Genomic DNA, 218875 nt, shown 5'->3' on the forward strand with positions numbered 1-218875 from the left:
CTATGACCAGAAAGGGCAACTGAGAGCTCCAGCTTTCTTCTGGGCTGGCAGCTCCCACAAGTGCAGTGATTCTGCTTTTAGTGTAAATGGGTATGACAATTTTTTCTCTCTTTTGGCAACTAATTAACCAACTGCTTTTTTTTCTTGAAGTCACTGAAATGTCCCTTAATTAAGTAAATTTAAAACTTGCCTAATTGACCTGAGGTATTAACACCACTGCACCTGTAGAAACTGCATAATTAATTATTAGATGCTCAGAGCTGTGATGGACTCTCTTCTCACATTAAAAGATACAAAGTGTGATGGTGCTTGTTTACCTGCCTTTTGTGAAGTCTGCTCAAATAGAAGGTTTTGGATAAATACAGACTGATATAAGTCTGGTGTTCAGAGTGTGGGATTTCCAGGAAGACAGCACCATCATTCCCAAACTAAACTGGCAGCTTGTTGCCTGATTCCTTTAGAGTCATTCAGGTTTGTTTGTTTGGTGGCTGAGCCCTGAATCTCCCCAGACAGCAGAGGAAGGGAAAACTATTTTCAGAGGAAATAGCACTGAATGGTAAAGTCAACAAGGATTTCCAAAACTAAACCCCACCTTAAAAACTCACCTTTTCCCAAGAACCATGCTGTCCTTTCAGCTGTAATGTCAGCCATCCAAGAAGGGTCGAGGATTTCACTTTAATTGCTTTACCAGAATCTTTTAATAGCAACTAAAATTTTACCTTAATACACCTTTAGATTACAAGTCTGTTCTTTTTCCACCGCTCACCATCATGACTTTTGCTGTCTATCCCCAAATCCTCATGCTACACCACCACCAAGATGGGTTACAAATAAATCAGTTCAAAGTGAACCTCCTAACAAGTCATTGCTTCCTCAGCTTCACTGGCAGGAGCTATCACTGTGCTATAAGGTTTTATCTTTGCAAAATAATGATTATTCTTCGGTCTGAGCATGGAAAAAAAGAAAAAAAAATGCACTTTTAACAAGGAGGAAGCCAGTATTTATTTCTAACTGAAGAGCCCTAAGTATATCCTATGTTCAGATGCCTAGATCCTTATCAGATTGCAATTATTTGGAGTTTGTGAAAATCCATCTGAACTAATGCAAGTCCAGCCACCACTGCTCCCTTTCACTTCTTTCTCCACAGTTCTGTTTTTCTGGATTTCACCCAGAGGTACTGAAAAGTAAAATAAAAACCAGAATATATTAAAAGGGTCCTGTTCCTTCCTACACCAGAGTGCATTTGAAGACCACTGATATTCTCTCAAACATATGACTTTCAGTAGTAGGAGAAAGATAAATGTGGTCCAGGCCTTCAATATAAAAACAGAAAAAGATGGATTTAGTCTCAGTCTGTAAGACAATCAGAGCAATATCAGCACCTAAATAGGCAGAGACTTTGGTATTTTATTTAATGTACATCCAGTAGGAGGAGGTGACTTCCACATGACAACCTTCAAGCGCCCTTGCAGCCTGTGAGGTGCATCACTGATTGTATCTGCAGATCTGGGACACAGTACCTGCTTCCCTGGGTTTTGGAACGCTGGAAAAAACGACATGGAGATGGTGGAGGGGGAAGAAAGGTGTGGCAGATTGACCTGGTGCAGCATTTCCCCCTGTAGAGTTTCCCCCTTAGAAGTCAGAGACAGGAGGCAAAGCATCAAAGAACACACCCAGCTCTAACACCAGTGCCAGTCTGATATCCTACAGGCCTACAAAGCTAAAGATAAAGGACAGCAAACTCCTGCAGACTTTGGAAACTTTACAGATAACAGAGCCTGGAAGGTTGGGGGTGTGCACATTTCTAACTGGCCTCCAGCACAGTGCAAGTCCATATCACAAACACGGCAACTGCCTTTATAGATGATTAGTCCCAAGATAAAGATTCTCTTGATAAAAAGTAAAATGGCTTGATTTAACTTACAGGGCAGCATATAGTCCTGAACTCTTTCATATTAGAAAATATTACTCAAGGTCCTATGCATCAATCTTTTATATGAAAGATGCTGTAATTTAATGCAGAGTGCTCGGAATATTGAAATATCTTCTCTCTGCCATTTGGTCTAAAGAGAAGTACATCAAGGCTCCTTTGCACTGTAAAATGTAAAGTCTATTTTTGGACAGATCCTTTAGAAAAGTCACAGTCATTTTCCTTAAACTTCCCATCACTTGAAAACCAAAATCACCTTCACATTATCTGCAAAGCTTAAATATGTGTTTACCTGAAAGCAACATGTACTCTCATGCCTTTTTTATATACAGTAATTTTATTAAGGGGATTTATTTTCAAAGGCAATTGAACAAGGCAATTGAAAGGCTCCCAGAGGAATAATGAGCAGTAGTGAATCTTGGTGGATGAAGAAATTATTTCCTATTTATTTTCCTGTTACATGTTCACATCAGAAATATGCCCAGAAATGATCAAGTAGGAAACAACCACAATCTCCAGGATAAAATGATAACAATAACTGGCACAGAGAACCAGAGAATTACTAACAGGTGTTTTGGTAAGACAATCAAAGTGAAGTTGAATCTGCATGGTGAAAGAAAATCTCTGTTTAAGAAATGGGAAAAAAGCACCAGTATATTTGAAAAAAAAAATTATGGCTGTGCAAATAATGTTCAAAGTGGGATATATAAGCAAATATTTTTTTGGAAGAAAAAACAAAAAGAGTTCACATCAAAAGAAGCCACAGAGAACATATTTGAGGTGAAAAGCAAAAGCTGAAAAAATTTATTTGTTCCTAAGAAGTGGTGTCTGCAACTGCAAATTAAGGAGAAGTGACCTACATCTGGAATGCTATCCATGCTTCCCCTAGAGAACTCGAGAAATGCAAGGAATAGGGGGCAAAAAAACCACGTTAATGGAACAAAGTACTGGTTTGCGAATGTAATGAAGTAATACATCAGAGGAGAATTGTGGAGATCGTGAAAAACATCACTGAAAATATTCAAAAATGAATTGAACATTCCCTTTGTATTATTAAGGTGAGGAAAATAAAACCAAACAATGCCATTTTGAGGAGAAATCAAACCTAAGCTGAAAGAAAAATCTGCATTTGGCAAACAAGGGAAAGAACCAAACAAGACTGTATGGTCTAGATTTTCAAGGAAAAAGTAAGGGATAGAAAAAGAGAAATGTTATTGGCAGACAAAGGGACTAAAGAGACAAAAAGCTTTTGTTTTGGTTTTTCTTTTGCTAAATGTCAGAGAAAAAACAGAATTGTAAAATTAACAAATTGTTGTTAAGGACTAGACCTTACAGGTATTGCACACGGATCAGGAAAGACAGCACTGAAAAGATTAACACCCTCAGGAAAATAAAGACAAATGTGCAAGTGAGGAGGTCACTGTTTTAAGAAATCTGTTTTAGATATAAGTGGGCAGGAAAATGATTTAATGCATTAGGCACTGGAAAAGTTATTACCTAAACCAACAATGATAACAGCAGCAAAACCTCCAAAACTGCAGTATTTTTTGCAGCTGTTGCTAAGGGAATACATAGAAATGTTGAACTGGACTTAAATTTGGTGGGTTGTTTTTTTAATGACATCTAAGTCAAGAACAATTCACCACCTATTTTATCTAAAAGTTAGGACAAGGTTCAAGAGGCTTCAGGAATAAAGAACAGCAAATGGATTACTAAAACCAGCAGGGAGTGATCTCCTCATCTCTGAATCTCCTTTGATCTTCCTTAGATAGCTGGGCCAAATATCTAGAGGACTCAAACATCTAGAGGGCCACAGCACTTTGTTCATGTTTCTGCTACAAGCCCTTCCAGGTATATTCCACTTGTCTTTTCTCACAGAATTCAAAAAAAATAAATAGAATGAAAAATTATCTTTAATGCGGTCAGTTAACTTTCAAAGACTTCAAAAGGGGTCCCAGATCAACTTTAATTCTGAAGCAAATAACTAGATGCTTCCACAAATCCAGTTTAGTCCGTTTCAGTCTGGTGATTTCAGTGGACAGCACAAACAAGAAATCAGTGGAAAACGGTCAGTAAATCATTAAATCAGTAAATAAACTAATCAGTAAATTAATCAGTAAAATAAATAATTAAATATAAAGTGTTTCAAGCGACAGTGAAAAGATAAAATGCAAATAAAGTTATGAAAAAGAATTCATGGATAATTTACCTTTGGACCCTGATCCGAATCTCATCTAAACCAACAGGAGTATTCTGCTGGTCACGGTGGACTTCACATGCACCTCAAATGTGATTTCCTAAGCTGTAGGCAAAGGAAAAAAATAGTAAGACATAAGTATTCTATGGGAGGGAAGAACATGGAAGAATTATGCTGATATGTTTAACAGTAAGAACAGGCAGAGTTAATCCATCTGACACAAACTGTAATCAGTAACCAATTTTAATAGATGCAGATGCAGTTTGAGTTTTAGAGACAAAAACCAAACTTGTGACAATTGTGTTTCTGGTTCAAGTCCCTCAATTTCTCTAAATTGTAATTTATTATTTAAAGAAACAAGAACTTCTTTCATCTTCAGCTGAAAGTAATATTCAGTTCTTAAATGGACAGTGAAAGAAATATTTAGACAAGAGGATAGAGTTTGAAACCTATGCTCATCAGAAACCCAGTGAAAGTTGCACATAAAGCCTCCTTCAGATTTCACCATGTTTTCGATGACTTCTTAATCAGACTGTAGGAAATTTGCTCCTGAGTAGACCAGGGCACCATTCCAAGTTGCAGCAGCCACGAGGACTCCACTGATGCTCTGCAGTGGTCCATCAGGGTGGAAGGAACTGTGAAGGCTGTGTGTGACTTCAGGTTCTGCTTAAGGAAGGGGAAAGCAACATGTCAAGCACATCTTTGAATTCTTTTGTTTCCTGGACCAACAGAATATTATGTCTTCATTTTTATATTCAATTACTCCAAAAAGTTTTGCTGAGCTATTGGAAACACTACAGCTTCCAGGGTTTAATTGTTTGACGTAGAGAGAGAGTTAATGGAGAAGCAACTGTGCTGCTGGAGGTTGAAATAAAAGACAGTTTTGAGAAACCATGCTGCTATGACCACATATCTATGATCACATATCCCAGTGCACACCATGGCAATTATCTTGTAAAAAGCCAGGGAAGGGAAAATAAATAATTTTATGGGTTTTTAAGTCTCTTAATGTTCAAAATTTGCAGTTTGAGCCTGTTTTAGAGTTCCAACACCAAGTTGTGTGTTATTTGTAGTAAGTTAATGAGTGAGTAGAGCTCCCAATAACCACGTGCTTAGTTGCAGTATTATTTCTGTAGAAGAAATAAAGACTCATCAGAAAAGAGATGCCTAAAGAAGAAGCTTAATATTTTGTTCCTTTTCATTTTTATTTCTTCGGTGCTACAGTGATCAGAGAATGTAGTTAATAGTGGAATATGTTCAGGTAATAGCAATCAGTTTCAGAGCACTTAAGGAAGTTGCTGCCCTCGACAGCTCGTTCTGTGCAGACCTGTCATCCACTGCAGAGCAAATGAAATGATTTTACATGTGTTTCTTGCAGAGACAGACTGCTGGATCTCTGTAGCCACAAGCTAAAAATTCAATATATTTCCACTTTTTTCCAGTCTTTAAGCACAATGCATAAGCACATCATTAAAATATTGCTAATATTAAACAACCCTATAATAATTATTTGTTCCCACAGAGGTTGTGGCAGGCACAAAGGCCAAATCACTTAACCTCAGTCGTGTAGAACAAGCGCTGTGTTTCTGCCAAGAACGTCGGCACCTCTGACCCTCTGCCCTCTCTGCTGGTTAAAAATGACAGATGTGGAAGACTCAAAGACTTGCCTGCTAAGCAGGACTTTCCATTAGCATGACTGAAAGTTTCCTTAGCTTTTTTTCTCTTCCACAGAGGCATCTACTTCAGCTTAATAACACAGTTAGGACAGTCACAGAAAGCACGATCAGAATTCCCTGGTATCCAGTATTTGGTGGGTCCCACTGAGCCAGCCATGCTACTGTTGCAGAATCCTGCTTGATTACAGACTGCATTTGGATTTGAGAAACTTAACACTGGTGGCAAATTAAACATTCTATCTGGGAAATTAAACATCAAATGCTGAACTGGCTCTTTTAAAAATGCTTTAAGGGAGTGGCCCAATGGAGAGGGGAGGAGTACGGTACTAAAAGACACATCAATATTGAAAGGAGAGAGAAGAACTGCATGAATTGAAGTGCATTTGTTCAGGAAATAATTAGTTGTCTTTTTTCCTCCTCTCATGGTGCCAGAGAAAAATTTCTCTTCAAAAAAAAAAAAAAGACATAGTGCTGACATGTCTCTGGAACTGGGGACGCCCAGGTTGGAAGGGCAGGGCAGGATCTGCTGCAGGAATTCCAGACATCCATCCAAGCCTGGCTCAGATCTGCTGCTGGATAACAGCAAACCTCTGCTTCTCTTTCCGACATTCATTTCTAAGTAGAACTCCAAGAATTATTAATGGTGATATCTTAATATAAAGATGACACTTCTCCAACGTGCATCTGACAACCCTAAAGTCATCCAGTCTCTCCCTGCTGAGAAAAGCAGCTCTGAACACCCATCTCAAAGATCTTCATGATGATCATTGTCCTGTGCAGGCAGGAACTCAGCTTTAAATCTGTGTTAATATTTGAGCTGAATTGATATTAAATTAAGATAATTCTGAGGGTACTAAGTATGTATGAATAAAACAACAAGGAAATCAAGTTCAAGAAATGCATGCAATTTTCAGGGTCTGACTCTCACGCCACTTAACATTATACAGTTTTGCAATCAAATTGTTTATTTTCTCCAGAGAATCCTGTGCCCATTACACTGTATATCGCCTACTCCAAGTCTGATGAACAGACATATATTTGGTGAGGGGTTTTACTTTAACTCTTATTTTGTTTTCCTTCTCCAAATGCTATTCAAAGGTTCTATCCACGTTATTAGACAATAAAAATACTGAAGTCTCCGCTTGGTGAGGCAAGAGATATTTTTTCCTTGTTTGAATCCTCCAGTCTTTCTCATAAAGCTTTCATAAGATGAGAAACTGTTATTTGTTCACATACAGTAAATAGTAAATTAGCATTCCAGTAAGACTTTCAAATTTAAACAGATCCTCTTTGATTTCTGCAGTTAAAGCATTCATTAACTGCCATTTACCAATGGAAATTAGAAGCAATTATATATATATGCAAATAGTCACGGAAGTAGGGACATTTCTCCATTTAAAGCAGTTATTTACTGTTGGCATGAAACAATGCAACCTGTTCCTGTGCTCTGGTAATGTCCCTGGCACCATTAGCAATTATGGCAGCTACTGCAATTCTTTCAGCACACTATCTCCTATAAATCAAGTGTAGCACACTATAGGACTTCTTAGACTAAGTAACGCTACATAAAGCTAAGGCTCAGCTTTGAGAAGCACCTAATCCCTCGTCTCACTTTATTTTTATCAGCAGAGCCACTGATGTAAAGGGATGGACTTCTGTGGTTTGCTGGACAGCATTAAAGTGCTCTGTCAAAGGGTCACACGATGCCAGGACGACCTCGAAGAAAGGTACACTCTGCCAGCAATGCGCGGTTTTGTGCACCATCTCTAGTCGTGAAGAAGGGGATAATTCGTAGCTATAAATGCAGTGACTGAATTAAAACATTCTGCACACGATGCGCCATTACCCCCACTCGCTTTCTGAGGGAATACCCCATTCCATGAGTTTTGCATATCCAGCGTCACCGAGGCAGTGAGGCACCTTCACCCGAGCCCCTGGTCTCCCACACTTGCTAGCACAGCTGGACTTCCCTCCAGGCTGACAGCTCTGCACATCTGACGCTTGCCTGTTCTCACAGCACAGTGATAATCGAGTTTCCTCCTTATTCCCACTTCCTCTATCTCTCTTTCTTGTCACTGCTCCCACACAGCCTGTCTTCTCCCGCACTCCGCCGTGCCAGGTCCCGCGTCACCATTCCAACGGCGAGGCGGGAATTGTGCGAGGCGGAGCTGCCAGGCAGCTCCCCCGGCTGGCTCGGGTGAGCCACGTTTCTGTGCGACGGAGCAGAGACAATCAGAGGTCAAGGGAGCATCACTGCGGTTGCTCTGCCGGAGGAGCTCCGAACGACCACTGGGGGGCTGTACCAGCCCCACCGCCTTCAGCAGCAGCTGCAAAAAGCCCCGCTCTGTTAACATATACAATCTGGATCAGCGATTTGAATCCTCAGACTCCAGAGTTTCACACATTCCCAGGGAATGATGCTCATGGTTACCACATACAGACTCAAAAGCTGAGCCAGCACTGCCTCGCATGGAGCAGGTTCTTACACATCTCCTGGATCCAGTTTAGAATTGATTTAAACAATCATCACAATTATTTTATGTGAATACTCCACAATCTACAGACCCCAGGGTCCAAGGCTGTGAAGTCAAATGCTAATTGCTCCAGATTTCTCTGAAACAGAGAGCACCAGTGTTGCCATCAGTTTGTTGCTCGCTTTAACTAGTCTGCACTGACACTTAAACAAGTCCCATATTTACAATTAATAATTAATAAAATACAATTCTAAGTGCGTTACTGCAAAGATAGTAATTTCATTACAGTGAAATACTAAGATTCCAGCCTGCTATATTAATCAATATGGTTGCCTTGGTTGCACAAAGATAATTAAAATTTAATTGAAATTCACTAAGAGTAAGATTAGGTATATTTCAATAAAGAGGATAAAAGATTAATATTTTATTCATCACGGATAACACTTTTAAAGCATCTTACAAAAACCCAAAACAAACAGTCACAAAAAAAAAAAAGAGTGGAATGCAAGTTTTTTCTGGATCTTGGTTCTTAAGGAGTAATGCAAGAGGTATGAAGATAAAATTCTGTACCTAGATACTCAGTTTTTACTTCATGCTCAGCAGAAGAGTTTTTTGCTTATCACTACAGATGACCTTCAGTATTTCAGACTGAGAACAGAAGTAGATGACCTCTTTCCTTCTGAAGAGGTGTTTTAGGCAGACACATGGGTCCCATAAGGGTACTCATAAGAATGAGAGGGAAACAGAACTTAGAATCATAAAACAATTTCTCTCTCTTTCTCCTTCACTTAATGAAGAATAGATTTATTCCATCTTTATTAACATAAGACAGTGGACTTGGTCTACACTAGCTGCCCTGGAAGATCACAGAAGTAGCTGGAGAGCTCCCAATTCCCCAGCAAATTCCAGTGCTATCAGAGACACACAGAAACACAACAAGACTCCAAAAGTTACTCTGGACACTGGGTGTGCACCAGGTCTTCATATCTCCAGCTACACAATTCCTCACTTGGATTGCCCTGAAACATCAGCTCATAGCCAGGGGAAAGGTATTTCTCAAAGTCTATGTTTCTGAACTCAGTGTAGATGTTGCTACCTGATGCTCTTGCTGTCCCTGTGAGTACCTGGCAGCAATGTTCTGGGGAGCAGGAAGAGACAAAACAACGCAAGGAAGAAGACATGTCTGTGTTCCTAATGATTAGGATCTATTCCACACGTGCTTAACCTGCCTGACTTCAACAGGCACGTGTAGAATGAAAGCTTCATTATTATTTTCTGAGGTAATCACCTTGGGTTTGAGTCCATAGGTAAAGAAAAGACAGTATCAAATCAAGTGATGTTCTCATTAACACGATTTTTGATAGGAAACAGTAGGAAAGCACTCTCAAAGCATTGAGTGCCAAGTTCTGCCACAGCACTACCTGTAATTGGAATATATATACCCTTCAACTTCACACTGACTTGGAAAATTTACCCTCAATTGTTCACAGCGAGCAGAAAACTACTGATAATACCTGCTACTTCAGCTCATCCAAAAGTTTACAGTGGAAGGGGGATTTATCAACCACTTGCACTAAGGGTCCTTGGTGAAAGAAGGCATGCCAGCTGTCAGGCACACGGATTCTATAACAAACTGTGCCAACGGGTTCCTCAGAAATGCTCGTGGAAAAAACATTGTGTTTGCAAACAGATCAAAATAGCTCTAAATATTGATTGATTTTGAAAGCATAAAAAAAACCCCAACAAAACTAGAACCGTACCCAGAGTTCAGATGTTAAAACTAATACAGAAAACTACCATGGTACACATCTGGGATACACTATCCATCGTAGGAAACAGGAACAGATGTCTGAAGTTGCAAACAGCAACTGTATTCCAGTGCCAGCGCTGGCGCAATCATGCCTGCCTGATAATTGTACTTCAGTGTGCTTTCTGTGCTGGCACACAGCTGAAAAAAGGATACAGAAGGAGCAAAACAACAACAGACAGGAGGAAGGAAATGGAGAACAGAACTTCTGTTGTCTCTTTTCCTGCTGGGGTTTAATTTCACGACCTTCTGCCTTTAAAACGTGCATCTCATCAAGCACGTCCCTGTTTCTCTTGCGGGACATGGGAAGAAGAACTTTACTTCCTCATGGTGCAAAGGTTTCTCAATAACAACTAATAAAACCAGATCAATAATAAATGTTCAAGAGACTAATAAAAGTCTCTAAATAATACCTGAAAGGATCTATTACACGTTTGAATAATTAATAGTTTAAATAATTTCGATTGAGAGGTTATGTAAAATGTCTTATTTCAGATACAAACATTCAGACACCATGAGCAGTGTCTGTTCAGAATTAAAGGAATGAAGGAGGGGTTAAAGAAATTACAATTATCAACTGGCAAGCTTTAGCAAGCAGATTTCAGCACATATATATAATTCAGGGAAAACTACAATACACGGACGGCAAGATCGTCTTTGTTTTTTAAAAATCAGATTGTAAATATTTCACTGGGGTTTATTTTCTCTGTTGGTTGCGTGATGTTGCAGCATCCATTGCATATATTTTTTGAGGCACTAGTGCGACACCAGCAACAAAAAAACCACTCCTACCTACAGCACTTTACCTTATTCATGTGGAAGGCTAGATGGTTTATTCAAGAAAATTGTCACAAAATGTGCACAATGAAAACCATGGAAAAACACAAGAAAAACATATACTTCAGTGAGCAGAAAATCCAACTAAAACAAGAAGCTCAATCTAAATAAACAACTCAAGGTATTTGGTCAGTTTTCAGCAATTTTAGCAGATAAAGAATTTAAGAGCCATGCATGCATCCAAGCACCCCTTCCAACTCAAACTATGTAGTTTTATTTTACTGAGACCACAAAAAATGCCTTTTCCTTCAGATTTTCATGTATCCTAATTTAATGTTACAGTACCTTATTAATTTCACTATTAAACCGGTACTGCTAATTTATTTGAGATTTATGTTGGCTGATTTTATAGCAAGAAGAAAAAAAACAGTATTAAAAGGAAAAAAGAGATATAGATTTAAAAGCTGCACAAAAACCACGAGTCTGAATTCTGCAAGAAAACCCATATTAAGTTTCTTCTGAGCTGCTGATCAGTTAAATTATTTACTGATTTCAAATATATAACATAGAACAGAAAAACATATTTAACACTAACTCTGAATGTGTACATAGAGAATGGCCATGGCACATCTGCCTTTCAGCAGGGGTATAAAGAAATGGTAAGGGTTCTTTCATTACTATTATTTCTCTGTCTTACAGAGTCAGCAAGGTCCCCAATTTCCTTAAGTGCTATTAAATTTTTTAAGTTGACAGAATGCCCTGATTCTCAAATCAACTCATTATTCAGAACCAGTAAGTTTAATAAGAATGAAATGCCCCAGAGTATTTGACAATCCCCTTACCAAAAGAAACTCAAAAAATTAAAATATCACTTAAAAATTTCTCCCATAATTAAACTGAAAATCATTTTCCATTTCTTCCCCCACGCCCATAAACTTATTATATCACAAAGAAACTTTACAAGAGTGATATTCATTCATTTCTTTTGGTCTTGTTGCATCTCATAGCTGTACATAAGGATAAGGATATTGTGTTCTCTTGAATATGCATTTCCACTAATACTGTTTGCCTGACTTGTTATATCTGAAGAGCTGAATATTTTAATTTGTGACTATATTATATCTAGGGTATTAGTACCAAGTTCTTCAGTTCTAGGATAATTCTAAATTGTGCTAAGTCTTGCCCATTGAGTAATTCCTGTAGAGAGCATTATCTCTTCATTCTAGGCCTATGCAGTCAGGATGTAACATTCAATCTCTGGTAGCTCAGTAGGTAGCTTTATCCCGCTTCAATCCATTCCTCATTTCTAAAGTCACATTTAGAAGTACCCCCTAATATTCGGAATATGACAATTAAATCAGATATACAGCAGAGTTATGGGAAAAGAGAAAGCATGACATTTAATTTAATATTTTCCATATTTATGGAGGAATTGCAGAAATATATAAAACCCCAGAATAAACAGATTCTAGGTAAAGCTCCTACACAATGTCAAACACTACAAGCAGGGAAGGAGGAGTACTTGCAACTGCAATTTATCAATAGTATGAGATTTAAAGGAATTGAAACTTTGTATTTGAAAATACAGAAGTTTGGCCTGAAATTAATGGGGTCTTCGACGGAAAAAAAACAAAGAAGCAACCTTAGAAGCAGACAATCTTTTGACTAATAAGTGAAGAAATACTTTTAACCCAAGAGATTTCTCAGCAGGACTAAACAGATGCAAGGAACTCTGGCAAGAGATATGAACCAAGTGTTTGTGATTTGTTGGGGGGTTTTTTGTTGTTTTGTGGGGATTATAAGGAATTTAAAGCAAATTTACTTAGCTTGACCCACACCTCACACTCCCCAAATTCCAGGGAAACCTAAACAAGAGTTTTTCCTCTGATTTCCAGATAATTGGCTGCTGCTCCAGTAAACAGAAAAACATCTCTCTGCATTCTCTTTAGGGCTTCCATTCACAATGGTCTGTATCAACTTCTCAGGGTTGACACTTACTGATGACTTCATTCACAGGGAGCATTTGGCTTTTCTAGTTCATCAGTCTTTGAGTAATTACTGCATTCTCTAAGCAGGTTACTCCACATAATTGCCTCAGGTTTCTATTTCCACATTCTTAAGAAAATCAGAAAATTCAAAGAGTTTATAAAAATAGGATCCAGTCAAAACATTTAGAGCTTCATCACATCTTGAGTACAACTGATAGGAACAGAATTTAGGTTTAATCTAGATTAATTAGCCAGCTAGGATTGTCAACAAAAAGTGACTACATATATCAGATGGAAATACAACGTGATTTTCATTGTCTGAAGCAAATAGAAGCAGCCCAGGAGTACCATGGCCTCAGGCATGAGGACAGAGTTCCTAACACACACCATGCTCTTCACAAACTGTGCTAATGCTCCCTAATGTGTCACTGAAATTTTGAAGCTCCTGAATTTTAGAGTATTACTCAAGCTTTCTGTTACAATCTCATTGCATGTGAAGTCTTAAAGCCCTTGATTGTGGTAATTCACCTGAAGCTCAGCCTTTCTTTCAAAATTAGCTGACTTATTAGGCAGCAAGGCAACCTTTGATAAGAAAACTTAGGAAGTTCAACACAGAAGCGCAAAATATATTCCAAACGAATTATTGCTGTCTCCAGTGAGTTAATATCGTATATGATTTATTCTAAAGCTGGAAAAGGCAGAATTTCATCTGCCTTTTTAAACCAATTTTCTACTGAATAACAATATCTGGAGCTGGCAGCTGAATGAACTGTCACTGTGAGCTCCCCCCACCCGGCACAGCCGATGACAATCTTGCTCTTGCAGGTGAGCCACTTGTCAGCTCTACTGTCAAGACACTCTGAGATGCTTACACAGGGAAACAATTATTAATGAATCATTTGAACATTGTTTCTCGTTCCTCCCCCTCTGCTGAGCTCAGCGAGTTCTGTTCCTTGCCTTTACAGCTGCACAGTGACACAGAACCAGAGAGCGTGATGGGCCATTACAGGGAGAATCAGGAGCACCTTCAGCAACTGGGGATGTATTAGGCATTGACATGACATAGGGTGGAATACAGCAGTTTAAACCAAAAATATCTTTTATATCAGGTGTGAATAACCTGAAATCAACCTTAAGGAGACCCCAACACATCTGCTGAAGGCAAAGCTGGAGGGATGACAGCAGCCACTGAAACTGTGAGCAAGGATTCACTGCTAACCGTTGTAAATTAGCTATTAATGAGGTCCATTAGAAGCCATTTGTGGTTCTCTGTCTGCAAGCTGCACCGAACCTTAGCATAAGATTAATATGTCTTCCAGGTTCCTTAACTGAAAGCACATTGAGTTTAAATTCTAATTGCTGTACTCCATGTAAAACTTACGCAGTTGTTTTACATGTGTCACATGCCAAGAGAATAACAGTGTGCAGAAGAAAGGCAAAACCAGTCTGGTATATGTTTCCTGCATCTCACTGAAGTACCATTTTCCTGGGCACTGCCTGAGGCAACAATCACCGACAAAGCTCTGTGCAAACATTGAAAATAAGAAAAATTAACGGTCACAGCCACTTTCTCAACATCAGACAGACTGACTAAGCAAACCTGACTTACATTACTTCTCCTTTTGCTCTGACTCAGTGATTTAGGATTCACATCAAAGAACATCGATCAAAATAAAGAACTTGCTGTTTTGCCACTAACATGTATTTGATCCACGAATTCACAATTCTTTTTAGAAGGTAGTGATGGGAATTTCAAATGTTCTATAGGAAATACCTTCTTCACGTCCTCAAGTTTTTAAAACAGCACAGCTGTAACCAGTTTTGGTACACAAACCCTTATTTCATCACCAAGACAATCAAGTAACTATTACTTGCTGTCAAGTCCTAAACAAGTGCACACAATGAAGGGTATTATAAAGTCAGTTAACTGGCTGATTACAGATCAGTGTGGGTTTATTTCAGGTTTTAAGTAATTCTTTACTTAATGTTTCCACCTTACAGGGATTTTTAGAGTGACTGCATATAATTTTTTTGCTAGGCTACAGAAGTTGCTATGGAAGTTGTCTTTTCATTAGTCCAGCACACAGATGGTAGACAGGTAGGTAGCCTGGAAAGCACAAAATGCTCTGACATTTGGTCAGTTTTTCAGAAATATCTGGGGGATTTGGTTGTTGGCTTTTGTGCTTGTTTGGATTTTTTCCTTTATCTAGTTTACATCTACAAAAAGTAGCATGTCTAAAATCTTTCACTGGAAATAACAAAACCATTATGAGAAGCACAAAACCACACGGTACTGAGAATATTTTACACAAATTGCAAGGATTAGTGAAGGAAAACTGAACTCAACTTTTAACCAAACCAATAATAGGTTCCATTTTAAAAAATGCTATCCATTTTAATGTGTTCAGCATTAATTTGCTTGTAATTTTACAGTGCTGGTATGAGACACCATGAGCTATTTGAGTTTCTGCAGATGTTTACTGTCTGAATTCCTAAACATGCAATCCTCATCATGCTGCCAGTGACATTCCTACCACTCTAGAGATACCAACACTAAGACACACCTGCATACGCCTGTTGAAAATCCAGGGCTGAAAAAAGAGAACAACAGCATTTATCCACAGGAAAGAAAGCCTGTAAGCTTTGGTTACTAGGTGAAGTTAGCAGGCCAGCCTGGGGAACTCATGGTGAGCAAGAGCTTTCTGGTGTGGCACACTTTGTCTGGGAGCAATCTTCGTCAGTCAGAGTGCCAATTCCAGCGCACTGCTCCTGCAAGTGAACAACTGCCTTTCCACCAAGGAAAGAAAGCCCTTAGCCTCTGTCTCTCCTGTGCAGTGTGTGGGCCACTCTTGGCACTCTATGGACACAGAAAGCTTTCTGTGCTGGCATCTTCTGTCTGGGAGGAATCTTCATCCATATGCAATTTTGGAAATCAGCCCTGCCCCTGCCCCTTCCCCTGGCTGGTAGCACCCCTTGCCCTCCTTGTCCCCAGCCAGGCCAGCCTGGCCCCCTTGGCGCTGTCCCCACCCTCCTGCCCAGGCCTCCAGCCCTTCTGCCGCAGGCCCGGCCGACGCCCCGGGCAAGCGCCGCAGCAGCCGGCCAACACCTGGGCAGGACACAGATGGCACTTCCTGCCTGGGACAGGGCTTCTGGCCATCTCCAAGGACCTTTGGCTCAGGGATCCCCACAGCTCCAGCCTTTGCCCAGCTGCTCTGCTGCAAGCTTGGAGGCTTCAGCACAGCACCACCAAAGGCCAAGGGCACTTCGGGCTCTTTCTCTTCTCACTGCACACCTGGGCAAGTGTTGCTGAGTACAAGTGTAGCGCTAAACCTGCATTATATGGGAAATCTGTTGTTTAAATATGTCTTAAAATGGCTTTTGGTGGTCTCTGCAAACACGTGCTTCTTCTTCCCAGCACCCCCCACGACAAGTGTTATCCATGCAGGAATGTCCTGGGAAGGTGTCCTGAGGTGTTTCCCATTGGCCTTTGTTAACCCCTTCCTGTGATTGGGTGTTCCTGTAAGCCCCTTGAGACTTCTAATTGGTTACTCTGTGAATCCTCCTGAACCCTATAAAATGTAACATCCCCAACAATAAACCCTCTCTTGCCTCCTCTCCACGCCCGGTGTGCTGTCTCTGTGCCTGCCATGGGACCACGTGCGTGGGGGGAGGGGAGGGCACCTCTCCCCTCCAGCCTCAGGGACAGAAGAAACCCCTGAGAAAACCCCTGGAGTTCCCTTTCCCCATCCTTCAAGACGTCGGAATGGTTCTTCAGATGGAAACGGAACTAGAACTGGGCCGCCCCACGCAGAGGGTGGGGAAAGGGATCCAGACACAAGGACCCTTTTGCCCCTCTTCCCCAATGCCCTGTGCAAACTGGGCCCCAAAAAACACTCTGTGTGTGGCAAGAGGAATTTTATATTCCTATGCTGGACTAGAGGGAAGTGCTTCCACAGCAGGGGTCTTCCTCGCAGGCTCACGTGGCCGCAGCAGACACCGCTTCCCACATCAAGCCTCCCCAGAGCTCTGGCAGCACAGCCAGAAACTGCCCCGCAGAGCAGGACAGCTCCGGCAGGCCCCGCACAGCCAGTCTGGCAGCTGCTGCAGCTGGGGGGATGCAGCTCTCTGAGCAGCTTCGATCTCTTTGCAGCTCTGAAGCGCCAGGCTTGAGATGGCGGGGCTGGTGTCATTCCTCAGACCCTGAAGAGCTGCAACAGGGAGGAACAGAGCCAAGGTCAGAGCCTGGATCTGTGGCGACCCAAGAAGCTCCTCCTGCCAGGACCATCCCACCCAGCTCTTGCCATGGCCAGGAGGGAGCAGGGTCCAACGGGATCAGCTGGAAGGTCCTGGCCACCAATACCCCCCCGTGCCCCTGAAATCTCTCTCTGCTCTGCCCAAGCCGTCCCTCATCCGTGCAGGGAGCAGAGCCCTCCAGAGCCAGGGCAGGATTGCAGCTCCCTGCCCGGGCTCTGTGCTCCTCCCGCCAGCCCCCGCTGCCCTCACTCACTCTTGATGATGTCCTGCAGCTCTTCAGGCTGTCCCCGCAGATACCTCCCGGCCATCCCTGGGAACACAGATGCTGTCAGGGCCCCAGCGGCACAGCTCCCCCACTGCGGTGCTGCCGGCCCGGCCACGCACCCTCCTGCCCTGGCAGGGCTGAGCCCGGGGCCTTCCCGCCTCGGGACTCCCCAGGGCTGGGCTGGCACAGGGCGGCAGCAGCCACCAGGGCACTCGGGGCTCCCCAGCACATCCCTGGGCCGCATCCTGCTGCCGCTGCAGCAGCCGGGGCTGGGGCCGAGCTGCAGCGGGGCGGGGAGGGACCTTGTGGCTCACCCATGAACCTGACGGCCGCCTCTCGCAGGGGCTCCTGTGGGCTCTCCAGGTACGACAGGGCCTGGCGCAGGTACTCGGCCACTCGACCCCGCTCCTTTTCCAGCTGCAGAGAGAGGCAGGGCACGGAGGGAAGGGTTGGCTGGGGCTCTGCCCCTTGGCCAGGCGCTGCCTGCGCCCAGCACTGGCCTCCCCTGCCCGCACGCCTCAGGCAAGGCAGCAACGTGTGGGGCGCAGGCCGCTGTCCCGCAGGCGGCTGCAGCAGTGGGCAGGGGCACAGTGCCAGCCCCACACTCTGAGCGTCGGGGACTGGGGGCTGCTCCAGCCTGGGTCTGGGGCTTCATGGCCGTCCTTACCAGGCACTCGCTGAACCTCCACAGCTCCTTCCTCTTCACTATCTTCTTCAGGTCCCTCCTCTTCAGGAAGCCGACCACACAAAGCAGCGCTTCCCCAGAGGCCTGCAGAGCAACAAGCACTGGGAGATGGCACCACGGCCCAGGGCAAGGGACCCGTGTCCCTGGAGCAAGGCCAGCAGGAGGCTGGAGCCCATCAGGTGCCAGGGCAGGACACCTGCTGCCACGGGGACACCAGAGCCCACAAGTGCTCACCTCTGCCACTCTCTGGTTCTCATCGTGGCAGTGGAAGAAGAGTGGAAGCAGGCTCTGGCGCACGTGTGGCTTCAGGGCCTTTTTTCCCTCTTTCTCCCCTGTCATCATCACCCCACGGAAGAGGAGGACGGAGGACAGCTGCACACTGCTGTCAGCCTGGTGGAAATGAAAAGACCTCAGCACTGGCTTCTCCAGGCCCACCTGGGCACAGGCCTGAAAATCCACAAGGCACAAAGTTTCCTGCCAGCACCCGTTGCCTGTGGCTGCGGGGCACAGAGCCTTACGCTGTCGAAGAGCGGCTGCAGCGCCTCAGCCAGCTGCAGGGCGGTGGGGCTGGAGAGCTGGATGCCTTTGTCGGAGAACAGAAAGCCAAGGACGCTGACAGTCCTCCCGACCAGCTCTCCATCTGCGTCCCACAGGAGCTGCACGAGGCTTTCAGTCAGGCTGCACATTCTTTTGGCCTGTGAGGAACACAAGGCTGTGCTGTGAAGCCATGAAGGGGCTGTGAAGCAGCGCCAACCCCGCTCCGGCGGGGCAGCCCCATGTGCTGCCGCGGGGCCCAGAGGTCAAAGGCCTGTCCCGAGGGACTCGGGCAGCTGAGCAGGGAGGCAGCAGAGCTGGCAGCAGCTGTGCTCCCCAGCCCCAGCATTGCAGCACGGCTTCGGCCAACTGCTCCTTCCTCACCATCACGGCATCCTGGCTGAGCACCACCAGGCCTCTCAGCACTTGGCGGCGCAGCTCTGGGCACTCGCTCCACAGGTGCCTTGAGAGGATCTGCAGGACGCTTTCACCGCACTCCCTCACGTCCAGGTAGACCAGGGCCTGAAAGGTACGGAGCGCTGACAGGCTGCCCGGCCGGCAGCAGCCCACACCCGCACAGGGCTGGGCCCAGGTAGCAGCACAGGGCACGGTACCGTCCCGGGCAGCCCTGCCCAAAAGCAGCAGTGGCTCTGCAGAGCCCCTGGGCTCCCTGCCCTGCGCAGGCCACTCGCCCGCTCCTCTGTGCCACCCAGCCCTGGCATTCCTTGGCCTTGAGGAGCCATGAGGGAAGTGCGAGTGCTGGTAGCAGAAGGACCCAAAACACAGCTGGGGACAAGTGTCGCCCCAGCAGCAAGGGGCCAAGGGCACACAGTGGAGCCCCCCCTCTGCCCCAGCTCCCTTCACTGGGCTTCCCCCGCAGATGTGGCTGCACAAGGCCAGAGAGGTGGAGGCAGCTCGGCCAGGCAGCGCTCGCCATCAGGCTCACCTCCACAAGGAACGCCATGGCAGGGAGCTCCCAGGGACACATCTCCTCACTGAGCAGCTCCAGGAGGCAGCACACAATGCCGCAACACCAGGGGGTGCAGACAGAGCCCATCTCCCTGGCAGGAGGGAAACAAGAACTGTCGTGCCTGAGCTGGCTGGGCAAACCTCTGCCGGGACTCACTCCCAGAGGCCTGGTCTTTCCCCAGCACCCCGGCAGGGGACCAGGGCACTCTGGCAGGCGGCTTCTCCTGTGCACCCGCCTCTCCCAGCCTTTGCCACTCTGCTCGGCCATCCCTGGGTGACAAGGCCCTCTGGCCCACGACCACGGGCACTGCGTGGGGTGCCCCGTGCAGAGGGCAGAAATGACAGGGGCAGTGAGGACAAGGGGGTCTCACCTGGCCAGCAGACCCACTGCGTAGTGGTGGGTGTCGGCGTTGAGGAGCGTGTCCCAGCCACACTTGCGCTCCAGTGCCACCAGCACGCTCTCGCAGCGCAGACGGCGCAGCAGGGCTTTGAGGGTCAGCACTGCAAACCTGCGTGCAGAGCAAAGCCCAGGTCATGCTGGGAGCCCTGGCCAGCCCCGAAGGCGTGCCAGGGACAGGAGGAGTGGGATGGAGCACCTGTTGGGCTTGGTGGGAAGGCTGCGTTGCTTCCGGCACTCCCTCCACAGGGTATCAACCTCCTCCGGCATCTGCACTGTGCTGAAGAACACTTGGAAGAGCAGATGCACAAAGAGGTTGGGGAAACACTCCCTCACTGCCCGTGTGCAGCAGAGCAGATGGAGGATCTTCCAGAGTGCCAGTGTTGCCTGCAAAAAGGAAACCAGCCGGAGACAGTGCTCAGTGCCTGGACATCCATGGGGCAGGGCCTGAGCGTGGCAGGGAGAGGCCAGGGGAGACACAGCAGGAGCAGCCGGCCTGGTGCCCCTGAACCTGCCCCTAAGCCAGCTTGCCAGCCCAGTGCCTGAGGCAGGGAGAGGTGACGCTGAGCAAAGGCCAGTTCCAGAAACTCACAGCCAGGGCAAAGACTTCCGTTTCGTCCCCATCAGAGGTGCGCACGCTGCAGGCTGGCCAGCTTCCCAGGACGAGGGCAAGGATCGTCAGCACCGACTCTGCAGTAGTTCTCAAGGAGATGATTGCTCTCCACATGCTCACAGCAGCCCTGGGGGGTCAAAGCTCTGTGTCAGAGGCTCTCAGCCACAGTGCCACGGCCTGGGCACTTCCCGCTCCCAGCTGACAGAGCCACAGCACCCTGAGGAGCAAGGAGGGCACATGGGAGCAGGATCCGTGGCTGGCATGCTAGAGGCTCCTTGGAACTCTGGGCCTGACAGACACCTGGGACGGGCTCTACAGGCTGATGCGCTGGTGAGCCCTGGAGGCAGAGGGGCCCCATACCTGTCACAGCATGGGGCAGAGCGCAGCAGAGTCACCACCACATCCACGGGGTGTGCCTCGACCAGAGCCAGAAGAGTCTTGTCTAGTCTGCGCTCAGCACACACATTGGCCGTGAGCCACCGGTGGATGTACCTGACGAAGGCTGGCACCTGCAGGGGGCACGGGGCAGACTTGGAGAGCTGCCAGAGCCAGCAACTTGCCCGGCTTCCCCCGACAAGCGCTTCCCTTCCCACCACTCTGGGCTGGCCTCAAAGGCTGAGGGGGCCCAGTGGAGCTGGCGTGAGGGCCCGCACAATCCCTGCAGGGCTACAGCCCTGGCCACAGGCTGCTTACTTTCTCGGCATTGGAGACACCATTCTCCACAAGCAAATCCAGCAGGGCAGCGCTGGTCTCGGCATTGCAGAGGTCAGAGTTTGCCATGCCCCCAGCGCCCATGGCGATGGTCTCTTCCCTCCAAACGCAGCTGGTGAATTGGCAAACCATCTGCAGGAGAAAGGCAGGAAGACAGGGATGTGCCCTGGAGAGCTCCGACAGCGGTGCCAGGCTGAGCAGTGGCAGCAGGCCCAGCCCAGGAGGCCGTGGCTGCAGGTACCTGTGCTGCCCTGCGGAAGCGGCCACGGGCGCGGTCCTGCTCCTGTGTCCGGTCCCGGCCTGGATCTGGCAAAGAGCGAGCGCGGTCAGAGCTGAGGGGCTGCGGGACAGGCCGCAGAACACGGCCCAGCCCTGCGCTCCACAGGCAGGGCCAGCCCCGGCATGCCCAGTGCATGGAGCTGCCGGGGGATCAGCCCCGGGCCCTCCTTCCCCCTCCCTTTCCTTGGCCCTGTCCACAAGGGATGGGATGGCAAGAGGCCCATCTGGCTGTAGCCACCAGCCCTGGGGCCCAGCTCTGCCACTCACCCTCCTGCAGGGACTGGGACTGCTGCGCCTCCTCAGGCTGCTGGGATGGGGCAGCTCCAGGGCCTTCCTCCTCCCCCTCCTTCAGCCAGGCCAGCTTGGGCACCCTGGGGGGTCTCTGCTCCATGGCTCTCTCTGGCTTCATGGCTTCCTGCAGGAGAGATGGCACGGAAAAGCTCTGGCTCACCAAGTCCTGCACAAGTGCCTTGAAGGCACCTGCAACACAGCAGGTTTGGGAACGCTCCGGCTCATCAAGTCCCAAAGTCTGGGCTGGAGGGGCCTTGGGGGAGTTGGAGAGCTGCCAGAGGGAGCAATTTTCCCAGTTGCCCCCGAGAAGTGCTTCCCTTCCCACCACACTCTGCTGGCCTCAAAGGCTGAGGGGGCCCAGCAGACCTGGCTTGAGGGGCCACACAATCCCTACCCACAGGCTGCTTACTTCCACAGAGACAACTCTCTCCCCAGGAATGTCCAGACCAGGAGCACTGGGCGGGCACTGAACGACTGCGATGTCAGTGTCTGCCTCGTCCTCGGACGTTGCGCTGTCAGCCTTGGCCGTGAGCTCACTGGGCGTGGGGTCAGGCTGTGCCACGACCTGGATTGGTGTGATCTTGGTCTTTGGACGCCGAATGCCCACGGATTTCAGAACGGCCTACAGGAAAGCAAAGGGCAGGGAAGAGCGGGATGTGCCATGGAGAGCTCCGGCAGCGGTGCCAGGCTGAGCAGTGGCAGCAGGCCCAGCCCAGGAGGCCGTGGCTGCAGGTACCTGTGCTGCCCTGTGGAAGTGGCCACGGGCACGGTCTTGTTCTTGTGTCCGGTCCCGGCCTGGATCTGGCAAAGAGCGAGCGCGGTCAGAGCTGAGGGGCTGCGGGACAGGCCGCAGAACATGGTCCAGCCCTGTGCTCTACAGGCAGGGCCAGCCCCGGGATGGCCAGTGCATGGAGCTGCCAGGGATCAGCCCCGAGCTCTCCTTCCCCCTCCCTTTTCCTGGCCATGTCCACAGGGGATGGGATGGGATGGGATGGGATGGGATGGGATGGGATGGGATGGGATGGGATGGGAAGAGGCCCAGCCGGCTGCAGCCACCAGCTCTGGGGCCCAGCTCTGCCACTCACCCTCCTGCAGGGGCTGGGGCTGCTCCACCTCCTCAGGCTGCTGTGCAGGGGCAGTCCCAGGGCCTTCCTTCTTCTTCTTCCTCCTGAGAAACCTGCACAGGCTGAAGCGTCTCTCCGCCATCCTACAGTTGGGCCTCAAGGGCACCTGCTGCAGGGGTTGGAGACGCCAGGGAAAAGCTCCGGGGCACGAAGCCCCAGAGAATGGCCTCGAGGGCACCTGCCGCAGGGCCTGGAGACTCCTCGCCGAAGCTCCGGGTCACCAAGCCCCGCGGTCTGGCCTCGAGGGCACCTGAAAGACAGAAAAGCCTACGAAACGCAAGTCCTGCAGTGCGGCCTCAAGGGCAGCTGCCGCAGGGATCGGAGACACCTCGCAAAAGCTCCGTGTCACCAAGTCCCGCGGTCTGGCCTCAAGGGCACTTGCAGCACAAAAACGCCTCCAAAACGCGCCGGATCAGAAAAGAACGAGTTGGCTGCACGGGGGCTCCGCACAGCACCGCTCTGTCCCGTCTGTCCCGTCGCACGCTCCGAGGAGCACTGAGGCGTGGCCACCTCACCACCGCTACTAAGTCATCACGTGTCACAAAGGGCCCTGTGACACGCTGCCCCGTGCCATCCCATCGTGTCACAAAGGGCCCTGTGACACACTGCCACGTGCCCTGGAGCCTCCCCTAGCCCGGCCAACCTGCCCCAGGCGGGAAGGAGTCCGTTCTCCAAAGCACCCAAGACACGAACTTTAGGCACAGCTGAAAAACTAAGCAAACCCTCCCCTGCTGTGCCTGCCCACGGCAGCAGAAGGAGCCCCCTCGGCTGCCGACGCAGCCGCAGCGGGAAGGCCACGGGGCCGCCACACAAGCTGGCACGGGCTCCTTGGGAGAAGTGCCGGCTGGTGGCCCTCCCGAACACGGGGCTGTGACACACAGAAGGACTGTGAGGGCAAGGTGTCTTAGTTTAACACGATTACAACGTAGAAATCAAGAAACTTCCGGTGGAAGTGTGGAAAAGGAAAAGAAACAGCTTTTTATTAACCAAATCTGAATAAACAACAAATGGTGCAATCAAAACCTTTTGGAAGAAACAAAACAAAGTCCCAGCTCCCCAGGTGGAGGGAGAAACCCACAGCAACCTGGGGAGTGGGGTGGCAAGGTAGGACTGTCCCAGCACTTCAACAGCTGCTCGCAGCCACCTGTGCTTGCAGCCAGCACTGGAAAAAAAAAAAAAGTCCTTTTTCCCACAGGCCGCCTGAAGGCAGAATACCTTGCTCTGAGATGGCTTGGTCTCTTTCTTGTAGTCGTTCTCCACGAGGTGTCCCGTGGGGAAAAAAAACTTCCTCTCAGGCAAAGAAAAAGCAGGCAGCCAAAACCGGACTCCCCGCTCTGTCCGGTGCACACCAAAACCAAAGAAACCCCCCAAACGACAGACTCCCGGTCGTGCCTGTGGCAACCGTGCTTCGGGAGACCTCCCCCTCTCCCTGCTCCCGCGCTGCCCAGCGCCTGCGGCTCCGCTCTGCCCCCACCCCATCCCCGACTCCCCCTATCCCAGAAGAAACAGACTGGGGGGGTGAGGGCGAGGTACCCTAGGGAAAAAATTCCCACATCTCCTTTCAAACCTATGACACAACGGCACCAATGCTGCTCCCACCCCATTGGCCAGGGCTGCAGCAAAATCAGCCGCTCTGGCAAGTCCTTACTCAAGGAGACCTGTCACCACCCCGAGTCCTGGCAGGGCTGGTGCTCCTCTCCTGCCCAAAGAGCTGTGCCCCCGGGGGACGACTCCTGAGGAGGCCCAGGCGTTGTGGCTGCTGCTGCTCCTGTGCACAGCCTGCTGCTCTTGTCTGTGGCTTGGGCGGCAGCGACCGCGCAGCCCTGCCCGAGGAGCCCCGCGCCCTCCCCGTGCTGGCAGCAGCTCCGCGGGCCCAGAGCTCTGGCTCAGCGGGCTCTGGGACACAGCCCCGTGGGCTGGGCAGCCGCGGGGGCCCGGGCTGGCCCACGGCCCTGCCCCTGCCCCTGGCCGGCAGCTGCCGCAGTCTGGGGTAGGAGAGGGACTGCGACAGCAAGTGGGTTCCAGCGAAGTAAAGGATGGAAACACACACTGTCACGCAGTGGAGCTATCACCGTGCTATCACAACTTTATTGAAGCAGGGCTTGCACTTCTATAGGGGAGGGTCAGGAAGGCACTGGAAAAAAGGGCGGAGCATGGGACTGACATGGGAAACAGCCAACCAGGGAAGGAAGGAGGGAACATGGAATCAGCAGGAGCCAACGGGGAGAGTATCTGCAATGCAGCAGATGGGAATCAATAGGAAAAATGGGGATATCCGTGAGAGGAAAATACACTGAAATTGGAAAAACTTGGAATAAAACTGTCTGAACAAGTTCTTTGGTAAACCCCGGTAACAATAAACCAGTCTTTTTCTGTATTAGTCTTCTCTCGGTAACAGTGTCACATAGTATCGATCCCAGGCAGGTACTTAACCATTTGTGCTTCTTCCTGCACCTGCCTCAGCTCCTGTTGCCGTATTTGGAACAGTTCTTTTTCTCGGCAGGTGCCTTCCTCAGGAGGCAGCACCCAGCGGTCGTGCCCCGCCAGGGACCCCTTGCCCTCCTTGTCCCCAGCCAGGCCAGCCTGGCCCCCTTGGCGCTGTCCCCACCCTCCTGCCCAGGCCTCCAGCCCTTCTGCCGCAGGCCCGGCCGACGCCCCGGGCAAGCGCCGCAGCAGCCGGCCAACACCTGGGCAGGACACAGATGGCACTTCCTGCCTGGGACAGGGCTTCTGGCCATCTCCAAGGACCTTTGGCTCAGGGATCCCCACAGCTCCAGCCTTTGCCCAGCTGCTCTGCTGCAAGCTTGGAGGCTTCAGCACAGCACCACCAAAGGCCAAGGGCACTTCGGGCTCTTTCTCTTCTCACTGCACACCTGGGCAAGTGTTGCTGAGCACAAGGACCCTTTTGCCCCTCTTCCCCAATGCCCTGTGCAAACTGGGCCCCAAAAAACACTCCTGAGCCTCTGTGTGTGGCAAGAGGAATTTTATATTCCTATGCTGGACTAGAGGGAAGTGCTTCCACAGCAGGGGTCTTCCTCGCAGGCTCACGTGGTCGCAGCAGACACCGCTTCCCACATCAAGCCTCCCCAGAGCTCTGGCAGCACAGCCAGAAACTGCCCCACAGAGCAGGACAGCTCCAGCAGGCCCCGCACAGCCAGTCTGGCAGCTGCTGCAGCTGGGGGGATGCAGCTCTCTGAGCAGTTTCGATCTCTTTGCATCTCTGAAGCGCCAGGTATGAGATGGCGGGGTTGGTGTTGTTCCTCAGACCCTGAAGAGCTGCAACAGGGAGGAACAGAGCCAAGGTCAGAGCCTGGATCTGTGGCGACCCAAGAAGCTCCTCCTGCCAGGACCATCCCACCCAGCTCTTGCCATGGCCAGGAGGGAGCAGGGCCCAATGGGATCAGCCAGAAGGCGCTGGCCACCAATACCCCCCGTGCCCCTGAAATCTCTCTCTGCTCTGCCCAAGCCATCCCTCATCCGTGCAGGGAGCAGAGCCCTCCAGAGCCAGGGCAGGATTGCAGCTCCCTGCCCAGGCTCCGTGCTCCTCCCGCCAGCCCCTGCTGACACCACGCTGCCCTCACTCACTCTCGATGATGTCCTGCAGCTCTTCAGGCTGTCCCCGCAGGTACCTCCCGGCCATCCCTGGGAACACAGATGCTGTCAGGGCCCCAGCGGCACAGCTCATCCCCGGCGGCGCTGCCGGCCCGGCCACGCACCCTCCTGCCCTGGCAGGGCTGAGCCCGGGGCCTTCCCGCCTCGGGACTCCCCAGGGCTGGGCTGGCACAGGGCGGCAGCAGCCACCAGGGCACTCGGGGCTCCCCAGCACATCCCTGGGCCGCATCCTGCTGCCGCTGCAGCAGCCGGGGCTGGGGCTGAGCTGCAGTGGGGCGGGGAGGGACCTTGTGGCTCACCCATGAACCTGACGGCCGCCTCTCGCAGGGGCTCCTGTGGGCTCTCCAGGTACGACAGGGCCTGGCGCAGGTACTGGGCCACTCGACCCCGCTCCTTTTCCAGCTGCAGAGAGAGGCAGGGCACAGAGGGAAGGGTTGGCTGGGGCTCTGCCCCTTGGCCAGGCGCTGCCTGCGCCCAGCACTGGCCTCCCCTGCCCGCACGCCTCAGGCAAGGCAGCAACGTGTGGGGCGCAGGCCGCTGTCCCGCAGGCGGCTGCAGCAGTGGGCAGGGGCACAGTGCCAGCCCCGCACTCTGAGCGTCGGGGACTGGGGGCTGCTCCAGCCTGGGTCTGGGGCTTCATGGCCGTCCTTACCAGGCACTCGCTGAACCTCCACAGCTCCTTCCTCTTCACTATCTTCTTCAGGTCCCTCCTCTTCAGGAAGCCGACCACACAAAGCAGCGCTTCCCCAGAGGCCTGCAGAGCAACAAGCACTGGGAGATGGCACCACGGCCCAGGGCAAGGGACCCGTGTCCCTGGAGCAAGGCCAGCAGGAGGCTGGAGTCCATCAGGTGCCAGGGCAGGACACCTGCTGCCACGGGGACACCAGAGCCCACAAGTGCTCACCTCTGCCACTCTCTGGTTCTCATCGTGGCAGTGGAAGAAGAGTGGAAGCAGGCTCTGGCGCACATGTGGCTTCAGGACCTTTTTTCCCTCTTTCTCCCCTGTCATCATCACCCCACGGAAGAGGAGGACGGAGGACAGCTGCACACTGCTGTCAGCCTGGTGGAAATGAAAAGACCTCAGCACTGGCTTCTCCAGGCCCACCTGGGCACAGGCCTGAAAATCCACAAGGCACAAAGTTTCCTGCCAGCACCCGTTGCCTGTGGCTGCGGGGCACAGAGCCTTACGCTGTCGAAGAGCGGCTGCAGCGCCTCAGCCAGCTGCAGGGCGGTGGGGCTGGAGAGCTGGATGCCTTTGTCGGAGAACAGAAAGCCGAGGACGCTGACAGTCCTCCTGACCAGCTCTCCATCTGCGTCCCACAGGAGCTGCACGAGGCTTTCAGTCAGACTGCACATTCTTTTGGCCTGTGAGGAACACAAGGCTGTGCTGTGAAGCCATGAAGGGCTGCAGCGCCAACCCCGCTCCGGCGGGGCAGCCCCATGTGCTGCCGCGGGGCCCAGAGGTCAAAGGCCTGTCCCGAGGGACTCGGGCAGCTGAGCGGGGAGGCAGCAGAGCTGGCAGAAGCTGTACTCCCCAGCCCCAGCATTGCAGCACGGCTTCGGCCAGCTGCCCCTTCCTCACCATCACGGCATCCTGGCTGAGCACCACCAGGCCTCTCAGCACTTGGCGGCGCATCTCTGGGCACTCGCTCCACAGGTGCCTTGAAAGGATCTGCAGGACGCTTTCGCCGCACTCCCTCACGTCCAGGTAGACCAGGGCCTGAAAGGCACGGAGCGCTGACGGGCTGCCCGGCCGGCAGCAGCCCGCACAGGGCGCGGCACCGTCCCGGGCAGCCCTGCCCAAAAGCAGCAGTGGCTCTGCAGAGCCCCTGGGCTCCCTGCCCTGCGCAGGCCACTCGCCCGCTCCTCTGTGCCACCCAGCCCTGGCATTCCTTGGCCTTGAGGAGACATGAGGGAAGTGCGAGTGCTGGCAGCAGAAGGACCCAAAACACAGCTGGGGACAAGTGTCACCCCAGCAGCAAGGGGCCAAGGGCACACAGTGGAGCCCCCCCTCTGCCCCAGCTCCCTTCACTGGGCTTCCCCCGCAGATGTGGCTGCACAAGGCCAGAGAGGTGGAGGCAGCTCGGCCAGGCAGCGCTCGCCATCAGGCTCACCTCCACAAGGAATGCCATGGCAGGGAGCTCCCAGGGACACATCTCCTTGCTGAGCAGCTCCAGGAGGCAGCACACAATGCCGCAACACCAGGGGGTGCAGACAGAGCCCATCTCCCTGGCAGGAGGGAAACAAGAACTGTCGTGCCTGAGCTGGCTGGGCAAACCTCTGCCGGGACTCACTCCCAGAGGCCTGGTCTTTCCCCAGCACCCCGGTAGGGGACCAGGGCACTCTGGCAGGCGGCTCCTCCTGTGCACCCGCCTCTCCCAGCCTTTGCCACTCTGCTCGGCCATCCCTGGGTGACAAGGCCCTCTGGCCCACGACCATGGGCACTGCGTGGGGTGCCCCGTGCAGAGGGCAGAAATGACAGGGGCAGTGAGGACAAGGGGGTCTCACCTGGCCAGCAGACCCACTGCGTAGTGGTGGGTGTCGGCGTTGAGGAGCGTGTCCCAGCCACACTTGCGCTCCAGTGCCACCAGCACGCTCTCGCAGCGCAGACGGCGCAGCAGGGCTTTGAGGGTCAGCACTGCAAACCTGCGTGCAGAGCAAAGCCCAGGTCATGCTGGGAGCCCTGGCCAGCCCCGAAGGCGTGCCAGGGACAGGAGGAGTGGGATGGAGCACCTGTTGGGCTTGGTGGGAAGGCTGCGTTGCTTCCGGCACTCCCTCCACAGGGTGTCAACCTCCTCCGGCATCTGCACTGTGCTGAAGAACACTTGGAAGAACAGATGCACAAAGAGGTTGGGGAAACACTCCCTCACTGCCCGTGTGCAGCAGAGCAGATGGAGGATCTTCCAGAGTGCCAGTGTTGCCTGCAAAAAGGAAACCAGCCGGAGACAGCGCTCAGTGCCCGGACATCCATGGAGCAGGGCCCGAGCATGGCAGGAAGAGGCCAGGGGAGACACAACAGGAGAAGCTGGCCTGGTACCCCTGCACCTACGTTCCCCTGCTGTGCCTGCCCACGGCAGCAGAAGGAGCCCCCTCGGCTGCCGACGCAGCCGCAGCGGGAAGGCCACGGGGCCTCCACACAAGCTGGCACGGGCTCCTTGGGAGAAGTGCCGGCTTGTGGCCCTCCCGAACACGGGGCTGTGACACACAGAAGGAACGTGGGGGGCAAGGGCACCAGTGCTGCTCCCACCCCATTCCCCGGGGCTGCACCAAAATCAGCAGCTCTGGCAAGTCCTCGCCCAAGGAGATCTGTCACTGCCCCCAGTCCTGGCAGGGCTGGTGCCCGTCTCCTGCCCCACACAGCTGTGTCCCCGGGGCACTTTTCTGCCACAGGGCAGCCAAAGCCAACGGGCACTGATGTCTGCGCTCTTGCAGGGGGCTGTTGGGAGCGGCAGTTGGAGCAATTGGTGGCCGTGCTCGACAGCTGTCAGAAGGCAGAAGCACTTTCTCCTTGTGGGAATGATTTTTTTCGGGCAAGTGATGAGCTGCAGCACAAAACTCCCCTCAGTTGCTGAGTTTTGCAGGAAGATTAGATTGGTCAGACATCCTGTCAAGTTTCCTTGTGTTATTTGGCCTTTTTTTCTTGCATTCTGCAAAATAAAAGCTATCCGGTCTGATGTTCAAAGCTCCAGGTTCTGCATGTCCAGCTGCGACTCCCAGCTGATAGCCAGGGCTTTGGGGAAAGTGGAGGGGACGGGGAGAACTCAGGGATGCAAACCTGTTCCGTGTCTCTGATTAAGGTGCCAGCCTCCTGAAGGAGCAGCCAAGACAAGTGCTGGCAGCAGACGTCTTTTGCCGGTTGCTGTTCTCGCATGGACACAGGGCACACGTGTTGCCGTGAATGCAGAACACTTGATGCAAGAGCAATGGGGGGCCATGCATTGGTAGGGAATGGGCTCCAGCAAGCCCAAAGTAGGATCCTCTAGCAGCAAAAGCTGAGCTTGTGAACTGGGCCATCTTTGCAGCAGACACCACAGTGCTGACTTCCCTCCATCCTGCAACCTGAGCCAGAGGAGGCCTTGCTTCAGCTTCTGCTGCTTCTTCCTTCCACTGCAGAAAGGCCCGCGTTTCGAGTTCAGGAGCCCATGCCTGTGTTTTTAAGGTGCCTGCCTGGACGAGAGGTTGAGCAGCTGCACCCCAAGGCTCCTGTGCCATGGCAGTCTCTAAGGATGGCCCCAGCGCCACTGCCTTGGGACACCTGAGCGTGGAAGGGGAGTCTGCCCTCAGGGACGGCCATGGAAGTCGGTCAGGATGACAGGCTGCCCCTGAAGCAGCCAAGTGTTGCTGTGAGGCTGGGCAGTCAATAGAAAGGCCTCGTGGCCTCTTTTCCTGAAGCCTTTGGCCAAAGCCGGTGCAATTGTGCCCACAGCATGCCCGCTTTTGGCATGTGTGGTCGGTGTGGGTGCCTGGCTGAGGAGGCCCAGGCGTTGTGGCTGCTGCTGCTCCTGTGCACAGCCTGCTGCTCTTGTCTGTGGCTTGGGCGGCAGCGACCGCGCGGCCCTACCCGAGGAGCCCCGCGCCCTCCCCGTGCTGGCAGCAGCTCCGCGGGCCCAGAGCTCTGGCTCAGCGGGTTCTGGGACACAGCCCCGTGGGCTGGGCAGCCGCGGGGGCCCGGGCTGGCCCACGGCCCTGCCCCTGCCCCTGGCCGGCAGCACCCAGGGGACGTGCACCGGCAGGGCCCCCTTGCCATCCTTGTCCCCAGCCAGGTCAGCCTGGCCCCCTTGAGGGTGTGCCCACCCTCCTGCCCAGGCCTCCAGGCCTTCTGCTGCAGGCATGGGAGATGCCCCGGGCAAGTGCCAGAGCAGTCGGCTGGCAGGGAACCGGGAGGCTGCCCGGGGGGGCTGTTTATGGCCTCTGCCCCCCAGTTGCTCAGCCCTACCCACAGCCTGTCCCCTCAGGGCCTCCTCTGCCCAGCCTGTCCCCTTGCAGCCTCCTGCCGCCCACTCCCTCACGCATTCCCCTCGCTGCTTCCCGCTCCCTTGTCCCAGCAGGGCCTCCGCAGCACCTCAGCCCTTCAGGGCCTCCCAGCGCCCCGTCCCCTCAGGCTCTCCCCCAGCCCCAACAACCGGCCCGGCAGCGGCGCAGCCCTGAAGGAGCTCCACGGGAGCTGGCTCAGCTCAGGAGGTACCTCCCAGCCCTCAGCAAGCCAGACAGCAACACACGGGCAGGCCACAGATGCTGCTTCGCGCCTGGCACAGGGCTTGTGGCCACCTCCCAGGACCAGCTTCTCAGGGATCCCCACAACTCCAGGCTCTGCCCATCCGCTCTGCTGCAAGTGTCGAGGTTCCAGCAGAACCCCCCAAAGCCAAGGGCCTTTTGGGCACTTTCCCTTCCCCACTGCACCTTTGGGCAAGTGTTGTGGAGCACAAGGGCCCTTTTTCCCCTCTTCCCAGATGCCCTGTGGACACCGGGCACCAAAAAAAACTCCTGAGCCTCTGTGTATGCTAAGCGGAATTTCATAGTCTCAAGCTCGGGGAACAGGAACTGGTTGCAGAGAGGTGTGTGTCGCGCAGGCTCAGGTGGTCCCATCAGACAGGGTTCCCAGGATCAGTTCTCCGCTGACCTCCGGCAGCTGCCCCACAGAGGAGCCTCCCTATTCTGCACATCAAACTGCTGGCACCTGAAGAAGACTGAGGTCTCTGGACAGCTCTAAGGATTTCCTGGGTTTGAAGTGCCAGGCTTTTGACAGTAGCGCTGTCGGGAGTCATGCCTTCAATAACTGGAAGAGAAAAGAACGGAGCCAAGGTCAGAGAGCAGATCTCTGGCGAGCCAAGAAGCCCGTCCGGCCAGGACCATCCCACCAGCTCTTGCCATGACCAGAAGGGAGCAGAGCCCAACGGGATCAGCCAGGAGATGCTGGCCACCAATCCCCCCCGTGCCCCTGAAATCTCTCTCTGCTCTACCCAAGCCGTTCCTCATCCGTGCAGGGAGCAGAGCCCTCCACAGCCGGGGCAGGATTGCAGCTCCCTGCCCCGGGCTCTGTGCCCCCCTCACCAGCCCCACTGCCCTCACTCACCGTCAATGACGATCTGCAGCTCTTCAGGCTGTCCCTTCAGGTACCTCCCGGTCATCCCTGGGAACACAGATGCTGTCAGGGCCCCAGCGGCACAGCTCCCCCACTGCGGCGCTGCCGGCCCGGCCACGCACCCTCCTGCCCTGGCAGGGCTGAGCCCGGGGCCTTCCCGCCTCGGGACTCCCCAGGGCTGGGCTGGCACAGGGCGGCAGCAGCCACCAGGGCACTCAGGGCTCCCCAGCACATCCCTGGGCCGCATCCTGCTGCCGCTGCAGCAGCTGGGGCTGGGGCCGAGCTGCAGCGGGGCGGGGAGGGACCTTTTGACTCACCAATGAACTTGAGGGCCGCCTCTCGCAGGGGCTCCTGTGGGCTCTCCAGGTACGACAGGGCCTGGCGCAGGTACTCGGCCACTCGACCCCGCTCCTTTTCCAGCTGCAGAGAGAGGCAGGGCAGGAGGGAAGGGTTGGCTGGGGCTCTGCCCCTTGGCCGGGCGCTGCCTGCGCCCAGCACTGGCCTCCCCTGCCCGCACGCCCCGGGCAAGGCAGCAGCGTGTGGGGCGCAGGCTGCTGTCCCGTGGGCGGCTGCAGCAGTGGGCAGGGGCACAGTGCCAGCCCCGCACTCTGGGCATCGGGGACTGCGGCTTTGGGGTCGTCCTTACCAGGCACTCACTGAACCTCCAAGGCTGCTCTGTCTTCAGCAGCTTCACGAGATCCTTCCTCTTCAGCAACCCCGCTGCACGAAGCAGCGCTCCCCGAGAGGCCTGCAGAGCAACAGAGACCAGAACATGGCATTGCAGCCCAGGGCACGGGACCCATGTCCCTGGACCAAGGTCAGGAGGAGACTGGAGCCTTGGAGGTGCCAGGGCAGGAGACAGCCCAGCCCCCCACTGCGGGGACACCAGACCCTGCAAGTTCTCACTTCTGCCACGTCCTGGTTCTCATTATGCCAGTGGAAAAAAAGTGGGAGCAGGCTGTAGGTGACACGTGTCTTCAGGGGTTGTTTACTCTCCTCCACTCCCAACTCCATCACCTTTCGGAAGAGGTAAATGGAGAGCACCTGCACATGGATGTTGTCCTGATGGAAAGAAAGAGGAGAAGACCTCAGCACCGGCTGCTCCAGACCCACCGGGGCACAAGCATGCACATCCACAGGCCACAGTTTCCTGGCAGCACCCAGCACCTGGGGTGGGGGGCACAGAGCCTTACGTGGCCAAAGAGTGGTTGGAGCATCTCAGCCAGCTGCAGGGCAGTGGGGGTGGAGATTCGGATGTCTCTGTCCTGGACTTCATTGATGAATACAGTGAGGGTCGCCCAGACCAAGTCTCCGTCTGTATCCCACAGTACGTCCATGAGGCTCTGTGTCAGGCTCCACATGCCGTCAGCCTGTGTGGAACACAATGCTGTGCTGTGAAGCCATGAATCATGGAATCCTAGAATATCCCGAGTTGGAAGTGACCCACGAGGATCATTGAGTCCAGCTCCTGGCCCTGCACAGGACCATGCCCAACAATCCCATCGTGTCCCTGAGAGTGTTGTCCTTGAGCTCTGGCAGACTTGGGGCCGTGACCTCTTCCCAGTGGGGCCTGTTCCAGTGCCAGAGCACCCTGTGAGTGAAGAACCTTTCCCTACTCCCCAAGCTAAACCTCCCCTTGGCCCAGCCAAGCCCAAGCGATTGCGCTCCCCAGCCCCAGGCTGCCGGCACAGCTTCAGCCAATTGCCCCCTCCTCACCATCACAGGATCCTTGCTCAGCACCACGAGGCTTCTCAGCACCAGGCGACGCATCTCTGGGCGCTCGCTCCACAGGTGCCTTGAAAGGACCTCCAGGATGCTGTCGCTCCATTCAGTCATGTCCAGGTAGTCCAGGACCTGAAAGGCAGGGAGCAGTGACGGGCTGCCCGGCCGCAGGAGCCCAGACCCGCACCGGGCTGGGCCCAGGCAGCAGCGCAGCGCACGGCACCGTCCCGGGCAGCTGCGGCTGCGAGAGGGCAGAGAGGTGGAGGCAGGTCAGCACGGCAGCGCTCGCCATCAGGCTCACCTCCACAAGGAATGCCATGGCAGGGAGCTCCCAGGAGGTCTTTTCCCTGGTGAGCAGCCTCAGCAGGCAGCGGGCAATCCGGTAATACAAGGGGCTCGAGGCACGGAGCATCTCCCTGCCCGGGGGAAACAGGCACCATCAACCCTGAGCCGGGTGGGCCAACCTCTCATGGGACTCACTGACAGAGTCCTGGTCTTTCCCCACCAGGTTGGGAGGGGACGAGGGCGCTCTGGGAGGCGGCTCCTCCTGTGCACCCGCCTCTCCCAGCCTTTGCCACTCTGCTCGGCCATCCCTGGGTGACAAGGCCCTCTGGCCCACGACCACGGGCACTGCGTGGGGTGCCCGTGCAGAGGGCAGAAATGACAGGGGCAGTGAGGACAAGGGGGTCTCACCTGGCCAGCAGACCCACTGCGTAGTGGTGGGTGTCGGCGCTGAGGAGCGTGTCCCAGCCACGCTTCCGTTCCATTGAAAGCACGACACCTTCACACTCCAGATGAAGCAGGGCTTTGAGGGTCAGCACTGCAAACCTGGGTGCAGAGCAAAGCCCAGGTCATGCTGGGAGCCCTGAGCAGCCCGAGGGCATGAGAGGGTCAGGAGGACTGGGACTGAGCACCTCTTGGAGTCTGTTGGAAGGTCGTATTGCTTCTGGCATTCCCTCCACAAGGTGTCAACTTCCTCTGGCATCTGCTCTGGGCTGATGGAAATCTGGAAGAGCAGATCCACGAGGAGACGGGGGGAATACTTTCTCAATGGCTCTGGGCCCTGGAGCATCTGGAGAATCTCCCAAATCACCCTGGTTGCCTGCAAAAGATAAAGCACCCAGACACAGCTCTCAGTGCCCAGATGTCCATGTGAAAGAGCCCAGGTGTGGGAGGGACAGGGCAGGGAAGACGCAGGGGCAGCCCCCAGCCTGGTGCCCCTGAACCCGCCCCTAAGCCAGGTTTCCAGCCCAGCGCCTGAGATGCAGTGCTCGGGGAGGATGGAGAGCTGCTGGAGAAGCAATCTGTGGGCAAATAAAGTCCAGTTCTAGAAACTCACAGCCAGGGCAAAGACATGTGTTTTGTCCCCGTCAGAGGTGGACGTGCTGTGCAGTGGCCAGTCCTCCATCACGGGGAGCAGCTCTGGCAGCACCTTTGCCACTGTCCTTCCTGATGAGGCGATGATCTTCCACAGGGTTGCAGCAGCTCTGCGGAGTCAGAGTTCTGTGTCAGGGGGGTGCTGGCCAAAGTGCCTCGAGGAGCAGGGAGGGACCATGGCAGCAGGATGGAGGCTGACATGGCAGGGCTGGGAAACAGAGGCTCCAGATGGTCCTGGAACTCTCCATCCCTCTGGCAGACCACGTGGGACAGGATGGACAGGGTGATGCGCTCAGAAGGTTGGTAAGCCCCGAGCCGTGAAGGCAGGGAGGCCCTGTACCTGTCACACGATGGGGCACAGCGTAGGAGGGTGAGCACAACATCAGCAGGGTGTGCCTCAGTCACCCTCAGAAACTCCGCCAGCAGCTTCTCTTCTGGAGTCACGTTGGCTGTCAGTCTCTGGTGCACATTCCTGATGAAGGCTGGCACCTGCAGGAGGCGTGGGGGAAGAGCTGCCAACTTGCCCAGCTTCCCTGACAAGTGCTTCCCTTCCCACCACACTGTGCTGGCCTCAAAGGCTGAGAGGGCCCAGGGGAGCTGGCTTGAGGGGCCACAAGCCCCTGAAGTGGCTTGAGCCTTGGGCGCAGGCTGCTTACTTGCTCTGGACTGGAGACACCATTCCCCTCAAAAATATCTGGAGTGGGAGCAGAATTCACACTCTCCCTGGGCACGAGGTCAGTGTCTGCAGTGCCCTCGGTCATTGCAGCATCGGCCTCCGCAGTGAGATCGGGCGGTGCAGGGCCAGAGTTTGTTGGTTCATCGCTCAACGGGATGTCAGGGGTTGCAGTGCGATCCATCGATGGGCTGTCAGGGTCTGTTGTAGCATCACTCAAAGCAGGGTCAGACTTTGTTGCGTGAACAATCGTTGGGGTATCACAGCATCCTGTGCCATCAGTCAGCGCGGTGGTGACATCAGGGTCTGCCTTGAGCTCAGTCGGGCTGGGGTCAGGCTGTGCCATGACCTCAGTTGGTTTGGTTGTGGTCCTATTACGCCGAACGCCCAAGAATTTCAGAAAGGCCTGCAGAAGAACGGAGAGCAGGGAAGAGAGGGATGTGCCATGGAGATCTCCGACAGCGGTGCCAGGTTGAGCAGGGACAGCAGGCCCAGCCCAGGAGGTCGTGGCTGCAGGTACCTGTGCTGCCCTGCGGAAGCAGCCATGGGCGCGGTCCTGCTCTCGTGTCTGGTCCCGTCCTGGATCTGGCAAAGTGCGAGCGCGGTCAGAGCTGAGGGGCTGCGGGACAGGCCGCAGAACACGGCCCAGCCCTGCGCTCCACAGGCAAGGGCCAGCCCCGGCATGCCCAGTGCATGGAGCTGCCGAGGGAAGAGTCCCGGGCCCTCTTCCCCCCTCCCTTTCCTTGGCCATGTCCACAGGGGACGGGGTGGGATGAGGCAGAGCCAGCTGCAGCCACCAGCCCTGGGGCCCAGCTCTGCCACTCACCTTCCTGCAGGGGATGCAACTGCTCCATCTTCTCCAGGTGCTGGGATGGGGCAGCTCCAGGGTCTTCCTTCTTCCAAAGGGCCTGAGCAGGCTCAGGCGTCTTCCCGCCATCCCACAGCCTGGCCTTGAAGGCCCCTGCAAGAGAGAGACACCTCGGAAGATCTCCGGGTCACCAAGTCCGGCAGGCTGCCCTCGAGGCCACCTACCGCAGGGATTGGAGACTCCGGAAAATTTCCAGGTCCCCAATCCTGCGGTCTGGCCTCGAAGGCACCTGAAAGAGAGAAAAGCCTAACAAACGGTATGGGTTATCAAGTCCTGCAGCCTGAGCTAAAGGACACCTGAAAGACAGAAAAGCCTAGCAAACGCTAGGGATTAGCAAGTCCTGCAGTGCGGCCTCAAGAGCAGCTGCCGCAGGGATCGGAGACACCTCGCAAAAGCTCCGTGTCACCAAGTCCCACGGTCTGGCCTCGAGAGCACTTGCAGCACAAAAACGCCTCCAAACGCTCCGGATCAGAAAAGAACGAGTTGGCTGCACGGGGACTCCGCACAGCACCGCTCTGTCCCGTCTGTACCGTCGCACGCTCCGAGGAGCACTGAGGCGTGGCCACCTCACCACCACTACTAAGTCATCACGTGTCACAAAGGGCCCTGTGACACCCTGCCCCGTGCCATCCCATCATGTCACAAAGGGCCCTGTGACACCTTGCCCCCTGTCCTGGGGACTTCCCCCGCCCAGCCAACCTGCCCCAGGTCGGAAAGAGTCCGTTCTCCAAAGCACCCAAGACACGAACTTTAGGCACAGCTGAACAACTAAGCAAACCCTCCCCTGCTGTGCCTGCCCACGGCAGCAGAAGGAGCCCCCTCGGCTGCCGACGCAGCCGCAGCGGGAAGGCCACGGGGCCGCCACACAAGCTGGCACGGGCTCCTTGGGAGAAGTGCCGGCTGGTGGCCCTCCCAAACACGGGGCTGTGACACACAGAAGGACTGTGAGGGCAAGGGCACCAATGCTGCTCCCACCCCATTCCCCGGGGCTGCACCAAAATCAGCAGCTCTGGCAAGTGCTCGCCCAAGGAGATCTGTCACTGCCCCCAGTCCTGGCAGGGCTGGTGCCCGTCTCCTGCCCCACACAGCTGTGTCCCCGGGGCACTTTTCTGCCACAGGGCAGCCAAAGCCAACGGGCACTGATGTCTGTGCTCTTGCAGGGGGTTGTTGGGAGCGGTAGTTGGAGCAATTGGTGGCCGTGCTCGGCAGCTGTCAGAAGGCAGAAGCACTTTCTCCTTGTGGGAATGATTTTTTTCGGGCAAGTGATGAGCTGCAGCACAAAACTCCCCTCAGTTGCTGAGTTTTGCAGGAAGAATAGATTGGTCAGACATCCTGTCAAGTTTCCTTGTGTTATTTGGCCTTTTTTTCTTGCATTCTGCAAAATAAAAGCTGCCCGGTCTGATGTTCAAAGCTCCAGGTTCTGCATGTCCAGCTGCGACTCCCAGCTGATAGCCAGGGCTTTGGGGAAAGTGGAGGGGACGGGGAGAACTCAGGGATGCAAACCTGTTCCGTGTCTCTGATTAAGGTGCCAGCCTCCTGAAGGAGCAGCCAAGACAAGTGCTGGCAGCAGACGTCTTTTGCCGGTTGCTGTTCTCGCATGGACACAGGGCACACGTGTTGCCGTGAATGCAGAACACTTGATGCAAGAGCAATGGGGGGCCATGCATTGGTAGGGAATGGGCTCCAGCAAGCCCAAAGTAGGATCCTCTAGCAGCAAAAGCTGAGCTTGTGAACTGGGCCATCTTTGCAGCAGACACCACAGTGCTGACTTCCCTCCATCCTGCAACCTGAGCCAGAGGAGGCCTGCTTCAGCTTCTGCTGCTTCTTCCTTCCACTGCAGAAAGGCCCGCGTTTCGAGTTCAGGAGCCCATGCCTGTGTTTTTAAGGTGCCTGCCTGGACGAGAGGTTGAGCAGCTGCACCCCAAGGCTCCTGTGCCATGGTAGTCTCTAAGGATGGCCCCAGCGCCACTGCCTTGGGATACCTGAGCGTGGAAGGGGAGTCTGCCCTCAGGGACGGCCATGGAAGTCGGTCAGGATGACAGGCTGCCCCTGAAGCAGCCAAGTGTTGCTGTGAGGCTGGGCAGTCAATAGAAAGGCCTCGTGGCCTCTTTTCCTGAAGCCTTTGGCCAAAGCCGGTGCAATTGTGCCCACAGCATGCCCGCTTTTGGCATGTGTGGTCGGTGTGGGTGCCTGGCTGAGGAGGCCCAGGCGTTGTGGCTGCTGCTGCTCCTGTGCACAGCCTGCTGCTCTTGTCTGTGGCTTGGGCGGCAGCGACCGCGCGGCCCTACCCGAGGAGCCCCGCGCCCTCCCCGTGCTGGCAGCAGCTCCGCGGGCCCAGAGCTCTGGCTCAGCGGGTTCTGGGACACAGCCCCGTGGGCTGGGCAGCCGCGGGGGCCCGGGCTGGCCCACGGCCCTGCCCCTGCCCCTGGCCGGCAGCACCCAGGGGACGTGCACCGGCAGGGCCCCCTTGCCATCCTTGTCCCCAGCCAGGTCAGCCTGGCCCCCTTGAGGGTGTGCCCACCCTCCTGCCCAGGCCTCCAGGCCTTCTGCTGCAGGCATGGGAGATGCCCCGGGCAAGTGCCAGAGCAGTCGGCTGGCAGGGAACCGGGAGGCTGCCCGGGGGGGCTGTTTATGGCCTCTGCCCCCCAGTTGCTCAGCCCTACCCACAGCCTGTCCCCTCAGGGCCTCCTCTGCCCAGCCTGTCCCCTTGCAGCCTCCTGCCGCCCACTCCCTCACGCATTCCCCTCGCTGCTTCCCGCTCCCTTGTCCCAGCAGGGCCTCCGCAGCACCTCAGCCCTTCAGGGCCTCCCAGCGCCCCGTCCCCTCAGGCTCTCCCCCAGCCCCAACAACCGGCCCGGCAGCGGCGCAGCCCTGAAGGAGCTCCACGGGAGCTGGCTCAGCTCAGGAGGTACCTCCCAGCCCTCAGCAAGCCAGACAGCAACACACGGGCAGGCCACAGATGCTGCTTCGCGCCTGGCACAGGGCTTGTGGCCACCTCCCAGGACCAGCTTCTCAGGGATCCCCACAACTCCAGGCTCTGCCCATCCGCTCTGCTGCAAGTGTCGAGGTTCCAGCAGAACCCCCCAAAGCCAAGGGCCTTTTGGGCACTTTCCCTTCCCCACTGCACCTTTGGGCAAGTGTTGTGGAGCACAAGGGCCCTTTTTCCCCTCTTCCCAGATGCCCTGTGGACACCGGGCACCAAAAAAAACTCCTGAGCCTCTGTGTATGCTAAGCGGAATTTCATAGTCTCAAGCTCGGGGAACAGGAACTGGTTGCAGAGAGGTGTGTGTCGCGCAGGCTCAGGTGGTCCCATCAGACAGGGTTCCCAGGATCAGTTCTCCGCTGACCTCCGGCAGCTGCCCCACAGAGGAGCCTCCCTATTCTGCACATCAAACTGCTGGCACCTGAAGAAGACTGAGGTCTCTGGACAGCTCTAAGGATTTCCTGGGTTTGAAGTGCCAGGCTTTTGACAGTAGCGCTGTCGGGAGTCATGCCTTCAATAACTGGAAGAGAAAAGAACGGAGCCAAGGTCAGAGAGCAGATCTCTGGCGAGCCAAGAAGCCCGTCCGGCCAGGACCATCCCACCAGCTCTTGCCATGACCAGAAGGGAGCAGAGCCCAACGGGATCAGCCAGGAGATGCTGGCCACCAATCCCCCCCGTGCCCCTGAAATCTCTCTCTGCTCTACCCAAGCCGTTCCTCATCCGTGCAGGGAGCAGAGCCCTCCACAGCCGGGGCAGGATTGCAGCTCCCTGCCCCGGGCTCTGTGCCCCCCTCACCAGCCCCACTGCCCTCACTCACCGTCAATGACGATCTGCAGCTCTTCAGGCTGTCCCTTCAGGTACCTCCCGGTCATCCCTGGGAACACAGATGCTGTCAGGGCCCCAGCGGCACAGCTCCCCCACTGCGGCGCTGCCGGCCCGGCCACGCACCCTCCTGCCCTGGCAGGGCTGAGCCCGGGGCCTTCCCGCCTCGGGACTCCCCAGGGCTGGGCTGGCACAGGGCGGCAGCAGCCACCAGGGCACTCAGGGCTCCCCAGCACATCCCTGGGCCGCATCCTGCTGCCGCTGCAGCAGCTGGGGCTGGGGCCGAGCTGCAGCGGGGCGGGGAGGGACCTTTTGACTCACCAATGAACTTGAGGGCCGCCTCTCGCAGGGGCTCCTGTGGGCTCTCCAGGTACGGCAGGGCCTGGCGCAGGTACTCGGCCACTCGACCCCGCTCCTTTTCCAGCTGCAGAGAGAGGCAGGGCAGGAGGGAAGGGTTGGCTGGGGCTCTGCCCCTTGGCCAGGCGCTGCCTGCGCCCAGCACTGGCCTCCCCTGCCCGCACGCCCCGGGCAAGGCAGCAGCGTGTGGGGTGCAGGCTGCTGTCCCGTGGGCGGCTGCAGCAGTGGGCAGGGGCACAGTGCCAGCCCCGCACTCTGGGCATCGGGGACTGCGGCTTTGGGGTCGTCCTTACCAGGCACTCACTGAACCTCCAAGGCTGCTCTGTCTTCAGCAGCTTCACGAGATCCTTCCTCTTCAGCAACCCCGCTGCACGAAGCAGCGCTCCCCGAGAGGCCTGCAGAGCAACAGAGACCAGAACATGGCATTGCAGCCCAGGGCACGGGACCCGTGTCCCTGGACCAAGGTCAGGAGGAGACTGGAGCCTTGGAGGTGCCAGGGCAGGAGACAGCCCAGCCCCCCCACTGCGGGGACACCAGACCCTGCAAGTTCTCACTTCTGCCACGTCCTGGTTCTCATTATGCCAGTGGAAAAAAAGTGGGAGCAGGCTGTAGGTGACACGTGTCTTCAGGGGTTGTTTACTCTCCTCCACTCCCAACTCCATCACCTTTCGGAAGAGGTAAATGGAGAGCACCTGCACATGGATGTTGTCCTGATGGAAAGAAAGAGGAGAAGACCTCAGCACCGGCTGCTCCAGACCCACCGGGGCACAAGCATGCACATCCACAGGCCACAGTTTCCTGGCAGCACCCAGCACCTGGGGTGGGGGGCACAGAGCCTTACGTGGCCAAAGAGTGGTTGGAGCATCTCAGCCAGCTGCAGGGCAGTGGGGGTGGAGATTCGGATGTCTCTGTCCTGGACTTCATTGATGAATACAGTGAGGGTCGCCCAGACCAAGTCTCCGTCTGTATCCCACAGTACGTCCATGAGGCTCTGTGTCAGGCTCCACATGCCGTCAGCCTGTGTGGAACACAATGCTGTGCTGTGAAGCCATGAATCATGGAATCCTAGAATATCCCGAGTTGGAAGTGACCCACGAGGATCATTGAGTCCAGCTCCTGGCCCTGCACAGGACCATGCCCAACAATCCCATCGTGTCCCTGAGAGTGTTGTCCTTGAGCTCTGGCAGACTTGGGGCTGTGACCTCTTCCCAGTGGGGCCTGTTCCAGTGCCAGAGCACCCTGTGAGTGAAGAACCTTTCCCTACTCCCCAAGCTAAACCTCCCCTTGGCCCAGCCAAGCCCAAGCGATTGCGCTCCCCAGCCCCAGGCTGCCGGCACAGCTTCAGCCAATTGCCCCCTCCTCACCATCACAGGATCCTTGCTCAGCACCACGAGGCTTCTCAGCACAGGCGACGCATCTCTGGGCGCTCGCTCCACAGGTGCCTTGAAAGGACCTCCAGGATGCTGTCGCTCCATTCAGTCATGTCCAGGTAGTCCAGGACCTGAAAGGCAGGGAGCAGTGACGGGCTGCCCGGCCGGCAGGAGCCCAGACCCGCACCGGGCTGGGCCCAGGCAGCAGCGCAGCGCACGGCACCGTCCCGGGCAGCTGCGGCTGCGAGAGGGCAGAGAGGTGGAGGCAGGTCAGCACGGCAGCGCTCGCCATCAGGCTCACCTCCACAAGGAATGCCATGGCAGGGAGCTCCCAGGAGGTCTTTTCCCTGGTGAGCAGCCTCAGCAGGCAGCGGGCAATCCGGTAATACAAGGGGCTCGAGGCACGGAGCATCTCCCTGCCCGGGGGAAACAGGCACCATCAACCCTGAGCCGGGTGGGCCAACCTCTCATGGGACTCACTGACAGAGTCCTGGTCTTTCCCCACCAGGCTGGGAGGGGACGAGGGCGCTCTGGGAGGCGGCTCCTCCTGTGCACCCGCCTCTCCCAGCCTTTGCCACTCTGCTCGGCCATCCCTGGGTGACAAGGCCCTCTGGCCCACGACCACGGGCACTGCGTGGGGTGCCCGTGCAGAGGGCAGAAATGACAGGGGCAGTGAGGACAAGGGGGTCTCACCTGGCCAGCAGACCCACTGCGTAGTGGTGGGTGTCGGCGCTGAGGAGCGTGTCCCAGCCACGCTTCCGTTCCATTGAAAGCACGACACCTTCACACTCCAGATGAAGCAGGGCTTTGAGGGTCAGCACTGCAAACCTGGGTGCAGAGCAAAGCCCAGGTCATGCTGGGAGCCCTGAGCAGCCCGAGGGCATGAGAGGGTCAGGAGGACTGGGACTGAGCACCTCTTGGAGTCTGTTGGAAGGTCGTATTGCTTCTGGCATTCCCTCCACAAGGTGTCAACTTCCTCTGGCATCTGCTCTGGGCTGATGGAAATCTGGAAGAGCAGATCCACGAGGAGACGGGGGGAATACTTTCTCAATGGCTCTGGGCCCTGGAGCATCTGGAGAATCTCCCAAATCACCCTGGTTGCCTGCAAAAGATAAAGCACCCAGACACAGCTCTCAGTGCCCAGATGTCCATGTGAAAGAGCCCAGGTGTGGGAGGGACAGGGCAGGGAAGACGCAGGGGCAGCCCCCAGCCTGGTGCCCCTGAACCCGCCCCTAAGCCAGGTTTCCAGCCCAGCGCCTGAGATGCAGTGCTCGGGGAGGATGGAGAGCTGCTGGAGAAGCAATCTGTGGGCAAATAAAGTCCAGTTCTAGAAACTCACAGCCAGGGCAAAGACATGTGTTTTGTCCCCGTCAGAGGTGGACGTGCTGTGCAGTGGCCAGTCCTCCATCACGGGGAGCAGCTCTGGCAGCACCTTTGCCACTGTCCTTCCTGATGAGGCGATGATCTTCCACAGGGTTGCAGCAGCTCTGCGGAGTCAGAGTTCTGTGTCAGGGGGGTGCTGGCCAAAGTGCCTCGAGGAGCAGGGAGGGACCATGGCAGCAGGATGGAGGCTGACATGGCAGGGCTGGGAAACAGAGGCTCCAGATGGTCCTGGAACTCTCCATCCCTCTGGCAGACCACGTGGGACAGGATGGACAGGGTGATGCGCTCAGAAGGTTGGTAAGCCCCGAGCCGTGAAGGCAGGGAGGCCCTGTACCTGTCACACGATGGGGCACAGCGTAGGAGGGTGAGCACAACATCAGCAGGGTGTGCCTCAGTCACCCTCAGAAACTCCGCCAGCAGCTTCTCTTCTGGAGTCACGTTGGCTGTCAGTCTCTGGTGCACATTCCTGATGAAGGCTGGCACCTGCAGGAGGCGTGGGGGAAGAGCTGCCAACTTGCCCAGCTTCCCTGACAAGTGCTTCCCTTCCCACCACACTGTGCTGGCCTCAAAGGCTGAGAGGGCCCAGGGGAGCTGGCTTGAGGGGCCACAAGCCCCTGAAGTGGCTTGAGCCTTGGGCGCAGGCTGCTTACTTGCTCTGGACTGGAGACACCATTCCCCTCAAAAATATCTGGAGTGGGAGCAGAATTCACACTCTCCCTGGGCACGAGGTCAGTGTCTGCAGTGCCCTCGGTCATTGCAGCATCGGCCTCCGCAGTGAGATCGGGCGGTGCAGGGCCAGAGTTTGTTGGTTCATCGCTCAACGGGATGTCAGGGGTTGCAGTGCGATCCATCGATGGGCTGTCAGGGTCTGTTGTAGCATCACTCAAAGCAGGGTCAGACTTTGTTGCGTGAACAATCGTTGGGGTATCACAGCATCCTGTGCCATCAGTCAGCGCGGTGGTGACATCAGGGTCTGCCTTGAGCTCAGTCGGGCTGGGGTCAGGCTGTGCCATGACCTCAGTTGGTTTGGTTGTGGTCCTGTTACGCCGAACGCCCAAGAATTTCAGAAAGGCCTGCAGAAGAACGGAGAGCAGGAAAGAGAGGGATGTGCCATGGAGATCTCCGACAGCGGTGCCAGGCTGAGCAGGGACAGCAGGCCCAGCCCAGGAGGTCGTGGCTGCAGGTACCTGTGCTGCCCTGCGGAAGCAGCCACGGGCGCGGTCCTGCTCTCGTGTCTGGTCCCGTCCTGGATCTGGCAAAGTGCGAGCGCGGTCAGAGCTGAGGGGCTGCGGGACAGGCCGCAGAACACGGCCCAGCCCTGCGCTCCACAGGCAGGGCCAGCCCCGGCATGCCCAGTGCATGGAGCTGCCGAGGGAAGAGTCCCGGGCCCTCTTCCCCCCTCCCTTTCCTTGGCCATGTCCACAGGGGACGGGGTGGGATGAGGCAGAGCCAGCTGCAGCCACCAGCCCTGGGGCCCAGCTCTGCCACTCACCTTCCTGCAGGGGATGCAACTGCTCCATCTTCTCCAGGTGCTGGGATGGGGCAGCTCCAGGGTCTTCCTTCTTCCAAAAGGGCCTGAGCAGGCTCAGGCGTCTTCCCGCCATCCCACAGCCTGGCCTTGAAGGCCCCTGCAAGAGAGAGACACCTCGGAAGATCTCCGGGTCACCAAGTCCGGCAGGCTGCCCTCGAGGCCACCTACCGCAGGGATTGGAGACTCCGGAAAATTTCCGGGTCCCCAATCCTGCGGTCTGGCCTCGAAGGCACCTGAAAGAGAGAAAAGCCTAACAAACGGTATGGGTTATCAAGTCCTGCAGCCTGAGCTAAAGGACACCTGAAAGACAGAAAAGCCTAGCAAACGCTAGGGGTTAGCAAGTCCTGCAGTGCGGCCTCAAGAGCAGCTGCCGCAGGGATCGGAGACACCTCGCAAAAGCTCCGTGTCACCAAGTCCCACGGTCTGGCCTCGAGAGCACTTGCAGCACAAAAACGCCTCCAAAACGCTCCGGATCAGAAAAGAACGAGTTGGCTGCACGGGGACTCCGCACAGCACCGCTCTGTCCCGTCTGTCCCGTCGCACGCTCCGAGGAGCACTGAGGCGTGGCCACCTCACCACCACTACTAAGTCATCACGTGTCACAAAGGGCCCTGTGACACCCTGCCCCGTGCCATCCCATCATGTCACAAAGGGCCCTGTGACACCTTGCCCCCTGTCCTGGGGACTTCCCCCGCCCAGCCAACCTGCCCCAGGTCGGAAAGAGTCCGTTCTCCAAAGCACCCAAGACACGAACTTTAGGCACAGCTGAACAACTAAGCAAACCCTCCCCTGCTGTGCCTGCCCACGGCAGCAGAAGGAGCCCCCTCGGCTGCCGACGCAGCCGCAGCGGGAAGGCCACGGGGCCGCCACACAAGCTGGCACGGGCTCCTTGGGAGAAGTGCCGGCTGGTGGCCCTCCCAAACACGGGGCTGTGACACACAGAAGGACTGTGAGGGCAAGGGCACCAATGCTGCTCCCACCCCATTCCCCGGGGCTGCACCAAAATCAGCAGCTCTGGCAAGTGCTCGCCCAAGGAGATCTGTCACTGCCCCCAGTCCTGGCAGGGCTGGTGCCCGTCTCCTGCCCCACACAGCTGTGTCCCCGGGGCACTTTTCTGCCACAGGGCAGCCAAAGCCAACGGGCACTGATGTCTGTGCTCTTGCAGGGGGTTGTTGGGAGCGGTAGTTGGAGCAATTGGTGGCCGTGCTCGGCAGCTGTCAGAAGGCAGAAGCACTTTCTCCTTGTGGGAATGATTTTTTTCGGGCAAGTGATGAGCTGCAGCACAAAACTCCCCTCAGTTGCTGAGTTTTGCAGGAAGAATAGATTGGTCAGACATCCTGTCAAGTTTCCTTGTGTTATTTGGCCTTTTTTTTCTTGCATTCTGCAAAATAAAAGCTGCCCGGTCTGATGTTCAAAGCTCCAGGTTCTGCATGTCCAGCTGCGACTCCCAGCTGATAGCCAGGGCTTTGGGGAAAGTGGAGGGGACGGGGAGAACTCAGGGATGCAAACCTGTTCCGTGTCTCTGATTAAGGTGCCAGCCTCCTGAAGGAGCAGCCAAGACAAGTGCTGGCAGCAGACGTCTTTTGCCGGTTGCTGCTCTCGCATGGACACAGGGCACACGTGTTGCCGTGAATGCAGAACACTTGATGCAAGAGCAATGGGGGGCCATGCATTGGTAGGGAATGGGCTCCAGTAAGCCCAAAGTAGGATCCTCTAGCAGCAAAAGCTGAGCTTGTGAACTGGGCCATCTTTGCAGCAGACACCACAGTGCTGACTTCCCTCCATCCTGCAACCTGAGCCAGAGGAGGCCTTGCTTCAGCTTCTGCTGCTTCTTCCTTCCACTGCAGAAAGGCCCGCGTTTCGAGTTCAGGAGCCCATGCCTGTGTTTTTAAGGTGCCTGCCTGGACGAGAGGTTGAGCAGCTGCACCCCAAGGCTCCTGTGCCATGGCAGTCTCTAAGGATGGCCCCAGTGCCACTGCCTTGGGACGCCTGAGCGTGGAAGGGGAGTCTGCCCTCAGGGACGGCCATGGAAGTCGGTCAGGATGACAGGCTGCCCCTGAAGCAGCCAAGTGTTGCTGTGAGGCTGGGCAGTCAATAGAAAGGCCTCGTGGCCTCTTTTCCTGAAGCCTTTGGCCAAAGCCGGTGCAATTGTGCCCACAGCATGCCCGCTTTTGGCATGCTGGTCGGTGTGGGTGCCTGGCTGAGGAGGCCCAGGCGTTGTGGCTGCTGCTGCTCCTGTACACAGCCTGCTGCTCTTGTCTGTGGTTTGGGCGGCAGCAACCGCGGGGCCCTACCCGAGGAGCCCCGCGCCCTCCCCGTGCTGGCAGCAGCTCCTCGGGCCCAGAGCTCTGGCTCAGCTGGCTCTGGGACACAGCCCCGTGGGCTGGGCAGCCGCGGGGGCCCGAGTTGGCCCACGGCCCTGCCCCTGGCCGGCAGCACCCAGGGGACGTGCACCGGCAGGGCCCCCTTGCCATCCTTGTCCCCAGCCAGGTCAGCCTGGCCCCCTTGAGGGTGTGCCCACCCTCCTGCCCAGGCCTCCAGGCCTTCTGTTGCAGGCATGGGAGATGCCCCGGGCAAGCGCCAGAGTAGCCGGCTGGCAGGGAACCGGGAGGCTGCCCGGGGGGGCTGTTTATGGCCTCTGCCCCCCAGTTGCTCAGCCCTACCCACAGCCTGTCCCCTCAGGGCCTCCTCTGCCCAGCCTGTCCCCTTGCAGCCTCCTGCCGCCCACTCCCTCACGCATTCCCCTCGCTGCTTCCCGTTCCCTTGTCCCAGCAGGGCCTCCACAGCACCTCAGCCCTTCAGGGCCTCCCAGCGCCCCGTCCCCTCAGGCTCTCCCCCAGCCCCAACAACCGGCCCGGCAGCGGCGCAGCCCTGAAGGAGCTCCACGGGAGCTGGCTCAGCTCAGGAGGTACCTCCCAGCCCTCAGCGAGCCAGACAGCAACACACGGGCAGGCCACAGATGCTGCTTCACGCCTGGCACAGGGCTTGTGGCCGCCTCCCAGGACCAGCTTCTCAGGGATCCCCACAGCTCCAGGCTCTGCCCATCCACTCTGCTGCAAGTGTCGAGGTTCCAGCAGAACCCCCCAAGGCCAAGGGCCTTTTGGGCACTTTCCCTTCCCCACTGCACCTTTGGGCAAGTGTTGCTGAACACAAGGGCCCTTTTTCCCCTCTTCCCAGATGCCCTGTGGACACCGGGCACCAAAAAAAACTCCTGAGCCTCTGTGTATGCTAAGAGGAATTTCATAGTCTCAAGCTCGGGGAACAGGAACTTGTTGCAGAGAGGGGTGTGTCGCGCAGGCTCAGGTGGTCCCATCAGACAGGGTTCCCAAGATCAGTTCTCCGTTGACCTCCAGGAGTTGCCCCACAGAGGAGCCTCCCTATTCTGCACATTCTGGAGCTGATGTTCAAACTACTGGCACCTGGAGAAGACTGAGGCCTCTGGACAGCTCTAAGGATTTCCTAGGTTTGAAGTGTCAGGCTTTTGACAGCAGCGCTGTCAGAAGTCATGCCTTCAATAACTGGAAGAGGAAATAACATAGCCAAGGTCAGAGAGCAGATCTCTGGCGAGCCAAGAAGCTCCTCCTGCCAGGACCATCCCACCCAGCTCTTGCCGTGGCCAGGAGGGAGCAGGACCCAAGAGGTGCTGGCCACCAATACTCGCCATGCCCCTGAAACCTCTCTCTGTTCTGCCCAAGCCGTTCCTCATCCGTGCACGGAGCAGAGCCCTCCACAGCCGGGGCAGGATTGCAGCTCCCTGCCCCGGGCTCTGTGCTCCCCTCACCAGCCCCACTGCCCTCACTCACCGTCAATGATGATCTGCAGCTCTTCAGGCTGTCCCTTCAGGTACCTCCCGGCCATCCCTGGGAACACAGATGCTGTCAGGGCCCCAGCGGCACAGCTCCCCCACTGCGGCGCTGCCGGCCCGGCCACGCACCCTCCTGCCCTGGTAGGGCTGAGCCCGGGGCCTTCCCGCCTCGGGACTCCCCAGGGCTGGGCTGGCACAGGGCGGCAGCAGCCACCAGGGCACTCGGGGCTCCCCAGCACATCCCTGGGCCGCATCCTGCTGCCGCTGCAGCAGCCGGGGCTGGGGCCGAGCTGCAGCGGGGCGGGGAGGGACCTTGTGGCTCACCCATGAACCTGACGGCCGCCTCTCGCAGGGGCTCCTGTGGGCTCTCCAGGTACGGCAGGGCCTGGCGCAGGTACTGGGCCACTCTTCTCTTGTCCTTTTCCAGCTGCAGAGATCGGCAGGGCACAGAGGGAAGGGTTGGCTGGGGCTCTACCCCTTTACCAGGCACTGTCTCTCCTGTTCAGTGTGTGGGCAACTCTTGGCACTCCATGGACACAGAAAGTTTTCTGTGCTGGCACCTTTTATCTGGAAGGAATCTTCGTCCGTATGCAATTTTTGGAATCAGACTGTCAATTCGAGTGCATTGTTCCTGTGTTCCTGCAAGAGAACAACTGCATTTCCACCAAAGGAAACAAAGCTCTTACCCTCCATCTCCCTCCAAGAGTGTGGGCCACTCTTGGCACTCCATGGGCACAGAGACATTCTTCTGCTGGCATCTTTTGTCTGGGAGGAATCTTCGTCCGTATGCAATTTTGGCAGTCATACTGCCAATTCCAGTGCACTGTTCCTGCATGCGAACGACTGCGTTTCCACCCAGGAAACAAAGGCCTTACCCTCCGTCTCTCCTGTGCAGTGTGTGGGCCACTCTTGGCACTCTATGGACACAGACAGCTTTTTGTGCTGGTACCTTTGTCTGGGAGGAATCTTTGTCCGTATGCAATTTTTGGAATCAGACGGTCAATTCTAGTGCATTGTTCCTGCAAGCGAATCGCTGCCTTTCCTCCCAGGAAAGAAAACCCTTACCCTCCATCTCTCCTGTGCAGTGTGTGGGCCACTCTTGGCATTTAATGGGCACAGATAGACTCTTGTGCTGTCACTTTTTATCTGGGAGGAATCTTCGTCTGTATGCAATTTTAGTAGTCAGACTGCCAATTCCAGCTCAGGGCTCCTGCAAGAGAACAGCTGCCTTTTCAGCAAGGAAAGAAAGCCCTTAGCCTCTGTCTCTCCTGTGCAGTGTGTGGGCCACTCTTGGCACTGCATGGACACAGAGAGCTTTCCGTACTGGCACCTTTTGTCTGGAAGGAATCTTCATCCGTATGCAATTTTGGGAATCAGACTGCCAATTCCAGCTCAGGGCTCCTGCAAGAGAACAACTGCCTTTCCACAAGGGAAACAAAGCCCTTACCCTCCATCTCTCCCATGCATTGTGTGGGCCACTCTTGGCACTTAATGGACACAGAGAGTTTCTTGTGCTGTCAAGTTTTATCTGGGCAGAATCTTCATCCTTGTACAATTTTGGCAGTCAGACTGCCAATTCCAGTTCAGGGTTCCTGCAAGAGAACAACTGCCTTTCAACGGAGGAAAGAAAACCCTTACCCTCCATCTCTCCTGTACAGTGTGTGGGCCACTCTTGGCACTTAATGGACACAGAGAGATTCTTGTGGTGGCACCTTTTCTCTGGGAGGAATCTTCGTCCATATGTAATTTTGGTAGTCAGACTGCCAATTCCAGCTCAGGGCTCCTGCAAGGGAACAACTGCGTTTCCACCAAAGGAAAGAAAGGCCTTACTCTCTGTCTCTCCTGTGCAGTGTGTGGGCCACTCTTGGCACTCCATGGACACAGAGAGCTTTCTGTGCTGACACCTTTTCTCTGGGAGGAATCTTTGTCCATATGCAATTTTTGGAATCATACTGCCAATTCCAGCTCAGGGCTCCTGCATGCGAACGATTGCTTTTCCATCCAGGAAAGAAAACCCTAACCCTCTGTCTCTCCTGTGCACTGCGTGAGCCACCCTTGGCAGTCTGACTGCCAAAATTGCATAGGGACGAAGATTCCTCTCAGAGAAAAGGTGACAGCACAAGAATTCCTCCATGTCCATGGAGTGCCAACTCCTATGCACTGCTTCTTGAAGCAAAGAACTGCCTTTCCACTTAGGAAACAAAGCCCTTACCCTCTGTCTCTCCTGTGCAGTGTGTGGGCCACTCTTGGCACTCCATCTGCCCTTGTCTTCTACTGTAGAGTCACCCTAGTGCACTATGTCCTCAGCCAGGCCTCTAAATTTTGTACCATTAATGAAGAGTCTTCATAGTCCTCTTCCCATGTATGTTCAGCCCAACTTCCATCCAAAGTTTTAATGAAAAGTGCAATCACAGGCATCATCTTTTCATAAATTTTCGTTGTCTTTTCTCGTGCATGAGCCTTAACTTTGAACACGATTACGATTTTTACTTCGAAATGGAAATTAGTCTCACTTTCCCTACAGCAATCCATCTGAAATGGATTCCCTGTTTCTTTGCTTGTTTTGAAATTTCAATAAAATATCTCAAAGAAGGCATAAGACTAGCAAAATAAAGAGCTCAGTTATCTCAAGGAAGGTTGTGAACCAAACAACAAATTTTGGCAGGAATCCATCTTTATGTGAACAGCAGATTTCTCCGAATTCATCTCTTCTTTTTTAAATGAGGAGCAAAGCAAAATGAAAAGAGTTATATGACATAATGCCAGTAAATTAAGGACATTTTTATCGAATAACATCTTTTCAAGTTAAATGCACAGAAACATCCTTTTTGTGGGTCATTTATGTGCTTTACATAAATGGGTGACTAGCAGAATGCTATAACTATTGTAAGGTAGAGCTTTCTGTAATTACCAATTCTATGCCATTTGGATTTGTGGTTTTTTCATAAAAGATATAAAGATATTACCATAAATTTCATGAACCATATATTTATAGCCTTAAAATAATAGAAAAAGGACAGTCTCCCTTCTGGTAAGTGTCATGGTTTGAGATAGCCCCAAAATCCAATTCCCTAGCTCCATTCCCCCTCCCACATCTCAACCCAATGTGAGATGGGTTTTTCCAGACAAAACACAACCAGACTCAGAATGGGGGAAAGGGAATATATTACAATGACTGTACAAATAAATATTATAACACATTATACACACGATCACAACTATCTCTACCATGACATAAGTATTTACAATGGATCAGATCTCTTCTCCCCTCCAAATAAAAGTCCAGGAGGGAAAGAAGGACAGATCCCTTCCAGTCTCTCAGGGCAGCAGCTTCTTCAGAGTAGCAGTCTATCTCTCTCTCTCATGCATGCAGCTGTTGCTGGATCTCTGCCAGCACTCACGAGGGAAGTATCCAAGCTCCCTCGGCCCTGTCACCACCAACCGAGGGGTCTCCCATGGGCTTCGTCACCCCAGACAAGGTCGTTTCACCACGTCGTATCACGAGACACAAGGGGTCTTCGTGACGGTCTGGTATCTCCAGGAGACTCAAGCTCCTTGCAGGGCCTCTGTGCCCTGTCTCAGGCTGCGAGCTTCTTTGTAGCTTGCAGCAAGGGAGGGCCCCCAAGGCCAACCTCCCACACCGTCCTGGCTCAGCTCTCAGGACGACTGAGCTTCTCGGCTCCTCTCTCTCTCTCTGGTGCTGCATGTCCAAAACTGCTCTCCAAAATAGGAGTCCATGTCCCTCCTTTCCAAGAGGGGTCTCAAAGGAGTTTGGGGGGTCTGGAATCAGTTCTTACCCCCAAGAACTCTGTAACTCTGCTGCTGACTCTCTTTTCCTCGGTTCTCCTTCCAGGAGTTCTTTCTCTGGTGCTGCATGTCTCTGTTGCTCCGTCTTATCTCTTCTGGCTCTCTGCCACCGTTTCTCTGGTCAGTGCCGGCTGCTGCTTTTTCTCCGGTCGCTGCCCACGATGGAGAAAACATCTCCCGACATAACTACAGGCACCTAGCCCAGCTTTATGCTGTTCCAGGTCCCTGCAGCTCCCCCAGCCCGGGGCTGGGGGCCAAAGCCCCCCTGTGGAGCTCAGAGCCCCTTCCTCGTGGCTCTACAACATGGCTACTCCTTCTAACAACCCAAACTACAACTTGTCTCTTCCGGTCTGGTTGTGGTATGTTTACATTTCTTGCAGGAGTGCCTGTTGGACAGAACTTCAAAACTTCCAGGGGTTTCCACCCCTTGGGGTCTACCACTTTTCTTAGCCTCTGGGGGAAAACAAAATCCAAACCACTACAACACTCCTTCTTTCCCTCCTGGACTTTTATTTGGAGGGGAGAAGAGATCTGATCCATTGTAAATACTATATGTCATGGTAGAGATAGTTGTGATCGTGTGTATAATGTGTTATAATATTTATTTGTACAGTCATTGTAATATATTCCCTTTCCCCCATTCTGAGTCTGGTTGTGTTTTGTCTGGAAAAACCCATCTCACATTGGGTTGAGATGTGGGAGGGGGAATGGAGCTAGGGAATTGGATTTTGGGGCTATCTCAAACCATGACAGTAAGAAATAAACACCAAAAAAAAGATTAATGAAGAACAGTGAAACAGTTCTAGTTGCCAAAAAATTCTTAGACTCAGGAAGAATTGTAATTTTTCTTACCTTGAGTTTGCAGAGACCACCTCAGGGAGGAGTGCTGAAGGAAGTCTTGTGATGCCTGCAGAACTTGATGGAAAACTGGGGATTGCCAAAGGAGAAAGCCACACTGTGACACTTTCCTATCGAATTCTCTTTTAAACAATCCTTTTCTAGGTCCAAGTGCATTATGTCAGGGACCCAAAGCTAGGCCTGGGAAAGGTGTCAGCTATGTTTTATAGGACTATTGCATCTATTTCAGAACCTGCAAATGTGATAAACCAGAAGTTTTGTGGGGAAATTACTGAATTCTATGTTCTCATTTCAGTCTCTAATTCATGATGTTCACCAACAGCACATTTTGTTTGTTTAGGGCTAAACTCAGTGGTGCTTGAGCTGAGTTTGACCATCAGTGAAGTGGCTGGGAGGGAGAAGGAGGAGGGTTTTGAAGGTATATTTTTACCTGTGCACTTAAAGAGATGATGTTTTATTGGAACAGAATTAGTGTGTACGGTATGTCCTTGCTGCCCAGTTGATCACTACCCACTCTCCATGCTGAATGCATATGTGTTTTCACACAAAGAGCATTTTGAGTTCCTGATCCCAACACTGAGTAACTGTTGCAACTGTCTGGCCAAGAGTGCATCATTTAGCAGTTCAATTGATAAAGACATGATCAGGTTCAAAGTAAGACAGGACTGCACATGTTGAAACACACTTTGTGTGAACAGAAAACTGCAGGACTATTGTAAACAAGCCAGAAGCTTTGCCACCAGAGATCAGTCTTTCTGTCTGTCACCAGGGAAGGAGCAAAGGAAAATTTAGCCAAAAGAATACAAGAAAATCTTCCAGATTTCCATAAAAAACATCTCACATGGATAATATATTATTTTTTACTTTGTTTTCCTGACATAACCAGGGCCTCAGGATGAGACATGTAGAAACACTCATCCAGCATTCATCAGTCTTTATTACATGTTATTCAACCCTTAGTTTAAATATTTTGACACCTTAATGTGCTTTATAAAGAACAATAAGGATTAAACAAAACAATAACTGCTAGGTGCTTAATTGACCAGCATTCACTCCGACAAATAACTGGCTGGAGTTCTTTGGGAAAAGCAGCTGTGATTATGTAATGAAAGATAATTACAACTCAAGCACAGGGGAATGGATTTGTTTGCAGAGATACCAAACGCCAGAACGAAGATCAATCCCTGGGGGACACCACCAGCTGGATGCAGCACCATTCACCACCACCCTCTGGGCCCGGCCCTCCAGCCAGTTCCTAACCCAGCACAGAGTGCCCCGTCCAAGCCATGGGCTGCCAGCTTTTTCAGGAATATGCTGTGGGAGACGGTGTCAAAGGCTTTGCTGAAGTCCTGTAGAGGCGTGGCTAAAGGCACAGAGGATGTGCCCAGGTACAGAGCCGAGAGAGCATGCCCCAGAGTTAGTAAACTGATTGGTTAAGAAAGTCACGTGGTATGTAGGGACATAAGGACCGGGAATTTTGAAATAAACGCTTTTTGTCCACACCACCGCACGAGGAGCGTACTTATTCCTTGTTATACAAGGACCCTGCCGCTACATATGGAGCCCGAACGGGACATTTTAGCTTATATTAAGCAATTATATCTGTCTTGTATCAAGAAATTAGCTGGTGGTTCCGGTATCGTCTTGATTTTGCAGAGACGGGAGCCTTTACCACAAAAAACTTTGACGTCAATAATCTGTGGTCTCAGTGGTGTCTGAGAAACGGGAAGATACTTTAGCGAGCTCGAAAAATATTAGAATTAGTGCACAGGAGAAGAAGAGAAGAAAGAAGTTGAAGAAGAAGAAGCCAAAAGGTCAGAGCAGGCAACCGGAGAGAGCGGAGAGGGTCCAACGCAACACCAAAGCGGTGAGTCCAGCTGAAAGGCATTCCGCACGCCTAAGACTGCTCCCTGAGCGCCAGGTGCCTGCAGCTCGGAGACCCGAACTGCGGAGCACCTTAGGATCGTCAGGGAAAAGCCTGTTGGTCCCCCGTGCATCGGTCACAGGGTAAAAGCGGTTTGCCGCTGCCGAGAGCCACGGCCAGACCACGTGCGCAAAAGCGGCTCTGCCGCTACTGCCTGTACCATCCCAAACCCACCGCATGACCCCCGCATTGCCTTTCTGCTTAGCGGAAAGCGCAAAGCTCCGTGCCGCTCCACCGCTGGCCTGGCACCTAGTGCCTGTAGACTTTAGCAACAAAAAAAGCCGTAGTTTGAAAGTACCGGGGAAACGGCCGAGCCAAGCACGTGTGCTGGCCACCCCACCGCGCCGCGGCAGGGACCCGCGCCGAGAGTGCCGCTGCCCCTGCCAAACCTGCGCTGCGCTTAAAAGCCACGTGGAAAAAGCAGAACTGCGCCGCGACCCTATCGGAGCCCCTGCTGAGTCCTGCGCATCGGAGGAGGCTGGCCGCTACCTCCTGCCGACCCCTGCCTGTCTGTGACGACAGTGTAGACCCTCCAAGCAGAGGAAAAACTTTTCAGAAACCGCGGAAACCCCAAAGAACTTTTTGCCGCTTTTCGCCGCCTGTTGCCGCCGGACCGGCGCTAGGACCGCCCGCCGGCCCCGCGCCACGCAGCGCCCACCGAGCCACACGCGCCGAGGACGTCCCGCGCAGAGCCGCCGCCGCCGCCGCTGCAGCCCACCCCAAGGATCCAACCACCCCCCGCCTGCCAACGTTCATCGCAGAAGCCAGCGCCCACGCCGCGGACGCCTGCGCCCGCCGATCCTGCCCCACGCCGAGTCGCTACCGCCGCCGACCCCCACGCCGTTGGAGCAGCGCCGCGCCACCCCCGCGCCACAGCCGAATCAAGCCCGGACCCCCGCAGAGACGCCGAGAAAAAAAAAAATGCAGAGAAAAGACTGCAGGGTACCCAAACTGCTACACAAAAAGACTCAGAACACGTGTGCTCCCAGCCGCTCGTAGATAAGGTAAACACAGACACTTGTTTCCATAGAAACCTCATGATACATTGAAACGAAACACAGACACAAACTTTTGCCAGTTTTTGCAACATAAAAGCAGTTTACTCGGTGATACACTCTGCCTGCGCAAGGCACACAGGGAAGAACAAAAAACCCACACCCCCAACCCCCTGCACACACTGCTGATAGCAGCACAACACAACATAGTAACAGAAACTCAGGAAACATACCGGGGAGGGACGGGGACAGGAGCCGGGAGAACACAGTCGCTGGGAAGGGACAGAATTGCCATGGAAGTTCCTGGCCCATGGAACCGCAGCAAGCAATCCTGTTACAGCGATGGGGGGGGTAATTCAGCGTGCCTACCCCATTTCGCTGTGGATGACCAGCGACCACGTGGCCCCGTGTGGCCGCAGCCATGTTCCCCACCACACGGCCCAAGCCCCGAACTTTCTCTTCCGGCCCAGGCGCAGCCCCGTCTCACCCACAGACACGAGGAGGGAGGCAACCCCGCCCCCTACTCGCCCCCTGTACCACCCACCATCCCCCCACAGGGAACCGGTTACCCCGGGACTACAAGGAGGGAGAACTGGGACGGATGGGGGGAGGGGGAGAAAGAGGGAGAGAAAGAACAAAACATGGTTCCAACGGGAGGGAACAAAGGGGCAGATAAAGAGCAATCAGCTAACATGTGGGAACAATGTATAGACAAGGCAATTCGAATGGAAAGCCTGAATGTTAATCAGGCATGCCCAGACGATATTAGCCAAAGCCAGCCCCCTCAGTCAAGCCCTGCGTAGGGCCACAGAGAACCTGAGGCAATTGATAAGAGGTTCTGGTCTGTCTTTAACCAAATTTTTCGAATATTTGGAGGCATTGAATTACACCTATCCTTTCACCACATATGACTGGGAAGAATTGGTAAAATTAGTTCTCAGTGACACCCAATATACAGTCTGGTTAACTGATTTTCAGAAATTTTGCTCTGTTCATATTAAACACCCCCAGGCGAGCATTATGGCACACCAACTAAACGGGGAAACAAATGACAATTTAAAATTACAATCAAAGTACCATAGAGAGATAGCCAGGCGAGCCCTAAAAGCTATGGAAAGCATTTTCACTGCAGATCAAGATAATTATCTGTCCCCCATTAAAGGGTTGCAAAGTTATACTGAGTTAAATTTAAGATGCTTGGACCAGTTACAGTCTGCTTTAAACAAGCAAATTGAATACAATGAAGCCAGAGAGATGCTGTACGAGCATTTGGCTTTTGAAAGAGAAAATGCAAGCAGTGAAAGAGCTTTGCAGAGCCCTCCTGCAAGGGAGAACTGTGACTTTATTGAGCTGGTACAGCCCTACCAAAGAGCTAGCTCTGAGAAGCAGCTACCTGCCTCTTTAGTTGCAGCTTTAGATGCACAGATAAGAGTACAGAAGGAAGTCAGACACACAGCCAGTTGTTTTAGTTGTGAAGAAATAGGTCACTTTCAGGAAAGTTGTCCTTGGAAGCCCCTAACAGCAACATTCCATAAACACCCTAACAGCAGAGAAATGACTGAGTTGTACCAAGGGTGCCATAAGCAAGGCAAAAGATATGCTGCAAGCATTATACTGCTTGTAGGAGCCCTGCTTGCTGTAATCCTTTGTGGTACTACTTTTCATGTGCAAGAAAGGAAACAAATTAAGGCAAGCCACAATATACCAATAACCAGCCCCCAAAGTACCCGTGCACCCTGTACCCCAAAGAAAGGTGACAAGTGGAAAACATTGCCAAGGTTAACAGCAGAACACGCAGTCAAAAAACATGCAGAAGCCTTGCAGATCGGACTGCCCCTACCTAAAGGCTTCTAGCAAATTGGTCACGAGTGGTAACTGATTCAAAAAAACATTCCTTTACCATACTCCTTCACCCTGAGGATGCCCAGAAACCCTTCTTTTCCATCACGATTTTAAACAGTGCACAATCTATGCAAAGTCACTGCTGGGCTGCCCTTCCTCAGGGGATGCAAAATACCTTGATAAAGTATCAAACAGCCATAACACATCATTATGCAGAGGACACATTAATAACCACGGTCACTAGAAATGAACTGCTATTTGTTCCTGCTACTGTAACCAAAACTGCCCAAGGTACAGATCTTCAGGTTGTTTCAGGAAGAATCCAACAACTGCAACTCTGGACTTGCCCGAGACAGGAGAACACAGCAAAAAGACTCTACACAGGTGACACAGCTCGAGGTAAAAAACATTTATATTTACACGAGTTGCAGAAGCCTCAGAGAACTACCAATTGCTCAAAACCTGTTTTAACCATAACCATAGGGGACCTATACCCTCTCTTTGTGTTGCTAAGGGAGAACTCCAACTTAAAGTCTGACAAATCGCTAGCTGCAGAGGCAAACCAAGCATTAGAGAATTATACCAAGGTGATAAAAAGCAAACAGAACAACAGAGATTCTGAAAGGCAAATCTGCCTAGTTTTTGTTTCCAGCAGGTATGAAGCATTGCAGTTTGTTTCAGTGGGATCAAACTGAGAGAAGCCCACTGTTGGTTCTAGAACAACTTTTTCTGTCATACCACCAACTAAATCTGTGTAAGTTGCTAATGAGAGATTTGCAAGCTTGTCATTTAGGGCAGAGCACGACTGAGAAAACTAGACGGAGGAGATCCTGCCTTTACCAACATTCCAGCTTTGAAAGACAATTTGGATAGGATGACAGCTGAGGACTCTGGATCTTAAGATGCCCTGGCAAGTTTTAGTGGTAATATTTTGATTCATCTCCTTAAGCACAGATTGTGGCAGAAATCAGCAATTTACCTTTAGAGGTAAAACTGAACCAGATGCAAAACTGAACCAGTGAAAGGCCTCAGGGCCTTCACACATGCATCTAGAAAAACACAAAATGCTGCAGGGACTTGAATAAATCCTACCACTGATCAGTAAGAAAACTACAGCCATGAACCAAGCTTCTGTATAGTTCTGGAACTGATTGTCATTCGTATTACCTTGGAAAATTGTGAACAATACTCTGATGTTATGATTGTGTTTATTATGCTATAAGGTTGATATCCTGTCTTGAAAGTTAATTTCCTTGAGATATTGTTAACCCTTACCGGTTGTTTGAAATGCGTTCTGTTTGGTTCCTGTGAGTTACAAAAGGTATGATTCTATACAAGTGCACACAAAATCACATCCTGACACGCCACAGACAATAACTGACAGAAACTAAGAAGTTGCTAAAGTAGCAATGTTTAACACTATACCCAGAGTTTTAAGGCAAGCAGTTGTCTCATTCACTACATCAGAATACAGGTTCTCTAAGAGACCATTCAAAGTAACAATTAATAAAAACTGCATCATCAAAGTATACCCCCACTGTCGGGAAATCATACTAATGCCGTGTCAGAAAGCTAACCCTAGCTGGTTAATAGCAGGTGAGATCTAGCAAACAGATATATACATATCTGAATTGGACATATTGAAAATGTACATGCAAATAGACATACATCCACAAAATATAACTGCCACTACATCCACTAGACAAAACACAAAGGTGTAAAACACAAGTTAGTTGCTTAGCAGCATTGATACACTAAAATGGATTAACATTAATAATAAGCAGCTACTTCCTATCAGATAGGAAAATTCTCATGTCACGAACATTTCACACCAAACCATAACACAGCAAAAGTAAAATCACATTTTGAAACACATGCTAAGTTTAAACAAAAAGGGGGAGAACTGGTGTAACCTGTAAAATCATAGTAAGATTTGATTTCAGGACAACGGACGAGATTCCTAGATTTTATGCCATGGAGAGAAAGCTATGCCTATGCAGATATAGAAAAAAGAACTCAAGCAGATTTCTTCTGAGTGTGTAAAACCCTATTCACATATGTGACCACAGCAGCCGGAACCAGAGTAACGCAGAAGTTTGAAAAGAGTTATGTTTCAAGTTTACATTAGGAAATGACCAATGTGGTGCAAAGCAGTCTCTGAAATGTGTGTGTGTGTGTTCGTGTGTGTTCAAGTGTGCGGTGGCCACCGATGAATGAGATGTGTGAATGAATGAAAATAGTTGTTTGACTGGTCAAATAATAAAAAACAAACACCTCACAAATGACATTACCTCAGCCACAGGTCGTTTTTAAGAAATTGTAGTTTGCTAAGATTACCCTGTTTCTTAAATAAAGTTGAATTCCCCAGTTATAAAAACCCTCAGATTAAGAAAAGTTATAGTTTATACACAGTTAAGATAAGACCCCTAAGTTAATAAAGTTTTCCATCCAAGTTGCACTAACCTATAGGAATATAAGAAGGTTTTAAAAAAGGTTTACATTAGAGTCAAGAAACTGAGCAAAGCAATGTGCGGGATCACTGCGAAGCTCGGTAGTTTATAATGTCCTGACTGTTAAAATTGTTGTTTGCATTATTGTTTGCATCCTTGTTCATACTGTTTTGGTGACTTCTTAATATAATTAAAAGAGGGGATGTGTAGAGGCGCGGCTAAAGGCACAGAGGATGTGCCCAGGTACAGAGCCGAGAGAGCATGCCCCAGAGTTAGTAAACTGATTGGTTAAGAAAGTCACGTGGTATGTAGGGATATAAGGACCGGGAATTTTGAAATAAACGCTTTTTGTCCACACCACCGCACGAGGAGCGTACTTATTCCTTGTTATACAAGGACCCCGCCGCTACAAAGTCCAACCTGGCCTTGAACACTTTCAGGGATGGGACAACCTGGGGTCACAGCCTGTGCTAGTGTCTCATCACTAGTCAAGAACTTCTAAACTTTATCAGTTTAAAACCATTATTAAATATACATATACATTATTAAATATATAGAAGATATATTTCATAGTTACTACGTAACACTTCTCCCAGCATTTGCAGAAAGACACCCACAGAGCAGAGGAGTTCCCAGTAGATCCCACTTGAGCCATCTGCTCCCCTGACATCAATCAGAGTAAGAAGTGACCATCCCCTCCCAGAGTTGGAAAGGTGCACAATGTTCTAAAGATTTTCTAAAACATAACCCTGTCATCAAAAAACCTCTCAATTTTTCCACAGACAGAACAAGGCTCTTAAGTTTCTGCAAGCTTGATCACTTCAAGGGATCTCAGTTCAGGAAACCATCTGATGACAACCATGTATAAAGTACATTAATTATGAAAACCAGCCACAAAAATTGAATGGAGGCTATATATATGTATATATATCTATAATTCAAGTGCCTTAATTTCACTTTAAAAGTCAAAATTGCTTTTAAAGAAACTTAGTTTAATAAACTACATTTAAAAAACAACTACTGGACAATACTCCTTCCCTTCCTTAAATATCATTCTTTGACCCTTGGAGAAAGGCTTTAAAGCAGCAAAGAGCTTGTTAAGCAGCAACTTAATCAAGAGTTCAAATCAATAGCACAGGCAGAGACTGATTTCAAAAACTATTTTAAAACTAAATTAAAAAGCAGTTGCATTGCCAATTGACAAGTTTAGTATTGCCAATTGACAAGTTTAGAAAGGTTTCCTTAGCAATTGTTGAGATTAAAAAGTAATGAACTGTGGAGAGAGCAGACAGAGCACAGGGTTCAGGGGAGGAAACCTGCGTGAAACCTGCACTTGAAATTTGTTGGGTTTTAACAAATAGGGTCACATCTCAAGGACCTGCAGAAACCATTCGAGCCTTAGAAAAGGAAAAGCTTCCTGGATATTTTTCATTACAGCAAGTGCCTAAGAAGCCCTCAGCAGTGTAAAAGTCCAAAACAACAGCAGCAGAGGGAGATTAAAAGAACTGCAAGAATGATTTCTTGAGCACAGGGTGGGCTCCCCAAAGCCAGACCTCCATCCACAGCACTCAGAAGGTAGAAAAACAAGGATATGACAAAGCCTTAACTGGGGAACTGGTTACCAAGGGTTTATAGGGAAGAACAGGGTCTGGAAAACAGGACCTGGAAGGTGAGAGAAGGAAATAGAGCGGCAGCGGAGGCGTCTTGAAATTCCTCTCATGAAGAAACAGCTTTCCATGTCAGCTGGGGGGAGATTTAGAAGTAATGGGGGGAAATTGCAGCAAGAGGAGACTTCTTTACAGCACTAAAGTGCTGGGACAAATTCACTACAGAAACTGAGAAATCTCTACCAACAACTCCTTGCAAAGAGGTCAGGCATCCACCCATCACAGCAAAGCCAACCCCAGGGAACTGGGCCAGGCAACTTCTCCAAGTCGATCCCAGCCATATTTTCCAACACTTGCCCAAAATGTCATTGTGCTTTAACACAGCAAAGGCTTTCCCTCAGTCTATCAGGCCTTGGGACACCTCAGATTGAGATGTAAACCCAGCTTGTAGCACTTTGCTGTGCTCAGACTCTCCCCCCGACCATCGACCCCCCCCGAGATGTAGCTATGCTGAGCAACCAACAACTTGTCCAAGCCATAGGGTTATTTCACAGCCTGTTTTAAGCAGCAGGAAGGAGAAAAAAAAAAGGAAGACAAAAAGGAGGCTGGCTTTGCTGCTCTCCTGGAAAATGCAGCCTGGCAATCTCCACACAAAAAAACATAAAGGGCACAGACAGCATCTTGCAGATGGGGGGCTCATGAGCCTCTCCAAAGGGCTGGTGGGGAGTAGCTCTTTTTACATACCTCATCCCTGCTGTGCACTGTTTTCCTCCACATAGATAGCACAATCTCTGTGTTCTCAAATTCCTAAGAAATTACCCAAAAAACAGGCTTGGAAGAGAGCATTTCTGGCTGCCAAACTCAGCTTAGGTGAGATATATTTAAAAGGGTTGGTCCAAGATCAGACCTGTGTATAAAAAAAATAAGACTCGCAAATAAAATAGATCCAAACCTTTCAAAGGCCAATATTCATGGAGCATATTCAGCCTTTTTCTTAATACTTTTTGTTTTTTAAACAGGTAACAGCAGCACCATATACTTCCCTGGTGATAGGCTGCTTTGCAAGAATATGTGTTATCTCCTAAGTTGTTTGCTTGAGAGAAAAAAAATAGAATATTTGCACAGTATTACACCTGTTACCTCATGACATTCATATGATGAGCTCTAGGGGCAGAGTCAAAGGTCAGGTGCTCAAGGTACCTCCCCAACAAAAACTATTGCACAGCAAAGTATCACAGAATACATCCCACCTACCTCAGAGGCACATACCATGGGGAAGCAGGGGGAAGAGGTAGACATTTTGGGAATGATAAGAGCTCCTTGGATGATCCATGGTCCCACACAGTGCAGGGGGACAAGTCAGGGTGAGCCAGTACAGGCAGTGCCCTCACCACCATGGTCTCTCCAGAAGCATTTGAGGCTTTCCTGCTCCATCAGCACCTTCCAACTCAGCAGTGGCACAAAGGAGTTTCGAGTCCATCCAGAAACAGCAGCTATGGAGCAAACAGAAGAGCCACCACAGCTACAGCACAGGCTGAAAAACCCAGCCAACCTGGAGGTTGAGCTTAAATACACTCCTGAGCCCAGAGGTGTGGGTGGAGACCACAGGTGAGGGCCTTAGGGCCCTCAGGTCTACATTGGCCACACCTGGGTCCTCTTGACTAGCATGTCCCATACAACCCCAGGGCACCCAGACCATACTGTTCCTACCCATCTAACAGAGACTGGAGGGAAGGCTCCCTCTGCACAAAAGCATGGATTTTAGCAGGAAGAGAGCCTGCACACATTTGAAAGCACACAAATTAGAATAGCACTGAGGAAGGGCCCATCAAGCACACCTGAACAAAGAAAAAGACTTTTTCGTGGTTGTATTCACCTGTAATTTCTCTAATAAAGCTTGAAATAAGATTTGGAGGACAGCAAAGGCAGAAGGTTAAAAAACAAGGGGGAATCTCTCCATTCAGGGGTTTTGGAGACTTTTAAGTGCCACCAGTACAATTTTGTGGGAACTGCTCACGTCCCTTCAGTTTTTCTCTTGGAAGGAAGGATTGATGCAGCTTGTTGGCAGAGTCAGTTCTTTCCCTACCACTGCAATGGCAAAAAGGGAGGTGGCAAAGATGCTGGGGGGGGCATGATAGGCAGGCTTTGCAGCTGAAGGTCACTTAGAGGGGAAGAAAGTAATAGAGGAGAAAAGACCTTAATTAAATTCAGTCAGATGATGCATCCCTTTATCATGTACAGACTCGTACACTCCGGAGCCTGCAAACCCCTTCTCTGTGGCCCTGGAAACCTTCCTTCACCACTCAAAGCCAAGCCTGCCAGCAGCAAAACCCAAGGGGCTGGGGCCAAACCAAGAACTTGTTTGATGCAGCAGATCCATTCTTGGATCACAAGTCCAGTCTTGCCTCAGCACACAGCTGAGCTGACACGGTCCTGACTCCGACACCCTGGAGACTGGACCAGGATCCATCAGTGGCTGCAGATGAAAGGCAAAGAAGACCATGGGAGAAAACCACAGAGGATCACAAGGCACGGGAAAGCTGATCTAGGGCAGGAATTAAGAGACTTGAGTAGAAGCTGGAAGGAGAGATGTCTGAAAATGAGGAGCAAAGCATGGCACAACACTCAGCAGAGAACAAGCCATCCTCCCCTTCCAGCACCAAGAGTTCATGGTGAGGAAAAGAAATTGGAATGAGTGGAAAAGAGCTGGAGCTGAGGTGGCTGTGACAGATAGACAGGTAGACCTGCTTTCACAAGCTTCTGGTTCACAGTAGAAAAGACGAGTGGCACTGAACAGAATGTAAAGCCACTATAGGTTATTATAACATATCATCTGCTGTGTTTAGCAGAGCTGAAGAATTTCAACTGCTTTTTTGTGTTGTTGAATGTCTTCCAGCAAAGCCATCCTCCTGGCTTTGAGGGAAGCGAGGGATGGAGTATCCCCTAATTCCCCTGACAGTTTGCTCTATGGTGAATCATCCTCACTGCTAAGAGGACCTGCTACCAATTGTCCTGTTAGGAATGTCCCTTGGGAAAATGACTGTTTCCTTTCTTTTCCTTTGCTACTTTGCCATTGCCTTTTTTAACTGAGTCATCCCATAAAGGCACCATAACAGAACCTGCTATGTTCTCAGTTATCTCCTGCTTCCCCCTATGGCTGCATATTTAAATAGTAAGGGGTTTTTTCTATTTGCTTCAAAGTCTTTCCTAAAAACTCCTGAATAATAAAAGGCTGGAGTGGGTGTCTAACTAAATACTACCAAGAAAAAAGAATGAGAAAGCAATGGAACTCGAAGGGGACCTTTGAATCCAGAACTGGTCAGACTGCCAATTCCAGAGCAGAGATGCTACAAGCAAACGACTGCGTATCCACCCAGGAAAGAAAGCCCTTAGCCTCTGTCTCTCCTGTGAAGTGTGTGGGCCACACTTGGCACTCCATGGACAGAGACAGCTTTCTGTGCTGGCATCTTTGGTCTGGGAGGAATCTTCGTCCATATGGAATTTCGGGAGTTGGGCTGGCACTTGCAGCGCAGGGCTGAACAAAGGGTACAGCAGCCCTTCGCCCCAGCCAAGAAAGCCTGCAACCACTGGCTCTCTGGTGCACTTGGTGGACCAGCCTGGGCACTCCGTGGGCAACCAGAGTTCTCTGTGGTGGCACCTTTTTCCTGGCAGGAATCTTCATTTGTATCGGTTTTGGGGAGGGGGGACCGGCAATTGCAGCGCGGGGCTGACCAAAGGGGACAGCAGCCCTGTGCCCCAGGACAGAAAGCCTGTGAGCTTTGGCTTTCAGGTGCAGTTGGTGGGCCAGCCTGGGCACTCCATGGGCAGCCAGGGCTTTCTGTGCTGGCACCTTTTGTCTGGGAGGAATCTTTGTTCTTATCGTGTTTTTGGAGTCGGACCTGCTGCTTATGAGAATTTATAATGGCTGAGACTTGCTTGTCTGGTCACCAGTGGAAATGCTTATTTCCTCTGCACAGCTGCTTAAGGTTATAAAAGTTGTCGGATGCAGTATTATAGAAATATATTTTTTTTTCCTCCCTAGTTTGATTTTGGTTACAGTGGTCACTTAATTTAAAATTCTTAATTAATATGTGGGGATTTGATTATGTAATCTTCAGCTCTTTTAAAAGAAATCAACCAAAAAACGCATTACTTTTCCCCCCTCCTCCATAGACCACATTCTACCAGTCACTTGTAACTGCAGAAATTTGTACTCTGAATCTTTAAATCAGATGTACTAATTTCACTGTCGGACAAGACTTTTCATCAGTGAAATTAAAGTTTCTCCCAAGGGAAGGAAAGGTTTCAGAACTCAAAACTGAAATATCCATTACTCTTATAAGTGAAAAAATCAACAGCCTTTTCATTTTTTGTATCCTATCCCTGACGTAGAAAAGAGGCGTTATCTAAGCTTAATGGGAAGAACTCAGAGGCAACAGTATTTTCTTTAGACATCCCAAAATGATCACCCTTAACATAAGATCCACCTGAGAATTCGATTTTCCTCCACTCTTTGGAAATGCTAGTAGAATTCTAATATATATAAAATGCAATATGTAAATTAATTAAGAGAAGATTCTTACTATATTTTGTGATTAACTAAGTCAGAGTTGTAGGCTCCCCTAGGTACAGAGTTAGGAACAGATGGTCATCTATTCACCTCAAAAGAAAACTGTTGTTTGATAATGAAATCTTGATCACCTACCATCTGCCTGCTAATGATTAGGAGCAACAGGATCTGTCTGAAGAGAGGTGCATCTTGGACAACTTTGAGGGCTCTGATGATCTCAGTTCACAAAGTCAATTAGACAGCAAATATTAGAAAGGTTATTGGTGAACTCAAGGTCTTAATTTCTTTTGAATCTTTGCTGAGATCCTAACTGAAAAATATACATATATTAAAATATTCCATTTGCTGTGACTCCGTAGCCACAATTTCATAAGGTTTTGGCTTCCCAAAGACAATGTGAAACTTGAGCAACTCTGCAACAATAAGCAAACTAATCAAACCTGTTCATTTCAAAGCTAATATTTGAAATTTCAAGGCCTGTAGCTGGCCCTTAATCAGCCATGCATTTCATGTGGAAGGGCTTGTCCCCCACCCAGCTGTTTCTTTGAGGTAATCCCTGCTTGCAGTTGCTACAGGAACACGAAAATACCCAACTGCGGCGGTGTAACCTTACACAGGGAAAACTCCTCTCTCTCAGCAGAACACAGAAGATGGTTTTAAAACAAAGCTCTTGTACACACTACGTCTATAAAGGGCAAGACTTCTGCTCTGATTTTCCCGTGGAGTTCAGCAACTTTTACACGGTTTGAGCTTAACAAAGGCCAAAGAGTCATTTCTGTGGATGTACAGGACATAGTGTCTTCACTTCTGAGGCTGGCTGGTATTGCTGCCAGCGACAGCCCCCGATCCTCTCTGGAGTCTCCTTGACTTCCTTCCCGCCATGCCCGGCTCTCTCCAGGTTACCATCCTGCCCCTGTCCCTGCCCAAGACTCGGTGGAGCCCAGAAGTGGCACAGCCAGAGCGTGGCAGACGAGCAGTTGTCCCCTTGGCCCTCCTTCTGGGCCGTGGCTTTTAACGTGGCACACACAGGGCTGAAAGCAAACACGCCGTCGAGTTCTACCATCTGCCATCCATCGCTCTCCCTCCAGGGATCTGGGAGGAATTCTCTCCAGATGTGATGCAGAGCTGTGTTTGTGCCCTAAAGGGATGTTCCTGGACAGTCAGATGCATCAGTACTTTTGCTTGTCGTGTTACTCCTCGCATGCCAGATGCTTGACAAGAACAAATTTAACCTCATACATTTTGAATTCTCTTTCTATACGGTACTTTCCCATTTTAGAAGTTTATCTATAATAGCAGGCTTCCCATACAAGCAAGACAGCAGTCTCTCAAGAGATTGCACAGTTACCAAGCACTTCTTCTCCTTTACCAGATAGAGAAAGGGATGCTTTTTTTGTTAAAAAAGTGCTACAGTATATAATATTTCTATTTCTCTAAATGCACCAGAGCAGATTCTGATGTATCAGCAGGTACAGCAGAAGGATTTTTTTTGTTTTGGTTTTGGGTGTAAAGTTATGTGTCCGTTTCATCTGAGCACTGAATTTTCCATACTGCAGTTCTAGGGATGGCTACAGTTTCAACATTTGATACATCTTGTTTACAGCCTTATTTTTGCTTGTGTCTTAGAAGGCAAACCAGTATAAATAACTGTATCTTTTTTTCTACTATTATCAGCAACACAGGAACTGAAATCTGCCCATTACCTTTTTTTTAATCACACTGTGCTATATTCCAGAGAGAAACATGGTGCCTCTCCTCAAGTTTTCAGAAAATAGTTCATTTGGTTACTCTCTTCTGAATCAGTTAATCAATATTCTCCAATAACACTGATCATCTCCAATAAAGCCATTCTCCCACCTGAAGGAAAATTGACCCCTGTTTCTGCCCTCTTTAGGTATTTATATTTTCTAAGAGAGTGCATACTGTTCCCCTCTTAGTGCACTTTGTCTCTCAGACTCTTGGCACTCTTCCCAGCATCCTTGTTTTCCCATTTCAAGTGGCACACTTGAGTGTTTTCCTTCCATTCCTCCTGCCTTAAATTGAGGATACCATGAGCCTTTTCTTACTGCAGAACAAAGGCTTGTCTCCCAGCTCCCCAAACACCATTTCAAATACTCCTGGGGTGACTCTGTTTTAGCAGCTTTAGGCTGAAAACCTTCCTCTGTGAAAGACTTTTTCTTTCTTTTTTTCCCTCTTCATGCTTTCTGTTCCTCTTGGCTCACCATACATAATCCCACCACATTTCTCTAGAGTGGACTGTCAGCTCTCATCCCAACCAGTTACCCCCCAAATATATGAGGTAAACTCAGGTCAATTAAGTGAAGTGTCTGGAGAAAAAATAACACAGCAGTGACTGACCTTCGCTGATTTTTTTTTTTTTTTAAGTTTCAACAGTTTTTCCAGGAACTATCTTAGGAACTATCTTATTCAGTGCATAAAACACTAGAGATATCCTTCAATAACAATGGTGGTAGATGATAATAAGACTGATAACTCATCACATTTCTTCTTACTGGGTAGATTTCATGTGTCTAATTATGTAAATTCACAGTGGAGAAAATCCTGGTAGGCAGGGTAGTTGTAGAGTGGCAAATGTCCTCCAACATAACAATTATTAATGCCTATGGAATTGCAGGTTATATTCTTACTTATATAAATGTCAGCCTTCAGAGAGAAGACATATAAAGCTATTTATGGCTTCTTCTGAAAGCTGTTCAAGGTTTTAATACCTAAAGACAAATAGTGACATATCAATACCTAATAAAATAAGCAAAAAATATATTGAAATATTATACTGTAAATTAAAAAATTCAGTGATTTAAAAGAACTCTACCACAAACAAGCTATAGAATAAATTTCCAAGGAATAAGAGGTAGTTGAATTCTTTTTATACACAGTCTTTCTTCTGTGTATTAATTCACATTTACATAGACCATTTGCCTTTCACATACCTTTGGAATGTCTTTTAAAGAGTATTTGAATCATCTCCCCATCTTTGAATAATTAAAAAATAGTATATTAAGTGACAAGCGTGGAATCTAGCTCTGTTATTTTACATTTGTCCCTCAAGGCACAGCCACCAGCTTTATGTGATGGAAAAAACATGACCTTTCCCTTCTACTGCTCCCCCATTTTCAGCTATGTAATCTCGTGGCAAACTGTAACTAAATGCAAGAAATTAGAGACATTAATTATATTTCAAAATATTTTTCCACATATCTTCAAACGTTTTAGGTTGCAAGGCATTCCTTAATTCTGCTTTATGGAAGTGCAAAATATTTTATGTAAAACTGCCTGGAATGGAGAAGTATTAAAGTTGCTTAACTTGGGAGGATTTAGGATGCAAGGTTTAAAAGCAGCATTAAAACTCATTACACTCAGCAGAGTGGCTAAAGCCAGCAGATTGTTGGGTACAGAACCACTATTTCAAGTCCAAAATGCAAACAGCAACTTCTCATGCTGATTACAATTATTAATTCATTTTTTTGCTGTAAACTTGCCCTCTGTCACCAGCATGAATTTGCTGGGGTTCAGTCTCAGGCAGTTTCTCTCCTGTCCCCCACAACTGTTCCAGGTTTTACTCTTTCCCAACACCCACCAAACATGATCCAGACAAGCAAAGATTATTACTCACATGAGAGGAAAAAATAAGATTTTCATACTGTGTTTGATCCAGTGCTGACCCATTTCTGTGGCTTTTGGATCAAACACCTTTACCACCTTTTATTTCTCTGTGACTTTAATGGAGTTTGGAACCTGAGACTTCCTGTTACCAAAACATAACGAAGATGACAAACAGCAATAAGTGATTCTTAATTAGTTTTTCATTTTTTCCCCCAAATATTCAGCTACAAGTCCATATATCCAATATAGTAGAACAAACTCTCCCTTAAATAGATTTAAAAAAAACCCACCACCAACAAAAAACCAAACCAACCAAACAAAAAACCCCAAAACCAAAACCCAAACCAAATCAAAAACACAAAACCCCAAAACCCTAAACAAAGCAAAACAGAAAAAGCCCTAAAGAATAATTACAGTTACCATGATATTTGAAAGCTGTGATGTGAACACACATCCTGTCACACAGTAATAAAAAGGTTCAGACTCTTTGAGAAGAGAAGGTTCTCTTCTCAATGGTCAGGACAACATCATGGGCCATTATGTCGTAGATTTTAAGAAATACCACAGAAATAAATCACAAAGGTAAATAATCAGTACACTCCATATACTTTTACTCCTCTAGGTCTTTAATCCATAGATGATTAAGTGTCAATTTAACAGCATCTTGGTAAAGAAACAAGAACATACCAACTGCAGCTTCAGGAAATGTAGAGTTATCTTGCACTGTAAACTTTTGAACAAGGGCACGGCTTTTATATATTCCTCAAGTTATTGGTTCTATTGCTTTAAAAACAAACTAGAGCCAGAAAAGTCAGTCCTATATCTCCCACACCAGTGTTCTACTTACAGTGATAAATAATTCCTCAAACTCAAAAGCAGTCACCAAATGCTGCCCCACAATACCCATCTGTGTCTGTACAGCAAGACAGACTCTGAAAAGTATCTCCTGGCAACAGCATGTAGAAAGACCTCTCTCTCTCAGGACTCCCCCAGCCATCCTTGCTGAGATTAATTAGTTACCCAAGACTGTTTATGATTAAATACTGCAAAATTAGGCTTATGTAGTGCATTTTCCAAAATATATAGGATAACAAGTCTAACCCCAACGAATAGAATTCCTTATTTCTGCAGGGGTCTGACTTGAGTCTTACTTGAGTTACTTTATTAAATTTTGGGTTGTTCATGGCAAATGTTTTATTCTCCTTAACAGGGTTACCTTAACCCAATGTGCCCTGTTAAAACAGTGACTGCACAGCTCGGATGCTGCCCTGCCCCAGCAGCCACACCAGCCTGGTGGCACCAACTCTGCCAGTGAGCAGGTGGCAGACACGATAAACACAGCCCAGGGCACATGTAGCTTTCTAAAATTATTATTGAAGGAAACATCCACACAAATGCTCTGTTGCTTACACACTCAGAAACCTAATGGCCTTTCAGGGACTCAGTTTTATTTTGCCTTTTTTTAATGCACAGAGTGAAATTTGGGAGGGGAAAATGGAACATCGGAAAAGGGACATATGATTTTGCTTATCCACATATACAGCCATGCATATAGAGTTGCATCCTCCTCCTATTAACCCCTGGGGAGCCACTAGCACTTAAAAAGGTACCTAGAGTAAGTTTGGGAATGACAGCTGATGGTATAGGATCTTCTGGAGCACAAATACTCTTTGGCAACAACACCTGACAGGCAGACCCTCACCATTTCTTTCAAGCCACTGAAAGCTCTGAACAAGGTGACAGAAAAACTAGTAACTGAACAAATATCAATACCTACTGTTTACAGCAAATGATTTTCATATATTCTTAAAGAAGGTGAATCGTCTGAGCTTTTCCAGTATATTGAACACACTGAAATAATTTTAAATCATCCTATTAGAAAAGCAACCAAGTCTTCATCTATATTTTGTAATGAACACCACCACCAGTATCTTCAAAGATTGCTTTATGCCTATGGCCATACTGCCATTTTTAGCCTAATTTTCTACATGTTTAAATTTTTTGCTTTTTTCTTTTGCTGTTCATTTTCATTCTGTTCTGTGGTGCCATTACTGTTTTTGACTTCTTACCAGATTTTTCAAGGTATCTCAGTCCTTATCAACCCAAAACACTCCTGCTCATTTCACTTATCTCTGGCAGTAGTTTCAAGTCCAGCAGTGCTAAAATTTGAGAACATCCAGAAATGAGTTATAGTGTTGTTTCCTGAAGTGGTCAAGTATGTTAAAGAACGTGCCTGCCCATCACTACCAAGAAAATTAGTTGGACTCTATCACCTTAATTCTAATACACATTTATTCACAAAAAACCACACAGTGCATATTATTGGCATAGGAATTATGACTGGCTGGCTGTGTCAGCAGGGAGAGCACAGGGCTGGAAGAGAAAGGCTGTTTGTAGTCAGAGGTGAGGGTCACTGAAATGGCAGACAGGCAGAAAAAGGCTGTATCGTGCAAGCTGCTGCTCCTGCCTTTATACAAGTGGGAAGGTTGTGAAAAAGGCCCAAAGCAATTTGGCCTCTGAGACTTGTTCTCACATCCAGCTAAAGAAGTTACAGCTTTTAACTTCTCATATGTTCCCTTTGCAGGAAGTCATATTTTACAAGCACTATACTAAAAAAAAACAAAAAACAAACAAAAAAAACCCAAACAACAAACATACGAAAAGAAAACCCAAACAAAACAGACAGAAACACTTGAATGAGTAATGAACAATAAGCACCTGGAGAGATGGCAAAATCTAAATATATTGATGTAAAATTCTGTATCACTCATTCAATTTTTCTGTCTCCTTCCTCTTTTTAAGTGAGAAATATCACAGTCACTTTTGTTCACCAGAATTAATCCTCTTCTGCTTTTCCTCAGGATTTTTCCCTTCCTCTCCCTTCCACAGAGTGAGTTTGCTAGTCTGAATGGAGCAGCATGAAAAGAAAGCTGGGTATCAACTCCAGTGGGTATCAGTGAACTCGATACCAGCTTCGATGGACTTCAGGGTATGCCCACGTACCCCATGTGTGCCAACACAAAGAACAGAAAGCAGCAGCATAAAAACAAGAGCAACATGCCCGAGAGCTGGAAAACCAAGGGAGGCAAAGGAGGCAATTGCAGCTACACAAGTGGTAGCAGCAGTGTGGAACACCAGCCTCCCACTGCATGTAAATCCACACAGTCACCCCCTCACCAGTTGGAGACTTTGGGAATCCCATTTCACAGAGTGACTGTTAGAACAGGACAAACAGAAGTTGTTTGGTGTGCCAAAACAGACTTCAGAAGAGCCTGGAATACTAATATCTATTAATTTTCCATCTATGTGCTTCTCAGCTTTAAAATCCTAACACATTAAAAGGTTTATTACTGAAAATAGTGAAATCCACTCATTGAAATGATCGAGTACATGAAACTCCTGCTGTGCTTGAACGCTATGGCATCAAAATTAATTTTACAACTGTTTTTGAATCTGCTTGTTATAATTATATAAAAGTACATGCTGTGACCTATTTTCATCCTAATTTCTTAGAGTAAGAAATTCCTCTGTGATTTGACATGAGGTTATGGAAGATATAGGGGGTGGGTGGGGAAATAGAATGGGTTTTGTTCATGTGCTCGAGTTCCCTACTCAGAGGTGAGCTCTATCTGCATTGCCATGAGATATTTCCTCCCATAAACTTGAAACCATTTACCTATTGAGTGCACAGTCTTTAATAGTGATTACACAATTTAGTGTCTTTCCTGAAAGCTGAATTACCACACTGTTTATGATGTAGGCTTAAGACTGCCTGGTGAAAGGTTTATGGATTGTTATTTATAACTCTTCTTGATTTTTCAGAAATGCTTAGAGCAGCATTATGAAGGATAATGCCATGCTGAAGAGGATAAAACACAATTAATCAAATGTATCTAAGATACAAAACAACAAAAAAGAAATGAAAACGGTCCAAAAAAACCACAGAGGAGCAAAATAAGTTAGAAGACGTCATAACGAATACATCTGTGTTAAGAAAGTTTCACATGAGGAATCAAGGCTTTTTGTGTTTTAAATGCATCTAGAGCAGGGTGTGCTTCTGAACTGGCTACCAGAAGTGGATCTAAGGGAGATCCAAGTCCACGGTTTGATTACCCACCACACATTTAATGCTAAAGGCTTCTGAGCACTGCAAAAGGCTTCGGTTGTGATCAGTGCTCCCAACTTCAGTGGAGCAATTGCACAGTCAGGCATTTTACAGGATGCCTCAGAAGAATTTGGGATCTGTAGTGCCAAGTCCATAGGAATGGCTGAGAAAAAAGGCAAGTATTATAGGCTTAATAGCTGGTTACTTTGAAGATCCCACTTAGGTATAATCCACACTGATTGCTGACTAAAAGGCTTCTGAAACGCCAGGAGAACTGGGAAGCAACAATGAATGAAAGAAGAAACAAAGATTTCACTACTCTGGGAAATTACGCCTCCGTTTGAATGCTTTGTTGATTATATAAGAGTATTTCTGAGTTGTTAAGAAAAGAGAACTGAACATCTGATGGGTGTGTGTGGGAATGTGGTGCTCTATCCCCACCTTCTGTGGTGTTATCATCTTTGGCAGAGCCACTGTGAAGGTTCCTAAGTGCTACCTTATGCCTTTTGGTCCATTCCTGGATCCAGCCCAGGCTCCCTAATTTCCCTTGCATTAGCTTGCTCCTTCAGGCAGAGCTAATGGCACTGGAGGTGATCCATCATTCCCACTGTGCTTGGAGAGTGGGAGGGAACATCTGAACTAGTAAATGCCTGTCTCCTGCTCCTCTTCATCACAGCACATGCCAAACGGGAGCAGTTCTGCTCATAGCTGGAAAATTAGTCTCTGATATTGTTAGGAGATTATTTATGGCAGATTTCCTTCCACCTGTGATGCTAATTGTGAACATTTAGAGCCATCATTCAGTGCAGATACAAGGGATCACCAAGTAATGAGCTGACACGCAGGCAGACAGTTGGGCACCCACACTGATACCTTTGCATTTCTTATCCATGAACTCATGGCTTACAAGGGCTGAACAAAAGCCAAAAGTTTTAGGGGCAGCTTTCTGATCTGAATATGGTTTTGATCCAAAACTACACAGTATCCTTAATGCTGTGAATCCAAATATAAAGGTGATCTTGCTAAATACTGCAAAATATTGAGTCTTCCCTGACTCGTGATTATCATTTGTACCCTAGTCATAAGGATACATACATAAATTTAGCTGTTGTATTTTTTCTTTTCTTATAATTTACCTTTGCACACAGGCAGGTAGCTACCTGCAGTGTATTTATTCTGGTTTTATCTTTAGTTTCAAATTTCACGGAAGAGCCTTAAGCATTATGCGTTGCTGTGCTTATTTTTATTTATTTATAAATTTGCTGTTTCCACGTGTAGACAACTGCCTGATGATTAAAGGTATTTTGGAGCAGACCTAGCAGTACTTTACTAATCATATTAGTCGGTACTGTGAGCTTTCAATCCCACAGACATCACATTACCAAGACCATACAGAGATTCTGCTGCTTATCTTTTGTGAGCAACGAAGCAGCTGGGAAATCACCCCTCTGGTGTCCAAAATGATTTACCTGCAATTCACCAATGGTGGTGAACACAACTGTTTCACGTCCCTTGACTCTTATAGATGACACAGGTAAACAGAGCAGAGCTTGTGCTTTTAGTTCTCTCCTTCTTCGTATTTATGTCTTTGATTCAAAAAATAATATTGCTGCAGAATCAAGGAATTTGCTTTCCTGTGTCCTGGATCCCAGTGCAAGCAGAACGTGAGATAATAAAGTGGACAACTAAATAAAGTATTGACTATTATGTCAGAACACTAGAAAAAAAATGGTTATTTCCATTCATCAGTCTAGAAGGATGTAGCCTTAATATCCCTGAATTACCAAAGAGGAGGAGTCTTTTCAAATCAGAGAACAGACAGTTTCAATTTATCGTGAGATGCTGAATGTAAGACAACTGTATATTAGTAAAATACACATGCAAGCTTTAAGAACCAGCATAGCTAATATAATGTGTTGCAGCACTGAGAGCAGTGTTGTATTACAAATATTCATTCAAACAGTAATTTATTACAGTTACTTAGCACCTGCAGGAAAAATGTATTCAGAAACCCCCAAATGTTTTAATAAATAACGAAGGCAAACAACTTAAGCACCATATAAATGTATTAGATGCACTGACTTTGTTACCTACTGATAAACACAAAGTGACACAGAATACTTCTGTGCTTTAAAAATTAATTCTTAATGACCACTATAGTCACAGGGCAACTGCATCTGTTTTTCTTTGTACTCATTGCAATCTGTGATTACCTTCTTGGAAAACATATGGAGCTGTACATCACACTCCAGCTATAACTTCTTCCCTTGCTGCAGCTCCTGGACAAGTTTTCCTCACACAGTCCACCTCAGCTGATCAATAAGTGACTCACAGATGCCCTGTGTTACCCATAACTGGGTTTTTGAGCTCACCTATAGGGCTGAACTTCTCCTCATGGCTTCTCCCCTCCAAATCCTTCTGTTTTCCCTACGGAATATTCTAATCCTGTTCTATACTGATTATCCCCTCCTGACTTTACAAGGACATTTTGATTAGCATAGACTAATTTCATGGTCTAAGGTCAGCAATGAAAACCAGATAAGACTAGCTCTAAAACAGCTCACTGGGGCAATCCAGAAGTAACATTCTTACCATCTCTTAAATGCCCTTTTTGGCTCTATTTCAGGACTCTCTAACATGCTCTTCATGCACTTCACTGTTTTGTTTTACACAAGTCTTCATTATTTTGTACTATACAAGTCTTCACTGCTACACCAACCCTTCCTCCAGAACAACAACTCAGTGTTCTCCTGAAAGCCCATGGGCAGCCAACCAAAAGACTGAATTTCTGTCCAAGTGGTAGTTTTTCAGTGCTCCCAGGGGCTCTTCTAAATCAGAATAGAAGCACATTTACCTAATTTTTACTTATGAAACCTTAAGAACATGGCAAACAAAAATGGTGTGGATATGGTCTGTCAGAAACACTAAAAAAACACAGGAAGGGTTTGGGTTGGGATTTTGGAGGGGTGGAGGGGCTGGGGTTTCTGTGTTTGCAACTGCTCCATAAATCTGGAGAGAGGTCTGCATAATAAGGCACCAAGAACAAAACCCAGGCTGGAGTTGACACTGCAGGACAAAATCTTGGAGCCACAGTGACATCTGGGCCTTTAAATCTGTCACCTTCCTGCCACTGCTCTACAACAGCCTCCTTCCTTTTCAATGGCATCCTCTGGGATGTAGCATCTTACATATGTGTATGCATACATATATATATATATTTATGCATATTTGCTTTGTGTTGCCTGGATTATTTAAATTTGAACATGGACTGTGAATTTTTTTATATTCCACTCATCTGGATACCAAGTCAGACTTAAAACAACTTGCTTCTTGACCTTTGTATGTTCTGAACAGTATCTGTCCAGTTCCCACAAAACAGAAGCACTAAATTCTTTGAGCTTTTTTCCACTATGAAAGTGATATTTTCTATATTCATTTATATTTCCATTAGTAATGCTCTTCTTTAGTAATCAAGAAAAATATTCACTTGCTTTGTGGCAAAGGAAATATTTTTATACTGAAAAAGAGTCCCATTTCTTCTTGTTCTTTGTTTTAAACTACTTTTAGGCAGCTGCAAAGCCTGTAAATTTACTGGTTTCTATGATGTTTGTAATTGTTGGTCTTAAAAGGATTCCCTTATGGCTTTCTCGAGAACACTTGGTTTTAAGATACTCCCTCCATCCCCTCTATCTCCCTCTTATTATGTGAAATTATCAGTCCACAGTATTTCACAATAATCCATAAATACATATGCACCACAGATACAGAAGATTCTACTTACCCCTCCAAAATCAAGACAGCTAAACTTCATTAATCACTGATTACCTTCTCATAGGTTACACCAGTGCAAATATCCTTAAGCTCTAAATAATATGGTGCCACTGATACTCATGAATGAGAAAAACACAAAGGTTTGTAACAACTGAGAAGCAAAAGAATCCCAAACTCTCCCAAACAACGTACAAAAGACAATGGAAGTCTTCCTGAAAAGCTCCAACAGGAACATGATGTAACTTGACCATTTCAAAACTGAAAGCTCAAGGTGACTGTGGTCATTGATAAATCCAAAGAACACATGTCTATCTATCATTTTTGGTATTCTAAACTTCTTTTTAAATCAGAATTTTTTCATACTAAAGTTATATGACTCCACTGCTTTCTGTAGAGTTTCCTTTCCTTCGACATAAAACATGGATTATTTATAACTTCTTCAAATGTGTGCAGGAACTGCACCATCAAGCACTGGAAGCAGACTCACAAACAAGCTCAGCTGTTCCAGACTTGTGTCCCTTCTTTTTCTGCTTTTGGCATCGTTTATTCTTTAACACAGTCAAGCAAGAATGTATTACTATTTTTCCATCAGATACTCTGACATTCCTAGCTGGGAATCTCATGCCTTATGTTTCCACCAGAAAATATAACATGTGCCATGTCAACTAGCAAGTTATAAATATTTACAGATTTAATTTAAATATTTGAAATCGCTTAAAGTGTTTTCAGGTTGTTTTGAAAGTAAAGATTTACAGTTGATTTTTTTGATGGAACACACCATCAAGAGGTAACATTATGGATATTTGGGGCATTGCCATTAAATTTCTGAGTAAATTGCATTGCCAATAATAATTATTAATAGAATTGATTCCCAAATCTTAGTGCATGTGGACACAATTGATCTTAACTGAAGGCAGCACTTATTTATAATTTCTAAAAAGTATCAAAGTATTGCAGTTCTACTGTCTTGTTCATTTGAACTACTCAGGCTAAAGGTTATTCCACTCCTCACTAAACAATGAAGAACTTTTGCAAAGTTGGAAGAAATCAGAGAAATCAGAAATACTGAGGTGTATGGAAGGATTAAGTTCTCATTCCTTCTCATGTTATAGACTCTTCAAGTAACCACAAAACAGCAAGTAACTTACTCAAAAAGCTTGGTGACCAGTTGGTTTGTTTGGATACAGGTACTGTGTTACCCAACATACCAAATATTGCCAACCCCAAAACAGATTAATGGCATTCATGGGATATATCAACACAGTAAAAATTCTTAATTAAAATTAAAAAAGGTGGAGGAATATTTAAAGTTAAACCTCTGCCAATAGTAAGTTAAATATAGAGAAAACCACACCTGAGAAGGGGAATAGTGTACATGTGTGTTTATAGGTGTAGGCACACATAATATCCATACAAATGCTCAGACACCATCAAAATAGGAGCTTTAGACTGATAATTATAACTATTTCAAAATCTCGTTGAAATTAAAATGTATATTGGAGTTTTTAAGAGAATTCACCTCCTTGAGCCTCGTGGGACAACTCAGCAGAAATTCAATTAGACCATTGTTCCATTAACGTAAAACTAATGAATTGGGATCTTACAGCCAAATTCCATCACTAACTCTGCTTTTTCAGCAACTTGTCCTGTAAGTGCAGATGCTTAAAGAGGCAAAATGACAAATTACCACCTTGTCCCACTTGCAAATTTCTAGCATTAACATCGTTTTGCCAAGGGAACATTGTTCTCAGGGGACTTGCCAGGCATGCTCACTTCCAACACCAGCTTTGACACCTTTCCAGATTGTCAATCCCAGGAACACTAATGAGGCTGTTGCAGTCCCAGTCACAAAGAAGGCCAGGGCAGTGGCAGTATGTGCTTTGCAACAACTCCACAACTAAATCAAAATCCATGCTAGAAACAGTGGGTAGGAAAGAATCATATCAAGAAATACCCTTATGTTATCCTTTTCCTCTTCAAAACTTTGTCCTGGATAAATGAGCGCTCTAGACACTTGTAAAGAGTTTCCACACATCCAGAACCCCAGCTGGAATAGTACATGTAAGCTGTACAGCTGGAACAGCTGGCCAGGATGTGTTCCACATGTTCTTCAGCTGTGCCAGAAGGATGCAATGTGTCTGAAGCACAAAGAACCCATCAGATCAGTGCACACAAACCCAGTCCTGCCCAGCTGAGGCACTTTGGAGCCAATACACAGCAAGTTATGGTTTGGTAATTCATCCCCCATTGAGCACATTTGGAGCCAGCATCAAAACCACTTAGAAACTACCCATACTGCTCAAAAGTGTTTGCCTCTCTACCTCACTGAGACCTCAATTATTTTTTATTTCTTCTCCCCCTGGTCAAGAAAGCAATTTCTGTTTATTTAGTATTTAAATATAAGAACAGTAATAAAAGCAAAGTCACAGGATTATCAAAGTGATGTTTCCAGCAAGGATCTAACAGGAGAAATAAGCCATATGGATGGCCAAGGATACGGCTGTAGGCTCAGGTAGGAACAGGCAAGTGAGAAGCCAACATGAAAATGGACAAGTCTGGCGTGTCCTCCAAGGGGAGTGAACATCTCATTCTGTTCAGGACCTTGACAGGCAAACGCTGTGCCCACAGTGCCTGTCCTTCTGACACCAGCTGGGCTGTGAGTGTGTTCCACTCACTGATCTCAGAACTTCATGTGCCTGCAGGAAATCACATTTCTGAGGAGATCCCAGGAGATTTTGATTTCAGTGTTATTTCTATTACATCTTGCAGGTGTAAAAATTTGAAAAGCTCAATTGCAATTTCACTGTCCCTTTCCTGGGATTTTTTGCACGTAATGTCTGGAAAACAAAAGCCCAGCAAACCTCTGCTTCTCAGCAGTGGGGCAACTTTCCAAAAGGTCTGTGCAACAGCTCTGGTTGTATTTTGTCATCTCCTCTCTTGCTTGGTACCACACAACTACTGTGGTCCTGTTACACAGTATCAGAAGAATTTTTCTGCAAGAGGTGAACATGTTTTTAGTCTTGGGGGGAGGGGGGAAAGAAGGTATAATCCAAGTTTTCATCAAGATGTTGCCAGCCACAAGTTTCCTCTGTTTTCATCTCTCCAGTTCCAAACAGGTCACAAAGCAGAAATATTTCCAGGAAACTGTTACCATTTTGTTTGGGCTGTAAGAAAGAACTGTTCTGTGCTGCTTGTGACCAGCTTTCTTCACAGGATCAAACCAAATAAACTGCAGTAATATATATAACAAAGCAGCATTGGCCTCTCTGAGAAACACGTTCTTGCAAGGCTTAAAACTTGCAGCAGCTGCTGAGCTGCTCTAGCATGAGCTTCTGCCATGCCTGACCTTGGCAGAGATTAAAGACTGTAAAAGAAACTGAAGTAGATGGTAAAACAGGTTTAGAAATATGAAGAGGTTACGTTACTTTTTCCACTCCTGAATTTATTCCAGCATTTGAATAGATTAGCATAGACCACAAGCTATTGTGTTGGCCCCTAAGCAGGCAGAAGCTGAGAAAGTAATGTAAATTACCTGCCACTGAAAGGGAAAATTATTTAATGCCTTAAGAACACTTTACATGATTTCAGAACCCACCACTGTCTCTGCTGTATGATAATGAGAGTTCAGCTCCAGGGAGTGGCAGTTTTTTCACAGAATGTGCTTTATTAAGTTATTGTAGCTCTTCACCTGGGCTTCCTTTATTTTTAGGGATAAAGATTTTTTTTATTTGGGGTAAGGATCATCAATAATGTTGTTTCGTTTGACATTATGTAAAATGCATTTGCCATTATCTGTTTTCAATAGGTGAATTCAAAAGGCCAACAGAAGCAAGTGAAGTGTTTTCAGTCTGTTGATCATTTCAAGACAAACTGGAAAACTGCCTGGATTCAACCTGATGGCAGATGTATTTATTCTCTATTTTCTTGTTCCAACACAGCAAAACAGGAGCTGATGTGCTGCTTGCATTTCTGCCTGGGGGACAGAGGCTTTCCATTGTACTTAATGGACCATCTACAAACAGAAAATTAATTTGGCAAGAACTCACTGATGCTGTGGCAGTCAGAGGAGTACAGTCCATTTTGAAAGTAATTAATCCAGCCAACAGAGAAATAAAATATTAGTTGTTTGGAGTATGAGAACTTTGACACATGGAAAGGAAGAGAAACAAAGCCCTTTGGAAATATCTGAGCTGCAGAGGGACATGTAGCATTTTGGAAATGGTGCACACAGCAGAGTAGTTAACATTTCCAGGAATGGAGCAGGGATGAAACATCAATGAAATAATATGCACCTAAATCTGTTTAAAGCTGTGTTGTCTAGCAAAGTCCCTTCTCTGTAGCTGCCAACACACTTGTGTTCCCTGACAAAAATGAGGGGCGTGTTTCTCTCAAAAAGACCCAATTGATAAACCACTGTAATCATTTTGCTTTCTCAGACTCATACCTGGGGATTTCCTTCCTGTTTGTCTGCGGTCACCAAGAGCACAGGGAACCCTCTGATAAAGAGCAGCAGCACATTCCACTTCTCTCTGTATCCATGGCTCCGTGGAACAGATAGATCCTTGATGCCAGGATTTTCAGGCATTTGAAACCCTGGATTCACAGCGCTGCAGAGAATTTCACTGGCAGTTCCTTAGCGAAGGGATGCACATGTTTCCAGCAAAAATGGATTTCAAAGTCAGGTATGAGTCAGACTGATTATTCATCCACGTCTAGAAGCCGAATTTGCTTAAGCAGTGACTGGACACTAATGGATAATGAGGTGAACAGTGGGAATACTGATGGCTTTCTAGTCTATTCAAACAGTGGCATGGTGAAACTTCAGTCAAGATTATATTCTACAGAGTTTTCTGTGATTTGTTTCTAAAAAGCCATCTTGAACACAACTATAAAAATAATTTTACCAAGAGGCAAAAATCAGCATACACAAAACTACAGAACACTGAAGTACCAGAGAGAGGAAGGAGGTGCACAGATAGATAGCCAGCCACCTGAATTCATCCTGCTTCAATCAGGACCTTCAACTCAGCTCTGAAAAACAAGCATAGAAGATGGGTTTAATATCCAAAAAACCTTAGGGTCATATTTTCTCCCATTTTAGTCGTCAAACACACTCTCAGCAATTCTGTGTGTTGAATCCCTCTACATTGACCCTTTAATTTGGCTGAGAAGGAGGTGAAAACAGCATTTAATGAACCCATGGAAGCAAGGAATAAAAGCAGTTTGGCACCTTGCACATCCCGTGCTTCAGCTTGAGCAAAGTTCCACCTGAGGGCTAGAAACAAATACAACAGTGAAGCTGTTGGTATTTTTTGGCCTATAATATCTTCACTACTGGGAATGATACATCAGCCACTAAGGTCATAATTTCATTTTATAGAGTCAAGCTTTGATGGCAAGCCCATCTATTTATTTCAAATAGAGCAAAAGCGAAAATTGTCATCGAAACATAAATGGACAACTAACAAAGACATCTTAAAGAATTTTTTTTTTCTCTTAGTGTCATGCAATACTGTAACTTAATATAATCTCTGGTCTCTCACAACCAGTGCAAAATAAGAAGCTCTTTAGGAAACAGTTTGATTCCCCAGAGAGACACACTGGCTAAAAATAACCTCTTGGTCAAGCAGAACATGGATTAGCAGCTCAGCTTTTCTTTGCTGGGCTACTACATATACTTTGATGAAAGTAGCAACTTGGAACTTTTAGAATTAATTTATATATATAGACAAGAGCATTTTCTCCTCAAGGTAGATGCAGTGAGACACCATGGATTCATCAAAGGGCACTCTCTCTGTGCTCCTCACTCTATACACTGTGGCTTTCTCATTACCCTCTGAAGACAGGCATATCTTCCCTCATTAAAAAGTGGCAGAAAATTACAAAATAACAGTCTAACTTCTAATGAACAACTTGCATCCACAGCCAGCTGAAGGAAAGAGATTACAAAGCAACTTTGGGAACAACAGCCACTAAATCAACCTAACATTGATCCCCCCTTTTTGCGATGAAATTCATCGCAATCGGATTTATGGCCATGTAAAAGTCAATCACTTAACAGGATTCTAAAAATCTGCTAAAAGATCACTACTCAGAAGTCAAGATAGAAAAAAATCTCTGAACTTCCATCTCATTAATTGGCTAAGGAATTTAAACTGTCTGTGAGGGTGTGAAGCAGCACAGGCACAGATGAACAGATTTGGCTTCCACGGGAGTAGAGGAAAACTCATTTGCAGAGAGTACATTTGTAAAATAAGTACACAGCGTGTATCCTAATTGTATAAATCCAAAATAATAGCCCAGTGAATGGGAGACAATAGTGCACAGTTTACATGACAGATTTCTCCATCATCCAAGTGCCAAAGCGCCTCAAGAAAACGGTGGGGGCATTAAATAAGGATATATTGCTCTTACTGAGCTGCTAATAAACAGCAGGATGAAAAGGCAGTTTGTCCAGTTCTGAGACTCACACTTATAAGCCACAATGCTTATAAATGGAAGAAAACCGAAGCATTTCATATATTCTGTGGCTGTCACCCCCAGCAATAAATGAACACGGGCACTCTGCCTGGAGATGCTCAGTCACGGCTCTCCCTACATGAGAAATAAAAATATGGTTTTTATATAAATAGGTGTATCGTGAAGTTGTAAGATACCCATGTTCCAAGACCTGAACTTGAGCGTCAGGGTCTCTTTCGGAGGGATAAGGGAAATGAGAAAATTCTTAAATTAAATCTTTTCGGGCCATTTTGTACACGAGGTTCTTCTTCTCTTTGGGCCAAGAATAAAGGAAGATCCATCACCTTTGACAGGGGATGGCTTGCAGCCACTTGGGATAAAGGGAAAGCCCCTTTTCAGAGAAAAGAAACCTTTTTAGGTAAAAATGAATACATTAAAACTCATCTGAAAAGGGTGGGGGTTTTGTGCAACTATAAAATGTATGGAATTTAAACCGAAGGTGTCTTTTTCCCTGGAAACTCAGTGTGAGAAAGACCCAACACGTTGAATAAATTCTTCCTTGTTTCTTTGTTCCCTGAGTTCATGCCATCTTTCAAAGTTTAAAGAGAGGGATATTTCCCACACCTAGACTGAAGGGGAAAGCTTCTGCAGGGACACAGAAATGCACACAGATGTACAACTGAGAAACATTTTGGGACATGGACCTTAAAACACTAAGGTCCTAATCCTGATAAGTATTTCAGCAGCGCCTGAAGGGTTTGTCTGAGAGCATGATCGAGTTTTGGCAATTAAACAGTTCTACAATACGTTGGACAAAGTCTATGGTAATTATAAGAGCACTGGCAAGGCTGGAGTGAGGAAGGGAAAGGGAAATCCAAGTTTCCTCTTTTATTTTCCTAAGCAGAGCCAAGAACCTAATTTGCTTTTCCTACTGCTGCAGACAATTGCTGTTTTTCCCTGGTTCATTTTGTACTCTGCTCCTTAACAGATTGTTAAAACCCGAAGACAGCAACCAAAAATCATAAACAACAACAACAAACATCAAACAAACCAAAAAAAACACACCAAATCTAAAGCAAAACCAAACCTAAACAAAACATCCACATCACAACCCAAAAACCCCCTAACTAACCAACACTCAGGCATGTCAGGGAAGTGAGACAGGACACACCTGGGAGCTTCAGTCAAACTAAAGCTCTTCTCACAAACAAGAGCACTAGAATTATGGAAGCAATTACTACATTTAGTGGTAAGTGTTCTGCTAATTAGAAATCTTTGTATGAACAAAGGCGGGTGTAGGCCCCTGTCTTCAGCCACCCCAGAAATGTCTAGAAATAGGGTCAAAAAAGTCCTAGAGAGAACCAAACTGCCAGAAACATACCCCACTTCAGCTGTGCATATTCCCTAGGGAGATAATGTTGATTATTAATATTATCTGGACTGAATATAGAGTACAATGCAGTACAATACACAATACAGTGGAGAGGACAGGGTTTATAAATATCTGGGGTTTGTTCTTTAATTTCTGTCCAGCTTTATTTAAATATTAAACCTCTTGCCAAACAAACATTTTAATAAAAATAGCCTCCTCATTAAATCTTCCTTGTGCATATATTATTTAAAACCCACTCCTCTTTCTACTTAATTATGCAATGACTTATCCATACAAATTCTCTCCAAAAACATCGAAGCCTAGAAAAAATCTTATTTTGTTAGAAACATTGGAATTTGAATTTTTATTTTTTTTTAAGCTAAGAGTTTAATTCTGAAAAGCTTAACTTTCTACAAGCATTTTATCAGGCAAGGAGGGAAGAAATCACCCAAGCATGGTGCCAAGTGAATTAATATTTTTAATTAAAATTTTATCATCTAAAAAGATTGAGGGTTTATTAATGAATTCAAACATGTTTATAGGATGGATTTTGATTGTGTGTGTATTTGCTCTTTCTCGGCTGATGAGCAAATGAATCCAATATAAAATTAAAGTCTTCATTATTACTGCATTTCTTTCCCTAGTCAGCATTCTGCTTCTCCCTTTCTCCGGGTCAGGGCCAATACCTACTGATAACACAGAAACCCAGACAGTTGCTGGTTTGGGTAAGTGTGGCCACCAGGGAGATCCTGCTCGGGAAATATTTCAGCTTCATGTATCTCCCTGAACATTATCAGCGACAATATGAGCAGGGGGAAAACTTGGACAGCGGTTTGGACTTTGTGCTTTTGTACAGAGCTTCCAAGACCTTCCCATCTTGGCACTGAATGGAAGCACAACCCCCAAAATACACAGATATGGACAGGGCTTATCTTAGAACAGTAATTTTTTTTTTCCTCTCATTTTTGGATTTAAAGGTCAAGTCACCCAAAAAGCCAAACAAAAATAGAATTTCCAAGGGAAAGGTTCTCTTTTTTTAACCTCTTATGGGGTAAATAGGCTATTTTCAAAAGGCAGCTTCACCTTTTCTACCGTTCCATCATCTCACTGGTAAGGCAGAAATGTGCCAAATCAACACCTGCCAGAGCCCCTGGTGGTACCACTGAAGGTACAGATTTCTCACCTCAGAATAAAATAATAGGTGGCAGTGGGGGCAGAGAGTGAGTTTGCAGACAGAAACACTCTCTGAACCACAGCAAGCATGGACATCTGTTGAAATCTGCTGGAGGCAGGAGACAAACTGTAGAGTTTTTAAAGATTGGCATGCGTCAGAGTACATATACATGGAGCAAGAGGTTTTGGTTTTTTCTTCTTCTTGAGCACCCAAGGTACAGCTCATGTCTTATCTGACCAGTGAATGAAATGGAGACACTCCTGTCCCAAGCATCCTGACACATAACCTGGGGTGAGTTGCAGAAACATCCTTGCAAACCTTGCACTCCCCGAGGCCTGAGACTGTCCCTGCTGCCCTGGAACCCCACCCACCCATGAGCTGGCAATAACCTGTACCAGGGAGAGCAGCTCCTTTAGGGCAGGAAGCTCAAACTTCTCAGATTAACCTAAGAAATAAAACTAAAATAGACCCTAGAAAGAAGCACCTTTCGCTTCGATAATAAAAATAGTATTAGATAACCACACTGTATAATACAGACAAATAAATTCCTAACTTGGTCTGTTCTTTCTGCCAAGAAGCTCAATATACCCAAATTTAGAAGATATTTCTTGAATTGTACCCAAAAGAACCATAACAGCATATCAAAATTCCCTATCCAAATAAGCTCCTGGATATAAACAAAAAGTATTTCAGCAAAAGTATAGGCAGTAGGTTACAAAACTTTTTTCATGAGCTTTTGTTCTTTGGGCTTTGTTTGTTTGGGTTTTTTTTTAACTTATCTCTTCATTTTTTGTTAGAGTTTGAGGAACTTTCTTAAAGACAAGGATGCAAAGTCTTTGCATTCAGGTCTGTGGTAGGCACTTAGAGATTGTTCAGTTTTTCTCCTTTTAACCAATATTGCCAAAGAAAAAGTAGTAAACTCAAGGTAGTGTTTAGGTTTGTTTGTTTTTTTTTTAAAAAAGTAGTGTTAACTAGTGAACACATATAAACTTGAATATAATTGGCAAGAGCAACTAGGAAGGATGTATTTTCAGTTTCCATCTCTCATGACTTAGAAGCATCCCCAAGAGCAAGCAGAGGCTCTTTTATATCCCAGGTATTTACCCAGATCATTAACAGCATTCTGAAGATCAATACCTGTGAAATCATATAACATTTAATTTCTTACTTAACTTGCCTGAACCAGTGTCACTGCAATAATTCAGATGCGCAACAAAGAGGACAATATAATCTTATCTTTGGCTCCACAGCTCCAGGTAACTAAATTCTGTGCAAAATAAATTTGCTACAGCTGTTTCTACAAGTTCACAATATTCCTGGTGATTGTCTTTTTTTTTTTCCCATAACACAAGTATTAAGCACCTGATCCAAATCCCACATAAGTCGATGGAGCTCTTTCTGTTTACATCGGTAGATTTGGAGCAAAATTCCATGTCAGGTTCTTGCTGTTATCTCTGCAAACAAGTACAGAGCTTAGGCAGGAAGAAAATAAATTTCTTTCCTCCTGAATTCAGAACAGTGGGCAAACTACAACATTGCTGGTAGATTGTCTTTTTTTTCTTCCAGTTCACTCCAACTTTTGCAGTCCAACAGAGAGCCGAAACCCCAGAAGAAATCAAAGCAAGGCAGTGAACTGTCTCTGAACTCAGCTCAGCTACACAGAGCTGAGCAAGGTAAAGCCCTTTAGAACAATATAAACAAGCTAAGTCCAGAGGATAACATAGGTAAAAAAAAAATAAAAATTAGAAAGCAGCCCGACGAGCCCTGTGTTTCCTGAGAGTAACCCACAGAGCAAATGAGAAGTGCTGGCTGGAAATGATCTCTGCCAACACAATTTATATTGACAGAACCCCCAGATCTTGGAGTTTTTTCTAACATCAGACATTGCTAATAGTTTCCTATTTAATCATTTTAGACACACAAAATCCAAGAGCACTGTACCAAAACACATAGATAAGATACACACAAACTCCTCTGACTCCCTCTGAACCATTTAAACACTGACTATAAAACCTTCTGGGCTAATGGCAAGTCTACTTTTGTATATATAGAAATCATATCTCAAACCCCACATTTTTGAAGTTCTTTCATAAAGAGTCCTCAGATAATTGTGTATCAAACAACCCTCACACTCAAACCAACCGGGAAATCAGGCCCAGAGCTGGGAAACAGAACAACAGAAAAGGACCAAAAAAGAGAAAAACGAGCAATGAGGGTAACAGGTAAGAGTAAAATATTGGTACAAACCCAACCCACCCCACACCCTCTCTGGGGTATATTTCTTCCTTTACTGATGTAACTCGGTATGATACTACCTTACTTTGCTCTCACTGTTTTGTTCTTGCCTTGGCTTTATTCTCTGCCAAGTATTAAATCGTTTCCAAGGAACGCAAAGAAACTCTCTCCAAAAACCAAACTTGATGGATGAAAAGGAGAAATGTAATATGATACTGTAAGAGGAGATAAAGTAGGTTTGACAATTTGGGAAACAAAACGTGTAATCAAGAGAAGTGATGCAGAGGCAGAATCTTAGCTGACTTAATAAAAGAATATACCATATTTTAAGAATTCATTTTAGGAGGAAAGCAGCAGGTGGTGTCAATACCAATTTACTGAGAGCATCCTGTGCTTTTTAATAAGCCAGTGTCTTACCAGCAACAAAATCATTCAGATGAGAACAAATGGTATTGTGGAAAATAAGCCAGACTTGACAGTTTTATATTAAAACAAAAAATAAATAATGCATTAGGAAGAAAAGGAAATTACCAGGAATTGAGGACATTTGATTAATATATTTTATGGTCCACTTATATCATGGTCAAGTCCACAATATTTTCTGTGAATTTCTGAGATTACTTTATAGCTTTCTAGCGAGAAGCCCACAGGATTCAATACAACACCTGCAGAAATTTCCAGAAGATTTTCACAGACAATCTCAAAGTTAGCTAAAAAATTCGGGTTTAGTCCATTAAAATTTGAGTTTAAGCTAGTTTTAAGCCAGTTTAATAGACAGTTTAACCACTGGAGGTTGCTTGAACTTGCACTCCCACATAGAAGGAATTTCATCCTAACACAAATGTCCCCAGATGAAGCCTAAAGCTTCCCATTTCAGTGAAGTGACTTCCAGAATGGTGAGCAGTAACTGGATGACTAGGAATAAAAATGCACAGAGAGGCAAAAAACACAGTTCAGGTATGGTGTGAAGGTCCAGCTGATCATTTGCTACATGTTCTCAGTTTACGAAGCTGTTTCACCTTTTTTTGCTATGTTGCCATAAAAGCTACTGCTTAGACATGTCTGATGTAAGGTAAAAACAGTCAACAATTTTTTGACTAACAATTAAAATGTACAAGATCAATAGCTAAGTTTATCCAATCCATTCCATCCTGCTTAGAAATTAATAAACACACCCAAAAAGGAAACCTCAGCTCCTGCCACTTCCTCCCCCCCTTTGGGACCAGGTGCATCAGCCAACAGTGACTTATTATTGATTAATCCTTCAAAACAATTGTCACTGAACAATTTGAGAAAGGTCTAACAGGTAGGAAATATAAATTGTTTATTGAGGTTTTGGAGGGGATTTGGACCCTTCAAAGCTGTCTGCTGTTACCTGTCACCTAGCACTTGTAAGACCAAAATCATAATAGTATAATAAATACATTATACATTTATCTTGCATCTTATGTTTTGTTTTTTTTTTTTAAGATTAACAGAATGATATGATATGTTAGGATTATTGATTGACCCTCTAGGAAGGAAAAAAAAGCCACAGACATGGCCAATGCACCAAGAAAAGCATTACTGTGATTTGTATGTGTCCTTCCATTGGAAAAGCACTTGCTGAATATACAAAGACATAATGTATATTTACTTACTCCTCAAATAAATTAACAGTAAGCACTTCACCAGGCCTTTTAGGTCTTGGCTGGCTCTCCCCTTCAAGATATATTGCTGCACATTAGCATGGACTTGCTGAGTTTTCCAAAGAAGAGGAAAAATTTCTCATTTGTCACCCAAGCTCCCCCCAAAGTACTCAACTCACACTGGCTGCTGACTCAAAGGGCAAGTGCAGGTAATTCCTCACACATCACTTGTTCTCGCTGTTCATCACCCCCCTCCCAGTTTCCTCAGGGCCTCCAGCCAAAGGTCCAAAGCAGAGAGAACTGAAGGAGTCAGGAGGTGGCATGTGGTGAACACCAGGGCTCAGCACGAGGGAGAAACATCAGCAGTCAGGGGAAATGCTGACTGCTGAGAGACAAGTGAAACCAGGAAATAAAAACTTGGCAAAGGCATAAAGAACTGTGGGAAATATCCCTCTTTTTAAATTTAAAAAGGCAGCATAAACTCGGGGAACAAAGAAACAAGGAAGAATTTATTCAACGCGTTGGGTCTTTCTCGCACCAAGTTTCCAGAGAAAAAACACACTTTAATTCCATACATTTTATAGTTTCACAAAACCCCCACGCTTTTCAGATAAATTTATATATTCATTTTTGCCTAAAAAGGTTTCTTTTCTCTGAAAAGGGGCTTTCTCTTTCTTTCAATGGGCTCTGGGCATCCTCTGCCAAAAATGATGGATCTTCCTTTGTTCTCAGCCCAGAGAGAGAAGAAACCCTCGTGTGCAAAAATTCTCACGTGGTCCCAAAAAATTCTGGTTTTTAGAAACTTTTAGATTTCCCTTATCTGGCAAAAAAAGTCCCTGATACCCAGTCCCAGTCCACGATTTGAATATCTTACAACTTCGCCATACGCCTATAAAAACCCATATTTTTATTTCTCATAGAACCATGCAAGGCAGAGGAAAAAAAGGTGCAAGAAGTGATATTTCAGAGGATTTTACTCAAAGTGAGGCAGCAACACAGTTTAGCAGCGCAGAATAAGGGTTTGCATACTTCTGGTTTGTTTGATGTGCAATATTTGACTGCTTTGGAAAGTCATATTAAATATTTTACTCCATTAAAAATCTTAATCTATAACCTCTCCCAAATCTGGTTTGTGACATGACTGATGGGACTTGCCAGCAACTTAAGTGGCTACATAACTTCACTGTTTCACTTGTGTTCCACAAGTAGCTGCATTCAAAACCTACAAATATTTGTAAATAATATCTTACAGTTTCAGGACATTTGCTGTGTGACAATATAAGAAGAAAAGCAGCTTTGTTAATATAATTCTGTTTGATAGAAACCTTTTGTGTTAATGGATTCTCTCCAAGTTTCGATAAAATGCTATTCACATGAAAAACCACTGAAAACATACAAGAAGAAATGAGGTAGGAACAGGTCTCTACTGACTGAGGAAATAGCTGTAGCTGAATGATTTTAATTATATGTATAGTTAATTATGTGTATTAATACATAATAATGCAGATGATCACTGTGTAGGAATGAAAAGCACACATATCATCTATTTATTGTAATGATCCCACTCTCATCTATTACTTTTACATGCCCCAAATTCAACACATTTTTCACAGTTCAACAGTGATTCTTGGGAAACTGTTGCTTTAAAAACATTTAAGCAGTACAGACTTATCACACGTGATATTTTCCTATGATGAATCTGAGTCACTTCTCTATGTGCTATCCACGTTCTACCAAGGGGAAGGAAACTCAAATCTATGAAGTCTCTGCTGTATTTCCCTGCAAGGATCTATAACAAAGAAAGCTTTGTTAGAATCACACCATTCAATAAGTTAATTAATGCAGACTACTGGAAAAGGGGAGAAGAGCTTGATGAAATGGGGAGTCATAACGACTGTAAAAATATCCTTCTCTCCCATTTAACCACCCTCAAGTCATATTCCCTTCTCTAGGATTGCTCAGAGTACAACCACAGATGCAATCTGGCTTCTGGGTCCCCTTTGCTGCCATTCTGGACCAGAAAAAAGTGAAGTTCTATGTAACAACATCCAGGGGGAGTGGGATGTGGTGGTGTCCACAGTGCTAATGCCACCACCCTTCCTCACTATCAAGTCAAGACCTGCTGTGCTCTGTTATATGAAACACTTTAATATTCATTTTGAAACACACAAAAGTTTGGCTTTGATGAGAACTTCTGATATTCCATTATTCATTTTCTAATCTGTTCCAATATTATGTAACACCAAGAAAATCATTACATTGAAAAAAAAAAGTCTGTTCACATTTTTTGCTCCAAATTGATTCTCTTCAGTAATTTCTAATCTGATGCTTCAGAGGTGAAATGAGCCATATTAAATGTCTATACGTGTCTGGTATAGACAAGATGCCTCCAGAGGCTCAGACAAACAAGCTGAACCCACTGCACTCACAGCTGGCACAAGTGCTGCATCTTTACTCTGAAGCATGAAGTTTTTTGTCTGAGGAAGAAGAAAAAAAAAGAATTTTTCCAAGAACTAAAGCTTCTTGATAGAACACAGACTACCTTTTGCTGAAGGTCAGGGGGTTATATGTTGTTGTTCCCCCACCCCGACCCCAGATTTAAACTCTGTTCTCAAACACATCAATGTTCGAGGATGATATGTACAAAAAAGAGACTGCAAGCATGAATTCCTTCTGATAATTATATAGTACAGCAAAAAACACAGGAGCAATTTGGAAATTCATCAATTATGTTTTTATTGAACCTAAATATATATCTGTGTGTGTATATACAAATATATATATGTGTATATACCCAAATATATATTTCCATGTGTGTATGCAAATATATGTGTGTATATACAAATATATTTGTATACATATATATTTGTATATATACAAATATGTATTTGTGTGTATACAAATATATATATATATAAATGGATGATGTAAGAGTCCACACTCACCCACTTGCTCCTTGTGCTAATTGTTAAGGTATTTTCCCAGTAGGATCAGAAAGCACCCAGTGCAAAGAGGGATCATTCTGGACTTGGCACTGTGAAAATCCATTAATAACAACACATTAGTTGGAAAGCTATAAAAAGGTTTCAAAAATACTACAAAGCTTCACATACTCCAAAGTACACTCTTGGCCACCCTTCTTGATACATGGACATGTCTAATACACAGACTCAAAACACACCTGTGTGGAAATCCTTAAAATATCTGCACCATGTTAAAAGGAAAACAAAGCCCCCACAGATCAGTTCCGTGGACGAGAAACAGCTCCATCAAATTCTGTTTGCTTTTGCATTTGGTCTCATCTCAAAGCTCAGTGGCTTCACTGTGATATATCTGCCTTGTACTAAAGCCCTTTATCTGGGCCCCAGCACATCACTAAAGCTCCAGGGGACTGTTTGTTTGTATTGTTTTTACTTTGTAAGAGTGTTTTTTTTTCTTTCTTTCTTTTTGCCCTTGCTTAAAAAAAAAAAAAAGAAAAATAATTATTTCTTTCTATACAACAGCATGTGTCAGAGTACCAGTTTCAAACATGATTTTTGAAACTTGTGAATTCCTACCAACCAAGAGTGGCAGCTTGGATGTAAATCTGCTTCCAAGCTGTGTATCAGAGCTGACTCTTCAAGTTGAAATCTGTAAATACAGCTAAAATATACAAGCCAATTACTTTTTTAGGCAAGTTATCAAGTAGATGTAGAAGTAAAATCAAATCAGATAACCTGCTGCATCTTAATTACCAGCAATGTTCTCTCTTGCTTATGAGACTCTAAATATTCATTAATTCTGAGCAATTAGCAATAATGAAATGAAAGTCTGTGAAGCTGAAGTTTGGAATTAGGTATGTCAGAACTCAGTAAAAGATGCATGAATTCACTTCTGCACGTTCTCTCTCAAGAACACTTCACGAGCACTGTGGTGACAAATTATTTACTACAGATGTCTGGGGATCAGGGCACAAAGTCTGAAGAAGTTCCCAAAGCAAATGTTTGTTGTAGACACAGGATGGTGACAGCTCTACATCTCAGTGGGTTCAACTCAAAGTACAAGAACTCAACTCTCCATTCCCAGTGTGCTCAGGGTTGCTAATACACTATGCCAAAAAAAAAAAGAGTTGGGTGGTCTATGCCAAAAAATAGGAAAATCCCAATTAATTAGCCAGGAACCATTTGTTTATTTATTCTGTTTAAGCCAAATAAGCCTCTGGATCTTACTTGCATAAATTCCCCATTACTTGGGTCTGTCTGAATTGTAAAGTATAATCAGTCTCTCTTTCAAAAGTATCAATAAATACAAATACAGTCCATGAACAATTTGCTGCACTTTTAGAATAAGGTGTAATCCAACCTTCCATAAGTATGTGCTATTAAGGCATCAATGGCATAACAGACTATGATTCATCAGGATCATACATTTCCCCAACTTGTAGGGCATAAAGTAACAAAACCAGGAAAGGGAAACCAGAACCAAAACACACAATTTGGTGTACAGCACTGACTCTCCTCCACCTGCCTCATACAAAGGAATTTAAGATTCTTTCAGGCAATTTTATCTTTTCTAATAAACTAATGCAACTTCATAAAAGATCTTCATTATTGCCATGACCTAAATTAATGACAACTGAGGTATGTGATTATCCAATTTTACCCCCAGAAGCATATCTCACCTGCAAGAGAACTATTTTTACCAATGTTGATATTAAGAATACAAACATGTGAAAACTCTTGAACTTCTAAATTTCTCTTTGGAATTGGAAATATATAGAGACTACTTATATAATTTATTGCTACCAATAAGAACACTAATGAGAAGTCCCCAAGGAGATGTTAGGGAATAATTTTGAGCACTGAACCCTTTGAATAATCAATTTCTTTTCCTAATCATCAGAGGCACCTCTACTTCTACAGAAAGACTTATTATGTTATATTCAACTTGGAGCTTAATTAGAAAGTAGGTTACCAAGGGCAAAAGCTTCTGGAGGTATTATAATTTTTCTCTTAACTTTCAGTGATTTGGTGCGATCTATGATACAGTTTAATCAAGAAACAGTGCAAATTGGGAAAAATATTCTTGACAACAGTATGAACAGACCACCCTCTGATTCAGGCCATTTTTACAGACATAGCAAGGTGTCACATCTACCAAGTTTATCACTTAGTGTTCCAAGTAATGGAATTAGATGCCTTCCCAAGATCTTCATCTCCTCAATTTCTTAATAAAGGTTTAGGGAACACACCACTTGCTTCCAGGTGACTACAGTTCCTCCACAACCACAAACTTTTGCTGACTGAGCCAGTCACTTGGTGGCTTCTTCCAGGCAACACACAACAGCTTCTCCTTGAAGAAGCAAAGGTTTGTTTTGTGTTTTCTATTTCCACATTCCCGAGTGAAAATATCTAAGCACAATGCTTTGCTTCTCTGGATATTTTACTTCCTTCAGTCTTCACACCTTAACATCTTTCAGTTTGTGTAGTTTCTCTGCACTGGTAATTCTATATTTTTTCCATAACTTAGCAATAGATAGATAGACAGATAAACATATAGTGACATGGTAAAGTAATTTTTTGGTACAGAACACCTGCTTAAGCATTCTCTGGGTCAGGTATTTTCATAAAATGAAAATACAAAATTTGTGCCTGTCTGAGCTGACTCTTTGTCACACTGTATAAAATATCACTGAGGGGAAACACAGTCCTGCATTTTCCTTCTAAATTAAGCTTCTTTAAACAGTTATAAAGTTAAAAAAATACACGATAGCTTCCCCAGGACTAAGAGTTCAAACAATACAATTTATGTTTCATTGAGATACTTCAGAAATTAATTCATTGAATCAATAATTGTTTAGATTGAAGCATAAAACATATGGTCCTTAGATGATTTACTGAACTATTCTTCTGGAATTTTGCTTTGGGGGGAAAAAAAAAAAATCATACCAGAATTTTAACCAAGATAATTTAGAAAATTGAAATGGAAGCTGGAATTGAGCACTAGCTAAAATGACAGTAACACAGTGAGCTAAGTCCAATTTAAAACTCACCAATCAAAAGCAAAAACTATAAATTAAGGCACCTCCCTCTCTTCTACCCCACTCCTTTCACTGACATCTGCCAAGGAAAATCAATCCTAGCAGAGAGCAGGATGAAAGAAGTGCTTTTATGAGTTGGTCAAAGAACTCTTCTACATTTTTTTGTAGAGACTCCCGACCCTACAAACGTGTCCCTGATGCGCTGATGATGAAGGGATGAAAATCCACTGCAGGTTGCACCACTGGCCATTGGTCAGCTGAGCTCCAGACATCAAATACCTTGACTTTTGCTTCTAAAGTTACTTGGCTGTGGAAGTCTAATTTACTCCCCCAAAATTACCAAGATTTTCTGGTCATACAGTCAACTTCTTCGCAGAGGTCACTGTCAGAAGAGCATACAAATAATCACCAGCCTCCCTGACAGAACAGAATAAGAGCCCAACTGATTTTTAGGGTATCTGAGCATAATTTTTGTAACCTTTATAAGACAAATTTTGCTAGATAAAAATAAGTGGCTCATGGAGGGATGTTTCTTGGATTTGCTCCAGTTAAGTGGATTATTCTAATCTTTGAGCTAAGTAGAGGTATACTGTGTTACCACTGCATGGAACTGCCAAAATCGATTTTTGATCCTCTTGCTTTCCTGAAACTTCACAGGTATTGTTTGGTTTTCTAATTGTTCCACCCTCAGTGTAGTCTGCGACTTAGTCTTTCACATTGTTCTCATTAACTTGTTTTAAGAGCTCCCATTTCCTGCTTAGGTGGAATGTTTTATCAGCTGTGTCTTCATTAACAAGTCATGGGGAGCAACAGTTGAGCTTTACTGAGTAAAACTGTGGGTGGTGAGCAGGCCCATGATGTATTTTTTTGAAGCTTCTGCTTTGCACTCTTCTCCTCTGGCTGTACACAAACTCTGTCTGTGTAGGTGCCAGCTGCTAAACATTGTGAATTAAACCTTGCCCTACAAATTTTTTCATGAGTTCTATAGGTGGAAGAGTTTAAGAAAAAGATACAAAGAGGAAAAAGAAGCGTCAGTTCAGTACGTGCCCCCTTCGTGTGTTTAATGGTTCAGGCTGTTGGATTACAAATAGCTTGACACACACAGGCAGCCAAACCAACTTTGAAACCCATTACAAGTCCCTGAAGTCACTGGCTTTTGTATAAATTTCCCCTTCTCTGGCGAGTGTGATGGATTGGTGTGCTGGGCTCTGCACAGCCCCACGTGGCTGCCTGGCAAAAGGGTTAAACAGGTAATGGATGTTACTCATACAGAAAACTTGTAATTCCCAGAGAAAAAATGAAAACCAAAGCAAACTAACTCTGCTCTGCAGGGATGTTTAACTTCTCTTCTCTGGCTGCTTATCCACATCTGAAACAATCCCCTTTTACCTCAGGGCAATGCATTATTGAAGAGAGAGCACAGTGTGGGTTAAAAGCTGTGAGACTGCCTTAGAGGAGGCTGATTGGCTTGAACCTTTTAGAGCCATGAATTTTGGAGACACCACTGGAGATTTACTTCCATTTCAAAGCTCAGCTTAGAAAGAAGACTGTTTCAGTCCTGGGGACATTTGGTCTGGGATATTTTGGAGCTTTAGGTAGTTTCTGAATCTGGCAGAAGAGCTGTATGTCCTCCCCCCCACCACATCCCCCCCGGGCTTTTTTTGGGGATCAAGATTCACGTGGTTCTCAGTACCTATGCAGTAGACGACACAAACTTCTCATGGAGAAATTACCTTACAAATGTATCACTAAAAGTTCTATAAGAATTAGATATTACTGCTGTATAAGAACACTTCATCTGGCCTAGAAAGCACTCCAGCAATGCCCCACCAGCTGTGATCTCCACCTGGGTGCACCAAACACCAAGTGGGGATCAGTGGTTGTTGTTTGGTCATTGCCAAAAATTTGGCACTAGGGTTTTGGCATTTAAAAGAAACAACGGTTTGGAAAAAGCATTTCATAAGTGGGTTAAGAGCAGACACAGTTTTTTTAAGCAGATTAAGAACCAAGTTTGTGCCAATTCAGAGGGATGCAATACAGAGCTGGACTGCGCACAGGTACAGAAAAGGCAAAGGTGATTAGGTTACACAAATATGTACTTTGCTATGTCAATTTAATCATCAGAAAATATGAGAAAAAGGCTCGTTTTTCATTGGGAAATTTCTGTGAGGAAATCTTTTTGCTACCTAACTAATGGAAACAACAAGTAAAGTATTAAAAAGCCTAAGGAAAACCTCCTATATTACTGAAAATACTGCAAATCTTGTTATCAAAGTCACTAGTGCTCATGTAACTCAAAGCATCTTCTGCTCAGACACTTTTTCAAAGAGAGTAGTAATAAAGGATTTAGAGATAAGCAAAAAATAAAAGACCTTAGGGTTTACCAAAATGAAAATAAATGCAACTGCAAGACAGAGACATGTCAAAGTGCTTCCAGAATGCTCCTGACTGAGGAATAAAAACAAATAAATAATATTGGTAGAGTGTTTCTCTTTTCTTTACCAATTCCTGCTCACCATCAGCTTATTACTAAGTACCAGTTACTCTCACATCTCAAAAGCTTGAACTGTTTAGGATTTTCATCTTTGGGTTCCTATTTTCGTTTTGTCTTTGCATCAGTGAAGTCACAAAACAAATTATCACCTCCCCTAACAGGAACCAAGGACTCATTCCACTGATGGAGAAGCCTTTCTGCAGATACCACTATTTTCATCTGTATTGATTTCATTCCAAAACCCTTTTACAACCGTATCACTGCACCACCTCTCAGTGCACAGACCCAACAACATTTCTCAGAGATACCAGTGTGAAATTACAGAATGTATCCAAGAGAGTATTGAAGGAGCAGTTCAAGTTACCAGTGTTAACAAGATTCCTTTATAACTATTAAGCTAGTCTTAAATGGAATTTTTCATTATCTTTCCCAACTAACCCTCAGTTGGATTTAAACTTTTTTTTTTCACTACAATTATCTAGTGATTAAGAAAAATAGGGAGTCATAAATGCTATTGTAAAATTTTGGTCCTATTTTCCCAGGTTTAAGGAGTTAAGACCGAGGTGATCCTTGGCCTCACTTCTGTTCCTCGCTTTTCTCCTTGGGAGAATGCTGTGTAAAACCATTTTATAAGATGCCTAAAAAGTGGTCAGATGAGTTTTACATGCTTTATAGTTTGTATACACATGAGACAGTGTGCACACCAGCCACAAAATGAGTGTTAGCCAAAGACTGGGACAGGTTTGCCCACAGATGTTTGTAAGATCTGTGCAGGTATTCAACACCCAGCTAGGCTCAGTCCTGGAATTCAGCTCTAGCTGACCCTGCTGGGGCCTAGGGGTTGAACTAGATTATCCCAGGAACATCTTTCCAAGCTTAATGATTCTGCAAATCAGGAATTACCTTAATGAGGCAGGAGAAAAAATTGTGCTCATTGCCTCATTAAAAAACAGGAATCGGACAGTTCACTGTAATTCTCTCTGTTCTGAAATAGTCTTGTCTAAAATCCTGTTAAATCAACAGTAGGAACAATCCTAAGTCCTACTTTCCTGTTAAACTTTCAGTGGTTAAAAACCATCAGTGGACCAAAGGTTAGATTTCTCATATGTTTGTAGAAGCTGATATACACTAATAAATCTAGTAATCCACATTTAGGTCATAGAACTGTCAAAAAAGATTGATATCACTTTGAATACTTGCTTTCATTCAGCAAAGCAATAGCTGGTAGTTACCTGGTAACCTTTCCTAAAGACAGCTGGTTTTAGCATTATTTAATGATCCAGTACCTCACGCTTCAACCCAATGAGAAGCCTCAGAAAAATCAGAGTGTTGACTCCAGTTTCTGAATGGTGGACAAATAATCCCTATTTGCTATTCAGAGAATTTAGTATTGAAGAAATACCGGATTCAAAACCGTCTTGGGAATGGAAGATTTCTGTTTTACCCCCACAGAACGAGTATAACATTCCCTTCTTGTGCAAGTTTCACAGCCAAAATAATATCCTGAATCAGTGCACAAAATTGCCATGCAAGTGATCTCACACAGCATTGCTCTGTTCATGGGCAACATCCAGACATGTGTGCAATCCCTGAGAACATACAGAATACCCTAAAAACCACCACCCAGCACAACTTCAGGTCACCACCAGTTTTCTGTAATTGCTCATTAACTGTGTAGTTGCAGACACTCATGTAGTGGTTCCAAATAAAGCAACAGGAATTACTGCAATCCAAGCACAAAAATAATTTCTTAGTCACAGAAATCAGTTTTCTAATGCTTGTCTAGAAATCAGATGTTTCTAATGTGTGGGTGTTTTTTTTGGTATAGTCATTGTAAGAGCCATAATTTTTTTTAGAATAAAAGGAAAAAAAAAAACACCAAACCCCACATTGACTCTTAGGGCACAGAATTTCTATGTCTATTTAGTAGATTAAAATCCACAAAGCAGCAAAAGAGCCTGTACTTATAATATTCACCATCTCTTTCTCATCTCCACCTTATCTCCTCCAAAAGCCTTGGGATAAGAACTGATAGAAGGAATAACAGCCAAATATTTCCTTTCTAATGTGTTTTTTGTACATTTTTGCTTGTGTATGCACATACTGCCTATGTATATATACATATAAATTTCCAATTCATTTCCATGATCACTGCAAAATCTTCTCCATACACTGTACTCCAATGAAGTATTAAGTGTGCAAAATAGCAAAAATAAATAGCAATACTTGAAATGGATCTATCTGTGCTCATCTGAATCCCTGTACTTCCTACTGATCTGCAAATATGCAGTACAGGAGCAATCTTTACCTCTAGTTCAGCGCTGGCTGCCTAAAAATTGCCATGGTAATCCTGAATCCTTACAAAAGCACCAGCCTAGATGTTTATGTGGTAGAAGGCTGTCTGTTATATGCAATGTATATCGCTTGAAATCTGAATACTTAAATTCTGTACCAAAATAAGACTTGCTGAAGTATACAGGAAAATATGCTGCAGCCAAGCAACATATTTCAGAACTGCAGTGAATATATTGTCTCGTTCTCCTCACATGGAAAAAAAAACAGATGAGAAGCAACATAATCTAATCTTGACAACGAGACTGATTGGTTCAAAAATATTAACAGTGTAAAACCGGCATTACAGTTGCAGCTTTCCGTGGCTGAATTCTTTCTCTAGTGACAAGAGCACCACCTACAGACTTAGAAAATCATCCTTTCGTCGTGTTTGCCCTTAAAAACAGCAGTTAAGCTTTTTTGTCTTGGAAACTGCAAGATGTGCCAGCTGTCACAAACTGATACTTAACAACGGTGCAGTAACTGGGTGGAATTTATATCAACAAAAGGTTTGGTCTTATTTCCTTAAGTACAGTTAAACGTTTTTAGTGTTTGAGCTCCAGCAAAAAGTGTGTTGATCAAGTCTGTGACATCTGGCTTGAAAAGGACAGTAAAATGACAGTGTTAAACATGTTCTGCTAATAGTAGAAAATCCATCAGTACAAGTCCATTTTCCTTGAAATGCCAGTCTTTTCACTTTATAAATCAACTACAGAATTTTCTATTTCTACAAAATATATCAAGATGCCACATGGCTACAAAATTTAATTTAGATCAAACAAGGGTGGTGAATTAGGGAGAAAAAAAAAATCAAGCAAACTGGTTTTCCAATAATATAATGGACACACATTAATGATGTTAACTTAATCCTAATTACTGCAGTAATTTTCTACTTTGGAAAAAGGTTGAAGTAAACCAGATGAGAGCACTCTTCAGAAAAATTATTCTCTGTGATTATTTCTAAACCCCTTATTTTGAAAGAGTAAATCCCAATTAGCACTAGGCCTAGGCAAGTCTAGTTTTAATTTTATGCCTATTTACAGGGAGTTGGTAACATCTGTTGCAATACACTTTATATTTGCTTCGAAGCCATGTAACAAAGCATGAAGTTTCCCCATCTCAGCTGTGTGTCATGATATAAGGAGACAAAACTCTCAGATCTTTTGTCTTTCTCCTGTCAAAACAACATAATATTAACATCAAAAAAGTGCCTGATGCCTTTCTCAGCTGCTAAGAAAAACCACATGTAAAATCCTCTAGTGGTTTTCTTCTTTTGAAAGAACAAATTTAAAAAAACCACTCTATTTTTTCTCATCAGTCATCTGAGTAAACTCATAAAGACCCGACTGCTTAAGTGGAAATTTTAAGCAAAGAGATTTGCAAAGCTACAGCAAATCAGCACTACAGTTACCAGGCTCTTAAGTGATTAACAAAACATGATATTTCCTGCACCCAGTAAACCCAGTTTCCCTGGTTTACTCCACTAGGATAAGAAAGTTCAGTGCTTTTTGTACTCTGAATAAATTCCTCTAAGTCACCAGTGTTCATTCACTGCTCTTCAAGACTGTATATAATCAAAAAAAGGAATTATACTTGGCCACAAAAGCCCTCCTTAGAAGATTGAGCTTGTGGGTCAGTCACAAAATAGCTGGCTGAAGAAACCTAAGAAAACTGGCTGCCTCCTAAAGGATCCAATAGTAATATTTAATAGCATAGAGAGTTCAGCCTGTTATTGGGAAATCATAAGGAACATTTAGAAAATAATCATAAAAAGAATTTTTTTTTTCACACAATGCTGTGAACAAAACTCAGGGGTTCAGCCACAGGCAGATCTTCAGTATCAGGACTGTCTTTCACCCATAAGCATCTCAAGATGCTTTTGCAAATGCACAGGTGTTGAATTTTGGTCACTGCTAAAGAGTTTGACCCCCACTAAGGGGGAACTGCAGAAAAGCAAAATAAAAGGAGAGTTGTTGTGGCACATGCAAGTCCCTACCTGTGACCACATAATATTTTATGGAAGACCAAACACTTCAGACATCAGAACCAGACCAACAGAGGAACAGAAAAAAGCAAAGATCACTTGGCCTACTTGACAGCATCAGCACACCAGGTAAATGTCCAAGCGCTCACAAGTCAAGAGTAATTTTTAAAAGAAATAAAAGAGTAGCTCTGAAGATATTATTCAAAGGTCCTCCACCTTCTGAGACAGGGAGGTGATATCACTGGTAAATTTGAGAGAAACAACGACCTCTGAGGTATGCAAAGACACCTTATAACAGCAATTAAGGGCTTGTATAATAGAAAGCAGGAAGGTTTGGGAGCTGAAAGCCAGGAAGGTTTGGGAGCTGAAAACTGGGAGGCTGAATAGCAGATGATGTAGATAAAATGACTAGTTTGGAAAATCACCCTTGCAGCAGCAACCCTGCCAGAAATGGGCAGGAAAGCATGAATTTTTCACAGGAAGAACGATGGAGTTATGAAATGATGGGATTCTGGCCAAGAGCATCAATTGTATGAGTTGAGGGGTCAGGGTAGGGCCTGGAGGTGGTTATGCAGAAAGAATGTGAGAGGCCTACAGATGGCCCTGTAGGTGACATGCCAGGCAAGCCCCTGTCAAAGGGCCATGATTCCTACACTGAATAGTTGCTTGAATCAAGCTGTTGTTTCACCCATACACCCTGTGAAAACCCAGAGAATTCAAACAGTTCCCATAAAATACTGTATTAGACTTTCAACTGATTTCATGTAATTTCATATTAAACAGCAATTCAACTTTTCCAGGCTGTTTTATTAACTTAAGGACACAACTACTAAATTTAAGCACTGAAGAATTCACAACGAGAGGTCACTGGAGCCTGCATTGAGATTCCAGTTCTGAGCAAGAGAATACCAGCTTTCTGATTTGTTCTAATTAATTAGCAATAACTTCATAATAAATCTATGCAAGCAACACTAAATTTGTGAAAATAACTGCCTGGCAGTGAGAGTGACTGTCTAATGAGACTTCAACAGAGAAAGCTCAAAAGCAATGTCAGAAGCAAAGAGAGTCTCTTATAAGCAGAAAAACCAAGGTGGAAGAAAGGGTTTTAATTACTTTACTCTTTTACAAGGTAGACATCTCTGATGATGAAAAATGCCATGAGAGGAAAACCACCACACTTTTATATTTAATTCCACCCCATCCCATTTATATTGGGGATTGTTTCCATAACTGTTGGAAGAAAATACCCTTTTTCCAATCTATGCAGGAGAAACACTTTTCTTCCCTAAGCCAGGTAAGACAGCTATTAGATTTTCTTTTGATGGATTTTGCTCATTTATTTAATCCACCAAGGGTTAGTGGGGTAGTTGCAGGAAGTACATCTGGCAACAACCGAGTTGTGATTATCACAATCCTGACTTTCTGCTTTTGCCTGCTCAGGCAGCAAACAAAAGAGATTGAATCTGGACCATTGCACAGCAGGCCCCTGTAAAACACTGCAAGACCTGTGTGTGTGCTTATATTCATCGGGATTTTTTTTAAAGAGGTGATGAAATTTCTTTTTAATACGATGTCATGGACGTGGTCAGATTTTTGGCACGGATGGAAATAAATTGCCAGCGATGTCAGAAGTCAAAAGGAGCACACAATTCAATGTCATTTCCAAATCAATGAAAAAGCATTTCAAGTTCTCTAACTGTCAAGGTTTTTCTTTATCACTCATCACTAAACTTATATATATATATATGAAATATAAAATACATTTCTTTATCTCTTGTCACCACATTATATATATATTTCTTTATCACTGGTCACACATGTATTTTACAGAGAGATATACATATATGTCAGCTCTGTATTTTAGGGACATGGTGATTCTGGGTTTTCTTCTGGATTTTGTGAAATTATTGGTGTGAAAAACTCCCCTACTGTCTTTCAGTTCTAAATAGTTATTTTCAGAATCTAGTGGATAGTTCCAGGTAGAAGCAGAAGTTGCTGTTTGGAACTTCATGTTAGTGCCATGCACAAAGTATAATTCATAATCCTGAATACAGATGGAGCAAAAAGCCTCTAATCATCAGAGGAGAAACAGAAATGGTAGAAAAATGGACACATTCCTGTTGATAAAGACAGCACAGTTATTTCAGAAAGGTTTGTACTTCCCTAAATCAGCCTGGGGTTTGCCTTTTGAGTGTTTCTCATGGTTCCAACTGTCTTTTCACCAGGATTACTTGGAAGGTAGAGCATTGCTGACATTGTTGTTAGATTAATCTGACCTAGTTGGACAGGCAACTCAAGGAGATCTCAAGCTTAAGAAAAAAATCCTCCCACCCCATGGTCATTTTGCCAAAGTTACTGAGCTTTTCTTACAGAAATGTTAAAATTTTGGACAAATGTCACACCGTTATAAGACAGATATAACAGTAAGTGCTGCAATACAATTTGGAACAATTAAAAATAAAATAATAACACACAAAGAAACCCAATCTATTTTACACTAGGCTGGCCAGGATATTTAACAAAGAATTCCTATGTACCACAACTCAGAGTGCCATAAAATTGAAAGAAAATTAAATAATGTCTCTGTGCTTCAAGTAACAAAGAAAGCAGGTTTAGAATTCTATTTGTCAGGCAAAGTAATCAGCAGTGGAATGTGAAATGCATAAAGACTGTAAGAATTGAATGAATTTACAATTTAAAACAGGTGTTTCCATCTTTGATGGCATAAACAAGTAGCTACTTAGCAATTTTTGTTCAAATCAAGTAAATCAACATTTTTTCTTTGCTTGGTTTGAATCAGAAAAAAAAAAGCAGCTAAACTAATAGGTAAAGTTCTTCTTGAAGTTTGAAAACTTAATTATTCTGAAAGATGTTCAGGCTTCAGAGAAGACTAAGAACAAACCCAACAGAATTTCAGCAGATTCCAAGGAGAGGTTTTCCTGTTGGGTGGGTTTTTTTGTTTGGGGACAGGGTGTTTATTTGGAGTTTTTCTAAGCTTTTTTCAATGAAGTCAGTTCAGAAGACAGAGATCACACCCAAGTACTGGCCACAACAAAACTGTTTTCAACCTCATCTTGAAATGCCATTCAACTAAGCTTTACCTTCTGGGGACTGTTTCTAATAATTTTGATCATGGAAACAGCAAAACGGTGTCAGAAACAACAAAAGGGGTTTTTTTTATTATGACTATCTCAGCTGAAAGCATTTTAAATTAAACCTCTGGCTTAAAGAGCATTTGCAAACCAAAAAAAAAAATCAGCTAGCAGGACTGAGCTGCAAAACACAATACTGGCTGAAGTGATTATTAAAATAAAGCACTGTACCAAAGCGTCTTATCTGTGGCTGCAGAATAATTGCTTACCCAAATCAGATATTTTCCTCCTAATACTTGTAGAGGCTGCACAAGGGATGCAAGTAAATTGGGAAAAGCAGTGAATCCAGGCAAACTGACGTGGTCATGGATGGATGTATTCCAAGAGCAGATAAGGGCACTGCTTCCAGCCCACAGCCCCTTTTTACTGACACAGAAAGTCACTGCTCTAAATAAAAAAGAAAGAGGAATGGCTTTTAATTTTGGTGAAATACTTGTTTGGGCAGTGTTTGTTCCCTTATGATTATCCAATCTCCACTGGAGGTTAGTCACTGGCAACAAATGGAAACAGCAGAGTAAATAAACTAAGTTTTATTTCTTTTTTTTTAATCTAACATGTTCAGACATTCAGCTTTTCCATTACTGCTGTCAGTCTAGCTGAGGGAGCTGGAGAGATCTTCCAATGAAAATGTTTATTAAACATCTCAACATAAAAACATGGGACATCACATCTATCTAAGCACCATATTATATAGAATTTGTATAGTAAAAGTACTACATTAAATCAAGCCTGTACCCCTGCCAAGGATTATCAGCAAAGAGATGCTGCTGGCTCAACAAAACCAGGTCATTTTCTAATAGTGTAAATAATATGACTATGTTTACTATTACACTAGAACTTTTTCTGTTTGTTTTTTAAACAATTCTAAATAAATTTCCTTTCAAAAGCAATTATGATCCTGAAGGGTACATAATGTCCATCTACCCACCAGCTTTGTATCCATTGGACTTCAACTAAATTGATACATTTCAAATTGAATGAATTTACAATTTGAAACAGGCTTTTCCATCTTTTATGGCATAAACAAGTAGCTAGTTAGCAATTTTTGTTCAAATCAAGTAAATCAGCACTTTTTCTTTGCTTGGTTTGAATCAGGAAAAAAAGGCAGCTAAACCAATAGGTAAAGTTCTTCTTGAAGCTTGAAAACTTAATTTTGTATCCATCATAATTTTGGGGTACTGAAACGGTCAGATTTTATTATACTAAGCTTGGTGTATATAAATAAGTCATCTGTTTTTCAGGAAAAAAATAGGATTAATTTGTAACCTCTGTATTTAAAACATAAGCAAATCTCAAGTTGATAACATTTTTTTGAGCTACCCTAAAAAATACATACAGTGATACAATATCCCAATGACAGTAAGGAAAGGTTATTTGAACAATGTACGATTGTGATTTGCAAATGCATAAGAAAATTGACTTACAAGTGAACAACCAGATACAAAATTTAGGAATTCCATTGGATTGGTGTAACAGTCCATGACATCCTTCCTGCTGCCAGCTGGAAAACATCTGGAGCACATGTTTGAGCAGCAGGCACTAAAGCCTGTGTGCACGTTTGACCAGTCCTAGGAATGTGCACAAATCCAGGCTGTGCTCAAAGGTGAGAGGGAAATGCTCTTCCCTCCTGAGAAAACATTCCACTGCCCTAAAAACACATGGAATTTACACGGGCATTAGTGAAGGTATCACTCCATCCTGCTTTGAATCCTCCTTGCTAAGGAGTCAGTGTGTCAGCTCTGAATGCTGGCTTAAAAGTGCCTTAAATACTAAGAGCTGCTTAAAGAGGAGAATTTCCCCTGAGTCAAGAGAATTCTCTTCTCCCCTCCTACATTAGTTATTCAAGAGAAAGGGAACTAAACTCCCTGGTTTACTTCTGCTTTCTTCCTTGACTTTTGTTATGATGTTCAGGAAAAGAAAGCTGCTTGGACAATGAGGATGACAAAGCACGGTGTTGGAAGGAACAGTATTTGCCTTGTCACCAAGGCTTGCAGGGAACAGAATATTATTGTTCACAAAGTGTAGAAAACCAGCTTTGCTTTGGGAACTTGAAAAGGGAGTGTATGGAGGGAAGCTGACAAGTTAGTAGCCTGAAACCCTATCCAAGACAGTGACTTTGCCTGGCAAAAGCTGCACAGAAATACTGTCCCTTTGGATATTTGAAATTAAAATTGAGGGGAGAGAAAGAAGATCAGTTTAGGGATTCAAATATTTCTGCAACAGATAAAGATGAAGGATTTCACTTTGCCTCAGGAGTTGTGCACCTGATGGAACTTCTAATGTGTCTCCCAGGAGTGTAAGAATGGAAGCCCCCAGCTCTGCCTTGGAGAGGTGAGTAGATATAGCAGCAACACAACACAACTCAGGCACTTCTGAGATGTCCAGGTCACTTCCAACACTTCAAATTTGCCTTCTCCAAGTGCCAAGCTCAGTAACATTCTGAACAAAACACACCAGAGGACAAAATGCAACTGAACCCTCTCTCTCACTCTGACACCCCAAACATTACACCCACACCAGAGAAATTAAACAACTCAGACTCTGACCTTTTAGCACCTTTTATAAAACATTGTGAAACAGTCCTGCTCTCTGGGTCTTAGTAAAAAAGCAAAACTCACATCATGGGAAGGGGACAGATTTTTCATTTAGCCCAGTGGGGAATGGAAGTTTTCTGGAAGTTTGAAAATTACCACCAAGCCCTGAATGTTTGTGCACAACCCCAACGTAACACCCAGTTACTCTGCAAAGTCACCTGGCTACAAACCTTGGCCTCCGACAAATGAGGTGCAACTCAGCTATGATGGTTTTTCTGTAACCATCTTCATAACAGAACAGTTAATTAAGAACAAGTTACGTTGCCTGGTGTTAAAAAACGGATAACAACTGTGTAGTAACTGCTTTAGATTTCAGATTTGCACTGCATAAAGCACTGCCCCCAAAAAAGGCCTTACAAGGTAGTTTTAATGAATCTTTCATGGTTCAATAAACTATTGTATTAGGTCACTCTCCTGATGAAGCAATGTTCCAATCTCATTATATTTACTCAGAAAGGAATAAGCTACTGGTGTTATTGGATTTCTTATAATTAGTTAAAAAGTAATTTTAAAAAAAAGGGTTGTGAAAAGTAATATTGTGCTGTATTTAAGTAAAATACAGTGCACACAACAACCATTCCTTCCTATCCTGCAGCTGGGATGTGCTTTAAAAGCCTCAGAGCAAGCCAGCATCTTTCTTCTACATCCTTCCCCCTCCTGTCATCCCTATTTTTCCAAACAGCAAACCTGAGAATGAGTTCTAATGGCCTGAAAGCTCTGAAGGAAAAGCATCAGGAGGTCCCTATAGCTGAGAGTAATTAATAGAAAGTGAGCCAGGTGCTTTGTACAGGGGATAAAGTAAGAGCTCAGTCAAAATAGCCAGCCTCAATCCCAACACTGCCTCCTACAGAAATTAATTCTGAGAGCTGTGGGAGTTTGAAACAAACCTGTGAGGGCTAAAAAGACCTAATGCCATCATCTCAGCATGGAGGGAAAGATTGAAAGGTGCTTCAGAGGAAGGGTTACAAGTCCCTGGGTATGGACAATATTTTTCCCCTGTGATCTTTATGAAAAAAGAGTAGCATAAATAGTACCAAATGCCTTCACAGCTGGAACATCTGTGACCAAGAGGTTGGTACAAATTTATAATCTTACATGACCATATGAATCTAACTCTAGTTGACAGACAGGGCTGTAATGACAAAGCTCTATCGATTTTCCCTGGGACCAGAGCTTCTCAGGCTTGAAGTACGAAATTGTGTTCAAAGAGCATGAGATTTCTCAAGCATTCACAGAGCTAAAGTATCCTCACATTTTATAATCTATACCTGATTTTTCATATGAACCCAAGGACAGCCTGCACAAGTTGATATAAATGCATCTGAGGAAGGTTAATAAATACACAGGAACTCATTGGAGTCTGGAAAAGCCTTAGAAAGTACCAAAAATGCTTATCCTGCTCCTGTGTAAAAATCTGCTTGTGAGTACTGCTAGAAACAAGCTCATTGAACACCATGGAATTCTCTTCAGTTCTTGTTTCCATGAGATACAACCCATGCAACAGCAAGTTGTTGTACACAGGTGATAAAGCAGCATGTCTATAGACCAAGAAATGCCATTTTATACACCTACAGCTTTTTATTCAGCACACTTAAGGCATTTAAAGTGAAGCATGAACTGTATATTAGCCAAAGTAAACAGCATGAAAACATAATTGCTGGGAGCCAAAACCTTCTCAGATTTTAAAGACCTCTCCTCTCCACACTCAAGTTTTCTCCAGACTCAAGATCACTCCAGTATCAGTTCCTAGAGACTTTATTCCATCTTTATACCTGCCAGAATTTTTCATCCCCTCTAAGATATGTTTTCCAGAAAAATATTTCTCCTAAACATTTGAGAGACTTTATCAGAAAAACAGCAGGTTTGCTAAGGAATTCACAAGTATAACTACAAACCTTTTTCAGCTGTGATCAAGTCATCTATATCCATACATTTCAAAAGTGAAAAAAGTCTTATTTACTGGGTAAAAGCTTTTATTGTGTAAAACCCAACAGAAAACATGCTGTCATAAGGCTGATAGATGAATTTGTCTCTTGCTTTGTGGAGCAAAGCCTTTGTGTTGTAGTTCCACGAGAGATTCAGGGAACACACTAATACACACACTGAAATACTGCACAGACACACCTGCCTTCCCTGTGTCCTGGATTCCTACACCTGCTTCACACTCTGATAAACACCTTTGAAGAAAAGAATTTATGTTGAATATTTCTCAGAACTTCTTGGTAACACCACAGCTAAATCCCAAGAGGAAACAAAAAATTTTTAACTGGCTTGGATTTATATGTGAAAGAGGGGCACAAAACCAGGGAAGGGTGAAAGGCCCTGTACCAAAGCAACTGTGCTTTTGCAAGGCCCAAATGAAGGAAGGCACACAAATATTTTCAAGAAGACTGAATGTGGAATGCAAGTACTTGGAGGTGGCAGTTTTGATTTCTCACTTTTCTCTTCTTGCCCAAGCTCAGGGACCTCCTGGCACCATGCCACTCTTCAAATGGAACTATTGCTTCTCACAGAATAGCCATTCCAGAGAGATTATTCTGCAATATTCCACGTGAATTTTTCTAAGGGGTCTGTAAAGCAGTATCTGTTATCTACCATGTTACATTCATTGATTGAAATTTTAATTATTATTAATACAAAAATATTTATTAACAAAACCTCTTCTTCATTTCTCTGTCCCTCACAGACCTGATAAGAGCTACATAAATAAGCACAGGAGTGCTCTCCTTCAGTGCACACTGACAAGTCAGATGTGATGGGCTCATCCTCAAACAGGGGATTAAAACAAGATAAAATTCAGAGTAGGCAGCCAAGCAGTTTAATTCCAGCTATTGAGTAGCTTCCATAAAAGAAAGGGTTAAGTAGATGAGGGCACTTCAATTTGGAGAAGAGGTGGCTGAAGTAAAGGTAAAAAATCAGGCAGCTGTGAATGCAGGCACTGCACAGGGAATGGAAACAGCAAGCAATTATTCACTGTCTTTTATACAAAAATGTGGAAACCTCAACCTAAACCAGCAGACTGAAGATGAAAAATGAACCAAGATTCTTCACAATGTGCACTGGGGAGACCTGTGGATGATCTTGCATTCCAGGTCCATAATCATGGACTGTTCCACAGCCAAGAGAATAAAGGGTAAATATCCTTAACTAGATTTAGTACAGCCTTGCAGCTTCACTGTGTTCAGAGACATGTTCACCATACAGGTAAAATCCACCAGAAAGCCACACACCCCACATCATGAAGCAACTAGTTTGATTTTAAGCCATTTTAGTTTCTTTGCAATGACCCAAACAGAAGTATGCCAGTATGGTGGGGGTTTTCTCCTGATGTGCCTAATCTTCCTCGAAATTAAATGTACTCTCAAATCTTTTTAACAAAAGGGTTAATTGTTACTTCTACCACTGTTAAAGAAAAAAAAAAATAAAATTGTTTCAACTATTTTATTAACAATCACTAAAGCAAGATCTTCCTTGAAGTAGAAACTTATGAGAGTTATTAGTTAGGAGGAAGAGTCTCAGACTTCTGCTTTTCTTCACAAGTAGTTTACTTTTTCCTAAAGTCAAGCAGCCCCACAACTCTGCTGAACAGCTGGCACAGGAACTGTTTGATATATAGGGGTGCTTGACCTCATCACATACACCACATACATATTCAGGCTGCTACAATTATAAACAGGGGTTTTTTTTAAAGTTTGCTTAATATTCCAAATTTGTGATTTACCTGTAGGAGCAAGAGCAGTAACATCGACTGTGCAGTTCAGCATGTTCCTGTACTGATTCAGCTCACATACATCCCTGCCATTCACCCAGGGAATGCAGTGATTAGGCAGCTTTCCAGCAAACACTCCTTAAAACAGTTCATAAAAACTCCATTTGGAAAAAAGCTTTATTTCTTGCTCGTGAATTTGATAAGATATTGCAAATAACTGCTTAGGGATATATTTTCAGTCCAACAAATGAGTTAAAGTCCCTTTCCACAAACACCATCGCTGCTTTTGCAGTTTAAAACACCATAAAGTAGTTCTCGTGTACATATGAGATGCAATTAAATTTGGGTGCTGTTTTTCGTAAACACACCCCCACAAAACTCTAAAAACATGCAATGGAAAAGGTGAAAATATCCCTAAAGCAGTCCACAAAAGGCAGATTTCCAAGCAGGAACCTGTTGGCATTATCTGAATCAGAACCTGCCCAGACCAAAGACTGTTGTTGGTAATCAGAACCCATATATTCTTTTGACATTTCACCCCTTAATGCAAAGCTTCCAGAAGCGACCAGAAACAGCCCATTTGTAGATCACAAAGAAATCAAAGAAATCCTAAATTTTAGGCACAGTAATTCTTAAACTTAGTGCACCAGTTTGTTATCCACAAATGGAAAGCACTTAGCTTTGTTTTAACAGCATCCTATAAAAGACAATATTCGATTGTGACATTTATTGTCTAAAAGCGTTTTGGTCAAAATCAAAATAAAACTCAATAATTGTGATCTTTTTTATGATAATAGCTGATACTTATCATGCAATAAACTCTTGCTTTCTCCTACTTTTATTTCCTAAAAAAAAGCAACATAAACCAAAACTCAATTCGACCTCGCATGTTCAACCTCCAATTTTCCTTTGTTTTGGGAAAAGGTTTTATAACTGCTTCATTGAAAGCTCCTTAAAAAAACCAGATGCATCTTTCTAGTTTAATAGAGTAATAAACTGCATATGAGAACGTCAAGTGAAAAGGAGAATGAGTTGTCACAATAAAGTGCTATTGAAAGCCTTGCTACAAACTGCATGAGAAGTTAAAATAAAAAGATAGAATAATTTTGCTGCTTTTACTTTGACCAAAGCCTTAACACTTAGGACATGTAAACCACTGCCACTTTAGAGTCAATCTATTTCCAAGCGGATCCAAAATGTCAATGTTCTCCAATGGTCTGTGCACAGGCATTAGTCCACCCACACTCTATCAGAGGAATTTTGTAATCCATAATATTTTACCTTCTTACATAATGACTATAATTCAGAACCTTGCAAGCCTGTTTCCTAAGATAAATTAACATGACAAAAGTAGTCAGCCTCCCTTTTCTAAGGGTAAACGCAAAGCAGTTTGTAGCTCAGTGTAGTTTAAATACTCCAAAGGCTGATGGTTTGCAAGATGATTACAGTCTGCCCTAGCAGAGGAGTGGAGCCTACTTCAAATTAATTGGTCTAAACATCTAATAAAGTAATTATGTTGGGTAAATTACACTGTACATGGAGTTACACAAACTATTAGATGATAAAGGCAACAGTCTGAAGCCCTCAGCAGGTTCAGAGCTAAATGCTGCTCCAGCTGATGCATTTGGATGAGGTCACTGTGGCCCTTCTACCATCACAACCACAAGAATTCCAGATGGGCCATGCCAGGAGTCATGTTAACCTTTTCATAAAGCAGCAGGTAAGAAGGGAGATATGGGAATTTTCTGTTTGTATCTCCTTTCAATTGGCAGAAGTGTTGCATGCTTCAAAAATAAACTCACTTTCCTATGACATCATTCCACTTGAATATTGATGCTTTTCTTAAACACAGCCCTGTGTACATGAATGTACAATTTAACTTCTCCTTTCACAGAAGCAGTTCCCAGCTTTGGATATTTTTCTTTGCTGTTTCCTCAGATGATAATTCTAAAATCCTTTCACTTTCATGCCATTTCCATGGCTTAATTCTTCAGTGTTGTGAAGTGCCCCTCTCAGTTCCATGAAGCTACAGTTACAGCAGCCAAGAATCTCTGAATTGCCCAGTATTTACTGCTTTTTTCCCTTCCTTACTTGTGATTAGGTTTTTAAAATACTGTATTTGAACTCACTAACAAGTCAAGTTAATTTAATTGATATGTAAATAGGTAAAAAGCTGGGTCGAGCTCACTGCAGTGGGTTTGACACTTACTTCAGGAGGACTAGAACCCAACCTAGGTTTCATTTTCTGTTTGGCTGCTTTTAGAAGATAAGGAATTTGGAAAATGATACGTATATTTAGGGATTCTTACTATGGACCTTGCAGGGCAGTGTAACTACAGAGGTGTGGCCTTGTATTAAACAACCTAATCCTGCTGAAGTAGAAAAGCATTCCAGCACCGATCCAACAGAACTGACATTCGGCCTCAGGAGTGCAATGGAGGGACAAGAGCATGAAAATGCAGCATTACCAACATAGAAAAGAGTAAATACAATCCAAATCTTACTATTTCCTTGGTAAGATCACAAGTTCAGGTCTGAAGGCACGGTTTTTACACTATTGCAGTTAGATTCCATCTGACATCCGACTTTAAATGGAAAATGGAGGACAAGCAGGGTAAATACAGGCAAAAAAAAAATAAAACTTTTAATATCTACCTACACCATATTTTCAGATATCCCTCAAAACCGTAGGGAACAACACCAAGGAGAAACACGTTTGGATCAACGGAGCCCGGTTGGACTGTCCCAGCTGGTTCATACACTCTACTGACACAGATGCCATGAAAGATTTAGCAGCATAGTGTCTAAAATTCAAGCCACCAGAGCTCCATCCAGCTTTGGGAACTGACCTTCTGTTTGTATCATCAATTTCTTCCTTTTCCAATTGGGTTGCCAAGTGGCAGGTACTGCAGCATCACTAAATAAATGCAGCTGCAGCACTGATCAGCCTGACTGAAAGAACTTTCCAACTGAACCATCAGGCACTCCAAATGAAAAGCTGGGGCTAGCCTTCTCAGCAGTCTGTTTGGAGTGGTCAGACCCGAAATTACTCACCAGAAGTGTTCCCCCCAGGGTCCAAGTTTGTTTAAATACATTGGAATATATATATATACATATATATCAAACGAATTGCAGCAAACCTGTGGTGGAGCACTCAGAACTCAGAGGGGGCTTTCATCTTAGTCACCATCTTTAGTTGTTTGGTTTTCCTCCCTTAACCTTCATTCTTGGCCTCTTCTCCCAGCTTTCCATCACCAACCGAGATAGAGAGCCACACTAACCAATCCAAATAACCATTTGTGATATACGATTCTTTTAAGATGGGATAAATCTGTACTCAGAATTCCCTTAAAAAAAAACAGACCCAAAACCCAGGGTAATTTAACTGGACAATACAATACCATTGTTATGAATCAATGCCTACAGTTATGGGTCATCTTTGGTATTACTGAACATGGAAGAGGAAATATCAACCCAGCCTCCTGGTCTATACTATGAGACTGCTTGTTATAAATCACATTTTTCCACTGTTGTATTCAACACATGGATCAATATTCAACAGAGAGTTCCTTAAGTCACAGACACACCCACAAAAACTGCTTATTGATTAACATTGCACAAACACATTGCAAAAAAAAAAAAAACCCTAAAGAAACTTGACAGGAGAGAAAATGAGGGCTTAATAGGGGTTTAACATTAAAGATCCAGTCTTCAAAAGAACAGATACTGATTTTAAAGTGAGGTTAGCTTTTTAAATGTTAAGAGCATAAAATTGAAGAATTAATTGAATTTACTGTCAGTCGAACATTGCTAATGTAAATTACAGATAACTGCATTGGGTCATTCTTGACTGAATTAAATGCTATCTATCATTATGACATTACTAAAGGCTTTTAAAAATTCTATTGTTAAATGCAGTCAACTTCAAATTAAACTATGTGGATTCAGCCAGTGTCTTAAGCAATGACGATGCAAATAAGTCTTAAGGTGATAGTAGGGATTTATACCTCAAAACTTCTGATGGAAAATTTAAAGGAGTTGGAATTTGAAAAGCAAATGAAACATTACTGCATTTTGCCCATGAATCTCTTTGTTCCTTTTTGATTTATCACTGGTCACCAGTCATCACAGAGAAGCTCCCTGAAAGTACCAATCCCTTTTGAGACCAACCAGCATTTTCAGTCTGATTTAAAATCCACTCAAGACAATGAAAATTACTTCTGTCATCTTCAGTGAGGCCTTCCAGGACCTCTAAGTGCTCAGCAGCTACAAGAAGTAGGACTGAGAGGGCTTTGAATAAACTTCCACGATGCTCAGCATATCATCTGACAAACAAACATCTCTTAAAAAAGATGCTTCAGCATGGCAGCCTCTGCTCTGAGAAAACTTGCTGTACAATGGGAATAGCAAAAACTGTAACATTAGGAACTTTATATATAGCTGTAAGGTATGGAAGAGTTAAGAAGTAAAAAAATGTTAAAATTTAATTTATGTGTGTATGTGAAAATACATGCTTACATCTGACACATACACACAAATATTCATATACTAAAAAAGCCAGCAATGACTTCTCAAAACTCTCCCTGGGGAATGTCAGCCAGCAGTCATTTGAGCCAGACTGGTGCTTACACATTCTCTTGGCTCTGGGCACTCTGGGTCATGCCCATTTCTTTCACCCCTTCCCTTGTCATCTAAGTGAAAATGCCACTGACATTTGTTCTCTGGCAAAGTCACTGGTTCCCTCTGTGTTGGCAGAATTACTCTATCATATATGATATTCTGTGTTCAATTTTTTAGCAATTGTCATTAATAGTATCTATGCCTATGTCACATGTCTAGTGATACATCTACCCATCACACTGGAAGAGTATGATATCCTTAGAAGAAACTTCCTCTGTAAACCCTTGAAAAGGTGTTCCTGACAGTCAGTAGAATCAGAAAACATCAGATAATTAGAATAGGAATTCACCTCCACAATTTAATCACAGTACATCCTCACTCCTCTTACTCTGAAGGATTTAAGAATTGAAAAGCCTGCTTTTTTGCAACTCTATTAGTCCTTGACCATGTAATTTCCATCTCCTGGAGTGGCCACTGACAGCTTTTCAACACAAAGTATGTTAAGCAATCATCAACTCGTTTAAGTTTGACTGGTGAACACTGTAACTGAATATTAACAAGAATTAGACATCATTAATTTTGCCCAGGGGCAGGTAACATTCCTTATCACAATTCCCTTAGCCCCCCCCCCCTCCATTTTTAAGTGTGGCTTCCACCATAAATCAAACACACAGCAAATTCCTTCAGCTGCATCCTACAGGCAAAGGGTTCAGAGCTCTCCCCTTTGCCTTCAGGGAAGGAGGAAACTGGGAAAGCACAGATGTGGTTCCTGAGGATCAGACACTGCACACAAACACTGAAGAGACGTGTTAGTCCTCTGAACTCCTGTGAAATCCTGGAGCTCAAGGTACAGTGCACTAGTGAATTCTATGGATTATGCAATATTTGCTTGAGGATGCATCTCCAGAGGACAGATCTGCCTCTAGAGGACGGATGTGTCACTGGCTCCTGCATGTGTCACACCCTTCCTGCATTCATCAACTTGCAATTTTCACACCTTCCAGTGGCTGATCTGGAAAACGGATCAGCCACTAATATAATGGATATAAGCCACTAATATTCACAGATTGCTCAAAACACTTGTCAGTCAGCTCCTTCAGTACGACTGAAGTGTTGTTCATTTGTGTTCAGTCATCATTTCACCACTGAACTGACATTTCAACAGACAATTGCTTGTGCAGTGCAGACTTTGAGTTTCTTCATTTGTTTGCTATATCAAGTGTCCAATCTATCCAAATCAAACACAGAAATGCTTTTGAATGCTTGTGTTTCTCTCCAGAGATCAGATCAGCTGCAAAGCTACTGGTATTCAGATCTGAAACTTTTCAACTGAAGATACTCCTGTCTTTGACAAAACAAATTAAGTACAACAAATTTTTTATATATATCTATATATTCATCTCCCAAGGTTGGATGAAACCCGTGCCAAACAAATACTGCCCTTCCTTTGTCCTCTTGCAGATTGCTGCACCTCAGGCAAATGTGGAGATGGCTAACTAAAAAAATTCACATTGTATTTTTTAACCTTCCATTAGCGAGTGTAAATGTTTTTTATATGTCCCCAATTACGTACAAGGTGACAGAAATTCACTTGAGGAAATATTTCAATGCACACTGAATAAAATTGCATTCCAGAAGCTTGGATTCTTAGTGTCTGTTTCTGTTATCTCATGTGAAGAACTCTGCAGGAAAGAACACACTCAGTAGTATTTGAGATTCTGCTTTTAAGAATTCCATCATTAAAGGGAATTATTTATCTGCTATTTTCCACAGCTTCCTAAAGCCATCTAGTTTACGTCACAGACTGATATTATTTAGACTGAGAAGGACTATTTTCAGATCAAAATTGTGTAGTGATCTCAATTTAGTCCATTTACTTAGTCCTTTTAAACTCACATTAAAAAATATTTAAATCCATAGACAAAATCTTTTAAATGCAAAAACTATGACAAATATATTGATACAAATGTACAACAGAAACTTAGCCAGCCATGAACATATGCATTATTTGTCTCCCTTAGCTTAACTATGTAACTTAATAAACACAAAACTGGCATCAAAATTAAGGAAAACATTGTGTATGAATGTTGTTGAAAACTGGGTGACAAAGTAAACAAATCTAAGTAAAGCAAGAAAAAGGATAACTGGAAATATTAAAAGACAACAGGCTTCAAAAGTGTTGCTGATGGTATATTGCTACTGGAAATTACCAGCTCTGTTTTTAAGGAAATATTTCATGTTTTTGTAATATCTATATATCAGGAATTCAGACAGGAATGGACAGGAGAAATTTTGAATGAAATTTATTCTGTCTTGATAATGTCAGAAGGTGGAAGTCAGTAAAAAAAGACAGACAGAAAACCCACAAAATCAAATACGCAAAAAAAATATTAACGTTTAGATATTGATAACAGTTTAGTTGTCATTAAGAACTTGCAGGTACCATTAGGTAATATTTTTTATTTAACCCTGATGGGAAATGAAAAGAATTTTTAATGAACTCTTGCAAAACAGTTGAACCAGTCAAACTATGCAGCTCTCTGAGCACAGATAAGCGTGGCGTGGAAAATATAAAATTACTCATCTCATGAGGGCCATCAGGGACATGAAGAGCTGTGACAAACCTTGAGCAAGCAGAGGACACAGCTCTGAGACATGGACATCACCGGGGTTAATGGCAGACCAAGTCTAAACCACAAAGGTCATAGAGCTTTGCTCACCAGGCGGTCAATTAAGCCCTAATTTCTGAATTTGCACATAGATTTGCAGAAAATACAACTCCCAGAGACATTCCTCTTCTTTAAAAAGGTATATATATAAAGATGTGTAAAACCTATACACAGAGCCACATACCCAGTCCAGTCACACCATCTCTGGCCTGGACATACCATCAACAAGTAATTTCAGAATACATCCAATTTACTCTCAAAACGAGCATGAGAGAAATCAAAAAATCTGGTTGAATTTCCAGCATTCCTTGAATATTAGAGGACTGAACTATTTTCCAACCTAATATCACCCACTGTGTGAAAATGGAGAGCGACATTCCTCCTAACTGGAAGAAAGCGTGTTTATATTTAGTTTCCACGAAACTGCGATGTTGAAAGAACATTTATTCCCCCAAACGTGCAACAGCTCCCTACCTTGAACAATCTGTTCAGCTTTTCAAAGGAGGACGTGATAATTTTTTTTGACAGAGCACTAAATAACCTGGAGAAGTCAGTGCATCAGCAGCACAGGACTGTTATTGCCTCTGACACCTGACTCCGGCAGAGGCATTCCATACAATTTAATCAGGAATAACTAACCCACGCTTCTACTGACTACAGCTGACAGGCAGCTCTGCCAGCTGGATCCATCATCTCCACACAGTTTGGAGATGGAACCGTGGCACCACATTGGAAAGAAGATCAGCAGCATTTTGACACTGGATTTGTACAGTTAGAGTGACATGAGTGGTGAGGTACGAGCCAAACCCATCAGAGAACTTAAATTGCCATGGAAAAAGTAGTAACTGAGGCTACATGATCCAGCAGGTTTGTAGACCAGGACTGATTTCACAGAGTTAGCTTGAAAAGCCACCCTGCTGTCTGATTAGAGGCCCTGTGAGCAACTTCCCCTGTGCAAAAGGCACAGAGTGATGAGAGCATGTGACATAACAGCCTTCTGTTCACAGGCACCTTCTGCACTGAATTCATTAGGATTGTACAAAACAAAACAAATCACTTTTTTTTTATTTCAAACACCTCACTCTGAAAACTCTTTTCCAGCACCTCAGTTGCTAAAACAAAGAACTAAACTTACTCTAAAAGTATTTAGAAATGTATTCTAGAATGTATTTAAGTTTAAATGACACACAAAAAAAGCATTCCCCAACAGGCAACGTGTTCTTGTAGCTTGGTGGCTCTTTGGTCACTTTATCAGTTGGCTGTTTCCAGGAACAGGACAAACCCTTCCAAATTACACCAGCAGACCCCTGGGATAACATGCACAGACAGATCTACAAGGTGATGCACAAATGGGAATGACATCATGCAAAAATTACTGTACTGGTCTTTGGACTGCTTTATCCCTACAAAGAGAACTGCCAGAACTCATTCCTATATCTTTGCACCCATCCTCATAGTACATCTCTTATCCATGTTTTTCCTCTAGTCCATGGGTTATATTCTGAACCATTATCCCAGAGAACTGAGAGCTGACACATTTGACAGAAGCAGAGTGTGACTCTGCCATGTTTTCAATGGACTTCAGGGGGGAAAATGATTGGCAACTCCATTAACATGTTACATTCCAGTGCTCCCAGGCTCCCAAGCTGTTTTGTTAATTTAGGCATCATTCAGCCTGAACAAAGTTGGAAGCCAATATAATTTCTAATACGGTTAAAGAAAGAAGTAGACATTTCCACCAATGCTGGAAAATTCCAGCATTCCACTTATCTACCTAAAACCAGACAGTTACAAATACTCTCCACAAGTATCTCCTATTACAGAGGGGGAAAAAAAGACTCCTCAAAAATGCTGATGGGATTACAAGGGACACAGCATTCAGAGGAGCTCCTCCCCACGTGCTTTGCATGATATCAGAGCTGGACTCAGAGCCCTGGTGCCACTATCACAGTTTTAAATATTTGACCTGGTTTATATCACATAGATAACACATTTCTGGCCGACACTGGCTGAAGACATAGATTAAAATAATTAAAATCTATTAAAAATAGAGCAAAGGTACGATTCTATTGTATTTCTATCTAGTGCCTGACATGGTTTGTGACACGAGGGTTATCAAGAAAGAGAGGAACTAAACTTTACTTTTCTCTCTCCATTGCACAAAACTGATCAACAGTTCATTACAAGAGAGAAAAAATCAGCTATTTCAACACATGCAGAATACTGTCTCTTCCTCATGGAAGCACCTGGCTGTCACTCCCACTGGCACCTACGGAAAACCCCCTTTGTGCCACCACCTGAAAGTCCCAGGCTGCCAGCACCAGGAGCTGCAGCACTGTGCTGGGACAATCACAAACATCAAAGGGAGCTCAAGTTAAAAGCGTGCCAGTTACAGGGTGATAGCTCCCATTAAATAAGGAATTTTTCCACGGCCATTTAGAATCCTGTAATGGCTCACAGGGGGATTAACAGAACAAGAGCAAAAAGGTATCGAGTTAGAGGTCTCTCTGATTTACTGGACTTTTCAGTGAGGTTCATAAGAAAATTGTTCTGTGCAGAAGATCACAGAGCAGCTTAAGTCGAGATAAAAGGAAAACCTAAGAGAACATTTCCTTTTCAAAGGCAGGCAGCTGTATGTGGCAAGTGGAGCGCAAGTCTGGGTATTACACTGTAATCACATTAACTGTCGGACGCAGAAAACCTTTTTTTGCAGGTGCAGCTTTCACATTTTCTCCTTTGGATCCTTATAGTTTTTCATCGTCAATAATATGTAATAATCAGATGTTGCAATAGGAATAAACATTTTGAAGAGTCATTCCAAAGGCTAAACATTTAGAAAAGGTCCACATGTTACATATTCAGCATGTCATCACAAAATACACATAAATGCAATATAAACTAGCATATTATCAGGTAGGATTCCAATCAACTCTTGAGTTTAATATTACAACACTATCTTTTTTGGTCACAGAAAGGGATGCATTCATTGTACCTTATGATTTTCACATCAGTATTTTTTGGTGTATAACTTTGATCATTTAAGCTTAAAACAAAACACACATTAGAATGAAGATAGGTGCTACTTACAGAGTGTATGAAATAGTGTAATTAAAGAAAAATTGCTGCAGACGGGAAAAGGACTGCACTTGGTCCCAGTAGCTACAAGTCATCTCTACTTAAATCTAAAAATCAGTGGTACAATTCAAGTCCAGGTGACTTCACCAAATTTCAGAAAAAAACCCACCCCAAACCTGTTAGCAGAAATGCAAACTAAACTTCTGACACCCAACTAATTCTGTCCCCCTCGGTGTGAGGCAGGAAGCAGATCCCAGTGGCTGGCACAGCAGCAGGGAGTGTGTGTCCAGTTAATCATCACTTCCAGTTGAAACACAACAGCACAGCAGGACCAACAGAGACCCTCAAAGTCTCCTTCTACTGCTTTTGGATGGAAAAAAAAAAGCCCAGATCTGTTGAATTTTGTTCTGGTAAGGTTATATACAAGGTTATTATACTCTGGAAAATAAAGTTCTATCACAGGACAGTCATTTCACAGACTTTAAGGGAGAAACAGATAAACAACTGAACTAAAATTCCATGTATCCAGTGTATCAACATCCACATTATGGTTCATTTCATCAACACACACTTTTGCACTCGTGCCTTTCGGTGTTAATAAGTAAAGAAAGAACCAACATATCTTTCATTCAACAACATTTTCTCCTAAGCTGCAGAGGAAAAGCTGCCACTGTAACAGGAAGGACTAAAATGCAGTCTGGCACACCAGGGTGGGTACCAGCCTGTTTTAAAGGCAACTGAAACTGTGGCATGTTATGTGAGTCTGAAAACATTTGCTGACACGGACACAGGAGACTGAGACCTATCCTGAAACTACAGAAGTTTTCCTCAATGCTCTAAGCAGGAATAAGATATACTGCAAAATCTTTGGAAATAACTTTTGAGTGTAAACTATTGCTCAGCGTGCTGAAACCACAGCTTTTTAAAGTGCTTCAAATTTTCTCAGTTACAAAACTCTTCTGAATCAACAGAAAACAGTTATTGCATCTTGATTTGGCCCTTTTGCACTGTTTTGTTTTATCTCAACCATTCCTACTTTATTTCGCTCCATAATTGTGAATATAAACAGCTCTAATCTATTTAATGAGTCATCATTGTGTTATTTTTCAAGTTAATTCTGTGTTTTTCCAGTTCTCCAGGAGATTTTCCTGTAGGCTACAGAACGCTGAATGTTCTAACACCAGATAAGTGAAGCAATAATTGAATATTAGTCTAAATGCTTGTGGGCAGGGTACTTAGGGATATGAAAAAAAATCTATGAGCAAAAAAGATGAAAAATGTTTTATCATTGCGCAAAGCTAGAAGAAAAACATTAAAATGGCTACTAATGGGAAAGGATTTTTTGGGGGAGTTTAGTGCAGCCATTTAAATTCAATTTCACTCCTCTCTGATACTTCCCCTACTAGTATGTGTGTTTTCCAATTTTCCAAAACAGTGCAATAACAGGCTGGTTCACAGACACTCCATTCAAGGATGGGCATGAAAAAAATTGATCAGATCTCTAAATCCCAGAGATTTAGTCCTCAGTCCTGCAGTAAAGTACAGTTGGGAAAACCTGGGGCTCAGGTGAAGCCTATGACAGTTAATGAAGCTCCTCAAACTTCTTTATTAGTATGGCTTTCAAAGTACTAATTTCACATTAGACTGAAAATTTGGCACTGTGCTTGAGGATTTAATTCCATATTCAAAAGCATTTAGTAATAAACTAAGTATTACTCTTCCCTTTCAAAATATTGGTGACTAATTAATACTCACAGTTTGGATTCAGCCAGCAGGGAAATGAACACAGTTAAATGCAATCTTTCAAATTAACAGGCCATCTCTATAAACTATAAAATCATTCCTTAAACAGAGCTACTGTTTTATTACTACTGGGATCTTAGGTTCATTATGTTCTCATAATGCTCTCAAACATATCTATTAATCTGCATAATCACAACTGGCAAGAATTAATTTCAAACAGATGCGATAAGTTGCTTATTCATTCTTGATTTCAGCAACAATTTTCACTACCGATATTTATATTTCAAAGAACGTTTCCAATGCATAATGAAAAATTATGTCTTATTCCTAACATCACAAGTGTAGTTCCTTACACAAATATAGAATACAGCTTAAAAAATAAAGTGAACTAGGCAGCTCTCCAAGCCCCAAAGCCCACAAAACTCAATGTTTCCACTGAATTGACATTAAAACCAAAAAAAAGTCTTAAAATTCTCTAAGCTTAGAGGTTCAAGTTTTCAGAGAAGTTTCCCTCTGAAGTGTCCACGTTATTTTCCTACCCCCACACACAGCAGTGTATCTTTTAAAGTTGAAGTGAATCATCCTTTACCCTCATAGCAGGAGACAGGATTGTAAATGTTGACATGTTTGCATGACAACAAATGAAATCCTGCTATTCTCACAGGGAATTTTTACAGTCCAGGTCTCAGTTGAGAAAAGATGCTTTTTTTGGGGAGGGGTTGAGGGGGGTTTGTGGTTTTGTTTTTTTTTTTCAGCCCTGAATTCAGTTTAGCTAGGCCAAGCTCAGAAACAGCCACAGGAAAAAGTGAAAAACTTGGAATGCCTGAGGTCATTCTCGTGTGAGCTGCAAAACACTGTGTCCAAAGCTCTATATTGTGTTATTCCCCAATTTCCTCCTCAAACCAAGGACAAATAACCAGGAGAATTCCAGCTTTTCTTTCCCCTCCCTTGCCTCTCTCCCCACCCTTACCAAAATACATTTATTTATACGTGTTCCACACTAATCTAGACATTTGTGCTGGCACAGGAGTTGAAGCACAATGACAGTGGGATGGAAGGTGCTGTACAAACCCTTGATGTCTATGGACATATAAAGGGTTTTGAACACAACACATAAAGGGGAAGAGAGTGGACAAGGGAAATATGTCCACACTGACAGTATCCAAATGAAACTCAGGTTATTTGTGTCCAAATCCAACTTACTTTCGCCAGCTTTGATAGGGCCACTTGCATGGTCAAATACTTATGGTCACTTACTAACAAACCATCAGTAAGTGATAGGACTGCAAAGACAGAATTTGGTTGAAAAGGCAATATAACTCTCCCCCAGATGAAGCCCAAGCAGAGTGAAGGCAGCCTGGCAGCACAATACTTAGTTTTAGTCCATACAGGCATCCCAGCACTCAAAAGACCAAACCACGCACTGCCTTTAGTGCACAAAAATAAAAAACGCATGTTGTTTTTGTGAGAAAAATGTGAATATTGAGTTGAAAAACCACCACAACCTGATAGTTCTCCTGCCTGAACTCTTTCTATCACTCTGAGAACTGCAGACAACTCGTTTCTGTCTTGGCATTCTTTCTGCTTTACTTTCTGGGCTGAGAAAAGCCCCCGGCGTTTTTGTACGATGCTCTTTTCCAGAGACCCAACTGAATTAGTTCCTGTTATTGGCAACGTTTCCATGATGTGAACTGTGGTTGGGAGTTCACCAAGGTCTTGTAAGGAGAATATTTTTTCAGTGTAATCTATTTGCCTAGTTATTATTTCAGCACGTCAGTTTGCATTGAGGAGAAAATATAAGGGAATAAGGATACACTGAAACAAGGAACCAAGTAATGGGGTGGGGGAAAGAAGTCGGAGCTGAAAAATGAACATGTAATTACTGACTGCAAAAGGATCAAGCAGGGATTGCTTTTCTACTCCTCCCTCCCCTCATATTTCAATTCATTACTAAAAAAAAAAAACAAACCCAAACAAGTAAATATTAGGTGCTGTATCTGTATGACAGAGATATGTTAATCCTTAGTTAATCCTTGCCATCGCCTGCAAACAGTTTAATGAATTGATAAAACAATAATAGAGTTCCTAGAGCATCTTCTGTAACACAGACTTCAGAAGTGGCTCATAAATATTGAAACGCTTTACATTTGCACTGATAGCTAGGAAAAACAAATCAAAAAATCCATTTAGCATCAGTCCAGAGGATCAGAACCAGATTCTTCACCTCCTGCATCAACACTGACACAAAACAGAACAGTTTGTGACGGATTTAAACGGAAAATCCAGGTGTTTCTTGCAAAGCAGTATCAGTGTTTTGTGGTGCTGTTGGTTGTTGTCTACCCTGATCCCACCAGCTATTTCTGCAGTCTGTCAATTCAACCCCTGCTTTTATGAGCTGTATAAAATTAGCAAAGTTGAACCATGAACAAAGTTGAAGCCATAGCTATACGCACCCTTTTAATTTTCCTCTGATGGTTTAGTGTACGTAACTTGTACTATTTCCTAAATTTAGTTTCAAATTTTGAAGGATTTTTGCTTTAGCTGTTGCCTTCACCTCGATTTTACAGTTCTTCATACATGTTTTCCCCCTTCTAAGTAAAGTACTTATGCATTTCTTTAAGTATCTATGCATTTAATACTTAAGTATTTAATTATTCTCATCTTTGTGTTTAGCAGTATTTTTGAATAACACCCTTGCTCAGGCCTGGTTTTTAGCTCTAGGGCCATAGTATACATTTTAAATTGTTTTCTTGATAGTAAATGTAATTGTATTATTGAATATACTTAGGAATATTGTTTTTCTGCTACAAAAAACACAGCATGTCAGAGAAACCACGCATTATATGTGTCAAAGTGCTTTAACAGGATTCACTAACAACTTGGTCTCTTTCTTAAAAAACAATAAATATGCATTTCATACATTCAAAGCCACTTCCCCTCCTTTCCAAGGGTACAGATGTAGCTGTAACAAGCAATCACATGGTACTGACAAAGGTTTATTCCAAACCTCACACAAAGCAATCAGCTCCAGCTCTCCCTGAAAAAAAAACATTCTGTTCAATGCAAAATGAACTGAGGTCAGAGGGAAGATGACACTTCCACTAAAATAAATAAATCATTACTCTTATTAGATTTCTCTTTACAGGAGACAGAAGTCATACATAATCTGGCACATTCTTTGGATGCTGTACCAAGAGGCCTTCCCAGTTGTCAGTCAGGGCACAAAACAGCTCTCCAGAGACATTACAGAAGGTAAATTGTTTAATAATTTATCAGCTGCTGTTGATGTGAGGGAATTCAGCACACTGATTCTTGTTATTACTTCTTGTTGCTGAGAAGCTTTCATCTGTTCTCGAGCTGGGACAGTCTTCATCTGCCATCACTTATAAGACTAAATTGGCTAAACTAAACAGGATCACCTCACTCTTGATGAACATCTTAAATGGGAGCTGAACAAATGCCTGGAATTTAAAAACTGAGCTGTCAAAGGTACGAACAGACCAGCAGGCAGGTGGGTATTTGGGTGTTTTGGAAGGGGCAGGACAAACTCTTCTCCTACAGTGAGAGCTCAGGAAGCTCACTCCCAAAATTAACGAGCTGGCAGGGGACTGCAAACTGCTAGAATATTCTCTTTCAACTTTAATCTTAGCAGAAGAATCCACCAGGGAATAACCACAGGGCATCATCCCCCAACATTAATAAGTACACCTGGCCACACATGCATAGAGACTGCAGTTGCTATAAACAATAGATATGAATTTCCTGTCAGCTCCTTATGAGATCCTCAAGTTCATCTTCCCTGCAAGCTACAAAATGCCTTTTTCAATGAGTTGACAGCAAGATATACAAGAGTTATTCATCTTTGAGCTGAGTCTGGAACTACCCAACTCCATTTTTTTTCCAGCTGTATAAAAGAGACTGATCTTACCTGCATTTTTAGGTTACTGTTCTATACAGTCAGCACTGGTGGTTCTGGTCCTCAATGTTCTTGGTCTCCAGAGTCAAGGCAATGAGTCTTGGGAGCTCCTTTACAAACTTTTTATGCACAAAGCTGAAAACAACTGTTTTATCTCAAACTTCCCTTGTAAAGGAGCTCCCAAGTCTCATTGCCTTGACTCTGGAGACCAAGAACATTGAGGACCAGAGCCACCAGTGCTGATTTATAGTAAACTCGTAGCTCATATTGGACATAAATGAATGAATTTGTCTACTAAAAGCTTAAATTTAAAACTAGTATAATTTGTTAGTCTTCCACTCTCTACAGTAACCTGGATTCTCCAATAAAATATATGCATCTTATTATTCCTGTTACTCCCTAGAGATGTTTATGTGCAACACTGCTCTGATGCTGCAGCTGAGGAAGGAACTGTAGCTCTTTGCTGAGTTCATGGTGGATCAGATCAGCTGCAGCCTTTCTACACTAACATCCCACAGAAGCTTTAAGAACAGTAAATAAAGGGGAAGGTAGATGCCCAGAGTTTTCAGTTTCATACTCAAGGTCCAAAATATCCAGCTTCTTGTACCTTTTACAACTCTCAGTAAGTAACTTCCATCACAGTTGACATTTTAGTCCCCCAAAAGTTTAGGGAATTGGAAGATCTCCCCAACAAGATGAAAAAAGGTGAGCAATTTTGACCATGGTGTCTACTAAATGCAGTAGCAAAAAAAAAAAAAAAAAAAAGGAGCATAGGACTTTCTGAATATTCACCTGGAGCTCGGCAGTGATTGCTCTTTTAAAGATCATTTCCTTGATGCTGTCCCAGAATACCTAAATTTAGCAGTCTTATTTCAAAAAAGGGGGTTACTGTACATTCTCTACCTGGTTTGTAAGTAACTGTGACCATACTGGGATTAAGAAGCATCAAAATGTCTTGTCCCAGCTATACTGACAGCAAATGGCTTTCAACTTCCTATATATAAATCTTTGATTAAGTTTTTACATTAAATATTTGAATTTTTTTAAACTCAGGCATTAAGAGGCCAAATAAATGTCTTATCACTGGAGAACCAAATTTCTCAGAACTGTGATGGTGGCACTTCACTAAAAGCCATTCTGGTTATTGCACAAATAACCCAGACACAAGATATCCACCTCTGCCCTGACCTTCCAACTTTATGAATAATAAGCATATCACTGTGCTCAGCAAAGCAGAACTTCATGGACTTATTACCATGTCTCTGACTGTTCCTGTGCCCTCATGTTATGTAGAAAAAAAAAAAAAAAAGAGACAAAGATCTGTTTAAGGAAACAAACTGCAACACTTTAGGCTTATGATCCCATCTTTGGAAGTTAAGATCATCATTAGGTGACTGTTGTATAAGCAGAACTAAAAGTGTTTTATTTGGTTAGATTTAAGCCTTCATTTCCAAAGTTTTAATGTAAAACAGCAATTATAGCACAATTAGACACCAAATACAAGTAAACACCATACGGACAACATTTTTTAAAAGGGAAAGCAGATATTTCAGGATAATTTAATAAAGAAACCTCTAATTAGAGAAACAATAAATCTGCATGTATTCTCTCCACTATTCCAGCTGCTGTTTACTGTCTCTGCCATGCCTTTCTATGCCCAAATAAGGAGGAGATTTAAATTCTAGTCAGTATAAGAATGTATTCAAGAACACAAGAAAGTAGTTCTGTTATCTGGCTAATTATTGTGATTTGCAAGACTTCAAAAGCTGCACTTCTTATTTACCTCAGTTTATTAAGAATGTAGATTTCTGATAGGTTCTTTTTTTTCTAGAAAGCCTTTAAGTTTCCAGCACTGCACTTTGGAAATCACCCCACATGTCTAATGGAGACATGGAAAAGTGTTTGTCAGCAGAGATGGCATCTCTTGGCTTGATCAGAGAAGTAAAACAAAACCCAAAAGCAACAGCCCAAAATAAAAGGACAGACACCAAAGTAATGCTAGTCTATGTCAGACTGAGCTCTTGAACATCTTGAAAATACATCACCAGCCTTCTGTTTGCCATTTTTGCTCTTCACTGCTAGCAAAAACATGCAAAATGAGTTATAGGTAAGTGACAACATTCACTTAAGAGCAACACTCCTCGTTCCTTCCAAGGAGAACTTGGAAAGACATCTTTTATCAGCCATGTCACTGAGCCACAGTGTGATGGTTCACAGTCAAAGCAAGGCAAACAGAAAACCCACTTGTGCATCTGGTAACATGGTACAGACACAGAATACACCCAACACTGGAGCAGTAATTTAATTTCCTTGGTTTATCCCCTTCCCTTCTGTGCTTGGTTGTCCTTGTTTTATAGGCCTTTCCAGCCTTTACTCCTCCATGGAAATTCAATACACTGCAAGCCTTCCTCAATCTGTTTTTCATTCCCAACTCAGACATGAATGACCTGTTCTTTCCAACAGCTTTCACCGGCTCAACTCCAGCCCTCTGGCAGAAAACTCCATCTTTCTCTAACTTTTCCCTCGTCCTAGGAAATATTGCTGCTACTTTCAATGGGAAGACTCCATTTCAGTGTGTAGACTGGCTATGGAGCTATTGACCAATGCTTAAAAAGTGATTAAAGGCAAGACAAAAAAAAAAAAAAAATAAAATTAAAGACTTGAAAATTTGTGCCTTCCCAGCCTTCTAATTTCTCAGTAGAGTGTTTTCCTCTCCAGTTGCATTTTAAAGCCATTCCATACAAGATAAATTATTTGTTGCAAAGTATGAACAAAACAAAGTGCTATAGCATGTGACTAATTTAAATTTTAAAGACTGTATCTTCTATAAACAAGAGTCTATTAGATATCTCCCCTTCTGCCTTTAAGGAAAGATTTCAGGACAGTCAACTTCTGGACATTATGTGATATGTTAAGAACTGAGGTTTTTCAGTATACATTAGTGTAACTGCTCAGCCCCCAGGTTTGCTGCTAAATAAATACTCCTGCCTATTAAAATTATTTCATCACTATTGATCCTCAACTTTCGCTTCTTAGACTGTTATATTTTAGTGCATTTGAAGTGTGAGTTCTGAAAACACAAGTCAGTAGAGATGTGTTTAAACCACTTGAAAACACTCAAGAAGTTGCCAAAGTTCACACTCCTCAAATGTCACCTAAAGCACTAATTAAAATTCGTTTCCAGAGGGGTTGAAGAAATGCTGTTATACAATGGCACCTACCCCTGACTTGCTAAAAGTAGAGGATGGATTTCAACCTCTATAATCTAATGCTGACAGTGAAGTTACACAACAAAAAGGTAAAATGTGTAAAGATCACAAATAAATTGCTGAAGTTCAAAGTGGGTAGGTTGGATTGAAAACTGGCAGAACTTCTGGATTCAAAGGGTTGCACAAAGGTCAGTCAGTGGAGCAGCCAAGGGGGCAACTGCAGCCAATATGGTTCATTTTTACTAAAGGTCTGATGGTAGGATCAGGAATATCTTAGCCAGTCTGGAAACACCAGAGTAGAAGGAGCAGTGGATAGATCTGATGGCTGTGCTGCCCTTCAAAGCCACTTTTGCAGGCTGGAGGAATGGGCAGACAGGAAGCCTGTGAACTGGGAGATGTGGAAATACAAAGCACTGCACCAGAGAAAGAACAACCCCTTCCATAGGCACGTGAGTGTCAAAGTCCCAAACCCTGGAGACATTCAAATCTCAGCTGGACACAGCACTGAACAACCTCCTCCAGCTGACCTGCTCCAAGCAGGGTGGTTGGACTGAACCACCTCCTGCAGTGCCTTCTAACCACAGCCCTTCTGATTATACAGCCATTTTATGCTTTTGGACAGAAGTGTGGGCACTACCACATTTTTTCATTATAGTCCAATTGGATATAAAACATGGATTTTCTGTCTTTCACAGAAGTCCAACAAAAACCAGACTAGCTCATTTGTCACATGTCTGATATAGCACATCTTCAAGTTCAGCAACACGACCCAACAGTTATTTGAGTAGTATATTACATACCAGTGAGGCTTTTTCACGTGCATTTTAGAGAACATCAACAGGAAAACATTCCACTGCTGAACCATTTTTTCAGGGCTAAGTGTATTCTTAATATTTTTTGGTGAGAATGCCATTACACCTCTCTTTTCTGTTGCTTCTATGAGGGCCCTCAGGGAGTTTCTTTGCTGAGGAACCCCAAGGCACATCCCTCCATCGAGTTCTGTCTGCATCTCTGCCTCCTGAAAGGGGTCACACAGCTTGTTCTTGTTTCTCCACTCAGCCCCCTGCATACAGGATACTACCTGCACAAAGGTGAAGCAATCTTGTTCCCCAAACACACAAAAAAAATAATTGGAAATATCCCAGAAAGATACCTTCCTTGAAAGAACACCCATGGCTTTATGTGGCAGTCAAGACCCATCTAACAGCAATGACTGACACCCACAGAATATACAAACATAAACCTGTTTCTTCTTTATAATCTACAGTTTGACTTGTTGATTTGGCATTCTGTTCTCAGCTCACACTGTATCTGTGCCACATCTGAAAGTTGTCTCTTCTCACTTATCCATTTTTTCCTTATAGCCCTAATCATATCTGACCTCTTGTACCTTGACTATCTACCAATGGACAGGCAATTTATATTTACTTTAATCATTCTGCAAAGCTGGGATGCCCTGGTCTATGTCCAAGAATAAACTGTAGGCAGAGCAATGGTTGAACAGATATCGCTTCTTTTTAAAAGCATATTTAGGAAAAACACAGTCTTCTAATCCATTAAATGTGCCTATAAATGAAACAAAACAGACTAATGAGATTAGGCAATGAAATTTTCATGAGAATAGCACATTCTGACTAAATTCCATGTGCTAATTAAGGTTACATTCTGAACGTATACGCTCCATCAATTTTATAGTGAATTAATTGCTTGGACAATGTGAGCATTTCTCATGCATACTCCATGGTATGTGTCCAAAACGCAGACTTTAAAGTCAGCAGGGACTTTGAATAACTAAGCTTAAAGAGCTGGTTGCCTCTGTCCTACCACTAAAATTCTCAGCCGCCTCAATTCCCATCCCAGCCGTGCTCCTTTTTAAGCCCCTCATGTCCAAGGTATGGGGGTCCATCCCTATCCCAGGGGTGGGACACGAGCACAGAGTTCACACTCAGCCCGGGGTACTTGCGTAGTTCCACCAGTTATTCGGATTGTTACAAACTGAGAAGTGTTTGAAACAAGCACAGGTGGAAAAAAGCAATTTTGTGCCATCACACAAAAGAGAAGACAGGCTTTTTACATCAGTACTTTGACCTGAGCAGCCCATTCACCTTCCTTTGCTCATTTCTGCTGCGCTCTGCACGCAAGTCCTGGAATTCAGGCAACTTAGGCCTCTGACAGGAAGAATAAACTTGCACAACTACTCAGGGCTGTGTTTCCCTGGAGGAGGCAATTTGATGCAATTTGTCAACAGCCAGAAGAGCGTTTTAATGGACAATTTACTTCAAATGACTGCAGCTGTTTTCAAATAAAGGAACAGAGCCAAAGGATTAAAAGCGGTTCTACTCACGCCAATATAATTCTCAATGATTAATGAACAAAATATAACCTTTGCTATTTCCCTCTTTTACTCAAAAGCAATAAAAGTAATTAAAAGACTTTCTCTCACTTCTGTGATTTGCTGTATCTGATGTTCAATCGACACCCAACTGCTTGGGGAAAATTTCTGTGGGTGGTGTCAACAAAATACACGTACACATTTAGAATTTATTGCTTAAATCTTAAAAGCAAAGCCAGACATTTGCACTTCAGTCATAGCTCAAAAAAAGTCACTGAAAACTTCTCTGAAATTTCCCCCAAAACCAACCACCCAGAAAACCCCCAAAACCAACCATCCAGAAAACCCCCAAAACCAACCATCCAGAAAACCCCCAAAACCAACCACCCAGAAAACCCCCCAAAACCAACCACCCAGAAAACCCCCCAAAACCAACCACCCAGAAAACCCCCCAAAACCAACCACCCAGAAAACCCCCCAAAACCAACCACCCAGAAAACCCCCAAAACCAACCACCCAGAAAACCCCCCAAAACCAACCACCCAGAAAACCCCCCAAAACCAACCACCCAGAAAACCCCCCAAAACCAACCACCCAGAAAACCCCCCAAAACCAACCACCCAGAAAACCCCCCAAAACCAACCACCCAGAAAACCCCCCAAAACCAACCACCCAGAAAACCCCCCAAAACCAACCACCCAGAAAACCCCCCAAAACCAACCACCCAGAAAACCCCCAAAACCAACCACCCAATCAAGCAAAAAAACAAGCAACACAAAAACCCAAGCAAACTAAACTAAATGGGGGGGGAAATCAAAAAAAAACCCCACACCAAGAAAAAAATCCCCAAACACATACAAACAAAAATCCCACACCAAAATCCTAATCTGGTACCAGCAGAGCTCATCCACTCTCATTATACAGTCTCATATGTGATACTTGACTATGGTACAATATCACAGTATGGTTGGAACATACAAAATAAAGGTAAAATAAACTGGGCATTATGAATATACTATAAAGAAAGCTCAGATCATTTGTTTTGAAGATCTTTCTTTGCCTTCATAACTTCTCTTTGTTGAAAAGTTAAGAATGATAATGTTGTTTAACAGCAAATGCAGGGAGGTCAGAACTGGAACATCTCATCATTCCACAGGGAGTATTTGATAGTTCGAGTCAGTGAAGGAAGCAGATGTGGCTAAACACAGACACAGGGAACCACTGGATTTGAAAGTTATTCCCCCCCACATACACACCATGCAATCCCACCCTTCAATCCAATTTTAGTCACCCCTTGGAATATTTAGGCATATTAATCTGCAACCACAGAGGAGACAATTCATACCAGTTTGATATTCTCTTTAAAGATTGCAACTACAGTTTGCACTATTTCTCCTCCTGGAAAGTTCTCATGTACTGGAGTAGCCTCACTGCAGGTGTTTATACTTTCCCAGGAGTGGCAAGTCTGGGATCAGGGGCTCTTTGGTAGTACCAAAACATTTGATGTCCTTGAATTTTGTCTTTACCTGATCAAATACCTGCCCAGCATTTAATAGAGAGAATATTTCCATATTTGTTGCATGTGGAGGTTGATTAGGCACATAATTAATTCTCACTTTTACCCACAAATTTATTTTCAGATGTTCCCAATATTGCAGGAAGTAGAATACACATGGCAGTGTGCCTGAAAAATGGGAGCTGTGAGGCTGGAATGTCATTTTTGTTGACTACTGTCACTTCTCAATCAAACTCAAGACCTTCCAGTGGGCTTATGAATTAATTTGAAGAAAGGCTTTTTTATTTCTTATTATTTATTATGTTTATTACTGACCTCCCACCAGGATACCTTTTTTAAAATTCAAAAAATAATCCACCTGGAGGCCCTCAGAAGAAAAAATTGCCCTTCAAATGCATTAAGTACAGCAAAACACTGCTCAATCACAGTTTATAAATCCCTGTGCACAGCACAAGGATATAATCTGGCTTCAGGCACGCAGGAAATCATTGCCCACAATAGCACAACCCCTGAAGCTCAGTGCTCTGGCCATCTGTTCAAAGCACTGCTTTCAACTCTTCAAATTTGTGATGGTCAGGCAGTTATAAGGGGCCAGTTAACACTGGGTTTTTTAGTGAAAACTGCCAGTCAATTTATAGTTAAATGCTAAAAAAATAATAATAATAAAAAGCCATAGTTAATAAATCCTGTCCTGTCACGATCAGGAGGACCTTGAACCCTGAATAAAAGAACCAAGTAGAACCCAACCAGCTTCTGTGAAAGTAGATTTGTCCACATTACACTGCATCTAGTTGTGTAACTGTATAGCAGCCACTAACACCCCAAACACATCAAATTCACATCAGATAAAGACTTTGCTCTTTAGTGTTATATAAACACAAAGTTTCAGTTGGTCTGAAAGCATCTCTGAACATTTACACTTAACATAAAATACCCTAAATGCATGATACTTAAAGCAACAGGAAGCATCAGGTGACACTATCAGTCACTCACAGTTACAGAAAACTATTTGCTCCACTCTCTCTTTCAGAAGTTCATTTCCAGGTTATTAAGCAAATTCAATGCCATAGCAAAGCTAAAACCCATCTAAGAGTTCAGTTTCCATTTCAAGCTATTCGTAGTTTTGATCCACTTGTAGAATAATAAAAACACTTTGCTTGAAAGTTGGAAAAATAGTTATTATCTCATTGTCTCACGCTACTTCCACAAATTAAAGGTTTTTACGAGGTGCAATAGTCTGATTACTCAGTAAAAACACAGACCTTGGGATTCAGCAAGTCTTTCTCCAAAAGCTCTATCAGCTGGCCATGGTTTAAAGTCATATTTCCTAGGGAAATACCAGCTACTTCCTCAAGCCATCTGTGCCTCTCTCCCCACTATTCAATGCTGAGTTTGCCAATTACAAAGTTCAGCACATGGACAGAGGTTTTAGGGGTATGAAATTTGTGCAAAACAGATACCTGTAGAGGGAAAAGGTCTTACAGCTTTTCAGCCAGCAGTAAATCCACAGCTCAGTATTCTCATAATTTGAAGGAGCAAGGTTTAGGACACAACTGTCATAACTCGAGGATCATTTCTTTCCTTACTCTTTGGAGGTTCAGTTTTCTCACAGAATTTATTAATTTCCTCTTTTCAGCATTAATGCTACAAGAGAATTAACTGGTACAGCATTTCTAAAGCAGCAGGAATTAGATGAAAATCACAAAAAACATTATCACATGAGATATTTAGAAAAGTCCCTGGATCAAGTCAGCTTATTGATATCAGACACACCTTAAAGAAGCATCCCAACTTCTGTATAGTCATGGAAAGTATTTGTTCCAAATTACAAAATCACTGTCTACATGCTGTGTCCAAGTGAAATCAAAGAACACCAGGATACCTTCCAAAATCATCTTCCACCAAGAGAAAAGCAAACCAAAGTTAATTTGTCACAAAACAGAGCAGTCAGAACTACATACACTCCCTGAAGAGCCAGGAAGGCATCACTAACAGCACCCCTCGTTAACAGGAGGAGAAAAATAAAATAAATTCCCTATTTTTCATAAATGCAGACATTTGGTGGACCAACGGATTACCATATTTCGACCTGCATGATGAGACAACTTATATCCACAATACTGTGGTTTTTTTGTCTGAAAGCAAAAAAAAAAAAAATAACACTCAAATGTCAGTGTTCTTGTTATAGAACAGACAGATTCACTTTGACCTGTACATTCAAATTAAGATTGGGTAAAAATGTGTGACTATTACCTGGGATGTGTTCAAAGCATCAAAGAGCTCTGATGCTTCAATTCTCAGAGTAGAGATGGATTTGTACACACACAACCCTCACATGGTTCATTTGCAAAATATCAAGTACTTTAGCACCAAACAAACTCTAAGTTATCTTTTCATCCCATCACAAAAATCATCACATCCAACATTTCCTACATTCAGATTCTCTCTTACTGGCTTAATCATATACTTATTTTCCCCACTGTCACCTTTAACAGGATGATTTCATAGATAGTAGTTGGACACAAAAAAAAAAAAGCTTAAGTTGTTCTTTACACCGAATAAAAAACAACTGATTCAAGTTCAACAATGACAGTGTAGGAAGTACAGTGGTGTTTTTGCATTTTCCAATAGTAAATCACTATATAAATCACCTTTTTTTTTTTTCAAACTTATCTGGCATAACAAATGGCTATGAATTAAATCAAACCCATATGGTAGAGGTTAAAGGGTAGAGCACAAGATGAATTTTATTATACAGAACCATATGCTGCACTCAACGTCTGTGATGACTTCCCATTTCTCCACAGAAGATGACTACAAATCAGCCCTGGGGATGGCAGAGCTCTGCTAAACTCTACCATCCAATGATCTTGAGCACAGTTAATACTGTATTTTCCTTTATCCCACAGCATCAGAGGGTGCAGTATCATCTGTGCTGTGCATCACTTGTGTACTGTTATGGACAGGCATTTTTAACACTGCCACTTCTTCAAAGTAGCAGTTTGGCAACACCTAAAGCAAAACTGGATAACCCATTCCAGGACTAGGGCTTCTTAGAGTTGCCCACATGGGTTGTAGAGTATTTATTCTACAATGTTGGTCCTCAAGTAATATTTAGTATCAACCAATTCAGCTGGAATGCAAACAGATTTTCACCAATGAAACCAAAGCTGACAGCCTCAAAGCCTTGAGATCACTGCTCCTGACAAGATAATAAAACAAAATCCTTACGACTGGCAGTACTTGAGCTGGACCATTATCCACAATGCTATTATGAGGAATCTGTCTCTGCCATTGCAACCAGCTGGCTCCAGGGAAGCACAACAAATATAATAAAACCCAGGTCTTGTCTCTCTACTTCATTGTTCTTGTCCTTCAATCATTTACCTGAACATGGGTTAACAATACTGGAAACATTAAAGCTTGGATCTAGAAAAGCCCCCCCTCCACCCCCCATTGACCTTTATCCCTACCTTGCCAACACTAATTCTTTTAGTCTTTCTATATGGAATCAAGGTTTTAATTACATGGCATCTTAAACCAAACAGTTGGATATCACAGCCCAGCCACCTTCCAGCAATCTCCATTCTATCAACAATGGAGTTTCAGAGCTTAGAGAACCAAGGATGCTCTCTTTTATCAACTGCACTTGTTTGCAGCTGCACTTGCACTAGGGAAAGTTGGATGAATTTTGAAGATATAATTCTTTTCCTACAGCTTCTTAAAGAAAACAATTGAGAGAAAGAATACTTGTGAAAAGCTTTCTTAGGAAAATTGTATAACTGAATAGGCAAATGCCTTGATAATTTCAGAACACCTAATTTCAGTTTCTGTGTCTTTCACTCAAAAAAACATTTTGCTTCGTGTGAAAAAGCAAGAGCTTGTGTTTGCTGCTCCGAGAAACTGCATGGATATCTAAGGTATTTTGAGAATTACTGTGTTTTTAACCAGATCTCAGAAAATACTCAGCAATTGCTGGAAAACTGTTCAGTTGGAAATCCAGGTGTTGTTACTGACTTTGCTCAGGAGGCATCAGTACTACCCTGACTGTACCTTTTGTTACCTGCCTACTCTGGGACTGCTTGTACAGTAGGTACAAGTTTTGGAAGCGTTCCTTCTGCTGCAGCCAGCACCATGCCAAGGACACAGAAGCTCTCAGGAATTAGAGCCATGTACAGCAAATTAACAGCCATCAACAATCCCCTAGACCTTGCTGTACTCGTGTCTGTGCCTTGTTCAACCCTGAACATGGTCAAGGTATCAAAAAATCATCAGCAACCACATCCACCGTGAGACTGAGCTAAGCACCTGCACAGGGAGCCAGGAATGGTACATTTAGGTTGAAGAAAGGGGTTTTATGGTGTCTATTTTTTTAAATGGTGCTATAGTTTGGGAACCTCTGTCTCAATGACACCAGGAAACCTGTTAAAATTGAATATGGCAGCCACAACAAGGATTGATCTTAATAGTGTCTTAATTTTCAAAGCTGCAAAGATCAGACTTTGGACAGCTTTCCTAAGCAACACTTAGAGGCACAAGTCAAGGGGTGGGTACAGCTTACAGAAAACATTCAAAATAACTTTACAGCAGCTTTACCAGGACCTGAGGTAACAAATCCAGTTACAGCAACAGGTTCACTAAGAAACATGAGCAAGTACTCAAGGGTTGAAGCAGAGCTCCACAGCTGTGTGCAGCTACAATGGTTACTGCCAACCAAACTGGGGCAAACAACCATAACAAATATGCCCAGAAACGTCCATATACAGTTACAACTTCCATTACAGTCTATAATTCCAGGAAGTATGAAGCTTACACTGAAGAGCAGGAAACTAGATTGTGAAGCTTCTTTCTATAAGGAGATGTGAGTAATTCCCAATTATGGAAGACTTACATTTCTTCAACTCAGATACAAAAAACCCCTTCCAACTTGGTCTTATCATACTAAGTAAAAGCAGAAATATAAACAGATGAAAATAGTTTTATATCCACTGACTCCTAGAACCACACTAGCTTAGCACCAGTAAAGTTAGAGCAGACTTGGGAGAGAGACAGAGGAGAACAATCACTGAACAGGGAAAAAAGGTTGGTGATGCACAACCCTGCCCTAAGTACCCAGCTCTCATCCCCATCTCGTTCCTGGGAAGGGCTCACAGAGCTTTTCTCCAGTGAATTCTTTGACAACTCCCAGGTATTGCTGTGGTGTTACTGAGAAACAGTGTATTCCCTTCCAAAATTGCTCTTCTTTTGACATCCCCTGAGCAGTCTTGAGGGGGCTGTTTGTAACCCAGACCTGGCCTGTTCTTCTACTTCCCTTGGCTTTTAACAAGAGGACCTGAGGAATGGGAGACGAAGGAAACACAGTCCAACATTCAGCCTTTAGAGTTTGCTTTGCAACAGGTAGACATGAGAAAAAGGTGGAAAAGCAGTTCCAGATTGACAATCATTTTAGTTAAAAAGAATTGAAACCTCCCCATCTCTTCCACCAAATCCTGGGCTTATATTTTCAAAGGGTAAACCCAAACATATACATGTCTCATATCACCTTTTATTTTACTGCATGTCAGATACACTCTCCAGACCACAGAAGTGCCTTCACTGAACTCAAATGATCTAGACACTAATTGCCTACCCTGGGAACAAATATCTGAGGTGCTGCAGAACTTCTGTGTGTGCATTGATTATTTGTGGGTTGGAGATACTTTTATTGAGTTTATTTTTACGCCTTTTTAGTTTCAAGTTCATTTCACAGTTCTCTTTTGATACATTGATTTTGATGTCATTTAGAGACTACAAACTAAAGGTCTGGGACCAGACAGCTAAATATGATACCAATTATTTCGCTCCCTTTATGAAGTAGTTTTTAAGAAAATAAGTACTTCATCGTGAAAATAAGCTTTGATTGCTCTCATCTCTATTGGTATCTCTAGGTGGCATTCGCTTGAACCTAATTTTAGAACAATATCTCTATATAAGAAGTCCTTAACTTTAGCAAACAATTTTACTCTAAGGCAGAATATTAGCCAAAACCTCACACAGAATCAATGTTTCTGCACAGAAGGAGCTGAAATTGTGTGTGCATGTGTATGTCTACATGATTGGGATTAAATGCTCTGCTGCAAAGTAGTTCCCTTTCCTGCAGCTTGGTATTCCAGAGATTTAAAAAAACACCCACCAACACTCCACAATAAAACTGCTTTGATGTCAGACAACCAGGTTACCTCTAGACAAAAAAGGAGAGCTTGCCCACAGCAGCCTGACACGACCCAGTGCAGCAGCAACACCAGCAACAAAAATGAGCCAACTACATGAGGGGCACATACTGAGTTGGGGAGGTAAATCTGTTGTTGTGAATTAAACAAGTTATCCACAGTCAAGCCATTCTTGCTTCCTACACAGAGACTATGACACTGAAGGAATAGGAACAATTACAGAACAACACAATCTTTTCCAATGGATTTCCAGTTTTAAGAAATAAAAATACTAAGGAGAAACAGAAATACAGGACAGTTGACTATTAAAATTGGAAATTCATGCTTGAACTGAAGTTGTTTTCAAAGAAGTATCGCAGCAATTTCTATTTTAATGGTATCTAAAAATACATTGTGTTTCCATTGGACAGCATCACTGGGCACATCCTATGAAAAACATATCACAGAAGTGCTCACAGCAGAGGTCGTATCTCAAGGTAAAGCATTTGCACTACCCATGGAAAAGGCACTTTCCAGAAGGAACAAGTGAAGGTTATTTTGTTGCCCCCCTCCCACCACTGCCCCCCATCTTGAGCCAGAGCCATTTACCATTTTTTACTTCACTTGACCAGTTGTCACCATTGCCAACTGTTTGAAGAACAGCTAATTTTTTTTAGCTAAAGTAAACTCCTACAACGCAAAACCCTCCCTGATTTTGGTGCAATCGAAGGAATCAGTAACAAGCTTTGATCTCTCAGCCTGCCTATTGTTTCCAGTCTCCATCCCTCAACTGTAGATTTTTTTTTTGTGAGTTTGTGGCACTGCTACATGCTGTGCCACGCTGCCTCCCTAGTACCACGTTTTACCCCAGAAATATTTGAAAAATGCCACAGTAAGTATGTCCAAGAACCAGTTTAAGAAGGAAGGGAGACTGCATTGAGCAAATCATCTTCCTCCTTCTAAATTCAATTCCATCATCTCCTCTTAATTGGAATAAAATACAAAGATAATTTGACAAGCAACTGTCTTGGGAAGAACATTTCTGTGAACAATGGAATTCATATATTTAAAGGTTTCTCTTCCTGGCTAAACAATTAGTAATGCAAATAGTGACAGGCAGGGTGTGGATATTCACCTTTCTAGACTTTCAAAATACTGTCCAATCTGCCAAAACATGAGCAAGCACAGAAAGAGGAACAAAAACCATCTTCCCAGTTCCTGTAATTCTTGACTCTGCCCTGAATCAGACAGTGCTTTGAGCACTTCAGAAGCACAGTAAAAAACATCATTCACCATTTGAGATTCTCAGAGCCTAATTGTTCCAACACAGTTAAATGCATCTGACAACATAAGCTTCCAAGATTCTCCAAAGACTAAAATCAACATTACTAGAGAAAAAAAAAAACCAAACCAAAACTAAAACCATCCCTTTAACCCTCTAGAACTTTGCCATGACTCCCAACACACTCCAAATAAGCTTTCACACAGGTCACTGAGCAAGTAGCACTAGCAGTAATCTCCATATTTTATAGTTATGTTAGAGCTGTATGTCATCTTATTGCCTATGAAGAGGTAGTGACAGGTTTTATATTTTGTCTTTCATCTGTAATTAAGGGTAACGATTCTTCTCAAAAAAAAAAAACCCACAGGCAAACAAACCTCTACCAATCTCAATGAACGAACAGATTGTGGCCTAACACAAAGTGTAGTAGCAAAGATACCTGCAAAGCACAGCTTTGTTTGCTCACTGCAATAAAGTGGAGTAGCAGACAAGTGTGCTGGTAATGGGGCAAAGTGCCCTGCTTACATTCCTATACTCAAGTTCATCTTCAGATCAGGAGAGGCCTAAAAACTCAGTAAACAGAGGATCACAATATACAAGTAAGTTTGTTCCACTCCTCCCTGCAGGATCTACGTGTTGCCAACCTAAACCCTCAATTACCCTAAGAATAATTTAATAATCAGTTACCCTATCCAAAGGCAGGTGGTTTATTTTTGCCTATTTGAGAGTAGACTAGCAAGAATTGCCTGACTGGCAAGCAGTGTCCCAAAGGCATTCTTATTTCATGCCAAGGACACATGCACTGATCCTACAAGAGTCCCAGCCTAGAAAGGTTTGATTATACTGTTTTGAAGTGTATTTATGCATAGAGGGGGGAAAAAAAAAAAAGTATAACTTGATGTTGCACAATACTCCAACTTTTGGAGGTATCCTGCACTCTCAGGATGGGAGAAGCAGGTATAAGCAATGACCCACAGCCTAAGCCCCATCCAGCTCACTCTGGAGCAGCTGCCACACATCCAGCTGCATTTTTTTTCCAAGGACACTGTTGCTACAGAATCAAAAAAAATATAATTCACAAAGACCAGTGACTAAGCACACTGTTCTCAGACATTTTCAGCATCCATCCGTAGAAAACTGCTCTGCCAATTGGCTCTCTTCAGTTGCTGTAAAAGCCAGTAATGCAGAACTGGAAGTCAAAATGGCTCAAGAAAAGCAACTGCAGCTGCACATGTTCATGTTATGAGCCCTACCATTAACACCTGGGAAGTACTATACAGGAAATCCAGCAAAATACAACCATGTTTTAAAATAGATATATTCCATTTAGCAACATTACTAAAACCCATTCCAGCCACCCACCGCAAGACCTGGGGTTCCTCTTCCAAAGGAAGAATCAAGTCTGGCAACTCAGTGCTCTCTCTTCCAAGACACATTCCTTCAGAAGACTGCAGGATTAAAGCCTTGCCATCCCTTCAACACAGAGGTTGGAAGAACAAAAATTCAATATTTCCATCATTCTCACATGTTCTGTCATGCAAGTATGACAAAATACATCTCTTCTCTGCAGTCTTCTCATTTAACATTTTGTTTGTTTAATAAATCTTTCCTTGGAGGAGCAGTCTCACATCAGCACTGGATTTAAAATACTTTAAGTGAATTTATAAACTATGTTTCACAGCAGAGATTTCAGAGGAGACCAGAGTAGACTAAATGCACCCAGAATGGTGTTTTGTAACTGAGGTCATTCACTGATTCCCATGATCCAGGATCCCAACATCAGGCTGCACCTGATGTTCCTACCCACCCAGGGGAAACCACACAAGCCAAGATCTCTCTTAAGCTCTTTTAGTACCATTTTAATACATATTTACGTACACATACACGCAGAGAAAATAACAAGTGTGGCTGCACTACAACCACAAAACTCACTGTTTGGAGTTTACTGCAATTTCCTCAATCTTCAATAATTAAAAAAACCCAAACAAACAAACAAACAATAGGAAAACACAGTAGTAGGAGGAAAATGTGCATTTTGCATCCAAATTCACAGTGACAGCATGGACTTTGCCACTTATTCCTAATGCTAATCTATGCACATACAAGGATTTACTAGTTATATCTGCAAAACAGTTAAACAAAAGCCCACAAAATAAAACATAGCTGGTAATTTATGTGTTGATTTTCATCTCTGTTTGTGTTGTCCTCTCCTGATACATAATTTCAACAGTCAAATACACATTTTCAAATGTATTAGTGGAACATCCCTCAGTCCAGAGTCCATGCTGACTTCTTGCTGGGAGTTACAGCTGAGTAAACAGCCAAAATTGTATCAGGTCACTTTAACCAACCCATTTCAAGTCAGTTGTGGTTGCTGTCTTTCAGTGCTGGGAATAAAAGCATTCATGGCTGAGTTTCAGAATATATAAATACTTATGTAAAGCAACGTTTTCAACTCCAGGAGTGTGTTCATTAGGAGACAGTGAAGCATCTCCAGTAACTAAGAGATAGGTTGTTCAAAATCTGAGCCATTTTAAGTTAATATTAAAAAAAAAGTAGACAGCAACATGCTATATGTCCTGGCTCTTAAGCACTGCATTGACCATAAAAATCATATTTAGCAGGAAAATTATTCTCTCTCATGGTTTGTTTGAAATTTGCTGTTTCTACAAGTGTTCCAGCTTGTTCTCATTCACTGTAACACCCTCAGGTTGAAATGCAAGTGGGGTGTGACTCTTCCATAAGCCAGTTTATTCATACATTTGCCAAACTGACTGCAGTAATGTTGTGACTGTTCACATACTTTACAGCCTGAACAGCAAAATGCTAAATAATTAAGGAAGGCTCCAAAGAATTAAAAACATTCAGAATGATTTGTAAATACTATTTCAAAAATATATAACAAATACCTAAAATAATCAGTGCAAATATTTGTTGGTGCACTTAGTACCATCTTGATGCCTAAACCCCTTTGAAAAGACCCGTTTGAACTTCTTTTAATACCTTAACAAAATACCTTTTCCAAACACAGGAATTACTTTACCCTTTCAAGATATGAACTCAGGTTCTGCATTTCATTGGTGCTTGGACAGACTCAAATGCACCCTCTGTCCTTACACATCAACCAAAGCATTGCAAGTCTCTGCAAAGTTTATTTCTCCTGAAATGGTTATTCTCTCATTCCTTGCATTGTGGCAACAGGACAATGGCACAGGAAGCCACAGGATACCTTTGGAGCAGCCCTCAGCCCTTGGCTACTGGCTAACCACGGGACCCTGGCAAATCTCAGCTCCAGCATTTCCTAAATACTCTCAGGACACTGATCTAGAGAGAATTCCCAAAACATGGCAAATTTCCTCTAACACCAGTTAGCACTTGCCAGAGTGAGTGTTCAGACAGCTATGACCACTTAAAAAAATAATCAAGGGATCACTGAAATCAAGATTTTTACACTCCCCATCTCATCTGCTGACAAAATTATAAAAAGCAAAGCCTTTAAACTGCTGTTATGTACCAAAACCAATGAAGATGCACAAGACCCTGTATTGTGTTGCTGTAATTTCCTCATGCAGCAAGGGGAGGACAAATTGAGAAAAGCAAACTCTTTGTCATAGGGTGGATTCATGCTCAGAGGAAAACCATTCAGGGTGAGACTGAATTCATGTGATAACGAACTTGTACTTTCCTTTGTTCCCACAATTTGTCCCTTCCATCACCTTCTTCCTCCCTTGAAATAACAATCCTTTTGTTCAGGCAGCATTTCCACTTTCTGTATAATAAACACTTCCAAAGTAACTTTGAATATCTGAGGAGTTAAAGTTGTTGAACACTGGAGTCAGGAGGAAAACAATTGAACTAATTTGTTTAAACCCAGTGTGCTTCTGAAAATCTTTCCTTTGGCTTTCCACAGCTCCATCTGCATGGTGATCTCTGTAGACTCACATACAGATTTAAACTTGACATTATCTAACGTATCTTGGGAAAAATCCTGCACAGTAAACTGAATTTTTAGAAGTAGTAGTGCATTCAATAAGGAACTAATGTATTCTATGTTACAGTGTTACAGATTTTTTTAAGTCTAGCTTTTGTGAATAAATAAACTACGCCAGTCAATTTGGTGAGTGAGGGGAAAACAGCAAAAACCCCACAAACATCCTGTACCCAACCTCTGCCTGGTTCAATTCTAGCAGAGGTCACTGCTTTCACTAAAAATACTAAAATCAATCCTTATTAAAGAGGAGTGTAGATGACTTCCACTTAGAATTTAGTTTCAATCCGGTTGCTTGCCACTTTAATTCAACCCTTGCTCTCGCTCTGTGATATGCAAATATCTCTCATCTGAGCCCCCACGGCCAGTGCAGGGTTTGAAAATAATCCGAGAGAACAGTGTGCGATTTAAGGGCCTGACAGCGAGCACAGAAATGCTGTTTTGTGCTCGAGGGAACCGTGCACAGACCATCTGCTGCCTCCGTGATTCCCTGACGCCTGTCACAGGGAGTGGGGGGGAAAAGGCACGGGAGGGAAGCAGAGGGATCATTCCGGAGAGAGGAAGGAGAACATGGGATCCTGCAGTGCCTCGGCTACCCAACACTGGGATCATCAGATCCGTGTCACAGAATCATGGAATCAGCTGGGTTAGAAGGGACCTCTGAGATCATCAAGTCCAACCTTTGTTCCAACACCGCTGCAGTCGCTAGACCATGGCACTGATACCACATCCAGTCTCATCTTAAAAACCTCCAGGGATGGAGAATCCACCACTTCCCTGGGCAGCCCATTCCAATGGCTGATCACCCTCTCTGGAAAGAAATTCTAATATCCAACCTAAACCTCCCCTGGCACAGCTTAAGACCGAGCCCTCTTGTCTTGCTGATGGTTACCTGGGAAAAGAGACCAACCCCCATCTGGCTACTCCCTCCTGTCAGGGAGTTGTAGAGAGTGAGGAGGTCTCCCCTGAGCCTCCTCTTCAGGTTGAACAGTCCCAGTTCCCTCAGCCTCTCCTCACAGCACTTGTGCTCCAGACCCTTCACCAGCTTTGTTGCTCTTCTCTGGACCTGCTCCAGCCCCTCCATGTCCTTCCTGAGCTGAGGGCCCAGAACTGGACACAGCACTCCAGGGGTGGCCTCACCAGTGCTGAGTCCAGGGGAAGAATCACTGCCCTGGACCTGTTGGCCACACTGTTCCTGATCCAGGCCAGGATCCATTGGCTGTGTCAAGGGCTGTGAGCTCACCTCTGGGACATGGTCCCTTTGAGAATTACCCCACTGTGCATTTGTGTCACCAGAGCAGCATCACACGTTAAGATGCAGAGTGATTTTGGCTTATACGATCAGACAGCACTGAATCAGAGAAAGTTAGAGATATCAGGGGAAAATACGGTTACTGGAAACACAACAGGCTTGGGTTTGATTTTTTTTTAGTATTTTAGGAAGGTCTATATAAGGACGAGTTCATTCTGCTTTATAACCTTATGCCTTGCCTCTTCTCTCTCCCTCAAGGAATGAAAAATGACATTACCCACAGAATCCAAGAACTGTTACCCAATTGCCTTTGTTAAAGCCATCAAAATGCTAGAATTCACAATTCTAATGGTTATCACAGTATATCTCAAAGAAAGAGGTGTTGGGATTCCACTCTGCACACAGACTAAAGGATGTCTTTCAAGTCCAGGAGCACCAAGTTCAGAGAATTGTTATTCTTCTTAGGAATAACAATTCATCTTGTTATTCCTTCTAGGAAAGGAATCCTTTTTCTGTAGCAGTGAGGTTTTGTGGAAAATCTGGAACACCGAATATCAAAACCCCTACAGTGTTCTCATCCATGTTTTGTTGGAGAGAAACAGATAAGTGAAATTTAAATCAAAGCAGAAAAGAAAATAAATTCCTTCAGGATTATATTTCACATGAAAGATACATAGATTTCTTTAAAGTATCCTCACTCTTCAATACATCCTAATATTTCTTCTACGTGATACATCCTTGAGCCCAATATGTTCTACTGATTCCTAAACTCTGTTTATAAGAAGGATGCCAATCCTCCCCTGTGCACACATGCTCTGATAAGGATTTTAAAGCTGTTGCCTATTTTATTATTCAGTTTGGAGATTTTAACCAGTGATCTGATACTAGATTAACTGGGGTTTCTCTAGAAAACCTGCCTTACTTCAATCAGCCTGTCATGGAGATAAACAGGACATATCTTGAAGTTAAAACTCCTCTCCCTTCTTATACTTTCAATCCTTTGCCCAAAGCAATGACAGATATACTCAAAGGAAGGGAATAATCCTTCCTTTTACATTTTGATTTTACAGGGACAATACTTTTTTCTAACTTTGTTCTTTATCAAAATTCACTTCTGTTAATATCCTCCCTAATACAGGTCAATGAAGCAAATGCGATGAAACAGGAGAAAACAAGTTTGAACTATTCAGGTTTGAAAATTAAAGGGTTGCAGGAAGAGGAATGCAGCTATAAAAGAAAAATACAGCCTCCTAACCCATTTTATACATATCAGGACCAGAATAAAATTCAGGTTCTTGTCCCTCCTACAATAGTTGTGACAAGAGGGGATCCTGTTGCCACAGTAAGGTTCTCCCCACCCCCAAATGGAAGCACTGGACAGAAGTAAACAAAAAAAAAAAAAGAAGAAAGACAGCCTAATTTCCTAATTTATCCATTTTGATCAATTTTCTTGTACGTGTCACATTTGTGACACTAAAATTGATGATCCAGAATGAAAGAAAAATACATCTTTCCAGAACTACTACAAATATGCTTTGCTTGAACTAAAACCACCGAGTCTTTAAACACAGCAGTACTGGAAATTTTTTCCTGAACCTTCCAGCAGCTGTAAAATTTAGATCAATAATATACTTCAGTTAGGGAGAAAGCCAACTACAGTAACCTGGGCAAGCCTGGCATTTACCTGCCAATCCCACATGTGGACTGCAGTGTTGCCAGCTCTCCATCCTAAAACACCCTGTCTTTCTTTTGCACTGAAACCCAAACTTTTCCAGAGCCTTAAAGTTATTATATCAAGTAAAAAGACAAGATAGATCTAGCACAAGATACTTTGGAAAAACACCTCCCATCCATTTAACTATTTGCTGCTGAATCTGTCAATACTTTTTCCTTCAAAATATGCTCTAGAAAGTCATCCATCCTCTTAAGCTCAGACTAATTCTCTTGCCTTTTCCCCCCCCACACCTTTCTGTTACATGCCATTTTTTTCCTCTTAAAAGACAGTCATGATATTTGCCAACAGATTTCACCAGTCCCTAAATGTTTGGTTCATGAGTAAACAGACACAGAGGCAGATGTAAACATTTCTCATATGTTTAATTCCCTGGTTCAGGCACATCCCTCATTTGGTTAGTTTGAGCTCTCTGCACTTCGGGTGACCTCCTGCACATTTATGGAGACTCACGTACTCCTTTCCTTCCTTTCCTTCTCCCCTTTCTCTGCCCTCTTTCACCCCCCATACACACAAGCACACTGCTGTACACACCAGATTAAAAATTAAAATATCCTGGAGTAAAACAGGTCCTTGCAGTCTGAAATTTGATCCTTCCAAATGAAAATACATGAGAACACTGCAGTGGTTTTGACATTCGGTGTTTCGGATTTCCACAAAACCCCACTGCTACAGAAAAAGGATTCCTTTCCTAGAAGGAATAAGAAGAATTCTTATTCCTAAGAAGAATAACAGTTCTCTGAACTTGGTGCTCCTGGAGTTCAAAAACATCCTTTAGTCTGTGTGCAGAGTGGAATCCCAACACCTCTTTTTTTGAGATATAATGTGACAAGCATTGGAATTGTGAATTCTAATATTTCAAGTTCTGTTCAGTTTAACAAAGGCCATCCTAAACTGGGTGTTTGAAACACTTCCCCCCCCAGAAATTGAAGGCAGATAATTTATACTTCTTGTAAGGTTTTTTAAAAAAAGACTTTTCGAACCAAATTCAATCTTCTCATGATATATACATGAGAAATAATTCACCACAGCTCTGACCTGTTGAGTGTGCTACATAAAGGACAGGCTTTCCATCAGAAATATATCACAGATGGCATTTGAACATGCAGAAATAACTCTGCTCGCTCACAAGCATTTTAGAGAGTGATGTTTGTTATTTCTTTTTGAAGAAGTCATGCAACTTTCATGAACAAGTTACTTCAGCCTGCAAAGTAACCCCTGAGCAAAATATTGTGAAGTAAGGGACATACTACAAATAAACATTAAGAACCACTTGCACATAAAAAATAAAGTGAAAAACACCTATTAGAAAGGATAGACAGGAGTCAGGAAAAAAGGGAACTTACAGCAAAATCTGTTTGCTTAAATAATTAAATTTGTTTCAATACAAAAACCTATTTCTATGTTTCCAATTGTCTAAATATTTGTCCAGTTACTAATCCAAATATGGAAACAAACCAAAGCACAACACTTCAAATCCTTTTAGTCTGCTCCTTTATCCCTGGAGATGCCTCCTTGAAATAAGAGTCCAAAATCTCTCAGTTCCTATTGACAACTCATTTCTTCAGAATATCATTAAACTGAACAATGAGACAAACCCCATGAAACAGAATATATTACCAGATCCAGAAAGTTATCTTGAATCTGTTGAAAGCATCGATATTAAACCTTGTAAGAAGTTCAAGTCTGTAACAAAAGGTATGATTTTCTACTGGACATTTAAGGGATATCTGATAGCTAAGTCTTTCCAGGTCTGGAAAATCTAATGTTTTTAAATAAATTCCTTCAGTAGATTTGTCCATAGTTTGGACAAAACAATAAGTGCATGTTGTCTCTTTAATTAACAGGTAAACACAATGATTTGAAGAGTATTAGGACAATTCTGAAAACAGAAGTCCATACAATCTTCAGCCCTTCTCTTTAAGGAAAAGAGTGGAACTGCAAATTGTCACCAGAGGAATTTGCACAGCCTCAAAGTTGTCACAAGTTCTCAGCAGCTCTGCTGCATCACTGCAGTGCCCTCAGCCCACAAATCAACAGGCCTTCAACCCTGTTTAGCTGCAGTTTAGCACAGGTGGGGAAAATAGTGCTTTTTCAGGCAAAGCCTAGAGCCAGCAGTTTTGAATCCCCCTAAACCAAACAATGGGGAAAACTCCTACACTGTAGGGAGTGTACCCTCTACAAACACACCCCTGCACATTAACAGGGGGAAAGGAAACAAGATTCAGAGAACACTGCAAGGACTGGAAAGCAATAGGTCCCTATAAATTATTTTAGTTCTAATTTTAGTTCTAGCATGAAGTTTTTCACTTCTATGAGAGTGTCTCGCTTCGTGCCTGAATTCCCCAAAGGACAAACCAAACCACCTGAGAAAAGTCAAACAACCACTCTTTTTTGAAAACCCAGTAGAAAGTGATTTAATTATTTCCATGACTAAGCAAAACAATCCACATTATTCATTACCAGTCTTCACCTTTTCCCAATTTCCTAGTGAAACCCAAAGAGATGGATATAATCTCAAAGAGAGGAGTTATCATCCAGCATCGAACTTGGGTTGACATGAGGTCTGCAATGATTATTCAAAGCTGCAGTGATCGATACCACAGCCCAAGTGCCTAATCCAGAGGGCATTAAAATATCCTGTTACAGTGTATCTGAAGGATCACGTCTGAGTTTCAGAGGAGATCAATACAGAGGGAGAGAAAAGGGAAAATTCTCAGCCAATAGAAGCTGCAAATAAAACCCTCCCTAAGCAGCTTCAGCTTTCCATTTTATGTGGAAGCTATTTTACTTAAGTTTCACATTTCCAGATGAAGACAGGCTTGTGTTATGGAAGACAATCCCATCACAACCATCCACCACTCTACATCAAAGTCTCTTTTTGCAGATGAGTGTCTACACATTTTACACACAAACAATTGTAGGTAAACACGGAATAAAGTCAATCCAGTTCAGTCTGGAGTGGAAAAGGAAACAGACACAGTCAGCTGACAATACTCAAAAGCACAACACCAAAGAGAGCTGTATTTTGTCAACCCAGTGAAGAACCTCTACTTGCAGAAGATACAGGATTTTGTTCAGTGTTACAAAATACCAAGTTTTTTCTGCTGATTTAGCAGATGTGCCATTCTCTGTTTTTAATGCCAAGGTAAAGCTTGTAAATCACCCCGAAATCTACAGCCAGTTTTCTTCACTTTCTCCTTTCCCAAGTGGCAAAGGTTTCAAATTCAGCTCTAATACAAAGAATACTGTGTGCACTAACACCTGTCTGTTCCCATTTAGTGTGTCAAGGTATGAAAATGGCACAAGAGCATTTAAAAAAACAAATTGGCCTCCAGGACACAAATATTGAGAATAGGCTAATTTTTACTGTTATGACTTGGCAACAAATCACTTCTTTATCTAATGAAAAAATAAAATGCAAAAAGAAAATAGTAGTACCCTCAAACTAGACTAAGATTCACTTGCCAAGTCAGTCACTGAGTGATCTTTGAGTTAAAAAAAGGAACTTTTACCTAAACAGCGTATTCACACCATCCTGTGTACACGGATTGGCTCATTTGTAGATCTTCTCCTTTACTGCTATCTGAAAACTTTTTCTATTCCGCTACTGGCTAAAATTATTTTTATATCTTTAAGTATGTTTGATGTCACAGTACTACTTCATTAGGCTAAAAGTAAAAGCAGGACTTGTCTGCTCTCCTTTTAATAAATTTATTCAATTAATTATTTATTTTCCTCTGGAAAAAAAAAAAATTCCATTCAACAAAATCCTTCCTTAATCCCACACCTATAACTTCCCCACAGGTCCTTTGCAGCTCCATTCTCTCATGTCCCAACTCCCTGCTCTCAGTTCACCTCCCACCTCACTGTAGGAAACCATCACTTGTCTGGTTCCCCAATTACTGTCCATCTTTCACCATCTGCTCCTACTTAGCATTCACTGCTAAACCTTTCTTGTTTGGTTTTTGTTACTTATTTTGCTCACTCCTTTTCCCACCACGCTCTCAGGCTCTCGCACTTGCTGCTTTCTCTCCCCCCATGTCTGGACTCCAGGAGGATTCCTCTACCTAAGGTGCCACTCGACCTTCCTGTCACATGTCAGCACGTCACCAGAAAAGCCACCTATTATCAGTGTAGATGACTTATTCCACCAGCAAAACATGAAGGAATGCAGAGTTACTTTATGATTTCTAAATATACATGTGACAGATTTGATGATTTTTCTACCTCGTCCTTCTCCAGAGGGGAACCTGATTATGAAGGACTGAACATTCTTCTCTGTTCAGAAGAGTGTGAGCCTACTGCAGGCACAGTCCATCATTTCAATGGTATATTTAGTTTAAAAAAAAAAAATGTGTAGAGTCTTCCCCACCACTAATCACATCACTGACCATCAGCAAAAACATATTGCAGGAACTACAGCATCAAAGCTGTGGGCACTTCCAAACCTGATTCTACATCCTGGCCATATGATTGACACTTTACACAGGGCATCAACTGTAAAAATGCCAATACATTTCAATCAAAATCTCCCAGCTGGTCTTTCCCAGCAGGCAGGAATAAAAGTTTGTGCAGCACATGAGTGAAGCTGGATGATTTCTATGTGCTGAGAATGATGGTCACAAATCACATCTCACTGCTTTCCTGTATTACAGAAAGAAGACAGTACTACAGGTTCCAGCTTATTTAGAACCTGGTTTTCTCTGCCTTTGGAAAAGATCCAGAAGGAACCCACTGCAGAAATTTAGCGAGTACAAGAAATGGCAACCTCTGCTAGGAATATCAATTACCATCTTCAAACAAGGTTTTCCAAGTCAAGTACTAAGAGTTTCTTCCTCAGATTTCATTGCATATTTTTCTAAATTCATTTTGACGTGGACAAACACAATTATTCTCTTGCAGTGGACATGCCTAATTTCAGTGTGACGGTGACAGGTGGATCACTCTGACCAGTTATGGCCATTTCCAGAGGCAAAATGCTACAAAATGACCAACTTATTCTGTGTGTTTGCTCCAGGCCACTGCCCAAAGTGAACAACTGAGAAACCAGGTATGGCACCCTCTGCCATTCCAAGTCAAACAAGCTTAGAGAGGACAAACAGCACATGGTAGAGGATTTATAAAGTCTAGTACATCTTTTTCTTTACTCTGGGCCCTTTCCCAGCAAGCTACAATTAGTTCTGAAATGCCCTTCAAGCTACTGATGTAACCAGTCAGGCATTCCAGATGGATGGTGACTCCATAATTAGAGCTGTACAGGCTCTAAAGCAAGCTCAGTTTTAACTCCAGCAGGCAGACAAGGAGAACACAAGCCCTGGTTGTTCCTTTCATAAACAGATAAACAAACACCCATCTCCCTTCAAGTTAAAACAAAGAATTACTAGGATTTTTGAGGGGGAAAAAAAAATTGTGCAACATATTTTGCAAAAACAAAGAACGTGCTGAGTTTTATTCAGAAAATATCAAAGGTTTCCTTTAAAGTCATCATAAATTAAAATGTTAAACAACTTTGGAAACCTGTAGCAAAAGTTGTCAAGTGTCCCTGAGCTTTTGACAGAGCTGTTCTATCATTGCATAATTTTTTTCACCAAGATTTAATCTTTTCCTGACTTATATGGGAAAGAACAGATGAGCTTCAAGAGAAGTCAGAAGAAGTCCCACTATAAAATAGTCAAGAGTTTAAAGGCTGAGTTGCTCCTCATGGATATCCAGGCATAAAAGCACATGAGGCTGGTTTACTGAGCCAGAGTATTAACTGGAGGTCTGACATCCAAGAAATCAAGATTTCTGAGTGGTTTTTTACATGCATCTCAGTGGAAAAGCAAATATGCTGTATTAAAAATAATAATAAAAACCCCCAAATAGCATATAACAGATTTTCTTTGAGCTTTCCAAAAGATGACAAATTGTTGCAAAAAAACGTGGCAAGCACTCAATACCTACCAAAAAAAAAATGCTTAGGCAGGTTTACAAAGTCCTAAATAGAGCATTATTCTGCTCTCCTGCTTTAGAGCTAAAGACAGACTTAAAAAGAGTCAAAGAGTCCATTTGACCTATCCAACATAATTATAGTACTGAATTATAGCCATTTTTCAGCAGCCAAGGATCCAGAAATGGAAACAATTTCCTGATGTGAGATGTTCAGGAATCTCTCCTCATTTGACCAGTTCCACAGTCTATGTTTCTGGTTTTTGTGCTGTGTATTCCATAGAGCACTTTGCTTCCAATGGATCACCGAGAGAGCTCTAAAAGTAGTATTTCTGACAAGAAAAGGGAGGAAAACACAAGAACAAAGCCTGTCTCAGGTGCTCCCAAGCAGGGACAGACTCTGACAGACACTTCAGTTGGTTGCCTTGAGCACAAAAACGTGCAGGGGGAAGAGATCCTGAAGCTCTCAGGACTAAGATAGCAAGTGCTAAACAACCAAAAGCTTCCCCACGAGACCTGAGGGCAAAGTATTTTTCAGCTTATACCACACAATGAAAAAGAAATTCCTCAAGCTATCCTAAGTAATGGGAATAGAGTGAAAATTCCACACCATGCCCAGAAAAGACAAAGAAAGAGTATCCTAAATTTTCAGCCCCTATCAAGTACATCAAAATATCTTAAAACACATCCTTTGCCTCTTCAAACTCATTCTGTAGTAAAATCTTGATTGTTACGAGGTCACACTTCATATATTTCAGGGGTTTACCGTGCATAAACGAGCCAGATCTTTCTCACTTGAAATTATTTGCCCCACTGGAGGGTATAGAATTACAGACAGTAGTAAAATTAACCAGATTTGGCTGCATACAACAGCCCCAACAGGTTTGTTATTCCTAGTTATCAGAAGTTTGTTTAGTTTGTTAGCCTGATGAAAATATTTCATGGCGCTGGATAAAGTACCTTTACAGACCAGCTCAATTCAAAATAATTCCTTCAGATATTTTCTCATGATTAGAATTTCCTGGTAATTTCCATTAGCCAGTCACCTGGAGATACCCTGTTACAGCTATAACCACAGAAATACCTCCCTTAACCTGCTGCCAAGATACACAAACTCACTGCTTGGCTTCCTACTCTGCTTTGGTACCACCAAACCCTTCATCCCCTTCTCCCAGAAAAAAAAAAAAAAACCAACCTGTTGACATATCCAATTTGATTCCTTACAAGCCACACTTATTCAGCCTCTGGGAGCAAGATGGTACTTCAGTTTCTCAGAAGTGTTTTGTTTAATTCATCAAGATGATTTAAAAGACTTGAGAATAAATAGATTACTTGAGTTAGAGTACTGTTTAGTAACTACTTGTTAACTGAGAGTTAGACCTGATTTTTTCCCCATGATTCCCAAGGGATACACCCCCTTAGTAGTGCTCAAAGATCCACAGCCCAACAAGGAGTTTTCCTCAATGAGAAGATTTTGCCCCTCCAAGGATACTCATAGGAGGTAAGGGAGATGTTTAAGGTGATGAGGAAATACTCCTTGACCCTGAAGAGTACTGAAAAGCAGCCAGGTAAAAAGCAGGCTCCCTTCAGAGCATGAAAACCATGAGCCAAGCTGATGTCCCTGTTCCTTTCAGTGGCATTCCAGACAGACTGTCGTACCCACAGTGTCACCCCTTTTTACATGACAAGGTGCAAAATTCCTTTGTAATTTAGATGGAGTTTTTGCAATCCAAAATAAAAACCAAGAGTCAATTCCAGATCAAAAATGTTACTCATTGATTTCTTCCCTAACATCTCCTAAACTGGAGCTTCGGTGGGTGTTTCCAAAATTTTCCCTGCCATTTGTGAAGCCCATTTTAAGTGCAGTGTCTACATCAAAGATCAAAGACTTATGAGATCCTCTGAGAAAACCCATATCATGGACCAATCTGTGTGCAAATGTTCCCTCTTAAATCAAAAGCTGAGAGCCAGAGTCCTCCCAGTAACCCTCCTGCCCAGTGGGTTTAGTTTTTAAGCAGAGATATTCACCCCTAGCTCTTCAATTTCCTCTTCAGATTCTTTTATTTTTCCATTAGGAATGGGAGATCATTTTTATGCAAATCAAAGATCCAAAGGAGTATTTAAATTTCCAACACTTCCATTTGTACAACAGGTACAAAGAGAGCAATACATCCCCTAAGTGTATCGAGATATCCTGCTGTGCTGCTGTTCAATGAATCTTTCTCCAGTTTTGCCTCAAATAACACAGGGAAGAGTAGTCCCAACAAGTTCGACTTCATCACAAGTAAAAGTTGTCCTATTCCTTCCTATAATGAACTCTGGATCCCTGGTGAGTAACTTACATTTAACTGGCAACATTCTGGGCTGCTTATATGAACTGCAACAGCCTGAACAGCTTGAACCTCAATAAAATGTGCAGTAAATGACTGAGCTAATTTAACCTCATTAATCCTCAAACCAATGGAATAATTTGATGTCCACACAGCAGCTTGTGCACAGCCTCCAACATAAACATGGCCCTGTAGGAAATCAAGCCCATAAATGTGCTGCCAGGGTTCTCACGGTTGGGAAAACTTGATTTTCCTGTGATTCCCCAGCCCCACCACCAGTTGTATTTCATGAGTCACATGCTTTGTTTGGGCTTGTTAACAGCCAAAGTGCTTTTTCCAAACTGGATCTATCCTGAAATCTCCCCAGTGCAGCAATTTCAGAGAAGAGACTGCTTTATCTGTAAATTATTTACCTTGAGTTTCAACATTAATGCAATAAGCATTACCAGGAAAGGAAAACACTCCAAACCAAGCAGGATTGGCACTTTTAGGTGGGGAATTAGTTGGATTTAGCTCCCTAATAATCACTAATTACAGCAGCATCTGAACAAGTTAGTTTTTGAAGCAGTTCAAAAACTACTTAGTTACAAAGAATGTAAGGTCCCCCAAAATATTGATCAACATCTATTTTCAGAGAGACATTTAAAAGTACTCTTCGTACTGTTAGTTCTCAGAATTACTGCTGAAAGCCAGGTACTTTATTTCATTAAAGACAACAAGATCAGAGCCTAATAGCAAAACACATCACCCACAAAACACTGCTGTATGGACTTGGGTGGCAAAATGAGGACAGCTTCTAAACACAGAAAATTAAATCAAGAAGAGGAATATTTCTAAGCACATAAACATTAGTTTTGTTACCACATAAAAGAACTCTACTTCTGAAGGAACTTGGTCTTCATTTTTAGGTCCTGTGACCTTTTATTAGGCTTGGCCAATTGGGAGTGTGAGGCAACACCATTTGTGTAAAGCACCACCCTCAGATCAGCAATTGTTGATTTATTCAGATACAAACTGATGCTCACTCTAAATCACGTGTTTTGGAAATAGGTTTTATAAAGGAGGCTCTGCTTTGGAAATATTTGTTTCCCAAGCTTTGCATGTGATACTTCTGAGTCAAAAATACTGAACTTGACAAGGCTTGAAAAGATTAACAGGTAAAGCTGTTCTAAAACTACTAAGGTTTTGGATTGCCTCCTCAGAAGTCAATTTAAATGTATTCCCCATAATAGCTAACCAGCAAAAAGAGTGAATTATATAATTAAATCATGTTTAAAAAGAGTTTTAGTAGTGTACTTTCTTCCTGTCACTACCCTGGTGTGTTTATAGGTTGCTATTAGAGACAAAAAGAAAGCACAATATTTATTTGCCTAATTTAATTTCCTTATGTGCATACATTTCCCAGAAGATTCAGTCCAAACTCTCTAGTCTGCCTTCTATCAGTGAATATCAAACACCAAAACAACATAATACCAATACAACCCCCCAGTATAAACTATTCACTGTTCTTTCTTCATCAGCCACATAATACTTCATGGGACAGGAGAGCTTTGTCTTTCCTTCTAACACCTTGACAACATAGGTTAAGTGTTTTAAAGAGAATTCTGAACTCACTACCATCTGCAAACACACAAAGAAAGAATTCTCCAGAATAGATGTCAAAAAACTGGAATAATAAAATTGAGGTCTAAATGGCAGTTAAAAGAAAAAAAAAAAAAGGCCTTTCTCTACCAGGTTCAGGTTCATCTGTAACTAAATCCTCTTGTGGCAGGTAGTTTTAAATAGTTATTTTACTCACAAATTCTCCTGTAACAAGTTTTTCTTGGAAGTGAAACAAGCCATTTCTAGTACAAACATAACTCCCCATAACTGACCAGACAAAAGAGTACTACATTTCAAATTACTAGAGAAAACAGGCTGCTTTTTTTAGAAAGATGATTTAATAAGAAAACAATTTGGACAGTAACTTTACTCAGGAGTGATAGAATCAGTCATATATCTTGTGAATGGAAAATTTCTGAGGAGACAAGTTTTCCCTTGGTGGGGAATGAAATAGAACAATCTACATTTTCCAACCATAACTCAGGCTTTTGTGCAAAGTTCATCCAAAAACCTTAGACTATAAATCAAAGGCACAGATCTGGTTCTCACATCCATCTGATTGCCCAAGAGACTTTATCATAATCCTTGTATTGCAGTCACTGGGTTTCCTAAATATTCATTTCCTTCACATCTACCTTGTACATCTACTTGTAACTCATTTGAGGGATTTTGCTCTGGTTTCTAATTGTTCATTTGTTTTTCAACAAGGCCACAGAACTTCAATGTGGTATTCAGGAAACCTAGTTTTGATGCCATTTTTACATTAGAAACCACATTTTCAATACTCTTTGCCTGCTTGTCTACGTAACAGAAAGACCCTAAAAGCCATAAACCCATTACTTTAGTAGCCTTATGGAGGAGTAATTCAACTAATTCTTGTAAAATAAACCACCAGCTTACAAAAAAAATGGGGGGAAAGAGTCTTCACTGGATTAATCATCACAGCCATACAAATACTGTGCTCCCATTAACATCATGTCTACTGGAAAAGCACCTTGCCCTGTAAAAGAGCAGCGCTGAAGGTCGAAGGTTTTAAGAGAAAAATATGAATTTAGTGGTAAAGGACCTTTTCTATACTCATCTCACAAATATTTGTTATTTCAAAAACAAACCATAACATTTCATTACAGGTGGTGGGGTAATATAGCAGACTCAGAGATACAGAGCAACTTCTGCAGTGAAATTTGTAGTTAAATTTATAGCCATGTATTTTTACTAAACCCAAAGAACTGCAGGTATTGAGTAGATTTTTGTGCTGCACTAAAAACTGCTCACCCTCAGTTAAGTGGCAGCCATGTCCTACAACTCCTGCAGCCTGTCCTGCCTCTTTGCCCACTAATAATCACTGTCTAAACAGTGTCACAACTTCAGGATGACACAGAGCTCAAGTATTACTGATTATTTAGTGACAAAAACCACCTGCCCCTTTCAGAAGATGAGACATTCATTTACTAGCACAGAACTGTGACTGAGTTGTTTCATACTCCAGCTGAAATGTTATTCTGTGCAAAGGAAAAAAAAAAAAAATTCCTTACTCTGACATAGCAAAGCTGATTTGTGTTTTGAATTCCAAAATTCAACAATATTACTGCAATATGAGAACCTGGGGACTAAGCTGTCCCACACCCAAACAAGCACTGCTGACTTTAACTGTTTTGATGTTTGTAGAAGGCATTTGATGAGGAGACACTGCATCTGCAAGCTTTACACAGTACTGTGGACTAACATACATTATTAGCAATACAATACATTGATTAGTCATTATTAGTAAGCACATCTCTCGAGTTCCTCACCGAAGTTCTTTATTAGCCCAAAATTATTTGACTTCAAAACTAAACAACTGCATTTTAGCTAACTTAACCCCTTTTAAAAGTTTGTAAATTCCTCCTAATCAAACTTTAAGAAATTCAAAGTTTTGACTTGAATTTTCAAGTCTTATAACTTATTTTTAAAAACAAAGGTGGGCCAGTGAGTTCCTCCATTCCAGCATCAGTTGAGGTGTGATTAACATTTTTTCCAACTGGTCCAACAGAGCTTCAAAACAAACCAAGCATATGCCACGAGGGCTCGTTGTTCTACTTGGATTAGAGGTAACATTTTGGTCCTTTTGAAATGATCAGGAGGGTTTAATCGCTCAGTTGAAGTGTCAGGTCTTAAACACAAGTTCTACAAGTGTTTGCTATCATTTCCTATTAAAACTTCCCAACACCCTGCCAACCTCTTTCAAACTTGTAGTTTTTCATTGCACAGTTGTCAAAACTTCCCCATCTTATGCTTACTGTGCCTGATTTCTGAACTCCCATTAAAATACTTACTCAGCTTAGAAAAAAAGACAGGATAATTCATTTTTAGTTTTGGGACCCCCCCTCCTCTCATAAGTTTTGGGACCCCCCCTCCTCTCATAAGTTTTGGGACCCCCCCTCCTCTCATAAGTTTTGGGACCCCCCCTCCTCTCATAAGTTTTGGGACCCCCCCTCCTCTCATAAGTTTTGGGACCCCCCCTCCTCTCATAAGTTTTGGGACCCCCCCTCCTCTCATAAGTTTTGGGACCCCCCCTCCTCTCATAAGTTTTGGGACCCCCCTCCTCAATCAAAGCTGCTGTTCACTTCCAATAATGACACCTGTGCTGCAAAGTCTGTCAGTCACATCTGGGAACTAATATTTTCCATATCATAGAAAATCAAGACATAAAATTAACTGCTGTATTGTCTATATTTATGCACGTGAACATGTGTGACACTGGGCATAAAAAGGGCAATTTCTGGCTGCTCAGTGTTCTCTGTACAACTTCCTTACAAAGTGTTAATGTAGGACAGTAGTGAAATTTAAAGCCAACTGTGTCATGGTTTTAAGGAATAAGACATTTTTGCAATCCAACTAGTCACTAGATCCAGTTTTGTAAAATCCAAAGCATTTCAGAGAAGAGCAGCTGCACAGCACAGGGACTGTGAGTAACCAAAAGGCAACATCTTCTCATTGACCCTTCCATGAGGGAACCAATGCCCAGTAACTGCTCTGTGTGGGATGGAACTTGATTTATCCAGGAAGTATTTTAAATGCCCAGAGTGCTTGATATCTACGTCCATTTTAAGAAGGGGAAGCATTGGGAGCCATGGATTCCTCATGGATTTCATGTGGAATTGCAAATCCCTCTATTTGGTTGTAGATTATTTTGTCTTTGATAAGTTGACTAATTTGTAAATTTTCACATTTCATTCCCCTGTTCCTCCTATATTCAGTTTATTGCCAGAAAGGGTAGAAAGCAGTTTCTTCTCGAAGTGCCATTGCTATAGCAGAAAATTATTTTAAATGCTGGCTCTATTGAGCATCCCAGCAATTGCCCTATCCCAGAGACTGGCTTTATCTGAAAATGTCTTCCCCTTTAAGCTCTAAGAACGATTTATTCCTTATTAATTAAAAGTTTTGCCTCCGAGCAGCTCCGTTTGTGGACATCAGAGAGCTGAGGCTGTTCCAACAATTCACTTGCTTTGTTCTTTGCATTATCTGAGGAACTGGCATTGGTTTCAGTTTGCAGGATATTTAAATCCATCACTCACCACAGAATCTCAAAGCAGTGATTTAAATAACCACCTGAAACAAGGAATTCAGGAAAGGACACAAAGGGCAATAGAGACAACACTTGAAGCAGTTTCTGACCAGTGATATTTGGTCTTTCTTGCTCAGTGCTGCATATTTCTCATGGGCATTTCTGTACCAACAGTCACTGATCTGGTGAGAACAAACACACACTTGAGTGTCATTAATATACTGATCTGTAAACATCTAAAGTATATATTGATCCACAGTCTGCCTTGAGAGTAACAGCCTGTAGATCAGAAAAAGCACTTAATTACCAAGACTTTTTCTAGTCAATGGTGTACATGCAAACAAAAGCTGAAAGGTTTGATTAAACTCATTTTACTGTCATTCTTCAAAGGTGAACTAAAAGCCCCTTGGTTCATTTGAAAGCACAGTGATAAGTGTGCTTGCATTTAAACTGTCATAGGATCACAACAAAGGTTGCCAGAGGCAGTAAGAAAACATCAACTCATCAAGGATAAAACTTTACAAATCTCAAGTTCAAGACACTGGCAGAAATGGTTTATCTAGTTCTGCTCCAGGAGGCTCATTTGCAAAAGTTTTGACCACAAAACAAGTCACAAATTGGTTTTCTACCTCACTATTTCTGATTCCTAGGTATCATAATATTAATGGTACCTTATCAACTTCTGCTTTTCCTCAAGGTGCACAAATCACTAAAATCTCTTAATCTTATTTTCCAGAAAAATGGAAGGCCAGTCTTCAGACATTTTAACAGGAATCTTTCCATTGCAGGGCTGCGCACTTCATTTTAGTACAAACAACACATTCATCAGAACATTTTACCTCCTGATACAAAGCCAGAGGAATTCTCCAAAGAGAGAACCCATTCCCCAAATTCTATACCTGATATACATTGACAGTTTGTAGATGGGTGTGATCAGTTTGTACTATTGCCCTTTATAAGAGTTTTTGGAACATCCCAGTGAATCCAAAAGGAAGCAAAGCAACTTTTCTAAAACAACTGAATCAACTTTCATAGAAGCTATTTCTTTGTGCAGAAATCCAAATAATTTGTAGAAACAGGCAATGGGATTAATTTTATGCATAGTTTTAGAGCATAAACTACCACTGATACCTTGGGCATCTGCCTTCAGTGACTCTTACTTCAAACACAGTTGAAATATTTCTCTTCACTAAATGTTACTGTCAGTCAGTGCCCACTGATACTCCAAAACATGAAGTTCTCAGGATTACTTGGCACTGTTCTTTCCTTCCCACAGTTATACATGGAACTGAGATAGCTTTTACACAGCAGAAATATTCTCTTATCTCCCCAAAGAAGTACCTCTCATAATGAGGGAAAAGGTGCAAAACTGTTCTCAATGTGCAGGAAGGGAGAAGAAACCAGTACAGACCCCTAAAAAACTTTTCCGCACCAGCTCTGAGAGATCAAAGAGCCACTTTTTTTTTTTTTGCAACCCCTTGTTAGAAGAGGACAGAAATATGATATGAAACCAAATGTCATGAACAAAGTGTTATATGATCTTTTCAGTCAGAGAAGGCAAACTTTGTGAATACTGGGTGGAGATGTTCAGGCAGACCTTTTGAATAAAAAAATATCACCACTACACACACTTTCAGATTAGGGCATTCACAGAGACAATTTAACAGAAAAATATATTTGAAATACTATTAAGCACAACCTTTAGCTCTAGACAAATTGCCCAGGGTACCAAGACAGGGCTCAATTCAAGTGATTTTGAGTGAAAAACTCCTTTGAATGAAGCACATAAAAGGCTTGACCTCAATTTTCCATTTCACAAGGCAGGTTATTTTTCAGAACATCAAATAACCAACCAAAATATGGGTCATTTGTTTGGCCAGACTATGTTTAGTGAATGAAATCCAACAGTTCAATTACAGCTTAGCAAACTCAAACCATTTAATTCTAAAATCCTAAATCATGCTGGACACCTATGAATTGCAAAACTGCAGAAGGTCATGAACCCTCTTCTGATCCTTGGCCACTTGCAAAAGGAAAGGAATTACAGAAAGTACCCACAGAAAAGTCCAAAATTTGAGCACTGTTTTCTTTTGTAAGCACATCATTGTCTCTGCTGTCTCACTGGTGACAGCAAGTTTACTTTGGTCAACAATTTTTCTGAAACAAGCAAAAAAACAAGTTATGACAACTTTTTAAGTTTCACTTAATGTTTATCTGGTAATTAAACCTATTTCGCTATTTTAGGACAATAAATTCTTAGACCTGCCACATTTCTCTTCACAGCATTCAGAATGACAGCAACCACCTTATTTTTACATTTATTGTATGTAAACGGACACAAGTGGTGACGACCCAGAGTTTTGACATTGCTGAACTTATTGCTGTAGCCAGCAGGGCTTCACCAATTTAATTAGATCCCTGCTCAAAAGAAGCTCCCGAGCTTTCAACACATTAGACATAAGAAAATGTCACATTTTCTTCATTTCATGGAATAACCACCTCAACCCCAAGTATCTTTACCCACAAATTGCTTGGTCATTGCATTACAACTTTCAAGTGCAACTTGTTCCCATCAAGCACAGGGTTTAAAGAATGTTTGGGTGGGTTTTTTTCAATCCCAAACACAAAGTGCACACTGTCAGTACGAGCAGACTGTGGTCAGTCATGGAAAACAACAGGCCCCTATAATTGTCCTCAGACTGAAAGTAATTCTCTTCCTTTGGGAAGAGGATTATTGGCAGCAACACCGAGGATCACTGCAACAAAGACAAAAGCTGCTGACAAGGAGAGGCAGTGGGTTCCCATAACTGAACAATTCCTCCCCATCACCGGTTCTTACTTGGAGTTAATTATTCTACAGCACAAAGAATAACAAGCAAACTTGAAAGTACACCCTAGTTAAGGTCTGACACAGAACGGTGCTTACCAAAAATCCATTCAGCAGAGACTTTAAACACAGATCAACAGTATATAGCTGTTAAGTGTAACAGCTCCTTAAGGTAACTGAAAGGAACTATTTTGCCCTTCTATTTTGTCTTGCACAATTTCAGAGTTACAGAAATGAGAAAAAGTGATAAGAAAAGGAAAGCAAAAGAAGTTTTCAGAACAGTTCCCACAACTCCCTGTCTCCCACCAGCTTGTGGTTCAAGTCTCTCCAGACTATTTCAGAGCTGCAGATCTGTGGCATTTTGTTAGAGAATTACTGACTTTTCTCGGCTGTCTGTTCTATTAGCTGTGACATAATTTATCCCAGGAAGATTTTCACCTCACAAGGATTTTCTTTCTAAGGATGTTCTCATAAATCTCCTTAGTAGCTGGATGATTGTGCTTAGTGGTTACACTGATGATCAAAACGAAAGCAAGACAGGATTAAGACTTATTGGCCAGTTTTAAGTTTGTCTTCTCTGTTTTCACGCAAAAATTAGGAGGTTTTTGGTCAAAAAGTCAAGAAAAATAGAGTAAGAAACTGTCCAAGCACAGACAGCCCAAACAAGAGATTACACTCAAACTAAATTTTTAGGCCAGGTAATTCATGCCACTCTCTCTGAGATTATGCAAGACAGGGCAAGTTCTAATAACTAGGGGGGAACGAGGAGGAAGGAGGGATAGTTTTTCCTGTTACATCATGGTCAGAAACCCCCACAAGGATGGATCACAATGTTTGCACCCCATCTCACAGAGGAGCAAGGCAGTACAGAGTGACAAGTTGCTGCCCCACAGCCCACGTTGCACTGGATCAGCATTTATGAATTAAAGTGCTGGAACTGCTTTCTTGGCTGAAGGTGTGTATTTTCCACAGTGAGGTGGGAAGCAGCATGGTCCATTCAGCTCCAGTAGAACAGCAGGCAACCCTACAAACTAATATCCTGAGGCCTATTTGTCTTAGCATCATAACAAGGCACATTTGATATGCTGTCCCTTGGGTGACTCGATTAAAGCACCTTTTTTTACTACTGGGAGTCCCCTGGCTCTGCAGACAGCAGGCCCTGCAATCAGATGTCTGGGGAGAGTTACACAATCGACAATAGTTGGACCATGTGACACTTTAAATCAAAACAGCCTAGGTGTCACACAAGGAACACTCCCAGCCAACTGCTCACAGTAAACTCCAGGTTGCAAGAAATTCACAGAAGCTTAGTCAACAATTTCAAGGTAATAAACAAACCCAAGGAAAAAAAAAAAAATCACCATGATTGAACAAGTCAAACAGTAAATATGAGATGTACTGAGTAGTGATTATTTATCTAGTCTTTCTATTATGGTTCACCATATTTTTAGTTATACACATCCAGAGAAAACACAACCAGTTTACTGTGCATTCCTTGGCCCAGCTTCCCAGCTTATGTTAAGCAGCTTATTCTCTCTGACTTCAGCAGAGCTATTATGAATTTCACCAACTGTCTGATCCTCCTTTATTATTATTCAAGTCTTGTTTCGTACTTTACACGGTGATTTTTATTTTTTGCTTAATGTTTGCTGCTCAGAACAACCTACAGAAAGCATAAAAGTCTAAAGATGAGTTTGGTGCATTTTTCCCTGGGCCTTTCATTCTTGGTGACAGCAAGGGAACCATGAAGGACAAAGCAAAAGGAAACCAAATAGGATGAGTATTATTGACTGAATGGGAACTGGCATCTTGATTTCAGTGGCAGCAAATTGACCTCTTTTGTTTCACTCCTTGAAGTAAAATGTGCTGGAATTTTGCTGCAAACAGGGAGAGCTGAACCACCTGTTCCAGTAGCATCACTTCCAATGGTATTTTCCTTCCTCATTTTCCCAGTACAATGCAATTTCTGAAGCAGTGGCTTGCTGCCCAGCCAGCTTATGAAGCATGTTTGCTAAGGAAGACCACAGGATCCAAATGGAAATAAAAGTTACCACCAGCCACCCAAAATGCAGCTGAATTCTCCCAAATAGTCTCTCTAAGGGAAATCACACTTTTCTGCAAGTTTATTTGCAAAAAAAAAATAAATCCCAATTCTTCTTCCAAGTGCTTCCTGCTGTTACATTAATGCCACAGTACTTCTGTGATTTCCTCAATTCACATCATTGCTCACCCCCAAACATCACAGCCATTGATGTCTACCCCATGGAAAGTGTTTCAGTTCTAATGGAAAAGAACAACAGGGATAATTGTACTTCTCTAACTCTGGGTTTATATGAGCTATATCTATGTAACAAACTGCTTAAAACTGCCTGAAATAGTTATTTGTTCAAGTAATTATACTTGGATAGATCCCAGCTTACACCGAATAATTGCATTCATTCCATGGAAGTGCAATATATCCAATTACCACATAAGTAAACAAAAAGGTAAAATCCACTAATCTACATTTATCTTGCTCTAAAATGATGCTTATGTTCCCAGGACAAATCAAATAGTGTCAATGTCTGGGTGTAACCATCATCTCCCACAGAAACATGTAACCTTCCAGTAAATACATGATATAAGTGTATTTTCACGGACACATTTCCTGCAATCCAAAACTAAGAACACAGAAGTAGTCTAGCCATGACAGAGCAAATCTATCCAAACAGATTGGTTACTGTACATAAACCATTTCAAAAAAACCTATTTTTGAAAACTGCACTGAAAAATCCTGTGTATAAATCTGAGCAATATCTTTTGTAATCAGCATTATTTTCTCCTGTTCCTCTAACAAAAACCAAAATAACCCCCCAAGGAAAAAAAAAAAGGCCCCAAGGAAAAAAAAAAAGGCCCCAAGGAAAACCCCCCCAAAAAACCCCCCCAAAAAACCCCCCCAAAAAACCCCCCCAAAAAACCCCCCCAAAAAACCCCCCCAAAAAACCCCCCCAAAAAACCCCCCCAAAAAACCCCCCCAAAAAAACCCCCCCAAAAAACCCCCCCAAAAAACCCCCCCAAAAAACCCCCCAAAAAACCCCCCCAAAAAACCCCCCCAAAAAACCCCCCCAAAAAACCCCCCCAAAAAACCCCCCCAAAAAACCCCCCAAAAAACCCCCCAAAAAACCCCCCCAAAAAACCCCCCCCAAAAAACCCCCCCAAAAACAACCCCCCAAAAAACAACCCCCCAAAAAACCCCAAAAAAAAAAAAAAAAAACAAAAAACCCCCCCCCAAGAAAACCTCCCCCCCAAGAAAACCTCCCCCCCAAGAAAACCTCCCCCCCAAGAAAACCTCCCCCCCAAGAAAACCTCCCCCCCAAGAAAACCTCCCCCCCAAGAAAACCTCCCCCCCAAGAAAACCCCCCCCCAAAAAAAAAAAAAAAATCAAACCAAACAAACAAAAAAACCCCAACAGAACAAAAAAAAAATTCAATAGACAATGCAATTAAGACCAATTAGACAAGTTTACTGTGGAAAGTGCCAACTTCCCAGTGCAGAATAATACCCAGAATAATTCACTAAATTAAGACTTGAGTAAAGTCCAGCTGCATTAGTGGCATAACAAAAACATATGCCAGAATTCAAAAGTTAGAGGTGTTTGCAAAGTTGCCAGAAATGACAAATATTTCTATTATAGCTCTATGTAGGCTCTGATAACTCAAGTTTTATTCCAGCAAATCTGATACTATTTCAAAAACGCTTTTTTTTTTTAACCGCAAACACAAGGATCTCTCACTCATCTGTTTCTCAAGTAACACAAGAGCTACAAAGCCACACAGTGTCCCCTGTGCCTCTTTTTACAGGCAACACCCAGCCAGGAGCCTCAGCACAAATGGTGTGTTCTGGAGAAAAAAAAAAGCACTTGTTTTGCAGAAGTATCAATACAGCCCCAGAAATGCAATGTAATCTCTGACAGACGTTATATGGAAGCATTCAAAACATAATTTCATGTTTCAACTGGTAGAATATTAACAGGACCTACACAGTCATTGCTTCACTTAACCTTTAAAACAACAACTACAACAACTGTTGACCTTGAGTTACACAGACCCACTTTGTAGTCCTCGGGTTCCTTTGACAAGAAACAAAATGGTAATACAGGAAACTAGAGGCAAAATGTAATCATTGACACATGACAAAGAAGAGGAAAGTACTTCTCAGAAAATAGGATACGATACAAAACCCTCATGTGGAGGCAGTGACTAACAGCAATCCAGGTTGGATACACCCATGTTGGGAAGGAAAGGTTGCTAGCAGAGAAAAGGATAAAAATCAGGAGTGATGAGTTTCCTGCCTCTCCAAAGTTTCTCTGCCCTTGTTTGAAAGCTTGTGTTGAAGTTGCTAAGAAGCTTTAGCTCAGATTGCCATCCTCCAGTGACATGAAAAGGCCAGAATTACACTGCCATGCTCAGAGTGCCCAGAGCCACATCCCCCTTCTTAGGGTGAGGTGATAGAAAGGCTCCATAACAGGAGGGAAAAAAAAAAAAAAACAAACACCTGATGGTTTTCTGGATGACCAGGAGCACCTGGGAAGATATTCCCAGAAACTAATAAGAGATTTAAAGGAAGAAAGGAGTGATACAGAGATAACACGGCCTTTTTCACAAACATCCTGCCAGATGGGAACACAGAAAAATAACCCTTGGGCCTCTGCCAGCTGTCTATCACCCCAAAATTAGTTTATTGACTATAGCCACTCAAACCGCCCATGAAAAAAGATATAAAAAGAGATTGGAGCTGAGCAAAAATTGGGGAGAAGTTCCATCAGCTCTGTGGAGGTCACTGATGAGATACCTCCTTGAGACACCTTGGGCTGAGCAATCACTTTATATATATATATATGAAAATATGTACACACACAAATTTAACTTTTGCTTCCTAGTACTTTAAAGTTTTTATTTATTCTCTAAGTCACTTTTGCTGTAGCATGTGTGGCTATGCTTTGCCTTATTACTAATTAGTTTGTGGGGGTTTTTTGCAGTTAGACCTCACACCAAGCACAACGAACCCCATAAATTGTCACAAATTACTATTAATAAATGTGTTATTTTGTGAACTGTTAGAGTGAGTCTGTTTTTAGGTGCTGACAGTTTCGTCAATGGCAAAATAACTCCTAAAAGAAACTTTTTGAGGGGTTTCCCTATTGCTACATAAAGGTATCGAATGTCCTGTTCATCTCCTGAACCTGTTAAGCAAAGGGGCTCCTCTTATTGAGACATTAACAGACTGTCATGGCCATTAAAAGGCTTTGATCTCCTTGTGGGGAACACTGATAGACAAACATTAAGTTAACACAAGTTGCACAAAAAAAAAAATTCTTCTTTTGTACCCCTTTTAACGTGACAGTATCTGGTTTGGTTCTTTTCTTTGGTACCTTTGTCATCAGGGTGCCCAACACAAGTGTTGTTATCCCTGTCACACAAGTAGAGATGCTCTGAGAAGGTTCTGAGAGCACATGCCCAACAGCAAAACTCCTGTAATGCAAGCTCAGCCTGCATTTCCCAGCTGGCAACTTTGACCTATTGTCTTGTATCCACCAGAGAATTATAGAAATGAGAGGAAAAAAAGGAAACAGAACAATTGATGTCTTTCTCTTCTCCCCTGCCTTGTTACTTCAAAATCATAGTTCTCAAGTTCTTAAAATGAATTACAAGAGCTTCGAATTTGAACTGCAGAGCACAGCAGCCATGGAATCTACCTGCACTCTCTCCTTATTACAGTTCCCTGCTTTTAAATGAATACACCAACAACAAATCTCAAATAAGGGGCTTGCACTTCCCTGTAGGGATCTTTGGTTGTGTCTTACTTCCTCTTAATTAGTGTGTAGACCCCTTTGTGTCCCTCAGTGCAAGCAGAGAGACACAAAACACTAGCAAACAGAAAACAAACCAGCAACAAGAGGTCTTACTCTCTTCCCTCTCTCTCTCTCTCCCCCTTCCCTCCCCCCAAAGTCATCTAAAGTCATTGAAACATTTATCAGCCATTACAGTTCATTTATCAGTTCATTACATCAGCAGGCAAAGAAAATAAATCTGCATTTTGGGTGATTTTGACCAGACAGCTTTTAAGGAAGAAAATAAAACAGCCAATAGCACATGAACTTCTTTTAGATGCTTGATTTTCCTCAACGTGCTATTTTGTCCTTCTCTTCCAAACACTAATGTTCAAAGTCACTCATGTACATCAAGAGAGCTATAGGACAACACATGACATCCTCAGCCCTGGTGGTTAATATTCTGAAGTGCCTCCTCACACCATGATGCATTTCTGAAGTTAATGATTGCATAGGTCATAAAATACAGAACCTACTCAACCTGCAGGTCAATAGATGCTTTTGTAGCCACATTTTTGCCACATCACATGGTACATACCCCTTGTGTTCACCCTGCCATGAAGTGACAGCCACCCCTCTGAATCTGTCATTACCACAAAGTGTGAAGACCCAAGAGATGAACGAAGCTGCTGGAAAATGACCTTCAATCTACCATTAGAGGCAGAGAGGGCAGTGTGCATGGGCAGGAGTATTTTTTCAAGGGCAAGAGAGGTTGTCTTATCCCCTATATCAAGGTTATTATTAAGCCATCCTACATTCATTGGATAAACAAAAAATTAACACTTTCAGACACAGTATTGTAAAATAATAGCATTGGAGTGATCAAACTCTACCAGGCACAACATCTGTGACTTTTTAGGGATCACCCTCCCAACACAAATGCCAGCTGCTTTCTCACCCAACCTGAGGAGGACTCTGAAGAACATTTTACCCTCCTTTTGGAGGGGGATTTTACTGTAAGCAACAATTTCCATCTTGAAACACTAAGTCATTTGCTGCATCTTTCTGTCTTTGCTTTATGAGAAATTATTACTCGGCTCCAGGTGCCCAGGAGGAATGGTTTCGTTTCCCTTAAATTACCACTATTAAAAGGTTGGTGGTGGCACACAAGAGATCGGTACACATAAAACAGACTTGATATCAGGTGATTAGCCCGCTGGTAGGACCGTATGAGACCACTTATATCCAGGCAGTTTGTCAGAGAGCTCGCATTTCTGTTTGAAGCAGCACAGAGGCAGCGCTGTGAGCGACAGCCAGGCCAGAACCTGGAGTCATTTCCCGGCGCTTGGCAGCCTAAAGACAAAGCTTCAAAGCGCTGCCGCTCGTGGAGCACCGCAAGAAATTCAGCGGGACTAGGAGAGAGGCAAAAAACGTGTGGGAGGGATGCTGTCGTTGTGTTTCTCTCATACATTGCTTGCACAAGGCTGACATCTTCTGGCAAGCTGCGGTGTGACTGCTTTGATGCTGCCGATGGGCTTTGGGGCTGGAAAAAAGTAGCAAAGTACCAGTATCCCAGCACAGACACACCCAGACTACAGACACCCAACAGAAACCCAAAGGTGACAGCTGCTGGAATAAGATGACCAAAGATTTTGCAACAGGTTAAATTTCAAGTGATGAACAGCACGAGGTGAAGCAGACTCCCTTCTAAACACCTGCTTGTCCCCTCCTACTAGTCATTTAGGTTTGAGACCTCTGAAATATGGGGTTTACAGAGTATTTCATCAAGCAGAATTGAGGAATAGCTTGCTGGCAAGGAGACTGGCACAAAAGCCAGCTTTATTCCTACAGAGTCCTACCAGGTATTAAAGTTTTCCCTGACATTCATATCACAGGCTTGGGATCTCCAGGAAACCCATTCATTTGCTTATTGAACTGTGAACAAGATCCAAATGGAAGGATGAGGAGACAATCTCAGTACTTGGCAGCCACAGAATCACAGAACAGCTGAGGTGGGAAGGAAGCTCTGCAGATCACACTGCACAAACTCCTGCTCAGATAAAAAGCAGACCGCAGGTATATGCTTAAGAACAATACCCCAACCCAACCAAAACTGGTGAATATTGCCTAGTCGGTACGTGCAAATTCCTTTTCTTCAAATACTCAATTAGAACTTCCTGTGCAGTTTACACTTTTGAAGTTTGAATTGATAATTTTCTACCTTAAGTTATACACGTGTTACTGAAGTTCAACTGCAAGTAGCATCAGTGCAAAAGGATGTAAGAGTTTCACTCCTGTTTTGACCCTCACAGAGCAATGGAATGATTTGACTAAAATGAAGTTTGGAGTGAAAAAAAGGTCTCAGAATAAATGTGATGGAAGAGTAATCTTAGGCAAAAGGCTGGTCATCTTAAAAAAAGCTAATCTGAATCAAAACCTCCATGCACAATAGCAGATCTTCTCTGGAGGCACATGCATGAAATGAGAGCTGCCACTGGGATTTAAAACATGCTGGAATAGTGGAAAAATACACAGGACAGACATGTGGTATCTGGTTTTTCCCAGGTTTGCCATTGCAATGCAGGTAATTCTTTCTCAATAACCACCTGGCCCAAAGACCAAGTAAAGCAGGGCAAAAACCTCCCTCTGGATCAAGGCATAAGTCACCTGTGTAAAGTCATGTGTCACTACTCCCTCAATATTTGTTTTTATCACAGGTATTGCATCCTTTTTTACAATTATATCAAAGATAAAGAGCAAATTATCTCAGAAGTGAGAAGCAAGTTGAAGCTTTTCCCTTCTGTGCTCCAAAATCACCTCTCTCACAGAGGTATCAGCGTGGCTTTTGTGGTAGCCAAGCACTATGAAAAGCTGTCCCAAACTCTTCAGTCAGTGTCTAAATGAGTATGGCAGCATAATATCCCAAGGCCAACTTCAGAAAGTGATAAAAAAAAAAATCTTTCTGAAAACTCTGCTATTTAAACTATAGCCTTAATGAATGGTAGTTGTCAACCCACGAGCTTTTTTCCCCACAGTCAAACTCCATTTACATTCCAACCACCATCGTCCCATTTCTGAGCTAGAAATGCAGCAGAACAAACACTTGGCATCAGCTCAGGGCTGATTGTTCAGTCAAAAAAGGAAGAGATTTCCATCAACACTCAAACAGTGTGAAATTTGGAACCATTAACAGCAAGCAGGTATGCAGAACATAATAAAGAAATCTGCACAACATAAAAACCCCACAACTTATTAGCAACTTTTTTACATACAAACTTCAAGCAGCAAACCAAATCCAGTTGGTAACAGACACAGAGGAACATGAAGCAGTTCATAAAAGCAAATTCCTGTCTTTCAAGAACATTAACAGCATAATAAGGGGCAGCTAAAGGTAAAAGCACTTGGCTGTACCTTGATCTTTAATCACTGGTCTTGCCAGGAGCATATTTAAACCAGTTGTATCAAAGTAAAAGACTCTAACAGAGGCTGGACACCAGGTACAAGCAGATGTCTTTACAATACGGAAAAAAAAAAAGTCTCCAAAATCCAGAGAAGGAAGTTCTTACATCCTCCAGTTCAGCTCCTGCTAGTGCCAACTGACCATTTTTCCCATTTACATGCACGTGGAAACAGAAGAGTTTTCCACCAACATTCATTGTATTCCCCACATCCATCCCTGCTGTTTCAAAATTGAGTTGCCACTATCCTCAAAGCCTACATTTTTTTTTAATATCCTCTGGAAAAACTCCTACAACCCAGAGCACAAAGGAGAACTGTGCTTATAGAATGATCCTTATGATCATTCTAAATCACTCCTTTCCTCAACTTCTGAATTTCCCTTTGGCTTAATTTCTCTTGCTACTCTAAATGATCACTGTCCAATCCTTTAGAGAACTCTAGCTACAGAGCAGTTAAGTGAGGAATAACTTTTGATTCCTTTAAAAAACAAAAAAAAAGTAACTATTACTCTGAAAGTATTGTTTGCTGATTTTGGGGTGGGTTTTCCCCCCCCCATTTCTCATCACTAAGGAACCCTAGAAGCATTTCTGACTGTGTTCTAACTCCCTCCAAGAGTTCATGCAGAAGTCACAGTGGATGCTGGTAGTTTCTTAGGCACTTAGAAATTTGCAAGTGACTGCTGATTAGGCAAAAGCCACATCTTTCAGGACTTTGAACAGAACTACAAGAACCAGGATCCAGAGAAGGAAAATTAATCTTTTCACAACAGCATTTTTTTTTTCCGAGCAGCCTAAGCATTTAACAGCAGCACTTCTAAAAATAGAGTAATACAGGACTGCATGGAAAAGATTGTTCAGGAGGTTGGTAATTGGATGCAAAGCATTAGATCATCAATGATTCAAACACAATCCAGCACAGTGCTGACCTTTAGCAGTTACTATTAGGAAGCCTAAGAAAATAAAAGCTGATGATCTCATTCCAGTCTTTAGCAAGATGGTATCAATTCCACAAAAGCACAGACACATTTGGAATTCATTGTCACTCTTGTTGTCAATCACCATAGAGTTCATGGATTATGTGAGGCTCTAGTCTACTCAGACACTGTCTAGACTATTTAAAAGGTACATTTTTCTCCTTTAAAACAACTACAAAATATAAACCATCCTCAGATAGACAGCAAGGTCAGATAGTTCAGTATTCCTCCTACAGTTTAGCAGAGGCAGAGTTTCTTCACCCAATAAACATATTGATTTAACTCGTAGTTCCTTAAGTTGTGTTGGGGGACTGGTTTTTGTTTTGCTTGTTGAAGAGGCCAAAGGAAACCGAAGAAAGTAATTTGGCAAAAATAGCACCCGTTCCTGTTTCCAGATACAGAAAGATTCAGAGGGATAAAATTCAGGAAGAATAACTCCAGTACTCAAACCCTTTTTATGCCCCAAAATTTGTGCCATCATTAGTGCACTAAGCCATTATTTTGGAATGTGGGGAATTTCTATCCATCTCATTTCTCCTCTCATTCAAAACCAAACAGCAACTAAACCATTCTCTTCTGTTGCCCGAGTTAAATGTGCCCAGGAGCATTGTTACACTTTGCTTTTCAACCTCTGACATTTAGCATGTTTTGATTTGTTGCTGAACCTAGGGTGGAGATGGAATGTTCTCAAGGATGAGACATATCAGGGGTCTGGAAACTTAAAAATACAAAATCAGTGCTTAGAAGGGAAGATAGGCTGCCCAAAATATTTAATATCCTTGTAGAACTTAACACTTCTTACATTACAGAAAAGTGATGCAACAAATGCACACAGGACTTGACCCAGAGCACACGGACAGGGAGGAGCAGCACAGAAAAGACACATCATGGAAATATTTAACTCTGCTGCTGGAGTCACAGTCTGCAGCTGAAATCACTAAGAGGCAGGGAAGGTGCCAAAAATCACTGTATTGCTCTGATGAGAGTCCAGAGTCTGTTGAGTGCCACTTGGACACCATCACCAACTCCAGTAAACAGTGATTCTCCCTCCCAGTGTAAGCAGTGGCTGTTGGGGTGCAGAGTCATTGTTTACACATGACACTGTCCTTTCTAAATATTTATTAGCTTTCAAGCTCAAACATTACTCTCCTCATTTTCCAATACCACTAATGAGCCGGGTTTAGGACAGATAGTGGCATAACAGTCTCTCCTGTTATCTGGAAATACTGTTGTTTCAACTACAGAGGCTGCAGAAAAACTTGTTCTGAAAGCGTTAATGAAACATCAGGTCCATCAGTAACCAAGAGACCTCGTTCTCCAGATAAACTGCACTCTGACCAAATGCACACTTCATTGCCATAACTATAAAGAAATGCCACACAAACTTCATGTGGTTTTGTACACATTACCAAAATATTCAAGATCCACTGCAAAAAATTTATGTGAATTTATTGTCTAATGTCATCCTTCATATAATGAGGGCAAACTTATCATCATCTTAAGAAGGCCTGTCTCAGAAATGGACCCCAAAGGCAAGGCTTACAGAGCTCACAATCAACAAAAGAAGTTTTATAGAGTTTTACAAAGGCCTTATAAAGCTTGTGGGTTATATTTTAAGACAACACAATCACTGACAATAAAACCAATTGAAGTGGCCATAAACAGTTAAGCACAGTCTACCAGTCAGAATTACAATTTATTCTGGGGGTTTATATGAAAGCAGCATGAAACAGTATTTGTGTAATTAGTCATAGGGATCTTTTGGTCTTGGCTCAATCAAGAACAGCTAAACACTCACTAATGTTCTGCTGCTTCGGCTCTGATGCCACCTATCCTCACTATCCTCATTTATCCTTACCCTGGATACATCTCCAAAGATAGTCTGACTGATTACAAGTGTAGGTTAACTCATTAGTACCATCTCTGGAAGTAGCTTGTGTGCCTGCTTTTAATGATCAGAAGAAAATACCATTCTACTTCAAAGACACATCACATAATTATCTGCATTTCTGGATTCCATCTATAAACTAATTATTTGTTTGGTGCTCTAAGCAATTAGTTCTTATTGCTTGAGATGCTATTCTACCTGGGGGAAATTAGTTTCTTTATACTAACTTCCCTGTCCCTTTGATAGGAGGCTTCTATTTACATGTTATTTTTTGTAGAAGTACATGGAGTTTGCTGGTTTGAGGAGGTTTTGTTACTTTCGTGTACTTAACAGCAATTTTAAAACATTTCCATCTAAAGAGGTATCATACAATGATATGGGAATTTAAAGGTTAAAAAATATCTGCTTTAACTATTTGCTTCTGGTACTACTCCATTTTTTTTTTACTTTGATTTTTACTTTCAGCTGTAGCTTCCTTTGAAGTTAGACCTAATTCCACTGAAGGGTGGGGGAACAGCTATTCCAACTTAAAAATTTGCTTAGTATTGGTAGTTCTCATTACTATTAAAACAAAACACACGAGATGCAGTATTTTCCCTTCTCCCATCACTCATGATATCCAGTAGTCCCCTAATCAACATTCCTCTGTCCATTCAAAAGGCTCTTACAGGCCACAGGGGCATTTTCTGCTGCTCCTAATTCCAGGATTCCTTTGTGTGTTCCAAATATTCCCAACATTTAACGCTTTTTACTGGTCCCTTTCAAGTTCCAAGTTTCATAGTTGTATTTAAAGTTAATTTCAATTTCTTTAATATTGAGAGTTTTCCAGTTCACACATCCCTGTGTCTCCAAGCTCTATTAAAAGCAGTGGAATTCAACATGTTTAAAATAAACAGACACCAAGCCACAAAACATTGTGTGTCACATCTCCAGAAAGTTCCAGTATTTCATTATTTTCTTTCACAAAAATGACAGAAGGTAGGACTGGGACTCTCTTGAACTGTAAAAGAACAAACAAATCTCTAATTCCTTCACACCTGCAGATTGTGCCAACACAAATCACAGTTCAGATCCTCACTCATGTCAGTAAATATAAGATCACACAAATCAAACACTTTTAGAAGACATTTGCTTATTGTGCAAGTTGTTATGTATATGCAAGGGTGAGTTAGAGCTTTTGTGTTCCTAGTACAGCACTATAAATTCCTTTTAAAATTCAACAGTCAATGCAAGACACAGAAAAAGTTAAGACAGTGACATTTAAAAACCTTTTCACTCTGCAGTTAACATGGATTTACAAGCAACTGTGTGACATGAGTATAAACCAGCAAGGATAGTCCATATTTACTACCCTTGGGGAAAAAAATACACAGGACTAAAACATCCTCCAGGGAATTACTAATTGCTCTTGATAGGCCCAGTTGAGAGCACCACTGAACTGAGCCAAGTCTGAAGGGAATCACCACAGCCTGAGTGGATTTGGGAAGCAAACCCAAGTCTGTTGGAGCAGCAGCAAACTACAGCTGCTTCAAATGGACACACACTGCTAGAATTGTTCTGGAGGAGGTGACTGGAACACACAAACTTCTCAGGTATCCAAATTAAATTCCCAGTTAAAACATGAGTCAAAACCCTTTGCTAGGAGTCAAATGATAAAGTATCACTCAGCTCAAGAGACTTCTCAAGCACTTCATGTTCCTTTCCACAGTTTCCTTGCAACAGCTGCACTCTTTAAAGTCCATTTTTATATTCATGTCTAATTTACACCCACATCAACTCTCTTGACCTTTCTTGCAAGTACAGACAGGTGAATACAGCATGACAAAGATGCTGCAGGAGCTGTGGGATTGTGTACATTTATACACACATTTTCCAGCAAGATGTCCAATAATTCCTTTTGCTGGCAGGAACCTAACATCCTTATCACCTGTATAATATGTTTGCACATTACACAATTACTGCTTATGAGTGTGTATATAAAAATAACCTAGAGAAAAATAAATGAGTAAGGCAAAGTCAAGAATCTTTGTATCATTTTTGAGGAAGTGATCGGAAACACTTGGAACATATAGCTCCTTGCCAAAAACTTATTCCAAGCTTCCCACAGTCCCTCTCTAAAGCACACGTTTGTAAAGCAGGGAAGCACATTTGTGGGATATGCACTACACCTGCTCCAGCTGAGTTTTTGTCTCACTGAAGTTGTAGAGCAGCTCAATTGAAAAATCATTAACACAATAACAGCCAGGAGACTGATGGACCCACAGCCAAGGCCTCGTTATTCTGCAGAGCTGGAAATTGTGAACTGCCTGTTACCTTTCACTTTTAATCTTCTCTGTACTTCACAGTGCAAACACAGCTGAGTTGTCTTCAGTTACCAGTGTCATCTTTGCCCCTTCTTCCAAAACATAATGGAAACGTTATTCCTGCCCCACCTGAACCTGCTTAAAGCCATGTTACTCCTCAGCAACTTTCTTAAAACTGCTTGCAGATTGATCCCCATTTATCCAGTCTTTGCTCTAAAGAAACAAAACCCATAAGGTTACATCTTTCTAGTAGCATGAGGTTTATATAGTTTTCAGTGCTTAAGAGCAGCAACTGAGTACTGCAGCATCTTCCATCTTGTCCATCTCCCTCCTGTGCTCTTAGCAAGGCCTCCTCTGCAGATATAACCTGCTCCCACAGGACAGTTAAACAACAGCTGGCCCAAGCCAGAAATTAGAAATAAAAAGCTAAGTTTGGGTCCACGAGTCAGAGAACCTGGTCTTCTTGTCTGTGCTCCACAACTGTTCCATATCCACAACACCCACCCACCACCACAACACCACCAACCCTCCTCAGCTGGTTTTAGATGCACAGTCTCACATTTAACTGCTGGCCACCAGGAGGACTTAAAGGAATTCAGGCACACTTTCTTCAGTAATCACTTGAACAAAATAACCCAGATTATCAATCACAGGCTCCAAAGATGCCATAAGTGATCTTGGTCAGCACTGCACCCTGAAGGCTCCTGCAGGAAGGGAGCAGTTCAGCAGCAATAGGATCTCACCTCTTGCACGTTATTTGGAAACATCTGTTTACATCAATGGGGAGATAACCCTTAGTTAGCAACACCAAAACCCCACCCTTCATCTCATTTCTTATTTTCAGTGTTTTTCTAACAGTTCTTTAGGTGACCCATCCCCAGCATAAAACTCCTCTTCCAGAAATGCAAGACTAATATTTTAAAATTACACCCACACTTTCCTTCATACCAAGTTGCCTTATATTCAGTCTGGCAGATGAAATTCTGATGGATTTGAAATAAAATCGCTGTCTGTAGAAACTGTACTAGGGAAACATTGGTGCTGGGAAAGGCTCAACCTCCCTCAAAATAAAGTATGTCACTACCCTGACACACATAATACCTTGATTCCACTCAAGTCTTCCCTAATGTTACCAGACATGTTTCAAGCTCTGCAGTATGAGATGCTACTTAAATGTGAACATTCCAGTGCACTACTAATTGCTTAAGCTGTGACTGAATTTCAATCACAATTGAACCTGACAGTTTTCAACCCTTAATTTTCTCACTAATATTTCCATAGAGAAGTCTAATTTATGCTGGAATCTCCTACATCTATCCCAAAGACAAACAGAAAACAAGGTCCAACCAACTTGGACCTGCAGTAAAGAAAAACACTGGAAATAGTTCAAGCAACCACAGGTTACCTTCAGGACTTCTATATAAGCATTTCCACTTGGATCATTCAGGGAAGTATATTAATTCTAGACCTGGAAAACGGTACCAATTAAAATGTCTGCCATTGCAGTCACCAGCTTTCTCATATTTTGTGGCTGTTTCCTGAACTGCAGCACAAGGAAAAGTTGGCATCCTTAATTTACAAGCTGCAAGAAAACTTGGAAGATGTTATTTGCCACTGGCAATACTGGCTGTTCAATTTGCCTTCTTCATATCTCCTTCCTTCTTCAACACCTTTCCCCACAGGTGAAAAAAAAAAAAATCCCAAAGTACTCTTCAGAGAAGAGAGACCAAATCACAAACACTTCACAGAAGGAAGTCTGAACAACCAAAACCGTTCTTTCCAAGTTTTATAAAAGCTGTTTGATGCCATTCCATATATATTGATCATGACATTTTTCATAGGCCACAGGAAACTGCTGCATTTCTCCCTCCACACCTGAAGCCCAGCAGAGGGGTTCTGCTCTCTGCCAACATCCTTGGGAGCAACAGACTCTGCAGCACTATTTTTAAGAAAAAAAAAGACAAACACATGCACAGCATGTGCTGGTTTGCCTTTGTATTTTATAATCAAGACTTCCATTCTTCTGATGATAAATTTGAAGTGTGTATATATCTCCATATAAGAAGGATATGTAACTAAAGACTGCCAGCTTCAACCCCACAAAGCTACTGGAACTTTATTTTCTCTCACAAAGGAAAAAAAGAATCCAATGAGATATCACCATTTCCTTCTCTCCTGGATACAGATCCCTTCACAGAGATTTGGCACATACAGTTGCTTTAAGAGGACAAGGTGGAGCAATTTTGTCAGTGGAGCAAATTAAAAAAAAACTGTAACCAAGAAGCTTTATTCCAAACCCAATTCTCCTCTGGCTCACAGAAGGTCTGTCTGATTCCTTGCTTTGCCAACACCATCTGGGCACCTCTGCTCAGGTTTCTTCACTTTCTCCCAACAGCACACTGAGTTTGAGTAAAAAAAAAATATCCACAGCCCAGATCTCTTGGCCATCAAATCTGTAATATGTACTACCCTCATTAAATAAATTAATAAAACCCCACCATCAACAAGCAGTTTCAAGGTACAGTTATGTGAAACTCTCCTACTTTTAGCAGAAAAACATTAACTCAGCAAGACTTCAAATGAAGATAAAGCTCTTGCAATAGCACATTGCACCTCTTTGTTCATGATGGTCCCACCGTTGTCAGAAGTTTGGAGAATTCCTGTCAAAGCAGCAACATGTCTTTGGTCAAATGATCAATAGTGTTGTGCTCCAGCACAAGGTAGGACTGACACCCAACCAGTGACCTTTAGAAAGTCACCAGAACCCAGCAGCCTGCAGCTAGCCCCTCTCAGGCAATTCCCTAAAGAACCCTGGCTTCCAATTCCTGTACCTGTCAGGAGAGCCAAGCTCATGCACCCTAGGATCTACACATATGAACAAAAGGACTAAATGGCATTGCTCAAATCCTGTGCACTTGCTCAACTATAAAGATTTCTCAAGGGAACTTCGTGCCAGTTCTGAGCTGACTCAAAAAGTCAGCGAAAACTGGAATTCACAAGTATTTCAACAATTAAGTTTTCTTCTGGAATAGTACCAACCATATAAATCATAGAATATAGAACATTTTCATCATTTTAAATAAAAAAATCCAGCCACTAATAAAGGGACCTTAATACCTTGATAAAGCATTTACCAGCTCAAGGAATAAAATGGTCAAGGTTTCTCTCAAAGGGAAAAAAAACAAGTGTAGGTGGGAAATTGGAGCCACAGCATCCTGTGTCACATTTTACATCTTGAAGAAGAAATAATGGGGATGTTACGCCAAGTATTTATCAAAACAAAGCCTGTAGTGGCCTGTGAGGATAAAGGATCACACTTCTGAAATCCCAGCTTGTCAGTAAATCATGACTTTTAAAAACTGAACTCAGGGACACTGGGCAAGAGGAGAATTTGGGAGCTGTAGCTACACTGTCTCATTTCTAACATGTGAAACTTATTTTGGTGGCTGTATCTAGCAATACTCATTTCTCAGTGCATGCATTTGTAAATGCTTAGGTTCGTTATGCTGGGTCATCCCAAGTGACTCTGCAAAAGCACTTCTGCTTTGCAGAGGCAGCAGGTGAGCAAAACTTAGAGGCCACAAAGAGTGGAAGGGGAGAAACTGGAAAAACCCTGGCTAATAATAACAGTTCAGTTCACCCACTCATGTATGCAGATACAGCCAAGTCAACAGAAGCTGAATGAACAATTTCAAAGTAGAATTGAGCAAAACTAAAAATAAATAAAATAATTCCACCTCTGAAATTAAAATACAAATTTCATATGCATATTACTCTCAAAGTTGTAGAAGAATGAAAATAATTGAACATCAAAGGGGGAGGAGAAGAGTCCATAGCATTGACTCAAGATTATTTTCTCTTCTTGAAACAATGGGAAAAAAACCTCTTCAATTAAAATAATTATTTTCTTTAAGACTCCTCAATTGCACTAAGTAGTAACCTTTCTAAAACTGCACAATGACAAACTTGATTAAAATAGCCTTGAGACAGAAAATCCAGAGATATGTATGAGCACAGTTCAACTGATCTTCAGAGGTTCCTCTTCTTCAGAATTTGGTTTATATTTGACCATATGTACATATCTATTTGAAGACCTGACTTAAATCTCTAGTACAAGTTCTTCTACTTTTCAGTGTTCTCTGAGCCACCAATATAAATAGGAAAAGACCAAGAACTTTCTTTAAAGAAGTATTCTCAAATGACACCAGGAGCCTGCTGAAATCCTAGAGACAATCAAGTTCCGTGAAATACACTGTTGATAAACCTCACAGATCAGATAAGACAGAATTTTACATCAATCTCAGTTTTCCATAATATATTCCCTTTGTTGTGACAAGTAATTACACAGAGCAGGGCACCCATTGGAATTTGCATCTCACGAAACAAAGATGACTTAAATTAATGTAACTAGTACAACAAAACACTTTTTAAACTTCCACTCAAGAGAAAAGAGTAAGTTTCCCTCACAAGGAGTGTAACTTGGGGACACCAAGAGGATTTCTTGGACTTGGGAACAGGGCCAGGGGGAGATTGCTTGTTTGTTATTAAATTTTGTGGAGGTCCTCATCTGGATCCCCAGCTATCCAGAACTGACACAAGTGTCATCTGTCTCATCTGAACAGCTCTCATCCCCTTTTTTGGCTTCTCTTGAGACAGGCAATAGTACCTGTTACTGCTAAAGGAAAAAGTGTTGTCTGGTAACTCTGAAAACAAAGACTCAAAAGGGGGAAAAAACCCCTTAGTTTTATACTTCAAAAAACACTACTTTTTTTTCTGCCTTAAATAATGCTCAGTATATTTTCAGCTTCTCAGTGTTTACAAGCAAAGCTTAGGAATTAAACACATTAATGCTACACGTTCAAGCACTTTTCTCTTCTAACCCAAAACAAAGAAAAAAAAAAGAAAATCATATTTATATTTACTGCCAGAAGTCTCAGTTTTCAATGTGAGAAGGCACGTTCTCAACAGATGATGGAAGAGACAACACTACTGAAGACAGTGAAAGCAGGCTGCCGAACTACCTTCTCTCCTTTGAGGACATGCACTATTCCATCAGTACATAAATAGTTCTCACATTCAGAGTAGAAGATCCAGGCCCAACAAGGTCCATGGCATATCTTTGTGGTAGACACATTGTTTATGTCTGTCACATAATGTCATTAAACACAAACTCTTACTCGCAGGAATAAAAACTTATCTAATTGAACCTATTCATTTAGTTGCAACAAAGAGGGAAAACAGGAACAAACAGCTTGAAACTGTATCAGTTCCAAGCTTTTATTAATTATCAGGCAGGTGCTGACAGCAAGAGAAGAGGTGACAATAGGACTTTCAGTAGCAAAAGAGCACTGCTTAATATAATTATTGCATTAAAACAAATGTTAAAATACAGGGAAATCACGTATATTTAGTAATTTGACAACAGACATCCAGGAGCAGATTTCTTTTTGCATGTGGCTGAATTGAATGCACCCTTAGCACGTACAGAAAGCCTTGTGAAATGAGAGGTGCTAACATTTTCTAACAAATTGGTTGGCATCACAGAACAGGATTCTTTTTGTTACTTGTGGAAAGAACATGCTCTTGGTGCGATTGATTTCACACATAAAAGGCAACGGTTTGAAAGACCAACATTGCTATTTTTGGCCAGTTAGTAGAAACCCATTTCCAAAGCTGATAGCGGCTCTGACAATTAATTACAACTAAAGATCAAGCGTGTCAAATCCCTGTGCAATCCCTAGACATGAATCAGAATGACTCCCGAGAGCCTCCATAGAGTTCAGAGGAACTATTCCCTCTTTTTCCAGCCCATCTTTCAGTGTTTCTCAGCTGCAAAGATTATCAGCATGAATGTTTTGTGGAATAAGATAAAGGTGAACAGAGCCAGGAGATATATAACCTCCTCGATTTATGTACAACAGACTTGTAACTGGTAAATAACTGCTCAGTTAGATGAGAAATAAAAACACTTTTTTTCATATAGGCATATCACAAAGTTGTAAGATAGCCAAGTTCCAAAAACTGGACTTGAGTATCAAGGTCTTTTTTGGCCAGATAAGGGAAATACAAAAGTTCTTAAAAATTAAAACCTTTTAGGGCCATTTTGTCCAAATGTTTCTTTTCTCTCTTTGTCTTAAGAACAAAGGAAGATCCATTATCTTTGACAGGGGATGCTTTGCAGCCAATCAGAATAAAGAGAAAGCCCCTTTTCAGAGAAAAGACACCTTTTTAGGCAAAACCGAATATATTTAACTTATCTGAAAAAGGGTGGGATTTTGTGAAACTATAAAATGTGTAAGATGTAAGCCCAAAGGGTCTTTTTTCCCCCTAGAAATCCAGTGAGAGAAAGACTCGGAGCACCAAATAAATTCTTTCTTGTTTCTTTGTTTCCTGAGTTTTTTACCGTGTCTCTCTAAATTTAAAAGAGGGATTTTTCCCACAGTTAGGTGCTTACACATATTAGAGCCAGGTGAGTGGTGGGGAAAGATATTCATAAATGAGATTAAGACAGATTGCAGTGGAAACTGCAATTGTACCCACCCGCATCTGCGAACTTCATTTTCCACAACCGTGCTCAGCGTTTCATAAAGGCATCTCAGGAATTTGTGCAGCACAGTACAGGTGTACAAACACATTAAGGATAAAAAAAAATATCAGAACTATTATGCCATACCCCAGTTCAGGTTGATATAAGTCAGGGTAAGAGCTGAAAGAGGTTTTGTTGTGAGCTCACAGCCCCAAAAGGAGGGCAACTGCATCAAGTGTGCAGCCTTCAACACATCTGAACAGTTACTCCAGAATTTGCACAATACCGATTGAAAGAATAAGAAATCAATTGAAATTGTTTGCTGTCATGGATTCTTTTTCACCAAAATATTCACTGTAGTAGGTTGGCACAGAAATGACTTGAAGTTTTCCACAGTATCACAAAGTATTGATTCTTCCAGGAAAACAAAGTGGATTCTGATGCACTTCGGAGGCTTCTTGGAAAGTGAAACACTTGGTAATTTTGATCTGGCAATCTCCAGATTTCCTAAGACTGGAGAGAAGGTTTGAAATGTGTTTGGACTCTGATTAAATGCAGCAATAAATGCAGTAAAAAAGATATTAGAAGAGCTTTTAAGTAGATAAACTGTGACTGTTTACTTATTTTCTCCCATCCTTCCTCCATTAAGTCAGGTACTTATAAAAAGAAATACCTTAGGAAACTCGTGCTTACTGCTATGAAGGCATACTGACTTTTTGACACTGATAATTCCAGTCAGCATGGAAACTACAAGACAAAACAGAAAATCTGGGCTCTGAAAGGAGACATTAACCAAGACGTTCTTGAACCTCTTAAAAATAAAATGCTCAAGAAATGAGTCACCCACCCACTCCCAAAACAAATGTAACAGGAGAGGCAATTTATTTTTCACTTCTAGTTTTGCATTCTCCTCTGCCTTTACTTATTTTAAATGCAAGCCCTGCATTTTTGGATGCTGCATTTTCCAGCCAGGTAGCTGAACAAATAATTCCAGTTTACGAGCCCTTAGTAGCAGGGTAAATTCTCTTCTCTGCTTTGCCCAACAGCACAACCTTCTGAAGAGACACCAAAGCAGGCCACAGCTGTAGAACTGCATTTTACATTTGAGAGTCAACTCTGTGACTCTTTAGTACTGGTGGGAGGAGCCTCCCCACTCAGGGGCAGTTCATGGGCATGTTTCTACTCATTAGGAGAAAGGGGAAAGGCACAGGATGACTTGCTCATCCCTGATGTCTTTCAGAAGTTGGAGGGTGTGAGAAACAAAGTCTCAAATTGTAATTGAATAGGAGTCTATTATATAGAAAAAGCAAACAGCCAGCTGGGTGACAGAACTGAGGACTGATTCCCCAAATCTGTGCACCTACTACAGTGTACATTTGGCATTTATTTTAGCTATTTCATGCATATTAATTGTATCTTATACATATACATTTTACAGCTAAGTATTTAATATATGGGTTTTCTTACAGCTAAAGCTAAATGGTTATCTCTACAACCAGTCCTAATTCATGCATTTTTGGACAAACGGGTGCCTAAAAAGATTTAAAGTTCTACCATATTTTATTCTTAGGACAGCAGGGAGGTTTAGGACTTGCTGACCTTGCAGGGGTCTGTTTTATTTCCTTATGGGGGTGTAATTAAGCTTCACAATCCGTTTGTTTTATTTTGATGTAGTCATCCATTTGTTTCACAAATCATAGCTATTCATCACAGAGGGAAAGCAAGCAGAGAAAAAACTGGGCCAGCAATGTTTTTAAGTGCCTGCATCAGTGCTCAGCTCCAGCCTGGGAAGTTTTTAAGGCACAGTGACACAATAAAGCATTAGTGTATTCCTAGAACTACATTATTGTGTTATTCTGGAATAGTGACTCCTCAGGTTTCCTAATGATCTATACTAAAGACTTGAAATGCTGCTTTTGGAGAACAGCTAAAGTACACGTGACTCTAAAACATGAAGGAACTGTTGAGCCACACCAGCCTCCAAAACACCTGCTGTGGGAAAAACCCACATCCAAAGTGTGCACATAAAAACATCCTCTCCCCAAAACAAACCAGCACTCCAGCAGCTCTGGTTTGCTCCCGACCTCCAAAGGACACGTTTTACACAGAAGATGGTTCATTGAGATGGTCCTAAAGTGTCCACGAGGTACAAGTCAGTGCTTATATGAAGGAGACTTGGAGTTATAAGAGCTGTTTCTAACAGAGAACATCAATCCTTCATGGCTTGCTGAGTCAGGACCCGACAGTCCCACGTAAAATCTGCAGGGGTTAGCTTTTGTTTTCCTCTCCCCACCCTAGAGCCACTCGCTGTTTAATGACAGCTCTGATACAAGAACTTGTGCCAAGAAGAGGAGCTAATTCTGGAACAGTGTTTCATTGGCAATTTCATATAATCCAAAGCCAGCCCTGAAACAGGAAACGCCTTCTAAGCCAAGTAGTTAGTTTGATTTCCCCAGGTGTCATTTCCACAGCTAAGCACAGGTTTCTAGCAGGAATTACAAAGTCATAAGTTCTGGCAACTGCTTGAAGTGTTCATCAGCTTTGTAAGCAAACCCACAGCCTGTTGGAAGATAATCTAACAGGGACTAAGCAAGGAAAATAAATAACCTGTCTTCACATCCCTGATGGTATTTACAGCAGAGAGCATGGTCTACATTAAAGTTTGTAACACTCCTACTGGAAGAGAAGACTGTAGATTGAAGGAGGAAGTGGTTCCAAGCAATAAAGGTAACAAAAAGGACATATACTGAAGACTGATCACTTGCTACGCAGTGAAAAACACAAGAGGCAGTTTAAACTATTTTAAAATTGCTTCATTTAACAGATTGCCACATGAAACTGTTACCACTATGCCAAGCAAACAAACACATCACACCTGGTAAGCGCTGTGCTTGGGAGATAGCAATTACAGATGGATTAAAGGATAACCAGCTAAATAGTTTACATCCAAGTACCTTACTATGCTATTTCACTTTAAACATTGTTAGAAAAATACTTGACGCAAAATATAAATACTCCAGATGAAGGAAATTAGAAAGAAAAATAATCAAAACCCCAACCACTCATTTCTCTGACCATAGTTTCTCAAATTAGGAATTCCTCTCTTCCTACTGCTGCACCTTTTTCTACGTTGAAATCAAAGTTCAAAGGCCAGACAAGAGATGAAATTAAAAACAGAAGATACTGAAAGTTGCATCTTTTTCTCATGTAATTTGATGGTATGTGACTATCAAGCAGCAGATGATGTTTTGGCCCAGAATCCAAAACAATTAAGGCACATTTTGTTGCTAATTTAGAAGGCAGGTCAGAAAAATCAACAGCAAGAGGAGTGAAAATTCTGTTGCATTTTGTGGAGCTCCCTTAGAGTTAAAATTGCTTTAATTGTTTCACCTTCCCAATATCATCAGTGTCCCCTTAAAGAGAGTTGTAGTTTTAGATTATCAATTTCTATGCAATCATTCTTTATATATAAATGTCCTTCCTGCAGGCTAAGTTAAAAAAAAAAAATACACACAAACTTTTAAGAATTTTGAAAGCTAAGACAGCTCACTTTGGATCAATTCTTTACAAGGAAATACCAGAAGAGAAATATGCTCAGTTTATAAATGGGTTTTGTATCTTGGTTTTATCCTGAACAGAGTGCTTGCTACTTTTTCCAAAGATGGCACAAACAAACACTAAGCACGGTCAACAGCTGAAAATCCTCCCCAAACTGAAGACCAAGTTCGCAAGTAACCTAGATGACTAAAGCACTTGTAAATACAAAACCTCTGAGTTGCCTCTGTTTGATATTTCTTTATCAAAACACCATCTATCCTTGTTCTAAAGAGCCACAAAGAGCTGCTCAAGGAGCTGCTATTGATTCATTGAGAGGATCAAGGTTGCAGTAATCAAATTTCAGTGTCCCACAGTAAATTTTTCAGTTTATCATGTCATTCCTAATTGATAGTCCATCATCTCTCAGATAGACCTTCTCCTCTTGTTTCTCTTGTCTGAATACACCCCAGGAATGTGGAAAGCCTATGGAAGTTCAAGGAGAGGTTGGACTGTTTCCCAGGAGCACAATCCTTTGAGAGGTACCCTGTTGGCACAAACTGCCTCAAGAAGTCCCTGAGCTGCAGCAACTGGACACTGTCACAGTTCTTGGGAATCACCTCGCTTTTTTGGTGTGACACTTTCCCTGAAGTATCTGCTGGGATTCAGTGCCAAGGCCAGAGGGCTGTTTGAGGTGGAGCCTGGATGTGCCTCAGCAGGACACTGGTGTTTATCGGGGACCAAAACTCACCCATCCAATACAACACAACACACTGTCAGCTCAGCACCAGGTAAAAGCCAACCTACTGCAGCCTGTCCAAGAGGGATCCCCACAAAACACCAAATTCCAAGTCCCTGCAGGATGTGGCATTTCATTTCTCCAGCACATACAGCATTTTTAGGAAGAAAGGTAACCAAAGGAAGGAGATGTTCACTGTCTCACCCACCTCCTCCAAACCCAAGATCCACCACCCATCCTCCTTTAAACCTTGGTAGGTTTTACTGCAGTAAACATTAAAATATGCTCTGTGAGATAAGTAACAATTTTGCTTACTCTTGATCAACAATCAGCTGTAGACATTACCTTTAATTTCCACACCACAAAATTCTTGAGAGAGTTTTTAGGCAAAAATACACACTCAGGCACATCTCCTAAGTGACTCCCTGGGCTCTTCTAATAGGAGACAAATGTGGGGTTCAGAGAACTTGTTACATTTCTAGGTGTAGGAGGACTTTAATTTAAAGAGAGGCTTTGTCCCCTGAGAGATAGGTTTTAGTTCTGTATAAATTCAGTTACAAGAAAGCATTCCATTTTATAGTCTCAGAGTAAGAAAACACCTTTATGCAAGGAAAAAAAATGCTTTTAACCACAAGAAGACTGGTCATAAATATGAGCCAATTTTGTTTTGTAGAAAACAAACAAAAATTGTAATTACAAGTGAGAGATGAGCCCCAAGCTTTTTTCACCAGGTACTGTTTTACTTCCCACATTATTCATGAAGCACACCAAGCATTCTTCAGCCAAGCACCTGCCAAACAATATCCCACAGAAACAGAGCCATTCTGAATGCAAGCACACAATTGTATCATTTATATGTGCTTAACTACAAGGAGTACAGGCAATATCAAACGTTTTCTCCAATTCTGGATAAATATGCACAATGCAGAACTCTGGTACTTGTTTGTTTATTTATTTATAGGAATAAAACCCACAAATAATCCCTAACCAACAGCATAAGTGGGCATATAAGAACTTAATATTTACTGAGTCTCCTGGCCATAAACCTGCCCAAGAAAGACAGCAAGAAAAACTTCATACCTGTATAGCAGCCTAAACTCAAAAGGATTGAAAAATATACCACATGGACTTACCACCACAACAACCAAGACAAAAAAAAAAACCCTGCCATGAATTTTCTACAGCAGCTCACACATTTTGTTTTGCCCTGCTTTATGAACCACTTCTTCCTATACAATCATTTCCAGTTCAAGCCCACTGTTTTTGACAGATCAGCTACAATCATTTCTTCCATAAAACAACAAGAGTCATACCAAATTTTACTCAGCCACAAAGGCAGAAAAACTCACATATCATTACCTTACACTCCTTTTATGAGGCTCTTCTCCCACAAAGCAGAGAGGTGGCAGAGCTGAAGCACCTCTGGAACTTTCTGCTGTTCTGAAGACACTTGTTCCAGCTGCAGGTGTTCCCACTTTATAACCAAACCAGTTTGATTGTCACCTGTGCCTCATTTGTTTCAACATGAGGTTTTCCTACCAAGCAACACTTTCTCCAAATTTTAGCCCTGTAAGGGCTCAGGTAAAGTTATATATAAAGAGAGAATAAATATGCATACTATTTACAAATTTAGATAAATATTCATAATTCGCATAACAAAGTGATAAATTTTAGCCCTCTGGGGCCTAAAATGAAATTGAGAATGAGTAGAAAGGCAGGGCAAGCATGGTCTGACCAAGAACTAAAACCAGCTCATGGCCACCCAGGAGATTGAAAACATTTCCCTCAAACATAAAGATCTCACAAGCAAAATAGAAGTTTCCAAAGAACCTGATAGAAACACTTTGTATAATTACATCTACATGTGCTCTGTTTAAGGAACTAACGTGTTAAAAACCTTTCTTTTTTATCTTCACAAAGACTAATTGTGGAGAGAAAAGACAAGAACACATGGAAACACAGAAAGTATGTGGGAGAGAAACCTTTTGGGGATCCCAAAGATAGCAGCACAATTACTAAATGAGCTTATCAAGAAGTACCAAAGGTGTTGCTTTTGGAAGCCACAGCCTGGGGCTGTCCCTCCCAGGCATAATATGGGACAGCTGCAACTGCTTTAGAGGAACATCTGAAGATGACAGACCCATAAGGAACTTGATTCTGCTTCAAGAAGATTCAGCTCTTAATGGATTGGTAAAAAGAAATGTGCGTGTATTTGCATATTTTATACGTAATATTTGCTTGAATAACCCCCCAAAAGTGTTTTTTGTTAAAATTTGTCATCTGATACAATGAAGATGTCATTAAAAAAAAAAATCTATTTTTCTTTCAAAAGTGAAATATGTCCTGATGTTTTAGGAAAAACAGGTCCCTTTCCAAGTACATACTGTGGGGTTTTTTTATGGTAAACTGAAGGAGTACACCATGATAAACGACAAGTGAAAGGTATATACATGTATTTTAGTTGTAGTAAGCAGATGTCACTCAACTGAGACTTTCAACTTAAACAATTCTGTTGACCTCTGCTAAGCCTGTAATCCACGTGAAACTCTCATTTTGTTACACAAAACATTTCTCATGAATCAGTATTCAACAGATCCTTACAAGTCCTACTTCCCTGCAAGTTCACCCTCAGTAAGGGTAATAAATAACTAAAGGGAACATACAGTGTACAATATACACACCTTGAGAGGGATGGAAGGGCAATTTGTCCTTCCTGCTCAAGATCAATGGTGATGACCTGGAAAATACCATAGATTTGCAGATCAGGGCAATTTACCACAGCTCTTACTTTTTTGCCAAGAAACAGGGAGTCCCAATGAACTGGTCAGAGTTTAAAGCTCCTGCCTTGCCAATCCAGGCTTCTGAAACACCAGCTGGAAATCCTGGGAGGAGGGAGGCCACTGGCAGCAGCCACTGCAGCTTTTCAGATGCCTTTGCAGTGATTTGTTCAGCATGGCCACACTCCACAATCTCCTTCCAGAGAGATTCCCTTTAGGTACAAATCCAGACATGATGATGAAGGGGCTCATTCTCTACCACAGTGAGAATGAATCAGGGAACTCCACTGTGTTAATGGTTCATGTGCTCCTATTATTTGAAACAGCTCCCACAAGACCTCAACAGAGAATTTGCTTGAACCACCAGGTGGTCAAACTACATAAATCTTCAAATATTGTCCTTTCTAGTGTATTTTCTCATCATCCTACCCTTGTGAAATCTGCCTGTGCTGCAGATTATCTGGTCTGAACAATATTGCTATTCCTCTTCCCTATTCTTACCTCACAGAGCTCATTCTCATCTCTCTCCATGCTCTGCTCCAAAATGTGTTCAAATCAAAAGCTCTCATTTTTTTCCTTCTTTCCCTCAATTCTGTTTAATTATGCTGCTTTTTTTTCTTTCAAGTTAAGGGGAAGAGTCTTATTTATTTCAGGCAAGATTTAGCCTGGCCTTTTCCTTCAAGTGTTCCACCTCACTGTATCTTCAAACACATTTTTCCATAGGGACAGGGGTACATCCAAATTGAAGATTAATAAAAAGGAATTATTAATTGAAGAAATAGGATAGCATTTTTTAGAATCACTGACCTTCAATACACTAATTAAAACAACAAAAGAAATAATGAAGTGTCTCTAAATGAAGTGTCTCTCTTGGATCTAAAATAGAGACTTTTACATTAAACAAATAGGAACAACTTTCTCAAATGCTGGGTAAACAGTCAGATATACTTTAAAACACGAAAATGTTTCCAGTGCTCTAAAATGAAGCTGAGTAACCTTCAATGAATGAAACAAGAGTAGGCATTATTTGCACCTTTTAAGCATGCAAAGTATTCCAGTCCTATTCTCATCTTAGTGTTTAAAAATAAGGCCACTGAAAGGAGAATACCTAGTTTTATGTGACTTGCCTGCTGGGAAACTACTCTTTTCACACTGCAAGTCAGAAATTACCGTTCACTTTGACAGACCTGCTCCTGACTGCACCCTGATGACGTGCCCTCAGTCCAGCTCGTGGCACTGGCAAGATAAATGTGTAGAATGACAACAGGGGCAAAACACTAATAAATGTTGCTTAGCTCAAAGAGATGCAATCACACCCTTTCAATACCACCCGATGTGCTCTTGACAATATTATGAGGCAATTAACGTCTCTGTGTATTGACTGATGGAGGGGAATGATGATAAGTTCCAGGAGGCAGCTGTCTGAAACAGGAGATGCTGATGAATTACCCTGCAATAGTTCATTATTAAGACATCTAGGCCTGCTTGTGCACCACAAAGTCAGAGGGGAGCAGGAGACAAAAAAACCTGTGTAAATATTACTCGGACTAAAGAGTTTGCAGCTACAGCCACAGAGGAACAGGCACACAGGGACAAGAACTCCTTAGGAAAATTAGATTGGACAATTTGCTTTTAAGAGACAAGCATGTTGAGGATCTCCACACCATGTGATGGATGTATCAGCAGATGCAGCAGGAGCCCCTACACTGGAATGCTCAGTATTTCCCAGATCTACCTGCTTCCCACACACCCAACTGTACAAACAAGGAGCCAGACTCCACAGCCTCAGGCCCATATCTCATGCTGCTAAACTGCAGCAAATGGACATGGAAATATATAAAGCCTGGATACACCCTTGGAAATAAAAGATCTCTGTGTTAATACTGATTAATTGACTAAAGGTGATTTAAAGCAGATTATCAGCCTGGTATTGCATACAAATCTCTTTCCAGGTGTATATAAAGACAATGTGTCTCACAGCACTTCTTGCTTTCTTTTTTTCTCTCTCTCTGGATCATACAAATGACATCTTTCATTGCTACCATCCAATTGTTGCCCCTTTTGTGGATTGTTCCCTGAAAAATTGAAGTATTAGAGCAATGGGCTACTGCCCAGCACCCAGTTTGAATTTTGACCTATTTTACAAAGGGAATTTATGACAGTGACACTCCTCAGGAAATCACCATGTTTTAAATTTCACTGACACTTCTCACTAACTAAACAGCACCTCTATTTTAACAGTGATTCTAAAATATAAAGTTTCCACAAAACCTTTTTTTTTTTTCCTTCTTGGTGTCAGAGAGTTTTTCTCAAAGTCTTTCTGAGTTAAAAATTAATTGGTTGACTGTGTCTAACAGACCCAGTGTATTAGTAATGTAGGAAGTGAAGAGAATATTGCATATGCTGTTTCATCAGCTGCAGCAGGTACCTTGCACTGGCCAGGAAAATAAACTGGTAATGATTGAGGAATTATAATACATTAAAAACTTCCAGGGACATGCAAGGTAAATAAGTTTCAGTTACTGTTACCTGGGCAAACACTGCTCCTGCAGTAGGTCATTCCACAGAGCCTTTCATGATGTCCACATAATCAGCAAGGAATTCCAGCAGGTTATGTGCCTATTCCCTTGAACCCTTACCACTGTAACACCTGAAGTTAGTCCCAAATTATGTAGACTCTTCTCCCTCCATTTCAAGAGACACTAGAAATTAGGCACTGTAGCTTCTAAATAAAACAGCAAGCAACTTTTAATCCACACACAAAGTCTATAACACAGAATTATTCATGTTTAAAAAGCAAATAACAGTGCAATTCTACAAGGCTCTTATCTCCTCACAATGTCAGTTTTCTGGAAAAACACTTTGCACTGTATGTCATCAATTAAACAAAAAAATGAAAAAGAAAATTACCTAAAAGCCAAAGTTTTTAGATAGATAGATATATCTAAGACTTTTCATTGCGTTTAATCATAACCCTTTTATTTATTGCATGAATGCTTATCAGTGCCCACACAAAACTAATTTTCAGACCACCTTCTGTTATTTTCAACAGTCTGAAAGGGTTCTGATCCTGGGTAACCACTAAATTTAAACTGCAGGAATTTTGCAATGAAATCGAGAAATTATTGCAATACAGGTGATCTCAGTTTTCATGAACCTTACTCTGCTTTGTATTCAAAAATACAGCAGGTAAGTATTTATGGCAACAGCAGCTACATGACATGGTTGATAAAACCTCATGTGCAACAACTATTACAGAATTTCATCACGCTCTTCCCCAAAACTTTCAAAATACCTTCCTAAGCATTAAAAATACTTTTAATTGAGCACACAAAGAAAGTAATCAACAATTTCACTTCACACATTGAATTTCTGGATCATTTGCTTGTGAATAGGAAAAGGGTCCTAAAACACACCCTAAGAAAAGAGACCAGATTTCTTATTAGTCCAAATGTAGAAGAAATACTTGGCCATGGGCAAAGTTATTCCTCCCAGCTCCAGTCATTCCCGTGTTCCTCTGCCAGCTTTAGGTTCATGACTTGTTTGATGCACCAACTGACTGATTTCTTGTAAATGCCTTTTTCTCCTTGTGGTGCCCAGAGAGCTTCTTGTCAGTTAAATAACTTGCTCATCTCTGTGACATTCCCTCCAGGATTTTGATGGCCTAGAAGGATTATTGGTATTCTGTGACAACCCTATTCCTTGACATATCCATTTCCTAGTCTATGATGCATCCAATAAAATCACATTTCAGGAGCCTCCATTTCTTATGTAATCCACTATTCCTTTATTAATTCATCAGTGTAAACATCTACTGTTTGAGTAAACGTCTACATATGGTTGAGTGTACAACAAAGTACATTATTTATCAACATGTACAGTTTTTTCATACCAAATGTTTTCTGGAAGTAAAACGTTACATATTAGTAAGTAGCATCTTCCCAAATTTACTTGCTGTACCCTGGAGTCAGTTGGAGAAAAATCCCTTATTTGCCTCACTATTTCCACCACTGTCAGCACAGTCACAAGCCACAGAACAGCAAAGCAGAAGTCACTGGTACACAGAAGATGCCACCAACTTGGTAAAGAGCTGTTAAAATGTTTCCCCTCTGCCCCAGCTGCTTTACAATTTTTTTTTTCACCAGAACAGAGGTGTTCCACTCAAGTGTCAAATCTTAAACACAAAATGCACAATTGTTCAAGTAGTAGCCAAGTAAAAAAAATCACCCATAACATGACTACTTGTATAACTTTTTAAGCTGCTATGTAGCAATTAAAGAATTAGCCTATAATAATTACCTACAGAAGGTTTTATATTGTTTGAATAATACAGTACAGGCTACACTCAACAGTCACTAAAGTCAATGACAAAGTTACTTAGATAATTTCTGAGCAATTACCATAAATCAGAGCTGCACCACGACTTCTAAAAACAGAGAAACATTCATGATATTTGGGTGTTATAAATTTCCTAGCTAACCTTGAGGAAAGGTCAATCATACAGAATTTTGTTATCCATACATAATATATATATTATAGGGCATTATTACAGAGATTTTACATAGAGAATGCACAGAGCATCTGGATGATAGCTCAGCTTTATAAGAGGTATTATTCAAGAATATTCTTGCTATTTTTAATCTGTTTGGAGTCTTCATGCCGTAGTTGTGTTGAGAATCCCTTCAAAGGTGACTTTTGCAAATAATCTAGACACACAGAACCAGATGTAATCAGAAAGGGAAAATACATAGATCTGATATACATATATATATACTTTCTGCTGCTTTCAGACATTATTTCTATCAGATTTGGAGAGAAACTCAGTAATTAAGAAAGAAACACCACTTCAGTTTTAGTAATGTTAAAGCTTATTCACACATATGCATACTCAACTCTTTTAATAGAACTATTCAATCTGCCCTTTGCATCTTGAATATATAATTGCTGGCTCTTTTCACGTAGTCACTTAGATGAAGAGGGGTTTTTTTCCCCCCCCTTAGCAGGATATCAAAGTCTCACAATCACATGAATCTCTCATTCATGTACAATGGATTTGTCATTTACAAAACCAAATAAAAATAATTGCTCCTTCAAAAGGGAAATTCAGGATAACTTACTGTCATATATTCCAACAGTAAATGAAATAGATTAATGTTTTGAATAGTAATTGATTTAGAAAGTCAAGTGGCTTTAAAACAAGAACCCACTTAAGCTTCGAAGCAATCCGCACAAAAATGCAAGAAGCTTAATAGACTCCCTGATTATTAATTCCATAATGCCAAGCTATGATCAGGATGTTATGACAACCTACACAGTGTTAACTGTAATTTGCAGTCAATATTTCTCCTTCAAATCCTTAATTTCACTTTGGATCATTCTTTTAACTCACCTAATGCAAGTCATGGGAAATTCCCCATTAGCTACACCTCCTCAACTCCAGACAGCAGAGGAATGTTGGCAAGGGTTTAAGGAGCTACTCCCAGGCCTAAGCAATTAGTGCAAGACAAAGCATCCAATCTGATCTTAAACAGGTAAATTCAGACAACTCAACAAGAAGTTCTCCTGAATGCTGAAAATTTGGTTTTCTCCAAAACTGAAATGAGAAGTGGAGCCTGAGTGATAAACAGAATCTAAATACGTTATTTTTCCAGTGTAGTTCAATATGCCTCATACTTAAAAGTACTCATTTTATGTAGCTTTTATGAACTGAAATAACTAATTTCTTAAACCTTACTTGGTAAAAGAAGTAGAGCTTGTACAAGCCAAATAAAATTGAATAGGTACAAAAAAAATACTAAAATATGTTAACACATATTAATTGGCAAAGGAGAATATTTGTACCACCTGGCTCTCCATCTTTCTCTCAGCAATTCAGGTCACATGTTAATAAAATTGCCACTGTCTGTTCACTGTCTCACTGCATGGGTAGGTCTGAGGAGGAGATTCAGGGGTGCACCATCAGCAACTGCTGCTGTCTTGGGTATCCCAGGGCACCTCCAATGGCTGTAGAGAGCCAAGACACCTCCAGTTTTCTCATAATAGGCAACATTTTAATTATTATATTTACCATTTAGTTCCTAGCACATTTTTAACATGACCCTTTGCCAAGCTATGTAGAATCATGAGAAACTTTGCCTTTTAATAAGCTACTGCTTACAAAGACTTTGCCATTTCTGCTGACAGAAGAGGTTTCCAACCTATTTTGCACAAAGACTTGCTCACTTCATTTGACAAATGAGATATGAATGCAGTTGGAAGTGTGTACTATTCTGAAGTGCTTGCTGACCAAGCTCTCTATTGGGACAACATCAGGATCTGTCAAAAATAGCTGAAGTATATATTAAAGCAACACATTATTATTTTCCAGCTCAAAACTGCTTTCTCCAACAGGACCAGACCTGAAGTATTTGCACATCAGGAGTTTATCTGCAATACAAGCTTTGGTTTGGACCATGCTCATGAGAAAATACCTTTGAAAAAAATGCAAGTGGGGTTTTTTTTAAGGGATATTTGAGTTCAAGGTGGTGTTCACTGGAGTATTTTAATACACATACATGAATGCATCTTTCAAATATGCAATCCAAGGTCATGCAGTTCAGACAATGTCTAATTTTCTGTATCGATTTCAATATTTAGTTAAAGAATATGATTGAGTTATTGACAAATTTTCCTTTCTGAAATCATGGAGCATACTTAAATAATTACCAGAAAAAGATGCTGGTCCATCATCATCATACCTATTCTATTTCTCCCATGGATTACTCAAGTCATCCATACTTTTAGAAGTTCTAAACTACAGTAATTAAGAGACAAGAGAGTGGATAGGATCTTTCAGGTTTGATCCAATGAGAACTGTAAGGTTTACTCTGAAGGCTATGAATTATTCTGACTGCCTCCAAATCGACTTCAGAATGATTCATATTGATTTTAGGGAATGTGCTTCAGCTTATAAAAATTTACAATTTTGAATTCATTTAATTTTTCGACATGATTAGTTTATCAAGCATCAAACAATACAAGTCCAAACTGAAAGAAACCCACATTTTGATTAACCAAAATCTCATTACTCTTACTGCAATGGGCACAAACTTGTAAGCCAGCAAAACCCTCCAATTTCCATGAACTTGACTGAATACCACACCAACTTTGCACAGGATAAAAATCTTGAAAGAATTCTACAGTGTCTGACAGCACTAAGGTCTCAATCTTGCTTTCAAAAACACTTCAAGAAAACTGTACTTTAACTGCTGTTTGCCTCATCACCTCATGCCACACAAATCACAGTGCAACATTTTCATTCCCCCTGGATACAGGAAATATTATCATTATTAGTTATTAAAATTAATTGTTGGACACACTTTAGGAAGGTTAAAGAATACTCTGTTGCCTTTTAACTGCAATAGTCTGAAGCATGAAAAGCAAACAGAAATCAAAGAACAGCACTAAAGGAGAGCAAACAAAGCTAATCTTATTTATGAATGAAAAATAGTTTATTTACTACTATGAGAATGGTTCCTATCAATTAGTTGTGCTCACTTGATACTTAACAGAACAGATGTTAATAGAACTAAGCAAAATAATGCCTGTGATCAAAGCTTGCAGCATCATACTCTTCAAATAGTTATATTTGGTGGGTTTTTCCTCTTTTATTCCTGCCAATTATCTTTCACCCTGGTCCTCCTTCCACCTTTGACCATCATTCACCACATATTGTCTTATACTCCATTTCACGTACCATAAGAGAACACAGAGTGCTCCATGGAAAGAGTCTAAAACACAAAAGCTTCAAAAAAAAGAAAAATACATCCTTTCTTCTGGAACCGGCACAACCAGAAGGAAAAGCACATGTGCTCTCCTCACTCCCATCCTGACAGTACTTCTGGTCTCATCATCAAAATCAAGTTGTTCTTTTTGCTCTTCCCTCACTATTTTCCCCAAAACACACCAAAAAAAAAAAAAAAAAACTAACACCATCCAGCTCAACCCTACAACAAGAACTGCAGTGACAGAGCAGGGCTACCTGAGCCTAAAAATGGCAAAACCTTAATCCTGTGCTAAGCCCTCCACAGAAACTGGCACGTTCTTTCAGATGCAAAATGATAACCTGAACTGCATGAGAATAAAAGTATTTCTTCTCTCTCCTTGAGCCCACAGCACGGGATATTTTGCTCTGCATCCATCTGTTCAGCCAGTCAAATATCAGGGCTTTCTAGCCTTTACTGGCACGTGTCATTAACTCTGGGAGGTGGGATGTTAAAGACATGCTATATTTTACCACTAACCAATTTTAAAGGCATGTTCTCTTCCCCTTTAGATCTATCTTGCACCTTCAGCTTGATTTTGACAAGCAAGACAGAGTCTTAAGAGAGAAAAAACAAAAAAAAAAATCAACCCAAATCTTCCAAAGCTCAATGTGACCTCTGTAGATCACATCCTGTTTTACCAGCTGCTTCATCAACATCTGTGCACATAAGAATGTGGAAGCCCTAAGAAGCACTGAAGGACACACCTATTGCTAATTTTGATTCTGCTGTAGTACAAATTCATTAGGAGGTTTGAGGGGGACAAAAAAAAAAAAAAAGAGCATGGAATAAACAGTCTATAAACACACATTAATACCTCTAATGTTGAAAAAAAATTACATATGAGCTAATAAAAGCCTTCTTTTATTCCCTCTGTAACACTTCCCCATGACTTGGCCATCTGTACATTGATATATGAGTAAAAATACTCAAATGTGCTGTGCCAAGGGACCTGTAGGTTTGTAGTAGCTGATTACAACAGCCCCATGTGGAGAACACCCCTTGGACAACCTTCAGCCCTGCCCAGGCAGCCAAACCTCAGGATTTCTCCCTTCAGCTCTTCCAGAGTCACACTGACTTTACCAACCCAAAGTATTTTTCCAAGGTGTCTTTTGACCTACAGCAATGTGTGAAAAGAAACAAGGATAGTTTGAAGGGAAGAGAACTTGGAATGATCTTTCCTTCCTGAAGATGCTACTACTTGCCCACTCAGCTCAAAATATGCAAACTTGTCAAGCATTTTTCTTTCACCCCTCCTTTCTTTTTTTTCCTCCTGGAATAAGCTACACATTCTTGAGAAAATAATTTGAAGATTATGGTTTGTACGGGATATGTATAAAACACGTTTTCTAGTACAAAATTTATAAAACTTCAGATTTTTTTCTAAATTCAAAAATATCTGTTGGAAACTTACTCTGTAGAGAATGTGTGACATTCTCTTCTTAGAATGCAAACTTCCATGAAAAAGTGTTTACAAATACTTTAAATTGCTCTGAACAGGAGACTATAATAATTCTTTTTGGTTTAGAGTCACAGCAAAATGATTTTACTGGGAAATCAATCTCTGTACAGGCTTGAACTGAGTCTTTCACTAAGGCAAGTGGTGAGAGAGGGTTACTGTAAATCAAGGTTTAACCTTGGGCTGTATTATGCAAACCACAGGCCATCAGGAGCATCTCTAATTTCAGTACCTATGCCCAAATATTCCTCCTGGGATTTCTGACTCACTCAGAATATACAAGGACTAGAGCCAAGTAGGGAAAGTTCCTGACAACCATCTGTTTTTGAAACAGGAGCAAAGTGGTCCTTTTGCATCTTTACACAGTAGTTCTGTTTTGCCCAGCCTGAGTTACCCCACGTTGCACAGAATTTCTAACTTTGGGGTTGAAATTAGAGCTGCAAAATCCTGAAATTCAGGGATGCATTGTGTCCCTACCAGCACAGAGAAACATCAAAAGATAGCACCCTTTGTGCCAAATTAAAGGTTTTGAGTACAGAGATCTAACAACAGAAGAGTTGAACTGTGCTAAAACAAACAAACAAAAAAAAATGAAGTGTATTTGCAACCCAGGGGTTGGAAATTATTCATTAACATAACAAGTCCCCAGCCCTTGATACTGTTTTGACTTTCTTCTCTTTTGATCTTAATGTGAAACACTTTATAACATCAAAATGGTGTTATATATCAGAACTTTTTTAATTGTAATGCCAGCACTCATAATAATTATAAGTTGCTTTTCAAACCATCTTTGAGAAGAAAAGCATATTAAAGCTATCCTAACAAATCCACTGGAGGATTATTGTTGCACTGGAATATCAAAGAATTTAGGATGCATTGAAGATTTATTGTCATAAACATTGAAGTGTTAATGATATTAATCTGAAACTGGGTGTTCTTCCTTTGATTAGATGCTATACATCAGCCTGACAGCCTTAATAATTTCTGCTTAGACTGATAAATGAAATCAATTTTGTTCCATTATTCAGTATGACTGCAAGTTAATATAGAAATAAAATTATTTCCTTATAAATTTTAAATTATAAACTGCAGAGGTGCAAACACAGCACAGCTGCTTCTTTACTTCAGTGTGCCCGTGCTATGAAGTGGATTAAGCAGTGTGGGCCCTTGCTGATTCTTCATTTATCCTTCATAAAAATCCTAGCAAACTAAGCTTTATATTGAAAATAGTTAAGCAAAAAGAGAGTGCAAATTTTCCTAAGAGCTATATGCAAATAAAACCCCTTAATCCATTCCACATTTCCTCCTGCACACCAAACCTTGCAAAACAGGCATGAAAACACTCACACCTGGGCACGAGGCATTGGTGCTGACAAATGCAGCCTTTCACTTGCACATCAGTCTAAGTTAATAAAACTCTTTAAACAGCTTCCTCATTATTTTTCAGTTTTCAAATATCCATCAAGAATCCACATCCACACAGAAGAGGCACAGCAACAATAAATGAAAAACTGACTCTCTGAAGGAGAATTTAATTCACAGTATGCAAGATAATGCAAACAAAGCTAAAAGCAATGACGACAAAGAGGCATTATGTTTTCTTCTCATCAAAAGCTGATGAGACCATGACCTCCACAGGCTTCACTGTCCCATGTAAGATACAGTGACATTCCTGAGCTGGATTCATAGATGGATTTTTTGACCAGAAGCAAGGCAGGTGTTGCAGTGGCTGTTCAGTCACACAACACATGCTCAAGGTGCAAGGCAAGCACAGATTGTGCTGCAGGATGTCATGCCATGAGATTTGTAACAAAGCAAAGGAAATCTGGAATTGGGAGCCTCTCTGATTTACAAGGTTCATTTCCCACAGCAGCATCCAGGTAGGTTAGTCAGCTCAAGCACGTTCCCTTCAATAATGGAACAGAATAACATGCTGGCAGAACTGGCTGGAAATACTTAATTTCTCCCTCTTTCATAAGGGTGTTTAATGTGACTTCTAAATGACCATGCTGAGCAAGGCATTCTTTCCATACATAAATTATATATGACAGGGAGAAGAAAAAAAACATTTTTAGAAAGCAACACTCCTATAAACTATATTAGCTTTTTGCCATCAGCCTTTGAAATTCCTGTTCAACAGAGACCTAACAGCATGGAAGAGCCTAAAAATGCACAGGGCAAAACCTTAATCCTATGCTAAGCCCTCCACAAAAACTGGCACATTCTTTCAGATGCAAAATGATAACCTGAACTGCACGAAAATAAAAGTATTTTTTCTCTCTCCAGGTAATTCCATACTCAGAATTAAATCTGTAAGTAAACAAAGGAGGACCCAAAATTTCAGATTCATACATTTCACAAAGTTCAATTTTCCAGCTCAAGCAAAGACAGATTCTCTAAGTCCTTCAGGCATTAAAATGGGCTGTCCAGGGAAGTGGTGGATTCTCCATCCCTGGAGGTGTTTAAGATGAGAGTAGATGTGGCACATGAGACAGTACTGACCAAATAGAAGTGTTTAAATCATCTTATATATAATATTGACAAATATTTTTCATTAGAAAAGACCAGAATCACTCTGTCCTGCTTCTGAGGGCAAAAAAGTTCACACTTAATATAGCCTGCAACATAAGAATAACCACAGAATTTTCTTTTAAAGTTCATTTCATTTATATTATCACTGATAATACAATACTCTCATTAACTGCAACTCATAGAAATCAATATAAGCTGCTTAAATTGCCATGAACATTGTTTTATGCTAGTTTAAAGAAAACAACTCTGAAGAAGTTCACAGACTCTGTTTAGGTGATATCAGTAGATCCTTCTTGCCAGTAGGCAGGTATAAAACTTGCCTGGGTCTGGTTTAGCTGTGATATACTTCTGTAAACAACATAGCAGGAACAGAATTTGCCTTAAAAAAAAAAAGTCTTTGGTTTATATTTTCTAGAAAAGACTCCTGGCCTTCCCCAGAAGTTCTTCCACACTCCCTAAATGCCACCAGAAATGTGAGACACCTGCTCTACAGTTGGCCTATTCAGGAAGATACGATGGATTTTCCAGGGAACACATTCAAATAGTCTTTGCTGAATACAGCAGGATTTCTGACCACAACTCCTATTAACTCAAGTGAAAAATAAAAGAAAATGTTGCAGGTTTATATATTACTACAAATTCTGGGTTTTCGGGCTCTTTTAGGATCAGAGTTTTTCCAAGAATGCTCAGTCATTCTCCTGCAGCAACAGCCTTTTGAATTCCCCCTCATAGTCACTCTGAACTGGCCATGGTTCATCATGGAACTAAAAAAACCCCCGGTAGCAACAATGAAAACTCATCCAAAACCCACACTTCTCATTCTACTGCCAACTTCCTCTCAGTCTCTTCATTACTTTCTGGACAATCCTCTGTCAACTTGGTTTTCTTTTTCTGTATTAAGGGAAACAGGAATAGCTCCTCCTTCATTTGGAGCGTCTTAAGAGCTAATTTCAGTAGAACAACTCAATTTTTATTGTTACTTCAATCTCATAATACATAACTCAGTTGTTATATATTGCCTCTCCATTGGAATAAATTTACTGTCACCACTGATCTGACCATTCCACTTTACAACCATCAAAATAGGACCAATGGTAGATCTACTTGATTTATTGTTCTAATATTGAGAAGAAAGATGAGTCAGTTTAAAAGCTGGCTGCTGGAGAACTAATGTTCCTAGGATGCTAAGTGAACAGAGAGAGAGCTCACTTGAAAGGAGGTTACTGGTTAACTGGCTTCTCTAATTCACACTCTCAAAGAAACCCCTTCTGACAAATGCTCCAAAATAAAACACATTTTAAATGAGAGCCCCATGGTTTATTCCAGTGTTCACATGCACATGAAAACCTCCTATTCACATTAAGAAAAAGGAAGTATAAACACATTAGGAGGAAGTGTTAATATTTCCCTTTCTTTTCCTACACGGGGACTCCACATGGCATTCCAAGAAACACTTCAAGGGTGGCCATGTGTGTATGTGCAAATCCAGTTTTCATTCTCCTATCACTGGAATCCTTTTATTGACAGCTTAAAGTACCCAGGACCTGCAGAGTCACCTTGCACTGGCCTTGAATTTCCCTCACAGAAGTTACAGAAGTTTCCCTCCTTACAGAAAGGTGTTGGTTTGCTGCCTTTTCAGGAGTCCCTTCTCTCCTTCCTGGCAGCACCCTGTTTTTTATGGTACAAACAGAGGCATTACTGAAGGTGGAGGAAATCAAGTGCCCTCTACCAACAGGTAGGATAAAACCAAACTTTGCCTCCTTTCTCCTTCACAGCCAGACCTGGGTGCAGCATTGCTGATACAAAAAACAGGCTCAAACTTCATGTAATCACACCAAAGATTTGAGGAAACTCCAGAATGAAGAAAAAGAAATGTTTTGAGTCCATTACACAGACTCCGATTTCTTCTACACTCAAAACATGGGAACATCAGGAATCTCGTACAAAACCAGCAGACTCCAGTAGAGTACTTAGGGCAGTTCTTAAGCCAGCCTGAACACTAAGAGAGTTGGAGTCACCCTTTTTTTTAGGGCAATAAAACTTGGAACTTACACCCACAACAACATCCTGCTCCGTAGAATTTTCTGACAGAAGCTGTCCACAAAGTTGGAGACAAATTTTTTAATAATTTCATTTTCTATGTGCAGTGTGAAATATTCCTGCTGCACTCCAGGAAAGAAAAGCATTAAAGAGAACCACTTATGCCATACAAGGTAGAAGTAAAACATTATGCACCTTAACCCATTCTGGGGCTATCAATTGCCTTGCAATTAAGTAATGATTCTTCTTTCTTCACTTTTCTACACCTTCTGCACTCTGGATAAGTACTAACTCTCAGAGAGGTGCTCTGCTGGCCTTGGCAAACAAGCCTGACAGACACCCACTTCTGTGAGCTCTTCTTAGCCAGCTCTTAAGACATTTAATATGGGATAAAGGACCAGAGGTGTTTCACTTTTCTAAGTTAGGAAATCATGTGGTATTTAAACTTCACAAACATTTATCAAATGGTTTTTTCACCTAAGTCCGTGGTGCTCATTAAAATGCCTTCTTTGCAAAATTCAATGCTGTTAATATCTCTAAGCCAAACACCACTGACAGTGGATCAATATTCTGAAAGGATTTAGTTTTGTTGCCACAAATGACACTTAACCAGAGGTCTCAAAAAATATGCAGTACCAGGAGATGACAAACATAGTCTGTAAAACATGAACCTTAGATAAAAGCAGCTATTTCAGTCTTAAGACTGATTAAAAATTTTAACTCTGTCCAAAATACCTCCTCGTTTATTTATTCTTTTATGCTCAGGGAATGTTATTCTCAAATAATTTTGAATTTATAACACACAATTCAGGGAGATTACAATATTCTAGGATTCTTCTGAATGAACAGCACAAGCCCAGAGAATCCAAACCCAAATTAATATATACAGAGAGCACCCTTAAAGCACTCAGCCTTTTTTTGGGAAGAGGCAGAAACACGAGACATAAAGGGCACAGAACACTTCCCAGAGCCCAAATCTTGGAATGGCAACACCACCCAGTACAGAATCTCTGAGAAGATTCAGGCTACAGCAGGATTCTTCCAGACAGGGAGTTGATGCTACGCTAGTGCAAACCTAGGAAGAAGCTGTCCTTTCTTTTCAGTCCCTCATTCCTGGTGTGAAAAGACATTTTTTTGAAAGCTAACATTTACTGTAAAAATTCACAGATGTGTGCATGGCAGCCCTATGACTTTTCAGCAACTTGTGAATCCTTGTGATCACTGTAAACAAGAAGAGTTTGACCGTACAAGGGACACCCTTTTCTAGAACATGTACTTGTAATATGAGGCAATTGTGACACCTGATGGCTGTTCCTGTAATGACCCAAGCACGAGCAGCTTAAATGCTCTTTGGATCCCTGTGAATTAACTTACACTCACACACCTTGCACAGAGTCCCCTGATGCTCGAACAAAATCAGCTCAGTGTCCTTTTGCTGAAGCTTTAAGTCCCACGATCCTTTCTGTATATTGAACATGTAGGACAGCCAAGACTTACCAGTTTTTCAGCACAGAATTAAAATACCTCTCATCCCAATTCCAGCATCTTCAAGTTTTGCCTCATCTCGCACTGCTCCTTCTGTAGGACTCTGTTCTTGAACAAAACTGCAACAACTCCTCTGAAAAATTCTGACATTTCCTCCCCACCCCAAATAGCTGCACAATTACTAGGGGAAAGGTAAAGTAATAGTTACAGTGACACATTCTGTTGTCAAAACTGAGTCCTGTGCCTGGACAGCCCCTCCTAGGAAAGCTGGCATCCACTCCGTCTTGCTTTCAAAAAGGTTTCATTAGATCTGTACACAAATAAAACCAAAACAATGTGTTTCACAGAACTGTAGATGAACAGAGTCTCACAGCTTTCCAGAACACCACATCATTCTAAATCCTCCCATTTCATGGGCACGAAGGACTGAAAGCAGACTGTTTTTAAAGGCAACTACCTGCCCTGTGCATCTTAAAGTAACCGCTGAGAAAAGCCATTCTAAGGAACAGCTAAAATCCCTTTAACAGCACAAGACATATCTAATTTAAGCAGATGTTTTAGGCTCTAAGACCCAGCAGAAGTTACCAGAACTGTAGTTTACCAACCCTGGAGTGATTTCACCAACACACCTCCCTTGAATTACCCTCAGCAATTGCATGGCTGAGAAACAGCTGTTTGTAGACACAAAAATAATTCTACTGCTTGTGTAGCAAGACATGTTCTTTCCCCACAGTGTTTTGCTTAATGATCCAATTAGTGTTGATACCACTGGACTACACCTTCCTAAAACAAATCCTGATTAACTGGAGAATAACTTCTTCCTACAGCCATCCAGGTTTAGACTTGACTACATATGTGACAAGTCATCACAAACCTTTCCAGTGGGGAAATTCAGTGCTCATTTCATGGGAGGAAGGTACATCAAAGATATTAACATTATTTAAGCATACTTAAATCCATACTTCTCATTTCTGCTGTGGGTTGATGAACAGAACCAGATGATGGCAAACAATGACAGAACTAAGACTAAATAACTTTAAATATGTCTTGCCTATTTGTTACTCAAGTTTCTTTCAAGGATCCTCCCGCATGTCTCAGAAACAACATGAAAATAACAAATGTTATTAATTGCAGTGCATCCTACCCTGGAATGTATGGCAGAAGTCAAGCTTGTCTAGACCCAGCAACATCTTCTTAGAGGATTTCATTCCAGCTGAAAGAATACTTATTTCCACCTACAGGAATGCTAAAAAAAAAAAATCATTTGAGGAAAAAAAATATCACAGAAGTAGCAGAAATGTCATTCATCAAGTGCATTACACCATGAAAGCAAGTTTCTAAAACACCATTTTTGATAGACACACTGCTACTGCAGTAAATATAACATTACTGTAACAATGGAGAGAGTATTCTAATAATTATGGCTCCTTCTAATTGCCCAACATTTTGGCATAATGTAGAAATAAACATTCCTTCCACTTCCCTTCAGTCCTGTTCCAGGTGCAATACATCAAGTTCCAAGAATATGTCACATGACAAAATTCACCAGGGAATACAGTGTAGGTTCATACCTGTTTGGATCTTCCCTGTTAAACTTTCCTCTGGATCCTACAATCTCTGAAATTCCTTTGTTAAACTCTCACTACTTTCAAGAAAGTATCTACTTTCTTCTCTGTCTCTCCTTCCTGGTACGAAAAGGCCTTGTACTAAAGCTAAAAATAATTTTTAAAATTCACATACGTGTGTACAGCAACCATATGACTTTTCAGGAACTCAGTTTGCAAATTGTGAACACCTGTGATCACTTTGCAAACAACAGCAGAGTTTGTACAAGGGACACCAGTTTCTGGGACATGGTCTTGAAATGTGGGACAATTATGACACCTTATTGCTGGTCCTGTAATGATGTCCAACATTTTAAGGGTAAACAGGTAGAAAAAGCAGAGACTTAGGAGTTTTAAATCCTGGTGGGGTCACGGTGTACAAGTAACTCACCCACCTCCACAGCCCTGTTTGCAGAAGGGGCTCCCCAGGGCAGGAGATCCCAGTTTGTGCCTGGAGAGCCTTCTCAGAGCTCCCTTCACATTCAGCCACAAGGCTGCTCTGGGGAATGCCCAGCACAAGTGGTTGACAACAGGCTGGCACCCCAAACATTCCATGAACCCACTGCTACCATAGCAACAGGCTGGCACCCCGAACATTCCATGAACCCACTGCTACCATCAACAACAGGCTGGTACCCCAAACATTCCATGAACCCACTGCTACCACAGCAACAGGCTGGCACCCCAAACATTCCATGAACCCACTGCTACCATCAACAACAGGCTGGCACCCCAAACGTTCCATGAACCCACTGCTACCATAGCAACAGGCTGGCACCCCAAACATTCCATGAACCCACTGCTACCATAGCAACAGGCTGGCACCCCAAACATTCCCAGCAGCACTGCCTCCTGGGAACCAAATGGTGAATCCGTGGTTACCACAGGAACAGCCTCTCGCCGGAAAGCAAAAATCAAGACTCAATCAAAACACAATCTTCTCATCCTGCTGCCAACTCCCTCTCAACCTCATCATTACTTTCTGGACATTCCTCTACCAACTTGGTTTCATTTTTCTGTATTAAGGGGAAAGGGGAGGGCTCCTCGTTTATTTGGAGCATCTTCACAGCTAATTTCAGTACAACAACTCATGATTATTGTTACCTCAACCTCATAACAATCAGCCCATTGCACTTTACAACTGTCAGAACAGGACCAATGTTAGATCTACTTGTTTTGTCATTCCTATATTGAGACCAGGGAAGAATCAGCTTAAAAACTTGTTGCTGGAAAATTAATGTTCTTACAACATTAAGTAAAAAGAAAAGACAGATTGCAGCTCACTCAGGAATGTCATTACTGGGTTACTGGTTCACATAATTCACGCTCTCAAGGAAGCTCACGAATGCTCCCAAATAAAACACATTTTAAAAATGAAAGCCCTGTGGCTTATTCCAGTGCTTAAATGCATCTGAAAACCTTCTAATCACAACTCAAAAAAGAAGTATAAAGACATTGATAGAGATTGTGCCTATTTCCCTTTTTTTCCCCATCCAGCTCAGAACAGGTCTATACACACACAGCACGTACACATATGCAGCAAGCTCTAACTACTGGATATGATTTGTGAGTCTATCAAAGTAAATATAGAATTTTATTACCATTTTAAATCAGCTCCAAGCCACCTAAATTCATTCCAACTGGATGTAAAGCTAAAGAGAGTGCAGAGCACTCAATATTAATGTATGTCTATATTGGAAAACGTGAGATGTTTCTCCTTTTCTCAAATGAGTCCACAGCATTACTGGAGTAATTCTGAGCTCTAGCAAACCATTGCCTTTATATTTCCATGTACAAGGATTTGGGCTTTGTTAATGGAGATACTCCAGTTTAAGTCTGTTTTTCTTCATTTACAGCTAAAATATTTCTATGAAGATCAAATCTCTTTCAGATGCCATTTATTCCTGTCTTGAATCCAAATCACTCACATATAACTAACTTACAATACCCACATTTAACTGGAAAACAAGTTTACTGCATTTCTACTATAAATGATATCTTCTTCCCACCTGCAAGTCAGTTACAAACACAGACTCTAATTTTTGCTCAAATTTCCAGCCTTGACAAAGCAGAGTTTCATTTGTACTCTGGATTTCCATCTTATGTCTATCCATAGAGTGTAAAAGTAATTATATAATGCATTCAGCTCTCCTGACTTTTTTTTATACATTAAAATGAAAAGGAAAAGCCACCAAAACACATCAGACTCCAACACTGTTGGAGAAGTGCTCTCCTGAGGGGCAGATTTCCTCTATTTTTTGACTCATAACCAGTTGTCTGGTTTCCAGAAGACAAAAAAGCACTGAGCAGTAAGAAAACCTTTTGCATTAGCACAGCTCACTAAGTGCTCCAGTTACTCCACATAGCAACTGCATCTTGCCCATTTACCAAACTGGTCACTTTTGTCATGCATAGTATATGCATCAATATATAGTTATTTCCAGTAGAACAATGAAAATACTCAGAGAGGTGCTCTGCTGGCCTTGGCAGATGATCCTGTTTCCCCACAGCACCCACTTCTGTGAGCAATTCTTAGCCAGCTCTTAACACATTTAATGTGGGATAAAAGACCAGAGGAGTTTCACCTTTCTAAGTTAGGAAATCACAAGGTATTCAGACCTTTTGAACATTTACAAAACACTATTTTAACCTTTAAAGATCAGAATTTTCAACTGGTGTTGTCAGTGTTCATTAAAATGCTTTCTTTGCAACATCCAATGCTGTTAATATTGCTAATATCCATCAGTTTATAAAGGACAGTCCTACAAAGAGCTTCTAAGCCAAACACCATTGAGACTGAACCAACAACATTCTGAAAGAGTTTGATTTTGCTGTTGCAAATGACACTTAAATCAGATGTTTCAAAAAAATCTACAGTACCAGGCAGCTGAAAAACATAGTCTTGGAGATGTGAATCTTAATCAAAAGCATCCATTTCAGTCTTAAAATTGATTCATGTTTTAAAACCCTATTAAAAATGCCTTCCCATTTGTTTATTCTGTCATGTTTAGGGAATGTTACCCTCAAATAATATTGTGAATTTATAATATTCAATTCTGCAGAGAGATTACAATGTTTTAGGATTCCTCCATAAGGACAGTGCAAGACCCAAAAATCCAAACCCAAATTAATATATATAGAGAGAACCCTTAGAGCACTCAGCCTTAGTTGGGAAGTGGTACAAGAACGACACACAAAGGGCACAGCACACTTCCCAGAGCCCAAACCTTGGAATGGCAACACCATCCAGTACAGAACCTCTCAGAAGATCCAGGTTATAACAGGTTTATCCCAGACAGAATGCCAGGCTTATCCCAGGGATGCCCCCATAGTGCAAATCCAGGGAAAACCATGTTACTACCTGTAGAGACACCTTCCCTCTGCATTCCTGTACTGTCACTGGTCCTCTTCCAGGAACAAAATATTAAGTTCCAAGAACATGGCACATGAAAAAAAATCCATCAGGGAGTAAAGTGCAGCTTTGGATCCTCCTCCTAAACTTCTCTCCTAACACTACAGTCTTCATAAAACTCTCACTACTTTTGTTGTGCTACAAGAAGCTTTCCACTTTCTTCTCTGTCCCTCATTCCTGGTGTGGAAAGGGCTTTTTTTCAAGCTAAAAACAATTTTAAAAATTTGTACACGTGTGTGTGGCAATCATATGACTTTCCAGAAATGGGACTTACAGCTTGTGAGCCCCTGTGATCACTCTGTAAATGAGAAGAGTTTAAAGCAACACCCTTTTCTGTGACACGTTCTTGGAACGTGGGGCAATTGTGACACCTTATGGCCGTTCCTGTAATGGCCTTCAACATTTTAAGGGTGAACAAATTGAAGACTAGAAAGTTAATAGTTTGAAATCCTGGTTTGGTCACAGGGTACAAGTAACTCACCCACCACCACAGCTCTGTCTCCAGAAGGGGTTCTCCAGGGCAGGAGATCCCACCAAGACCATTTTGTGCCTGGAGAGCCTCCCCGGGGCTTCCTCCACACTCAGCCACGAGGCTGCTCTGGGGAGTGCCCAGCACAAGTGGTCAGCAATGGACTGTCACCCCAAGCATTCCACTCACCCACTGTTGCCATAGCAACAGGCTGTCTCCTGAACATTTGGAGGAGAACAACCCATCATTCCATAGTAACACAAATGTGGAGGTACCTGGTACATCCTGGGCTCCTCAGCATGGACTGTGCAAGTTCATTCCAGCCTTTCCTCAGACCTCCCCATAAGCAAAAAGAGATTATCCACAAATAAACATGCAGAAAGTCGCCACAATACTCACTTTCCACTAAATTTCTAACAGGAACCACAGAACACTATTTATACCCTGCTTTTCCCTCAGGGTGTGAATTTACCCATAATGTTATGCAGGTGGCTCCCACCATCAGCCAGAACATCTCCAGCTGACTTAACCAATTAAGTTAGGTTTTAGCTTATAAAGCCATTCACTGGAAGCTGGGGCAGCTTGAGGAAAGGTGGTATGGCTTGAAGAGGTCACTGTGTCTTTTTAGGCTACATTAGAGAGGCCTTCTTGAAAGGAGAAGAAACAGTATCATGTTTTTGTCAGGTTTTATGTAACAGGTGTGAACTTTTACTGTTTCACAGGATAATTTAGGTTGGAAAAGATGCTTAAGATCAACAAGTCCAACACTAAACTGTGCACCAAAGAGCCACATTTTAACTGTGCACCTTTTAAACCTCTCCAGGAATGCTCACTCTACTTCCCTGGGCAACCCGTTCCAGTAAAGAAATTCTTCCTAATATCCAATATAAACCTTCCCTGGCACAACTTGAGTCTGTTTTCTTTTGTCCCTGTTAGCTGGGAGAAGACATGAACCCCCAGTTGACTGCAACCTCCTTTCAGGTAGTTGCAGAGAGAGATAAGGTCCCCCCAAGCCTCTTTTTTCCAGGCTAAATACTCCCAATTTGGAGAAATTCTGTCAGTGGGCTAGAGCCCTAAAATATTCTTTAAGCACAAATATGAGAATGGGCAGGTGGGGAGATGGAGATTAAATGAGTGTCCTTGCTGGGGGGGGTGGTGCATTCTACAAATGCAAAAGAAATACTCAGATGATGACGAGTTACAACTCTACAGCTGGTTTCTGACAGAGAAGGAAACTGCTGAAAACTGCTTCTTGTCCTGATTTGGATGCAAACAGCAGTTCTTTGGTTGTGCTTCTGTAGGTTCATCATCACTTAATTTTCTCACTTGGAATAAATACATGGCTAGATTTTTATTTGTGGGGGAAGAACAGTACAATGTATTAAACCAGGTTTATTTTTCTAACTGTGGCAGATGCAAACGTACCATAGTGATACACAATGTTAGTAAAGTACAACAGGCTCTTGGACTGCCCATAAACACCTTGAAGTTAATTATTCACTTGTCATTCATTCAGTTATTCATAAAGCAATTCATGTTCATTAGAACTAGAGTAATTGCTGAGGTATGGCAAAGCAAGTGGCAAAAACTCAAGAAGCTTGAGCTATGCTAAGCCTAATATTTCTAAGGTTATTTACGATTTTTAAATTAAATACTGTAGATACTTCTCACTTGTGTTTGCTCATTATTCTAGCCTCAACTTGCTCTAAATCTAATGCTGGATGTAGGTTAAAACCCAGCTGCATAAATTCCTAGAAACTGGAAATAAAATACATACTTTAGGCTTAGATGGATTAATATTTTAATTATGTGTTTTATTTATGATAATCCTCGTTTCCACTGTGTTTTTCAGATCACAATGAGAGGAAAAAACAACATGGGAATAATTTGTCCTTTGACTTGGAAGATACAATGAATTATACCACAAATGAAATATATTTCACAAGAGATTCAAACATTACAGCCTGGCTGCTCATACAGTGGAATCACAGTGACACTAAGGAGAGTGTGACTGACTTAAGGCAGCAAGTTGTCCCAATAGCTCA

The 218875-nt window shown here is 43.2% G+C and overlaps 3 protein-coding genes and 2 long non-coding RNA genes across 12 annotated transcripts; all 5 read right to left on the bottom strand.

The window, feature by feature from the left end:
* Nucleotides 1–16747: 16747 nt before the first annotated feature.
* Nucleotides 16748–37331, bottom strand: LOC116789712 (maestro heat-like repeat-containing protein family member 6). 2 transcript variants are annotated; one of them, XM_032693851.1, is made up of 16 exons: nucleotides 37264–37331; nucleotides 36958–37022; nucleotides 36421–36843; nucleotides 36105–36253; nucleotides 35727–35874; nucleotides 35302–35489; nucleotides 35081–35215; nucleotides 34689–34803; nucleotides 34382–34519; nucleotides 33859–34035; nucleotides 33572–33727; nucleotides 33312–33413; nucleotides 32983–33085; nucleotides 32670–32713; nucleotides 26557–26569; nucleotides 16748–17057 (listed from the first exon to the last, which is right to left on the bottom strand). In XM_032693851.1, exons 1-16 carry the CDS (start codon nucleotides 37289–37291, stop codon nucleotides 16858–16860), a joined length of 2184 nt encoding a protein of 727 aa, XP_032549742.1. In that variant the 5' UTR covers nucleotides 37292–37331; the 3' UTR covers nucleotides 16748–16857. The 2 variants fall into 2 exon arrangements, with proteins under 2 accessions (XP_032549742.1, XP_032549741.1); XM_032693850.1 differs by lacking the exon at nucleotides 32670–32713 and having other exon boundaries at nucleotides 26557–26613.
* LOC116789723 lies at nucleotides 21635–23653 on the bottom strand. The gene is made up of 4 exons (XM_032693870.1): nucleotides 22933–23653; nucleotides 22584–22648; nucleotides 22257–22469; nucleotides 21635–21971 (listed from the first exon to the last, which is right to left on the bottom strand). Exons 1-4 carry the CDS (start codon nucleotides 23051–23053, stop codon nucleotides 21708–21710), a joined length of 663 nt encoding a protein of 220 aa, XP_032549761.1. The 5' UTR covers nucleotides 23054–23653; the 3' UTR covers nucleotides 21635–21707.
* Nucleotides 37332–42367: 5036 nt separating the features above from the next.
* Nucleotides 42368–45780, bottom strand: LOC116789716. 2 transcript variants are annotated; one of them, XM_032693860.1, is made up of 10 exons: nucleotides 45713–45780; nucleotides 45408–45472; nucleotides 44871–45293; nucleotides 44555–44703; nucleotides 44177–44324; nucleotides 43752–43939; nucleotides 43531–43665; nucleotides 43139–43253; nucleotides 42832–42968; nucleotides 42368–42485 (listed from the first exon to the last, which is right to left on the bottom strand). In XM_032693860.1, the coding sequence occupies exons 1-9, from the start codon at nucleotides 45738–45740 to the stop codon at nucleotides 42867–42869; spliced, it is 1353 nt and encodes a 450-aa protein (XP_032549751.1). In that variant the 5' UTR covers nucleotides 45741–45780; the 3' UTR covers nucleotides 42368–42485; nucleotides 42832–42866. The 2 variants fall into 2 exon arrangements, with proteins under 2 accessions (XP_032549751.1, XP_032549752.1); XM_032693861.1 differs by having other exon boundaries at nucleotides 45408–45466; nucleotides 45713–45763.
* A 4509-nt stretch (nucleotides 45781–50289) lies between these two features.
* On the bottom strand, nucleotides 50290–64529 carry LOC116789442. Its single transcript, XR_004358030.1, has 3 exons — nucleotides 64294–64529; nucleotides 54216–54278; nucleotides 50290–50385 (listed from the first exon to the last, which is right to left on the bottom strand). It is a non-coding gene; the product is annotated as an uncharacterized LOC116789442 (long non-coding RNA).
* Nucleotides 64530–84121: 19592 nt separating this feature from the next.
* Nucleotides 84122–217006, bottom strand: LOC116789190. 6 transcript variants are annotated; one of them, XR_004357933.1, is made up of 5 exons: nucleotides 216843–217006; nucleotides 212917–213057; nucleotides 94923–95011; nucleotides 93646–93766; nucleotides 84122–84384 (listed from the first exon to the last, which is right to left on the bottom strand). It is a non-coding gene; the product is annotated as an uncharacterized LOC116789190 (long non-coding RNA). The 6 variants fall into 6 exon arrangements; XR_004357932.1 differs by lacking the exon at nucleotides 84122–84384 and adding an exon at nucleotides 95539–95619 and having other exon boundaries at nucleotides 93757–93766; XR_004357931.1 differs by lacking the exon at nucleotides 84122–84384 and adding an exon at nucleotides 95535–95619 and having other exon boundaries at nucleotides 93757–93766.
* Nucleotides 217007–218875: the final 1869 nt, after the last annotated feature.

Source organism: Chiroxiphia lanceolata, chromosome 7, assembly GCF_009829145.1.
Source record: "Chiroxiphia lanceolata isolate bChiLan1 chromosome 7, bChiLan1.pri, whole genome shotgun sequence".
Classification (NCBI taxonomy): domain Eukaryota; kingdom Metazoa; phylum Chordata; class Aves; order Passeriformes; family Pipridae; genus Chiroxiphia; species Chiroxiphia lanceolata.

Coding starts and splice junctions, on each gene's coding strand:
- LOC116789723 (XM_032693870.1), bottom strand. CDS start 23,053: ATGGCGGAGAGACGCTTCAGCCTGTGCAGGTTTCTCAGGAGGAAGAAG. Junction 22,649..22,932: donor GCCCCAGCCCCTGCAGGAGG/GTGAGTGGCAGA, acceptor GCTCTTTGCCAG/ATCCAGGCCGGGACCGGACA. Junction 22,470..22,583: donor ACTTCCACAGGGCAGCACAG/GTACCTGCAGCC, acceptor GCTTTCCTGTAG/GCCGTTCTGAAATCCGTGGG.
- LOC116789712 (XM_032693850.1), bottom strand. CDS start 37,291: ATGGAGCAGTTGCATCCCCTGCAGGAAG. Junction 36,254..36,420: donor GTGTCTCCAGTCCAGAGCAA/GTAAGCAGCCTG, acceptor CGCCTCCTGCAG/GTGCCAGCCTTCATCAGGAA. Junction 33,086..33,311: donor GGAGGTTCAGTGAGTGCCTG/GTAAGGACGACC, acceptor CTCTCTCTGCAG/CTGGAAAAGGAGCGGGGTCG.
- LOC116789716 (XM_032693860.1), bottom strand. CDS start 45,740: ATGGAGCAGTTGCATCCCCTGCAGGAAG. Junction 44,704..44,870: donor GTGTCTCCAGTCCAGAGCAA/GTAAGCAGCCTG, acceptor CGCCTCCTGCAG/GTGCCAGCCTTCATCAGGAA. Junction 43,940..44,176: donor CACATGTCTTTGCCCTGGCT/GTGAGTTTCTAG, acceptor TATCTTTTGCAG/GCAACCAGGGTGATTTGGGA.